Consider the following 288358-nt stretch of genomic DNA (forward strand, 5'->3'; position numbering starts at 1 on the left):
AGTCTTTACAAACTATTACTTGAGCTGGCAATAGCACGTAAATTCTAATGTGCTCATGAAGTAGAAAGCCTTAAAAAAAGAAGGGGGCAAGGGCAATCATTTTCACTCCACCCAAGTTGGGTAGGCTAGGAAGAAAAACCAGAAGAGTTTTTAAAAAGCAGGTTCTCTCATAGAAGACATACTCACACGCCTGCAGTGAGCAGGACATACTAAAATCAATCAACCAATGAAGTCTTTGAATAAATAAAACCAATGAATGATGCATAGCGCACTATTCCAAGGCTGCAGCAGTACTCAGTAAGCTGTATGACAACTGTGGGTGAAGGTGCACATTTTTATTGATTCCATGATGAACCAGCTCCGTCAATGTGAACAGAAGCATGCTGTTGAGGATGGGAGGTTCAGAAAGAACAAGATGTTACAGCAAGGGCAGTGCTGAAGAGAAACACTCGCACCAATATGGCCCTTGTACTGGTAGAATTTACAGTACAGCTGGCCACAGCATTCGACTTAAAATTGAGCGTAAGTACAGCGGGGATGTGGTGGGTACAATCATAACCGAGGGGAAATATTCTGGGTAAATTTTAAGAGAAGTTTTTCTATTTTGAAATAGTTATGTTGGATGACTAGCAAAGCACACATTGTGATGGAGTGCTCGGTCAAACCAATTATACATCGTGGCTTTGACCTGGTACTTTTACACAAACTGTGCCGCATGAAAAAAGGTGGAAAGGGATATGAAGGTAGGCAAGAGTAGCATATTTAACAGACCACTATTACATCAACAAGTTCAACACACCAGGCTGCAGGGTGGACTAGAATTGACAACAGGATCAGGGTGCCCAATGTGCGACTATATAAGAAATAAAACCTTTCAGACAACTAATGTGCACGGCCCTTTAAGATATACAGCACTCTTCTGTGGTTGGGTTTTCTATGCCAGAGGTAAGCAGACGTGTCATAATTCCACGTGAGAGGTAGCAGGAAGTCACAGATGACGGAGAGTCATAGAAGGAGGTCATGTTCTTCGCATCCGAATCTTGAGGGTGCTGCTCACTCTTGAATATCTTGAATGCATCTTCAATCAGCTGGACACAACAAAGCATCACAATAAATGAGAACAGTCCTAAAATTTAAACACGTAGACAAAGTTCGGTAAATAAATGATGCTTGAGTACAAATCAGAACAACCTAACCATTCTTAATAAAGTACTGAAGAATAACGAAACTCCATGTTGATTGTTTGCAGCGTTGCTAGACCCCAATAGCCTCCTTTAACCTTAATCATATCACAGTCTATACGAGAAAAAACAAAGATGGCTTGTTGGATGACAACAAGCCATCCTTTTATTACAGAATTTTAAAAACTAAATCCGAGTATAAAGGTACTACAAAAGCCACAATGTGTAGATCAACAAAATACAAGTCAACAAGATAAATGAGACCCGGTAGCTGAAATTTAGCATACAGATTTTGTCTATTATTACTACATGTACACCTGAACTCGCATGTTAAAAAGGACAACAGAGCACATAATAGTTTAAGCTGATCATGTTGTGTACTACTAAATCAATTCCAGACAGCAAGGGCACACTGCAGTAATTTTTTAGCGATCGATATTGACCGACTGTAGTTGTTCTTACAGCCACAATGCACTATGCAAAAAAATATGTATATAAAAAAGTATGTATGCACAAGTGACTGTGGCATCAATTGCAATAACAAATGTAGCGCTGTATATATTTAAGAGTTTAGATCTTTTTAGCTATTTGTAGGCAGCTAAAATGATTGTCTAGCAAGCAAAGCAGTTCATCTAAACATTTCTACCTGTATATGAAGGCACACATACCACATCCAGGTCAACTTTCTCGCTAAATGAAAACTCTGGATTCCTTTTGAGAATCACGTCAATCACCATGAGGAGCTGGAAAAAAACGCATATGAAAAACGATGAGAGTATGCTGCATGAATGTAGCTATGACAAATATGTTACCTCAATCATGACATGTCGATATTCTGGCAAGGAGACATGGCTCAGCAGCATTTCCACTTGAAGGGCAAAGTTTAAGTCATATATGGTTAATTCACTTAGGGTAGGTTGCTGCAAAAGAAGAATACACATTTAGAATTAATGAACAGTATGGATTAGCCAATTATATAGCATTATAATAATAATATTTATACCAACAAGTTTAGAGTCCTAAGCAAGAGAAATAAATAGCAATAATAACAAATGTTACCACACAATGTTGTTTCAGCTTTTCGAATGTCAATATATAATGGATTATTACAGTTGTTGAGTAGTAAATGGCCAGAGTATGGCCCTGCAGTAACAAAAATTTTCTTAACAGCATGGCTGATTTCACAGCAAACGAGGCAATGTAATTCTGAGGGTGCAGCAGTGCTTGGCTTTATATGATTCAAGAACCAAGGATGAATAATACAGCACTGGCAGAAAACAAGAATAAATGCCAGCACATGTGATACTGCTGGTGACAGAGTACTGACAAAGAAATTAAATGTTAAGGTACTTCTGCAATTATAATTTTTAGTTTTAGTTAGAGCAGTATGTAACAACACAAACGTCATTGTGGCATGAAGGGAGTTCTGCTGTGACACCCATAAAGTACTATTAACACCATAATCAGGAGCTCAGACATCGACACACGAGAGCAAGAAAGGCTGGTATAATCCATGCCCAAAAAGGGTATTACTTCTACTTGGATTACTAACAGCCAGCCTTAATTAAATCCGTACCACTGCTTAAAACATGCAGCACTGTCACAAAAGACATCTAATATCTTGCACATTTTTTTCGAAAAAAACTTTTGTTTTTCTATTCAAAGGTGTAAACACATCTCTATTATATTCCTTGTCTAAGAAACAATGTGCATGGTGGGTTGCTAATGTTTATATAGACCACAGTAAAGCTGATCCTCTGTAAATTTGAACCTTCTTTGTTGTTAAATGTGTGCCACTTTTGTTTATGATCACAGTGTTCACCAGCAGAGTCAGAACTATAGTGACAACATATCCGAGTTTGGGTACATGTTTTGTGCATGATTGAATTATTCACCGGTGAAAGTGTCTGCTTGCCAGTAGAGTGGGAACTACACCAACAACCATTGCACATATGTGAGCTTTCGTTGAAGAATGAACTTGTCAGCTCGTTGGGTAAACATATCATAGAAGAAACAGCACAAACGCAAGCACGATGCATGGTGCGTGGTGCTTTATGGCGCAAGGGCCAATCGATGGCCAAAGAGCGCCATTTCAATGACTAGAGATGTGGACATTGATATGTTGCATGGCTGTATAAGAGCCTTAAAATTCCTCGCTATAATGCGGGTAAAAACATAAGTATTAAAATCATGACATTGGCGTGATATGTATAGTAAAAATTGGTGACAAAAGGTTTTAATAATAAAAGCATGTGTAAAATATTTGCCACTAGCACAAGTGCCCCATCAGCGCCCTTGTGTCCAAGGGCCGCGAGGCAAGTGCTTTTCAATGTAGCCACTGCAGCAGCAACCTCTCTTGAGAGGTCGTGCTACACAATGCCTGGGTATATGACATGGTAAAAACGGACAGCTCTTAAAAAAGCTAGCATCGCTTTATGAGTAAACAGTGGTTCCCTACCGATGAACATTGCAGGGTGTAAAGGTATATGTTGCCGGTAGGGTAATGGAAAGTGTTGTTTTCTTAGAGTGTCTGATTGTTTGCATTGGATTAAAATGTGAAGAACTGTTAGTGCTCACCACATCTGTCACACAATGGTGGATCGCCACCGGACAAAAGATATGAGTGTGTCGTGTATGTGTGTCCTATCCTGAGCCTTGTTAGTGTGACCTCTGTTAGACGTGATTTTGATACTGGTGGCCAATGGCCAAGGTGTGGCTTGATAATGTGTAGCTTGTTATGTGTGTGTCCATCCGACTTGCTCTGCCAGTAGTCCCCGAGCTTTCGTTTGACAGACAGCTTAAGATGAAGGGGCGGGATCGATATGGGTGTAGTGCCAGTGCTTTCACGGACAAATGCAGCAAGCTGATCCGCCATCATGTTGCCTTGGATCTCACGGTGCCCTGGCAGCTAGCACACCTCAACATGTTGTTTGAGTGTGTAGAGTGTGCATAAAATGGAGTAAAGTGAGACGAGGACAGGGTTTTTTTGTTTTTTAAGATTGTGCTGAGCCGTTACCACACTGAGGGAGTCCATATACATTACTGCTTTTTTAGTTGTAATTGTTTGATGTGTTTAGCCGCCGCAAGTGTCGCGTAAACTTCCGCTGTGAAGATACTTGTGCCTGGATGTATAGGGCCAGCATCCGAAAAGGATGGGCCGACAGCAGCGTAGGACACAGAGGAGTTAGACTTAGACGCATCTGTAAAGAACTGATTGATTCGTGGGGTTTAACGTCCCAAAACCACCATATGGTTATGAGAGACGCCTTAGTGGAGGGCTCCGGAAATTTCGACCACCTGGGGTTCTTTAACGTGCACCCAAACCTGAGCACACGGGCCTACAACATTTCCGCCTCCATCGGAAATGCAGCCGCCACAGCCGGGATTCGATCCCGCGACCTGCGGGTCAGCAGCCGAGTACCTTAGCCACTAGAGCACCGTGGCGGGGCGGGGCATCTGTAAAGAACTCAGGAAGTGTGTATTTGTGTTGAAGTTCCAGGAAGTATGTTCGGATATGGGCAATGGGCGCGTGTTTTGTAATTTCTCGGAAAGACACATCGCATTCTATAGTCTGCCACTGCTAAGGTGGCGGGTATGCAGCAGGAGCCAATAAACTGTGTTCCAGTAAGACACCAGTTTCCTCAGCTAGACCCATGAGGAGAACCGAGTAGGGCGGCCTCATCGAAGGCTTGTTCTGAAACAGTATGGAGCTCGACAAATCATTAATAGTGGAGAATTAGGGGTGCTTTTTGTCTGCTTTCACCTTAAGGAAATAAATATACAAAGGACATGTAAGTTCTCTGCAGATGAAGCGAGTACTCATTTGACTCAACGTAAAGGCTTTCTACGGGGGCTGGTGCGAAAAGCACCCGTAGAAAGGCAGATGCCCAAATGGTGCACGGGGTCCAACATCTTAAAAGCACTTTTGAGTCACAGACTGATAAACAATGGCCCGGCCCATAATATAAGCAGGTGCGAATGAGGCTTCTATACAGGTTCATGAGACATTGCCTGTCACTACCCCATGTAGTACGTGACAACACTTTTAGAACATTCATGGCTTTTAAACATTTTGTTTTTAAATACTTGATGTGTGGTACGAAGGTCAACTTGTTGTCCAAGATTAAGCCTAAGAATTTATGCTCCGCATTAACAGACAGATGTTGACCGTTCAGTTCAATTTCGGGTTGTGAGTGCATGCCTCTCTTTCGGGAGAACAAGACACACGTGCTTTTTTGTGGGTTCAGTCGGAATCCATTTTCTGCTGCCCACTTGGAAACCTTGTTTAAACCTGACTGAACCTGCCGCTCACACATTGCCAGGTTGCATGACTTAAAGCCAAACTGGACGTCATCGACATATGTACAGTAGAACGTGTTGCGGGGGATGGACAGGTGCAAGGAATTCATTTTGATAATAAAAAGTGTACAACTAAGTACACCACCTTGCGGTACTCCCGTTTCTTGGACAAATGTTTGGGAGAGAATACTGCCCTCACAGACACGGAATGTCCGATTGGACAAGTAACTCTCGATTATGGAAAGCATTCTACCGCGCACACCCAAGTGAGACAGGTCTCTTAATATGCCAAGACGCCATGTTGTGTCGTATGCCTTCTCGATATTGAGAAACACAGAGAGGAAGTATTGTTTGTGGACGAAAGCGTCTCGGATCTCTGCCTCAATGCGCACCAGATGGTCGGTGGTGGATCTACCCTCTCGAAACCCGCACTGGAATTGGTCGAGCAGATTGTGTGTTTCGAGGAAATATAAAAGTCGGCGGTTTATCATCTTTTCAAAAAGTTTACAAAGGCAGCTTGTAAGTGCAATGGGCCTATAACTCGCAACTGAGGAAGGGTCCTTGCCCTGTTTCAAAATAGGGATAATAATAGCCTCTTTCCAGGAAGCAAAGATGGTGCCAGAAAGCCAGATAGCATTGTACAGGGAGAGTGAAGTTTTTCGCGTTTTGAGCGGCAGGTTTTTCAACATTTCATACGTGACACGGTCGTAGCCTGGGTCAGAATTACTGCAGGAGTTTAGTGATGTTTGTAGCTCAGCTAAGTTGAAAGGTTTGTTGTATGCCTCGCAATTTGTGCACTTGTATTCTAGTTTCGGCTTTTCTATCCTTGCTTTGTATCTTTGGAAAGCTTCAGTATAGTGTGACGAGCTTCAGTGAGTGTGAGAGATATAAAGCATGCGGGAACATCGCATCTTCTGCAGTCCGGCAGCAGTGCACGTTGGAACTACGCACTAAAAGAAACACCTTTTTGCAGGTGAGATAAACGTACACGGCAATATTGTAGCCGCTATTTTTTTCTTACCTTTGTGCACTGGCACCAGACATAGTTCATTGTTTTTTGTTTTTTTTATTGATTACAGCTCTGTCTGAGTGCATTGCATATATTTTGTTCCCACCCTACGATGGCGAAGGATTCGCGTGACATGGCAAAGGCCATCGACGACCTGCGCCGCTAACTAAGAAAAGAGCTCCGAGAGATTAAGGACAGTTTGAAAGAAGTAAAGGACCTCAAAGAGGGCCTTAGTCAGATACTGAAAGAAAACGAGGAGCTAAAAGTGGAAAATGCCAAACTGCGGAGCAGGGTCGAAGAGGTCGAGCAGTACCAGTGTTCCAATAAGTTGGAAATCAAGGGCGTTCCTGCTGATATAGAACCATTCGAGGCTGTTAAGAAAATTGGAGTTATTGTGCATGAAGAAATTTCTGAGGATGATGTTGACACATGCCATAGAGTGCCCACTTCTCGGCATGATGTAAGCAACATAGTTGTTCGCTTTGTGAGAAGAACTAAACGGAATGCCTTGCTAAGCAAGGCAAAGAAAGTTAAAATCGACAGTGGGGTACTGAGAAGTCAAGTGTCATCCCCAGTGTACGTTAATGAACACCTGACAAGGAATGGCAAACGACTGCTTGGTGCCACAATACAACGTAAAAGGGAGATGAAGTGGAAGTTTGTCTGGACAACAAATGAGAAGGTATTTGCCCGTCAAAACGAAAGCTCGCAGGCGCTCAGAATAGCCACTGCCAACGATCTAAGTAAAATGACAGCAGAGGCTGTCAGTGACAGTACAGCTGTCGCAGATTAAATTAATGACAACTGTATTCGGGGTTATTATGTTGTTGAAACACTACTGAAATGGCAAAAGTGTGCTATTATGAGCTTGACTTTTTCAATTCACTGCTGCACGACGCTCACAAGCGATTGACATTGTTTCATGTGAACATACGCAGCATACGTAATAAAAAAGATCAGCTGGATGACTACTTCTCTCAGCTTTCTTTTGCTTTTGATGTACTTATGTTTTCGGAAACCTGGCTAACGAGTGGTGAAGATCCTCCTTATTTTCAAGGTTATACTTATAATGGCCTTGTGCATACTGAAGGACGGGGAGGTGGTGTGGCCATTTAGGTCAAAGATACAATTAACCATGCACTTATTCCTTAATTTTCCACTGTGAACGAAAACATTGAATGCTTAATGATGCGCCTGCCTAGGGCACTTATAACCGTGGTCTACAGGCCACCCACAGGTAGCAAGCCAGCATTTATGGAGTCGACTGAAAATGTGCTGAATTATTCCTGGCATTCGGGTTTAGATTTTGCGATCATGGGTGACGTCAACGTTGATCTGCTTTCACTGGATGCCTCAGCTCGACAGCTAACAGAGATTATGAACTAATTCGCTTGTGAAAACGTTATCACAAAAGCCACGCGAGTGACGGCTGAAACGGCAACTCTGCTTGATATCTGCATCACGAACGTATGCTCTTTATCGTGTGTCGCTGGGACACTTTCTTTAGAAATAAGCGATCATCTGCCCATTTTTTTAGCCTTTCCTATATCACGTGATCGCTATCAAGTTAATAATGATGAAAACGTGGTATTCCGTAAAATCAATGACCATACGCTGGAGATATTTCGTCAACGAATTATTGAAGAGGACTGGGAGCGTGTGCTTCAGATAGCAGACCCAAACGATGCATATGAGATATTGTTTGTAAAACTAGAACAATGTTACGATATTGCGTTTCCAAAGGTTATGAAGAAACAACAGAGCAAAAAAATAAGAAAACCTTGGATTTCAAATGCCTTGCATAAAAAAATAAAGAAGAAACACCGCATGTTCCATGCATTTGTCAAGTCCCGCGACATGAATATGCTAAAGGAATACAAGAAGTACAGAAATCAACTTAATTATGAGTTGAAACAGGCCAAAATAAACATTACCCAGATGTTTTCAGCAGAATAAGCAATGACCCAAGGAAAATATGGGATGAGGTCAGAGACCTGCTGGGCCACAAACCTCGCAGCAATGTAACTTCCATAGAGACAGAAGCGGGTGTCCTTAGTGATATTAATGCAGTAACAGCATTCAACAAGTATTTCGTAACATGCTGCGACACCCAGGATGACACCGATAGTGAGGTCCTACATCTGTCATTAAATAGTTATAGTATTCCCAATACAATTGTGTTAACCCCTGTTACATGCACCGAAGTTGAAAAAAGCATTAGGAAAATAAAAAACAAATGTGCATCAGGGTGCGACGAAATAAAACCTGTGCCGATAAAATACGTGGGCGATGTGTTATATGCTCCCTTAGCGTATATTATCAATCTTTCTTTCTCCACAGGCATTTTCCCAGATAAGCTGAAAATTGCTCGCGTATGTTCGAAACGCAATAGATTCTATCATTCACTGGATCCTCGTGGTTCTCTGTACGATTTTCGTACTTACGCTAGAAGAACTCCGAAGACTCGAACAATCTACGGACGACAACACTCATACCCAAGTTTTTAAACAAAATCGACAGCCTCCTAGATATAAATTGTACAGTTTCGAAGCATCCGATCAGGATGGTACTGATCGAGAACAACATTGAATTTTCTTGACTATCATTCTATGTGTCCTCTTTGCCTAAGTTGTATCTGATGCTTTTTATGCGTGTGTTCTTTTCCTGTGCTTCCCTGTGTATATTGTTATTTTTTGTAAATCTCTTGCAATAGCGATGAGAAATCGCAACTTATATCTATTGGTATTTAAAACATTAAGATGGTTATGTATATTTCTGTTTACTATAAATAACACTTTATTACTGTTGTAAGTGTTACAGTATTTGCACAAGTACCTTATGTATTTTTGTATATTTTTGTATTTTTTTGTACCCAGCAAAATTCTTATGTCAGCCTGTCTGCCACACTGTATTTGGAGCAAAGGCACTTTGTCAGGCTTTCAGCCTTTTGCCTTCGCTCCATTTTCTGTATTGGCACAGAAAGAAAATAAATAAATAAATAAATAAATAAATAAGTAAAGAAAGAAAGAAAGAAAGAAAGAAAGAAAGAAAGAAAGAAAGAAAGAAAGAAAGAAAGAAAGCTAGACATTTGCTCGTAGTATGCACCGAGGAAGTTCGCCTGATCTTCCAGGCTGTCACCCTGTGTGTTTACGAGTGGGAGCGAGTGTACTTGTCTTCCTGCTACCCTACCAACCATCTTCCAGACTTTAGCCTCTTGGGTATATGAATTTATCCCTGATAAAAACTTGTGCCAGCTTTCTCTTCTGGCCTGCCGACGCGTTCTCCTGCCTTGAGACTTTATTTTCTTAAAGCTGTCAAGATTTTCGGCTGTCAATGAATTCCGAAGCAACCTCCATGCCCTGTTCTGCTCTTTTCGCGCATTCCGACAGTCAGTGTTCCACCATGGGACGCGTTGCTTGCCAGGCATACCAGATGTTTGCGGTATGCATTGGCAGCTGCATCAGTAAGAAAAGTTGTGAAATACTGCACAACTTCATCTATGTTTAACCTACATATGTCAGTCCAACTTAAACGAGTAGTGTTGTGAAACTGTTCCCAGTCCGCTTTGTCTGTCTGCCATCTGGGAACATGTGGAAGACCTTTTTCTAGTGGTGTACTTAGAATAATCGGAAAGTGATCCTTTCCGAAAAGATTGTTGATCACTTTCCATTGAAGTAGGGGTACAAGTGATGGGGACACAATGCTGAGATCTATGCATGAGTAGGTTTTGTTGGCAAGGCTAAAGTATGTTGGCTCTTTCCTATTCAACAGACACGCACCCGAAGAAAAGAGGAACTGTTCGAAAAGCCAACCTCGTGCATCGCAGCGAGAGTCGCCCCATAGACCATTATGTGCATTCAAGTCCCCAAGGACCACATAAAGTTCTGGTAGTTGATGTATCAGTGACTGGAATTCGTGTTTTTCGAGACGGTACTGTGGAGGTATGTAAACAGAGCAGATGGTGACAAGTTTGTTCAAAAGAACTGCTCGAACAGCCACTGCCTCAAGGGATGTTTGTAGCGGTAGATGTGTGCATGCTACGCCCTGATCAACTATAATGGCCACACCACCAGATGACGCTACAGCGTCATCTGGTGGTGTGATCACTTACATAATGACGTAGAAAATTGGCGTTTTTGGAATTTAAGTGTGCCTCTTGTACACACAGCACTTTTGGGGAACGTTTGTGTAGAAGTTCTTAGACATCGTCGAGGTTTCGAAGTAGTCCTCTGGCGTTCCATTGTATAATTTGTGTCTCCATTATGGGAGTAAAGAAGTGCTGTGTGTACGAAATGAGTGTGGCTGGTGTCTAAAGAGAAAAGTGACTAATCTTACAGAGCCTTTAGAAGACCGTGTAATTACTGTTTTGTCTTTTTTAGAGCGGTCGAGTGAACCTCGCCGCTCCTTTGGCGCAGTCTGAGCCGGTGCAGTGGATGTGTCCATCGCCTCAGAAGAGACGCCAGACAATGTTGTTTTCGTTGTAGGCTTCGTCAAGTCAGACGGAGCCTTCAACCCCACCGGGCTGGAGGTCGAGGGGACCTCTTTAGTTTGTGTGGTGCCCTGCCTACTGCCAGGGTTCACAGGGGCCTTCGGTGGGGCTGTATTCAAGAAGGGTGGGGCAGCCGAGGCTGCTCCTCCCGTGGGGGCTTGTGGCGTTTGCCTCGGCACGCTAGGCGTGGTCCAAGGCGTTGCCGAAAACCGAAGTGGTGCTGACCCCCCTCGCACCACTTCGGCATACGATGTGTTCCCTGCAAAGTGCGGGGAAACGCGCTGCCACGCTTCGCGGAAGCTTATGTTCAATTTAAACTTTGTAATTATTATTTCTTTTTCCCTTTTCCAGGCCACGCATGACCTGGAATATGCAGGATAGTCACCCTCACAGTTTGCGCAGTGGCCTTGTAACTGACAGTCAACGTCAGCGGTATGACCTTTGGTGCCGCATTACGCGCAAGTAAGCTGTCCTCGGCAGCTCTGGGAGCCGTGCTCGAACCTCTGACACTTAAAGCAGCGCTGCGGGTTGGGTATGTATGGTCCGACTCGCAGTTTAAGATATCCTGTTGCTATTTCAGTGGGGAGAGTGCTAGATTCGAAAGTGAGTATGCTGTGTTTCGTTGGGGTTTCTTTATTTTCTCTTTTTATTTTGATACGCTGCACCTGAATGACATTTTCTTCTTTCCAGCCTGTTAGAAGTTCCTCATCAGAGAGGTCCATCAGGTCTCCATCTGATACAACACCCTTCACGGTGTTCATGGTTCGATGCAGTGTGATTGTAATAGGCTGATCCCCAAATGATGTAAGGTTATGCAGTCTCTGGTACTGTGCGTGGTCTTTTATTGCGAGTAGCAGGTCACCACTGGCGGTCTTTGTGACTCTGTAGCTTGCGCCTAGTGTTTCTATAAGGCATCTGGACACAAGGAAAGGTGAAATGCTTCTAGCTTTCTTTTCTGTACTTTCACAGTGGATGATGTGGTATTTCAAGAAGTTATCTTTCTTGTTTAGAAGAAATTCGAAAATAGCATCTGTGCGCCACCTCTTGGAGGGGCGATTGATTGTGAGAGGGCTAGGAGTTGCCATGAATTCGGTAGCTTATTCGGCAGCCATGCCAGCCACCCACCACCAAGCCCTACAAGGGGACGCTGCGAGATGCGAAGGAGACACAAGCGCCAGTCGTACATGGCCGCTATAACCTAATATATCTACCCAAGGTTGGATATCTACAGCAGGTTAACCCTTGCCGCCGAGAATTGTGGAAGTAAAAAGAAGTGAGAAGAGGACAGGAAAGATCAAAAGTAGTAGAAAAGACGAAGATGGAAAAAAAGAAGGAGACAGGAAGAGGCGACTGCCGATTTCCCCTAGGTGGGTCAGCCCAGGGGTACCGTCTACGTGAAGCCGGGGCCAAAGGAGTGTGTTGCGTCTGCCGGGGGGCCTTAAAGGTCCAATTACTCGGCGTCGGCTCAACCCCCAGGATACCCTTTTCCCCGGACACGGCAAAGCCACACACGGCTAGGTGTGGGAGGGATTCGAAACTCCCCCGTTGGCTCGGGTCCGTGGTGTCGCTACACACCAAACGCCTACTTGCGCAGGCGCCCTTGCGGGAACAAAGGCAAGTACAGTCAAGGCAGATGTATGGTTGTATGTGTGCCTTTACTGTCCTAGTCTTTCGTGCGGTTTTCCCAGCGGCATGTTTCGAGTATCTGAGTGGCTAGAGATCAGTGCTGGCAACTCAAGAAGCTTATAAAACCAAACACGTCCACATTTCAGTAGTCTGCTTCGAGGACTGCTGTGGCGCCAACCAGCTGGCGCGTGGGATGGTGCAAGCTGTAGCGAGCGCATGCCAAGAAACCACCACCAACTTTTCGGTCTATCACTGCAAGGGAGCTAGTGAGTTACGGCCGCAGCTGATTTTGTGCATTCAAACCACTGTTGACAGCAGTACGATCGTGACGCGTGAATGCGCTAGTCACATAGTTTTTTTTTCTTTCGTTATTTTGCGGGCTTTCTTTGCAGCTTAGAAAAAAATATGGTACACGTGAGACTACTCATTGCAAATAATGCAGTGGTGGTTTCTGAAGATGCTCTCAATTTTTGAAAATTCCATTTCATGCTTAAAGTCAATATTTAGTAATTTAGTTCAATAACCACAATTACCAATTAAATAATTACAAACAAAAATTGTCTTATAGTTCACAAAAAGGCTGTCATCTTTGCCTGCCTCTAATAATGCATTTTCTAACCTTGGCACAAGTTAGCTGTGACAACCTAGTATGTGTACATATGAATGCGCATATTCAATCAAGCACAAAAGCAATTAAGAAACATGCATTATTATGTTTTAAAAATAGAGCAGCATGTAAAATGTTAAAGATATACTAGCTGAAAAGCAAACCACATGGCACTGAGAACCTAAGGAACAGCAATGATATATAATTTCACACCAACATGCCTAAAAAAAGTGCACAAGATACAGGAGTCTTTGACATTACACCAAAATTGTAATATGCAACTAAAGAATTGAACAATTTACTGGTAGCCTAGCGAGACAAGGTGAATATTTAATCATTCATGAGCAGGTGGCTTTATGCTCACGTGCATTGTCAAACAGTATGCTGTGCCAACAAGCTTAGTAAAACAGGGTGGTGGCCTATGGTGTAGTGTGTCTCGGGGAGCTGAATTCAGCTCTATGACGATAGCTTTTTTTTTTTCAGTTCCATTAATGCTCTATTTATCTATAAAATATATGATTGTCATTAATTCATTATTAGATAAATTAGAGTTGTAATTTGCCTATACAAAGCACTACTTCAAAAAAAAAAAAAAACAATCAACTCCAGCACTGGCCACATTGTTGTCGCAGTGCTACAGTTGACCTGCTGAGAGGGGGCTGAGCCCCTCCTGAAAAATTGTGAGGGGGTCAGGCTCCCCTGGACACTCCCTCCCCTGACTTTGATTGGTTCCCTGTAGTACAGAGAGCCAACCAAAATCATGCCTTCACAAATATTTTGAGTGCCTTGCGCACCTTCTAGTCAAAAGCACACCTTCGAGGCCTCTAGTGTCTGTACTCCTTAATTCCAAATATCACTGGTTAAAATTCAAGTGAGCACTTACCTGTGGTAGATGATGCCCAGCCACAACAATCCCTCCAGGGGTCCGTGTCATGACATCCCACACTCTGTCAAAGAAGTCCTTGGGTACTCTGCATAATGCCCCTTCTATCTGTCTCGTGCAGTGCTGAGAGAGCCTGATTCATGAATAAATGTAGTGTGTTAGCAATTAATACTGGTCAAGGTGGATTTATAGACAAGCATAATGAAAGAAACAAGTCATTTCATCAAGTTGGAATGTTGGCTCTAAGGGTAAAGAATTTTTTTAATACTTTTACTTGCTGAATGTGTTTAAAAAATGATTAACCCTTTGCAGTCTGTTGTGAGGAGGCACCAAACTAAGCACATTCTTTCTCCTGATGAGGCTTTACACTTGGGCTTGTTGATGAATCATCATGATGGGATGTGATGCGCACAAAAGATGGGACACAAGAAGGAACACAGATAGAGACATAGACTGTTTCTTCTTTTGTCCCGTCTTTTATGCGCATCAAGATTCTCCTGGTGAGGGTGTCACCATTTAGTTGCCTAAATAGGTAGCTACTTCTGCCATTATCCTCTTTACTATCACAAAAGCGAAGCAACCAACTTAATATAACAGTGCCCTCAGCAAGTGAGTACCTTTTCTTCAGCAATGACAATTTAAGTGCACACATTTCACAGGAATCGTTTGCCTGCTCTTAGAAAAAGGAATGATAATTCCAGCAAGGAGAAAAATCTTAAAGGAGCACTGACATCAAATTTCAAAATAGAGATGACCCCACCATTCGATCGCTTGGTATGCATAGGTCTTCTTGGCCAAATTTGAACGGCATCCGTTGCGTGGAAGTTATTTTATTTCGATGTCAAACAGCGTAGGAAAGCTAAGGAGAAAAAACGGAAAATAGACTGTCCTGCGACATCAACACTAGTGCTACATGTTCGGTGTGATACATTCCACAAATACCATCCTGAGTGATGATGCTCTAGTAGCGATGACGTGTACGATCCGACTATTCTTATTGTGGTGCCGACTGGTGCCGATGTGCAGAAATGCACTCGCTCGTTGCGTCAGACCTTTGAGGCACCGGTTTGAATGATTTCATGAAATTATCAAGATAAAATTCACCTTTAATATAACGGCGAAAGAAAAGAGCATGATTAAACTTGTGCTTGTCGGTCAGCATGTCGGGGAATCGTTGTGAGTTGCAGGTGAGTTGCAGTCGTTAGTTCGAAGCACAGAAAAAGTGCAGTTACACATTAACACGACCAAAAGCTATCAAAAGTGGAACAGCGTATAGTCAGATATTATCGTTAACAAGTAACACGCAGGTATCGTCGAATTTTAGTTTGTGGACTTCGCGTCCACGTAAAAGTGGTAATACAGTGTTAACCACGAGGGGCTGGATAGATGGGGCCATCTGGAGGTGCAAAAAAGAACCTGGCAAGCAGGAAACATATTCTATTTCTTTGCTGATGCTCATTTGCGATAGCTATATTGCAGTGATCCCTCTGCGTATACCTGAATACTTTGCACGCCAAAACACACCAATATAGCAGAGACACACGAGCGAACATGGCTGAAGCATGCATCCTCAGCACCTCTGCAGTGCTGCTTGGAACGGCATCCATTTCAGAATCACTGTTCTGCAAAAGGTTGATCGAAGCAAAAATAATCTGCGACGTCGCGAATCAAGGGGATTCCAAGCTCCACACTATCGTATTGAACCCGAGTCGACAATTTGTATGGCGACTACAGCAATGCAGGTGACAAGGCATGACTGAATCTGTCCACCAAGCAGATGAAATGTTTGCGAAGCAGCTGAGTTTGACGTCACTCTTTTCTGTGGAGAAGTGGTCAGCTGTGGCGTGATCTGAAGGTGACCGCGAGGTAGCACCACTGCTGGTGCTCTCAGCACTAAAAATGGCGGGATTGCCGGCCGTTTTCGAATAGTGCTAGATGCCAGTGATATAAATCAATAAAAGTGATACTTATTCATCCCACAGTTGCGAAAAATCTTGGCATGAGTAAATTTGATGTCAGCGCTCCTTTAAGCCACAACCTCATCAAATGAGCACAAGGAATGCACTCGAAATCCTGTACTGCATTCTGAGGAATGCTTCAAATGGTGTCATAGCTCAAAATGACAGCAAGTTAATCTACTTGATAGATATTTCCCTTAGGAAATAAGTAAGGCCCACGGACACATGTGAAGTGAAATGAAGTAAAGGGGACAGCATTGGTGTTGTCCACTTCCCTCACCTGTGTCCTTGCCTGCAAGCGCCCTTTTATTTTTACCATTGTGCCACGCCCCTTACAAGCACAAAAGAAGAACTAGAACATACACAAATAGAAAACAAATGTCCTACAATGTCTTTGCATGTACAATTATATATATACTTTTTGTGAGGTTGAAACTAGTAAAAATTTTTCCAAATGTTTTTTGAGCCAGTGTAAATTTAGGACTACGATAAGTGAAACTTGTAAGAAAAAAAATGAGCAAATGGAAAGCTCATCCTCACTTGATATCTGTACTGTCACGCAGTGTAAACACGTTGTACACAACTTTCCTCAGCTCACTCGGAGAAAGACTTTCCAATGTCTGAATCAAAAAGAGAAAAAATAAAACATGAAGCCCGCCTTACCGTATTAAGCACACTATGCATAAAACACAGCAAACTGCATACCGGAGGAGACACTTGTGTGAACTTGAGGTAAAGGTTCATTGCATGTAGTACAGACCTAAAAAAAAAATAATGATACCTCAATTGAAATACAATATGTGCGCACAGCAAACAAGAAAATTATACTCTAATAAACAAAACTCCAAAGAGTGTCAGAAGTAATAAAAGGCAACAATGTTGCCCAGCTCCATGCACAAAGCTCCACATTTAAGTATAATGAATCTTGAACGATGAAACAATGAATGTTAAAATATAATTGAAGCCTAGTTCCATGCTTAACTGCTTTAGTTCTTCTTACGCTTGCAATAACATTGTCACGTGAAGTTTTCCATGAGGAAGAGTACGAGGATGTCGAGGACTGGCTCAAACAGTTCGAACGGGTCGCTGTATCTAACCACTGGAACGAACAGCACAAACTTGGCCGTGCATATTTCGCCCTGGAAGATAGCACTCGCACGTGGTACGAGAACCATGAGACTACTTTCCAATCTTGGGAAGATTTCCGTCGAAAGCTCCTCGCCACATTTTCGAAAACGGACCGAGAAGATCGTGCACAGCAACTGATTGGGGCTCGCGTACAAAAACCCAACGAAACAGCCGCCATGTATGCAGAGGGCATGATCCGTCTGTTTCGATGAGCTGACCCTGACATGCCCGAGGTGAAAAAGGTGCGTCACCTAATGCAGGGTGTCAAAGAACCAGTGTTTGTGGGCCTCGTACGAAATCCACCAACAACAGTAGATAAATTCATAAGAGAGGCAACTGTCATCGAGCGCGCACTGCGACAACGATACCGACACTTTGACCGCCTGCCGAACCACACGGCAGTAAGTGCTGCAGCTCAGAACACTGCCGTATGTGAAAGTTCCCTGCGACAAATGATTAGAGAAATATTGCGTGAGGAACTTCAAGCCCTCTGCGTGCCTCTTACCCAACCGCCCGTCGCTTCTGCTGCCGAAATCGTCCGCCAGGAGTTGAGGCAAGCCGTTACACCAGCCGCGCCAAGTCCTGAGCCACATCCAGCGAGCTACGCTGATGCGGTCTGTCGTCCTCCACCGTCATTTGTGGCGACACCCTTCCAGCCACGACCCGCGGCCGTACCTTGGTGGCAACAAGATTCCATGAGACGACCACCAGTTTGCCAAACTGACTTGTGGCGCATGGCCGACCGTCGACCTATTTGCTTCCACTGCGGAGAACCAGGTCACATTGCCCGCTATTGCCGTCATAGCGATTCCGGGTTTGGGAACTTTTCTCATCCCGCTTCTTTCCGCTCTGAAAACCGTCGCGCCCACGATGCCGATCAACTGTCGACTGGCCAAGCAACTACACCGCGTCGCTGGCGATTTCCATCTCCTGCGCGTCACCGTGACTTCCCTCAGAGCTACGCGGACGTCACCAGAGGCCGTTCGCCTAGCCCGCGTCGGGGAAACTAACTGCTGCGACCTCCGGGGGCAAGGTTGCCAATCGTCGAGACACCGAAAAGTTCCTTCTATCATCGCAAGAAGATACGATGACAACCACGACGAATATGACGACGAATACGACGACGAATACTAATGCCGGTGAAGTTGTACGTGCTGATCTTGGGGTTTTCATTGACGGACATCACGTTACAGCACTGATCGACACTGGCGCCGACTTTTCAATCATGCGACAAGAACTCGCCGACCACCTTAGAAAGGTCAAGACACCTTGGACAGGGCCGCACATAAGGAGTGCTGGTGGTCAGCTGATGACTCCCACGGGTAAATGCACCACTCGACTTCGCATTGGGGATTCTAGCTTCGTGGCCACTTTCGTCCTGTTGCCAGACTGCTGTAAAGAGCTAATTTTGGGCATGAATTTTCTTCGAGATCATGGCGCTGTTATCAACATCCCTCAACGTATGGTGACGTTTTGCGCACATCTGCACGTCGACGACAGCAGCGACGAACTACGCGGCCGTTTGCGAATAGCCGACGATGTGACGCTCCCACCAAGATCCTGCTGCCTTGTGTCTGTGTCCAGTGGGTGGGTGGGTGGCCTTCCTATAAAGATGTGATAGTGGAGCACATAGTTGCTCTTTTGCTCACACAAGGCATTTCCATCGCGAGAGGCATCCTAACGCTTACTGGTGGACAGGCATTGATTGATATGTGGGGTTTAACGTCCCAAAACCACTATATGATTATGAGAGACGCCGTAGTGGAGGGCTCCGGAAATTTAGACCACCTGGGGTTCTTTAACGTGCACCCAAATCTGAGCACACGGGCCTACAACATTTCCGCCTCCATCGGAAATGCAGCCGCCGCAGCCGGGATTCGAACCCGGGCCCTGCGGGTCAGCAGCCGAGTACCTTAGCCACTAGACCACCGCGGCGGGGCACTGGTGGACAGGCAGAAGTGCTCCTCACAAACTTCAGCAACGAGCGCCGTCAAATCCAGACGGGTACCACAATCGCCTACTTCGACGATATAGACCAAGCCGGGGATTGCTGTGCTTTGCAACCAGTCGATGCGACAGTCCCTGCCTCGACAACTTTGTCGGTGGACATCTGTTCCACCCTACCGCCCTCTGACAGGAAGCGCCTGCTTGAACTTATACACCAATTCGAAGACTGCCTTTCGAGTACGTCAAAGGTCCAGAGGACACCATTGACCAAGCACCGCATCATTACTGAAGAACGCATCATTACTGAAGACAACACGCGACCGATTCGGCAGAACCCCTACCGTGTGGCTTCGAAAGAATGTGATGAGATTCAGAAGCAAGTACAGAAGATGCTCGTGGATGACGTCATACAACCTTCGAAAAGTCCTTGGGCATCCCCCGTGGTTTTGGTCAAGAAAAAAGACGGCAGCTTGCGTTTCTGTATTGATTATCGCAAGTTGAACGAAGTCACGAAGAAAGACCTCTATCCACTGCCTCGCATAGACGATTCACTTGATCGGCTGCGTCATGCACGCTATTTTTCAATGAACCTCCGAAGCGGCTACTGGCAGATAGAAGTCGATGAGAGAGATCGTGAAAAAAACGGCCTTTGTGATGCCTGATGGCCTTTATGAATTTAAGGTGCTTTCTTTTGGGATGTGCTCGGTGCCAGTCACTTTTCAGCGTCTCATGGAAACCGTATTATTGGGCCTGAAGTGGCAAACATGCTTGGTCTATCTGGACGATTGTATTCTCGGCATCATTCGAGGAACATCTCAGCCGTCTATTCACCGTACTCCAAGCCATACGCTCGGCCGGCCTGACTTTAAAACCAGAAAAATGTCATTTTGGTTTCAACGAACTCAGCTTCCTAGGCCACGTCGTCAGTCACGAGGGTGTTCGACCTGACCCGGCCAAAATAGACGCCGTAGCGCAATTTCCTGCACCCCGTGACAAAAAGGCTGTGAGAAGCTTCTTAGGGTTGTGCGCCTATTACCGGCGATTTATCGAGAACTTTTCGTCTATTTCGGCGCCATTGACACGACTCACACGTGAGGACGTCCCCTTCTTTTGGGGTGAACAGGAGCAAATGGCATTCAATGAACTACGACAACGACTGCAAACACCTCCAGTCCTTGCGCACTTCGACCAGGACGCCCCTACAGTACTTCACACTGACGCCAGCAATGTAGGTCTAGGTGCTGTTCTGGTGCAGTGGCAAGACGGCTGTGAAAGAGTAATAGCCTACGCCAGCAGAACTCTCTCTCGCACGGAGGAGAACTACTTGACCACCAAGGAGTGTCTCGCCGTGGTGTGGGCAGTCATCAAATTTCGTCCGTATTTGTACGGCCGCTCCTTCAAGGTTGTTAGCAACCATCACTCTTTGTGCTGGCTTACCAACCTTAAAGATCCATCTGGTCGTGTGGCGCGCTGGAGCCTAAGGCTTCAAAAGTTTGACATGACCGTCGTCTATAAATCTGGGAAGAGGCACACCAACGCCGACTGTCTTTCACGGTCGCCAGTGGAAACTGTCACTCCTGATGACGAAAACATCGACGCGGCATTCTTGGGAGTTGTCAACACTGCCAATATTGCACGAGAGCAGCGCAGTGACCCTGAGCTGTTACCACTCATTGAATATTTAGAAGGACGACGTAAAGACGTGCCGCGGTTATTTGCTAGAGCACTGCCATCTTTTTGCTTGCGAAACGATGTTCTGTATAAGAAAAACTTCTCACCAAACGGTAACCCGCACTTGCTCGTCGTGCCTGCCTCTCTTCGAAAAGAAATTATGGAAGCGTGCCACGATGAAGCAACTTCTGGTCATCTAGGCTACACCCGAACATTGTGCCGACTACGATGCAAGTACTACTGGCCAAAGTTACCTGCTACTGTCAAACATCACGTGCGAACTTGCACCGACTGCCAAAGACGCAAAGCGCTTCCCAGCAAGCCAGCCGGTCTTTTACATCCAGTCAAAGCACCAGAAAAGCCGTTCACCCAGATTGGAATGGATTTCCTGGGTCCCTTTCCAACTTCCACAACAGGGAACAGATAGATTATTGTGGTCACTGATTACCTGTCTCGTTATGCGGAGACTAAAGCTATGCAGCGCAGCACAGCAGCAGAAGCCGCTCAGTTCTTCATCGAAAACATCGTCCTTCGGCATGGCGCTCCAACAACAGTGATCACAGACAGAGGACCTGCCTTCACCGCAGAGCTTTTGGAGTCGGTTCTCAGACTCAGCGGTACAGCTCACCGGAGAACAACTGCATATCATCCGCAGACAAATGGACTGATGGAGCGCCTCCATAGGACCCTCACAGACATGATCAGCATGTGCGTTGACACGGACCATAAAAACTGGGATCAGATGTTGCCGTACGTGACCTTTGCTTATAACACCGCTCGACAAGAAACCACTGGAATGACACCGTTCAGTCTGATCTATGGTCGCGAAGTCACGACATTGGACGCCATGTTGCCACATGAGTGTGACGACATCCATGTAGACGCCGAAGAATTCACTCAGCACGCCGAGGAAGCCAGACAGCTCGCGCGTGTGCGCATCTGTCATCAGCAGCATCAAGATGCACAACGCTACGACACCCGACACAAGTTTATTAGCTACACACCAGGCGACAAAGTGTGGGTCTGGATTCCGATACGTCGACGTGGACTGTCTGAGAAATTGCTAAGACAGTACTTTGGTCCATACAGCGTCACGTGACGCTTGATTGACGTGAAGACGAAGTTGTTCCCGACACTGATTGTAGCTCTAAGCGCAAAAAGCATTTGCCCGAAGTCGTGCATGCCGTGCGTATGAAACCGTATTTATCGAGTTAATTAGCTCCCGGTTACCATTTTCGTACGACCACTTCATACGCCTGGTAGAGCACCTAAGTAGCGCATCGGGACGATGCTTCTTTCGGAGGGAGGCAAATGTCACGTGCTTGCTCAAGAAAGACAATGGCAGTTGTGCATGTGCCACGAAGGACTACGAAATGGACGAAAAAGAAGAACTCGCTTGTGCGTTCTAATTAAAGAGATCGACCTGCTTCTGGTGTCTCAATCTCTGCGACAAGACCTCTGTTTTGACGTCGTGACAATACTGTACAAACAAGGCAGTCAATTCAAAAGGTTCAGCATGTTACTTTGCTAAGCTAGGCATATGAAATGACTAACAAATGACACAAAGGGAACACAGTACATGGAAAGTGTAAAATAATATGTCAATTGATGATAAAATACATCAAACTGAGCATTATACAGTAATCATACCTCTGCCAAGCCTGACACACATAAAACCTACATAATCCTGTTAATAGGCCCAGATGATCTAAAATTCTCGATTTGTTCAAGCAGTTCATGGGGTGACTGCACACACATTTTTTTTTTTTCCATAGTGTACCACATAATATTGCTAATTTGCTGTCAGGTACTCTGTTGCTATGCAAGTTCCCAAGTGCAAGGCATCAAATAAAAGACTATTTGGCCCTTTCATTGCATCGTACAAATTGTTTGAGACATTTCCCAAATTTTGCAATAATAAATTTTACAATTTAGTCATCCAATCACAAAGGTATCCTCAAGTACAAAAGGTAGAGTTTTGCCACAAGACACCTTGCTGCATTTAGGACCACATGAATAAAGGAAGTAACTTGCCCAGTTCTGATCTTGAGTATGCCTTCAAAAAGCTTTGGCGTGGTGGAGATGAGACGACCAAGATAAACTATGACTTCTTGAAGCAGTACTGCATGATACACATGATCTTTGCACTGTGCATAAATAATGCTCTTAATTTCCTTTGGGGTCAACGGCTTATCAATAACGGCTTCATCTCGACCAAAGACACCCACAGTGATCTGAAATTGGATAAGAAAAAAAAAGAGGGGGGGGGGGGGGCAAACAAAATGTATGAAACAATTTTGCACAACTCGAGTACAGTTACACCTGCTTATGACAAACCTCCATATAACGAATTCCTCGATATAAGAAAGTTTTTCTATTCCTGCCATTACCCCATAGAAGCATGCGGTGCCTCAATGTGCTCTTCAGGAACAAGGTGGAGACAATGCTTTCGTGAACGCAATATTGGTTCAATTATTCGCATTCGCTGGCATTGCCTGGCACGCAGAGAGGAATCCCTTTCAGCGAAATGTGTCGTAATTTGGCTCAGTTTATTCCTTCTGGCGGTAGGGCTTGCACATATAATGCATGTACCAAATATATTAGGCACTAATTATTATACACAAAGTATTCGATGGCGAAATTTAGGCAATTGGAGCCTATCTATCCGTCTGTGTATCTCAATGCCTGCGTAAGTCCTCATGCTCTCGCAGCCGATTGATTAAGCTGACAAGTACCAAAAATTACATGGCATCCACTTTATTACTTTTTATTATCACTTTATTAATTTGGAGTTTACCAAAATTGACACAGGATAAGAGGGAATAACTACTATATCTGACTGGTTCTAACATATAGATCATGTCGTGCATGTCATACGCGCCATGAAACACATGACCAAGTCATGGGGCTTCAATGGCAGATTGTTTATCTTGTTGACTACCAACATGGACATGCCACGGTAAGAGAGTATGACTAGCATAAATGATTAGTAAAATGACACAAAATTGGATTAGCTTAACCTAATACTGAGTAGCTTAACCTGGCTTAACATGACCATGCTCCAGCATCCAACAGGCTAAACAATCTCAACTTACTCTAATTTCACTTTCTTGTTATTAGATTAATATGGATTAGCTTAATCCAGTTTAATCAACATTGCCTTATTATGGTCCTGCTCAGTCATCCAACTGGCTGGGCAATTTCAACCTACTCAAAATGAATTCCTTTAAAATTAGCTTAATGCATTTAGCCTAACAAGGCCATGCTCAGGCGTATTCAACAGGCAAGACAATCTAACTCCAAATTTGTTTGCTTGTGATTAGCTTAATGCAAATTAGCTTAATCCACATTGTTTTATGGTCATGTTCTATCATCCAAATGACTAAACAAACTGAATTTACTCACAATGGCTGGTTTAGGATTATATTGATCCAGATTAGCTTAATCTTGCTTAATCTTTTTTGTCTTATTGAGGCCACACTCAGTCATCCGAATGGCTAGGCAATGTCAACTAACTGATAAGAGACTTGCTCAAGATTAGCTTGATTTGGATTAGCTTAATTTGGCTTAATGTGGATGAGGCTAGCGTGACTATACTCTGGCATCTGATTAAACAATCTTAACTCACTCCCAGTTTACTTGCTCGTGATTAGCTGAACGTGTATTAGCTCAATTTGGCTTAATCCACATAGCCTTCTCGTGGCCATACTCTCATCTAACTAGCTAGGCAATCTCAACTTATCCAAATTAGATGGTTCAAGATTTGGATTACCTTAATCCTGCTTAATCAAGTAGAATAAAATCGGCTCAATGTAACCATACACACAAATGGTTAGTCATTCTCAGTTCTCTCAAGATTGACTTGTTCAGGCTTAGCTTAACCCAGATTTAAATCTGAGAGAACATAGCCTAGTCGGTTCTAATCTACCTCATGGCCATACCACTGATCTTGGACCGGATTAGCATCGTCAGACATAATTTCCACTAATCTTGCCTAATCCTACTTCATAGGTATCTATTGTACAGATTGGTATCAACAAGCATTAAATTACCCAAAATCAATTAGGCTGCAATATACTGTCTTAACTACGCTTTTTCTGTGCATACCCTAGTTAAATCTGGCAGCTTGATATCAATCAATGAGAATCAGTATTGATCTGTATAGATTATTATTGTTTTGTTAATGCTTCCTTAGCATGATCTATAATTCACTTGTCCTAATCAAGCTTATCTATGCTTATTGGCAAGGTAGCTGATGCATCTATTCACTCTGCACGGCTTAACGCAAAGCTTAACATCCTGCTTGTAAAAGCAGTTTCACACAATGATTATGCCATGCAGCTATAGCGAGACAAGCAAGCAAGGTTTTAACATACTGACAGCGATTAAAAAGTGCACGGCCACATGATGAGAACTTGCATATCTTGGTGCTGTCGGTCAGATGGCAGCGGTTGTGTTTCACTTTTGTTTTCCATTTTTTTATTCGCTCGCTGTTACGACGGAAGCGAAACATCCGCTAGCCTTTCACGTGTGAACTAGAACACAGTGGCACACAGCAACCTCTCATAGCGGCAAAAGAATGAATATCGATCAATATGTCAAGAACATTGTGTTTACAGCACCGTTCCCGCGCTAGCCTCTGCGTGCCGCCTGAGACTTTTGAACCTATATGGCCGCCAGGCGGCAAGGTCTTTCAAAAGGTGTCTCCAGCCTGGAAGCTGGAAGCGGAGGTGCGCGCACATCGAGGCACCCTTTAGAAGCACATGTATTTGCAACCCATATATAAAAATGTAACAGCGGGAGACATCCTTGATACTATAACAAATTGTTACGTGATTTAAGTTTACTGCACACGTGATTTGGGTATGAGCCTCTGAGTAGCGAGGAACAAGGACATTAGAAAAGAAGACGTTCAGCTGTGGCTAGCTACCCCACACCTCCACTACTCTTTTATGTCTATGAAAGGGTTTATTTCGCTGTAATGTACCGGTAGTCTCAAAAGTGTCGCGTACCGGAGGCCTCTCGCTAGCAAAACGTCCTCTTCTCTAATCTCCCCGTTTCCCGCTACCCAGAGGCTCATACCCAAATCACGTATGCAGTAACAATATTTTCGCCACGGACAACCGGGTATTTTGTCCCGGATTTCGTCTTTTTGATACGAGCATGCATCTTCCATGGTTGCCCCGCGCTCGTGGCCTCGGCGACTTCCACACAAGGCGCGTGCTTGTTATTGTGCACAGGGGTGCGCCCCACGAGCCGGCGTTGCCGCCTCTCTTGCCGCCGCAAGTGCATACGCGAATGTTCCCTTCCCCTTCTTCTAAGCCAAAAACAAAGAAGACTACTTTTGCGTTGGCAGTGCCACACTCTTAGTGCCACATGTGGGGCCGCGCTGCATATGAAGGGTGCTTTACTGAATAGTTTTACGTGGTATCTGTGTCTCATTTGCTTTTCAGTTTCGATGGCGTGCAGGCGTAAATGGTTAGAGAAGAAGGAGATTAGAGAAGAGGGAGATTAGAGAAGAGCAAGTTCAGCTAGCTAGAAAAGCCTCCGGTGTAGTTCAAACAGCCGTAGCCCCCGCATGATGTGGCCTCTGATGACGTTGAGCTTCGCTTTTTTTTCCTTGTTTATGCAGACATAAGGGTCGTCACTACCGAGGTGATGTCATATTAGGTGCTGATGGAAACTCTCCAAAACCACGGTGACAACAACTGATCTTTGGAGCTCGACGTGTCACGTGCTTCCGTCTTGCGCAGCGCCGCGAGTTTGCGGGATCGTAGTCTTCGCAATAAGCCGATTAGCTCTGGCAGCAAGACGATGGCGCTTTGAATGCAATGCAATTAACATGACAGCAAAAAAATTATAATTTTATACAAACTAAGGCTAGCAGCTAGCCTACTGTTTTGGATCCGATATAGCGGAACTACTACAAAACGCTGGTGTGAGCTAATATGACCGCTCCAGTGAGAAGACCTCTTTTCACAGTCTCACGTTCAAAGCGCACTGATACTTGCTGAGATAGCACACACGCCAGGGAAAGTGACTGCCCTAAAGATCGAAGTTACTCTAGTGATCCCCCCACTCCGTGCTTTTTCGTGCTCGTTCAAAACCGATGGTTTCGTTTCTGTTTGAGCATTTGACGGCAGTTTTAATATGCGGAGGATATTATCTTATGCACCTTCCAGGCGATAGAGTTGGACCGACTCATTTGATCGCTGCTTTAGCAGCGCTCGCGTGCTTTTACCCTCTCATAAAAGTTACGGTGCGCAGGGGCATATTATCAATTTGTACTTGCTATGTAACATGGAGACGATGGCAAAAACTCACTGAGAGTGTCTATATAATTGCTATCGCAATAATAACACTGTTTTTACCGCTAAGTAAGCGTTTGGGTTAGCCCTGCCGTCAGTTCCCCTTTTGCTTAGTTTGTGCATTTATTTTTTGAATTTTCGTACAGAATCTGCATATAACAAAATCCTTTTTATAACAAATTTTTTCAGAAATTTATCAATTTTCTTAGATCCAGGTTTAACTTACTTGCCCCAAAAGTTATCTCTGTCACTCACATACACACACATATGACAAGACCAAAATAAAAAAAAACATTTTGTGTCACAATTTTCCCTTCAAATAAACATCCGAAATTAATCACTATTGTGACTGAGATATTGGCTCGGTTTGAAAGTCAGAGCACTTTTCACAACTCCAGTTAGTGCCAGCAGCTTATCCCAAATTTTGGTTTCTATGCATACAAGACTGCTGTGCGCATAGTGTGGCTAAAACAATTAAACTTGCCTGTTTTCCATTGACCAATATGGCTGTGATGTAAGGACTGAGACTGTCCACCACTTTTCCCAAAATGCTGGAGCAGCGACGCACAACTGCCCTAGAAGGCACACGCATACCTCAGTAAATACATATTAAGTAGTTTCTCCAAACAAGAAAATGTGAAGCAGAAGAACAAATGAAAGAAGTCACAGAACATCACATCAATCTCTGAAATGACTACCTCCAAGACATCAGTGAGCATACGAGCTTTCTGGTAGCGCTTGCTGCAGCGCGAACAGTTTTTACTTGATAAATACAATAAATAGCAAGAGGGTATGTTCCGGTTGCTTAGTACCACAGCTATTGATATTGAAAAAAGGGGGTACATCAAGAGAAGAGAAAGTATAATTGTACAATTTTCCATTCTTTTTCTTCTTGTGCAATTATTTTTTAAATTTTAATAGGTATACAAGATATTTAAAATATAATACAGAAAGCACTGAATTCATATAGGGAACTAAAATGCACATATTTATGAAGAAAAGATCACAAGACCATCTGCAAGAAAAGAAAAAATAAGATATCAAAATAGACTGTTATACATTTATATAAAAGGACACAAATAAGAGCTTTATGAATCGAGACTGCCAATAACAAATTTTAGTTAATGCTGAGGTCCCCAGTGAGTGCAAAAAATTAAAGAAATTACTGCACTTCACAGTAATTACCACAATACAGTGCAATGATCCTACCAGTGTTTGAGTGCACCTGCTTGTCTTGTTAGCTTTTCCAGCCTGTCCTTGAGCATCACTGAAAAAATGAAAATAAAGAGGGGAATAAACTTGGATTTGCTGTCAGTGTTTCAGTGTGCAGACACTGATTCACACGGAAGGATACATGCCTCCATCTATGGTGAAGCTTGGGCTCACTCTGTTCCACAAAATGCCCAGCAGCTGGCTTTGACCATTTAATGTGTCCACGCTGACCAGGGCTTCTACAATTTCATTGTTTGACTTTGAGTAGAATGACTGCAACAAAATAAGGAAAACATGCAGGTGAAAAGTACTTTTCTCATGTCCTGCACACAAGTAATTGGCATATTTAAATATCCCAATGGAAGATATCAAGAAGAAAGAAAATGTCAGTAGCTAAATATTAAAAGGGAGTTTAAAGCTGAAAGTTGTACTGCACATACCATTTTTTATTCCGAACATTTCTGTAGTACAGCTGGTCCCAATAATTAGCGTTTTAAGAATATTTACAGTTCCATGATAAAAATTTTTCATAAATTAAAAGCTTTATCTGTCAAACTTGTTCCCAGAACACGAAATGTAATGGTGGAAGTTCGGTAATCACAAAGCTATAGAAAGTCACTCTTGAGTGAATTGACGCTACTACTAGTTTCACTGGCACAACATACAAATATGCTAACAAGGGCTCCAAAAAAACACACATGGCACATAGCTTCAGCGACTAATATCACTTAATAGGAATTCTTCTTACACGAAATGAAGTAAGCATAAAGAGTAGTACATAATAAACCACTGACCGAATAATCATACGATGGCTCACTGTACTTGTGGACCTTGGACACATCAGTTAGGCTCTGGTAGCCAGTGTTGGTATGCTCAAGCTGCTGGAAAGCATCAAACTTGGGAAGAGCATCGTGCGGCAGCAGGTGCAGGAAATCCAAGTGCTCAATGCACGATGAAGAAATGAGATTCTGCATAACAAGAGCCAATAAACCAATATTGTGCAAACTAGAACAGTTTTACAATAAAGTCTGCAATAACAGTTTTATTAATTGGCAACTACATTCATAGGTAAGAAGGACAAAAAAACTGAGCTGAAGTGTTCGGCAAGGCTCGCATGGAATTTATTTTTTTATAAATGCCCATCTAATTAGCTCTACAGTACTAAAGCTTAGCGATAAACGAAAGTTCAAGGTTTGAAGCTAATTCAATGCGAATTCAAAGAAAATAATGGTTTGGTCAAATAATTTCTAATCAAATATTTTAAATAGTATATACCACATAATATAAAAAAATGAGCATTTTCGTTGTGACCCAACTAACTTTTGCAATATATTTAAGAATTATAACTAGGCATATGTGAATGTCACTTTTTTGGTGTGAGGTGAAGGGGAGATGTGGCACTTGAAACATTTTTTTTTTTTAGAAACTTGATCGATTATGATGGAACTTGCCGAGTGTCTATTTAAAGGCTGATTTCAAATGTTTATTTGTATTTTTATTAATAAAAAAAAGTTTCTAAGCTATCACAAGCAGCTACCTCATTGTTTAAGGCCTAATTAGATCATTAACCGCAACTTGCAAAGCAATGTAAAACCCACAGTATTTATCAAATATGTTTGTAGAGAGCCACAAACAGGGGTGGTACAGGGTAGATGGGTTTGGGAGCCATCCTGGAAGCAGGCAAAAGTGCTTTTTGTAGCACGCTTGGAACAGCCAGCAGAGCCTTTTCGAGAAAGTTTAGAGCAGTAAGAACATTCAGAGCAGATGTAGCCCCGTTCAAAGCAATTGTAAAGCAACATTTGTTCAATGCAGCATTTTTAAAGTACTCAGCCAAATTGTGCAATTGCCTTATTACTACAATAGAAAATATATGGAAACTCTTGATGGGTTTTGCCATTGCCGTCATGTCTCATATCAATTCCAAATTGATAACATATCCCTGCGCATGATATGTTCTATCCGCAGGTAAAAGCGCGTGAGCGGTGGCGACGACCATGGCTGAAGCAGAGATCAAACGATGTGGTCCATCTCAGCCACTCGGAGGGCGTGCAATAACACAACCCCACCCCCCCTGATGGGAGGCCTGTAGACGAAGTAAAGAAGAAGCAAAGAAGAAGCAATCCGCCCAACTTGAAAAAACATGAAAAAAAAATGAGCGAAGGGGAAGGAGGTGCCGCTTGATTAACGACTCTGGACTTTGCTTCTAAGGGCGTTGTCGCGATCGCTGGCGCGCATGATAGCTCGGTAGTCATCAGAAGGTGGCTCGCAACCACTTTTACGTGCTGCACCCTCATCGCGAAGAGGCTGTGTTAAAAGTGTTCATCTGCTAGAGGTGCCCATATTTTTTTACACCACCATTTCTTACAGTAGCATGAAATTGAATTTAAAACAGTTATTTGTCAGCCTCACTTTGTATAACATTAAAATTTGCTGCTATCGCATTCATTGCTTCAGCCTCGCAGTGCAACTTAAACTTTTTTTAGTTATGTACAGCTGCCATTTTTTTTTAACCAGAACGCACAGGCATCCACCACCAAGTCAATAAGTGGAAAGCACAGCGGCCAAATGAACGAGAATATGTGCATGCCCTCTTGAGAAGTCATGCGCACCTATCTTGGCTAGGCTGTTCCGGGAACTGGAAACCACACCCGCTTCTTTTGAGCAACATTACTGCTATAATGAAGGAATGATGACAACAAAAGGGAACAACAAGCATCATCGCAAAGTAAGGCGCCACGAGATCGGCGCTAGAGCTCCTCCATCTTCCTCGTCCTGTGGCTATCTCGAATCTTCGACCTGCCCGTTTGGTTCGCCCAATAAACCTCTTTACATTTGGTGGATCGTGCTGGGTAACCACATCGCCTACAACCTGGAACTCCGATCCCGCACCCTGCCGTCGGCCATGCAAGTTGACGCTGCCCAACAAACAATACCTCTCGCGGCCGCTAGTTGCCCCGGCCCGGTTCATCAGCGAGACCCCCCGATCTTTGCGGGCACCGAAGACCAGGACGTCGAGGACTGGCTGTCGTCATACGAGAAAGTCAGTGGACCCAACAGGAGGGATAACGCTTCTAAGTTGGGCACTGTCAATTTTTGCCTCACCGACGTGGCCAAACTGTGGTATACGAACCACGAAACCGAGTTCACGAATTGGTCCGCCTTCTAGGAGGCGATATGTGCCGTTTTTGGTCGTCCTGCCTTACGGAAGCTACGCGCCGAACAATGTCTGCGCACACGGGTACAGGAGCCAGGTGAAACTTTCACATCATATATAGAAAATGTGATCGATCTCTGCCGGCGCGTCGATGCTTCCATGAGCGAGAGTGCGAAGATACAGCACATTATGAAGGACGTCGACGATGACGTTTTCCAGATGCTTCTCGCGAAGTCTCCTAGCACTGTGGCAGAAGTAGTGACTTTGTGCCAAAGCTATGATGAATTGCGGAGGCAACGAGCTCAGACGCGACGCTCATTCCAGACAATCCAACCAGTGACCGCACTGGACGTTATGACTGACCAGACAAACCTTCTCGCACAAATGAAAGACTTCGTGCGAGAGGAAGTGACTCGGCAGCTTTCTCTGCTGCCTTTTGCTCAACGCCAGGAGCTCTCGCAGCAACAGCCACTGCGACACCCACCACCATTGGCTCTCATGCTCTGACATGTGGTCCAGGAGCAGATTTCCGAAGCTATGCCGGTGCCCTTGCAGCAGCCCCCCATCACCGCGCCTCTAACTTACGTTGAGGCACTAAAGCGGCGGCAGCCACAACACACCCCCGTCGTTCCAGGGACTGCCGTATACCTCAGCCCCAACTCAGCCGTCCACCACCTGGGTTCCTCCCATTGCCACTACAGCCTCAACTCACCCATCTGCCGCATGGGCTGCTCCCCTCGTCGCCAATACTCGGAGAACGCGCGATAACCGGCCCATCTGTTTTGCATGCGGCGGTCCTGGCCATATCGCCCGTTACTGCCGTCGTCGCGTGCCGGGATACACAGACGCCCGGACACAGAACAGCTTCATGGACCTTCCTCCATCTCGTCTGGAAAATTCTCGCACTCAGTCAAGCTCGTCTTCACGGGAATGTCCGCATACTATGTCTGGTCACTCACCTTCACCCCGTCGTCGCTCCCTGTCACCCATGCGTTGCCGGCCAGCTCCTGAACATGAAGGAAACTAACCGCCGCAGTTCAGGAGGCAAGAACTGCGCAGTCGAAATGCTCAAGTCCTCGCACATTGCCGTCGAATATTGTCGAAGTTTTTGTAGAAGGTACTCGAGCATATGCTCTAGTGGATACCGGTGCTGCCGTTTCCGTGATAGACGCTAAACTTTGCCGCAAGCTCAGAAAAGTGACGACACCTCTTAATATGATGTTCTTGCAAACAGCGAATGGGGACCCTGTTCAGCCTGTAGCCGCCTGTACTGTCCAACTGACGATCGCGAAGGACCACTACACTGTTGAGTTTATTGTCCTTTCGTCATGCTCACACGACATCATACTCGGATGGGATTTTTTGTCGCGTAACCATGCCGTTATTGATTGTGCAAGATCGGAGCTTGAACTTTTCCCATTTTACGACCAACAAACCAGCCGCATTCAGCCCGCCGTACACAAACTCGTCGTCAAAGAAGGCAGTGAAATTCCTCCGACAGCAGCTGTGTTGCTCCCCGTGTTCTGTGACGGCATTAGGAACGAAGCTGCATTCTTTGAGCCATCAAGCCTCTTCCTTAGTCGAAGATCACTTCTTCTGCCTTATTCAACCCTCTCTATTTCTGAAGGAAACAGAGCTCTTTGCCTCATCAATCCCCTTCCGTATCCTATCGAACTGTTTCAAGGTGAATCTCTTGGACACGTGCATGCCATTCATAAATAACAAATTTTTACCATGCTGCCAGATTGTTCCGGTGACTGCGACGCCATCAGTGCCCTCAACCCTTCCAATATACCACTTTCAGGAGCTTTTCGATTCATCGATTGCCGACGGACTATGGCCATCTAAACGCTCTGAGCTCCTTCAGCTGCTCTACCAGTTTCGTGAATCCTTTGACGTTGCTCAACCTACCCTTGGCCGAACTCCCAGTTTTTTTCACTGCATCGACACAGGTTCCAACGCACCAGTACGACAGCGACCATACCGTGTTTCCGCCACGGAACGTCAGGTTATCACCGAACAGGTTGACGATATGCTAAAGCGAGACGTTATCCGACCGACCTTCCCAAAGTCCATGGGCATCGCCTGTCGTTCTCGTTAAGAAGAAGGATGGTACAATTCGCTTCTGCGTTGATTACAGGCGCTTAAATAAGATCACTCGCAAAGACATGTACTCTTTGGCCAGGATTGATGACGCCCTTGATTGCTTACAAGGTGTTGAGTTTTTTTCGTCGTTAGATTTGCGTTCGGGGTATTGGCAGGTGTCCTTAGCAGATGGTGATCGTCCAAAAACAGCCTTCGTGACATTGGACGGGCTATATGAGTTCAATGTCATGCCCTTCGCCCTATGCAATGCGCCGGCCACATTCGAGCACATGATAGACTCGGTTCTGCGGGGTTTGAAATGGAACATATGCCTCTGCTACCTCGACGATATCGTTGTCTTTGCACCAGATTTCGCAACACATCTTGTACGCCTGAAACATGTCCTCACGTGTCTGAAGAATGTGCAGCTCCAACTGAATCTCAAGATATGCCACTTCACTGCTCGGACGCTCACCATTCTCGGTCATGTCGTATCAAAGGATGGCGTTCTTCCCGACCCGGCTAAACTACGCGCTGTTGCTGAATTCCCCAAACCGACGACTGTAAAACAGTTATGCAGCTTCGTAGGATTGTGCTCCTACTTTCGTCGGTTTGTGCGCAAACTTTGCCTCCATAATTGCCCCTTTGACTAAACTTTTAAGCAGTGCCGACGACATCTCATCATGGTCTTCCGAATGTGATCACGCATTTACCACTCTTCGCCGTCTCCTAACATCACCACCTATATTGCGCCACTATGATCCCACGGCTGCAACTGAAATTCATACAGACGCCAGCGGTGTCAATCTCGGTGCAGTTCTCGCTCAACGCAAGCCTAGATCCCATGAGTATGTCGTCGCCTACGCCAGAAGAACGCTCAACAAGGCTGAGGTAAACTACAGTGTTACCGAAAAAGAGTGCTTAGCCATACTTTGAGCGATTGTAAAATTTCGCCTCTACTTATATGGCCGCACCTTTGCTGTAGTTACGGACCATCATGTCTTATGTTAGTTGTCGTCGCTGAAGGATCCATCAGGTCGTCTTGCTCGTTGGGCTCTGCGACTTCAAGAGTATGACATCCGCGTCGTGTACCGTTCCGGCCGCCAACATGCCGATGCTGATGCGCTCTCACGATCACTACTGTCCGCTGAGGTTGCCTCTATATCTTCTATAGAACACGCGCTGTCCGCTCTTGACATCGACACAATGACCTCAGCACAGCGCGACAATCCATGGATAACTTCGCTTCTGGACGTCTTATCTGGGGTACCGACACTTCCCACCACTCGAGCAATGCGACGCCAGGCTTCGCACTTCACCATTCGAGGTGGCCTCTTGTACCGGCGCAATTACTCACCAGACGGCAGGAAGTGGCTGCTCGTTATTCCCCGAAAGCTGCACTCTACAATCTGTGCATCATTTCACTCCGACCCGCAATGCGCTCACGCCGGTGTCTTCAAGACCTACGAATGTCTAAGGAAGCGGTACTACTGGCGTGGGATGTTTACTTTTGTTCGACAGTTTATTCGCGGCTGCCACGAGTGTCAGCGACGAAAACAGCCACCGAATGCAGGAGCAGCTCCACTACAGCCGCTTGCGTGCCCTGACCACCCATTCGATCGCATCGGAATCGACCTTTATGGACCACTGCCATTGACCACAGCAGGTAACCGGTGGGCTATCATTGCTATAGATCACCTGACACAGTACGCCGAAACCACTGCTCTTCCTACGGCGACCGCTCAGGACGTCGCATCTTTCATCCTCCATCGGTTTGTGTTGCGTCACGGCCCTCCTCGCGAGCTCCTCAGTGACCGGGGCCGTGTATTTCTATCCGAAGTAGTCCAAGCACTTCTCCGTCAGTGCCAAATTGTACACTGGATGAGTACTGCTTACCACCCTCAGACGAATGGCCTGACTGAGCGGTTTAATCGGACCCTGGGTGACATGCTCGCGACGCATGTGGCATCTGACCAAACAAACTGGGACCTGGTTCTTCCGTTTGCGACCTACGCGTACAACACCGCTTCCCAAGTCACCACCGGCTTTTCCCCATTCTACCTTCTATACGGACGTCAACCATCGCACACAATTGACACTTTGCTGCCATACGCACCAGATGTATCTGAGTGCACGACCGTGTCTGAAGCCGCCCGTCACGCCAAAGAATGCCGCCAACTAGCGAAGCAGTTTACTACAGCTGACCAGCAACGACAGAAAAAGGCCCGCGATGACGACCACCCTCCTGCCGGAGAGTTCTCCCCTGGAACCCTTGTATGGCTGTATGTACCACCCGGTGCACCTGGTTTGTCTACCAAGCTACTTTCAAATTACCATGGTCAATACCGCGTGGTAGAGCGCACATCGCCCGTCAATTACACCATTGAACCGCTTACGCCACTCGGTGACCATTGTCGGCATGGACACGATATTGTTCATGTGGACCGCTTGAAGCCATACTTCGACCCGCTCGTTCCCACCTGTTAGATCGCCAGGATGACTTCATCTTTCTCGACGGGGGCAATTATAATGAAGGAATGATGACAACAAAAGGGAACAACAAGCATCATCGCAAAGTAAGGCACCACGAGATCGGCGCTCGAGCTCCTCCATCTTCCTCGTCCTGTCGCTATCTCGAATCTTTGACCTGCCCATTTGGTTCGCCCAATAAACCTCTTTACACTGCCATCATTTCTTTTCCCAAACGCTGCCATTAAGTTACAAAAAAAACAGTTTCATCGAAAGGGTGAAGCAACGAATGCAATAGAAACAAATTGTAGGGGTGGCAGCCAACTCTTCTATATCTAATATCGTGTAACTCTAAAAAACACTGGTGTAACAAAGAACAGCTGTGTCAGAGAGAAATACTCTTCTCGCAGTCTTTTTGTGTTGAGATCATAGAGCACATAGAAGGATTCACGAGCTATTTGAGCTGATGCCTGCCGTGATCACGACCGCACCCTTAGAATCAAAGTCCACGGCTGCTGCTGGAGCAATCACAACCTTTACGTATCTGAAACTGTAAACGTTTCAATGAAACAAAACCAGATTTCCCGTCCCCATCTATTCGGTGGAAAGGGGGCGGCTCCTCATTGATACTTGAAACAAAAGCCCCAATTTAGAAGATTTTCTCCTAAGAGTATTATGACAAAATTTACCTTTCGACTGATCACATCAGTTTATCTGAGAAATAAAAGAGAAATCCTAAAGACAACCTAGGTAGAACAAAAAATATTGCTCCTTCATTACAAGAAGGACATGAAAAATTGGTTGTTTCTCAACATCGATTTAAGGGCAGCGTGAACAGGTTCACATTTTCTTAAGCAGGATATTGAAAGAAGGCGATTATATTCAGCTATGAAAAGTTGTGTACAGGTGTGCAATGATGTCAGAAACGTAAAAAGATTGCCAGCAATAAGTTAATTCTTTAGCTAGTTTTCGGTCCTTAAGGGGAGATGTGAGTAGAAAAGTTTTTTCCAAAAATCACGTATTTTTCAATTTTATTTGCTTTCACAAGTTTTTGTACTTTTGTGACAAAGAAACTGAAAATTGTAATAAAGCTCAAAGTAGATTGAAATCACTTCTAAAGAGCACAAGGTGGTTACTAAAAACTAAAAAGGGCTTATTGTCTGGAGTCCCCTGGAAATTGTCACCTGGCTACTTGGTTGGTATGTGGGGTTTAACGTCCCAAAACCACTATATGATTATGAGAGACGCCGTAGTGGAGGGCTCCGGAAATTTAGACCACCTGGGGTTCTTTAACGTGCACCCAAATCTGAGCACACGGGCCTACAACATTTCCGCCTCCATCGGAAATGCAGCCGCCGCAGCCGGGATTCGAACCCGCGCCCTGCGGGTCACCTGGCTACTTGCCATTGCATTTTGCATGAGGAGTTCACTAAAACAACATGCTCAAAATAACCATAATTGCAAGTTCTTATGATTGCAGAAATAGTCTTAAAAACATATTTTTCCCACGAAGATGAGCTTTCCCTTATACCTTTAAAATAGGTTTTTCTCAAGATTCATTTTTGGGCAACTTCTTGAGTTTGGAAATCACATTTCTGGTATTTCTCATAGCCCAATTCAGATTAAATTTTTGCCCACATATTCCTTAACATGTGAAGGAGGCAAGTATGTTCTTTAAAACTTGACATTGCCTTTATAATTATTATGAATCTAAAGTAAGCAATTAGTATGGGCTGAGAATTCTAAGCATTCACACATTACAACTCTTCTTGTCCATTAGAATGTCTTATAGACTTTCTTGATGGTTATTCGCATTCCAAAGTTAGTAAAGAGCAATGTATGCCAATAATGACTGAAAACCATAAATGTTTAGTAGCATAAAAAGTGTTCCAAACAAACTATACACATTGTCATGGCATAAAACAATAACTGTGCAACTTACTATAAAACTAATTACATATTTAAAATCAGCATAAAAGCCTCTATACACAGTGAAATCTTCATTGTACTAGGCTACAGAATAACGCAACTTCTTCTTTTTCAAATTTCATCGCCCCTTAAGGACCTGTCTCCTGGACATGTCTCCTGAAGTGGAAGCAAAAGCAGAAAGATTTTTTAGTTGTAGGGTGCAAAGTCATAACTGATACAATATATTACATTTTAAAAATTACTATACTTAGCATATATAAGCCTGTATAACATGTTTCTAAACTTAAAAAAAATTAATTCAGTTGAAGGCTTTGCAGCAATGTGAATTTCATCTGGATGGGTAATTTCACTGCATAGCAACCTCATAATGTAGTGAAACCACCATTACAAAAAAAGTTTTCTGCGCTATGATGATGATGTTTGGCACATTGTGGCACAAGGGCCATTTGATGGCCAAAGAGTGCCACTTCATGGAACAAAAGATGTGGACAATGATTTTGATTAGTGGCTGTATAAGGGCTTTAATATTCCTCATGCTAAGGCGGGTAAAAACATAGAAGTAATAAAATCATGACCATGCCATAAAAAGTGTGTGGTGTTAAATGGATGGCGAAAGTTTGTGATAATAAAAACCATAGTGAACATGTATGGCGTTAGCACAAGTGCCTCGATCGTTCACACCCTTGCGTCCAAAGGCTGTGAGGCAACTGCTTTGTTTAGTGTAGCCACCGCAGCGGAGACTTCTCTGGAGAGGTCGTGCTACGGTATGCCCGGGTATATCACATGAAAGGTATCGAGTTCTCTCACAGAAATTTATGTGTGAAAAGTGGTTCCCTACCGATGAACATCACAGGATGAAGTGGTATCTGTTATCGGTAGGGTAATGGGAAGTGTTGTCTTCTCAGCATGTCTAATTGTTTACACTGGACTAAAATGTGAAGTACAGCGAGTGCTTCTCCAGATCTACCACACAAAGGTGGATCTCCACCAGACAAAAGAAATGAATGTGTAGTGTATGTATGTCTTGTTCTTAACCTTGTAAGTACTACTTCTGTGTGGCGTGATTTTGATACTGGCGGCCAATGACCAAGTTGCGGCTTGATGACATGCAATTTATTACCTGTGTGTGTGTGTCCCATGTGCTCTACCAATAACTCCCGAGCTTCCGTTTTAAAAAAGGTTTCAAGTCGAGTGCAGGAATTGGTATCGATGTATTGGTAGCGGTTTTGTTAGGAAATCCAGCTAGCTAGTCCACTAAAACATTGCCTTGTATTTCGCGATGTCCTGGAACCCAGCAGACTACAGCATGCTGTTTGGATGAGTAGACTGTGCATAAAAGTGAATAAAGCGAGACAAAGACAGGGTTTTCGTGCTTTTTAAGAGTTTTCAGAGCTTTTACTACGCTTAGGAAATCTGTGCATATTATTGTCTTCTGCAGTTTTATTTGTGTAATGTGTTTAACAGCCGCAAGTATCGCATACGCTTCGCCGGTGAAAATGCTTGTATCAGAGTGAAGAATGCCGGCTTCCGAAAAGGATGGGCCGACGGCTGTGTACGAGACAGAAGTGTTGGACTTCGGGTCATCCGCAAAGAACTCAGGACATGTATATTTCTGTTGTAGTTCAGGAAGTATGTCTGGATATGTGCGATTGGTGCGTGCTTTGTATCCTCCGAGAAAGACACGTCGCAATCTATCGCCTGTCACTGCCATGGTGACAGGCATACTGCGGGACCCATCAAACGGTCTTCAAATGGCACACCGGTTTCCTTCGCTAGGCTCCTCACACGGAGTGAGTAGGGCTGTCTCATAGAAAGCCGTTTATCAAACACAGCAAGGCTTGGCATGTCATTAATTGTGGAATGTGAAGGATGTTCCTTGTCTGCGTTCACTTTAAGATAATATTTAAAAGACATGTAAGATCTCTGTAGGTGGAGCGAGCGACCATTCGTTCGATTCCACGTACAGGCTTTCCATGGGGCTAGTGCGAAAAGCACCTGTAGAGAGGCGGATGCCTAGATGATGAACAGGGTCAAGCATTTTAAGGGCAGTAGGTGTCGCAGACAGATACCCCGCCGCGGTGGTCTAGTGGCTAAGGTACTCGGCTGCTGACCCGCAGGTCGCGGGTTCAAATCCCAGCTGCGGCGGCTGCATTTCCGATGGAGGCGGAAATGTTGTAGGCCCGTGTGCTCAGATTTGGGTGCACGTTAAAGAACCCCAGGTGGTCAAAATTTCCGGAGCCCTCCACTACGGCGTCTCTCATAATCAAATGGTGGTTTTGGGACGTTAAACCCCACAAATTAATCAATCAAGTCGCAGGCAGATATGCTATTGACCTATAGTCTAGGCGAGTACATATGAGGCTTGTATACAAATTGATCAGACAATTCTTGTCACTTCCTCACACAACACTTTTAGAATATTCATGGCTTTTATGCACTTATTTTTTAGATACTTGATGTGTGGTATGAAGGTTAGCTTGGCGTCAAAGATTAGGCCTAAGAATTTGTGTTCAGTATTAACAGAAAGACATTGCCCATGCAGTTGAATATCGAGTTCAGAATGAATGCCTCTCTTCCTAGTTACAAAACATACTTGCTTTTCTGTGCATTCAGTCGGAACCCCTTTTCTTCTGCCCAATTGGAGACTTTGTTCAAACCAAGCTGAACCTGCCGCTCACACATGGCCAGATTACAAGACTTGAAACCAAGCTGGACGTCGTCGACATATGTGCAGTAAAACATATTTCGAGGGATGGACAAGCGCAAAGAATTCACTTTGATAATAAAAAGTGTGCAGCTAAGTACACCACCTTGCGGATCTCCTGTTTCTTGGACAAATGTTTGGGAAAGAACGCTGCCCACTCAGACACAGAATGTCCAATTTGACAAGTAACTTTCAATTATGGTAAACATTCTGCCACCAAGGTGGGATAGGTCTCGTAATATTCCAAAGTGCCATGTTGTATCATAAGCCCTCACGATATCGAAAAACACAGAGAGAAAATATTGTTTGTGGATGAAAGCATCTCTGATCTGTGCCTCGATACGAACAAGGTGGTCGGTGGCGGATCTACCCTCTCGAAACCCGCACTGAAATGAGTCGAGCAAATTATTTGTTTTTAAGAAAATGTACAAGTCGGCAGTTTACCAGTTTTTCGAAAAGTTCGCACAAGCAGCTTGTAAGTGCAATATGCCTATAACTTGAAACTGAAGAAGGGTCCTTGCCCTCTTTTAAAATGGGAATAATAGCCTCTTTCCAGGAAGAAGGGATAATGCCAGAAAACCAGATAGCATTGTACAAGCAAAGCAAGGTATTTTGCGTTTCGATTGGTAGGTTTTCAGTTTATCGTACACCACTCGATCAGAACCTGGACAGGAGTTTAGTGATATTACTGCAGGAGTTTAGTGATATCTGGAGCTTAGCTAAGGCGAAAGCTTGGTTGTATGCTTCGTGTTTTGTACATTTGTGTCCTAGTTTATGCTTCTCAATACTTGTTTTGTATTTTTGGAAAGCGTCAGTATAGTTTGACGAGCTGGACACTCGTTTGAAGTGGTGCCGAGGAAGTTCGCCTAATCTTCCAAACTGTCACTATGTATGTTTACAAGTGGGAGTGAGTGTACTTGTCTTCCTGCTACCCTACTTAGCATGTTCCAGACTTTAGCCTCCTGTGTATACGAGTTGATCCCTGTTAAAACTTGTGCCAACTTTCCCTTCTGGCCTGCCGACGCGTTTTCCTGCTTAGATATTTTATTTTGTTAAAGCTGTCAAGGTTTTCCGCTGTCGGCGAGTTCCACAGCAACCTCCATGCCCTGTTCTGCTCCTTTCGCGCATTTTGACATTCATTGTTCCACCATGGCACGCGTCGCCTGCCCGGCAGTCCAGATGTTTGCAGGATACCCTTGACTGCTGCGTCAGTAAGAAAAGCCGTGAAGTACAGCACAGCTTCATCTATGCCTAACCCACATATGTCAGTCCAACTTAAGAGTAATGTTATGAAACTGTTCTCAGTCGGCTTTGTTTATCAGCCATTTTGGAACATGTGGATGACATTCATATGATGGTGATGTACTCAAAACTAAAGGAAAATGGTCACTTCCATATGGATTATTTATGACTTTCCATTTCAGTAGGGGTAGAAGTGAAGGAGATACAATACTAAGGTTTATAGGTGAGTATGTTTTGTTGGCGATGTTATATTACGTTGGTTCCTTCCTATTTAACAGACAGGCACCGGAAGAGAAGAGAAACTGTTCAATGAGACGACCTCGTGCATCACAGCAAGAATCGCCTTACAGACCGCTATGTGCGTTCAGGTCCCCAAGGACCAGATAAGGTTCAGGTAGTTCATCTATTAAGACTGAAATTCACGTTTTTCAAGACGGTGGTGTGGAGGTACGTACATAAAGCAGACGGTGACGAGTTTGTTTAGAAGAACTGCTCAGACAGCCACCGCCTCGAGGGAAGTTTAAAGGAGTAATTGCGTACATGCTATCTCTTGACTAACTATAACAGCTACACCACCGGATGATGACATGGCATCTTCTCTATCCTTTCGGAAGATTACGCAGCTATGTCATAAGTTTGTGTGTGTTCGTTTTAAGTGTGTCTCTTGTACACACAGCACTCTTGGATTGTGTTCATGGAGGAGTTCTTGTAGGTCATCGAGGTTTCGAAGAAGGCCTCGTATGTTCCACTGTAATATTTTTGTCTGCATAATAAGAAGAGATGCTGCTGTGTGTATAGAGAGTATCCTGTGTTGAAGTGAACTTGTTGATTCAGGTGGCAGGACGGTTGTCCGGCACCGTTATTGGCTTTTTATTTCTCTTGGCATGCTCCAAGGAGCCACGCTGCTCTTTCGGCACCACAGGTACCGTTGCATCCATTGCTTCCTCAGAGGCACTGGATGCCCGCATGTGCGAGCGGGTAGTTTGGATTTTACGCCTCGCCTGATGAGGTGAGGCCTTGAGACCAGAAGACCCTGGAGTCTCCGGTCTCGATTCACTAGGAGGCGAAGTAGACTGAACTACTGCCACCTAGGGGGCAGGCGCCACAGTCGACGGCTCCCTCTGCGCTGGCAGAAGGAGTGGCGAGGGCTGGTGCGGTGGTGCCCCCTGACGCGCCGCATCAGCATATGTGGAGCCATAAATTGGCGAGACTCTTCTTCTTGCTTCTTTGAATGTGAAGTTTTCTTTTATCCTCAATGCGATGATGATCTCTTTCTTTTTTCCAAAATGAACAGGACCGCGAATACGCAGCACGATTTCTGCCACAGTTAACACAGTGTGACGGTTCTTTGCAGTTGTCGGAATGGTAGCCTGACACTCCACATTGCGCACAATTTTGGTGACCATAACAGCTTTGTGAGCCATGGCCGTACCTCTGGCATTTGAAACAACAACATGGGTTAGGTATGTATGGCCTGATCGAAGTCTTCGTGTACCCAGTTTGAGTAGTTTCTGGCAGATTACTGGAAGCGAACATGAGTATTAGGTGTTTTGCTGGTGCTTGCTTGTTGTCTCTTCTGATGATGAACCTTCGTACATTGATCACATTCTGACTCTTCCACCCCCCCAGAAGTTCCGCTTCGGTTAGGCCGAGCAAATCAGCGTCAGAGACCACTCCCAGAGTTGTGTTCATTGATCTGTGTGGTGTTATACTGATCGGAGTGTCACTAAAAGTTGAAAAATTATCTAGCTTTTGGAACTGTTCTTTTTCTCGAACTTCGAGGAGGATGTCTCCGCTGACCATTTTGGTAACTTTGTACCCAGTCCCAAGAGTTTCTGTAAGACACCTGGCTACTACAAAAAAGGATAAAGTTCTAGCTTGCTTGCCACTTTTCTCACTATGTATGACATAAAAATGAAGGAAGTTTTCATTTGATTGGTTGAAAAAACCAAATTCTTCGATGCGTACGCCCTTTAAGGCGGTATGATCCCTTAATAGAGGAAAATCTTTATGCATGCCTGTTTATTTTTTTCAGAAGCATTGGCGGCCACCTACCACGGAGCCCAACGAGGGGGCGCTACAAGTTTGCGGATGTTGAAACCTGCAGACGCCAGCCGTACAACGCTACTACATATAACCCAATGCGCTTATACCAAGGTAGGCTATTTGCACAGGCTTAACCCTAGCTGCCAGGAAGTTTGGAAGTAAACGGAAGAGAGTAGAAGACAGGACAGATAAAAAGTGAAAGATAAAGATGAAGATGTTTGCAGAGAGAGATAGGAAAAGGTGACTGCAGATTTCCCCTGGGTGGGTCAGTCCAGGAGTGCCGTCTATGTGAAGCCGGAGCCAAAGGAGTGTGTTGCCTCTGCCGGGGGGCCTTAAAGGTCAAATCACCCGGTGTCGGCTCAACCCCCAGGATCCCCTTTTCTTTGGACACGGCTCAGCCACGCACGGCTAAGCGTGGGAGGAGATCAAAACCCCCCCGTTAGCTCGGGTCCGTGGTGTCGCTACGCACCAAACGCCTGCTTTCACAGAAGCCCCTGCGGGGAGTTTTATGCGCTAAATTATACATGTACAGCCGACAGCACCTTTAACTCAAACGCTCTGACGCGTGGCTTTGGCTCGCTTGAACTGAGGTCAGCGCCGCCAAGCATTGAAAATGATATACCTGCTGCAGTTAAGGACAGATGGAGCGTGCGCCGGATTCCCTATAGTAAATTTCTGTTTCCAGTCTGCCTGACTAGTGGGTCGAATCTATTAACTTGGCATCTACGTTATCGCGCGCACCCATGGCGTTTGTTGTCGTATACTTATCTCAACAATGAACCATTGCTTGGGACAGCTTAGGCACTTTTCGAGTTTGAATTCGCAGCTGCTGCTCAAAAGAAATCACATGTCTAAAAAGCAAAGCAAACGCACATCTTGTAAATGTTGCACTATAAATAAATCTGAAATGTGGTGGCGTTGTCATGTTCTGATTTATTAATTTTTAGAAATCGTGAATTGAACTGCCCTCGCAATTTAGAGTGTCTCTTTCTGTTCTGTTCACGCTGCATGGAAGATTTGGTCTTGGAGCGCAATGTTTGTGCACGTTCTAAGCAAGAAAGACGCGTGAATACAATGCAAACAAACCAATTTTCGTGCGTAGTTATCACATAAATGCTTAAAGTGCCATCTTACCAAATAGGACACTGACTCTTCAAATAAAGAAAAATGGTGATCATAAATGAAATACTATACTAGGCAGAAGCAGTGTGAATTTGCACAAGCAATAACTCGTCGCCCTACCGCATCTTCTTAATGCGGGTATCGCAACACCGTGTGGGATGATTGAAAAGGCTATTTTCGAAAAGAAAAGCTTGAACAAGGGTACCTATTCTTGATACTTGAACATGTTTAATGGCAATACCACAAAGAAAGCTTGTTAATTTGTGCTTTCTAATGACACCATTTGCTGGAAATAAATATTTTTACCACCACTACCATAAGGGTTTGAACTAGTTTTCATTAGGACACATACAAATATCTTTCATGTAAGGTCCTACTATTTTGTGAGATGTGCAAAAATGCTCCACCTCGTTTTGATAAAAGCTGCATTTAATATTTTTATCAACTTATTTCTCAGTTAAAAAGATTAGGCAGGGTCGCTCAAGACAGGTATGTGTTTGCGGAAGCATGCCATGTCAGGAAAACAGACACTTGGTTGCGGTCTACATGTAAAGTTTTGAAAGCCACTCACACTCTCAGGCGGTATGATCACACAGCGGTGGCTGTAGGATAAATTTTAAAAACCGCCCGAATTCAAGCCAAGCGTAGCCAAGTCATTTACATGTATTGCCAATTTTGTAGTCAAATACAACAAAAGCTATTTTATGACTGTAGTCTTTATTATACAATTATTGCAATTTCGAATGTGGGAGAACTTAGAAGTTTTTCTTCTGCTTGGTACTCAAGCTGCAGGTAAGTTGCAAAATATGATTACTTATTGATTAATACCCTCAGAGCCAAGCACATTAGATAAAATATTAGATCAAAGGCAAACCAAAATAAAACAAAATACAGCGAGTAAAAAAGAAAAATGAACCAACTTCCAAAAGACTAGTACTTGTATATTGATGGTTACTGCCTTAAGAAATGATTATTTTTTACAGCTTCATCGGTATAGTGGACATTTGCCCTCATGTGCAGCACACGTTATAAAAGTTTCAGCTTTGACAAATAGAACGTCTACGTCACAGCAATAACCGAAACGATAAAACATATTGTGGGGTGATAAAACATTGTGGAGTCTAGAACGATGCTGGGGTATATTCTATGAAATAAATTAGTTCAAGCAGCAAAAATTTCGATGTTATGGTGCACCATAAAGAACCCCAGGTGGTCATAATTTCCGGAGCCCTGAACTACGGCGCCCACCATAATCAAATCATGGTTCTGAGACGTTAAACTCCAGACATTATTATACGCGCAAACATTGCCCTCCAAGACCACATCTTCCGTGCAGCATGAACCGAACAAGAAAACGTACTCTAAATTGTAAGAATAGTTCAATTCACGCTGTCTAAAAATTATTTAATCAGAACGTGAACAACGCCACTGCATTTCACATTTATTTATTGTGCAACATTTACAAACGCCATGATATGCGTTTGCTTTGCTTTTTAGACATGTGATTTCTTTTGAGCAGCAGCTGCGAATTCAAACTCGAAAGGTGCCTAAGCTGTCCCGTGCAATGGTTCACTGTCGAGATAAGTATACAGCAACAAATCACATGGGCACGCGTGATAACGTAGCCACGAGCAAAATGTGGCGAAAACAGGATGCCAAGTTAGTGCGTTTGACCCACCGATCAAGCAGACTGGAAATAAAAATTTACTAATGAAATCGGCGCGTGCTCCATCTATTGTTAATTGCAACAAGCATATCATTTCCAGTGCCTGGCGGCGCTGACCTCAGTTTTAGTGAGCCGAGGCCACGTGTCGGCGTGTTTGTGTTAAAGGTGCTGTCGACAGTATTCGTCCATTTCAAAGATTTCTAAATTTCTAATATTCTAAATTCATGTTGAAGCAAATTCGAATAGCACTGTAATATTTGTTTCAATATGCGAAGTGCCTGAATATTTCCCTATTCCTACTAAAACTTAAGAAAGCCACAGCAAGAGATCTAGAGAACACTGGCCAGAACGGTGGTTAGAGAACATTGAATATTCTGAGCCACTGTACGCAGTGCCTTCTTTCTTAAAATACTAGGTGGTGAAATGTATCACCTACTCACCCTGAAATTCATGCCATTCCCAGTTTTATCTTCACTTTTCAAGTAACCAAGCACTAGTAGTATGATCAAGTCTCGCTAACAATTTCTCAAGACTCCTATATCTGTCTTGCTAGAATATTAGGCAACTTGTCCCCTTCACTTCAACTTTGCTCAGTCTCTACATTGAGACAAATAAAAAAGTGATAAACGAACTCACCTGTAGCCTGCCTAATCGCACCTTCAGCCCATCACAGTGGCCCTTTTTCAGCATCGCCAAGAGATCTAGCAGCTCCTTAAAGTGCGCATCTCTAGTATAAAGGGAAGATCAACATATTACGCTTAATTGCTACTCCCCATTAAACAGAAATAAACCAAGTGGCACTGAGTATTGTCCCTTTTTTTGCTTTTTATTATCACTTCAGACTTTAATCCTGGCAACTTGACACACATTATGGAAAACATTTGTGAACAGGTCAATTGAACCTTGTAATGCAAAGGAATGCAAATTCTTAGAGTTTGTCACAAAACACAAAACATTTGTGAATAGGTTTAACTACACCTTGCTTTGCAAAGGAATGCAGGAAAACACTGCAGGAGGTATGTTTGCTTTTTCTCAGCTAACTGTGATGTTTTCAATGGCAAAGACATATTGATGGTTTTGAAGATGAAGCATACATTACAGCATGCAGCCATGGGCTCTTTTGTGAATGAAAGCAGATTAGTTTTGGTGCAAGAAAGCAAATTAGACACCCCATATCAGAACGTGCATTAAACGCTTCTTATTTTTCTGTAAACTCACTATTTTTCTTATCTATTCTACGATTTACATGTTCCCGTCCCCAAGAGCCCATCTTTAAATACTGAGCCCACCTCTGATCAAACTTTCTGCCTCTTTCTCTTTGTTTTACCTTCCTCCTCAGAAAACGAAATACTTAAAAGACCTACGGATAAGACAATATCTAGGATATAACATACCAAAATCACATTATGATTATGAGAGATGCCATAGTGGAGGGCTCCGGAAATTTTAACTACCTGGAGTTTTTTAACATGCACCTAAATCTATCCACACGGGCCCGAAACATTTTGGCTAAATCAAAAGTGCAGCCAGGACTCGATCCCATGACTTTTGGTTTAGCAGTCGAGCGCCATAACCACTAGACCACCACAGCGGGGCGAGCTACAGAAAAGAGCATCAACAAGAGCAATCTCAGAGAAGGAGGAAAAAGGTATTTCTTTCTTGTTGTGCCATGCTCCTTAAGCCTAAAATAAGTAATAGTTTATATGAAAGAAAGTGTACTAGTGATTCAGCTAGATATCAAAGTCATCATAAAAATGTGATAACAATTTAAGCAAACTTGTACTCATGTGGTCTGCTAGAAATACACACCATTGGTTAAAATTAAGCTTACAGCTTCAGGTACCAATACTTTTTTTACTGTTTTTTCCAATTCAGGCATACGATTTCAAAATATTCAAATACCTGCATAGTCCATCATACGTGATACCTCATTCCAGCTTATAAAATAATAACAGATTTTTTTTGTTCCCCCCTCTGCCCTTTCCTCAAAAAAAAAAAAAAAGTGATGTAAATACGAGCTTATTTGGCATGGTAAAAAATTACTACTCTTTCTTTCACACGAAAATGAACATTGCAAAATGCAGGCTCGAAGCTGTGAAGGAAATGATCCTATATTAAGTTATCAGCCACAACAGAGTTACATAACCCAAAAGATCCAAAAATGACACACCTCATATTATCTTCTCTGATAACAATGGCAAGCGTTGGCCTACCAGACATTCGCCAGTACTTTCCAACAAACGTCAGCTCATTCTAGAGTGTGGAAAAAAAGAAAAACCTTGTAATTGCCCATATAACATTTTGAACAAAAAGGCATGCTCATATTGTATCATAGAATGATCCTGTTTCATACTTGACGGATGATGGACATTAAATCTCCCGACATATGTAAACTATGTCAATACTTGTACTGTCCTAGAGATCTATCACTCTGCATGTTTCGTAACAAACTGGTATTTTGTACACTTTTGTACGCAAGAGATTTAATGAATGGAGCTAGTGCTGCATTAATTATAGCTTCCCAGTTTTGTTGTTTCATCATATTATGTAACTCCAATTAGGAATTCTTTACGTTTTAGTCTTTTCCAGTGAAGCAGAACAAACTCTATTGTATTCATCTGGAGAAAAGCCTTTGCTTAGGAATGCAGCTGAGTGAGGGAATTTGACCTCCAAAAGCAACACAGAAGCTGTTAGACGTATAGTGGAGAACTACATTTTAATTCTGACTAACTGGAATTCTTAAATGTGCAGTTAAAGCACGCTACACAAGAAATAGTGTAAATTTAAGCTTGCTGGTGAAGCATAAAAAACTAATAAGGGCATCTAATAAAAATGTATAATAGTTAATAAAATAGTTGCAATCCTTGCAATTGGGGTTTCCATGTTGATGGGACACATTTAGAGTAGACTCTCATTAAATGGAACCTAAAGAGACCAGTAAAATGTGTTCCATTTAACAGTAATTCCGTTTACTGAGAGATGAACAGAAATGCACAATGCAAGAATGAAACCAATCTTGTCAGAAGCATTTCTTCCATTTAGGCAGCAGTTCCGTTAAACAGATTTTCGTTTACTGAGAGTCTACTGTATCTGCTTTTGATAGGCGTAATGAAGTGGCTGATCCTCTGTTTATATATAAGAAAAAATGCTCTAATGAATTCGGATGCATTATTCAAAGGTTGCAGGTTCGGTCCCGGCCAACAGCAAGTTGTCTTTTTGTCCGCTTTCTTAAAATTTATATTATCGTTACAAATAACATCCTCTAAACTTTCCTTAGGTTGATAGTTTGTTAGTTCCCATTCAGGTTGAGTCTAATAAATTGCTGTATCTTAGCGCTGTCGTGTATTCCGTCTTTGTGTCCTGGTCAAATATGTGTGTTGTGTGTTCAATAATACTACACAGGTATTTTTACATTCTCAATTCATCAACATGAGGCAGAAAAAGCCAGATATAATGCCTGCTAATTTGTGTTTTGTACAGGAAAGCTATGGCTACTGAGCTAATGCAGTGCTGAGTACATGCAAGTTTTTTACACCATTTTTCATTTCTACTGTGAACGAATACATCAAGGAAGTACCTTTATGTCATCGATGAGTAGTGCCATGTCATGTGACAGGTAGAAGTCGTTAACTTCAAAGATAAGTGGATAACACAACACTGTCTGTCCACATATCCGATACAGCTGTAGAGAAAGATCATAATATGAAACTGTTACATGATAAAATGATGCACGGGCGCTGAAGCTCAGTCACAACAAATGGTTTATGAGCTTGTTCGATTGCATGCATGCTACTTAAAATGTCGAGCCAAAGTAGAAAAATGTTTCTTTATTCATTACATGCAGCAATATTAGAGGACTTGCCTTGCTTGTTCCTAATGCACCAATTGGACGCTGCGGCCTTCCTTTCAAGCCCAGCTTTCGGTTAACACCGAGGAATTCATAAACCTACAAAGTAAAGAAAAGCAGGGAGAGGATAAAATCACATTTGCTGTCTATAAAGTGTTAAACAATTCTGATTTCCATGAAGTTCAATACGGCCATGAGCATGCACACAGAAAGGGGGGGGGGGGGGGGGGGGTCAAGGCCTGTCACGTAGAGGAGTCGACTGTCTACGTAGAGGGGTCGACCGGAGTGCGTGTCGTCTGTTCGGCGCCACCACGGGCCGGCTGCAGCAACTACTTTCGCGTAAGAGCAGTGAGCGCTGTGGGCGGCGCTCATTTGTTATTTGCTACAGTTGCGGCTGCGAATTCAGCTTGTCACAAAGCTCGGCCGAGGTTGCGAAACCTTAAAAACAGTCGCTTTCTTTCGAGGTAGAAGAAAAGTGTCGAGAATGATCTACACTATTATAAATGTCACCTGGATTGCCGTCTTTCGTTTGCCTTCTTGTTAAATAAAAAAATAGCCCACTTCGAAAAAGCTTTCTGGTCGTGCCTGTTAAAGGCGCTCTTAAATTCTTTGTCTCGCTTATGCACTGCAGCAGCTCGAATCTGCATTGCTGCCACAAGGGAAAATATTTCCTTACATAGTGGTGTAATAAAAAGAACCGTAAAAAAGAAGTCATGCTTATTTAACTACCACAAATATTGTTACGTTAAAATGACACGAGGCGTGTCAGACGGACAGACCATCCCACTTCTTCGTTCTTGTCTTCTGATCACCGATATGTCAGCTACGTAGCATTACTCCACCCCGGCGGTAAAAGCGCCGTGGCAGGCGGTAGGGTTCTAGCCTGCTGACGTTCACATTATCACTGGGTGTGCTTTCAGGCAGGGTTGTGGTCTCAGATGCCGAAATAATCTCATAGGTGAAGTCGGTTACCTGGCAGATGATACCCATGTAGCGAGACAACTTCTCTGATAAGCCAACTCGACGAACTGGGTACCACAGAAGAACGAGAGAACCAGGTGAGAAGCGAACGTCGACATGCCAGCTGTCGTAGATAGCTTTCTGGGCAGCTTGCGAAGCCGAAAGTCTACAGCGGGCGATCTGACATGCGTGGTCGGCCCGAGTAATAGCGTCGCGTGTATATTCGGTTGACGGAATTGTAGTGGCCTGAAGTAGAGTGTCAAGTGGTAACCTTGGATCATGACCATAGAACAAAAATAAAAGGGTGAATAACCAGTGGTGTCGTGGCATGAAGAATTGTACGCGAAGATCACGTGAGGTAGCGCGAGGTTCCAGTAATGGTGGTCGGAGGACACATAAGTGTGCGATTTAGGCGTTCGGTAAGGCCATTTGTTTGGAGATGGTAGGAAGTGGTCAACTTGTACTGCATCGAGGAAGAGCGCAGAAGATCGTCGATTACTCAGGACAAAATGCGCAGTCGCGATCCGTGAGTAATTGGCGAGGAGGGCCATGGTGTAGAATGACATCGTGGAGCAAAAGGTTTGAAACGTCAGTAGCGGTGCTGGTGGGGAGCCCTCAAGTGAAGGCACAGCTAGTCGCGTAGTCTATAGCAACGGTGATCTACTTGTTGCCCGATTTCGACTTAGGAAAAGGACTGAGAAAAGTTAGGTTGGGATGGGGATCGGTTGAAGAAGTCCAGCCGGGAATGCAGTAAGTCACTTCCTACGTTGGCATTTATCGCAGGAGGACACGTAACGGCGAACGGACCTGCTGAGATCATGCCAAAAGAAGTGACAACAAACATGGTAGTACGTCCAAGATACATTCAGATGGCCGGCAGTTAGTACATCGTGGAGCTTGTGCAGCACGGTTGACTGTAAATGTTTTGGCACGACAAGAAGGAGCTCAGAACCATCTGGCTGGAGGCTACAATGGTACAGCTTGCTATTCAGGAGGACGTACATGCGGAGCAATGCGTTGTTTGGAGCAGATTCGAGACAGTCAATAAGTTGTCGTAGGGAAGCATCATGACATTGTTCATCACCAATCTCAAGCTTTACTGAGACATTGACATGACGATGAGGCTAGGCTCGATGTCTGATTCGTCGGGCTGATCAACAGGATAGCGGGATAAGCAGTCGTTGTCCAGGTGGAGATGTCCAGGCCTGTAAGCAACCAAGTAGAAATATTCCTGTAGGCATAACACCCAACGGCAGAGTCGTCCAGTGGGGTCATTCAGAGAAGAAACCAACATAGCGCGTTATGATCTGTGACGACACGGAAAGGGCAACCATACAAGTAAAGACGAAATTTTGAAACCATCTAGACAAGAGCGAGACATTCCCGTTATGTTATAGAGTAATTGCGTTCAGACTTTGAAAGGAGACGGCTTGCATACGCGATTGCACAGTCGTTGCCCCGCTGAATTTGTGCCAAAACTACACCGATTCCGTGACCACTCGCATCTGTTTGCACTTCTGTAGATGCATCGGGGTCGAAATGTGCAAGAATAGGAGGTGTCGTTAAAGCGGTGATTAACTGAGAGAAGGCGTCAGCTTGAAGAGGGCCCCAACAAAATGGGACGTCTTGTTTGAGAAGGTCGGTGAGTGGCCGTGCGAGTGCCGCAAAGTTTTTCATGAACCGGCAAAAGTAGAAGCAGAGGCCCACGAAACTGCAAACATCATGGGCAGCGCGTGGTAATTGGAGGTTCGTTGCTGCACGTACTTTCGCCGGGTCTGGTCGTACGCCGGCAGCGCCAACAAGGTGACCCAAGACGGTAATCTGACGAAGACCAAGTGGCACTTGGAGGAATCGAGCTGCAGGCCTGCCTGTCGGAATATGGATAGAATGGTCGAAAGGCATTCAAGGTGGGTTGCGAAGGTAGGCGAGATGATCACGTCATCCAGGTAACACAAACATGTCGACCATTTAAATCCTTGAAAGAGCGTGTCCATCATTCTCTCGATGGTCGCAGGAGTGTTGCAGAGACCGAAGGGCATGACCTTGAATTGCTAAAGACCGTCAGGGGTAATGAAGGCGGTCTTCTCCCAATCCATGTCAGCTACAGCAATTTGCCAGTAGCCAGATCGGAGATCGAGAGAGGAAAAAAAGGTGGCAGCATGGAGGCAATCGAGGGCATCGTCAATGCGTGGTAGAGGGCACACGTCTTTTTTGGTAATTTTGTTGAGGTGGCGATAATCAATGCAGAAAGGCCATGAGCCGTTTTTATTCTTTACTAATACCACAGAAGATGCCCAAGGGCTTGACGATGGTTCGATTATGTTTTTCGTAAGCATTTTGGCCACTTCTTTTTGAATGGCTTCTCACTCAGACGCTGACGTGCGGTACGGCTAATGGTGAATGGGCGCAGAGTCACCAGTGTTTATTCGGTGAGCGATAATCTTAGTCTGGCCCAAGGAACGATCATGGATGTCGAAAATGTCACTGTATGAGGTCAAAACCTGGCAGAGAGTGTCGGCCTGGTGAGGCAAAAGGTTCGATTCAATCATGTTTCGAAAAATAGCATCGTCCGAGCTGGGTGACCGTGAGACTGTGCTTCGATCAGGAGCAGATACAGCGACAACGTTGGCATTTTCCTCTGTTATGGCAGTTATCTGGGGGGCTAGAGACATCTGGCAGGGCAACACTTGAGGGGTGAAGCCAAAGTTAAGGGACGGAAGGAATACACAGTTATCCGCTATGGTTGCGACAGTATGAGGCACAGTAACACTGCGCGTCAGCCGAACATCAATAATTGGCGTAACGATGTAATCACCATCAGTTACTGGAGGGGCCAATGACAAAGACACGTACGTGACGGCTTGAGGTGGCAGGCAAACGAAAGTGGTTGGGCTCAAGCGGCTGGTGGACTTTGCAGAGTAGTCGGCAAAGATTGGAAGATAGAGGCTGAGGGTACGAGAAGAACAGTCTATTAAGGCCGAGTGGGCCAAAAAGAAATCAAGGCCAAGTATGAGGTCATGAGGGCAACAAGCTAGTACGCAAAAAAGGACCACGGCGTGACGACCGGCATTGATGATGACACGGGCAGGGCACATTTCGATCACTGGTACAGTACCACCATCGGCAACACGTATTGCCTGCATCGTAGATGGCATCATAATCTTTTGCAAGTGGCGGCGTAAAGAAGCGCTCATAATAAACAGGTGCGCACCTGTGTCAATAAGGGCGGTCACAGGAACATGGTCGACTTGTACTTCAAGCAAGCTGTGGTGCGTGGAAAGCGTCAGTAGAGGACTTTCGGCCATCATTGGTATTGCAGCTTCACCTCCATAAGCTGCAATATTTAGTTTACCTGCTGCGATCGTTCAGAGAAGCTTGGCGAGGAAAAGCGCCGCGCTGGTGGAGAGCGGGATTTGCGGTGTAGTGGCGGCCAGAGAAAGGGGCGTCAGTGAAGCGGCGACCGGGCAAAGGGGTGTCAGTGGGAGGCTCGTAAGATGACGACGAATAGAAATTGGAGGTTGCGGCGGCTAAGCGTCGAGGGGTCGTAAAGTGCATGTGCACAGGGGTAGAGAAGGCCTGACGTGGTTGCTTCAACCAACTGCAGCGGCAATAGTGAGAAACGTGCCCAGGCTGGTGATAGAAAAAACAAATTGGCCGGTCTTCGGGTGTTCGCCATTCCGAAGGGTTGCGGAAGGGCATTGTAGGAGGTAAACGGCGAGCGTAAGGCGGGAATTCAGGGCGAGTCGAGGAACCTGCTGATGGAAGGCGGAGGTTCACAAGCTCCTGCCTTACCACAGCTTGTATGAACGCCACTGACAGCTGTTGTAGGTCAGAGACGAGCGTCGAGAAAACGGGTGACTGAAGAGGAGCCGGACAGGCGGCTTTGAATTTCTGACGAACAATGCGTGTGATGTTGCCATACGTAGAGGACTGGCAGGTGGCTTCACATGATGAGGTTGCGGCCGTGTTGGGCAGCCGGGTGAATCGCTGAGTAATACGGCGCTCTTGGCTTCTTCAAACTGCCGGCACTCTTTAATGATGGCATCGATGATGGCAACATTGTTATATACTAGAAGATTGAAAGCGTCGTCTGCTATGCCTTTCAGCACATGGGCCCCTTTCTCAGATTCACTCATGTGCTCGTCAATTTGGCGGCATAGGGCGATGACGTCGTGAATGTACGCGACGTACGAGTCAGTCAACGTCTGTGGACGGGCCGCTAGTTGATTCCGAGCAGCGATCTGCCGTACAACGGTGTTGCCAAAAAGGTCGCAGATCTTCTCTTTAAAGGAGTCCCAGCTTGTAATCTTCGCTTTGTGCATCATGAACCACACCCGCGGTGGGCCATCGAGGTAGAAAAGCACATTGGCTAGCATAAGAGTCGGGTCTCACTTTTAGCTTGCGCTGACCCATTCGTAGCGGTTGATCAATTTGTCGACGCGAAAAACCCCATTCTGATCGAAAAATACACCGGGATCATGAGCAGAAGGTAGGGTGACGTACGTAGAAGCCATGGAAGGGGAAGGTCGTGAAGACGATGGCTGTTCAATCTGTGACATGGTTGGACCTATGATGATGCAGCCGTTGTGGAGCTTTGTGATGAAAACAGAGAAGTACCCAGCACTTCCACCATAAAAACGTTACGTAAAAATGACACTAGGCGTGTCTATATAGAATCTATATTGACACTGATGCGTATAGCATCAGTGTCTATATAGTATAGCATTGTGATAAGTGAAGTGCGCGTTTCGTGAGGTGCGCGAGTGCAACCAGTGTTCGGTTTAAAATGTGCGCGAGTGCACCGGCATAGGAAAGAAGACGACGACGACCGATGGTGTGGACGCGCGCTTTTGCGATGTATTCGGTGAGGAAGACGATGGGCAGACGAGGCGCGTGAAGTTGGGACGAATGAGAGGCCCCAACGCTGGTGGGGAAGAAGCCCGAACGAAGAACGGGGCAGACGTGGCCGGGACGCGACGGAGGCAAGCAGGCTACCAGGGCGCGGGGGTGGCGGCCGAGTTCCTGAGGCAAGGCTGCTGCGAGCTCCCACCTGGTCGGGAACCCGAGCATCATCTATCGTCTGGTGTTGGCCAGGCCGCTCGTCGTCTGGCGTTGGCCAGGCCGCTCGTCGTCTGGCGTTGGCCAGGCTGCTCGTCGTTTGGCATTGGCCAGGCTTCTCACCATCTGGCTTTGGCCAGGCTCGTCCTGTTTCCAGGGCTACGTCCCAGCGTCGGAGGACGAACGCTGAGAGGTCACTGACCTTGGTGCGCCCGGAGCTACCTTCAACCACGAGCAACGCTTGGACCTCTGATCTACCTTGTCTGCACCCCATCGCATCAACCCTCGCCGTCTACAAGAGTGCCACGACCGAACGGTGACAGTCGCTTTTGCTATTGCGGAACTTGCGCATCCTTAGCATTTCGCGGTCATTAGGTTAATTTCTCCTCGAATTTGTGTGCTTTGTTTGTTTTTCCTCTTATTCCTTTCTCTTTATCTAGTTTATTGAAAATATATTTAGTTGTTTTTCTTGTGTGCATAAACGGTCTCGTGTTCTCTTTACCGATGTGGGTTTTCTCATCGGTTTGTATACACAAGAACCTACACGAGAGCTTGTGGGTTGACTAGCCTCGTGACAATTGGCGTCCGCTACGACAGGACGAGATTGTTTATGCAATTAAGGTTTTTACAGAAGGAGAGAAAATGACTACGTCTGATTTAACGGCATTAGCGATACGCATGGGGCTAGAGGGCGATGAGTTGAAGGCATGGCTTGATGAGCGTGAGGCACGAGCTCGCGAAGAAAGGGCAGCTGAGCGAGAGGCAAGAAAGGAGAGGATGGAACAGGTGGAGTTGGAACGAAAACTTGAGGCCGAATGCCAGAAGACGATTCAACTGCGTCTTCAACTTGCTCAGGTGGAAGGGGCCAGGGGATCCGCGGCATCGGACCATGGTCGACAGGTGCGAGAACCGTGTAACGTTAACCCGCACAATTTCATACCCGGATTTAATGAAAACCGGGATGACCTTGATGCTTATCTCAAGAGATTTGAGAATGTGGCCACCGGTCAGGAATGGCCTAAGGATAAGTGGGCCACGGCACTGAGTCTGTGTCTGAGCGGAGAAGCTCTGAAAGTATTTGGTCGCTTGTCTCCAGAAGAGGCACTTGACTACGAGAAAGCCAAGTTGGCATTACTGCAGCGTTTTCGTTTCACGGCGGAGGGCTACCGGGAGAAGTTCCGGCATAGCAGACCTCAAGATGGAGAAACAGGCAAGCAGTATGCAACCAGGTTGGCAAGTTTTTTCGACAGATGGGTGGAGATGTCCAAGACAGCAAAAGAATATTCGTCTGTTCGAGATCTCATAGTAGCTGAACAGTTTATCAATCAATGCCATAACCACGTGGCGCTTCTCCTACGTGAGAAAAAATGTCGTAAGCTAGATGAAATGGCCGAGGCTGCGGACAATTTTTTAGAGGCCCAACGACAGTCAAATTTGTTGGTTTTTCGCGACAAAATGGAGAACAGCGCCGCAGGAAAATGCGGAAGTACAGCGGGGAAGTCTCCCACTCGATGTTTTGTCTGTGATAAAACAGGTCACAGGGCAGCAAAATGTCGTGCTCGGACAAGACCATACTGTGACTACTGTCGCAAAACGGGGCATGATATTAATGTATGTACCAGAAAGCAGAACGTCACGAAGAGGACTTCTTGTATCTTGTCGCCAGAGGAAAAGGCAGAGGTAGTGAATGATATACCTGCGGACAAGCAGGAGGAGAATATGACCAGTGCGGTAAATACGCAGCCAAAGTCAGAAAAACATCCGATGCCAGTGCTGCAGGGCATTATATTCGGCCAAGCTGCTTCCGTCCTACGGGATACAGGAAGCAACACAATGGTGGTTCGGCGTTCTTTGGTGCCAGATGAAGCACTGACAGGAACCACGACGGCCTTGTTCTTAGCAGACGGGAGCCGGATCACGGTACCAGAGGCGAAGGTGGAGATTTTTTCGCCATATTTTTCAGGCACGTGTATCGTGAAATGCATGTCCTCCCCGCTATATGACATCATCGTTGGCAATGTGCCAGGATCTCGTGCTGCTGATGACCCTGACAAGAAATGGAAAGAAAAACTGGCTGAAGGAAACTTCACTCCGAACGGCGTAGCCGAGACCTTGTATAAGAAGAAAGAAGACCATCGTTTAAAGGCATCACTTGGTAGTATGAAGAGCACAAGCGTCCGGCCGGATTCAGCTGCAGTTAGCGTCAGAAGTTTGAAGACGAACAGGAGGGAGCTCGAGAGGGCCCAAGCAGAAGACAAGACACTGGAAGCTTGCAGGGACAAAGTAGGGCAGGTTTTTTATGGCAGAGGATCGACCCAGTATTCCTTTGTCATGGAGAAGTCATTGTTGTATCGAAATTACCGACTATCCTCTGGCAAATTGATACAGCAGGTCGTAGTTCCTCTCAAGCTGTGAAGTCAAGTGTTGAAGATGGCCCATGAGAGTTTGATGTCCAGGCATCAAGGAGTAACAAGAACGATTGATCGGGTGTTAGGTTCATTCTATTGGCCAGGGGTCCAGAAAGAGATTAAAAGATACGTGCGGTCCTGTGACACGTGCCAAAGAATGTATCCAAAGCACAAAGTAGGAAAGGCTCCTCTTGGGAAAATGCCCGTGATTGACACTCCTTTTGAGCGCGTGGCCGTGGACATTATTGGACCCTTAAAGCCGGTCTCAAATAGGGGCAACAGATACATACTGACCATGGTCGATTTCGCTACGCGCTATCCTGACGCCATTGCTTTGCCGGCGATTGACTCCGCGACTGTGACAGACGGGTTGGTCAAAATGTTTTCCCGCGTTGGATTTCCCCGCCAAATCTTGTGCGATCAGGCCTCGTGCTTCACGTCGGACCTGATGAGAGAAGTAAACGATCTGTTGGCAATCAAACATCTGAGTTCGACGCCCTATCATCCCATGTGCAATGGTTTGGTAGAGCGATTTAATGGGACTTTGAAACAAATGCTGCGCAAGCTATGCCAAGAGGATCCAAAATCATGGGATCGATTGCTTGCACCACTTCTATTTGCATATCGAGAAGTTCCTCAGGCCAGCATGGGGTTCTCTCCTTTCGAACTCATTTACGGGAGATACGTCCGAGGACCACTCAACTTGTTACAGGAGCTGTGGACTGGAGAAAAGATCGAAGAGGAGGTGAAAACGACCTATGGATATGTCCTCGATCTCCGGGATCGTCTGGAAAGAACGCTAAAATTAGCCCATGAGAACCTGATACGAGCGAAAACGACTCAAAAATATCACTATGATCGGAAGAGCAAGAGCCGTCAGCTGAAAGTTGGAGACCGAGCTCTTATTTTGCTTCCTACAACAGCGAATAAGTTGTTGATGGAATGGAAAGGGCCGTTTCCGGTCATTGGGAAAAAGGGCGACTATGACTATTGGCTGGACTTGGGGCATGACGCCAAACTTTTCCATATTAATATGTTAAAACGATATGAAGACCAGCAACCAGACACAATTCCACAAACAGCATCTTTTGTGGTTATGAAAGAGGAGGAGACAGATACCCCTCTACCAGCTTGCACAGTTAAGCCGACTGTGGGTGTAGAAGCGATTCCGATCGGCAGTAGCTTAGAAGAAGACAAACGTACAGAACTTAAGAAGATTCTAACCACCTACCAAGATGTATTCTCTGAGATACCGGGAAAGACAAATCTGTTGGAATGCCGACTTCAATTGACGACCTCTGAACCGATCAACACACCGCAGTATCTTTTGCCGTTGGCCATGAAGGAAGTAGTAGAACAAGAAGTTCAGGACATGTTAAGACTGGGTGTGATTGAGCGATCCCATTCGCCCTACAATTCGCCCTTGGTACTTATTAAGAAGCCGGATAACACCTATCGCACGTGCGTCGACTTCCGTCGCATCAACGAGATACTGGTTTCCGACGCTGAACCCATACCTAGGACCGACCTAATGTTTACAGAGGTGGGCACAAAGAGATACTTCTCAAAGTTTGATCTCACAAAGGGGTATTGGCAAGTCCCACTTGACCGGACATCGAGGCCAGTAATGGCATTCTCAACGCAATTCGGTCATTTCCAATTTATATACATGCCGTTTGGCATAAAGACAGCTTCTGCGGTGTTTACGCGTCTAATGAGAACACTCCTACAGGGCCTTGAAAATGTAGTCCACTACATCGATGACGTTCTCATAGCCACGAACACCTGGGAAGAGCACATAGACACCTTGCAACGCTTGTTGCAGAAAGTACGGGAGTCTGGCTTAACCATCAAGCCTCAGAAGTGCGAAATTGCTGTGGAGTCGATAGTCTTCTTGGGACATCGTCTAGGAGGCGGGACTATTCAACCTGTGGAAACTACGGTTTTGAAGATAGCCAGTGCACCTCTACCTGACACCAAGAAGCAACTCCGATCTTTTCTGGGACTAGCTGGGTATTACCGAGATTTAATACCTCGCTATGCGGAGAAAGCACAGCCTTTAACTCAGCTAACCAGAAAAATGGAGAAAAACAAGATTTGTTGGACTCCTGAAACAGAAGGAGCATTTCAAACGCTGAAGCAAGCCCTTGCTTCTGGGCCGATCGTGAAGGCACTAGACCCAAAACTTGTGTTCATACTGCGTACAGACGCATCCGACACATGCATCGGTGCAGTCCTCATGCAAGAACACGAGGGGCTGTTGCACCCAGTGTCGTATGCCAGCCGCCAGCTGTTGCCTCGGGAGCAGAATTACTCGACTATCGAACGAGAATGCTTAGCACTAGTATGGGCGGTAGAAAAATTTCATATTTTTTTGTACGGAGTACAGTTTATCGTACAGACAGATCATCAACCGCTACAATACTTAGCGAAGGCAAAACACCTGAACAGTAGGTTGCTAAGGTGGAGTCTAGTACTACAAGAGTACACTTTTCATATTCAACATATCAAAGGTTCTGAAAACGCAGGTGCCGACTTCATGAGCAGGTTACGGCCATAGATACGAATTCAGGTGTTGCTAAAGATGGGAGGCAAAGCATTTCAACCAACCATCGGAATATTGTTTACCATATGTGGATTTTTTTTTCCTGTAAGTGTGCTCCTTAAGACTTGTTGCAGTGATACCAGTGTGCATGCGTTCATGCGAACTCCAAGAACGTATCCTGTGTGGTGAAACACGCATCCGGCAGTTTTTTCCGTTGGGAAAAAACTTTTCGAAAAAGGGGCATGTTGTGATAAGTGAAGTGCGCATTTCGTGAGGTGCGCGAGTGCAACCAGTGTTCGGTTTAAAATGTGCGCGAGTGCACCGGCATAGGAAAGAAGACGACGACGACCGATGGTGTGGACGCGCGCTTTCGCGATGTAATCGGTGAGGAAGACGATGGGCAGACGAGGCGCGTGAAGTTGGGACGAATGAGAGGCCCCCACGCTGGTGGGGAAGAAGCCTGAACGAAGAACGGGGCAGACGTGGCCGGGACGCGACGGAGGCAAGCAGGCTACCAGGGCGCGGGGGTGGCGGCCGAGTTCCTGAGGCAAGGCTGCTGCGGGCCCCCACCTGGTCGGGCACCCGAGCATCATCTATCGTCTGGCGTTGGCCAGGCCGCTCGTCGTCTGGCGTTGGCCAGGCTGCTCGTCGTTTGGCGTTGGCCAGGCTTCTCACCATCTGGCTTTGACCAGGCTCGTCCCGTTTCCAGGGCTACGTCCCAGCGTCGGAGGACGAACGCTGAGAGGTCACTGACCTTGGTGCGCCCGGAGCTGCCTTCAACCACGAGCAACGCTTGGACCTCTGATCTACCTTGTCTGCACCCCATCGCATCAACCCTCGCCGTCTACAAGAGTGCCGCGACCGAACGGTGACAGTCGCTTTTGCTATTGCGGAACTTACGCATCCTTAGCATTTCGCGGTCATTAGGTTAATTTCTCCTCGAATTTGTGTGCTTTGTTTGTTTTTCCTCTTATTCCTTTCTCTTTATCTAGTTTATTGAAAATATATTTAGTTGTTTTTCTTGTGTGCATAAACGGTCTCGTGTTCTCTTTACCGATGTGGGTTTTCTCATCGGTTCGTATGCACAAGAACCTACACGAGAGCTTGTGGGTTGACTAGCCTCGTGGCAAGCATCGACTAAGATGGAGGACGGCACGCACAACCGACAGACCATCCCACTTCTTCGTTGTTGTCTTCTGATCGCTGATATGTCAGCTATGTAGAAATATCAATGAGGTAGTATTTTACATAATAAAGTTCTTTTCAGCATTGTCACAGCTTTCCATCTGAGCGTGACCATGCAGCCTGTGGTCAAATTTTAAAGCACGGCGGCAGCTGGCTTCGCGACTAGTTGAAGCAGCGCAGCTGCAACTGTAGCACACGACAAACGAGCGCAACCCACAGCACTCACTGCTCCAGCGTGAAACAAGTTGCCGCAGCTGGACGCGGTGGCACTGAGCAGACAAGCACTCCAGTGTTCCGTTTAAAGGGACTGTCTACCGCTCGGAAAAATTTTTCCGATTGTGGCGCAAACGAAAAGATTGTTCATCACATCAGTGGCAACGAGCGTGTTTTTGTGCCAGAAAAAAAGAAATTATAATTTTAACTTGACGCTGTAAGTCAATAAAATGTGACCACTAGCATCACCCAATAGCGAATGTGGTCAATGTTGACAATCTATTAGTAGGACAAGAATCCTCGCAGGTAGACTAATTTTCCTCAAAGACAAACATGTTTAAGTCAAAATTGTATTATTATGCACTTAAAACTGCTTTAGGTAATGCCAGAGACCAATTTTTGCTTTTTTTTTTCTCATGCGTTCAAATAGACGCCCGGTGGCGCTGCCGGCAGTGTGTTCGTTAGCCTGCATGCCTGCCAGCAAATGGCAGAGAAACGCGACCATGGCGTACGCCGCCACTCATGAGAACAACAAAAAAGTCTGTGTGTGCGTAAAACTACCACTAAGGTATTTGTTTTCTTAATAACCAAACTTGATGAAGCCTTCGAAAACCGCTCACGGTTTAGTTTTCGACTTCCACCGGCACCAACCAGTGTTGTGGGCATTCATCCCACCAATGAAAGGAGACATAACATGGACAAAATAATTCCGTTTTAAAAATTTGCACGGACTTTCCAGAGAAACCGCTGCAAGGTTAGACACTTCACATGATACGCTTTTTGTTGTGACAGAAAACAGGAGAGCAATGAAGGACGTTAGTCCTTTTAACAGTGGACCCCTCTGTACATTGACTTAATGGGGGAGGGGGGGTGGGGCGCTACAATAAACCCTTGCCTCCCCTAAAGGGGATCCATGCACACGCCTGTGAATACTACCATAGATATATAAAATGACATAACAAGTTGAAGTTGAGTAGGTAATGCTGTTGGAATGCAAAAGTTGCCAGTAAGAATAAAAGGAGGGCAAAAAAGAGACAAGCACGTGTTGTTGTTATTAGACAACTATAAGAAGCGAACAGATAAGGAAGTCAAGGAAGCCAGAGGGAGTATTATTTGTAGTTATTAATTGAAGTGTAGTACTTTTGAGATAAAGCTTTGATAAATAAAGCATTTTCTGATGAGCTAATAGCCTCCTCACATTATGTAAAAGTTAACAGCAGCAATCTATTTTTTTTTCATAAGCGCTACAAATGGTTACATTGTGAATAATGTGCTTGGCACAGTTGGCATGTGCTAGTACAGGTGGTGCAACATGTGCTGTACCCTATGTAGATGCACCGATATCACCAGCCCCTTTCCTACTCCCATTTCTGGGACTCCCATTTTGTGAAGCCGTGTCCCTGCGATGAACACATAATTCAAGTTGTAGTTGACGGCCTGTTTAACTGGCATTTGTGGGAGTGTTATCACCCTCTGCAAAGTTGTTCATACCTCATTGCACATGTGTGTATTATCACAGATTAGCGGCAGTTCCGTTTAACAGCCGCCTAGTGAGTGGTGGCACTGTGTTTGCTTACAGTAGGGTTAGTGGCATCAGCGTGCACACGGGTGGAAGGGAGGTAGCTGCACCCCTACCCACCTAAGAGGGGCAGGAGGGTGGGGTGCAAAGTCTGCCCCATACATCAACCTAACAGGAAGGGGGGTGCTGCGACAAACCTTCGCCCCCTGAAGAAGAACCTTGCATACACCTGCGGCTAGTGCGGATGCGCCAGCAGTGCTGCCTCCAAAAAGGTTAGGCTGGCACACAGGAAACATTAGGAAGCATCTCCAGGGTATGGCAGTGTGAGTGGACAGATGTATTCTGCAGTGGGTCTATGAAAGACAATTCCACGAGTCGTTTCCCATTGAGCCCTCGCAGCGAGTCAAAATGCTGACAACACCCCATTGATGGTACCTTGTATAAGTGTTATGTTGCTTATTTGATTATGTTGTTTGCTTGGGTGTTGTGTTTGCATATTGTATAAGGTTAATCAGTGCATTACTAGTAATGTAGTGCATTACTAGTAATGTATTCAATTCAGCTGGCAAACTTGCCATGATGTAAAAGCAGTTTAATAAATGTACGCATGTTGCTTTGCCTAACTGCATGACTGTGTCCTTGTGTTCCAAGAGCGGCGATCTGTCGAGACCCCAAACATTTTAAAATGACCTGTAACCTTAACCCTCATCGAAATGCCTCCCTACATTTCAAGCCTTCAGCCCATGCCTCACAAGAGAAAAGGAGTATCACGATGCCTTTATATGTAGTAATTTTCATGGGACGCACAACCTTGCAGCTTAGCTAGATGTCTACAGTAAACAGACATGCTACCTTTCAAAAAGACCAATGCACAGCCTTTTTATGATCCATACCACAATTGCATAAGCAACTAATAAGGATATTATGACCCCTTATGATCAACTAAAAAGTGCAGTGGTTATATATTGCAGTGGTGCAGTGGCTGTGCATTACAGTGGTAAGCCACAAAAGACTATATTAAATGCCCTTAGCTAACAAAACATTTTGTCAAATAGAAAGGCAATTCATCTAGCGGCACTACAACAATCTTACTGCATAAAGGTCAGTTATTTTTGGAGTGCAGTCGCTACCTTCTAATCCGTTTCACAGCTGCAAGAAATAACAAACCTTCATCAGCTGCTTTGGAGACCATATCTGGACCGGTTCCACTTCATGTGGTGTCTGGGTCTGGATGCCATATGTTGCCATCATAGCCTGAAGCCGCATGCTCTCTGCTATCAGTACCACTTGCACCACCAGGTCTGTGGCCGCACTCTGGGTATGTGTGGTAGCACAGTCATCAGTGACTGTGATACAGGCAGGAAATCATGCATAGATCAGGCAGTCCAGTCCTCAGTTAGCCCCGTTTACATGCACAATTTACGAACATATACTGGCAAACACAGACTAACATTCAACAGATGAGTAGAGTGATAACTCTCTGACAAAACAGGCTGTTACCATGTGATGAAAACAAAAACAAAAAAGCATTTCTCAATGCCACAATACTATTTTTTTTTTCCTGTTTCTCTAGCTCGATAATATATGCAAGACAATGTTTTTCAGTTTGGTGGGTAAATTTACCAGTTGGCTATTCGAGCTTTGTAACTATTCATGATATAACAAATCAATTTTAAAATTTCTTTGCTTCCATTTGTTTTTGTTTGTTTTTGTTTTTCTACATCAGACATTACTTCAGTGAAAAGTAAATAAGGTAAAGCTGGGCATCATAGAACACTGTGACTAACACAACTAAAGTAAATGAAGGAGTCATATAAGATTTTACAGAAGCAACCATGGCTTTTTACGGAGTATTATTTTGTCGCGAAAGATTAACACAGTAAAGCAAGTGCGGCTTCCAGCAAAGCAGCTTTTTTTTTGCGCTCCCAAGCTGCTACGCAGAGTGAAAGAAATTGCTGGCCAAAGAATGCTCAATGTGCTCTGCAGAAATAAGCAAGTCCTATATAAACAACGATAAGAGAGACATATCCTGTCAACCATTTCCATGCTATGTGACACAATAAGCAGCATGATGACGGGTACTTTCCATTAATATGTGTTCAAATAAGCAAACCCGTGTTTCAGGATCAAAAAGTATTAGTTAAAACTGCACTAATCGCTTGCGTGGCCACTGCCTAAGAACCAGTAAAAGAGGTACCGATTTCTTTCTTTTGAACTCTGAAGGTTACTGCAGTACATGTACGGTGGCAATTAACCAATGCACTTCATTCGAATGAAGTGCTCCAAAACATTCCTTTAGACGAAATGTGACCTTCTGCCACTTCTAAAAGAGAAATTTTATTCTGCTGCTACTCCTCAGCTTCCACTTTAACACAATTTTTTGCTTTGCTCTATGAGGACTACCACATCAGTAGTTTGGCAGCATTCCCATTTCACACAGCTCACTGTTGCACACTTACACATGTACACACTTTATAACAAGCAATTTAATGCATGTCATTTCGACTGCTGGTTTTCAAAAAAAATAATTTCATGTCGTTTCTGATCTCTTGAGGCATTACGAAGAGATGCCTGCTTGTATGAATTCCCTTTAGGTGTGCAATGCTTACAGGTGTGCACTTATAATTTGGCAATGCTGCCAATCCTTTGCCTCTTTTGTGAGGCGTGTTCAAACTCTTCAGTTTAGCAAACAAATGAAACATTACTGGAAGTTTTTCGCAATTCCTTTCTGACAGGGGTGCACCGCTGAGCTTTTTTTTGTTGCATTGACATGCTACGACTTGTTTGCACTATGGCCATACATGCCGGAGGACTGTATTTATTTCATTTTTTAATTTTTGGCCCATTTAATAACGGCTGAAATGTGGTGTCAAAGTCAACACGCCATTCCCTTCACCGGTTTTGTACTCAAGCATGGCACATGAAAAAAGTGAGAAACAACGCTGAATATGTAAACATAGGGGCCTTTGTTGCCTCACACATATTGAAAGCATAATTATTATGTTTGTAAAAAATAATATCATCCATACATCATACTATTTAGCATTATATTAGAACACACATTACAAGAGTTTTTTCACTTTGTTAATGTGTGCCACGATCATAGCCATTGATCCCCATCAAGCATCACAGTCACTGCCACAATCACTGCAATCTGACGCCTCAGATTGCAGAGAGCATTCATTACACAAGCTTATTCGCAGCCATAGTTCTCACCATAGTCCCAGATCCATTGACGGCTTCCCATTAAAATGTGGTGATGGCAGAACACTATCCAAGCTGCCATCATGTTTTTTTTTTCAAGTGCCTTTATCAAAATTAGTTTCTTCGAAGAACTTTAATTTACAAAAAAAAAATTTCCCTTGGAGAGATGCATTTCCTCAAACAATATATCCCACAAAGAGCTCAAAAAGAAAAATGCGAGCAACACCAGGCTAATTGGTGTCAAATAAAAATTACTGCAACCCATTGAAACAGATTAAGAGTATCTCCGATGACACTTGTTACACCATACTGTTTACTGTGTCACTGAGGTGGGCTGATGGCCTTAGGCCTAGCTCAACTAGTATTTAGTGCTCAGCATATAGAATGGAGGGCATACCATACTTCACACATATAAAGAAGTAGGTATTGCTCAATATAAACTGCTATTTATAATCTGCACATTCATATTTCTAATCTGTAGATTTATACAAGATCATATCTTCTAAATAAAAGGTTGGTTTATTATCTACTGATGGACAGGCAAAAGGAAAACACCTGCAAACCATATGCAGAAACAGAATACACAAACACCTATTCGGATAAAATAACGTGAGCATAAGTACAGTCACTAAATAATTTTTGTATACATATATAAGAACTAATGAAGCTAAATCCAAACAAGCAGCTTATGTGCCACACAGTTCCAAGTCCACACAGACACATGATGTCTCAACAATTAGCAAGTGCTTCAAGAAAAAAATCACCAAATAGTTGACTAGTTTTATACTTCAAAACCTACCTTAGCCCATTCCAATGTAAACATGGCCAAATCCCAGCAATAGTAACAACTTTCCAGGTTCTCGTACACTTAAAGTTATTCATACAGTGGTTAAAAATAGATGTTACTGTTGGTCATAGGTTGGCAAACTCACTGATGAGTTGACTCACTCAGACTAACATCTAGCCGTGAGTCTACTTCTGAGTGAGGATTCCAGTTGGAACAAAAAATTTTGTGAATTTGAGTCCGAGTGAGCCCAATGCACAAGATATATTCCTTGAGTAAGTCCCACTTTTTTTGCCGACCTAAGCTGTTGGTGTTACACATCAGCTTCTTTATTAGTTTTACGTCAGCAGTTTATGTTCACTAGTTTTGTTTAAATACTTTTTTGATAGATTTTTTTCCCTTAGCTGTAAGTTCTCAAGTTATTAAATTTGACAGATTCTCATTACGTCAAATTTGCCCTACTGAGAACACATTACCCGACACAGTCTTTAATTGAACTCTATGCAAGTTTTTTGTTTGTTTGTTTGTTTGTTAAAACTAGGTTTTATGACATGACATAACAAGAGGTTACAGTCATTAATAAAATCAAAACAACTATCCATAAGGCAGCATGCCACTCCTACATTTTGGATCATGCATACCAACAACAAGTGACACTTTACACAAGCAAAACTAAACGTGAACAGCCATATATCATGCAGGGCGAACAGCTCATACAAATGAGGCAAACAAAATTGTGTCAAAATGGTGCATTGGTGCAATAAATACTTCTGCAAAACAGCTAATTTTCGTTCAACATGTATGTAACTGAGACTAAATTGTACCTAGCATAAACATATTGCCTTTATTGCAAATTTCAGGGTTTTGGTATACATAACATTTTATTACAAAAATCGTGCAAAGATTTTAACATACATACAATAAATGTATTGAACAGCAACAAAATAATTACTTTCTGAATATAGCCACAATACCAGATAACGCAGCATTCAAAAAGTTACACAGTTGTAATGAATACAAAAAGAAATTTAGCTATATAAACTTGATAATAGAACACAGGTCCGATGTCACATCAATATCTGAAATCCTTTTTTTGTGTGTGTGTGTGCCTCTAGCAAAAATTGGAGGAAGCTAAAACTTCAACTTCAGGAATGGAATGCAAGTGCGTTGTCGCCAACGGCACCAAGTTTTCTGTGACAGAAGCTCTTCAACAAAAAAATTACGGGAGGGCGACGCCATCTTGCCGTGACGTGCGTAAATGCAGTTGTTACTGCTTATGAAGCACACTTGAAGCCACAACGATGTCAGTGCAGGTTCTGTAATCACAAAGTGCCGGCTCGTTCGCAGTGTCCCCCTTCATGCAGCTTCTGTTGCTGAACCATAGTGGCTATTTAAGTAGCCTGCTTGTCTCACACGAAAGGCTTGAGATCGATTTCCTTCCCAGCCAAAATTTTTGTTTCAGCTCAATTACTTTGCATTGTCTGAAGAAGCTCCCCCGAGACACTTAACTGGTGAAAACATGCTTTCACCTGTTTAAATGTTGTGCCTCCATGAGCTCTATACTTTTATACTGATGATGCCGAATTTACCGAGACTTAATTTCCTTAACATTATCACATTAAAAGTGGAGCTTGTGTGAATCTCAGATTTGTACATAACTTCGTGTTTTAGTTGGTGCAAATGGTGACATGTATACAAGATGGGGGGTGATTATGCAGAACGATAGCATCTCTCGTGACACACTACAGTATATACCTGTTTGATGTATGGATGTTACAAAACAGTTCTCAAGTGCTTCTCAATCTTGAAATGCCTGCTTGCTGAAATACCTGTCTTGCTGTAAGGCAACCTATTGGCCATTTTTAGCATATTCAGCTGCCAGGGTCACAAGCAGCACAATGGTATGTGCCAAGGGTGACATTTCAGGCCAAGTATCATGCATGAAAGCAAAGCTCTCAGAAACGAGGCTGCTTGGTGGATAGCTATATAATGCCCGAGGCTCTTTTCCAGGCTTGCAAGCGAAGCGTGCAGGCGGGATGGCGAGAATACTCACAACTGCCTTTCCCTGTCAGGATCAGAGCCCAGGTATCCAATATGAAAGTTAAATGTGTGAAATGGCAGCACCAAAAAAAAGGGAACGGCATACAGTGTATAACAGTATGTACACTGCTCAAAGAGCAAATATGTGATTAGTTCACACCACACAACAACTATTGCCTTTTCTTTTTTTTCTTTTTTTTTTTTAGAACAATACAGGCCAAAAAGGTACACAAGCTGAATGAATGTGAGCCAGGAGCAGTTTGTTCCTCGAGATGTAGGGCAAGTTACATGTAAATAAAAGTATAACAAAGTGACACTAATGAAAGGGTTCTATGTATCAACTAGCCAAAATATTTTTACAGTCCCTAAAACAGGAATTATTAGCACATAAAAAAGTAAATACTTAAGGTAGATATCATCACTATAACTACAATAATTAGCTTGTGTACTTTAAGCTTTTTTGATGCAGTAATTCTGTGAGTGTATCATGAACGTTACCTCTTTTTTAAAAGTTCAAAATTATTTTACCATGTAAAATGGCAGAGTACTAAAGCAGCTTATGTCACAACTTGCACAACTGACTTCATCTTTAAGTTTATATTTGATATTCAAAGTTTGCAAACATACACAAATATACTGTTTGTATAGAAGATGCTTCAAAACAATGAGCTAAACAAAAATATATAAATGCTTATCAATAATACACACTGTTTTAACCAGAAATAAGACTCTTCAATACACAAATATTACTATTATCTGTAGTACTTACATTCAGCCTTCACAAAACAAACCAAAATGGATATCAGACCTATATAATATCAATAATACTAATATCTGGGGCTTTACACCCCAAAACCCCGATATGAGAGATTTCGTAGCGGAGGTCTATGGAAATTTCGACCATCTGATGTTCACTGTCGTGCACTGCCATTGCACAGTACAAGGGCCTCTACCATTTCGCCTCTATCGAAATGCGACCGCCACGGCCGGTATCGAACTCGCGACCTTTTGGTCAGCAGCCGAGCACTGTAACCACTGCTCCACCGCGAAAGACTATGAGACCTACTTGTTCCATCTACTTTTTGCCAAAACGAACATAATCTGAACATCATATAGGAGACATAACACAAACGCACAGGTACATATGGCTCACCTGAAACGCCGAGTATCTGTCTGTTCGTCTAGGACGATTACATGATGGCAAGTACCGTCGTACTGGATCCAGTTCAGAGATGTGCAAGAGGCCCTCCACTGTACAAGCCATATAATTATTAGTGATTGGTACTACATCAAGCATAATCAGTAATTTGCAATGCAAAACAAACATCCCCCAATAAACTGAGGAGAGGGAAATAACTTTATTCAAAGTTCAGCGAATTGGTGGGATGGGCCAATGGCCCTGTCTAGATTACGGCCAGGAGTCCTTGAATCCTGCCGGCTTCCTAGGCCCGCTGGACGGCCCACATCTGATCATCAAGAGGGGCTGAGCAGTGCGGCTTCCCAGCGAGCACGAAGGCTGCCACTAAAGGCCACCTACTCGTTATAGGTGCTAATCGCTCACCGTTCCTATAACATATGCTCCAAAGTGGCTCTAGAGTCGCAATGCTTGCAATTCTTTGTTTCGTAGATATCGAGATATATAATGTGCGAAAGCATAGGATTCGGATACATTCTAGTTTATAACTGTCACAATTCAACAGACAGTTTTTTGTTAATTTTGGGTGTGGGGCGGGAATATGCGCCTCTGTAATCTATAATGTTTTGTAATGTCATTATATCTGGTCATTCTGTTTTCCGACTCCCACTCATCTACCATGCCGTCATCACCGAAGGATGCTCGGTGATGACGGCGTGGGCTGTGTCCTGTACAGCCCCGTTGTTATTGCTGTCCTCCGTGAGGGCGCGAGCAGGTGTCCATGTAATGTGTATATTTCTGTTGCTTGCTAGACAACCTCTAAGTAGAATTCGTAGTGCCTTTGTGGACATATCACCATTCGCAAAGTTTCTTACTGCCATTTGAGAGTCACTGAATCATGGTGACATTTGTTTGAGTTACTGCGAGCGCTATGGCTACCTCTTCCACTGTCTTGGTACTTGTGGTGCATATTGTCGCGCATGCATACAGCGTTTGTTGCTGTCAAATAAACTCAGAAAAAAACTTTCAGAGTGGCATTTTCACTTTGATTCAACAAAAAAGTGACAAGTATCCTGGAATAAGCTTTCCTTATTTTATTTTTTTTTTCAACGTCCGATTTGATACACAAGCCGGCAGTCAACATTCCTTCTAGCCAATGCCAGACACCTGATAAGCAAGTAACATTAGCCAAAGTAACACAGAAAAAGTCCTTTTAAAACTTATCCAAGAGCATGCACACCTTAAACAAGTGACTAGTGCCCAGCAGGACACAGTTCGGATATCCTTCTGATGCAAATGTTGATTCCCAGGCTTAATTAATACCAATAAGCCTAACAAGCATTTCTCAAGTGTTACAACACCTACATTACAGGCACCAATCTCAGGCAAATGCTAGAGCAGTGTTACTGCTAACAAGTTACACTTTCGTATGAATAACATTTAACAATATACTGTTAATATTTACAAAGTAAAAATATGATTAGTTGTTTATATGCAGTTACCAAAATGCATATGATCTAAGAAACAACAAAGTTTAATAAATTAAATAAAACCCCCAAAATAAAAATTAAAGAGAAAAAAGGGGGCTAGTATTTCTTAAATATACATATATTTGCACAAAAAGACAAAAATATTTCCTGCTCCTATTACCTTGCCCCGCATTGTTAGTCCATGCAACTTAATAATTTGTAGAGTTTTACATGGCACAGTGATGATACAATTATGAGGCACGCAGTAGTGGAAGGTTTTGGAAATCGTGACCACCTGGAATAATGTGCGCTTGAATCTAAGCAAAAGGGCCTATGGCATTTTTCCTCCATCAAGATGCGATTGCAGTGGCCAAGATCGATCCTGCATCTTTCAGGTCAGCAGATAAGCACCATAAACACTATACAATCGTGGCAGCAATGCATGCAATAAATACATTTCAATTTTTCTTTATTTCACATAAAATAAGATATATTAATTTTGTGTGTAATATTTTACATACTGTTCTTATGGTAATGAAAAAAGAATAATGTTACTTTCTCGTTGTAACTGCAATTACAGTGCTTTATTCTATTCAAACCTGTAACCATAATTAACATGATTAATCAGCATTAGAGAAGTTAAGGCATAAGTGGAGAACCAATGATCCGCTTTTCTTCTCTTGTGTCCGTGTCTAAACACCTCACTTTTTGTCTAAAATGAATTCTTTTCAACTAGCAAAACTTCATGTTGCTATGTGTATCAAGGTTACCTCACTATTCAAAGTAACTAAGAGTAATTCTGTTACTGCTCTAGAAGTGGATGATAAGGTCAGTAGGCCTAAATTCATGAACTTTTGTTAGCACAAACACACATGACATAGATGGAAAATAAACAACCAAACATGGACTCTAAATTATTTTACACAATGAATATTGTAATAAGGCAAGAGAGGCACTCAGGCACAGGTGTGCACTTGACCGGAGGAAGGCAAAGCTCAAAGAAAACAACAGCCAGCCTCCAGAACAGGTGTTATCTTTATGTCTATTTCTCTTTACAATACGTAATACCGGTGTCACATGGGCACTTTTAATCGGGATCAGTGTCGATCTGGATTAACCATGATTTAGATTAGGTGCTGCTACACGGTCACTTTTAATCGCGATCAGGTGTGATCAGGATCAAAACTATCGCGATCCACGCATCGCGATCTGCCTGAGCGATCGCGACTTTGCTGTCGTCTGCACCCCCTAGCCGAGCTTGTTTAAAGCACAATAAACAAGAAAATCGAGCATAGTTAAAAAAACGCTCTAAAACAGCTAGATGTTTATAAAAAAAGCAAATTATAAACTGTTTAAATTGGAACAATATCTGAATTATTTCAGGATTCGCATCGACCACTATAGTAGCGGGAGAAGCAGATGACAAGCAGATGACAAGCAGTCGATTGTTGCATTAAGCGCTTAGTTCAACTCTCGCCCCGTCGGAGCTGTTAAAGCACCTCGAAGCAAACTGATAATGAGTGTCGCAAACCTTTCGACTGAGTCGCAACGTATGTGCACTTTATGGTCGAATGAAAAGATCTTTACAGTAACTGACCACTGGCAGGAGCGACTGGAACAGACTTGAGGCGCCAGATGTAAAACACTGGCACGTACGAGATTGACGCTGCGCTGCGACTACACGGCTACGTGCAGGGGCTATCAGAAATAAAAACAAAGGTTAAGAGTCTCACACAGCAATACAGGTAAGTGCTAGAAAATTTTATCGAATGATGGATTATTGAGATCACTATGGTAGTGGCACGCAAAGTTTTTGGCGTTCGAGTGTTTTCTCTTAAAGAATGTTTGAGTACACTCTCCCATTCTTGAGTCACAATTAAAATACCGTCCTAATATTTGCAAAAGTTCCTGAATTCTGCCACATTTCACATAATGACCTGACAGATGCTTACTCCGGGGTCCTTTTTGCTGGATCGAATCCCGGCCATGGCAGCCACATTTTTGATGATAGCAAACATGCTAGAGACCCGTTTACTTAATTAAGGGACACTAAAGTCAAATAACAATTTATGTCAGAGTAAAAGCTCAATGTATGACGTCTAAAATGACAATATTCTCAACAGCAGTGTCTTACTGATTGATAAATTAACGTAAACGCACGAGAACATATGCTCCATGAGTGGGACATTTGGAAAATTATCCCGATGACGTCATAGTTACCACCTACAATTATTCACTAGTAATCGAACTAGCTGCACTAAATAAAGAACCTTCTGTGCATCAAGAGACATAATAAAATGATGCTTGTTCATTTCAGTTTGATTCATGGAAGAAAGAACTGCTGAACGTTACTACGAGGAATGGCACAAGTAGTTGAAAAGTTCAATTTTTGTCTAGTCAAACTGGACAAGTCCTTCCATCTAGTGGGGTCCAGTTGAACAAAACACGCCTGGCCATCTTAGAGACCATGACAGGAAATTGTTCAATGGCCATTGTTGTTGCTGTGGCTCCTGGTACTTTCGCTCTGCTGCTATTAGGGTCGGCAGCCGCACAGTAAAGCCAGGCAACGTTGTGCACGGCAACAGTGACGTGAAAGTTTCCACTTGAGGCAGGTAATTTGAAGTGTGCTAACATGATGCAAACCATTAAACATTCCTTTTATTTTAAAATAAGCACTTCCTTGGCACACAAGTGCCACTACGAGGTTTCTGGACCGCAGTTTTAACAATATACATTGACCTATTTGCCTTTAGTGTCCCTTTAAATTTAACTGCACGTTAAAGAACCCAAGGTCAAAATTCCCAGTGTCCTCCACAACGACGTCCCTTATAATCATATTGTGGTTTTGGGACGTTAAACCCCACGCAATATTATCACTATTATTGACTCAGAGGCATTTCATGCATTGTGCTCGCAGAAGCGTGAATTCAAGAAGTGGCTAGTTTGCTCAATAAAGACCTGGTTGCAAGACAAAGGAATACAGTGGAACACACTGCGCAGATAACTTGCATAGAGAACAGCACGATTTACTCTATAGCCCTTTTACAAAGTGCCGGTCTTCGTTTTTGTTCATTTAACAATTAGAGTGCAAAGCCATTGCAACTTATTGCTAAAGGAAAAAGTACCAACATTAAATTTTCTGCACACCCTTTTGGTTCTAGGCGAGGATGTATACAAGCATAAAACACCTAGTTTTTGCGGCCTTTCAGTCAAATCATGATCAAAGCACTTTCCTTATTGTCCTTGGTGCGAAAGGCTGCTCTGGGTTGTAAGCTCAGCACACTAAATCCCATGTTGCAAAACTTTTGCACATTGCCACAATGCATTCTAATCATGATTGAGAACCAGAGGCATTACTTAGTTTTTATTGCTATAAAAAAAGAAAACTGCAATTTTGTATGTGCCAACTGTCGATATCACTGTTTGTTTAGTTGAGTTAAGCAGTGCTAAAGCTATAACCTTGAGGCTATGCTGCGCCAGCCACAAGGTTATCACTAGATTTCAAAGCATAACTTGCAAAATATGTAAGCAAAAAATTTCTACCAGAATTCTCTTGCTATGCTGAAATAAGACTAAATAGATGACAAAACTTCATTCATCAATGACAAGCGAATTGCAGTAGCACATTTTTTTTTCTCCTTCCTTAATTTTTACTCACATACTTATTATTTGAATAAATTTATTTTTTTGTTTGCACTGTCTGTGTCTTGTCTGTTGCTGTTGTGTGTGCTTGCACTTCCCAAAAAACATGAGCTGTTACTCTTTGTATGATAACATGTCTATGACAGCAAATAGCAGGGACATGTGCAGGTTACTGACTCACATAAAAGCTTGGAAATTATGTACAATGCTTGACCCATCATGAATAAGTTGTCCACATCTCCCTCAGCGCTTGGCAACCTGGGCTGTGATCCTGGTTCTGCTCGCTCCGCATCAAGAAATTCCTTCGGGACGTAAAAGTACATTGGTACAATGTAATCTGCAATGAAATGAACCAGACAGGATAAGTGGCAAAACTGTAGACCTAAGTTACAGCACACTTCAAACTTTAAAGCCGTACGTATACAACTCAAGAAGTCTGGAGAGGCCCCGCCCAGATGGTCGACCGCGGCAAGTGATTGCCTTGCAGCTAAAGAAATAGTCTCGCTAATGCACTCGACAGTGTTATCTGAAGGCAAGGCCAACAGCTCATAAAATCAGTCCGGAGTGCGTTCTCACTATTGCTGGCTTGTGTGCATCCGCCTTTGACGAGGAAATGCCACAAACTTCTAAAGTTGTGTCAGGCTATAATGCATAAACATACCCTTGTAGTAAAACATATTATAAGCCAAATTACCTACAAAATGCACACAGAGTTGAATGAGCTCTTTACTGAAACTGAATCCACCTTAGAAAGTAAACTGCAACATAACACATAGATAAAACTGTCCATGACATTGTCAATGAGCAAGAAACCTTGCTTACAAAAAAACACAGTGACAACACAAATGCATAATTACCTTTAAATGTATATTTATAAAAAAATCTTTCTGACTGAAATCATTGAAGAGTGCGGCTTAAGCACGGAATCTTTAACCAACAGGTGGTACTGTGCTCCACACGGTGCAGTCAAGAAAGAAGTTTGAGTAGAGGCATGTTAGAGAGCAGAGGGGTTAGTTAGGACACAACAGAGAGAAAATAACTATCCACTCAAGCTTGTAAAGCAAAAGCATTCCACGTGTTCCACTACAATAAATATGTAGCTAAGTATAGACACTGAGAATACATTGCCAGCCAGTCCAGCAAAACATTACATGCACAAAAAAGACAAATGCAGTATGACAGTTCATTAGATATCAAGTGCACATTTCCACTGTGCTACCCTTTTGCTGTTTTTTTTTCTTATCGGTTCTATCCTTCGAATGTAATTTTTATGAAGAAAACAAACAAAGCTTGAAAATATGGGGAAAAGACTGATGCACACACAGCAATTGACCCCGTTTTTTTTTTAGCTTCCACACTAAATTTTCAGGAATCACCTGAAACCACTTTCAATAAGAGTTGAGATAATTTCAGAAATGTAGCAGCATAATCGAGGGTTTTTCAGAATAACTTGCTGCTGCCACAGTTTGTACTGCTAAATAGCACAAACTTGTAACAACAACAACAAAAAAGCACTGACAGAAAGTAATGGAAAGACATCTATGATAACACTGGCCCCAAGAATCATGAACATATTGCCATCTGTATGTTTTATATTTACATTATATAGATAGCAATTGCATCCTTCAGGACTCCTTGCAGATGCATTGCAATGACTGTCCATTCCAAGAGCCTCACACAATATCTATAAATATCTATCATGGCAGCATGCAGAAAATCCATGTAACAAACCTAATAGCACATAACAAACCAAAATGCACATGCAGAAGTCATGCACATGCCAATGAAAGCACTGAAAGAAAGCTTACATTAAAAATCATGCTTCCCCATAGCAGACATAAACAATACAGGAAAGCGTTGAACAACTGATGAACGTGTGTGGCCCCATTAGGACCACATCATGGATGGAACACTGAAATATTGTAGCATCACTTCAAAACATTCCCCCCTGCCCTTGTATTTCCAGATACGTACTTTCAAGAAGACAACTTAGATTTGGTTTATTTTAGTGTTAATGACTTAAAACATGAAGTGATAAAACACACATAATGCCGCATATATAGTATCTTTCTAGACTGTTCTGTCTTACAGCAATCCGTAATGCTGCTCTAAATCATGTATCGTGATGGTCAACAAGCAGTTTCTCGTGGCAAGATAGCCGCAGCCGGTGCATGCAACAATTAGGTACTTCTCTCCACCTCAATTGAGGAGATCTTTTCAAGTCCCCAGAATTCTAATGCACACAACACTGCCTCCCAACACAGCCTACATCACCCTCACGCACGTACACACATAAACCCACACACACATGCACAAGGCATTGTAGATACACAAAATTTCAATACTAATGTGTTCCTTTTAGAATTACGCTAGCTTTACCTTCCCATTCTTTCGTTCCATCCTTGGCAGATTCCTTCTGTCCTGGAAATAATGCGCAAAGGTATAGAGCTTTTTGCTCCAAGTTAATTTATTCTAGTATATATATATATATACAAAGAAGCATCCAGGACTAGTAAATAATGAAGTACTACAACAAAAAATAAACATATGCAGAAAAAAACACATCAGATTTTGATTTTGCCATTGCACATTCAAAATTGCAACCAATGCTTCAGCGCCTATGAAAGCAAATACGGCCAACAAAAAAAGGAGAAACAAGCATTTATCAAACAAGATAAAAAAAGTTATCTTCATTACGGCCCTTTTATTTCAATATATTAAAAAAATAAATCCTGAAAAGTGTGATGCACATGTATGAATTATCCTGTTACCTTTAAGAATATGCCTGCAGCACACAACTTACCATCTTACATGGATAAAATTTTCGTGCGCCTCGCTGATGTCCTTGGCGGTACGCTAACTACTAGGCTTGTACAAATAGTAAACTTTAAGTTCGAAGGAAATCGGAAGCGAATAGTTATTTTGGTTGAATAATCTCGAATAGAATTCAGATAGTATATACATCACATACTAAATATATTTTTAAAAATGGCCTTATTTGTCATAACTTAACTAACCTGCAAAATATTTTTTTAACCGAAAGAAAGCCTGTGCAAATGCCATTTTTTTTTTTTTTGGTTCAAAGAAAGTGGAAACAATTTCGAATAGTAGCAGGATTTGACTTTCGGTAGAATGCAAGTGATGAACGGTAAAATATTCTACGATTTAAGATTTGTTGCATTTAGAGCATATATGATGGTATAATAACTTTTAAATTTAAAACATTATGAATCAATGTGAGAGTAGTATGTTCATTCAACCCTAAAGTGTGACTTCATGGCAGTGCAGATTTTTCCTGGAGAGGCATTTTCATGCTTTAGCACTCCTTTACTGGGGCGAAACCACCTTTACAAATGGTTACACTCATATTATTATGCATTTAAATAGGTGCTTTAACACTTAGCACCCTTCACCGCAGTAATTTTGCAGGAGGTTACATGTGAACTAGAGCATTGCACAGGCCCTGGCCAGCCCGCAAGCCCTGGCTGACTGAAGGCCCAGGCCCTGCACTAGGTAAGGCATTGTTGGATCAAGCCCAGGCTGGGCTCAGGCACATGAGCTTTGGGCTTCGGCCAGGCCTGAATCAGGGTCGTATTAGGCCCAGGTCTCATATACAGGTGGTTTCAAGAAATGTGTCCAATATTATTTAAAAATGACAGACAAAAGACATCTTCAGGCTGCCTGTGGCATTCCTGTTACTTTGGCTGAAGGCTTCTTCAGATGTGTACAAACATCAATTCCGGCAGTAATCAAATAAATTAAAACAATCAACTCTTTACACAATTTAACACAATTGACTTTTCATTTAGGGCATTTTCAAAGTGAACGGTCGACGTGCTCTTTTGTGCTTCAGTTTCGGTTTCGTCCGATAAACTAGCCAGATTTCATCGCTGTGCAGTGATTACAAGTGGCTGCATTTCCAAATTTTCAAAGTAGCTATAGACTGTTCGTAAGAAGAGCATTTATTCACCCATTTGACTTGACTGGCTATTTCCACTGGTTAAAAACTTAACTGTTTTAATTTCTGTAATTACTACTGTAATTAGTGCAGATAGAAGCTATCCTCTTTCTTTTCATCTGCGGCGACATCATTGAATATTTAAAGGCGAATAAACTTCACGTCAACATTGCAGAAGGTAAACCATTGGCGAATGGAGTTGTTTTCCCAGGCGTCACCTGCAACCTCGGAGTAAGCCTTCCGATTGGGTTGGACCGATTGTGAAAAATAATGCCAAATAACAGCGAAGTCCGTTGGGTGTCGAATAACAAAGCGTTAATCGCCATTCACACGAAAATGGAATCGACTCTCCAAGGACCACCATCCGTCGAGGAGCAATGTGGACAGCATTCGAGCAGTCATATCTGCATCCTGCAAACAGATGTCTATGACAATTTCTCTTCCTCGTCACAACAGGTTTTGGAGCTGGATACCAGCGGTATTGCAGGCAAGACCTTCCCGAAGCAAGATATCGGCATAGAAAGCTTCAACGAAGCGATCGATTTACGAAATAGTCACGATGAAGCTGCTCTACCAAAGACATCCGCGAAGGATCACAGCAGTGTTGCTATTTCTTTGAAGAAAGGAACGGAGGTAGCTTCTGTAGAAAGTATAAGGCCACACAAGAAAAACGGTCATGCAGAGAAGATTGCCATTGATAAAATGTCAAGGGTAATCCGCGAAATAGGCACGACAAGGACCCCAGTTGTGTATGACTCCTCTTCAAATGAAGCAGAAGAGTACCCTTCAATGTCCAACTTGAAGAGAGTGTTAAAGACAAAGACACTCTAAGCCTCAGCTCTGCCTTTGATAATGCGACAACTTCAAAAGGTGGCAACTGGCCTGATTGGCTGCCGCAATATCAGCGTTCTCTGCACAACTTAATTTGAGTGACACGCATTGACGTCGTCATCATAGTGGCCTTGATGGCACTCTCACTGAGCTTTGTGAATAGATCTGGCCACTAAGACAACCGCCACATGTTAAGCAAGTGCACATTAATTGTGATGCATGCGCGTGATTTTGACTCAATGATCCCTTAACCGTTGCGACACCTTTCTAAAAGACAGTGTGTAACCTATTGAAGCTGCTTCAAGTCAACAGTGTCGACACTGTTGTGCCTGTGGCTGCAGGTGGGAGGCTCTACCGGGAAAGGATATACTGCCATCGTTAAACCTGTGCCAGTTAGAGCAGTGCACATATTTGAAGTGCCATTAAGGCTAACATATCTCTGAATGCTTTCCGCTCTTTTATCGCACAGAGTTTCATATTCCAATAAGGAAGTAACACTCAAGACTGATAGTCGTGAACTGAAGTGGAGGCGTTTAAGACACATTATTTGAGGAGTTTTCTACACTGATGCAAATAAGGAGAAAATTGTAGCTGAGTGTTATTCATTGTGGGGAGGATTTACAAAAGGATGACATGGACTTCATAGTAAAAGACTGCCTGCAGAGAATATTAAGAAATATTAAGAAAAAAAAGGGGGGTAAAAAATTACATGCGACACGGACTGAAGAGACGAAAAAGGGTAGTGGGGCAAAGGCTTGTTTGTTCTTGGACTGTTCGAATGTACGCCATGTTGCAGATAACACTGCGCTGAGCGTCAACAAAGGCTACGGAGAAATTTTTTCACAAAGACATGACACTTTCAAAGATCTAAGACAGTCACAAGAAGACGACGAAATAGGCATCTTCAAAAAACAACAAGGACGGTGACTAATGTTTGTGGCTCGCTTTGATAGATTATCCTCCTCAGCCCCAGGGTATACCTATTTGGGTACCACTGTTTTAAAAGCTACAGATCACCACACTTCAATATCCGCAGGTTCAAATTTGTCTTGCCGATAAGCATGAGTTGCTTTCGTTAAGCCCCGAGAAGCGGCGCCGTGTGTCTAGTCATATTCAGAAAACGAGCGAACGAAAATAGCTGAGTAGCGCATGAGCGCTTGCGCTGCGTCCTTGTGATAAGTGAAATCTTTTTTTCTTAGTTGTAGCGTAAACGACAGCGTCTACAGTACACTCCATTAACTGTAGACGCCCTGTAAATCATGTTGAAAGTCATTTCGGTCTGATGATTTTGTTGCACCCAATCATAAAAACTTCAAAACTTTAGGAGTACCCAAATGAGTACCATCACAATTTGAGACAACCATTTCATTTTTTCAGTTGATAATTTTTCTGCATTTTTTTTAAGGGCAGGAAGCCAAATAATACAGTTTTCCAAAAGCTTTTTTCATGAGTAGATTCTTGGGAGTGAGGAGGTTACGGAACTGCGGTGGCAGTGACTATGCAAAGAAGGGTGGGGCAAATACGAGCTAAACAGATATCCAAGTGGGCAAATAACCTTGTTTTGAATTCGAAAACATAGTGTACATTAGAGGCAGCCAAGGAGTTGACATGATAGCTTTAATTTATGTAACGCTACCCAGCCTGGTGCATTCTTCCCAGAAGTAGCTAGAGCGTGATTTGTTTTTCATAATGGATGGTGTAATAAATGACGTTTGCACGAGACGTGTTACTTTTACTTAACAGCCCTGGCTCGCATGCATTATATGTAGACTCAAACTATAAATGTCTGCCATTTTTTCCACTTCATGGAGGTAGTATATTTAGTAGTCGTATTTTTAAAATGAAAAAATAGGCTTGTGTGATTAGCATTGCATACATGAGACAGCCAGCTATGAGTACAATTATATTTTATATTACCCTGCAATTATTTTGCAGAACTGTTACAGGCATAATTAATCGAAAGTACAGAGAGTATGCCAGTGAAAGTCGTGACACTGAAATAAGTTCCAAAACACCAGAATATATCTTGAGTGAGAAAGGTATTTTATCAATAACCAAAGAGTGGACAGTGCCTTGATTTATACATGGGGTTTAACGTCCCAAAACCACCATATGATTATGAGAGACACCATAGTGAAGGGCTCCGAAAATTTCGAACACCTGGGGTTCTTGAACGTGCACCCAAATCTGAGCACACAGGCCTACAGCATTTTCGCCTCCATCGATAATGCAGCCGCCGCAGCCAGGATTCGATCCTGTGACCTGCGGGTCAGCAGCTGAGTACTTTAGCCATTAGACCGCCGTGGCAGGACAGTGCACAGTGCCCCGTTTATGTTCAAAGCATAACTGGCTGAAATGGGCCGGGCTGTGCTCAAGCTTTTCGGGCCCGGGCCGGGTATGGGTTGTATTTAGAAACACCGGGCCAGGCTCGGGCGGGCCGGAGAATCATGTTTTCGGGCCGGGCTCGGACCGGAAAGATTAGCTCGTGCATTGCTTTAGTGTGAACTAATATACATTTTGATAGGTGTTTTCACAGCTTAGCAGCCTTTCATGATAGTGAAACCAACTTTACAGAGAGGTACATGCAGACATGTATTTAGTAGTAAATTTTGAATACTTCGAATTTTTCAATAATTTAAGCTCAAGTCCAAGCAAATTGGAATACTTTAATATTTATTCGAATACTTAAAGCATTTGAATATTTGTGCACGCCTACTAAACACACTTAACAGAAAAAGTGATACTGTTATGATCCTAGATACACTCTATGATACTTGTTTGCACCTCAACAGCAGAGTCAAATATTTTCACGACAAACCTAAATAGAAGTGACTCGTAGAGCAGTGGTTACGGTGTTCGGTTGCTGACTCGAATGTCATGGAGTGGATCCTGACCCCGGTGGTTGTATTTCAATGGAGGCGAAATGTTAGAAGCTCGTGTACTATTAAACAACACCAGATTGTCAAAATTTCCGAAGCCCACCACTATGGTGTCTCATAATCGTATCGTGGTTTTGGAATGTAGAACCCCAGATATTATTATTATCATCTTTATCTTTAAGAGCACATGTGTGTATTTCTTCTCCAAAAGAAAACTTTTAAAAGTAGTTTGCAGTAGGAGCACCACAAGATCAGTCTGCCCTACCACGATTTCTGCTCAATCTAGTTATGCAAGGAAGTGTATAACCTGATATTAAAAGTGTACATAAAGAATGGCTGCCTGTCTTTACTGCAAGAAAAAAAGAAGATGCAAGTCAGTTAGCGGGCTTAGTGCTGGCAAGCTGCAAGTTTGGTCAGTAACATGCAGCAGAATACAATAAACTGAAAAGCAAGATGCTTGCAAGAAGGAAAGCATAGAACGTAACCCAAACTTGCATGCTTGTAAGTCAACAGCAACAATGCTTCCACCATTTCACGACTAACAGAAGTGTTTCCCACATAAGTGAAGTATTCTGAAGGAATACTAATGTACACTATAGTTTGCACTAAATGGAAGCACGAGTTAAAGGAGAGTCATTTTACAGTTCTTTACCAAAGATGTGACTTCCCTGTCATGCTATGGGAGAGCGTCACATGCTGCAAACTGTAACCAAGTGGTTGTACCACCAGTAGTAGGAAAGTACTCAATGAGCCGTGAGGTGACTAGGCAGTGTGCTGGTATAATGTTTTAATATGATAGCATCGAAGAGCCCCTGTTGAGGAGTCTCGGTGACGGCATCGTTGGCTGTGAGTGAACAAACAGTGCTATCCATGATAAAAAAATTCAAATTAATCAAAACAATTAAAAGCAGAGGCCTAAACCATAATCGAACCCAAGCCCTTTGCTTACAATCAGGTGTTCTACCAAGAGCCACACCAGTGATTGAAACTGGTTCGAGAAAATACCCTGTTTTCCACGTGCGTTCGTCTGTTAGACTCTCGCTAGAACAGCCACCTCTTTGATTAGAGTTGGTTCACATAGCATGGTACTCCTCGATTACTAGTTGTGCTTTCTTGCAGTGTTAGTTCTGCAGATGCCTGCCAGATATTGAATTGTCTAGTTACCATACCACCAAGAGCAAGCCTCACTGCCAACACATACACTCTCCACTTTGGCCTCAAAGGTGTCCGCAAGTGGAGTTCCTTCTTCCATGTATTGCAACTGAGGCACTGCACAATTTTCATGTGGCCAGCCCCTCCTTTTTTTTTTTTTCTTCATCTTTCTATATTGTTTTGCACCGTATTTCCAGTGGTGGCATTGCATGTATTAGAGGATTAGCCAAAGTCATGTGCTATAGTTACATTGAAAACAATGCCAACGTATATGCATTAGTGCACACAATTTTAATTTTTGCTCAAAGCACGGATCTGCCAAAAGCAAAGCAAAGGCATGTGACCGTTTATCAGGTTTCAACCATCTTAGTACTGTGCAGTCATTTTATTTTACACTTTCATGACACTAATCACCACTGAGAGATCTAAAAGTGTTCTGCTTGCTTACAATGCCCAAACCTGGTAATATTTTACATGCCACCTCACACACTATCAACCTCCCTTTTTAATTCCTTTCACTTTGGCTCGCATTATTTGTGCTCCATTGTGCTCCAACAAACACTTCCAGTTTCAGAATGTTTCAAACACTTCTTTTCAGGTTCTCTCAAAAAAAAAAAAAAGAACCCAGCACTTTTTTGAAAGCTTGCATTGTTCAGAGTTGGTTCTTGTCATTGGTGGATAAATTGTATACTACAGTACTGGGTATGCATCAGTGCTGGTGTCTCATCCAACTTAAGAGACCCCCCACAGCAAACGCTTTCTTTGAGACTTTTTTACAGTAACTTGTGGTTTTGTATCTGGCAGTGCCAATATTGAATCATAAATACTCTAACACATAGTATAATTAATGCTAGCATCCTTAATTCGAAACATTCAGTTCAAAAAGTCACCCTAAATACTATTAGAAACTAGCGCACCACAGTGAGGTAGCGCCTGAAACTACACAAGCTTAAGCTTCCGGGACGCTGAATGCATTGTTTTAAAATGGGGAACCAACGATGAGGGTGGGTGTGGGTGCTTTAATTGTGTCCCCCTTAAAAAAAAGTATTACCGGTGTAAGCAGCCAAAACCACCTTGAAAGGGGCTAACAACAGAGCAAGAGGGGTTATGAACAATAGTCCTCCCTGGGTCTCAACTAGGGTATTCTGCATGACCCACAAATGTTCTTCGACACAGACAATACTTACTTGATCTCTGCAGTGTCCCGAGAAAGCCTCTGTCTACGTCAAGCTACATAAAATGTAAATTGGACCTAAATACTCAGATGAGCACATAGCCTTACTATAGAACCAGATTAAAATATTCTAAAGACAACACTCGTCACTAACAAACGATCAGAAGTGGCCCCGCATGCAGGACTACTAAAGAACAATACAAGCATCTCGAGTTTACAAATTTGGTGTCAGGGGTCCTTTAAAGGGGCCCTGTTACACAAATTAACCGTGTTGTTTTCATTACTTCTTCTTGAATTGTGGAATGCACCGATATCATTGAGCGAGAGGTGACATCAAAAACAAAGCTGTTATAATTTTATTTCTACGAAAAAAACCACACTGTTTTCAGACTAGAGCAACACACAGCAGCAATTTTTGTGATCAGAAGTGACCCTTCACCTCGCAAAAGATAACATAGGCAGTGCGTTTAGATTGGATCCATGTGACAAGTCCCACACTAAATTCATATGGTCCCAGATGGCCCCACTATTGTTCACTAAAAATTATAAAAGCACTGTTTATACTTTCTCAGATATGAAAAATTTTTTTTTAAATATAAAAATAATATTAAAATGTGAAAACAATTGCAAAACAATATTAGGAGCACTGCACAATAGCCACAACGAAGAGAGTTGTCTGGTTCATCTCTGTGAGAAGCGCGGTGATTAGAAATCATTACTGCGTACAGATTTCGATAATTCTTTTTGTGTTCATCTTGGTTTTCGGCCCTACATGAACTCCAGTGCTGTAGAATGCAGAGGAATAAGCGTCACAGGAACATTTTAAGGACGTGCGACTATATTTTTTACTTGAAAAGGTGTTGCATATTGTACCCTGTTTGGTGATGTGGCCAGGTTCTGTGCATAAACAGGCCTGTTGAAATGCAAATAAATTCATCTGTTAGTCAGCACTCATTAATGTATGTATGTGTATCCTGTTTTTGTTATGGCACCTATGGCCTGCTTAGCATTTAACAAAAAAAAAAATTAGGGTGGGGTCATTGAAAAAAACGTAAACGAAGGATTATGTTTTTCACTTTTTAGATAGACACAGGTTGTTAATCATGCCTGGTAGTTCGTTTGTTGGATGAAGACTGCCGTGATACGCGATGTAAACTGTGATGGGTTACAATGTGTGTATGTATGTTAGTGTAGCGATAAAAAAAAACGAAAAGAAATAAGGTCTGCTGAAATGAATTCCGTTTCGAGTGGCAGGACTCCTAACCTGGCATTTCCTGTCTACTTGGGAGTCTAGCGCCTTTGTTCCAAAACCAATCAGCTACTTCCATGTGGTTGTTCTATAGCATCCGTCTCGAGCGGGTTGAGTTGAGGCTCAGTAAGAATAATCAAAGGACCACACTTATCTACTCGAAATGCTCAAACCTGGTCACAGGTACAACATGTAATTAGGTAGGTCCCCTAATTGTAATCTTTAAAAAGAAGTTATTAAAGCTTTTGCTTTAATAAAGTTTATTATATCAATTTTACGTGACACATGCACATATCTGTCAATTAGAATGAGAGCAAGAAAAGGAAATAATTTACATATTGGTTTTTTGTCGAAATAAACTAAATTGAACCCACAACCTTCAAAGGTTGTGGGTTCTGTCTTGAGTGATTGCAAGTTGTTTATTCATTGACTTAAATCATTTTCCCTGATGGCAGCTACTCGTACATCCACGCTAGCAACATCCACGCTAGCACAAGCCATTTACAGTTGAATTAATTGAAATAGGCTGACTTGGTCCCAATGCAGAGCATGGTATATTTGAAAGCAAGCTTCACTTGCCAGCATTACAGTTAGATGGTGCGACCGTCCTATAGTTTTTCTAACTTTTTTGTAGCGTTAGCTACATTGGCCTCGCTGAGCCAATTTTGCATGGCACTGGTCTGCGCATGCACTATGATACTGCGCCGCCGCCGTGCGTGACTCGCTGCCGGTGTGCACGCAATTCGATGCGCTGCACAGACGATCAGTGGTGTCACGCATTGGAGCAGGCACCTCCTTCGCACTCGGCCGCGGCCGCGGGCGACTCGCCGTTGCCGGTGTGCGCTTTCCAGAGGAGTGCCGTTATAGTTTTGGTAGACATATGGACGCTGACGCGCGCACCTTCCCTGTGCAGTCACCATCTGACACTGCGCTGGAGCCGCTTGATAGCGCCTCTGACTGGCGTTTGCCACTGTGGTATAGCCATGGAGAAGGAGAGTGCGAATGCTGCTCAACGGTGCAGTAGAGCGGAGAAGCTTAACTCATCGAATCCCGAAGTAGTTGCCCGGCAAAATAAATATACATGTGCCACATAATACGTATACCGTGTGTGTGTCATTGGAACAGCTGTAAGCATGATATCTGGAAAGCTAAGAATAATCAGCTGAACCTTAACTAACGCTACGTATATCCTGGCATAGCTGAGCTAAGCCACTGCCATTTTTTTTCTTTCTTTATCAGACGCAGCTCAGTGAAGCTACAAATTGTTCCGGGCTAGCAAATGTAGTAAATTTTTAAATGTATCCAGGTTCAGCACGAGGGCTGAGCAGCGTGACTCTTTAATGAAAGCCGTCAGCACAGCAGCAGCTAGGCATTTCCCTCCACCACGGCTAATGCTTCAAAACCAAATAATCACCGCGGAACAGTGTGCATCATACCAAGAGATCAATTTCCCCAACATTTCAGACGCACCCTATCACAAGCGAGTAGCATCAACAGCAATTAATCGGCACCGCAGCCTCAGCGACTGCTGCAGCCACACACTTGCAGGGTGCCATGATGTTTGCTTTTCAGCTTCTACCGGCGGCCACTAGGGTGCTAGGCACAACCAAAAATCACTGAAAAAAAATATCCTTTTTTTCCAAGTCACTATGTTGTATTCGTGATCCTTAGCAGATGAACTCTTATTCTGCTGTGAAATACCAACCACTTTCTCAGAGTTTTCTTCGTACACCTACAGCACTGCCTCTGTTTAAAATGCGGGCCTTTTTGAGTGTTTAAAACACAGGCCTTTTTGATCATTTCTCTTGCTTGGCATGTGCTGCCACACTTTGGTAATACGTGAAATTTTTTTAATGCACCAATGTATCTCTCTTGAGAAGCATATGTAGGGGGAGCTAGTTGGTAAGACATAACTTAAAAAATATAACTGCACTAAAAATGAGACACCAGAAACGAAGTGGACAGGACAATCACAGACTAATAACTGGTTCATTGAAACATACACTATCCTTGTGAAACAAACTAAGCGTGTGCGCAGTGACTGTCATGACTACGTGACAAGTTGCACCACCCCCCAAGACTCCTATCTACAAAAAGGAAAGAGAACGCTTTCCTGAAAAGATACATGTATGTGTCACTGGCACATTTATCAGGTCCGTGTCTAACTATCCAAGAGGCCTCCAAGGTTTCTCTTGCTCTCTGGCTTTTGACTCTCAATTGACAAACGCTTCATCACTGAGGCCCCATGCGCTAATACCAGCAAACTATATACAGATGCTGCTATCCTACAAGACGGCGGAAGGACATCCTTCCTGTGTACTACGCATAATTTTCTCAGCGACCACCAGCGTTATCTATCTACGGAAGCCACTCCTCTTGTGATGGAACTTCAGGCCATTCATGATGCAATCCAGGATGCTACCTCTAAGCTGCTCACAATTAAGCAGATTGACGTATACACTGATTCCTCGGGAGCTATTAAGGAGCTCAAAAAAGTACAAAAGGCGATGGAGATCTGCGAGGCAATTCATAAGCTCAACCATAATACGGCTACTTGCATAAAAGTACATTGGATTCAAGGCCATGCTGCGAACCCACACAACATTGGTGCTGACTAGCAGGTGTACTGCCCTCCAGACATAGACCTTCCAGCCATTCCCCTTCCACCTCAGCCCCTAAACTTACTCCATACCCCTAAAAATGTTCTCCGGCAGGATACACGTGCTCTCATTCTACCATGTATCTGCTCTCTCCCCCCTCACCTTTCTAGGGCAGAGGAAGTTGTGCTTAGGAGAATTCTGGCAGGGGTGGCCCTTACACTGGCTATTATATCGTCATAAAACTGGTCACATTTAAGAGTTCGTAGAACGTGTCCGTATCGTCCAACTCCAGCAATGCAACCAGATACATACCACCTTTTGTGGACATGTAAAGCGTTGCAGCCAGAACGCTCCCGTCACCTCCTTCTAGCCGGCCTTCACTACAGCAACACAGACAGTTACAACCACTGGATACATAAAAACAGATTCCACAAGACATTACTTCACTTCATATGCAATACTGGCCTTACAGCGCACATTTACCAAAAAAAATATTATGCCTTAAAAGCAAGTCTTTGTCGCAATAATAAAAAAAAAAGACTCTCCCTATCACTTTGGTGCTACTAAAGATGGGCTTGCATCCCGGCGCACGTGCGCCACAATGAACTGGTTGGTGCTTCCCACTTCTGTCTCCTAGTGAATAAGCATGCTCCATCAAACGCTTGTTAATACACCTTCCGGTGTGTCCCACATAAACCATTTCACAGCTTTGGGAGAATTGATAGACCACTGCAGTGGTACAGGGTGCATACACACGTCCTTGCTTAACATCACATTTTCTATTGTTAACTTTGCTCGTGGTGGACATGGCGCACAAAAGCGATAACTTGCAAGGCGCTGAATAAACCATATCGACCCCTTCCCACCGCCCTTTTAATGACCTGCGACACCTTGTGTATGTACGGCATCACTTCAATCTTCCGGCTTTCATTATTCTCCGATTCTTTTCCTTCATTTTCTTTTGCATTTCCATTAGCGGCCATGGTACGGTGGCATGTGACCCTTAATAGTGATTCTGCTACAGCCTGAAGCAGTGTCTGCGGCAAACCTGCAATTCGTAGACAACTCACTTGTGAAGAGAAACTATCTTTGACCTTGTCGTGACATGATTTGGTTAAAGATGACCTTAAGCATGACATCGCCATGCCACTTTGATTGTATTTGTATTTTTGTTTGTTTGTTTTTTTTCCAAAGTGGCGATCCGGCAACCCCTTGCACGCCTGAGGGTGTTCGCAGTGTGGCTGATTTAAAATGAGCACCTCATCTATCATTTCTCTTGCCTGAAATCTGCTGCCACGCTTGGGAAAACGTGTCACTTTTTTCAGGCGCCGATATCTCTAAGTTTTTTTTGGTCGCCCCCCCCCCCCCCCTTCTTTTTAAAGCAGTGTGGTGGCTTTTGCATGTGCCTCCAAAAGCCCGTACAGCTGGTTTCGGTGTCATCCTTCTGGTGGTTATTGCTTCTTGCATCCGCAAAGCTGATCGCTGTCTACTTTCTAATCTCTCAAAGTGAGACCGCTTGTGACTCTCTTTTACTGCTCCATGGGGTGCAATTACATGTTTCCGTGCGGCGCTGAATTACACAAACGGTGCTGCCGTGGTTGTGGTTCCTATTTTAATGACTCTGAAAAACTAACTGCATCTCGTTGGCGATAAGACACATTATAGCTTTTCACTCGTTTTGCTGCCCAGTCAGACACACAACCTCCCATAAATACTTCTCTCGTACGCTCACTCACGGAGTTGGCTTATGCTAGGGAAACACACACCGGTTGCTCTGCTGCTTGTGAGTCGAGCGGCGATTCTTCCAATGCAGACTATTCCCCATGTGCCCAATCTGATTTACTGGATTTCAGTTCATCAGATGAGGACTTACTTACAAGTAAAGATTCGGATAATCATGAAGGAGCGACATCTCGAAAGCATATGCAGCGAGACGATTAAGATTGGATCAAAGGTGACAATTCCCCAGTGTTTTGTGTCAGAGCAAAAACACTTTTTACAGAACAAGCCTTCTGATGCACTTACTTTAGTATGTTTGTGTGTTATGTTTGTTATATAATGCATAACTCTTAATTATGAAAAGTCATAAAAGTGTTTTTGTTTAGGATTTTACTTGATATTACTATGATTGATTGATTAATATGTGGGGTTTAACGTCCCAAAACCACCATATGATTATGAGAGACGCCATAGTCGAGGGCTCTGGAAATTTTGAACACCTGTGGTTCTTTAACGTGCACCCAAATCTGAGCACACAGGCCTACAGCATTTCCATCTCCATCAAAAATGCACCCACCGCAGCCCCTTGATTCGATCCCGTGACCTGCAAGTGAGCAACCTTAGCCACTAGACCACCGCGACGGGGCTTGATGTTACTATGAATAAACCACGTGTATGTAATAATACAAAATGACTTCCTTGTCTTATGTCATGAGAAAAATTTTTAGACAATCTTTTTTTTAAATAGAATGGTCTGAACAGTCTGAATATTTCAGCAATAAAAAGAGTGCACATTTCTGGCATAGATTTCGCAAAAAAAAATTCGACCCTGAAAGGGTTAAGGTGTACATAAGCACTACATTCAATGAAAATCCATCGAATTCATTTTCCACAACTACAGGCACAGCTTCTCACTAAGACTATTCCTACAATTGTTAAACATTAAATCACTTCCCCTTTGATATTAAACTGAAGCTTTAAACTTTTTATAGGCAATCATTAGCTCCTCCTCTGATCTTTCTGAGGGTAATCTCATCACATTTACGAATGAAAGTTGAACCCATAGCTCCCACACTTTGACCATAACACCTTTCTTTGCTCATACTACAAAATACAATCAAATAATCGGGTTTGTGTCAGTTTTTTTCTCCATGCAACAAAACTTAGATAAATAACTTAGGACTTTTTAACATTCATTCAACCCCTAAAGAATTTTTTAGATTAAACTGAAGAGCTCCTTAATGACATATAAACTGCCTATTTCTACTGGGGTCAGCATCAGAACTCACGAGCCCCAGTTATATTTAAATTTTTGTGCCTCTGCACTCACACGTAACATAAACTCTGTGATGTGAACCTTACTTTGTGTTTATCTCTTAAGGTACAAACACACTGTTGGGACGGCTCTCTCAGGTGCAGTGCTCACTGCTCGCGAGATGCCACTTTTCTCTCTTTCTCCCGCAGAGCATCATTGAATTTCTGCCACCGACCGAATCGCTCGCTGCGCCATTTTTACTGCTGCCACACAAGCAAACCACCAATATGCACTTGCTTTTCCTTCCTTTCTCCTCGCACGGGCGTCGACTCTTTACCCACGCATTTTCTTCTCTCCATCAGTCATGGATAAAAAAAAGCCATGAGCCTGCAGCTGGTGGGCGCACGCACCACGACATGTCCCTTCTCGTCTTTCTTCTCTCGCGGCGCCACCAATGTGGACAGTGCACCGCGGCCTGCCGAGCGAATCCGCCGACAGGCGGGACGCTGCCGCGGCACGCTTCCCGCCAGTGTGCAGGACCTCTTTACAATGTGCTTTTGTACACGCCTAAAACAATCTCCCTTGTACACTTAGCTCTTGCTCTCTTTCCTTCTCCCTTCTTGGGGCAACCATACCACATTGACGTCTTGTCTCACAGTTAGTCCATCCGCCGCATGCACTCTACCATTCCTATGTTGTGCGTGTATTTGCTTTAGCATTAGAAGTGCTTTCTTGCATTTCTTGTTTATTGCCTCACTGGCAATGAACATTATCCAGGTGAACACTGGAATGAACAATTATCCAGGTGAACCTCTTTATTAAAGACACACACCAGGCAATAGTTCTCGTCTCTTACATCAGTGTCTCTTATAAAGGGCTTCAACTGCATAAAGTTCCCATTTCTTGTATAATAGCCCTAAATATGACAGCAGTATATATGAATAAACTAATGGATGGAAAATTCGCTATAGTGAAATGGGGAGATACAAGTACTCTGTGGGGACAGGTGAGACGTTGCCAGACTACCAAGATCGTTCGCAGTGTCTCAGCATTTTTAGTCATTTACGGTGCAGTCACTTAAACTGAGACGGTGTGTGGCGACGAGTACAGCGGTTTATCAGTCCCCCTAAATTAACCTGATCAAGCTGTTCAGACTTTCATATTGTGGAAATAGTTGCGTGTTCAGATCCGTAAGCAAGGCTAGATCATACACGTGGCTGAGAATGCTTAAACAAGCACCTCAGAACCTCCCTCTGCTTATTGGAGGAGACTTACTGTGCTCACCCCCTTCCCCCCACCTGGAGTGCCTCAAAGCCCAACTAATATGGAAAATATTTTCACAAAGCTATTAAATTTTCCTTCGTAAATAAATAAATAAAAAAGTAGCAATGCACTCTTGCCCTCCCCTCTTTTGGAATGTGCCATTCACCAGTAAGGAAACAATGCTGTTACTAAAAGAATGGTACAGCCACTGAACCATTACCATTGGTAGCCATGTGATGACCTCTTTATTCATAGCGACACACTGAACAAGCAGAGAAACTCCTCAGTAGCACTGACAGTTGGGCGAGTTGATGGAAGTTCATAGTTAAGAACGGCACAAAAAACACACACGGGACACATAATGATGAGAACATTATGTGCCTGTCCTTGTGGGCTTATCATTTTGTGTCCAGTGTTTTTTGCGCCATTCTTAACAATGAGAGACACTCTTGTCATGCCCAAACATTTGGTGTTACTGAATGGAGATAAAATAAACTCATAAAATTAGACAGCAATAATGATAAAAATCAACAATTATAGAAGAATGGTCACAATAATTAAATTTGCACAAATTTATGAAGATGTTAAATTTATATAAAGCTAAGAAGTGAAAAGTTTACAAAACCAGCACACTTCCTTTTACCTATAGATTTTCTTGATGTCTCATCTACAGTACCATCTGAAACTGCACAGTGCCATAAAAAGAAACCATTAAATTAACTTAGAGCTTTACAAGATGAAAATCAAAACTGTAAAGTGAACAAGCAGTGAAAAGGTAACACTTAGGAATGAGTTACCAACTTAGCCAACATCAAAGACTTGTTGCCAATTTCTAAGCATAATACACACACCATTTCCCAGTGGCCTGGTGATTAACAAGATGAATTACCTCCATATTTGTCCCTCTTCAATCTTGGTGTTAGCAGCTGCTTGTACTTCTGAACTTGATCATCCAAGCCCTTGAATATACCTGAAAGCAGAATAGCACAGGCTCTCTGATTAGGTGTAGAAATTAATAATATACCAGAATGCGATCTAATCAAATGAAATGCAAAACACAAATGGACGAACAACCCATTATTCTTGACCCGTTTTTTTTTATGATGCAACAGATAGCTCATCTTATGTCATATTTGTAACTGCAGCAGTTTCTACCCAAAAAAAAGTGGTTACCTTACAGGCAGTATTTTTCCATCTTAAAGCCTCTAAAACTACATAGATGTCCTTCAGCAACGCGATGAAGCAACAACAATGCCAATAGCCCTTCTCACCAAAGTGTTCATTATGATCAAGGTTCCGCTTTCATGGGAGTGAAACTGTGGTTGACCACCTTCATACTGACATTCTAAACCATTTCTAAATATAAAAAGCAGGTGAATAAGTTTTCCCAACACTCAGCATCATGTGAGGTCCCTTTACCTACTTACGAACCAGGTGTTCATGGCCTCCACAGGTGGTTATGGTGACACCTTGCCAAAGCTAATCCCACGGGGCCCGAGGAGCTCTTTGTACTTTTACAACTCATCGGCATGTGCCATTAGGTCTTCAGCGAACAACGTTCATGCTCCCACTCATGGGAATCAGATCATATGTCAAGCGAAGGTGGCACCACTGTTGTTCTCAGTACAAATGAAGGAATATTTAACTTTTAAGTTAGAAAAGATAATGAAAAGTGTCCCGCATTTCAATGCTAAATTAGAGACAATTAATAGCCTACATGATTAAAAGGTTATGCAGTCTCGACGACATCCTCGCATCTTTTCTAGTTAGATATTCTCTTTGGTATAGCAGATACCTCAAAAATATTTTTATAAAATCTCTCTTGTCAGCCACACTTCCTTCCTTATGGAATCATGCTTCAATTCTCCCCTTATTTAAATCAGGTAATGTTGAATTATATATGGATCTCCTTAACAGCACATTCATGTAAAACGCTAGAGCATATTGTCATTCCTTGAAACAAACAAAATTTTGAGCACTTCTCTGAACGGTTTCTGACGTTGTCTTAGAACCATTCGTCCTTGACGTCAGCAGCTCTTCAGACAAAGGTGACCAGGTTGATACCATATTCACTGATTTTGCCAAGGCCTTCAACACTATCACATCCTAAACTATTGCACAAATTGTTTGCTATAATAAAGAATGCATCATTGGTTGGCTAGATATCCAACTTTCTTTCGCAGTGTTCACAATATGTGCGCTTCAACTCTACTAATTTGCCTTTGATGCCCATTTTAACAGGAGTTCCCCAGGGTGTGTTAGGACACCTCTTATTCTTGCTTTATATTAATGACCTCCCCTTGCACACTTCTGTGAAAATACGCCTTTTCGCAGATGATTCTGTTACATCTCCACAGGATTACGCCATTCTTAACAATTCCTTTTCAAATTTTTATAGCTGGTCGAAACCTTGGCAAATGAATATTAACTTCTCCAGGACAGTCATTATGTCATTTACCCGATGTTCATGTTTATTGACTTTTGACTATAGCTTTAACAATGTTAGTTTGTGCAGGGTGTCCAAATTTAAGTATACCTTGGTATCCTTATGACACACAATTTATCATGGTCCAAACATATTGATCTCGCATGCAACAAGGCCCTCAAGAGTTTAGGCTATTTACATCATATGCTTCGTCTTGCTCCTAGGGAAACCAAACTGCTCACCAACAAAACTCTGATTTGTCCCATTCTTGAATATGATTGCGTGATGTGAGACCCCATATAAAATGTGATATCAAGACACTAGAATCCATTCAAGAAAGAGCTGAGCGTTTTTTATGCAAGAGATATGACAGAGATTTTTCACTGACAAATTTTCAGAATATTTATAAACAGATGAAAAGAAAAAGGAGCTTTTTTTTTATTGGAAAGATAAATTCTAATAAATTCTCCATATTCACACACCAGATCAACTACTTAATGCGCAGCACTTCAGGGGCCTGGCTGGTTGTCCATACGTGTATCTTATGTGCTGTGGTTACGCTCACAGTCAAGCGCTCAACACAGGCCTAAAACTTGGCTAGCAGTGCTCAAAACTTGGTTAAAGGACCCCCGACAGCGAAAGTGTTGTTTGTGACTTTTTTTATGGTGATTTAGAGCTTGCCATCTGATAATCCCGCGATTGTATCATAAATGCTCTAACACATCATATTGCCACTAGTACAAGTTCTGCAAGTATTATTTCCATAGATGCTGGCAAACTTGTATGTGCCGCTGTTCAAAAGAAGAATAAGGTGCACTTGCAGAGAAAATGATAAAGTCGTATTGCCGTTATTCGAATCAGTTTGACATCCTTGTGTGCCATTATCTACAGGTTGCAGTTATGGTGTAACGTGACAGTGGTGGAGGTGCTGGGTAATAGTCTATGCACTGTTAGCACGAGGAATATATTCATCATCGAGGAAGAGCTAGCATCATTAATTCAGAACGATTTTTTATCAATTCGAAATGCTCGCCTAAATACCATAAGAAACTAGCGCTCCAAAGCGGGGGAGCGCCTGAGATATGGCTGCGACTACGTGCGCTCAAGCTTTGGTGATGCTGAATGCGCCGTTTTCAAATCGAGGGTCCTGCAGGCAGTGAAGAATGAAATGATGTGGGTGCTTTCAGCGTGTCTGTCTCAGATAGATATTCCTGGTGTAAGCAGCCAAAAACACTTCGAGAGCAGCAGCCTGACAACTGCGCAAAAGGGGTGATAAACAATAAACCTCACCAGGTACCACTCAAGGTTATTTTAAATGTTCTCAGACGTCGATAATACTTGCCCTACTCATAGAATTCAACGCACGGCCACCATCTACGTCCAACCTCAGAAGATGTTGATAGGTGGTGATAGCTCAGATGAGTATTCACCGTTACTTTAAAACCAAATTACTTAAAACTAGTTATTTAAAAACAAATTAACAATGTCTAAAAATAATGTAACTGCAATAACCAAGAAGTCATTGCAATAATTAACTTAAAATCCCTATAAATACTTCCAACACACGTGGCTGACTTTTACACCAGGCACGAAAGGGCACCACCACCTCACAAAACATACAATTGCTCCTCCCGCCTGCACTTCACCGGCACTTGTTGGCTACATCTGAAGATAGAAACAACTTGACAGAACTCGCAGCACACAACACCTATCTCTACTGCCGCATCTCTCATAATCACATGGTGGTGTTGGGTCGTTAGACCCTGTATAACAGTCGATATTTCAACTTCCGTAAAAGCAGGAAGTCAATAAAGCGCATCGAAAAGCGACACACACGTTGCAAACCAAGTTTGCAATGCACGTGCAACAAGATTGCACTTGTGCTGGGGCAACCATACACGCTTACGTCAAACATTAAAGACATTGACAGTTTCATGAATAGATCTGTGAGAACTCTACAAACTGGAATCATTGCACGACTTTGCTACGCACTTCCTCAGATTTCACAGTAATAAAGTTGTTTTTGTTTTTTTTTATCACGAGGCACACCATACGGGGACAATCCTGATCCAATTTAACCACCTAGGGTTTTATAATGCGCAGCCAATGCTTTTCGTTCCACACTCATCGGATAATACTGCCATCGTAGTGATCAAAACTCACTTTTCATGATCAGCAGTGCAACCTGTAGCAATAAATATTAATTAGGCATGTAATTAGTGACAGGCCAATAGACAAATACTTGTGCATAAAAAGATTGAAGTTTTACAAAGAATGAACCACATATAGGCACAGATAGGTTTTAGCGTCTCAAAGCTACATCATCATCATCATAATCAGTCAATTCTACATACAAGCTATAAGGTCTCTTCTAATGATCTATTCATGCTGTCCTGCACATACTGATTCCATTTAGTTCCTGCAAGCTTTCTAATTTCCTTACCATGCATAACTCCCTACCATTCTTTGCGAAGTTTCTCTTACCTCAGTAGCCATTTTGTCGCTCTAAGTGAACACCAGTTATCTATGCATTATACAATGAGCCCAGGTAAATTTTTTTTGTCAACTAGAATGTCAGCTACCCCTCTTTGTTCTACAACCCACCCCCCACTACTTGGTTATTAACTTTTTATTAATTTGCTATGTTATAACAAGACTAAAATTTGGGCTAGTTGGTTGTACTTAATGATGTAACACACAAAGAAAAGGAGGCAACAAAAACACAGCGCTAACTAACAATTGTTTAGTTTGAAAACGACACTTATACGAACAACGCTCGTATGCGTCCTACATGCGCAAACTAAAGAAATGCAAAAATTGTTCTGTACCAACAGTTGTCTTATAAGTTTCAGCCTTACATATTTGTATGAACAATACACAGCAATTGTAAACATTTCATTTTAGAGCAACGGCAAATTTCCTGTCACAATTAGGGAATGTCTACCGTATGCACTCTAGCATTCCATTCTTCATCTTCAGTAATGTTCTTTTCGTGAATAGCCACTGCTGTTAATAATTAAATGTACCATTGAATTTGAAGTCTTAATACGGATAGCATCTTCTTCAACAGCTTTTGCTTAGGGCAAATCTTGCATGGACGTTGTAATCGCATTGATAATCTGGGAGAGAATTTCCCCCTCCTTTTCAACTCTGATTTCATTCAAGGCTTAATGGCTTTTCTTCAAGCTGTGCAGTTCAGAATAAAATTCTTCTGCCATGTTCACTATGTGACTGAAGTTACTAATAATACTGCCATGCTTATCTTATGATGTATGCATTTCGGTCCTTTCTATTACACAGTTTTCTCTTGGCTGTTTTGATCAGCAAAAGAGTTATCAAAATTTATTATGTGCTACTTATAATGAGACTCAGTATATACTTCAAATACCGAGAATAGCTTACCATCAAGTATCAGAAGAATGAAAAACATTGGCCACTCCGACTCAATGTTTTCAAATGCCTGAAACAAGAGAAAACAGCTGGTTTATATACTTGCAAAAGTTAGATAATTATATGCCAAGAACACTGATTACATATATGCCATTTAATAAAGATGCCAGAATAACTCACCTTGGTTTCCCCTGATGTATAGTATTTACGGCTTTTGTCTTCAAGCACAGTGCCATAGCCGTCTCGTAAAAATCGCTTGATGCCATAATTACTCCTATGAAGTTTTCGTATTATTTTATCTTTTGTGCGCTTGTACAAGTAGTCATCATGAGTGGCAAAACATGGAAAGCTGACTGCCATGAGGAGCCCAGTGTCGGTGTTCTAGACGTAAAGAGCAGAGAATGTTGCATGTCGCAGTCAAAAATACTTTAATGCGCCCTTTTAATACCCAACACAAACATTGTTCTTGAACTCACAACAGAGATTCTACGCTTTCGCTCAAAATATTGATTGCCTTCTCTTTATTTTTCCCTTTCTAAAACCTTCACTGCTTTTCACGCGAGCTTTACGAGTATCCACATGTAAACACAACTGAAACTGATCAGTTTCTTCGGCATTACACTCTCTCCCATTAGCAAGATCAAAGATGCCCATATGTCATCACTGATAAAGCAACGCAGTGGGTTGGGGGCAACAAATGTTATTACTGCTGCAATACCATTGTGAAAAGTATGATAGTCATTTCGTGTGGGCGAAGTGATACAAATTTGAGTTCAGCTAGAACGACAAAAACATTGTTAAGTATGGAACAGCATCGCTGAGGAACCAGCTGATTCCCCACAACTCTGCTTATGCAGAGCACATTCACAAATATCCTACTGCTATGAATTGATTTTAACGAGATACTCTTTGATGTCACACTTTTCACAAAGGTGGGGAGGGGGTGCAGGTTCATATTGTGGGGCCGGTCCTCTTTAAAGCAGTCCTGCAGAAGCTACAATGCTGCTTTGCAGTATTCCATGTAAAAGAAATACCAGCTACAACATGCGCACAAAATTTATTCACTGTAACAATATTCACAACATTTTATAGACCCACTACCATACACCTCACTGAGTAAAATTATTATATTTCTGAAAGTCCAAGAAAAATTTGTAATCATTATTTATTTATTTATTTTATTTACAACATACTGCAGGCCCACATGGGCCCAGGCAGAAGGGGTAAATTGCAAAACAAAAACACAGCATTTCAAAAGGCAAAAAACAAACAAAATAAACGCTTACATTTCAATTTCAATGTTAGGTTATGAGAAATCGATCAGGTCAATTGACTCTACTGAATCAATCAATGATAATGGCAATGAGTTCCATTCGTTAATAGTGCAAGGAAAAAAAGAAAATTTGAAGGTGTTAGTTCTTGTATGATATGGAGTTAAAGATTGAGGATGATGATGTCTGGTTAGTCTAGTTGATAACGGCCGTAGATATGGTCCAGGATGAAAAGAGAGTTTGTTATTCTTCAGAAGAAAAAGAAATTTGAGCCTGAGTATTTTACGTCTTAATTTCAATGTTTGTATTCCATGAGTTTGCATGAGCGCTGTTGACGAATCGATGGAACGGAATTTAGAAAAAATAAATCTAGCAGCTTTGCGCTGAACCATTTCAAGTGCGTTAGTATTGTGGTTGGTGTGAGGATCCCAGACGGTGCAAGCGTATTCTAACTTAGGCCTAATTAGCGATGTATATGCATGAAGCTTGGTTTCGGGGGGTGCCTGTTTAAGTTTGTGTCGCAGAATACAAAGCTTGCGAAAAGAAGAAGCACAAATGTTAGCGATATGAGAATTCCAACTGAGGTTGTTAATCATGGTCACCCCCAAATATTTGTATTCATTTACCTGAACTAGGGGATTAGACGGAAGACTGTAAGAAAACTGTCGTTTATGTATTTTCTTTGTTATATGCATGTATACTGTTTTTGTTTCGTTAAGCTTCATGTCCCATTGTTTACACCATTAATGAACATTAAGGAGGTTAGTATTCAAAAGTTCCTTTATATAAAGATAACCAAAATTTCCTGCTCTCACTGCACGTTTGAGGGTTAGGGATCATCCCCAACATTAGCACTTAAGTTATTGTGACCAACAATTACCCTCAATCTGTCTTTCATATAGAATAAAAAAATTTTTTATATGTCTCAAGTTTGGTGAAAATTCTACAGCACACAGACTATTTTTACAGCACACAGAATATATTTACGTCTATGCCCATGCTAAACCACATCAGTCAGGTTTTAAAAATGACACTGAGTCAGCCTGTGAATAACTCAATCTTACAAAAGGATATGCACTGAATTTTTGCACGAGTGTTACAAGTGCATGCAACAACCCCTTTGCTGCAGCCACTGGTTTCGAAACAAACCACCAGATTACTTTGGGTTGAGTGTGCTACACTTGGTACACACCAGATTTTAACGAACAACAACAAGAATTTCAACTTCTCTAGTGCTTCACAAAATCGAGAACTACCTTCAGAAAGACAAAACTGTTATTTTTCCTGTGTTAACATCTCCAAAGCTGAAATCAGTGACCTGAAAGTCTCAGTAACTGGTAAAAAGGCTGAAATAGTAAGCTGCACATCATACCTTTGAACTCGACTCTCTCGGAAGTAATGTCTCAAATATGCTTCTGTTGCGGTTGTGGGCATCGACATCCACATAGATGACAGACCATGATGCGCCCTTGTCACCGAACAAGTTGCAGCCATTGATAGCTTCCAAAGCAGATTTTGCCATGCCTATTGAGCTGCATTTTTCAAGACAGATAAACTAGGGTAGTCACAAAGGAAGGGCTAAAGTGAAACTGACATGCATAAATTATTATGGCAGCACCTTGAGTGAATCTCAGGGGTGCCATTGTTATACTTGCTGCCCCTTTCCCAAATTCCAAAATCTGGTGTGCGGTAAGCTCTTTCCACATAGTACACCAAGTTCTGTACAAAGTTCACTTCATCCATTGTATAAATGATCTGAAATGCATAACAGCCATATTGAAGTACAGAAGTCTAACAGAGCCCCATTATAAACAAAAATAAAATTAGTTATTACCACTCACCTGGAGCCCTGACGTGATCATTTGAACAAGATACAGTAGATAAAGTGACACTGAATCGATCTGGTGGAAGTTAAAAAAAAGTATGCATTTGTCATCAACACATACGAAAAGACTTAGTTTCATTATAGCATATCAGCTAGTGAAATGCTTTCATTCAAGAACATTAAGGAATAGGCTGTTGATGACAGGCAAAATGTGGTCATTATTCAAGATGGACACAATACAGTATTTGAAAAACTAATGGAGCTGGAATAAACTTTTTGCATGATGTCAATTTTGAATATTCAAGAAAAACAGAATTTGAACATTTAATATGATCTAATCTTTTCTATATCTAAACAGAATGAACAGTAAGGTTTGTATGGGATCCTTGGAGTAAAAAAAAAAAAGCCTTAGTGACACTACATGCATGTGATCCTTTTAACTTAAACTCTGGTGAACAAGGAGCTTTCTAAGTGATAAATGCACGTAAAAATAAGTACACATGTATGTAAAATGTTTAGTGAAGGATGAACGTCTGATATATCCACATGAATTTGATATATCCACATGAATTTAGAGAGTTGCTGTCAGAAGTTTTGAAAAAAAAAATGCTTTGCTTAAATTGGAAAAAAAAAATTCGTATGCCACTTAAAAGAAAGGCACCTTTATTGAACAGGTGAAGGTCGTTTTAAATTATTGCGCCGAAGCTTGCCGTTTTAGGCTTTTGCATAAGAATTGCTCTCTCTGCAGCAGAATCATTCTGAACACTCCCCAATTACATTAAACTTCCTCCTCCGAGGCTCCAAGATCCAGAGATGAATATTAAATGAAGTGAAACACACTGAATTCATGAGCTGAATATAAAACAATTTGGAAAGTCACATTTTAAATACCACGTATATTTGCACAACTCTGTTAAAACAAAACAAAAAAAAAAGATCTTGTGTGTGTAGTGCCAAGAGATGACACGCCTGAAGACTCACCTGTAGGTGCCCATAATCACTTTCAGGAATGACAGTCATGCCAGTTTTCAGGTGAAAGATTGAGTGCAGAGCGTGCTGCGGCCCTTGCTCCACTTTAAATTTTTCCATCTGAGAGACAAGCAACGATATATAAAACATCGTCGCGCAGCATAACAATGATCCCCAAATCGCAGAACTAACCTTGTCTTTGGACTGCCGCATCCAGCAAAACAATATGCCACGCATACATTTAACAACACTCTGGCCCAGCTCATACGATTTGCCCCGATCATCATCAATCCTCCTAAGGAGATGGTGAGACAAAAACAAAAGTCTTCAAAAAAAGCTCACAATGTACAAATCTTCAGCAGGGTAAGCAAGCAGCATTACAATGTGGTTAAAGGGAGACTAAAGAGAAATAGCCAGTTGGTCTGGAATATTGAAATACTGTTACAGAAACCTCGTAGTGCTTGTTTCCCGCCAAGAAAATGCTTAAATGCAAATTATGTCTTGGTGGTCTACATGTTAGACCGCCATCCTCGAGAGTAACATCACAAGAAGTTCATTTTTTTTAGGAATCGAACAGAAATGTGCAAGCAGTATTTTATAAGATGATGTATTGCACTGAAGGATCTTTTTTGTTAGGGGCAAATCGAGTACTTGTGAATTGTTATTCTGAGGAAAGCCTTGTACATCATTCAGCTCTAGTACCAGAATGTCCCACTGGTGGTGCGAGTCATGCCCCATTATTTTACCTTAATTTCTCTTTTGTTTAGGAGGTCACCATCATCAAGAAAAATTTTTTACAGTTTTAGTCCAAAAGCTATAATTATGTTTTGGGCATGTATGGCTGAGGTAAATTTAAGCTTTCAAGTGATAATATCCCTAAAAATGTAAAAAAATGGGATTTATAAAAATCTAAATGCACCAAATAAGCATGTTGCACGAACAGTCGCACCTAGAATATTGTTGGTGCAATTCAAACATGACTAGGCCAGCATGTAGTGAGGACAATATTCTGTGTCTCTGACTTCCACAATTACCACATCTCTAAACTAAGGTTCAAAAAGGATGATAAAGTTGATATTGACAGGTTTGTGTAATACACTATTAGCCATAGTACAAAATGTTACCGCTTGTTGTTAATAATTTGGCTTGAATGCACAGTTCCACCTATGAAGAAAGAGCGTAAAATTTTATGTGGAAATATTTTTTAGAACGAGTTATCACTGCTCACATAACACATAACTGTAGGATGTGAAAAATCATGTTTAAAGAAAAATGGCTCAAATATTTAAACTGAATGGCCATGTAATAAGGGAAACATTCAAACTGAATGGCCTTGTAATAAGGAAACATTCGAGATATCTGAAAATCACAACGATCATAGCTTTGAGCCAGCTGAAGCATGTCTTTCTTGCCGGCTCTCATTCGCATGCTGCATCGTGAGTCCACGCTTGGTATATCGATTCCATACCTTGCATTGACGCTTCTTTTTTATTGTCTTACACTTTGCCATATTTCACGACGCGCTATTACTTTACTATGAAAAGCCAGAACAAAGTCCAACAACATGAACTGGTGTACGAAAAAACCCAGACAGCCGAGCGAAAGATTGCGCAACCTGCACAACAGAATGTTGCAGCCGTGTAGTAGAAATTTTAAAATGAATCTGAAAAATCAGGTTCCACAAGCTTTAAAACATACTTATACAACTTAGGATTGCATAATATTGTCACTAGGTGAAAATAACAATACAGGACGACGGTGCGACCTGGAAAAACGAGGTCTGTATTAACAGAACGAAAGAGCAGCCGCTTCGACTTCTTCCTCTGAGGAACCGTGGGTGCTGTCCACGCTTATCACTTCGTCGTCCTCCGTCTTCTTGCCCGGCCTTTAGCCGCGACATTAGCCCCCCATTCAAGAAAGCATCGTCCCGATGCTTTATAATCAAAGCGGTTTGTACTCGTTGAAAACGCATGAGTTCATTCGGAGAAATAAGGCTTCATGCGTACCACGTGCACAACTTCTGAGGCATACCTTCGACGCCTTGAAGAGTGCGCAGTATCAGGAACAACTTCATAATTAATGTCACTGAGACGTCGCAGAACATTATAGCGACCGAAGTACCGTCTTAACAGTTTTTCTGACAGGCCACGGCGCCGAATAGGTGTCCATATCCAAACTTTCTCTCCTGGCTCGTAGGAGACTGGACGGTGACGAAGGTTGTACCGTCTTGAATCGTAGTCCTGCTGGCGACTAATACGTAGGCGTGCAAATTGTCGGGCTTCTTCAGCAAGCTGAGTGATATAATCAGCATCTGTTTTAGCGTCTTCGCACTCGTGCGGCAGCATAGCATCCAGCATAGTGGTGACTTCACGACCATGAAGAAGGCGGAATGGCGTTGTTCTTGTTGTTTCTTGATGAGCCGTGTCATAGGCGAACGTGACATACGGCAAGATCTCGTCCCAGTTTTTATGCTCCACATCAACGTACATGCAGAGCATATCTGCAAGTGTCTTGTTGAGACGCTCCGTAAGACCATTCGCTTGCGGATGATACGCCGTTGTTCGCCGGTGGGATGTGCCACTAAGTCTTAAAACTGTCTGTAATAGTTTGGCTGCGAATGCAGTTTCCCGGTCAGTTATTACCACTGATGGAGCGCCATGCCTCAGCACCACATTCTCTACGAATAATCAGGCTGCTTCACTTGCCGAGCCCCTCTCCAAAGCCTTGGTCTCGGCGTAACGAGTGAGGTAGTCGGTGGCTACTATAATCCATCTGGGACCTGCTGATGAGGTTGGAAATGGGCCCAAAAGATCCATTCCGACTTGAGCGAATGGAGTAACAGGCACGCCAATAGGATGGAGTAGGCCTGCTGGTTTGACGGGTGGAACTTTTCTGCGCTGGCAATCAAGGCACGTCCGAACATAGTGTTGAACGGTCGCCGTCAGTCTTGGGCAGTAGTATTTCTGCCTCACTCTGCACAACGTACGCGTGTAACCCAGGTGGCCGGATGTTGGTTCATCGTGGCATGCCTGTAATACTTCGCTCCTTAGAGATGTTGGGACGACGAGTAAGTAGTCGTTTCCGCGTGACGTGAAGTTCATCTTATACAGGGCGTCGTTGCGCAAGCAAAATGACGAAAGCCCTCTCGCAAACAGTCTAGGTACAGCTGAAGCGCGACCCTCTAAAAAACGTATTATGGGTTCTAGTTCGGGGTCGGTTCGTTGCAGCTGTGCGACAGCTGCTGTGTTTACAACTCCGACAAAGGCTGTATCATCATCTTCTGCCGTCGCAGGTTCGTATGGCGCACGAGAAAGGCAATCAGCGTCTGAATGTCGCTTCCCCGATCTGTAGACCACCGTCATGTCAAATTCTTGAAGCTTCAGGCTCCAGCGCGTCAACCGTCCTAAAGGGTCTCTTAAATTCGTCAACCAGCAGAGGGAGTGATGGTCGCTGACAACATTAATAGGACGACCATACAGGTATGGGCGGAATTTTATAACCGCCCACACCACAGCAAGGCACTCTTTTTCCGTGGTGGAATAATTTTCTTCCGCACGTGAAAGAGTTCTGCTCGCGTAAGCAATTACTCGTTCGGCGCCATCCTGCCACTGCACGAGTACAGCTCCTAAGCCGACATTGCTAGCGTCGGTGTGCACTGTTGTCGATGCGTCATCATCAAAGTGTGCAAGGACTGGTGGCTTCTGAAGGCGTTGCCGCAGCTCGTCGAATGATTTTCGCTGCTCTTCATTTCATACGAATGCGACATCTTCTCCGGTAAGGCGGGTCAATGGCGAGGCAATGCGCGAGAAGTTCTCAATGAAGCGTCGGTAGTAAGCACACAGTCCTAAAAACCGTCTGACCGCCTTTTTGTCAGTGGGCGCTGGAAAATTCGTAACAGCAGCTATTTTTTTCAGGGTCAGGCCACACACCTTCACTACTGACAAGATGCCCCAGGAACAGAAGGTCTTCGAAGCCGAAATGGCATTTTTCCGGCTTAAGTGTTAGTCCGGCGGAACGGATAGCTTGAAATACTGAGTGCAGTCGCCTGTCGTGTTCGTCGAATGTGGCAGAAAATACGATGACGTCATCTAAATACACTAAGCACGTCTGCCACTTGAGGCCTGATAGTACGGTGTCCATTAGCCACTGAAACGTTGCCGGTGCTGAGCACAAGCCAAATGGAAGTACCTTAAATTCAAAAAGGCCATCAGGTGTCACAAAAGCTGTTTTCTCCCGGTCTCTTTCATCGACTTCTATCTGCCAATACCCACTCCTTAGATCCATCGACGAGAAATAACGCGCGTGCCGTAATCGATCGAGTGAATCGTCAATACGTGGAAGTGGGTAGACGTCTTTTTTTGTCACCTGATTTAGCTTGCGGTAATCCACGCAGAAACGTAAGGTGCCGTCTTTTTTCTTCACTAATACAACTGGCGAAGCCCAGGGGCTTTTCGACGGCTGAATAACATCGTCTTCAAGCATCTGTCGCACCTGCTTTTCGAGGGCTTCACGTTCTCGCGGAGCTACCCGGTACGGGTTTTGCCTGATGGGTCTGGTCATGATGTCCGTTATAATTCGATGTTTCGTCAGCGGTGTTTGACGGACCCTGGACAACGAAGAGAAACAATCTTCAAACTTGTTAATAAGCTGCATGATACTTTGCTTCTGCACCGGCAGCAAACTTGGGCCAATATCAACAGATAGAGGTGTGGGGGTCAGATCAGTTGAATTATCTTTTTTAAGAGTTAGGCAGTCTGTCATCTCGGCGAGCTCTTCCACGTACGCGACTGTCATGCCCCTCGTTAGATGTCGGCGTTCAGAGCTGAAGTTCGTAACAAGGACGTGCGTGTGTCCGCATTTTATGCTTACGATGCCTCTTGCGATAGATAAACCATGGCTGAATAGCAGTGTTGAAATTTGCTCGGCGATGTTTTCAGAATCACTCGACGTGTCACATGTCACAGCCACAAGTGCACTCGACCGCGGTGGGATGGTAACGTCGTCTTCGAAGACGCGCAAAGGCTGACGTCGCTGGTCTGTACAGGGCCCATCCGAAACTTGATCTGGGGCGGTCCAAAACGTAACCGATTTCTCAGGAATGTTGATAATGGCACCGTATTCACGCAAGAAGTCCATGCCCAAGATCAGGTCTTTGCAGCACTCCGGTAAAATTACGAAAGTAGTGACGAAATCTGAACTGCCGATATTAATTCGAGCTGTACATTTGCCCGTCGGCGTCACCAATTGACCCCCTGCGGTTCTAATGTTTGGGCCCGTCCATATTGTTCTTACTTTCTTTAAGCAGTTGGCGAGTTTACGGCTGATAATAGAGAAGTCCGCACCAGTATCTACCAGTGCTGTTATTGGGCGTCCGTCTATACAAATGTCTAGATTGGCGCTTACGATTTCCGTTGATGTCGGTGACGTCGTATCGTCCTTGGTATCGTGCGTCGTACGATCCGTGGTATCATTCGTCGTATCACGCCGTAGAGAAGATGTTGGGGGTGTGATAGCATCTCGACGGGCGGCAACCTTCCCCCCAAAGGTCGCAGCTGTTAGTTTCCCCGACGAGGGCTAGGAGATCTGCCCCGGACCACCTCGGAGTAACTGCGCTGCGGCGGCGAGTTCGGTGCAGGTGAAGGAGAGCGGGGTCGACGATACGGCACTTCGGGTTGCTGTGCTTGCGGGCCTGCACTGCTGTCACGGCGGTTATCGAAATAGGCACAAGGGGAGGTTTGTAGAAAGTTATGATGTCTACGGTCACGGTATGGGCAATTGCGGAAAATATGGCCGGCTTCTCCGCAATGAAAGCAAAGTGGTCGACGGTCGACGGTGCGCCACAAGTCCGTCTTACGGATTAATGGTCGACTGGTGGGCATACCTTGCGACAAAGATGCAGATGTCGGCGGAGTGTACATCAGCGCCATTTGCATAGGCACGTTGGACTGTGGGTACGGCTGCGGCGGATTGGGAGCTGGGGCCCACGGCTCGTTGTAAGGCCCTTGGCTGACGTCACGATAAGCCAGTGGTGACGAGTTGTACGACACTGAAGTGGGTCGACGGACAGCTGATGCGTAGCTTACAGACCGCTGGTCTGAGAGCGATTCGGGAAACGAAAATGCCTGGCAGAGTTCTTGCCACACAACTTCTGCAACGCAAGCCATGGTATTTTCTTGCAGAGTCACAAGGAGGTTTCGGATCTCCTCCCGAACGACTTCACGAATGAGTTCGCGCAGAGAACACTCACTACCGGCACTCAAAGCAGAGAGGCTGGAAGATGTCTTGTTTGGTTGGTCATGGTATCGGCGCCGTTGCTGCAGTGCTCGCTCGATTGTTGTAGCCTCTTTGACGAATTCCGCTACACTTGTTGGCGGGTTGCGTAGCAGACCGGCAAACAGCTCTTCCTTGACGCCCCTCATCAAATGTCGGAGTTTTTTACCATCAGGCATCTCGGGATCAGCCCGCTGAAATAGGCGGGCCATGTCTTCCGCAAACATGGCGACGCTCTCGTTTGGTTTCTGTATGCGTGCCTCGATGAGCTGCAGAGCAGAATCATGGCGGTCGGTGTTTGCGAATGTCCCGAGAATTTGCTGCCGAAATTCCTCCCACGAAGGCAGCGTTGACTCGTGGTTCTCGTACCATGTACGAGCGCTGTCTGCTAAAGCAAAGTAGACACGCGATAGCTTTTGTTCAGTGGACCAGCGGTTGGCTTTGGCGACTCGCTCATACTGGGCTAACCAGTCCTCGACGTCTTCATAAACCTCACCGTGGAATGTCTCAGGAATTAGAGGCTGATCAACAGTAAGCTGTGAAGGCCTTCCGGTAGCCATTTCTCCCAGCACGGTGTGTTTTTCGAGAAGTTCGAGCGGGATCGCCTCGGGACTAAGGCCTCGCTGTCGGCAACTGTAGCGGTGGACAGGAGTATCCACTGCAGCAACGGATTGCGGTGGCGGACTCGATGTGCTAGGGCGCGGAGGTGTCCCAAGCATCAGTTAGAGAAGTTCAGCACCTCCACCAATGTCACTAGGTGAAAATAACAATACAGGACGACGGTGCGACCTGGAAAAACGAGGTCTGTATTAACAGAACGAAAGAGCAGCCGCTTCGACCTCTTCCTCGGAGGAACCGTGGGTGCTGTCCACGCGCATCACTTCGTCGTCCTCTGTCTTCTTGCCCGGCCTTTAGCCGCGACAATATGCAAACAAAGAGACATTCATGACAAGTGGCAGGAAAAATGTCCATAACTTTCAAACGGCTGAAAATAACTACGTAACTCTCTTTGCCGAGTATTTTCGAATAGAGACCGAGTTTTAATATGCTAAATCCTAAAAAGTCAGTTTTTTTCCAAAAATTCCTTTTTGAAGGTGATGACCTATCATAAAGGCCGATGTAAATAAAACTGCTTTTTTAGATGTTCTCAAGCAGTGACTTTTCCCCTTAGCATTAAGAAATGTTTGCCCTCGATGGCCCTTTAAACTCCTGCATTACTTCTAACCAGATCATTGCTTTTAGATGAATTCTTGAATTGATGTATTGAACCACAATTTGTTACTAAGAGTGTTATTCCTGGTTTTTTCATGTCTCTTCGCTTTTGTTTTCTATTTATTCCAGTATTGCACTGCCTTTCTGTTTGTGTGCTAATGTTAAAAAAAAACACTCCTGTGATAGCCCAAATTGGGCTGCAGTATGCGAAAATAAATAAATGAATATTTCTTATCCCTGAAAAACAGTTATTTCTGAAAGGCCTGCCAACTTTTTTTTCTTTGCTATGGACAATGACTTGGCACATGCGGGAATAGGCATTGCAAAAAGGTAACATGCATTTACAAACACTTTACTAATTTTAAAAGTGTAAAAATGACATATTTGTGAATCCAAAGCTTAGATGGAAGCTGACAGATGTGAAGGCTCCGTAGGATAAAAAAATTACACACAAGTAAACTGTCTTAAACACGAGTCATAAGTACAGTCATTGCATCATACCTATATTCACAAGAACTATTTTGTATAAATATTCATTCTTCCCACGAACAATCACACAGTGGAATTCATTACCATCTGCCGTTACCCTTGCTATGCAAAATGTTCCAATTCTTTTCCCCGTGCGTGTGCGCGCATGTGTGATCCTTTCCTGCTTGAACTACTGTCTACAGTATTGTACAAAATAAAAAACAAAATCTTGGCCAACCTGTCTCGGGCACTTTAATCTTGCTCTTCCTACATGCCATTCTAGGGCTAATTCGGAAAGGGGGCAGTGGATGGGACCTTCACAAACTGACATCTCCATCAGACAATGCCTAAATAAAATCGAAATGCATGTCTCGCAGATAGTGCCATCAAATTCACCAAGAAATACACTATTGTTTGGGTAAAAGACAAAAAAATTGTTCTCACTGACGCCCATGCCATGCACTAAAGCAGTATCTCAGCTTCATGAGGAGGCCAAGGTCGTCTGAGAATAAGTACAGGCAGCATTTCTTTGACTACTCCTACTAAAAAGTTTCGGCTCTTTTATTAGCCTCCAACAGTCCATGACAAAAGTTTGTTCTACTTTTATATCCTAATTACTGCACACTTAAATTACAAACTGTAAATAACGCCCCCTATGCTTTCTGTGGATTCATATGATTGTGTCTCAAAAATGGACCCCTTTGGGTCTACTGCGGCCAAAATGCCTCGTAGGAAGAGCTCTGCTAAGCAGAACATCATCTTTACATCGCCGCAAATGGAGCGTCCATACTCCACTTACAGTTGTGTACATAATAATCAATGGGTTGAAATGTCTCAGTGATTTCAAAAGAGTGTAATTGATTTCATATTGACTTCCCATACTTTCAACAACTGTATTGTGGAACATTTTGTTACAACCTTTACAGAAAGCCAACCCATTTTTTCTTCAATCTGTAAATTAATAAAAACAATCATAAAGGAATACCTTGAATAGGTACATAGGACAACAAGTAATAACAAGTTAGTTTACAAAGTGGAAAATGCAATTCATCATGATTAGAACAGATTGGTTGCAATTGAGCAGCATGCTTTTTTTTTTACTGGCAAAGGTCAGCTGACCCTTTTAGTACTATTTTTACAATGACAATTATGTAAAGTGAAGCCATGAAATAAGAACTGGAAATTTTACCGTAGCCCCAGAACTGCTTTTGCATGAGATTATCTGTATATGCATTCAGGTCAGATGAAAGAATGCTGTGGCAGTTGAAATTAAATTTACAGCTGCACTTATCTGAAGACTACAGCAAAGCATTATCACCTAGTTGAAAACCTTTGAACTATTGTACCCATTTCCCTTTTGCTACGAGTTGTAATCTTGGTGTTAGCACATCTGAATCCCTCTGCCACAAAAAGATTGACATTAATATGCAGGCCCCTAGTGGTTTGCCACACCTTAAAGTACCAAATTGGAAAGGAAGTTAATTTAATAGCAGTCACTTCCTCATGCTAGTAATTTTTAAAGAAACACAGAAAGTGTTATGTAGTAGTATAAAGAACAGAAGTTTATTACCAAAAAAAACAGCTAGTGCCTATCACTTCATTATATACTATCAAAATAAAAGTGCACTACCATTGATACTACTGCTTACAATAAAACACCACACTGCATGCGACCACAAAAGCATCTTAGCCAGGATTTGATTTCAGAAAGTGTTTTAAGCCTGCTTGTTCTTTCTAACAAATGTGTTTAAAGCTCCCACCCTCCCATTCCAACCTTGCTGTACCACTGTTAGATCAGAGTTCAATGTTAATATATGTAGCAAGCCATATCTTCCTTACCCCACTTTTCTCATGCATCTTCAATACACATTTCTGGCTCTCCAGCACATGTCCAGCATTCAGGAATGGCTTCTCCCTTTGTGAGAGCTTCAGTGTGCCTCAGTATGCTACATAGCATCAGTTTACAATTTGCCTACTTCACAGCAGCTAAGCAATGTATCAAACTAATTGAAAAAAAAAACAAAAAACAAAAAATGCCTTGCTTACTTGTAGGACTGGTAGAGGCTCCATATGGCAACAGCACAATAGATGCTGTCACGAACGTACCCATGCTCCTTATCTCGAGAAAGCCGTGGGAACAGTCCCGTTGTTGGGCTTTGGAAGTTGAGCAGTTGTCGTTTCACTGCAAGTTTCAAATAAAATGCCTAAAATATTAAACTAGCTAATGTAAGGGAAGCAAAGTCTATTTAATTGCTTAATGTTTAAAAAAAGGGTAAATTGGTACAACAGCTTCTCAATTATATATATGCATGTGTGTGTGTGAGAAAGAGACTGTCACTGTTCTTTGCCCTTCTCTCTGCTTCGCATTTTCTCTCTGCTTCGCATTTTCTCTCTTTGTGCTGGTTTCCTGAACATGAATTTCGCATAACTTTCTTGCTTAGCTAAAAAACAAATTTAAAAATTAAATAATTTTTGTAATGACAAAACAAAAAACAGAAGAAAAATTAAAGAAACATATGTAACACATACAAAGTAGGCATAGATTAGGATTTTAGCAAGTCTTCTCACAACTCACATAGATAATTGTCTATAAACTGCCTCATTTTTAAAATCTGCACAAACCCAGGATAAATATTGACATGGAAAAACTGCATTAAAAAACTTATTTGAAAAATACAGCTTCACATACTGTAAATTATTTCGCATAGATCAGCCGAAGTTCTTACCTTGACCATAGAACTTGTCCAAGTGATGTACTGTGTCTGTATAATTTGTCAATTTTATACTGTCGACGTCTACTGTATCTGCTACGCTGCCAACTCGGCTTCTGCCAAATAATGGCACAGCCATAGTGCGAAGCCGCTCCCTTGAAAGCAAAGAGGAATCATCATGGGAACATTCAGATGAATATCTTAAAAGGGAAATAAACCAGCTGTAGTGGTGATTCTAAAAACTACACCTTGGCTATAGTGGTGCACACTGAATTGCTTTCAACTACCTATACTTTGTAAATAGATACCTAATTAGACAGGCATATCAATTTTTCTGGTACATCTTTCTGACAGGCTGACACTACATCCAATACAATTTTTTCTGGTATACTTAAACATTATCTTTAGCATTATTGCAACCAAATGTTTCTATTCAAATTTTACAACCTTTCATCAAACATAAGCAGCATTTAATACCTATGTACAGTACTCACAGATTGAAATATGACATTCTTTTCCCTACAATGACTGCTTTGAGCAATTCATCATGACAACCGCATCATGCTGCTGCCAATCTGTCCACTAAAGGTAATGTTGGCTCTGACGTAAGTGTTTGAGTTAAAATTATGCCAATACGACACAAAAAACTGTAGATGGTGGAGATGGAAAGTATGTGTATCACATAGCCATATATTTTCCCACTTTAATTCATGAGTACTGTACAAAGTACCATGCTCATTGCTTTACAGAAGCTAGAATCACCACAGCACAAGCAACAGTGTCCCTATTTTACCACGGGAGTGCCTTGCTGCTTCCATTTTTCCGAGGTACTACTGCTGTTCAAAAGCACAAGTATACATGCTTGAATTTCACATGGCACAGTGCCCCTCATTTCATTCATTATGTCTTCATGTGTAATTGTTGACAATATAAAAGGTACTTCAAGAAATTTGTCCGAAATCCTGAAAAATAAAGGAGACACAGTATTTGCTTGCTGCCTTTAAAATTACTTTTTCTGTAGCGAGAGACATCTTGAGATAACTAGATATATTAATCACCATAGTAATTGCTGACATTAACTAAATTTCCAATTAGTAGAAACAGGTGGCCAGGTCAAGTGAGAAAATGAAGTCCTACCTGTACAGAGAACATTGCTCCTTTGAGGTTTTGAAAGAGTGGCTTATAGTAATTAATACGAAGTAATCAAATTCAACCATATTCCCCGGCAAAACAAAACCAAAGTGCAAATGCATGGAACTATACTTGGTGACAAATTATCTCGACATTGAAGTGAAGGCTACGAAGGCAAGGCTTCCGCACATTCGTGTTGCTCCGCAAGAAGGACGGAAGCCTTCGGATGATTTTGGTTTCACTCGCTGGCATCGTTAACAAGTCTAGATTATTATGTACACAAAGAATGTGATTGAGAGAAACATTTCGATGGGTCAGTGTATATTTTAGTGTCATATTACACGTATATATATTCTTTTGAGAACTAAACAGCCCATCTGCAGCTGTACACGGACCCACTCATGTCATGGACGGCATGCTTGCTTTGGAAAACAGCCAGGCTGAAAAGGTGGTGCTGTCAAAGAAATGAAAACCAAAAAAAGGCTTCCTTGCAAAGTTTACAGTAACTTTCTTTTACTTTTTACAACTGTTTAATCTAAATCTAGTAATAAATAAAGAAGCATTTATTTCAGCAAAGCAAATGAGATAAATTATCAGTAAACCTAAGTGCTATGTTATGGTACAGTAGCAGGTGTGTGCTTCGGTTCTGCAGCTTCTGGACTGCTTTCAAGAAAACTTGTCGCCGAGTATAGCAGTTGACTAGAATGCTATCACTATTAGAGGTGCTATTTCTTCTGTATTTGTTAATGTATATGCTCTATCAGTGCTATAATCACAAGCACAGCCCATACACCCACAAAGCAAAGTCGATGAATGGATGGTGCAATAATTGTCACTCATTCTGGACATCTTAAAAGAGGATGGCATTGTGCTTTTCCACATTTCTGCTTCACCAGTGAAACTGCTCAGATTTGGCTAAAATTACCAATATCTGTTGTTGTTTTTTTAACCTATAAAGGGTTTGAATTCTCCTATTCAACCAAATCACCTGTCTCCACTACTTCAATTACTCAGTCAGCAACTTTATTATTCATAACAATATAGAGTACAGTGCATTATATTTATGCAGTTGGGACCCCAGAACTCAATGAGAGTTGTGAAAGGGATTCCTATCACAGATAGTGTCATCTACAGCCATGTTAAAAATCTTATACATAGGTGTATACAAAACAGAGCACTCGCAAGTTATACTGCTTTTGTCAGAAGTATCAGTGTTGAGGCCACCTGCAATAAAAATGTTCGTCTTTGCAACATGTTTTGTGAAAAACATTTGCGTTAATTAAACAAAGTCTTCCTTCCCGTTCTCGTTGGATCAGTATGTTACTCTAATAAGCACAGTGTTTGTTTTGCAGTACAACACAGGAAATTGATGAGGCAATAGGAGGAATTTCTATGAAAAGTGATTCACATCAGAGTGTTTAAAACATATGTCCTGTTGTACTTTACACTAGATGCTGTCGTTAATGTATAGAGCTACAATTCCATGCAAACATGCACTTGTAGTAAATCACCAATTTCCTAATTCAAGGTTGTACCCAGGGATATTGTACTTAACACATGACGAATCTCGGTGCCAAGTTTTAGATAAATCAATGATGTCAAACAAATATTGCAAGGTGAAGCATAGATGCGAAAATTCATCATAATGGTAATGGAGACTACGGATATTTAAACACAAAATAGAGAATTATGGAGAATGTGGAACTCTGAATTGTTTCCAGAGAAATCAAGCAAGCAGACATGTCGAGCAATCAAGATCATTACTCATTATTTACATACTTACGTAAAAATACAAAGGTCAGCCTCCGACTAAATTTTGTGTTCTATCTTTGATGCATTCTGATGGGCTTTTGTCACACACTGATCTATCCACAGAAATTGCCATTCATTAGCTTTTTCTGCTTCAAGGCAGCAGAGAAAAGGGGTTTGTTGTGGAGACTTAAGTGCTCATTGTAATAAATGTTCAATGGCTCACTACCTAAACCAAGTTCCTCTTCCTCACCATCTTCCTTGGAAATACATTCTTTTTGTCACGAAAGAAACATTGCAGGCCCCGGCATATTCTCTCTGGGGCAGCAGCAAAATACACGTGAAATTGGTCAGCCATATGTTCTTCATTGTCCAAATACCTAGTATGTTTGTGCAACGACACACTCGGCAGAGAAAAGAACCGAACAATAGTTTTATTTGCTTTTGGGTTATTAGAACAGTTCAATATTTAATTGTTTGAATTGCTATCATAAGTGACATCTCGTGTCATGCAAAGATCCCTGCCTCATGAAAAAGTTATTAGGAGGGCAATGAGCAAATACTGAATTTTTCTCATTTTTTTGGTATTTTCGGACACATTTCTCTATGATTGTGTCCTGGATGCAACAAATGTTGCATGAACACAAGACAGAACTGATATTCATTTTTTTCACTTAGAACTACCATGTAGTGCTAATTTCTATAGTGACTTTACTGAAAAGGCACCACCCCTTTCTACAGAACTACACTTCACGCAGTATGTAAGAACAATCTACAGCTTTTAAATCTAATGGCGAATCCCACGGGGAGAGCAGAAGCACTCAAAAGCACGCTGAAAGCGCTCTCTTCAGAGCTGGCGTGTTGCAATGTTGAACTTGTGCAGGAGCACTGTCATCCATTGGTAGAGCGAGGGTGCTTTTGCTGCCCCAAGATTAGCCAGGAGCAGTTCGTAGTGTTCTCGCCTGAAAAGCGGAGTAGGCGCAGTACGATGAATCACATGGCCTTTGAACGTCACAGTCTTCGAATTTTTCTTCAGCCGTCTAGGCTGAACATACTTCACGCAGTATGTAAGAACAATGTACAGCTTTTAAATCTAATGGCGAATCCCACGGGGAGAGCCGAAGCACTCAAAAGCACGCTGAAAGCGCTCTCTTCAGAGCTGGAGTGTTGCAATGTTGAACTTGTGCAGGAGCACTGTCATCCATTGGTAGAGCGAGAGTGCTTTTGCTGCCCCAAGATTAGCCAGGAGCAGTTCGTAGTGTTCTCGGCTGAAAAGCGGAGTAGGTGCAGTACGATGAATCACATGGCCTTTGAACGTCACAGTCTTGGAATTTTTCTTCAGCCGTCAAGTGCGGCGGCAATGGCAGCAACCATATATAGTTTGGAACCACTGTTCCACTGTTTTGTATGGGTGGCGACAATGACAAGTGGACCTCTGCCTAATGTGTCGTTGTACAAACATACTAGTTATTAGGACAATGAAGAATATATGGCTGACCAATTTCATGTGTATTTTGCTGCTGCCCCAGAGAGAATATGCCAGGGCCTGGAATGTTTCGATCACATGGTCTCCCACTCGTCAACCTCTCACCTGCTCTCCGGGAGCGTGCTGCATTCCAGTGGCAGATCGAGTGGCCCCGCTCTCAGTGCTCTGCCCCTCACTGCCCTGCCCCTCTACTCCTGTACTCTCAATGGAATTCGCCACAAGTGAGCTAACAGCTGATTTCAAAACTGTTGTTTTATGGCACATATTCACTGACTACTGCTAAATGAGAAAATCAGTGATTGATTGATTGATTTGTGGGGTTTAACGTCCCAAAACCACGATATGATTATGAGAGACGCCGTAGTGGAGGGCTCCGGAAATTTTGACCACCTGGGGTTCTTTAACGTGCACCCAAATCTGAGCACACGGGCCTACAACATTTCCGCCTCCATCGGAAATGCAGCCGCCGCAGCCGGGATTCGAACCCGCGCCCTGCGGGTCAGCAGCCGAGTACCTTAGCCACTAGACCACCGCGGCGGGGCGAAAATCAGTGAAGAAAGAAAAACAAGAAAGGTGAGTGCATTGCATAAAAGCACAGAGCTTTACAATGGAAAATATACTGATCACCCATGGAATCGAGAACTTACATCTCACCAGTTCACACTGCCCCAGCCTTCTGACAATTTCATTTCATTGCTTCTTCGAAATAGGTCAGGGTGCACAAGGCGAGGGGGAAGATAAAATCTTGGCAACCAATATTTTTATTTGCTGACTAACATTTCTTGCCACTTGTGTTTGCAGTTAAAACACAGATGTGTACAATTTCAACAAAGTTTATGATCGGGTGGATCATAATTTTAGTAAACAGGACATAATGAAATTTAGTACACAGTACAATGTGCACAGTATATTGTACACAATACATAGTACCCAGTACAATGTGCACAGTATAATGCACACAATAAATGGTGCACAATACTTTGTACACAGTACTTTGTGCACAACACATGCGCACATTACAGAGTATACGGACATTTTAACAGCAGGCTAACGAACTGCGGCCTTGACATGCACAAGCAAGTCCATATACAGAAAAACACAGACGATCAAAGGCTATAACAACAGTCGGGAGTAATGACACTTAAGCGAGTTGAATATAAACCAAGTTAACTTAAAATTACAGACTAGCATTAATTTACAGTGAATAATTCACAAGGGTTATTTTCTACTCAGAAACAGCAGTGTGATAACTACCTTGTAATAAAACCACACAACATGCCAGCCACTACGAGCGCTAACAGCATCAGCACCTGGCTGTACCTGGGACTGAAGAGGCTCATGGCTCTTATTTCCGTAGCAATACAACCCAAGCTGATGGTAGCAAGCCATGCAATCACCATGCCATGCAAAAGAGAGAACAAGCGTCAGGGACGCCGACCAGCTCCCACGGTGCTCTAAGGGTAAGAAGGCACGGTTTAAGCAGAAGAATTAGACGAGATACAAGCACAACAGCAGAAAAATCCCATTACCAACGCCCACTAGTATGTCTGCGACTACTGCAGAGGGTGAGAACCAGAGCGCTTGATCGCATTATTGTACATGCAGGATATCTGTGAACTTACGCAGCACAATATGTGCAAATAGCACCAGCAGCTAATGAAGCAAAGGTTACGTAAAGCACTTGTTACAATTGCGAGATGCGAAAGATAAACGAGTAAGCCATATCTTGTATGTGCAAACACTGCAGGCAGCCGTCGTGTCGTGAAGAGTAATGAAGTTTGTTGATAGTTCAAATAGACGTGAACACCACTCACAATTACCCGTCAAGGGCGATCACACTAATCAACCACAGCAAAAAGACGTTTACCTCTCTGCTGGCGCCTTCAAGGCTTCTAGTAGGCTGCGATTATGACTGAGTCAGTAGACAATCGTTTAACGAAAACAGCACCATGGTCACACTAAAAGAAAACATGACAACTTTACGCGAGAAAATAATAGGCCAGTAAGGAGCTTGAGTTGAAAGGGCCGCAGTCGCACACCAGCACCACTGGCACAACGTTTCAAGATCAACACAAGGATGATGTCCTGAGGGAAGAGGTGGGAGAGGAAATACGCCACACGATGCTCCCGCCACCTACGAGCTGAAAATAGAGAACGTCTCGGCGGGCCTCGGTACGGTCAGTACGGTGCCGTCCGTAGTCGCCGTGCTTCTTGCATCTAGCAGCTGTAACTGCGGCGTAGGAAAGAACTCAAGCCTTTTGTGAGCTAGTGGTAACGGAAAATGATCTCGCAGTTTTACCGTTTTCTACCGCGATATGTTTACGTCATAGTAGTGGACAACATCCGTTTCCTTTAGAGAAAGAACAAGGACGCGATGTGCTGAGCGATTGTGTGAACTGAGGGAACATGTTTCGTATGTTTCGCTGACGGTCTAATACTCGTCGTGCTTCGGTTGTAAAGCGTCTTAGTTGTGGCGTCTCGGGTTCCACTGTAGAGCCTGGATGTTTGTGTCCAAAATGAACGTTGGTCTTATAGACGCCGTAAAGTCAACTGCGGGTCAGCTGTACAATACTGTCAATTCCCGGTTGGTTGGCAGTCAAGTTCCAAGGGACTGCATGCCTCACAGTTCGAAGTCTTGCTCTGCAGATGGTAAGATTCCACCTAATCATTGGTCGCCAAAGTTTGTAACACAAGTACATCGCTATCAAGTGAATTTCTTTTGTGCGCTTTTCTTTGTGTCTTTGTAGATATCAAATTAATTGATGCAGAACTTGGTCTTTCTGAGGAGCACTTCTCTTCGAGTCCAGAGGCAAGTGTCGATCTTGTGGTACTACCTGGCTGCATGGTTACATTCTAGCCTTTGTTTACAGTTTAAAGGTTGTCAAGGGCGGGGCGTATGTATGCATTGTATTTCCAGACTTGTGGTTCTTTATTTTTGTTTGCTTTGTTCTTTAGGGGCTGCTTAGGTTTTCTACCATCGAAGATCTAGAAAAAGCCATAGAGCATTGCAAGGAGATGATTCTTGACTCTGAGGAGAACTCTGAAAAGCGCAAGACGTTGGTTATCAGACTAGTTCAGCTTAGACAAAAACTGCAAGAGATTAAGGTGGATACCTTTTTTTTTGTTTAAATTTTGTGTTTTACTGTTCTGTTTAGTTAAGTGCATAATACACTGAAGATACACTTTGTGCATGTGATGCCAACATTTCTCTCACACATGCTTTCTTTACGTTTTTGGGAATTCAGGATGGGCCACCTGAGGAGAAGGCAGAAGACATCAAGGTTGTAATGGAGCACCAATTTGAGTCGCGTACATATGAACGTGCCCAGCAATATTGTGAAAAGTGTTGTGGTAGCATCTGGGGTGTTCTGTATGGCTTCTACCAGTGCAAGAGTGAGTTTCCCAGTCAAACATCATGCTCTGCACACAAACTAAGCGTGCCATATGAGAATCAATCAGAATCAGAATTTATTAATAAAGATTGGGTACACTAACAGGCATATAGTACACAGAAGGAGATTGCATAGTCAAGAGACTGTATTCGGACCTCCTCTTCTCATGTAGGGAATGGCAGTGTAATATTTGCAAAAGAATCCTTGAATTTCTGGTGTTCAGATCGAGGCACATGATCCTGGCCATCTATGTAGTGCCTCTTTGTGAATAAACCTGAATTATTATTTACTGAATGCACGAAGTGCTTAATATATGCAGGGTTAATTTTCAATGTATGTGATTTTCATTAACGTGCAAAAGTCGAAGGAGCACAGCATCAGTGGTTGACCCTTTATTATAACTTTCAGGATATTTCTCGCCCGAAATCAGTAGTTAAGGTTGAGTTTAATGATGTGGGCCAATGTTTTATGAATTTTGTATGGTCTCACATACATGGTTTGTCTGAAAAGTAGTAGCACTGAATTCTTTAGGAAATTATTGGGGGGGGGGGGGGGGGGAATGGCAATTTAGACACATCCCCGTAATAATTTACAAAATATGCGAATTCTGCATAAATGCACCATTTCCCAACGGCTTTGTCACTCGCTGAAGACTACCTAGAATGGACAAACTGCAATGCTCCTGGGCCGAGCCATGGTGCTGTCCTTTCATAACCCCTTTTCTAGTCGAGGGAAAAGGAAGAAGCTTCTACTAATAACATCTACATGTAGGGTGGCTGGAGAAGATGTGTGATGCCATGTTTTGTCGGGGGGACATCATGCTATGCACACGCACTTCTAAGCGTAGCATATCAAAATCAATCAGAATTTATTCATAAAAATTAGATACACTAACAGGCATATAGTATACGGAAGGAGGTCCCATAGTCAAGAGACTGTATTGGGACCTCCTCCTGTCATGTGGGGAATGGCAGTGTAATATTTGCGAAAATTCAATCCTTGAATTTCTGGTGTTCAGATGGGGGCACATGATCTTGGCCATTTATGTAGTGCCTCATTGTGAATAAACCTGAATTGGCATCACTACTGGTGCACTGGTAGCTAAAACCCTCCATGACCAAACTAGCAAAGTAGCATACCTCTCCTTCTCGTCATTTTGACGATAAGAAATCGAACCTACTGCTTTCCTGACGAACCGTGTATGTTCACTGTCACCTAACATGAGAAATTTCTGGCTCTGCAGCACATTACTGTTTCCACTTTGCATTGTATATCATCTTGAAGTCTCAGCTCAGCTTGTGGTTTTGAGTTGCACTTGATGATGTTCAACCAATGCTGACTTGTAACACTTGGTTAAATGACAAGAAAAATCTGAGTCTATGCCTTGAAAAAGTATACATAAAGTATGAAGGAAAAGTTAAAGGTCTCTTGAACTAATTTTCCAAATAATCATTGAACGAGCTAAGTATTGGAAATTATTGCACCATAAATCAACTTCCACAAACATTTCTTGAATCTGTCGAGAGCAATGGGGTTATGTGGACTGGGGTTGCATGCTTTGAGCACTTACTTTCTTTCATAGAGAGAGCGTTTGAGGAAGTGGCAACTTTGTACTGTGCTTGTAAACTCTATGCACTGCGGGTAACTACAAAAGTTGACTGAACTGTTCACAGCAATGTTTGCTGTGTGTAGATTGTGTTTTTTTCACCAAGCCTGAGAAGTGCTTCAGGACTCCTTCAAAGGTACATAGAATCATTCTGAACATCAATATAGCCATTAATGCAAAGATTATTTCGTGTAGTGCCTGGAGCGAGCAGTTTCCTCACTAAATGAGGATTGATACTTTTTTTACTGAGAAAAGTGATGCTGGAGCCGCCATTGTGGTGTAAATGTTATGATGCTCGACTGCTGCCCCAAAAGTCTCGGGACTGAATCCCAGCTGTGGTGGTCACATTATTGATAGAGACAAAAATGTTTTAAGGTCTGTGCATTCAGATTGGGGTGCATATTGAACCCTTGGTGGTTGAAACTTAAGGAGCCCTCCATTACAGTGTCCCTTGTACTTGTGATGCTTTTAAGATGTTGAACCCCTGCAATTATAAGCCCCATTCAGCAAAAATATGGAATAAGCTAAGCTACCCACAGTTTCTGGGAATTCACAAGTTGAGGCATTGAGATACTTTATCACATGACCTTACATAAGTGTATGAGGCTGCTGGCACTTGCCTATTATTAAAAAGAAACATGTCCATCCTATGCCAAGTATCTAGCTTGCACGTATTGGAGGGTGTTGATTCGCTGTAATACCTCTGTCTCTGTTCCACCATTCTTTCCTATTCGGTCATACCAGTGACGCAGGCGGCTCCATGTAGCCATGCTCCGAAGCTGTCACACGGTGGTAGAACAGGGACGCAGTTCGGCCTCTTGGTAGTCGTAAAACAATGAACGCGTCTTCGCACTCTACGACGCTGACGTAAACGCTCGCAACATCACCATCTCGTCCGCTGTTTCGACCTTCCGCTGCGCTGCCTATAGTCGCTGGAGTGGTCGAATAGAGTGGGCACAATAACTTCCCTAATTACTGAAAGTCCCCCATGGATAGTTTGAAGAACTTCATTGTTCACCAAAACCAAATTACCAGCTAAAATAGGCTAAATAACTCCACTTGTCAATAGGTAGTTGTCTGTATAGGGTAGTTTGTTGTGTCTTAAGCAGTCACATATATGCAAGCAAGAGATCTTTTTTTATATATATATTTAGATGGAATGTAGACTACATGACAGAGTTCTTGAAAACATAGAGGCTTAAGGTAATAAACTTTGGTGGAACAAGTAATTTTGCTGCATCCAAAGTTTAGACTAGAAGACTAGTCTTTGTCAGGGCAGCAATTACCTTCCATAGAAGAATTTCTTTGTAGCTCATTTTCCTCTGCTTTTTAAGTGACACTCAAGTGTGACAATCATGTTAGACTTTTGAGTCATTCATTCAATATATGCATGCAATAATTTCATTATAATAAGTTCATTAAATCAAAATAAAATGCGGCTCATTATTTTTAAATTTTGCGCGGATCTTTTGCACATGAGTGTCAGCATGACATCACGAATTTTGAAGTGCTTTCATGTATTTGTATCTACATTGGCTGGAAAAAATTAAGTAGTGCGTTAGGCGTCTGGCCCTCCCTTGAAGACTACACTTTTCATTTTTACTGATTGAGAACTACATAGGCCCCAGCAAACACTTTCAAAACCTGTGATGTCACGGTAACTTGGTGTGGGAAATTCAAGGTGGTGTAACCACCTGCACTTTCTTTTTGCACATTTTGTTGCTTAAAGCATGCTCAATTCTTCATGCAACAAGAGTAATGCTTTTGATATTGCGAAGAGGTAAATCTTAATACTATGAAAATCGTTTTTATCTTCAGGAAGTTAATGTATAGAGCAACGAGGGCATACTGACATCAAATGTCAAATGTGTTTTAAGAGAAAAGGTGAAGGGGGCAAGCCGAAAGGAACAGAAATGGAGAGGTGAAAGTAAGCAGCATAAGGGACACCACCATGTTGTATGGGCACTGCTGTTGGGCCCTTCAAAGAAATGAATTAGAGAAACTGAAAGGGGTGTATGTTTATATAAGCACTGTACTTTCAATACAGTGTGTCTGGTTTTTCTTTTAGAAAGCTGGAACTACTATGGTAACTGTCTAGAATATTTGGTCAGAATTAGTGGTGCTAAAGGGACAATGGGTATACCGTTCCAGCCACAATGTGTTAGATAATGCATGGTTATAATGCAGTAAAAGCTATATTGTTCTAAAGCTTATTTAAAAATCGTTTTTTTATAAGGCTGACATCAGTCAGGGTACAAGTGGACCATCATCTTGATTCTAGATGATGATCCACTTGTACTTCTGCAACTCACTTTATTTCTAGATGCTAGAAGTAAAGTGAGTTGTAGAGGTAGAACACCTCATTTGTATAATTTGTGACAATGTAAAAATCTTGCTATTTCAATGTGAAGACCAGTAATTGAAATGTGTTAACTGTTTCTGGCGTTCGCTGCACAGTGTTGTCTGTTCCTTATAATATTAAAGTTGTGTGAGGTGTGTGTTAAAGAGAGAAAAAAAAATGAAAGGAAGAAATCAAGTCGACGAAACCCACCTGTATCACTTAGTGTTCGGTTAAGGGGTGTAAACTGGAAATAGAAGCTGAGGCAGAGAGAAAAGAAACTGAAAAGAAAAATGTAGAATGAGCAAAACTACTTACCTGAAAATATTAGATTGGGTGTAAAAAGTAGATTGGCCACATTCTTATTAGAGTAAAACACCAATATAATTGTACACATATATGAAGCCCCATGAATTGTGAATAATACTTATTATATAGTGGAATAAAATGTTAGTTTGCCACTTATAGTGTTCTGTGTGCTCTATCATGTTGCTTCTTTTATTTATTTTTTATTATTATGATTAATATTTTTTACAGACTGCAATTTCAAATGCCACAATAAGTGCCTGAACAGCATTACAAGGAAATGTGCTTATGTACGGGTATGTGTCCTATTAGCATGCTTATGTACGGGTACGTGTCCTACTAGCATTTTAATACCGATTTTCAAAATATTAACTTGTGGGATGAGGTATTGTGATAGTCATGCTAAAATGTTTAAACTGTGTTGCGTGAACTGTGGTCACTGAAAGTTGAGACCAAATGAACTGTTGCTTGACATGAAAGTTGTGAATGGTAGCTTTGTTTGCTTTGCATTGGCCTTTTTCATGCATGTCTTAAAGATACTACTTGAAGATATAGTTCAAAAGATATTGTTCCCTTTTATTTCTGTGGCTTGATGGCTAGTTTACGTGGTTAAATGCCAGCATCATTTTATTTAAACACGGATATCATGAGTAATAAAAAGGGGAGGGGGGGGCAAGAGCAGTTATCTTCATTTACATTTGAGGAGGAGCACGATATTCAGCATTTAAGCTACAGATTTCACTGATGCAACAGATTATGTATAAATTCTCTTTGAATGTAGCTGTAGTTGAATGCATTTAGAAGAAAAGTTTGGAGTGTGCAAATATTGAATTTCAAAACAGAATGAAATAGCAATGATGCCGAATCAAATACAAATAAAAAACAAATATCATTGAAATAGTTCTCAAGTAATAAGACAGCCATTTTCAAAGCTGCCCTAGAACTCCACAATATTTCATTTCAGAAAAAAAAAAACAATCACCACCTTTCGGGAAGGGGGGGGGGGGGGCAGAAATGGGCACACGTTTACTTTTAGCCAACTCAAAATACCTCTGTTTTTACAACTGAGCTAAGCTTGTATATGACAGGGATTATGACTAGTGCAGTAGTCAAGTAGAAAACTGAACAATTTTGAACCGTGCAACTGGAATACAGATGAAGATATTAAGAAATAGATAAACATGTCATCACAACATCGACCTCTGTGTCGAAAGCAAGTAAATATCAGTGTTGAAAGCTTTAAGTGCAAGATCAATTTTTGAAAACAAAACTCTTGCTTCTGTTATTCATAAAGCTGAATGTAGTCATATTCCTCAATCTTGGCTTCGGTTGTTAGAAAATGAAGACGGGAATTAGTTAATGTGATGCTGCTACAGTATGGTAAAACCTGAGTAAGAGTGGAGTGTTTAGGTAAAATGCTTTCCTCCATTAATAAAAATAGTATTGGCAGTCTTGTAAGAGCTTGGGCTGCACATCGATATTTTAGTGACTACAACAAGGAAAATGACCTTTAGCTTTTCCAAAGTTTTATTGTTATGGGGTTCTCCTGCCAGTGCTGATTATTCAAAAACTATTAAAGTGTGTGGTATTTCACATATGTACAATTGTACATCAAACTTTCTGTTTGATGTACAATGTACATCAGACAGTTATTCAATTTGTTATTTGAAGGTTTTGATTATTCACCACATTCCTAGAAACAGTACATTTTCATACCATACTGAGAATATGCACTATAAGAGATACCAATATCGTTCCTTGTCACTATGTGCTTTTCAATAGTTCACATTTGCATACATTGCCAGTATACTATGTCACTTTTATATTATTTCCATTGCCAGTTTCAGCGTATGAGAGGAGTTCTGTTTATTACAAACTCTGTGGAGCATGGTCATTTCAATCAGTGCCACATATAACCTATTGTGCTTTGTGTTTGGTCATTGTTTGGTTCTTACAAGACAAAGGCACTGATCAATTAATGTTCAAAAGTCTGTTATTAGACAGGTTCTCACATAAATAGTGAATGCTCAATTGCTCATTGTGCAGTTTAAACTAGGCTGAAATCACCGTAGTGTATTTTGAAGAGTTCATTGCCATGGAAAATTTTGTGTGTGCACTTTTCTGTGCCTAATATAACAGTGGACCTCTCTCTCTTTTACCCTGCAATAATGGGAGTGCATTGCATAGACCAGTGAGAGGCCAGCTTTATGAAAGCTGAAAAGTTGGAAAGTTGGGCTGAAAGTAAAGTTTGCAGGAATGTGGCACCGTTGCTCTACATTTTGCTTGCTAATATGCCTCCAGACTCCCTGAAGTGTCGGCATGTTCTGTTGTATATAAAGATAAAGCAGTACTTGGTATCATTTTAACAATTTCTGTTGCTCCACGTTTTTCTACTGTATCTTGCTCCTTAGTGGAAAAGTTGTACTGAACAGGTAGCAGTGTTTCACTTTTGGTGGACTTTCGAACAGAAATCAGTACATACTTATATAAATGACGTATGTTGGTACTGAAATATTTGGTGCTGTGGCTGTTTTAATACCACAAAGATTAATAAAAATGATCAATTTTTCAGATGCAGGAGAAAAGTGAATTTGTGTTGGAGATCTGCCCTGAGCAAGGATTATCAGCTCAAGGATATCGATGTGCTGAGTGTGGCCAGAATGTTTTTCCTCGTAAGTGGTATCCAATCCTTCGTTTTGCATGCCACCCAGCGTGTTCACACTGCTTTTGACTGTTGTGTGCACTTGTATGAAAATTTCTTTACTAAGTTAGTCGAGAATGGCACGTAGCTAGCTTTCTTGACCCTTTCGCTGTCAATGTCGGCTTGGTTTTATGAATATCTGGGAAACTTTAAATAATCAACTTCTTGTGCATTTGTTTGAAGAGTTGCACTCGTGGACAGTCCAGAACGTGACACTTAGAAAGTAAACTGCTTAGCTGCAATATCACATTTTATCCACATATTTTCTGTTTGCCATGCACACTTCAAGAGGAACTGCCCCACTATCTCAACATAAGTTGCACTCGTGGACAGTCCAGAACGTGACACTTAGAAAGTAAACTGCTTAGCTGCAATATCACATTTTATGCACATATTTTCTGTTTGCCATGCACACTTCAAGAATAACGGCCCCACTACTCAACATAAGTGTCTGATATTTACATGGTGCAGATGGACCTTGTTGCATATGGCAGAACAACTCTTGTACCTGTACTATAGTTGCACCCTTCTGCCCATAATAGCATGTGGGACCGCATGGTCACTCAGACCAGGAAAGTAGCATGCACAGAGCGACCATGCCCCCCATAACAAAGAAGGACAAACACGATCGCTCTGTACTCAATATATGTACATACCAGTGCCACCCAGGCAAAAATACGAGTTTCTAGAAAGATTCGACTGGTAGTTCCTCAGTAGAGAAGCGCCAGCTTTGCGCTTCTACACCAATTTTTGAATGCACAGTGAAGAACGTAGTGGTATGGTCAGTCACAGCGGAAGGGTTGTGTGTAGTACATTTAAAACATTGTGTGTAGTGCCGTATGCACAGCAGTCTTCTCTTTGTCTGTTGTGTTTGTCTAATCAGCTTTTATTCGCTTTGCATGGTCTTTGCAGCTGCTGTCTTTTGTAGGACTCTTTCTTGGCATTATGGCTTTGGAAGGCACACTTGCTTAAAGGGCCACTCACTAGGCCCCATAAGAAATTTTAGTTAGACTGTAAAAGTTGGGGCCCTTTACCAAATTTTAGTTAGACCGTGGAAGTTGTTAGGTGTCCAATCAGGAGCATTTTGCCACTAAAATGTTTTCGATTGGTTCATTACAAGCTGAGAAAACTGTTTTTTTGAAGCGGCGCGAAATGAGTATGAGAGGAGGCAAGCTCGAAACCTTTGCCGCTCCTCCGCGTAGCCTCCGCAAGCCAAATCTCTTCCCTACCCTCTCCGGCATCCGACCAAGAGCTCATGTGGGCATGAAGTGCCCGAACAAGCCCAACCCCCAAGCATGCGAGCGCTTTTTTTTTTTTGACCAGCGTTATTTTGTGGTTTGCTGCTTGTTTCTGCAGGATGGTTTAGAAACGTTGGCTTAGACGCGGTAGAATAGATGAGCACAATGAGTGTGCGACACGTGTAGGAGCATTACTTTCGCTTCCACAGTTGTCGTCTGCTCGATGCGCTGACTGCAGGGACACGAACGCATGCGAAACGCCGGCTCATCAGCGCCGTATCTCGTTGCAATTCACGGAGAAAATGGAAAAAAGACGCACGCATTCCTTTATTGCGTTTCATTGTTTATCTAGAGTTTTAATAATCTTTTCAAGCAACAGATTACATAAACTATGCATGTCATGTTAGATAATTTTCGCCATGTCACGTGCCACTGTTGGCAAGATCAGAGCACAATTGTTTACATAGAGGACCAATGTCGTAGCACTGCCGTGTACATAGGACCATTCATTCGTGTACGTCAGGCCCTCATTCTCTGGGTGCCCGTCCGCGGAAGGTAGCGCTCATCTTAAAATTTGACCCGATTCTACGGCTCTTAGTGTTGCAAATTTTCGTAGACACAATCATGAACACCCCATCTACGCATGGAGCTTGTCAGCTCAAAATTGCCAAACCTAGAGAGTGGCCCTTTAAGTACTTACACATGTGCTGTACTCGGCTTAAACATAAGATTAAGCACAAGAGCTTTGTCAAACTTGACCAGATGTGTGAATGAGATTAAAGAAGAAAACAAAATCATAACCGAGGTTATTATTTTGTTTTTGTGAGTAATGTACAGCTTCTTGGGGATCACAACCATAGGGACTATATACATGAAAATGTCTCCATTGATTTAATGGTGGACTATTTCTGTTGCACAGTCCAGTATTGCTATATAGTGGACCATTGAAGCAAACAGTAATGCCAAAGAAAGCATCAGTAAACTTAATGTCAGTTTTTATTAAACCTATTAATTATGTGGGAAAAGAAAAATTAGGTGGAGGAAAAACTACTGACACTAGTGGCATTCACCTTTTTTGAGATGAGTTATTGACAATGTTAGCTATGGTCGCAACAGCCATACTCTATAAACTAGCTCTTGGTCAACTGAAGCTTTGTGTAACTGAAAGGTAAAATGAGTTTAAGCACACTTGCTGCTTATGTGTACATAGACACATACTGTCTGGAAATTTCCTTGACCTTTTATTCAAATAGTGTTCTTGAGCTTAATAATCGGATGATATCAAGTCACATTATATAAGTGTTGGAGCAAACTTAAGGGGCTTCCATGTAAACTCATGAGGTTGCAAGGCTGTCTTTAGCCCTGCAATTTGGTTGGACCTTGCTCGACCATTGTGCTAGACACAAATTTTAGAGCAGAATTAAACTTAAACATAATTTTGTTTTTAGTTGTTCATTTTGAAGGAAAACAAGCTGCACAAAATCACGATGGCAGGAACAGTGATAGGACAAACGCCGACATAGTTACATTTTGCTCACATTGTTTTGTGTCCCATTCACTAAACGTGAGTAACATTGATTTCAGCTAGGGGATGGGGCAAAACGCCTAATGAGACACGGAATATGTTTTAGCAAGTATATGAAGGATGGCGTGCAAAAACGTGTCGAGCTAGTGAATCTTGAGATTCAGTCTTGGTTATATAGGCAATGGTTCTTGTTGCAGAATACGAAGTGAATACTGTCTGAAGCTTTTGTTTTCAAGCTGCATTTGTTATATTCTGGCAGCCATGAGAGAAATTACAGTTCAACCCCGCTATAACGAACGCCGTTCAACGAAATTTCCACTACAACGAAAAATTCACAGTTCCCCGTCAGCAGTCCATAGGGGTCAATGCATAAATATTGTCACCACAACGAACACTTTTTTTTTTCTGCTGTTCCACTTCAACAAAATTTTATGATGCAATTCCAGGTTCAGATATTTATTGCTATACAGAAAACCCAATCTTTAACATTTTGATGCATTTTCAGAACCAGAAAATACGTCAACAAAGTCTATAACACACGTTGGCACCACCAGAAACTGCCGCTGTTCAGCAAGCATGGACGCCGCCATTGCTCGATAGCGATGGGCATGAGACTGCCCTGCCAGGCCCTGCTTTTGCCTCTGGCTTGCTTTCGAGCCGCAGACGATCCGAAGCTGAAGCTAAGTCGCTCAGTTCGTGGTTTCCTTCACGCAGCTGCTAGGTGCAAACGCAGAGCGATGCCTTTTCTGATTCCAATGCTTGTCATCTTATTCGTGCTTGGCCAGTGTGGCACCTAATCAGAGCGGCTGTTCATCTGTATTATCAACCAAATCAGCTAGCCGCGAGTGATGGATGATAAGAATGGCATAAAATAAGGCAAAAGTCACCGCTCCCCGATACCCTGCCTCCATCTCGGCGTTGTAGTATTTACTTCGACGGCGGACAGCTGCTGGTGTTAACGTGTTAATGAAACTCTTTGGTACGTTCACGAAAGCGGCTGTAAACATTGTTTCAGCGTGGTTTTCACCATGGCCTCGCTATGCATGACTGTGAATCGCGTCGTGACCCTGCTGGGAAAGAATAGGAAGCAGCGGACACTTTTCTTTAATTTTAAGAATAAACGTTTCTTTGTTTCGCTTGCTGATATCAGCTATATTTTTTCGATTTCACTACAACGAAATTCTCGCTTCAACGAATTATTTTCCGCGCCTCATGAGTTTCGTTATAGCGGGGTTCAACTGTATTCAGCATAAAATTGGGTACATATGCTTAGACAGGAGGTACCAGGGCAGTATACATTACCACCATCAGCTTTCACTTGGCGTTATTGACGTGCATTCCAGTAGCTTTGCACTAGCAGTATGTAAGATACCATCTGTATGTCTATGTACTCGCATATCATTGCATTAATTCTCTAATTGTCAGCCTCCATTCTGCTCCTGCCCTCTAGAAATATGCTACCAAAATCATTTTTCAAAAAAGGTATGGGTTGGCGCCCTACCTACGACATTGTTTCATTTCATTTTTTGTTTTGGCAGGTGCTGTCAAACATGAGCGTACAATTAGGATGAAAATTCAATAGATTTCATTCAAACATGAAATGCACAATTAGGATGAAAATTCAATAGATTTTTAACAACAGTCTGTTTAGTTGAGGTAATTGATTGATATGTGGGGTTTAACGTCCCAAAACCACCATATGATTATGAGAGACGCCGTAGTGGAGGGCTCCGGAAATTTCGACCACCTGGGGCTCTTTAACGTGCACCCAAATCTGAGCACACGGGTTTACAACATTTCCGCCTCCATCGGAAATGCAGCTGCCGCAGCCGGGATTCGAACCCGTGACCTGTGGGTCAGCAGCCGAGTACCTTAGCCACTAGACCACCGCGGCGGGGCAGTTGAGGTAATATACACAGTAACAACAGTAAAGGGTGCTCCAGTATTGGCCATTGGCAGCTACCCTGTGGCTCTTTGAAAGGGGTGTATTTGAACTTTGTGTGCCATTTATCAACTCTACACACCATGCATAATTACAATATTTGGCTGAAAGGTTCACAGCTGCTAATAGAAAATGTTTCAAGAGCAAAGCTGTGCTTAGTCAAGCCTTTCATGTTCAGGGGCCATCAAAGATGGCAAACGGGTATGTGTCACAGAAAGCGGGTAAATCTCTCAGTGGATATGTGCCACTCTCACCATTCCCACTACTCCCCCAACTCGCCTCTACCGTCCTGTCTCTCCTCCCACTTCATTCAAATCCCCCTTCATGGAACCAACTGAAATAAGCGAGACAAAGGCTTATTTTTAAGCCACCACCTTCGCTGTTTTGTCAGTCTACCAAACGGAGCTGGCTGAATTTTTTTTTTTTTCATTGAGCCTGAGAGGTGGTACAAGGCCAAGTGTTTTTTTGTTATTGACCTTTTTTCTTTGATGGGGTGCTAGAACATTCTTAACCCAGCCTATTTTTAATACTTTTTTTTTCTTTTTACAGTATGGAGAAAGCAGTCTTGTATGTGATGTGACCAAAATTTGGATGGCATTTGTATAGAATATAAAACTCCTCACCTTTTGAATATAGGGCTGCAATGAATACGTTTTTTCAAACCAAAAAAGTAAATAAAATTAAATGTTGCATGAACTTAGCTATAAGGATAAAATGCCCATCAAATTAACGTGTTATTTTAATGAAGAGACTTCTCACCAAATTTTATGCCATGTCTGACAGCACTACTCCAGAAGCCTGTTCATTAGATTTCTGCCACGATCTTGAGAGCCCACCATTTTTTGACTCGATGAATGGTCAAGAGAGCAAGCATATCTTGAAAATGAATTCATTTAAATTTATTCAACAGCTGAGGGCACATATGCATCCAGGAAAGTGAATAGCTGAGGTGTTGTTTTAATTTTAATACACTAGTGTATACATGAGGTGGACATGTGAAACAATTTTGGAGAATTTCCAACACTGTCATGGTAACATTATTGCAGTCCATAATCACTGTTCATAAAACATTGGTTTAATCATGGTAACTAACTACCTTTGTGGCAAATATGTGAATATGGAGCCTGCTATAAATTTACTAAGGTGGGTTTGCTCAGCGCTATTGCTTTGTGATCTTGAGCATGGTATCTCTCCGCAGTAGATGGTCTTGCAAAGCCAGTGAACTGTCTGTCCTACCATAATGTACAGTTAAAATAGTTAATGTGTGGAACCAGTTCTTCAACTCTCTAGCACCTTCTCTGCACCATTTTAATGAAAATGAACCTTGCTTCCACATTTCTTTGGCACTATAAAATGTGCATGAGTTGTATTATGTATTAGCGATTACTAGCTAGGAAAGGAAGATAAGGCGTGCAAACATGGACACAAGAAAATACAGTAAGACAACACAAATGCCATTGGTGTTTGTTCTCTTGTGTCCATGTCTGCTCACCTTACTTCCTCTTATGATGAATATATGCCAACAAACACAGCTTTTTATCGTTCTAGCTGTGTATGCTACACAAAAGCCCATATACTCATAATAAAGGAAAAGTTGATTATTATGTGGGGTTTAACATCCCAAAACCACCATATGATCATGAGGAAAGAGAGTGAGAAGTTTTAGAAATTTTTTCACTAGCAGATTTTGCTGCGCACATTGGCACAGCTCAGGGGTTCGGAATTGAGCCTTGCTACTCGTCACCCTTGTTATTTCTGCAAATAAGCTTAGGTGATGCAAAAAGAACAGCGAATTTCTAACAAGCACGATGTATCTCGACAAATTCATTTGGTGACATTGAGAGAACATTACTTGGCACATGTAGCTCTTGCAAAAATTTTGGAGCCACTGCAAATATTAGTTTTTGTCAAAGCACGAGTATGGGCTCGTAAACCTTCTATTGTGCCTGACTTGCTGGAATTGGGGTCCAGTGCCTATTGGTTTCCTGGCCTTCGAGCAGACAGCATGCTGCAAGGTCCATCTAAAGCATGACAAAAGATTGTCACTTACAAAGTAATTTTTTAATACTCTTTGCAGACTGCACAGGTTGGATACAACAGTTGAAGGGTTAGGCAATTTATTTCAGTAGTGTGAATATAAACATGAAAAACAATAAAGTTGTCCTGTGTGTTTTCCCCCTTGCGTATTTATCTCTGCTATAGTGTGTGTGCACAAACCCTCTTACACAATATCAACATAGATTAAATTCTCCCAAGCATGTGGTGTGACACCAGCTTAAGCTGCCCCATTTAATGCATTTGCTTGCAGAATTCTAGCCCCATACAAGCTTGCTGCATCGTGATGTGTGTGTGTGCTGTGGTATGCATGCCTGTTTTGCTTGTCTCTTCTCTCTGGTTGTGTGTTGTCCTGACCAAGTGTCCCTCTCTGGCCGCTGGGTGGCAGGGTTTGTGGTGCTGGGTGAGGCCGCAAGTGCACTCATGCCTGCTGCCCTTCGCTCCCTGGCAGAGCAAGGGCAACCACGGCGCTGCGAGTATACGGGCCGTTATTACTGCTCACTTTGCCACTGGAACAGCTGCTCTGTGGTGCCTGCGCGTGTTCTCCACAACTGGGACTTCGAGCCACGCAAGGTGAACTCGTTCAACATATGTATGCACAGAAGAAGCCTCACATTTTTGCAAAAACAAACTGCTCTCGTGTTCTGTACCTCTGCTGGTGTTGGATTTTTTTTATCATTTCCTTAAAAGGGCTTTTGAACATATGCAGCTGACAGGCAAGCGTCTGCTCAAGTGTCCCAATTGACATTCCGTGGTACTGTTGAGCACACATTCCTGAGCAGTTCTTCCCAAAGCTCACCCATTCCTACAATACCAGTGCATGCACACACATACCTAGGCTGTGCAATTCTGTTGAGACTATACATAAAGGCTTAGTTATGGTGCTCTTTTCTGTTCCTTTCTCTCTCTTTTTTAAAGAGAAAAATGCATCCAAACTGCTGTGAAACATTGCAAATTGTGTGTTTTACCAGGGGGTAGGCAAGAATGTTTGTTTATTTTTGGGGGGTAGGGGGAGCCAGGCAGGCAGATGTGGTTGATCGTCATTTTGTGGACTGTGTGCCCTAGTCAAAGAAGTTGGGCACATGGGCCTGGTGTGCCACCCCCTGGCTACACCGCTGTGTGTGATGGTTTTAGAACTTTTTATCAGCTGGTGTGGGAGAGCGGTGCAAATATTTCGGGTCTTTCCTTTTTGCCGAATGTACGGGTCCTGTTGAAAAAGTATCCGACCTTTGGTGGAAGAAAAAAAAAAAACTGGCATAATTGGAGTGTTGGAAACCTAGCCCCCACAAATTAGTCCCCTTGGGACTCCGCACACTTCTCCCAGCGGTGCTGCCATTGTTGGAAGCACATTATGATAAAGCCTCTTTCGGAATGGAGCTTATCTCAGGTGTCATTGCAGCCATAATGTCCTCCCTTGTCTGAAATCACTCTCATTTCCATGTCCTCTTGAGTTTGGGAAACAACCAGAAGTCGCCCTATCAGGAGAGTAAGGAACCTGTTGAACTACAGGAGTCTGACTTTTTGCCAAAAAGTCTGAACCAAGTGCGAGGATTGTGCAGGAGCATTGTTGTGATGGACGCACCAGTTTCCTGTTGACCACAATTTAGGTCTCTTGCGCCGCACAGCACGTAGTTGGGCGTTCACACGTAGGCGACTGGGGACATCACTGTAGTACTCTCTAGTGCTTGTTTGACCCTGTGGTGCATACTCGGGCACGAATTTCGCCGCAACTCTCTCCATGGCCAAATCATCGGTCATAATGGAATGTAAGTGCTGTTGCCCACCTATTCCGCCATTTCCCGGATAGTCACACGACGGTTCCATATCACCACAGTGTTCACTTCGGCGAACCTGGTCATTTCGGCATGTTGATGGCCAACTGGAGCATGGCTTGCTCTCCACTAATGTTGTAGGAGGTCCCGTCCTATCTACGGCTGATGCAGAAGCCTAGATAATGTTTCAGCTGCACACAGTTTTACCTGGCACGATTAACGTCCCCTATCCGTAGCTAGTCTCATTGCAGCTACACGGGTTCAGGCGAATAAGGCAACAGGCTAGGTCAACAAAATGACATTTTATTGCTAGGCGTTAGCAGTAGCGTGCAAATGTTGCGAGGAGATAGTATAGAAAACAAGGGTAGACGCTTACTCCTTGGTCGTCGTCCTCGGCTCACAAGGGGGGGGGGGGTGCGAGTTTGACCTTTTTCCGAGGCCGGTGTCAGAGAGCCCGTACGGCCGTCCGCACACCAGTTTTGTCCGATTTCACTCTCCCTGACGAAAATAATACCTTTTCTTGCTGAGGGAGGGGAGACCTGTTCCACGCGCAGGGAGAGGGGGAATCTCGAGCACCGGCCGTGCGGGTATTCCCGTAACACGGCTTTCGTGTTGCCATAAAAAGGGAAAGGGAGCTGGGCCCGCGTGCTCTCCCACATTGTGCGGCTGTCTTTGAACCGGTTTTACCACTTCTTGATCTGTGTGCGGCTCATAGCGTCATCACTGAAAGCCACCTTGATCTTCCTAATCGTTTTAACTTGGCTGTCACCCAGTTTCTGGCAAAATTTGATGCAGTAGCACTGCTCCAGCACTCTGTCAATGAGAAACCGATGAGAGCACAGCACACTACCTCACCCAAACACTGTGTCCCAGCGTCTGACGCTATTGGCAGGTGAGAATTCATGCATGCATACAAAGGTTCAAGGTCAGCTGATGTAAGCATGCTTGTTTCAAATCCAGGTGCTTGAAGAAAAAAAAATTAAGGTCCGATACTTTTTTAACAGACCTCATATGTCAGGATACCACTTAACCAAGAAGGAAAAATGAGGTTGAATGCACGAACAGTATTTGCAAAAATGTGCCTGCATTCTTTTGTGTGTTTGTTGCATTTGCAAGATAAAAAAATGATAGCCAGCATTTTTCAGCCGAAAATGCTTTGTTACAACTTTTGTGGCTATGCCTGTTTTATTTGGTATTACAATCAAACCTTGTTATAACAAAGTTGCATCTTACACGGCATGAGTTCGCTCTATCCGAGAATTCATTATATTCCTAGCACTATGTCTATTGTAAGAGTACTCTTCATTTCCTTCTCGTTATATATGGGCTCGTTATGCTGAGGTTTGAGTGTTTGAGATTAACTGTATTTGTCTTGAGAATAACTTTATTACAAGGTAAATATCGGCTCATGAAAAAATCATAATTCAGTGTACCTTTTACTCAGTTTCCATTGTAATCCACAAATGCGATGATGAGCCTGTAGTTTTGCTCTACAACCTAGCTATATATTGGTACACCAAATTTAGTGGAACACAATATTCACAGCAGTTTGTGACATTCTGGTGAAGAAACCATATGATATATTGTGGGCATTTTTCAGAAATTACGCTGCATGCAGAATTATCTGTATTAATGTAACACTGTCACAATGATTTGTGACATTCTGGTCATCTGAATCATTGTAAAAACAAACCCTGTTGCACAACAAGGTAATCAGTTGAGTATGTTTACACACATATTCTAACATGGCCAACATAGCAGTAGTTTTCGTATTGCCTAATTCTTGTGTACTTAGATTTAGGGTCTGTATAAACAAATCCTAAATTGTTGAAATTGCTGTTTGACCCACTCTGGTGAGCCTAATAAGCAGATCCATCAATGCTTGAAATCATTAGCAAAGCAGAGATCAGCCACTTGATGATCACTTAATGGCATGCACCAAAAAAAGAGCCCATCACAAAAAAGTCACAGTTTTTCCAAAAGGGCGAAGCAAGGCTAGCATTTTTAGCAGCAATAATAATTTTAGTAAACATGTGCTTGCTAAGTAACCAAGTTTCCTGCGGCGCGGCCACAGTAGATTACCACAGCAAGGCTCGTGCGTAGTGACGGCGTTGATGAGAAGCGCCTCCCGTGGCCAGCGCGTGCTGGTACTAAGGGCTATATGTCGTGTGTCGCCGCTGGTGGCAGTTTATTAGGTGTAGAGCGCATCTATATGTGAATGGCCGCTCCAGGTACACTTTTGGCACCTTTTTTTCGTGTTGAGAGCGTAGCCTGTAGAAGTTCTTGCCTGCTGTGGGGGCACAAGTTGCTGCGCCATTCGCACGCTGATCGTTGCCGTTTAGCGCAGCAACCATCAGCGCCCCCCCCCCCCCCCCCCCCCCTTGTTCGCTCACAAGGTAAGCACGCTCACAGACGACCCCGGCTGGATAGGCGATGTTCGCTCTGCAGAAAGAGGAGGCTAGGGCATCCTTCCCCATGTGCGTGGTGTGTGTGTGTCTGTGTGTGTGTATATATATATATATATATATATATATATATATATATATATATATATATATATATATATATATATATATATTATAGTCAAATCCGCTGTGCACGGGAGCCCAAAACGCCGCAACCCTACAGAGGTTGTACATGTAGTCCGGGTGATGAAGCCTTACTATGAAAGATCATCGGAAAACCAGTGATGCCTTCCAGGAATCTATTCATTGCCTGACGCATCGGAAGGATGCGTATGAGGAGGAGGATTATGCTGCGACATCCTGCCTGCATTCAAACAACGCGCCCATCACCACGCACACAGGGACACACATGCGCGCCGTCTTGTGTCGCGCAGAGACGATGATGGCACGAGCACCTAGCTGGACCTGGGTGATATGCACCACGCGCTTGGGACATCTCGCGAAAAGGAGGAAGGCAGCTGAAGGACATCTTTGGTGATCGACTGACGCGCAGTTCAACGACCATAGTCACTTTGAGTTGTGGGCACAGGTTCGCCCTTTTAATGAATACATTTTATACACACACACACACACCTGAATGATGGCAGTGGCGGTGGCAAAAACCAGCCGAGACTGTCCATATAAGTGATATCACAATAAAAAAAGAGAATGATTGTTCTCACACCCTTAACTCCAAAAGCTCTTCTACACGGACGGTATGTTGCAGCACCTGTTTTATAATAAACCTCATTTTTTTAGGTGACAGCAATTCTACGTTTCTGTTCTTGTGTGAGATGTACTTGCAGCATCAAATCGTACTAGTTGACCCCTTGCACAGGTACTCAATGTGTAATAACTTATGCATTGATATCACAAGAGTTGTAAACTTGCGATGATAGCTATCCTTCTCTGCTAGCCTTCCAATCAGGTGGCACTTCTTATGACCAGTGACACATGCTGTGAACAAGAAGTTGCAGCTAGTAGCACTGTTGGGCAGTGCTACTAGCTGCAATTCTTTCAACTTCCTCAGCTGGAAGGACGGTATAAAAAAAAAATCTATGACATCCGACCTGAGGAGAAGAGGGGGGGGGGGGGGGGCTTTTGCTTAGCATGATTTCTGGTCATACTGCAGGACTATATGTACAAAAACTGATGTCTCTTCACCCGAAAAAAAAAAAAATCTTGCAGAACACCCCTTTTTTTAGTGAAAGATGATACTACCATGATTATCACCTATCATGGTTCAAAAATTCAACATTTAGCTGCAGGTAGCACTGCTACTTATCAGTGTTGCTGCTGTTTCTTTTTTTTTTCTCTCTTTTTTTCAACATCCAAGTGCTCTTGATCTGCAGAAGTATCAATTATAAAAGTCATTTTTCTGTCAGGTTTGTCGAGCATCACTGCAGTTTCTTCGACTCATGGTCAAAAAGCCAGTTCTCAACATTGACAAACTCAACCCTATGCTGTTCACATTTGTTGAGGATCTCCGACACGTCAAGGTATGCTTGCTGTCTCATAGCAACACTGCCGAATGTCTTCTTTACAATGACGAGTTTGACTCAGCGCTACGAAATGTTCACAAGACGTAGCTGGTTCACATATGTGCAGTGATGCCTGATAATTATATAGATTGCTTATCCTCAAAACACAGCTTCTTAAGATTTGTGCTAGTGTTGGAGCACTTTGAAATTGCCTTTCTAAGTTTGCATCATTAGTTACGTGTAAAAAGTACTGAAGTATCTGGCATGCATGTTCATCATTACTAAACTAAGTATGTTACCAGGCTGCTTCACAGTTGATCACAAGATTGAATAGCTAGATGATATAGATGTCACCTATCTGTACCTGACCAAAATGTGCTTCACAGTTGATCACAAGATTAAATAGCTAGATGATATAGATGTCACCTATCTGTACCTGACCAAAATGTGAGGCCACGTCTTGACAGTGCCTGCCACCACAGCCTGAAAAACATGTGAAATTGGCTAGGTCATGCACACGAGCATCTGTTTCAGCAATGTGTTTGGTCGCGGCCATTGTTAGAAGGAACGCGGCACGTGTGGCCGCTCTCTTTAAGCCACCAAGCGGCGCCGTGCGAAGTGTTGCGGTGCGAGCGCAATCAGCGCTAGAGGCGGAGTTGGCGGTGCGTTGTCTGCTACGGTGCCTCCTATTGCGCATGCTCACAATCTAGGTTTCACCGCTTGAAACGAAGTGGGAGGCACCGTAGCAGACAACACGCAGTGAACTTCGCCTGTTGTCCTAAATGCGCTTGCACCGCAATAGTTCGCCCAGCGTGGCGCTCCGCGGAGCGCAGTCACTCGCTCAGTGTTCCTTCTTACAATGTCCGCAACTGTACTTCGTCATTCTGCCGTGGAATTTAGTCCACTGTATCAGATTAACACGATAGCACTTGTCCTTTCATTTGCTCTATGATAATGTATAGTGTTTCTCTGCACCAATTTTGAATGGAGTTTATTCTACATACTATCACAAACTGGTGGCTTCTGCAGCAGCTCAACAATCTTTAAAGTCCAGTTTGTAAGAGTGAAGCTTCATTTGCATGAGTGAAACGACTGAACACATGGAGCGAGATACATATACCACTGTAATTGAGCTAGGCACACACGTGGTACCACAGCATATCTTGTAAATGGGCACCCTTTGGTAGTTGGTTTTACAATTTGAATGGATTGTGTCATAGATGGTCAGAATTTTGTGGCACATCTTTTTTAAATTGTTTTTCTTTTTTACTTTCTGAAGTACTGCATGCGTGCACACCTTAATCACGATTATTGTTCCTATCAGTCAAATCATTATTTTTGGCCTGGTAAATAATCTATGAAGTGCAGCTTATCTGCATAAATTGGTGCTACCTGTTCCTCACTGAACCTACCAGAAGTATCAGCTTGCCAATTCCTTTAAAAGGCATTTGGAAGTAAAGGGTGGGACTGACAGTCATTACATGCTTATGTGGTCTTCTTCCAGAAACTGCGCGAGGACGTTCTGCGAATGAAACAGTACTTGACTCTATGCCATGCAGCGCAGCAGCAAAAGTTGCTGCTGCTGTTGCACAAACGACAGCACTTCGTCGAAGGAAGCGAGTTATACTCCCTTCAAGATCTCATTGACCTTCATGATGGCAACTTGTTGGGCTATCTGACCCAGGTGCACCAGGTTTTCCTCGACCACATCACAAAGACCTGTGAAGTGAGCAAGCCTTTCTTGTTATGGCTGCACTTAAAGCTGTGCATGATTTCATGCAGCAGTGCTTTGGCAGTCATGCTAGTGCTTCATGAATATTCAGAACTTATGCTCCTGTTTTGTGTATGACACATTTTGCTTGTATTGATTTCTAGAAAACAGGTAGGAGACTTTACGCAGTCTCATTCAGCAGTTGGCTTGAAAGAACTGGAGTATGTTTTCAAACCTACTAATATTGGTTTCAGGGATGCCGTGGAAGAGGCTATTTGTGCAAACTGTGCAACAGTGATGAAGTTATTTTTCCACTTGGAAGTGACACTTATACCTGTTCCGACTGTGGTTCTGTTTATCACAGGTTAGTTCTAAATTGTCTGTTTCATTCTTTTAAATTACTAAGTTGGTGCTGTCACCCCCAGGGAATGTCGTGAGAAATCCCAGGATCCTTGCCCATGGTGTGAATGGAGAGCCCGTCAACAACACAGGATTGTCGGAAACACGCCCGAGCTTCCAGGCTCCTGATTCAACTAAGCGAGAAGAAAGTATCACTAAAGCATCTATATGTACACTAGATAGCCAACAGATTCATATTTATTTCCAGAAACTCACAATAGCTGTTACTGGCATATGTTGCTTAACATTGTTTACCATCCGTTATTGTTGGCAAAGCATTCTGCTTAATAGATAGATATACATGTTGCATTGCTAGTGCTTTGCTTGAAGACAGCATGCATTACGATTGACTGTTAATAAAACCAACCAGACATGCAGCTAGAAAGGAAATGCGCACAATTAAATGCCAAATGTTTTCTAGCTGTGGTTGTCCATGTTACTTGTATCCGGAGTGGTACTGTGGCTTCATTTGCCCTTCTTGAATTTGCCACCTTTTCCAGCTGCTGCCTTTGCTTTCTTCTTGTTGGCTTCACTTGCAGTCTCGCTCTGTAACCAGCAGAACAGCATCGTAATTCGATCAACACACAATGTGCCTAGTCATGAGCCCTCAAAATTCAGAAATTGGTGTGCTGCTAAGTTCAAAAGTATAGCTGGATAGCGACAAGCATTCAGACCAGTTAGCAGGTAGGAATTAGGCGATGCCTTTTGGAAAAGAGGCACATATAACAAAGAAGTAATTAGGCAAGTAACTTCAAGAACCTGTCACTGAGCAGGCATGAAGTCATCAAAAATGTGGGATAAGAAATGCTCGTGAGGACATGTACCATCACTCATGAGTATGTGCTAAAAATAACACATTTGAACTTTTCTGTATAAAGCAAATTCAGTTTCAAAATTCGATGTAATTCATTATGCAAGAACAAACAATCTTGAGTTTGTACAGATGTGGAACCAATCGTGTAGTTCCCAAATGACAAGGTGGAAGTATTTGCATTACAATCGACTCTTTCAGTTAACAATGTTTAAAGCGGTGGTGCCATTAAATTTTGAGATTATAACAAACCTCCTGTGGGTTTCATCTGTGTGTAAAGACACTCCAGACGAATAATTGGACACAGCAAATGTTTAGAGTATATTTTAATTCACTTCTAAAGTGTACCTAAATGCTCATTCTCCCGAACGAGGCCCATCGCTAGCGCGTCTAACACCGACGTAGCTCTATAGAAAAGGCAGCAAAAGTTGTCGTGACATCACACCAGATCTCTAGAGTGCAGGGTTTTCCTTCATGGAGGAGCAAGATTCATTGCAGTGCCCTCTCTTCCTTGTGCCCTTTCCCTGAGTTGCAGCAACCCCCATCCCTTACATATCAATGTGTGCAGCTGACATCCTTCGTAGGTTACTGGGGAGGAAGCCCCCACTCTCCCGTGTGCACGGCTATGGTAGTGAGGTGACCAACCTCCACCACGTACGTACCGGCAAAGTAGCGCGACTGCTGCAGCTAGCCATGGCAACTGCCGACGCATTTGTTTTGTAGGTGCTTGTATGGCACGTGTATGCGAGAGTAGACAATAGCACGATGTGCCTCACAGCCTTGTGTGGTCACGTGACTAGGCCACCTACACTGCTATGTTACTACCAAACTAAGCACCCAAAAACTGAAAATTGTCCACACAATTAAGTGAATATTAATTACTTATTATTAAGCTATTTATTGAGGAATAAGTAAATCTTTGTGCATGTATCATGCTTCTTGAAGCTATAAGAAACGCTTGCAGCAAAGAATGTGCAAGCTACAAATATGACGGCACCACCCCTTCAAGGTATGCACAGTTTGACAAACTCTGGAATGCTTAATACGCACTGCAAGCCATGGGGAGCCGAGACTTTCTACATTTCTGGTACTTCTGCACATTGGTACACGAACCATTCAGAAAGTACTTTACAGTCCACCAAATGCATAGTCTCCAGCCTCTGATGTCCATTTCTGCACAGGCAGGGCTTTTTCAAGAAAGTGGTCGCAAACTGCGGCCCTGCTAAACTCGGCGACAACTTATCTTGACAGTGGAGGGAAGACTACGGAGGCGGGGGCTTTTGCACATTCGTGTTGCTCAGCAAGTAGTACGGCAGCTTGCAGCTGATGTTTAGCTCTTCTCACCCACATTGCTAATGCATTTAGAAAATTAATACACAATATATGTTGTGAATGAGAGAAACATTTCAATGATTCAGTGTACATTTTAGTGTTACATTAATTTTCTTGAACAGTGCATTTGCGGTCGCACACTGACACGCTATATCATGGACACCATATTTACTTCTGACAGAAGGTTAGGTGGGCAGATGAGATTAAGAAGTTTGCGGGTATAAATTGGAAGCAGCAAGCACAGGACCGGGTTAACTGGCGGAACATGGGAGAGGCCTTTGTCCTGCAGTGGACGTAGTCAGGCTGATGATGATGATGATATTTACTTAGAAAACGGCCGTGCGCAAAAAGTGGTAACGTCCAAGAAAAGGAAGGCATTCTTGTAAAGTGAACAGCAGCTGTGTTTTGCCTCCGACTTCTCGGTACTATTCGAGTCTCATAATAGACAAAGCAGTACTTATTTCAGCAATGCAAATCAGAAAATTATCGGTAAACATAATGTACAAGTTTCCTCTTTCGTTTTGTGGTAGCAGGCATGCAGTTTAGTTCTGCTAAGAAAAGTTGTTGCCCAGTACAGTACTCACTGCTGTGTGTTTACACAGCAGTGAGTGCTGAGAAAATGTGTTTTACAGTGTGTGCTGAGAAAATGTTTTTACAGTGTGCACTGGCTTGCATAATTAAGTGCACTAGTGTGCTCTTGTCAACCCTTTGCTCTCTGACCACTAATACCACAATGTAAGAATTTATTTGGCATTTAATGTTTATAATTCTGACAGTCGCAAGGTCACAATGCATAGGTCACCATGGAACGTGGTAGCTGTTCAATATTGGTGGCTGAGTAAAAAGAAAATTTCCCATGCCTTCACAAGAAAAAAAGTGACAGCAGACGTGAGGTGGGTGAGCAAGGAAAGAACCAGACTAGAGGCAGTGTTGGATTGTTATGAAAAAACATTGCAGAGACAAGGGAAAAGAAGACTGCACACAGACAAGGTGCTGTCTAAGTACCCTCCTTTTCTGTAATCGTGAAGCAACTAGCCTGCAGCCTAGTCCTTAAATGTTTCATGGGCTCTTCAATGAGCTAACCAAAAATTAACTACTGTGATTCAAAATATAGGACAATCTTGGCAGAATAACCGTTCGAAATGCATCTGGTGGCACAGCTCCTCACTCTCTGAGCCTCCGGCCACAAGGAAGACAACTACGCAGCAACGTCCGAGACCTACTACGTACTATACCCTATGGAATGGGTTCAAAGTGGTGGTATCAAATTCCATGGCGCATACTTTTTTTGTACACCCATCACAATCAATACATTCCGACTGTAAATGATGCCGATGGGTGAAGCTTCACCAGCAATTGTAGCATTGCTTGTGTACGAAACTATGGCATGTCCAATAGAAGTAGACTATGCTAGGTGCGTGCACTGGGCTACTGCCTGCATGCTTCAAAGTGCTCCCCCTCCTACGGTTCTCAATTACCAAGGTACTGTTTATGAGGATAAGAACAAAGACACTCGACATATAAAACATACAAAATGCTGCAAGTTTTGCTACAACATGAACTAGTCAGGGATACCGAAACCAATGCTTACAGTGCAATATACAAGAGAGTATAAGACACGCAGCAAAGCAGCAAGTACAGATAAGTTTGGGGCCCGAGGCCAATTGTTAGACAATTGTATGTAGTGTGCTATAGCTAGTACAAGTTCCAAGCAAGACGCATCTTCCGACATGATTTTGACAACACTGAGAAAAGGTTTCCTTGATTTTTCGGAGAAGCTTTTTCACTCAGAGGTGAGATGTAGATCTGAATTGACTGCTCTCATTGGTCAGAATTGTCTGTAGATCATGTAGGGATTCAGAATTAATTATTCAAGTCTGGCTGGCTGGCTATTCTGTGTCTATTATGTGAGTGTTGAAGAGATAGTAGCTGAAGTGCCCTAGCACAGCAACAAAAAGCTAAAAAGGCAGACAGGACAGCCCTTTTCACTGTCCTGTCTGCTTTTGTCAATGTGGTTATTACGTGGACAGTTAATTTAGTGGACGCTTACAGAATCTCGCACAGCTGTCCTCTTAACCTCATCTGCACATTTCCAGCATGGACATTTAGATGTGAGCAAAAAATTTTCTATGCATCTGAATTGTGTTGCTCAAAGGTACACCGAGCAAAGGTTTTTTATGTCCCATGTTTTTTTTTCTCTCTCTTTTTTCCTTGTGCTGGCCATATTTTACATTTCTTAGGTGGCTGTCAATTTAGCGGAAGGGCCACAAATACAATTTATTATAAGGCATCTGTCTTGTGCCATCTGTGACCCATACAAAATGCATATATGGCACAGCACAGCTTTGATCATGAAAAAGAAGCTCATCATACTCCAGCCAAAAGTGAAGTTAGTAGTTGCATGGTATTACAAGCAACCCAACCACCAGTAAGCACAGTGCAGTGGTTGAAGGCCACACAATGACTGTTTCACCAAAAGCTGCCAAACTTATGCATCTTTGGGAAGGAAGAAGCACACAATCGGTACCATTCAATATTCAATGGACTCTGCTTTGCTGTACCTGGTTGCATTTAGTACCTAACCATTCGTTGCACTGTTGGGGAAAGGAAGCTCCATGAAATAACTGCTGTCGGTGCCTATTTCATATTGTAATGAAAAAAACTAGACAAATGTTTTCTATCAGTACTTCCGTTTCAACTGCTTAGCATACACATGTGTGCACTATACCAAGTTCAGACTAAGGCCCTCTTTTCTAGGCGAAGGCTGGCACTCTATCCAAGTGTTGCACATCTTGCGACAATTGATGGAACCAACCAAAAGACCTGTTGCATAAATTTGCTTATTTCTTCTAGCAAAACGTATCTTCTCTTGAAACAAATATTCAGAGTGTTACAGGCCCTTCTAAATTCCAATTAATTGGTTCGAACAGCATCCATCACTTGGCAGAATGCTGAATGAATGCACAGCTCTACTTGCCTGTAATTTTCATATATAAAGCTTTCTATGATTACTTGCCTTGCGCTTGGCTGATGAATCTGACGGAAGAACCTTGAAGAAGGTGTCTAACCTCCCCTGAGTTGTGGTGTTGCGCCCCTTCAGCAGCTTCTTGGCACCGTTTCGGATGCGCTCTTCACTGTAACCAAATGAAGTGTTTAAAAACAACAGTGAAGACTGTAAATATAGTCTAGGCTAACATCAGTGAAATTTTAAAGCAACTATTTCAGTGTACAAACTCAATATCTCGTCAATAATTTTTCGTACCCTACGACAAGTGCAAATTTTTGAAGCAGGGTTTCACTCAATTGATCCAGCTGAACAATAGGCATAGTAGCTTGTGAACGCACCAAGATACAGTGGAACTGCAGGTGACAATACAGCGACTGATACACCCTGAATTCATACAAACTGTAAGAAACGAATGTTTGGCTATCTGAAAAAATAATGAATAACAACTAGATGCCCCCATTCAACAAGAAACAATTCTTATAAATATACACAATGCAGTCTTCAAGATCATCTTTCATTATATTCTAACAGCACATCACATGTTTCAGTAGCAAGCAGTCCTTAAAGTGCATATGACTGCACATTAAGATGTCAAAGCAAAAACTGGAAGATTACCTGAAGCCATTCTCCTCACAAAGGAATTTTACAAGACCTTCTTCATCGGGATCACTCCATTTCAGCTGAAAGATGGACAGACAACAATGACAATTGCATTAGCAACTTTTCACGAAAATGTCTTATGTTGTCTTACTTGGACATTATCAGCAGGAGTGACCTCGGGTTCCAGAAAAAGCTGACGGGCTTCTTTGTAGGGCCAATCTTCAGGCACAGTATATTTCTGAAAAAAAAAAAAAGAGACATTTTTTTTTTCACCGACAGAGAATTCGTATGTCAAGAAAATGTACATTTCAGAAAGAATATATGTAAAACCACTTATGCAAAAATGATGCCAAAGAATCAACTGCATGCACACACAAAAAAAGATACTGAATGGAGCTGTGTAGCACAGTAAGATGAGTCCCTCGATTATGGCAGGTTGCAACTTTTAAGCTCAATAAAAGAGTTTCGTCCTGTGTGCTATCCCCTCCTCCTTTTTTCTTCCAAAACAGATTTAGCAACCCAAAAGTATTGCTGCACTATACATCCATCCATGCGAAAGGATCACAGGCAGCAGAAACCTTCTTGGCTGTGATAGGTTCTATAACTTGGCTTATCATTAGGGAAATGTGTAAACAATACCACTGAGCAAAATGCTAATGTTGGTAAAGATTTTGCCCATAGTATTTAAATGTGAATAATCCGGCTGCTAAATAAAAATTTTGCTTCTAGTATTTACATGTGAATAATCTGGCATTCATCATGCCTTAGGTCTCATTTATTCAACAAAAAAAGAAGAAAAGGGGCGCAGCTGGCATCAACGTTGTGTAAATGTCATCGCAACCCAATGTGCCTACAAAAAGCACTTGGCTGTTCACATACCTTGGAGTCAATTGCAGTGATTATTTTTTCAATGCACTTGTGCTGCTTGATGAGCTCCACTGCACGTTTTGGTCCGATTCCTCGAATACTTTCACAGTAGTCGCACCCAAGTAGAATGCAAAGATCTATAAACTCGTCCCGATTCATTTCAAGCCCACTGAGTACTTTGTCAAGGTGGAACTCCTTGATCGGCATTTTCCTGTGAAAATATGTGAAAATTGAGATTAGAGAAAAAGGTGTGAGGTTGCATCTTGACATCAGATAAAGCTAGCGCGATGAAAATGTGACCCACCGAGCTTCACTGTATGTCATGTGACGAAGCAGGACATTTGTGCCAAATGTTAAGCCGTCCATGTCTTCAGTTGCCGTCCCATAAACCTTGCCACCTTTCACAAGCTCGGCACACTGAGCTTCAGCTTCGCATGGGGCCTGCAGTAAATGAAAGCAACGGGAGCATGGCAAGCATGCAAGTTTAAGTAAATGTTCTCCTTGTAAGGATCAACATGAAACACAAGACAGCTTTTTCATTGGGTTAGATGGTCACGATCAAAACATGACGTAAACTTACTTCTATGTATGGTATGCCCATAAGAGCTAGAAGCTTCTTGCAATCTTCGCTATGTTGCTTGGTCACTTTTACGAGTCGCTTGCTGAATTTATTGATTTCTTCTTGGTTTCCTAGAGCAAACATGAATGGGTGAAATAAGTTCTACTATAATAAGTGCCAAAGAACAGAACTATAAAAAGCACGCACGTTCCTTGTAAAGACCTCCACACTACTGTCTAGAGCGCTGCACTGCACAGCAAGGAGCAATAACACTGCAGGTGCTGGGTTCGAGTTATCGAGTGAAATGCTGCGCAGCTCGCGAATTCGTGTTACATTATCTGTTCGCAAAAGTTGTCTTTCGTCGCAGCGCACCGATGCAGAGCTCGGTCGAGACAGCGTGGACAACGGTACAACGACGCAAACTGCTATCTTGTTTGCAGTCCAACTACGCAGCATTTTTTTTTATTTTTGTAAGCTGACGCCATCAATGAATCGGAACAAAAAAAAATTAAAACTGCGTAGTTTGCAGCAACAAGCATACTGACCTGCCTCTTCCGCTTTCTCCAGCTCTTTCTCGGCTGCTTCTCTGCGCTCTTGGCGTTTTTCAAGCTGAAAACAAGTGATCGCGCAGGTCATTATTGTGCTGCACGATTGAAGCGATAGAAGCCCGGGACTAGTAGACGTACCTCCGACGATTTCATACCCGGCGGCTTTCCATCAAAAACGTACACGGGTTTGATGCCATTCTCAATCATTCGAATTGTTCTGTAGAAGAACCCGACCAGGTGGCTGCAGATAAAAAATCAACACGAAATTCCACGTTAGCCTGAGTACAAAAAGTTGCCAATACACAACGCACGCTCACCTTGTGGTCTCGCCTTCACTGTTGGTAAGCATGTTGTTTTCTTGGCGCACTGCGATCAGGAACTGGTACAGACACATTGACGCATCTATAGCAATTTTCCTTCCTGGAAAGACGCGGGTACTGAAGTCATCAATTGCTCACCACAAATCATTACTAGAATAATATACCAGAACGAGTAAGACAATGACATACCGAAGTAGCTCTTGATGTCCGATTCCTTAATAGCATCGGGTGCATTGTCAGCGATTACCTTCGATAAACCCGTGATTCCCATGGCCTTAGAACAAGTAGAGTGGGCAAAGAAACTGCCAAATGATTTCTGAAGGCACTAATAAACTAACAAAACAATTCACGCTCAACTGCGCTCCGATCACATCGCACTTCCCGCAAGGGCAGAGACACGCACACACGCTCCCGCCAAAACCGAACCAACCAAACGCATGACCAAACGCTTGGTGCGCAAGTTGATGATGTAATGAAACAAATCATTCGGCTATTTCTACATCAACTATAGAGTTAATATACCTCTAACAAGTTCTTTGAGGGTAAAACGTAATAATAGTTTTTATAGTTATAAATAAAATAGTATTTTTTTATCTCAAAAGTGCAGTTCGGTGCATCGGTTTCGGTTTCGGCTAAATTGGCCAGATTGCATCGGTCCGCGGTGATTTACCAGTAGCCGCTTTTCAAAGTTTCAAGGTAGCTATGGACTATTTGTAGGAAGGACTTGAATTCGCCCATTCGACTCGATCGGCTATCACCACTGGTTAAAAAGTTAATTTCGTTAAATTCTATAATTACTGCCGTTTAATGTTTGTACCCATCTGAAGATGCATTCTGCCAGAGGAAGGACGCCGTGAGTAGTATGCAGATACCTCCTTTCTGTAATTACTCCCCCTGCCCTCTCGAAGTAGAACAATACTGGCGCCGTCCCTGGATATGACTGGCAGTCACTTATTCTTACACCGTGATTGCAGTTGCTCCTCAAAAATTAATCGAATATAACGTTGCACTAGACATTCGTCTTTAGGCCAAACTGTTGGTGCAACGCCTTCTTTAGAAAGATGCCTGAGGAATGGCTCGCGCTCCCAGCGGAGTTGGCCTGCCTTCAGTTTTAAACAAGCTCTGCGCGGTAGCGCTCGCGACCGACACTATCATCACTGCGACGGGCGGTACGAGCTAAGCGTTTTTGATCTGCGGCCCATAGGGGCGCGCCAGTCGAAAGTTGTTCGAGACCTGCAACTGTGCACCACTCTTTCGGAGGCTATGCAAAGTGTTGCGTTGTTGCACCGTCCGCCACAGGTGACGCTAGCGACCAAGAACATTTTCAAAGTGAAGGAGAGAAAGGGTGTGGCAGCTGTTTTGTTTTTTGTTTTTTTTTCTCATGCGGCAGGCATCTTCCCAGAGGAGGCGTTGGTTGGTGCGTCTACAAACGCCTCCTGTATGAACTAAAATAATATTCATCAACTTGATATTCAAAGGAATTACGGGTATGTTAATGGTAATGAGGGGAGCGAATTTTGCGCCCATGGGTTGATTTTGAGGCTAAATTATAATATCTCGTTTTGTGCCTCTTTAGAGACGTGACATGAACGTGGGGATACAATGCAATTCGTTTACGTTTCATTGAAGCTGGGGGCGCATGCTGGATGACGTACTATTGAATTTTAAAGTACATGTCTATGTTAATTACAGATTTTATAGGAAAGAAAAAAAGGTACCAAGGTGTTTATTTTACACTTTATGTGAAGCTTGCACGATGAGGAAGCGTCACATACCCGAACCTTCCACCCAAGCAACCTAAACTTTCATAGCCACTCTACCTTTGCAAGCTTGAAGAACCACTAGATAAGATAAACAATAAGTTTACTATTATTAATAGCATCAAATTACGTACAATCTAGAATGTAAGGTCTACCTTAAGGGGACCCTGAAATGGTTTTTGAAGTTTTGTCAGCGTTTAGGGAAAACGATTCGCACCACAACTTCAGTGACACGCCGTGTACCATGGCCGCTATGGACAGTTATATCACACCCTCCTTCTCACTGGCCTCTTCCCGTTATGACTTATGGAAACGCTGGCATCGCTGCCGATCGCAGAGCTCTCATGAGCGCGCTCGACGTTTTGCGCTTACTTTTACCAGTCTAGACCTCCGAGATCGCACGCCGACGGGTTGCGCGCAGTCTTGGAGGCCATCACATAGTGCGTCCGGCAGCACTCACGCCGTCTGGCAACAAGACAAAGATTGCGGAGTGGTGCCGCCACCCTATCAGCCGTTCTTACTTCCGCGCATTTTACAACCCATGACAGCCAATCAGATCAGCAGCCACGGTGACGTGGCTGCTGACGTTATCTGACCTCGTTAAGCGGCCAGAACACGTCGCTCTGCGAATGGGTGGTTGAAAACGCGTTCGGCCGAGTCGCAACGATCTGCACCTGTCTGCAGTGATTCGCAGCTTTAAAGTGTTGTAATAAATTACGCAGTTTACGCAGAAAGCTCAAATCGGTCTCTAAATAACCCTTGGCCTACTTGCCCAATGTTTTTGTACAAGATCACCAAAACCGTTTCAGGACGCCTCGGTAGCATCTTAGAAAAAGCTTGGCTAGGCTATCCATCCATCCATCCATCCATCCATCCATCCATCCATCCATCCATCGCATCACGGAGGAAGGAAAGGTTTCCTTCCTCCGTGCATCGCATATTTGCTGAAACTGCAAGCTGGTCACGTATTACCATTCATCTATCACATATTTGCTGAAACTGCATGCTGGTTACGTATTAAACTCCGTCATACTGTCATATGCATGGTACATATCTGCTCGTTTCATGAGTTTTTTTTTTTTAGCAGAGCTACTACTCCTGCTGTTTTTGCGGTTCCAGATGTAGACAAAAAACTATCATCATCATCATGATGCTGATGAGCGCTCACCTTGTCTGGCGTCTTTTGTTTCGCTCCCCAACCACGTGCGCCCCGAGCGCGCAGCGCCGATTTGTCTGGTGTGGGATGAAATTACTCGTACAGGATACAGAACGAGTCCACAGAGATAGTGAAAGAAGCGCATCGAAATACAAAGAGAGACAGGGGGGAAAGGATAGGAAAACTGAAAAAGAAACAGACAGAAGACGCCTCTTTCCAAGTCACCTAAGAGTGGGAGGAGGGGGGGGGGCGTAGTCAGCCCCATTAATTGGCATAAAAGGTAGGGGGTGGCTTCGATGACTCCCCCGAATCCTACACACGTCTATGCATGCTACATCTAAGTGACATGCTATATTTTAGTGCAATGTAACTGGGAAAGTAATGAGTAATTTTCTTGAAATCACTCGCATAAAGTAATCCACCATATTTCTAATGTACTAGCTCACAAATGTGACTCAGTACATAACTGGTTACATGAAAATAGACCATCTCTTCGAAAGGAACCCTGATGGTATGCGAAGCAGCAGCGGCGCGCTCGGCGTTGATCCGGTTGAAACGGGCGTCGGCGCCACTGCTGGAAGAACGGTTTGAAGCGAAACTCAGTGTAGCGTTTACTCGAGTAAACGTTTGTTTTGAATGCAAAGACATGGGAGGCGGGTTGAGTTTCGTGTAAGTTTTATCGCAGATAAACGAGCCGAAAGAGTGTCTCCACTCGAGAGTGTGGTCGAGAGTTGCGGGTGGTGGAGAAAGTGAAGTGAGAGAGAAGAGTGCTACGAGTGGGTGAGGGAGCCGGCCGCTGTGGCGAGTGTGCTGCGGGTAAGGGAGAGAGTGGCGTCAGCGTGACCTGCGAGGGAAGCGTGTGAGGGGAGCGTGACGTCAACGTGCATCTGTGGCGTGACCTACTTGGCACCGCTCCAACACCTGTGGCAAGGGGAACACGTTGCGGCGCGTTCGTACGGACGCGCGTACGTACAGCGTTACACACGTGAGTCAAAGAGCTGCTTCGCATCTAATTTTAATTTAATTACTCGAATGACATTGCTGCCAAGATCGAGAAAAATCTGAAGTTTCGCATTTCGGAAAAAAGAAAGTATAATTTCAGGGTGTTCCGCCTTGGAGGAACAGTGGCTACGGTACTCGGCTGCTCACCCAAAGCTCGCGGGTTCGATCTCAGCCGCGGCTGTCACACTTTGATGGAGGCCAAATGGGAGTGGACTGTGCGACGACAGTGCATGGTAAATAACACAAGATGGTAAAAAATTCCGGAGCCTTCCACTACAGCGTCTCTCATAATCATGTCGTGGTTTTGGAACGTAAAACATCAGATATTAGGGGCGAAGCTCCTTATGGTGGCACCTATTCGTCCCTCGTAGTCGTAGTAGTAGTAGTCGTAGTGTGTAACCAGTCTTACATTTTGACCTCCAAGGTGGTCTCGTTGGGAGATTTCTTCTGTGCGTTGTTGAACAATAAAAAATGCGCAGCGTGCACGTTAACTAAAAGCCGAATTCTCCTGTCTCTCATTCCCCCTTAGCAGCCATTGGCATGTACATTTAGCACTATCTAACAAGAAAGGGTTGCTACGTTATACTCGCTAAGCGTAACCTCCTTGGTTTTAGAAAGGTTTAGAGAGCGTTGGGCCGCAGTGCCATGAATACAGTCAACTAGTATATACCACGAACTCGAGGTGGTTAAAGGTGGGAAGTAGACACGAAGCGCAAGCCGTAAGAAAGTGTGCGTGTGCCCCTCTCGTTCAGTCCTTGGAATGTCCGCTGGATGGCGGTGCTTCTGTATGAGGAATATATGATGAAAAGATGCGATATGGTGGTACTTGGAGTGTTGAATAGGTGGACGAACGGATACACAGACAGATGCATGGACGGACGCTCGGATGGCTGCACGGACGGATAGACGCATGGACGGACGCACTAGCGGATGCATGGATGAACGCAGGGACGGACGCACAGATGGACGTGCGGACACACGAACAGACGCACGCACGGACGGGCGGATGGACGCACGGGCGGCCACACAGACGCACGCATGGATGGACGGAAGCAAGAACTAATGGATGAACTGATGCTTCACCCCACTCTCCATCATTCACTCTGTAGATATTCTGCCATTTATTATTATTATTATTATTATTATTATTATTATTATTATTATTATTATTATTATTGTTATCGTTGTTGTTATTATTAACTTCAGGAAGTAATAATACTTCATCATAAGTAGCTTCGGTGGAGTTCGCAACATTGAGCGTACCTCCCACCGAACCGAGCGCATCGCAGCTCCGCGTGGACGTCGTACTAAAGCTTTTTTTTTTTTTTAAGCAAACTCACCCTCTCCTGTTTTACGCCGACGACTGGTAGGTGTTCTGTGACGGCGTCGCAAGAGCGCTTCGGCGATCGCTGCGGAAAATGACTCCATGGTCGGCAGCGATGGCGAGTGTCGATGGCGCGTTGCTGACGAGCAGCGGTGCGTAGCGGTCAAGGAACGATGGCTCCCATTGAAATCATCTTGAGCCTGCACTGGGATGCGGCGATTGTCCTGCATCCTGCGGCGCCTATTGAGCGCCGCTTCGCTTTCTTCGTGGAGCGCCTCTCAGAAACCACCACCCCACTTGCTGCAGCAGCCGCCCTCTCTCTCACTATTTTTAAGATATTGCTGGCGCTGTCTTTCATGACACTGTCCGTAGAATATGACATCGAAAGCATCTGGCTTTGCCTGACATGCATGTGCGTGTGTGGATGCGTGGGTGTGTATGCGTTCCTTATGTTCAAGCTGAATGCGTGCACCGTTCTTTCATAGCCTTCATTTCCGTGGTCGTATGTTCTCTGCGGCATCTATGGCTCTCTGACAGTACCTTGGAGTTTTCTACTACAGTGCAGAACGTGCCGTCCTTTGGCACGTTCTGCTCCACTTCGTCCTAACAATCGTCTGTATATGTCGTCGCATCTGCGTATCATCCTTCAAAGCACGTCGGTCCATTCGGTCCGACGTGTATACTTAAGGGCTCCATTCGATTCACCCTGCATTCGATTACATTCTTCACCCTGCACTTGCAGCCGTTGCTGGCCGTAAGGCCTGCTCTGGCACTGAAATGGCGTGTAAGACCATACGCCACAATTCAGCGGGCAGAGCATTCACGGCGTTCTTTACTTTGTCGATATAAAACATCGACATGGTTGGTCTGTCTGTTTGTCCGTTCGTCTGTCTGTCTGTCTGTCTGTCTGTCTGTCTGTCTGTCTGTCTGTTTGTCCATTTGTCTGTCTGTCTGTCTGTCTGTCTGTCTGTCTGTCTGTCTGTCTGTCCATTTGTCTGTCCATCTATCTGTTTGTCTGCCTGTCCGTTTTCTGTCTGTCTGTCTATTTATCTGTCCGTCTGTCTATCCGTCCGTCTATCGATCTATCTATCTGTCCGTCTGTCTATCCGTCCGTCTGTCTGCCCGTCTATCTATCTGTCTATTCGTCTGTCCGTCCGTCCATCCGTCTGTCCATCCATCCATCTGTCTACCTGTCTGTCCGTCTGTCTATCTGTCCATCCCTCTATCTGTCTATCTGTCCGTACATCTGTCCGTCCGTTTGTCTATCTGTCCATCCGCCCGTACGCCTATCTGTCTGTCCGTTCATCCGTCCGTCTGTCCGTCTGCCTATCTGTCCATCCGTCCGTCCGTCTATCTGTCCGTCCGTATTATTGTATATCTGTCTATCTGTCTGTCCGTATGACATATTAATGTTATCACATTAATATGTCAAGCAGAACACCAAAAATTATTTGACGTGCTTGATGCAATATGCACCAAAATGCATGTGGCCGCACCATCATAACCATCATACGCATTTTTTAAACTCAGGCTGGAGGTTTAGATGAGGCACAGTCAAGAATAACCTCAGCGGGGTGTAGATATGCGTAGAACTTATGAAAGGCTGACTTGAAATTGTGCTTCGCTTGGCCAAACTGTTCTTACTTCCCAACTATTTTTAAACTCTGCAGAGCCTGTTACTTACCCAGAAAACAACCTGCGCGCCAGTTCGCGAACTGCAAACAACGGGCGAATCTACGCAGTGATTCACGGTTAAAAGGAACATGGGAGTGTATGGCGGCCGCTCGGCACCACTGCATGTAGGCAGCTGCAGTGAGCGTCGTTCAGACGCAGTGAGCATCGTACGTGGTGCTCTTTCCACGCGCTGCAGTGGCGGGTAGCGGATACGACGAAAGACCATGCACCACTCATGGGGCAAGCTGCGCCTGCGCGAAGCTCGTTGCAACGGCGGGTTTAAAAAATCACAGCTTTGCCAGGAAGGCGAAGCAATGAACGCGATAGCAACGAATTGAAAGGTCATTCGCAGAATGGAAAGCAGATCGAAACATGTCTTGCGTTCCTCACGCACAAATGACGCACAAAACGTACTCATAGGTACGGATGCACGCGAATAAGCGTCTGATTTGTTACATTGCTGTGTCTGAAAAGCGCGCGCTTTTCGCAAACAGAGACTGCAATGATTGCAGTGATCTTCGTGCACCCGGTAACTACAGCAATGTCGTTCCAGATAAAGCCCGAGGCAAGCCAAGGCGTGCGATCTTCTCCTCCTCGCCGCCGTGAGATAATGGCGCGTGAGGGAGTGTCGCTCCCCTTCTCTAAGCCGGGCAAAGTACGCGTAGGAGATTAGAGCGGGCGCCACCGCGCGATGTGGCGACGCGCGTTCATTGTGCCATCTTGCTGGTAATGCTGAAAACACAATTCCTCCCCCCCCCCCTGAGGTGCTCGTGAGCAGCGGTAAGTGGTAGATATAAGTAGTTTGCCGTTTGAACGGTCAGGTATGCGCTCCGGGGTGGCTCAGTGGTTAGCGCCTCGCTTTCACGACGCAGAGGTCCCAGGTTCGATTCCGCTCGCCGGAGTGTTTTTCTAGACTTCTTTCTTTCTTGCATTTTGATATATATAGATACGAATACATACGGTGCATGACATTGACGTCGAAGCCGGCGGCCAAATCCAGCCGAGAGTGACCATATATAATTGGTATCTCAATAAAAACATCCAGGGACTTAAACAGCGGGCTGGTGGTGGCGTCGAGTGGCCGCTATGCTAGTAAGGCTAGCCATGCGCTCAGATGTTGCGGTATCACAACCTTCTTATCTTTCGAGTTGCTATTATACAGGGTGTTTCAAGAAATGTGTCTAATATTATTTAAAAATTGCAGAAAGGAGGCATCTGCGTGCTACCCTTTACTGTGGAAGAGGGCATCCGCAGATGCACACAATAATTACGGCAGTAATTATAGAAATTAAAACAATTAACTTTTTGCCAGAGGAAATAAGCGATCGAGTACAATGGGTGAATTAGAGTCTTTTCTGTGAATAGTGCTTAGCGACATTGAAATTTTCGAAAGTGGGCCACTGGTAATCACTGTGGAGTTACAAAATCTGGCTAATGTAGCAGGTGAAACCGAAACCGACGCACCGAACAGCGCATCTACCAATTACTTCGAAAGCGCCCTCGGTGACGACACTGGGGCGCTTTGATTTTCAGGCCTTTGGCAGCCAGCTAGTTCCGGTCGGGACAAGAAACAGCGTGTGGAACCCGAGACAACGCGAAGCTGCCCGACGATCGCAAAATCGAACGCTGGGACAGCCACTGTAAAACGTTAACAAACTCTGTCGTGCCAGGAAACAAAACAATACTGTTTCCCTCACCCTTATCAACCGTCAATATATAGACACTTCGCTTCGAGGCCGCTGATCGACGGTCGCTTATGCTTCTCCCCCAATGTGAAAGGAACAGTGTCGTCAGTGAAACACACTGAGTAAGGTCATTCCAACTGCTTTAAACATTTCTTTATGTGCTTTTATATTGCTGAATGAGCAGGTGGGGCGGAAATCATGCACTTTCAAACATTTGCACCTACCTGCGGGACAGCATGAGTTCGGTGGTGTGGACTTCAAAGCCTTAAGGGGGCAGATCTCATAAAAAAGACACAGATTTGCCACATAAGCGAAGCAATGAACACGATAGCAACAAATTGGAAGGTAACGTGCAGAATGGCAAGCGGATCAAAACGTGCCCCGCGTTTCTAACGCGTAAATGACACACGAAACGTACTCACAGGATGAACGCGAATAAGCGTCTCAGTTGTTACTTCGCCATGTCTGAAAAGCGCGCCCTTTTCGCAAACGGAGGCTGTGCAACGATTGCAGGGACCTTTGTGCGCCCCGTAACTACAACAGAATCATTCTAGTGCAAGCCCAATGATAGCCAACACGTATAATCCTCCCCACCGCGATATAAGGGCGCGCGAAAAATCATCGACTCCCCTCCTCTCCGCGGGCCAAAGTACGCGTGAGAGAGCCGCCGCGCGCTCATTGCGCCATCTTGGATGTAATGGTGAAAACACGATAGCCCCCCCCCCCCCCCCAGATGCCCGCCAACAGCAGTAAGCGGCAGATATAAATAGCTTGCCGTTTAAATGTTTCAGAAGGTGCCTTTCGGTGACTCAGTTGTTGGCGCCTCGCAATCACGGCGCAGAGTTCCCACGTTCGATTCCGCGCGCCGGAGTCATTTCCTGAATGTTTTTTTTTCTTCCTTGACTTTTCATATATACAGATGCGTATACATATACGGTCAGTGACGGCGACGCTGGTGGAAAAATCTAACTGAGAGTGTCCATATAATTTCTATCGCAATAAAAGCAACGCCTTGGGCTGTATTGCTAACAAAAGCAATCCTATCACAGTAGAGACCCAGGTTAGAAAATTGCGACTCTCCACATTCCAGTGGCGTGGCGGGGGTGGCACACCAAGCCCGTGCTTCCCCTCTCTCTCCACCCGGAATTTGTATTATTATTTTTTGCCATGGCATACAGAGAGCAAAATGACACTTGACCACATCTGCTTGCCTGCATGCCCCCCCCCCCCCCTTAGGTTAGGGTGTGCCAGCTTCGAAATAAAACTTTCTGCCTTCCCCTGCCGTATTCATGTTCTTTTATACCTCCCATGTGAATTCAATCCTTTCTCGCAAGCGTTATGCGTTAACCAAGGTTGTGCTGAAGCGAGCACGTTTCACAATAACCAAGTAAGAATGCACGTATACCTATATATAACCTTCTGACGGGTGCATAATGCGCCTACCAAATACCTGTCGTCCTTGTAGAAAATAACTTAATGAAATACTGTGGCCATACGGGAGCCCCTGCGAATTACACACTTTGAAATTCAATTCCACGAAAACATTGCAAGACGATATTTCTAAAAAGGATTTCACGGAAATATGCCGCACTTATCATTAACTGTTATTCTTCCTTATCGTTGGTAACGCACTCCACTGCTTCAAAAAGCGGCATGAGGGGCACGGAATAAAAAAAGAAAGTTTTCGACGTCAATACCGAAAAATTGCGTGATCGTGAGTATAAGCCTGCATTCGATAATCTACATCAGCCACCATCGAGGGATCCGCTATTCATAAAAATGACAGACGACGCTGCAAACAACGATGCGACACAACGTGTTGCCAAGCGCCGCGTTTGCCTATGTAATCTGTGATAACCAAGCAATAAGGCAGGCCATTTCCTTCACTTTTGAAGCAACTTCATTGACCTTCCTGAAGTTCTTGCTGACGGCAGCAGACGGCATCCCTGAAAGGAACCTTCAGACATGGTCACAAGGTAACCCTGCTTATTTGACAGTATCCATAGTTGTCTGGGCCGGGACGCAACGTTCTTTGCGGTGTCAGTGAAAATGCAACGCAGAGTAACGTATTGCAACGTATACTGCAGAGAATCGGCTTATTTCGTACGCTGAAGGACATTTTAGTTGATTGTATGTGAATACCGTACATACGAGGACGCCCGTCTCAATCAAAGTAACTATTGCTGACCGCGGATCCGGTAACAGGCGTGATCTGGTTGACACGAAAGCGGTTGGAATCCTACGCAGCGGATAATGAATATTTCTAGTGTTAGGAATGGGGCGAGCAAACGTTTCTTTAAGTGACGTGGGTTCCTTGGCAAGGGTATGCTTTAAAGATGGACCATTGACTAGGCGTATGACACTTTTTTGTTTATTTTCGCTCGTGGGCTGGGGGGTGGAGGGGGTGCAGTATATAGACGAGGTCCTAGCTTACTGCATCATTTTTTTTTAGATTAGTTCTGAAAGATTTCTCGCAGGTATCTTCTTTGATACGTGATGTCCAGCGCACAATGAGGAGGCCAAATCATGCGTCTTAGCATATCTCGCCGAGGAAGAGCTCGAAGCCTGGATTCTCACGAGACGTGCCTTCGACATCGAGTGGCCTCAGTTGCGTGTTTGCAGCATTAATTCTAAGGCTGCATGAGCTCAGAATTTAATTACTGTGTTCAACTGAAAAGTCCACGCAATAAGCTCCCCCTGCACCCACCACCCCTCTCCATTACCCCCTTTTTTTTTCCTGCATCGTCTTTCTCCGCTTGTTAACGAAGGTTGCCTCATGCATCTCGTGGGTGACGCACTTGTCACAAACATTTTGAAGTCCAGCCTTTCGCGCAGCTATGATGGAGGGCGCGTGTTCCATTCCCGCCCACTGAGACCAACCACATTTCGAAAGGGGGATTCCGGAAATGAAGAAAGAAAGGTCTGTCCAGATTTAGGTGCACCGTAAAGAACCTCAGGTGGACGATATTAACTGGTAGTGCCCCACTGCGGTGTGCCTCAGAATCATATCGTAGTTTTAATTGGCACGTAAAAACACAGTAGTTAACATTACGGTTCTGCCTGCTTTTTTAATCTTAGCCGTACACGTGCGTTATCGATTCTTTTTCTTCACCTGCAGTGATAGCCTCGCCATTTCTAATTTTCCTTCCGAACAAGTGCGCGTTGGCGCCACACTTCCATAAGCAGGTTGAACAGCGCGCTGTATGCGAGGACATCGGTACCGGCCGGCATTATTTGCTGTCCCATAACCGTCCCAACGGTTGGCCATTTGGACAGCGTATGCAGCTGCGGCCACATGCACACTGCGACAATTACCCGCTCTGCCCCAGTTGCGACGCGACACGCACCAGGCGCATAGGAAACGCACGAGTGCGTCTCTGGGAACCGCGCTTTAACGCAGCCGAGCCAAAATAAACAAGTCGGCTGGAGCAACTAGAAAAAATACCGCATGTCTTCATCCATTGTTCACGTTCTTTTCTTCAATTTTCATTTTCGCTACGTCATAGAGTCTCCAGCCAAAGAACTCTAGCAAGAGAACAAGAAAGAAAGAAAGAAAGAAAGAAAGAAAGAAAGAAAGAAAGAAAGAAAGAAAGAAAGAAAGAAAGAAAGAACGAACGCTGACTTTTTTTTTTCTTATGAGATGCAGGGCACTAGCTCTCACGTTGACGACAGAGAACGCATGTGATGGAACTTCGCAGTTGTCAAAGCTGTGCTCACTTGGAACGCATTTCATAGAGTAGGAAAAAACAATAAGACGGCAAAAACTACTAAAGCTTCTCCCTCTTTTTTTTTTTTTTGCTGTATTATGACCATCGCTTACATTTTGCCCCGTTTCTCGCGCTGAGCTCTAATCTCCTATTATTTGCGGGCATTTTGCCTAATACATCCATACAGAGGAAGGACAAACCAGGCCAACTGCTTGAAATAATAGAGCGAGTCAGAATGTTTTAGGTTACAAGATATAACGCAGAAAGGTCCTTTACGTATATATTCTATGCACCGCGCCGTGTCTTTACGTCGTCAGGTGGCGTGTGCACACCAGAAGTTAGCAATTATTACAACTGCTGGTAGTAGTTCGTCATTGCCGTAGAGATCCGTGCCTGTACTATTAACGCGGCTTGAGTTGAGGCTTGTCGCCGCTGTGTGGCGTCGGCCCCCGGTACTCACGAGAGCAAAAAAAAAAAAAAAAGCACAGCAGAAAGGGACAAGGAAGCGCAATAAAGCTAGCCAGAAAGCACTCGTTTAGCAAGGCTCGTCTTACCTTAGTATACGCGATTAAGATTAGCATTGTCCTTAGCTTCGTCTGATGAGATATGCATTTACGCTCATTTGCCTGTCCTGTTGGCGAAGTATCGCCGATTCCTACGTGTGGAGCATGTTGCAAGGGATATTGAGACTGACGTATTATATGTCTAGACGGCTTGTGGCAGACAGGAGGAGCTGGCTCACTCTTCAAAGCGAAGATATGAAATCAACAACATGAAACAGCAACAGGTTCGAAGGAGGTTCCTAACGAATATTTCACTGTTTTAGAGACAAAAAATCAATTCGTATATAACTGTTCTTTTGCTTCTCGATATATCGTCTCTTTCACATTGTGTATATACACCGGTAGTTTATGAAAGACTGCTTTTAACAATTTTTTTTATTTGAAAACCTTGGAAGAGGCAATTTGCGTCGCATTCGTATCGGTCGCTAAAAGTGGGTATAATGTTGGACCGTGGCACATTGTCGCGTTTGCACTGCTCTAGGTAGCCTACATGCAGTGCAGGGGTGTTACACGCAGTATACGTCGAATTTTGGAACACACATTGAGCACCGGCTTCTGTTTCGTCCGTGCGTGCTTTGGAAGCGTCTATTTGACACCTACGATATTCAGGGAGCGTTTGCTGCAAGACGCTCCAAAAAGAGAGAATGATGAAAACAATGTGGTGAACCTTAAATCTCTTGAATACATCACACCCACAACAATGACGAAATTGATGAAGATCAGGTGGGCAAGAATTGCTCTAAAGGAGTGAGACTCTTGAAACTTCACTACAACTTAGAGTGGAATGGGGATGTAGAGGGTAGATGATCGAGAAGTGGTGGTAATTTCAGTCTTTATTGCTATCGTTGATGAGTTGAGCGATACTGGCAACGTTTATGACACGCACACTCGTCACAAAGATTGCCAACAACTGCTACACTTTACGCAAGGACTAAAGCCGCATTTATGAATATACAGAACTAAACAACAAGGACTATTCTTAAAATGCGTCGTCCACATGTGTGGCACGTCTTAAAGCCATGCTAAGAACACATGCGGAAGGGGCACATCGAAGCTTCGACGTCAGCCGCGAGGACTAACGTGACACTCACGTAATTATTTAGATAGAAATTAAAGACACCTACACACAATTATCCGAATATCACAGACAGTTCGCCCGTACTGATTATTCACTCACTTACTTCACTGTCAAATGAAGATTAACATTGATGTAACCAAGGGAGTGGAGGACTTGGGTAGGGGGGAGTGCTATCCCCCTAAGAAAATTCTCTATTTTGCACGTGTACATTATGCACTCACGCACACAAATTCACACCCAAACGCACTAAAGTATGATTGAACCTTACTACCCCCTCCCACCACACACACCCCGAAAAAATTCTGGCCATACGCTCCTGAACATAAACGAAGAGGAGATAAGCATCGATGTACAGGCATTATGAAGCTAAGGGTGTTGTCGTGTTCGCTGTTATGTATTGGGAACGACAAGGGATGCAAAAGGGGAACTTGCACTCCGCACCAAAGCTACACCGGTGATAACAGGCTTGCGCATAGGGGGAGGTGCGGGGGGGGGCAAAGTCTGCCCATACATTGACTTAATAGGGAGCGGAGGCGCTGCGATGACCCCCCCCCCCCCCCCATGAAGGGGATCCCTGTGCCTGCCGATGCCAGTACCCCCTGCCGCTTCCACAGCGCGATGTAACATTGATTTGCACTCCTCAAAACCCTAGCCTGCCAACACTTACGGCCATATATATCGTGTAGATTTTCGTGTATGGAAGCCATGTTTCCTTGCTCAACAAGCCTGCTATTGGCGAGTTCTCTCTATGCATACATATACACCTTCCAGCACTCGTAAGAGGGGACAAATTAGTTACGTGAAATAATAAAATATTCAATGATTTTTAATGATTAAAGATGGCTCCTGTAAAAAAAGAAAAAAAATGGAGGGCGATACTTATTGCAGTTTCTGCCGTGGTCTCTGCTATTCTATCCAACAAGTAATTAATGAAGCCGATGTTACCAGCTGACGTCACCCTCACGCCTCGATGGCTGTCACGCGCTGTAGAACTTCGGCGACCTCGGGCGATGGGCTCGAGTACTGTGCATTGCGTAAATGGAACGAGGACGGACGAAGGGCTCGATGCGGATGATATATACTGCCTGGAAGCGGATGCTCAAGACACAACATTCGTTTCACATGTGGAACTTCAACCAAGTAACTTCAAGCGTTGCTGTAAGTAAGTGTATCTGACTCAAACCTCAATTTTATTCGAACACACACACACACACACACACACACACACACACACACACACACACACACACACACACACACACACACACACACACACACACACACACACACACACACACACACACACACACACACACACACAAGCACACACAAACACAAACACAAACACACACACACACAAACACACACACACACACGCACGCGCGCACACACACACACACACACACGCACGCACACACACACACACACACACACACACACCAGAGCATGCTTTGCAGCGTACCTCTTCCGCGCTCACTGCAAAGCGTCCCTTTGTGGTAACGGCGAGTTGAGTCTCTGGCTGCGGCAGTCCACTACATCACCTCTGACCCTACGCGGCCCGCGGGAATGATAGGTGGTGTCGAGTCACCGCCATGAGAACGGGCGGCTGACGTCGACCCTCCTCTCCTCCAACGGCACCCCTCGGCGCCTGCTGTCGTTGTCCAGTGCGCGGCTGCAGATTGTCATACCGAGAGTCTGGCACGTCTGGCTGCGTTTGCGCTCTGCGAACCGAGCTCCCGGCTCACAGTGGGGCACTTGGTGGTGTTCCATGTTTGCTCTGCAAAACTCGCGGACTTGTCCTCGCACATGAATTTCCAACACTTCAGAGACACACGCATTTCTGACACTTTAAGCTTGGATGATGTGAAGATGTTCAATCATTCCGTTTCTCTAAAATTTCACCGCAGTCGTGGACCAATGCACAAACACGCAAGTCTCTTAGTTGTGAAAGTGGTCGCGCCTCCCCGCTTGTGAACGGCACACTTTGTTTTATGATCCTCCGCCACTCTCCAAGGAGGGATCTCAAGGGACGATCGTAAAAGCACGCGCAAGATGCTCGAGTGGTTGTCATCAGTCGCAAATGCCCGTGGCTCGCCGGCCTTTCCCACACTTTCGTTCCCCTGCATAAACACTCGACATCGAGGGACGCGTGAGAAACAACGCGCCCTTTGTCATCCCGTAAGCGTGCAGCGCTTCTCCACTGGCTAACTTCACCGATGGCCCCCAATGATAACGATCAGCGAGGAAGGAGCGACGCCTTCATTCAATGTCGTTGCTTCTGATCGGAAACTTGTACAACAATCAGAAGTGCGGCAAACAGGGTTAGAATAGACAAATCCCCGTATGTGCACCAGGTTTTGCAGAAAACAATATATAAATGATAAATTTTTCTGCGAAACCTGGTGCACATACGGGGATTTGTCTATTCTAACCCTGTTTGCCGCACTTCTGATTGTTGTACATATATTATACTTTCAAAATTACCACAGATAGATAGATAGATAGATAGATAGATAGATAGATAGATAGATAGATAGATAGATAGATAGATAGATAGATAGATAGATAGATAGATAGATAGATAGATAGATAGATAGATAGATAGAGCCCCGCCGCGGTGGTCTAGTGGCTAAGGTACTCGGCTGCTGACCCGCAGGTCGCGGGTTCGAATCCCGGCTGCAGCGGCTGCATTTCCGATGGAGGCGGAAATGTTGTAGGCCCGTGTGCTCAGATTTGGGTGCACGTTAAAGAACCCCAGGTGGTCGAAATTTCCGGAGCCCTCCACTACGGCGTCTCTCATAATCATATGGTGGTTTTCGGACGTTAAACCCCACATATCAGATATATAGATAGATAGATAAAGTGCCTGTTGGTTCACTAGGTAATGCCTTCGCATTAAAAGCAGTTTGGCGGTCCACATGTCTCTATAGAGCTATAGGGGACGCCCATATAGCTTGATTAATGTGCTGCCCCACGTAGAAGAATGGTGAATTACACATACAGAAGCATTTGAATGTTAGGAGCACGCGGAACTCTCTTAGGTGTTTTCGGGTATTCATCCAGAGTATCGCACGCTACTAATTAGGCTATATGTCTTCAGAATGCTAATTAAATCGTGGGACGCTACGAACATTCGCGTACGCCTCTGCACGCGAATAAAATAAGGAATATTGCGAACATAGTCTCTGACAAAGTGTTTATGCTGCACAAAACGAATCTTGAGCAGCGCCTGCGACGTGTCTCCAGAGACGTATTCATCGCTCGATCGAACGAGACATGCCCATATAGCTTTATGTATAATTCTAAACAAACCAGCGACAGCATATAGACATGTCGGTTCATTGTACTGGTGGCATATTATCTTGATTTCGGGTTGACATCACTGCATTTACGAATTCGTTTTCGGTAAAAAAAAAAAAAAAAGGATGCCTAGCTTGAGCGCTGGTCTGTTCTTTATCCCATTCAGCATGAGTCCACGGAGAAAGAAGTGGCATGAACCGCAGAAGGCGATAACCCGCCATGTTGGTCTATTGGTTATGGTGGTCGACTGCTGACCTTATAACCTTAACAATTATTGTTAATTAGCATAAAAGGCGTCCATCTGTCACTAAGACCCTCTGGCTCTAGATATATAGTATTTGAAAGCTCTTCTTGATAGAAAACATACCCTGTAGACACAACAGCTAATACATACAAATCCCACAAAATGCAACACTAAGTAGTTTCGGCCACGCTCCATCTTGCACGTCATACAGCCGACTGAGACCATGACGAAAACAGGCAAGGACAACCATTTGTCTGCTGTGACATTCTCGTTCTAGAAGAGGGTACATGAGCGACGAATGTACAAAAGAATGGTTGTTCGCGGTATACGAACCATACGCCTTCTGTAAGAAGTCGGTATATGCACTGAACTTCAGAGTTGTGCTTGCGTATACAGCAAGGACTTACGCACATTCGTCGTTTGCTTGAGTGCTTTGTATATGACACTCCAACCTGTGAACCTCCGTGTACATGGTCGAACTGAAGGGAGTCCCTGCATCTAAAGCATATAGGCTCTTGGTACTTCGGGACAAATCCGTAGAAGTTTCAACCAACTCACCCATTTTCCTGTTTTGCCAGTTATAGCACCCGCAAGGCATCGTTTATTCTTTTCACTTTTTTTTTCATCAAAAATTACGAAGCCACTTAGGACAAGGCCACTGATTTTGGCATTGCTACACGACGCACAAACAGCACACGTTACTCGCAAGGGCAGACAAGAGCGTTCACGACAAATTATGACCGCCGGCCCAGCCGGCTGCTTCGGCATTTAGCCGCTTGCGTCAGTTTAGTCGAAAGCAGTCTTTTTGACCGACTAGCGCACGAACTGTGCGCCATATACGGGAACTCGAATGGAGCATGCATACAACGCGTATATAGTAGACTACGACCCGCAGGGCACAGCGCAGCCACCGGAAACGCTGGCTCGCAGCTGTGATTTGAGCCTTTGAGGAGAGGCACTTGCGAAGCCGGAACCGACTTTGGAGACGCCCAGAGTATCGCCGCTCGGAAGGGTGATTTTTACCCACTGCAGACCGGTAACTGCCTGCTTGGACTGATGACACGTTGCTTAAGTGGCTAGTGGCAGGATGGAGACTGGAGTTAAGAAGGCGTGCAAGGAAGCTATTCGAAGAAGAAAACAGCGTGCCTCGGAGACGCAGCGTTGAAAACGAGCCTATGTCGATGGTGAAGACCAGCACCATGAAAAACAGCAGCAGGAGAGCATTTTGACAGCTCAGATACACGCAGTAAAATGACAAAGAAAGGGCTCCATGAGGTCCACCGTGATTCGTCCAGCACACACGTATTTTGAAGAGGCTGTCGGGCGTGTCGGTGCGGTACGCCGTACTGCGACTTACCGTACAGCATATCGCGTCTCTTCCATTGCATAAATGACCTCGTGACTGTTGTACTATAACCGTTAGGAGGCGTCGGGAGAAAAAGATTGCAGGCATTATTCGGCATAACTGTTAAAGGGGTTTGGCCATGCTCATTTACAGAGGCGTGCGCAGGATTCCGCTTCAGGGGGGGGGGGGGGAGAAGGTTCGTCGCAGCACCCCCCGCCCTCATCTTTTAGTCCATCATTCGAATATGGCTGTAGCGCACCATGACGCTATGTGTGTGTGTATGTGTGCTTCTCTCTTTTGTGTCCTTGTCATGGTGTGCTATAACCGCGTGAATGATGGTTCCCAACCAACTATAGCCCGTGGCAACGTGCCTTAGCAAATTTCCTTTACGTCAATGTATGAGGCTTACTTTGCGTCCCCCCCTCTCAGGGGACAAGGAAGCGCCCCCCACCCCCCTGCCTCACCGTACGCACGCCTATTAATTATTTTTCCACTTTGACTTGGTTGACACTCTCGTGCTTAGGAGAGTTTTATTTTAAACACGGAGCTCCACAGATGGAATGAAATTTGCTATCGCTCTTCGCTGCTTTCTAACTTTTCCCGTAGTATATATGTGTGGCTGTTGTCTCACCTATAGAACTATTATGAGCTATATAAAATGGAATACAAGTGGTGACATTTGTCAGTTGCCTAATTTAGAACGGCCTATGGCGCAATATAAAACTATAAAGGCAGGGTGAGATGGCACATGAATTAGCGTCATTACACGCACTGTTTTCACTGTCCCGATGATGTCCTGCATTGCGGCACAAAAGTCTCTAAGCGTGCAACGCTGTTGTATAAGAGTGTACCCTGTTGAGAAGGTGCAGGTCATTTATTGGGTGTGGAAGGTTCCTACTCCTGTCAAGCGGTATAATAGCACACACAATTTATCTCTAGGAGCGAAGCTCACAAGCCTTGTCGTTGCTCTGGGCATTGCGAACAGCGGTTATCATTATAATATGAACCTGTACTCGGTCGCTTCGCCCTCTTCAACTTCTCCTTCGCTTCCACAACACAAGACGCGACTCTTCTTTCCTTTGCTTTCCTTTTTGTGCTGATAAAGTCATGGCTATTTAAGCTCATCACGTAATAACTGGTCACGTCACTAATAACCACGCAACATTACGTAGCATCTAGTCGAGTGACAATGAACCATGTAACATTAAGCCTCGTCATTAAAATCACGCAACACTCACTTGACTAAATATCCCTTAACATCCCGTTACTAGCCCCGCCGTGGTGGTCTATAGTGGCTAAGGTACTTTCCGACAACCTTCCGCTATAGTCTTCTCGAACGGGAACATGGTGGCCCCGGACGGTTGATGTCTTCTTGACTCGGGTCCGCAACCCGAAGGCCCATCTTCAGCTCCTCCTCCGGTGACAATCTTCCGCTATAGTCTTCTCGAAAGGGAACATGGTGGCCCCGGACGGTTGATGTCTTCTTGACTCGGGTCCGCAACCCGAAGGCCCATCTTCAGCTCCTCCTCCGGTGACAATCTTCCGCTATAGTCTTCTCGAACGGGAACATGGTGGCCCCGGACGGTTGATGTCTTCTTGACTCGGGTCCGCAACCCGAAGGCCCATCTTCAGCTCCTCCTCCGGTGACAATCTTCCGCTATAGTCTTCTCGAACGGGAACATGGTGGCCCCGGACGGTTGATGTCTTCTTGACTCGGGTCCGCAACCCGAAGGCCCATCTTCAGCTCCTCCTCCGGTGACAATCTTCCACTATAGTCTTCTCGAACGGGAACATGGTGGCCCCGGACGGTTGATGTCTTCTTGACTCGGGTCCGCAACCCGAAGGCCCATCTTCAGCTCCTCCTTCGGTGACAATCTTCCGCTCTCCACGTTCTCTTCGAGCTACCCCGATCTCCAGTGGCCCAGGACGCACTTGCCCTCGGGCGCACTTGTCCACTCCTGAATAGAGACCTTTAGATCTCGGTGTCAGATAGTGATTGGCTGTTGAGATGTTTCATGGTCTTTTCTTATTGTGCCACTTTTACGTCGGCTCCTCGCACCCTCGAGGCGTTGCTTGACGTCATCGTCTTCTATGCGGCCACCGTTCGCGCACTGTAAAGGTGCATACTTTAAACGCGCATACTATAGATATCCGGATTCAGGCGGAGTTACATAAAGGTCTTGCCAGCCAAGTTGTGCAGTAAATCCCATCAAGAAGCGTCGCTTTATTATTCTTACTTTGCATGACACAAGCATAATCGATTGTATTGCTTTAGAATATGATTCATTTGTATCTTTTACAGATAACCTATCCACTGACATCGAAACACTTTACATTTACTTGCATCGTGACATCATGCATAAAACGCTACGTACCGATCAAAAAGGAAAAAAAAAACTGGGCGACTAAACCCCTGGATAACACGTGACGTGATACACGCGAAACGAAAAGTTAAACGTCTAAGAAAAAAAACTGAACACGACACCAACTATTCCTAGTAGACACTATCTGTCTGTAGCTGTTAGCGACATGAGAAGTAAACTAAAAGATGCTAAAAATAATTACTTTGCAAAGACACTTCCCACATTTTTGATAAGTGCTCCAAATAAATATTGGAAATATAAAGGTCCAAGGAAAAATGATGAGCTCATGCGTTCTTCTGACGACAACTATCTCGCCAACTCCTTCAATGGTTACTTTCAATCAGTTTTTACCGTAGATGACGAAATCATACCACTCATACAATCTTCAGACTGTTCACCAATAGAACCCTTGACAATTACTGAGCAAGGCGTGCTCAATCTACTAATAAATATCGATACGAAGAAGAGCCTGGGTCCTGACAACCTATCAAACATCTTCCTTAAAAGGTATGCAGAATGAGTAGCTAAGTACTTATGTGTAATCTTTAATAAATCACTGCAATCATGCACTATTACCGCAGTATGTAAAACCGCAAAAATTATGCCAATACACAAAGCAGGCAGCAAAACCATGGTTTCAAATTACAGGCCAATATCACTAATTTGTTGTGTGTGAAAATTGTTAGAACATATGATATTGAAACACATAAGTGTTTACCTAGAAAAAATCATATCCTGTCTCCTGTACAACACGGTTTTCGAAAAGGCTTTTCAACGGTTACACAACTTTTAGAATTAATACACGGTGCAGCCCAGTCCATTGATAGCCATAAACAAATTGACCTCATCTTCTTATAATTTTCAAAAACATTTGATCGTGTTTCTCATGCAAAATGAATAAGCAAATTAGAAGTTCCTCTTGGAGATAGTACCATTGTTCACTGGATTAGGCATTACCTAACTAATCGCTCACAATTTGTACAGTTACAGGACACCACCTCTAGAATAGCAGCAGTCACGTCAGGCGTGCCACAGGGCAGCGTCTTAGCACCAATATTATTCACAATATCCATTATAGATCTGCCCCTCTCAACTACAGTAAAACTAAGGCGCTTTGCAGATGACTGCGTACTTTATCAGGAAATTAATACTCCTACAGATCACCTAGTTCTTAACAGAGCACTAGGAGATGTACACACGTGGTGAAAAATATGGCAAATGTCCCTTAATATTGGTAAATGTGTTTCCATGACAGTAACTCGCAAAAAACACAGGTCCAACTTTTCTTACACTATTGACAACTGCCCCTTAGCCACAGTCTCTAGCCACAAATATCTAGGAATAATGATTTCAAACGACCTGAGATAGGATACCCACATTGATAATATTACTATCACAGCCCTAAAGAGACTATTTTTTATTGAAAAGATGTCTTAAACACGCACCACCAAATACCAAACTAATAGATTATACCCTCGTCAGATCTGTATTGGAATATGCCAGCCCTGTCTGGTTCCCGTATAACCACCAACAGATTAATAAAATAGAAGCGGTTCAAAGAAAAGCAATAAGGTTTATTTTTAGCAAGTATAGACTTACAGACTCACCGACGCACCTACTCAATAACGCTGGCATTGTAACACTAAAAAACCGAACAAAACTAACAAGACTAAAACTAATGTTTCAACTACTCCACAACATAATAAAAATAGATACTTCAAGGTATACATCTTTCTTTCACGGCAGACCAACCCGTCATAATCATTCTCATACTCTTGTAGAATACTCTTTTAACACTAATTGCTTTAAATACGCATTTCCCCTCTAACCATTAAAGATTAGAACTCACTGAAACCCACCATAACCACTGAATTGTCCATAAGCTTGTTTACAGCTGCGATTGAAAGCGAATTGCTTGCCTCGCAAATCGCACTAACTACATCACATCATCAATAAACCTAATAAACGATGAGTCAGTGTCATACTACTAATACAAAAGTTTTGTTTTTTTATGATCGCTATATTTCAAATGACATGTTTTTCAATTATTTTTATTGTTCATAAAATTTTTTGAATAAGTTGTTCAATAAAAACGCCTACTTGTTGTCCCTACCCCATATTACAAATGCATGCATTATCTTTTCGCAGTCGTTTTTAACAATAACCTAGTTCATGATTTTGCTATTACTAAAATTGTTTGATTGTGTGTTTTTTATTGGCGATGCATAATCTATGATTTATGTGTCATCTTGTAATTCCGGCGTTTTCTTGTGTTTTCTATCATTGTGACTTTGTGTAAACAAATATTCGCTTTCATATGCCCTCCCTGCTTTAATCTCTGATGAGATTGGCAGTATTGTTAAATAAATAAATAAAATAATGCTAGCTCTCGTTTGCATAAGATCGTCTTCGAGGCTGCTGAGTGCATGAAGTTACAATTTTACTTTCATTTGTATAAGTATAATATGTGGTTAGTATATGCTAGTATTATAAGTGTAATTACAACATTTTCTTGTATGGGGGCACAGATCTCCAAGGCTCCAGATCTCCAAAGCCCCAGAGCTTAATTATACGGCGTGTCTTATCGATTTGTTGCCCATAGACTGTAATAGTCATGTAGTGTTTAATGACGCCCCCTATCAACGTGCGTGATTATCAGCATTATGTTCTCCCAGCAGGATGGTAAATTATCTGATGCCGAAACTTTACATACATACATACATACATACATACATACATACATACATACATACATACATACATACATACATACATACATACATACATACATACATACATACATACATACATACATACATACATACATACATACATACATACATACATACATACATACATACATACATACATACATACATAGTTTTTCTCTGTGCGCGCCTGTGTTACTGACGTGAAAGTGTATCTGGCTTCGCGCCGGTGATACAAGTGTCAGCCTTGAGAACGAGCACGCTTGTGGACTATGAGGAACCTTGGAAATCTCAACAGGCAGAGATTTTCGACGTAAAGCATTGCAGGAATCTAGCAGACCATATGTAGCAGACCATACATGGACACTTCTGTGTCTAGTGATCCCTTAAGTGTCCTTCAAATCTCTAAATGCCCCGCCGTGGTGGTCTACTGGCTAAGGTACTCGGCTGCTGACCCGCAGGTCGCGGGTTCAAATCCCGGCTGCGGCGGCTGCATTTCCGATGGAGGCGGAAATGTTGTAGGCCCGTGTGCTCAGATTTGGGTGCACGTTAAAGAACCCCAGGTGGTCGAAATTTCCGGAGCCCTCCACTACGGCGTCTCTCATAATCATATGGTGGTTTTGGGACGTTAAACCCCACAAATCAATCATCAAATCAAATCTCTAAATGTCCTAGCTGATCAATTATAGACATAATATATGAAATAGGAGGAGTTTCTTCTCCAGGTTTCTAACGATCTGACTTCTTCAGTAGCGTTTTTCGGGCGGTCACCCGCTTTTAGCGGACTGTTAAACATCGGGAGGGGCTGAGCAGGCCCCTCTCATCATTACGGCGTAACTCATTCATCATTTGATGACGAAAAAGAAAGAAAAAACAAGGCGAGGCGAAGGACAGAGTCAAGCCCTTATCGAAATGAGCTCTCATAGCACGGCCCGTCATGGTGGGAAATCGGAATCTATATGAGTTGTTTCGGAAATAAAACATAAATTCTCTAAATGGCTTTCTTGAAGCCTGTCCCTATTGCTTACAGGTAGGGCAAAGCAAAGTTCAGCCACGGTAGCAATGGTGCTTCAAAGGTGCCTTAACGGGAGAGAATAGGTCTGAATAAAGCGAGTGGCACGCAAAGCTGTTCGGAATCGAATAGGCGGCGCACACGCAACACAAATGAAATTTCTCGGGACATTAGGCGATACACACACACGCACAGAGAGAGAAAGGCTATCGACCGTGGCAACATCAAGGGTGCGTTTGTGTGGATATACCCAGAGGCCTACAATTGGGCCATTTCCGGTTTTATCACTGAATGTCGAGTTTCAGCTTTTCCCTTTCGGCTTCTACAAGGTACGCACGCCCTATGCAGAACGACGCCGTGGCGCGATGCCTGGCTGTCCCGGCGTGCTTCGTAAGTCACGACCGGGCCAGCCCCTCGGCAGTATACGGCGTGCCTTCGCGCTGGCGTCCTTGGCGGCGAAAGCTGGGCGGCATCATGCAGTGCACCGAGGGCGCCCCGGCCGCTGGCCCGCTGTACGATCCCCACCCCTACAGACTACCCCCCTACGAAGTTCTTCACCGCGTCGCTGCGCCACAGCACCCTCTGGGACCCGCGTAGGGTCGCGACCGCTCAGGCGGATCTGGCCAAATGACAGTTCCCGAGGGGACGACAACGGCGCTGTCGTTGCCGGGAAGCGGCCAGTCGCACCGGTCATTTGCGTGGACACTGCGCTGCGCGCGGGTCGCTCGCGTGTGCGCGCACGCGGGTGGTGCCTGGCGGTGCTGCTGCAGACCCTCGCGGGTCGCCAGCAATGGCCGCGGCGCACCTTTTCAGGGACCGTCTCCTCGCTGACTCGTTGCGCAACGGGCGACAACAAGCAGCCCAAAACAAAAGAGGAAAACAAAGCGGCGCACGCACTGGCGGGAAAGCGCGCTGCTTTTCTCCCTCGCCCACAGCGAGATGCCAGCGGGTCCCGTGGAGGAGAGTGGTGGGAGGGGGGGGGGGGGGCATTACTTTTCCCATCGCGCTCGATAGGCCAAGCCTGGGCCGGTACCGAATGGAGCACGGTGGGAACCACGACAGCCAGCGATCAGAGCCGCAGCTGCCGGCCCGAGGTGCCACATGCTAGCCAATGCGGTTGGAAAACCGAATTTCGCAGTTGGAAAACGGCCCATAGCCGGATGCGTGCGCGTTTCGCAGCCCCATCGACAGTGCGAGGAGGCCTTACTCGCCCCGTAAGAGACTACCTTGGCTCGATACCTGCGAAAGAGGGTGAAAGCTCTCCTTACAGTGGCTCGGTGCCAGAAATGGCTCACCATACATTTAAAATGACGCACACGAGCAGGAGGAAAATCTCGGAGGTAATTGGCGTGGGGCGTTGGCACGCAGGTATAACGCAGTACTATTTAACTGTTACCGTGAAAAAATAAAAAAAAAGTTCTGAGCCACTTTAAACGCCTGTAGTTTTAAATCCACGTGTTGGCCACCTGTTGCGTTAAAAAGATATGCGTATTGTCAGATGAGTGTGCAGCAACAAAAATCAGCCGCACAAATAACAGAAACATGCGGAAGACACGATGAGACGTGACCAGCAGGGATACAACATTACTTTATTAGATCACCTCTCTTATCGGCTCAGAGTGCTGTCATTATAAGATTTTGAGATTACTGCTACCGACCCGAATGTCACGTGATCGTATTCCGGCTGCGGTGAGGTAGGATGCTGGCCGCATCAAGCATTTTCGACGGAAGTGAAGAAAGAATACAGAGAGGCAGCGCCACTGCTGAGATAAGGTATTATCAGGCCTGTTAAAAGATTTTGTAGAGATTGTGTTAGAAGAACTGGTCACCCTGTATACGAAGTGTCTCTTGACGGGGAGGGTACCCTGCAAAATCATGGAAGAATGCCAACATCATTTTAATAAATAAGAAAGTGGATGCCAAGGGCTTCAAAAATTACAGGCCAATACATACGTTTTCTACAAGCTATTTACAAAAAATATTAGCTAATAGAATTCACACGACATAAGAGTTCAGTAAGCCAAAGAACCAAGCAGGATTTTGTACTGGCACAAAACACCATATTCATGCTATCAGGCAGGTGACAGAGAAATGCGCGACATACAACCAACCCCTATACAATGCCTTCATATACTACGAAAAGACATTTGATTTGGTCGAGATATCTGCAGTCACACAGGCACTGCGGAATCAGGGTATCGACGAAGCCTATATAAGCATGCTAGAAAAAATATGCCGCGTATGCACAACCACCATATTACTCCATAAAGAAAGCGACAGAATCCCATAAAGAAGGGTGTAAGGCAGGGAAACACGATCTCGCTAATGCTATTCGCTGCGTGTTTACCGGAGGTTTTCAGGGCCCTAGATTGGGAAGAGTTAGGGATAAGTGTTAATGGAGAGTGTCTTATTGACCTGCGATTCGCTGATGACATTGCCCTGAGTGATGAATTACATCTCATGATTCCTAGACACGGAAAGCAGAAGAGTAGGTCTGAAAATTAATATGCACAAAGCTAAAGTAATGTGTAACAATCTCGGCAGAAAACATCACTTTGCGATAGGTGGAGAGGCACTGGAAATTGTGAAGGAATATGTCTTCTTAGGACAGGTAGTAACTGTGGAGCCGAGCCATGACAGTGAAATAACTAGAAGAATAAGTATGGGGTCGAGCACATTCGGCAAGCATGCATTCCAAAGTGATGAATGTATACGTCTACCACTAACCTTCAAGTGGAAGGTTTATAACAGCTGCATCTTGCCGGTACGGAGCAGAAACCTGAAGGCTTACAAAGTGGGTTCATTTTGAATTGAGGACGGGAAAGAAAAATGATAAGTGTAACCTTAAGAGACAGGAAGAAAGCAGTATTGAGGAGAAAGCAGAGTAGGTCAGGGAATAGACAGGGGATAAGGATATAGTTGAAATCAAGAAGAAATGGATATGCATCGGGCACGTAGCGCGTAGACAGGATAACCGCCGGTCATAAGGGTAATTCGTTTCCAAAAGAAGACGAACGCGTGAGAGGGATAAATAAAATTAGGTGAGCAGATGAGATTAAGAGGTTATCAGGTATAACGCAGCAGCATAAAGCACATGACCGGGTTGATTGGCCTCCGGAACTTGGGATAGGCCTTTGCCCAGCAGTGGGTGCAGTCAGGCTGATGATGATGATGATTATGACTTTGTCGATATGACAAACGTGATTGCGGGTCGCGCTTGTCACGTACAATATGTGGTAATTAGTGAGATACTGAGCCTTCAATCATAGCGCAAGCTTTGGACGAATCGCATTATTTGAAACAGATGCATCTGGTATACCTGTTCATCGCTGTGATAATTAGTACCTTTGGCCCTTTCTCCTGCTTTCATCGTATTGTAAGTGCCGTTTATTGCGAGTATGGTCTTTCGTACCTTATTTCATCGCAGTGCCCACCAAAAACATGGACGACACTGTATTACGAACAGGCCATTACAAACTCTCTGCTGTGTTTATCAATTCTTCAGTGTCGTTCATGTTTTCGCTATGCGCTGCCATACCCCATCACGACTAAACAAGCTCAATTTAAGGAAGGATAAAACTGGCCCTGGGGATTTTTGGCGTAACTATATTTAGCGAATTGCAGGTTGTTCGCACGTGCAGTCATTGATGGACTTTATATTTCTTGTAACTTTCACTAGACCACTCATTGTCACTCACTCACTCACTAAACAAAAAGTACACTAGTCTCCATTGCTGATTGTCATATACTCCCAAATAGATTTTTCTCGTAACTACATTGTTTTGGCTGAATTATAGCTTACTTCATCATGACATATTCAATTGTCTACATCCCTGAGTGTTAGCCAAAGCGACTCAACGAAGCCGATAAGGAATTTGCATGACGGACACCGAAAACGGATAACTGCATTACTACGGCTTAACATAGTGTAGCACGAAGACAAGAGATGGCGAAGTAATTTTTTTTTTTTGCAAGCTGCGTGTTTCATACCGAAATCACTCTCCAAAAAGCAGTCACTTCACGCGAGGACGCGCAAAATGTGTCTTTAGAGCAATATGTCACATGAAGAGCGTTAGGCTTTTTTTCCATACTTGTTAGCTGAAAAACTTATTTTTCAAAATGAATCAATTCATTAATATAGGTAGCGCACCAGAAGAATTGAAATTTTCTTATGCATCGACAACGTCAGATTTAGAAGCAAATTGTGGCGTTGAGGATAGCGGATACCCGTACATGCATTAAGTTTTAGAATATTGTTGGCACGGTATTTCCGCAGAAACTCTGTCGTGACAACGTCCATTTACGAACTTTTCTGCCAGCTTCCGACATACGTAGGGGAGGCAATAATAAATAAATAAATAAAAATAACGGCGCTTTTTTGTTTCAAGCCGTGGTGTTTCTTGCTGTGACAGATGAGAGGTGATTTCAATGTTTTAGAGGTTTCAGGGGCTTGAGCATCCCTCTTGAAATGATCAATATTATATTTGTGCACCACATCAGCTGCTCCACTTACAGATAGGTAAAAATGAGTTTACATTACCATTACGCTTGATACAGTGTCTTTTCAGTCTGGTTTGTCGATTTAGAACGTTAAACGCACATAAACCAGGCGGCTCAGTGTCTGTTTGCCCTCGGCAACCGAGCGATCTTCGGCCACATCTAAAAACGTTGGCCTCACTCATCTCCGGGCGATTCTTCCAAGCCGCGCACGGGGCCCCCCGTTGGCCGAGAGCGCAACGACGCCGCGGTGACGCAAGCACTGCCTTCCTCCTCTCATTCACGAGCAACGCCAGCGCCGCCGTTCGCCCAGGTGGCTCAGCCAGTCGGCTCGATTCCGAAAGTCGGTTCCCAGTTTCAAGTTTGAACGGGACGACCGGTGTAACGTGCGCGGCGGTTTCGACGATGGAGACTCGCGACCGCGTGTGAGGTTCCCGGACGAGACTGGGCGCTCCTGCGAAGCATGGTCTGAGGACGACGGTCAGTGGCCCTTCGCGACGATGAAGCCCCGTCCGGCCTGGGCGTCGGCAGTCCTGCTATGCTGGCTCGTGCACGGATTCTCTCTCGGCGGCGGCCGTCCCGTAGAGATCAGAGACAGGCAGGTGTACGACTTATCGGGCAGCCCGCATCGAGTGACGCGCGACATAATCGTCGAAGACTCCGGTGAAATGGTCATTCAGCCCGGCGTCGAGCTACGCTTCGCACCAGGCGTGGGCATCGTCGTCAATGGAGTACTCAAAGCGCAGGTATGCCGATTTTCCTTCTTCGGCCGCTGTTCCGTCTCGCTCGGCGAACGGCCGAGATAGGATAGGAGCTTATCAGCGTGGCACGCCCGTGAAGCGGACCCCGCCGAGGGACCTCTGTGGCCGCGCGTTCCTTCGATTTGAACTTTTCCCGCTAGTTTTCTGCGCTTGTTTCGGTTTTCCGTGGTTTCCATCTAGTGCGTTGTGTAGCGGCGTCATTGCTGTCTTTCCTACGGGAATGAACGCCCTGGGAGCGTTCCTTCTCGAGAGGGAAGTTTTAGCCGGAGAAGTTGTATAACCTTGGCGAGATTATCCGGTCGCAGAGGATCTATGAAACGAGCTTCTTTTTTGTGCCTTAATTTGTTTGTTGCAAATTCATTCTTGCTCATTGAAGCCGATCAATGGCTGTTAGGTGCGCGCGCTGCTGCAAGCACTGGCATAATGTGTATTTGTGGACGCGGGGCCACAAGTACGCAGGCCCGTTGAGGACGTAGGGTCGCTGAGTAAAGATAATTAGATTCTACTGCACGTATAATCTATTCGAACTGCTAAATTTCACGTCTGGGACTTCAGCATCTTTAGGAAGATATTACATACCTTACAGCTGTGTACCACCATTTCATTTCCTTAAACTGCTTGCGGTACTGGTACCGAATTGCTGATACGTAACACGCGCACGTGACCGCATCACTGTGGTGCGTTTGCGTTTTTTGGAACCAGGTTGGCAACTTGGCTATCTGTTTTCGCGCTGCTTACGTGCGTCGACGACCGTTCGGCGTTGGTTGCATAGAGCGATTGGAGTTTCAAATGCATGACGTCAAAGTAAACAGGGGGCCATCTCGCAGGAGATCAGTGTCACGTTCTGCCTATGTGATCAGTCTGCCTCTACTACAAAGATACTCCCCATCGAATGAATGTGCTTTGTGGAGACTGCAGAGCGTTGTCATGGCGGTCTGTTATAGCCCCCTAGCTTTTCAACAGGCGCAGAAGGGGTTCGCGCTTTCATTAAACGCGTGCCCAGTGTATAGAGTGCAAGACGTGTGCGCGGAACGATGTTGGTGAGATCCTGCGCACACCGAGCCACAGGTCCTCGTGCCGCCCAGGTGCCGGCCGTCGTCCTGGAACGCAGAGGTGATGCACGGTGGGCGATGATGCGCTGGGATGAGCGCTCGTACAGCAACAAGATCGAGAATAGCGATCGGACGGGGCGTTTCTCATCTGACTGCCGCCCTGGCCGTGGAGGCAGGGGCGACGCGCCGCGCTGTAGCTTGCTGCGAGCGCCTCAAACTGGTTTGGGAAGGCTTCCTCGGAGCCCGTTGCCCTCCATAGGCTGCGCCCCGGCCGTTCGCCACCACTGCTGCGCGATCGCTGTTGGGGCCCCAGGGCCCGGTGGAAACACGTTCGTGCCGTGACCCCTTGACGTCGCCGATGCCCGAAACTGCACGAGCAGCAGCCCCCTGTCAAGGGCCATACAAGCTCCTCGATTGGCATGACAGCCACTCGGCGTTCGCTTTGTTGCATTCTCGCTCGTCTTGAAACAGCCTCGAGGCGTCACGTGTAGGCTGACCAGACGCCAAGGTGGTTTGCTGGAACCTTTGGACGACACTCGAGGGAGATCAATTTGGATTTAATGCACTCCTAGAACTTGTCTTGTGGATGTCGAGAGCCCAATATCTGTATGTCTTTTGGATGAGAGTGGTCATTACCTCTGTCATTGGTACCTATAAAGAGCTGAAAAGAGTGCGCCAAAGTACGCTAAAATGGCCTAAATAAACGCAGCGCAATGGATGTTAGTCCTGTATAGTGTTTCTCCGTGGTGAAAAAAATCAACTACTACTCCCGTTGCACGCAGGGTGTTTTGCTTAATATGAACACCTTTTCAAGGAGTGAAACAGCGGAAATACAACCTTTCATGTTATCGTGAATGCCCTTAAAAACTCGCTTTCCAAATGTCGAATATACCTTTTTTTCCGTTGCGTTCTTTTTCTTATTTTCATGCTTTTGAGTTGCTTAATGTTTATTTGCACCTACATCGTCATAAGAACAGCAGGCGATGTATTAGATGCAGTGCCGTGAAAATCTGGCTTACGTACAGAACAGAGCCGTGATCCGCACTGACCGCGTGAATTCTGAACAGCACAAACACCGCTCAAGCCATGGGTGTAGCCAAGGGGGTTTGGGGGGTTCACGCGCCCCCTCTTCGCCGAAAAAGTTTAGGTTGGTGGCGTATTATACACGCACACATACAAGCGCACGTGCGAACATACATAAAGTATAATGGAACCCGCCTCCACTCCCGAAAAACATTTTTGGCTGCGCTTCTGGCTCAAGCCAAATGCAGAAACTTGAGTCATTACCCGGTACAACATTATTATTTCACTCGATCATAAGTTCAGGTGTCAGCTTGACGCGTGAACACTGGTCTAAGTTTACAACCACGTTAATGGAGAGAGGAGAGAAAAAGCGTATACGTATACACTTACAGGGCACTGCATTTCGTGAAGGTTGAATTTTCAGTCCGGAACTGTCCCGCCTAGTGGTCGATTCCAGTGAGAGTCGGGGTGTGGCGTTACGCGGTAACCTATGGCAAGAGAGCTGAAAGAACGTAAAATGAGGACAATTGTTGCGCAGTGCGAGCCCAGGTGTGGCATACCGTAACGAATCGCTTATCATTTGTCACGATTGAACGGTGGTTGGTTCGCGAAACATCAGGAAAAGGGAGCGGAGTGTAAAATGAATACTGTTCATTACGGCCACAGGTTATATATGCACATAGTTTTTGAGTTGAGACACCACGCGTGTCTTGTCTCGCGATTTTTCCCCTGACAAAGCAGAATCATTGATTTCTACCTACGTACTTTTTATACGCTCAGTTCCGGTATAATGACCTATTGCCGAGCTGCTCTTACTGCTATAGAGTTACCGCATATTGCTCAGTATAGTGTACAGTAACTCTATGTATCTCCTGCTCGTTCGCACCCTCTGAATGGTTCCTGTGCGCATGCGCGTTATACAGTCTTCAATGGTTCTTACGCCTCGACTGACGTGTATTACCAAAAAAAAGTTTGGCAGGGTAACACGAGGGGGCCAAGTTTGGTGGAACTCGCGCTAATTATGGGCTCGTGAGAAGGCCATGTTTGCTGTCTTTTTGGCTTATTGGCTATTTCGCGATGTCAGTCTTCGCAGCTCTACAAAAAACGCATTTGGGATATTTTATTTCACATCTATTGTGGCTAAATTGTCGAATGAAACAAACTCGCATCGCATGTCTGCGTCGTGCGCAATCGTGTGTACACTTACTCGGCAAAAATATTTCCGCCGTCATCAGTAACCTGCGACTAGGACAGTTTACTATATACGTTGAAGAGCAGACTTCGTTCTTTCTACGCCAAACACTATTGGAAGAAGCGTAGACAATGACGCGCGCATTGCACTATGCGCATTGTACGACAAAAGAACGCAGTGCACGCAGTCGAGGCACTCAGTAAAGATAAGCGCGCCCCCCATTTCCTGTTTCTCTCTCTCTCTCTGGACAGTCTTGGCCTGGATTGTAAAGAGTCGCAAGTGCCCAGATAAGTGCCAAGTGTGTGTCGTATACGTTTAGAGGTCTGACTAGTTTGTAAAGCGTTGCGTTTGAAGTTTATTTTTTTGAAGTTTATTTTTATTTATTTCTGATACAGAAAGAGGAGTAAGAGCTAAAGGCCGTATTGCCTGACAGAGGCTCCTACTCCCATGCGCATTCGGCATGCGTGTACATGTTTGCATGCGATGCGAGTATACAAACAATAGAGCAACCAGAAAAATCAAAACATGCATGTACATAATTGTCACTGCAAATAAAGCATTACAGGTAGACATCATACATGAAAACTCTTCATGAAAACAAAGATATCATACAGACACTCCAAGAATATATACCTATACACATTAAATTGTGGTCAAATGGTAGCACAAACTGTATATGCGGTACACGTAGAAAATTAGACAGATATATTTTATTTATAAGTTATCGTGGAATGTAACAGAAAGTTCTTTATAATTTTTTTTAAAGCGGGGTGCATGAAAATCTATATGATGTTCAACAATGTTCAATAGCCGGGGTGAACAACATGCGTTGAACATGTTACTCGTATCAGGGCTATTGAGCTCGCTCTCACACGAAAGGTGCGTGCAAAAATTACGCAGGAAAGGTGTTCGAGCTTCTTGCCCACCACTTTTCTTTCCTCGCGCATTCGTCGGCGAAGCTGTCCTCGTGATTGCCACCAAATAGCCAAACGAGGCTATACGCATTCTTCTTCAGGCAGAGGCGTTCGGAAGCAGTTGAGCAACGCGGGCGCGTGCACTGCCTGCCGAACAACTCGGGGAGGCGCGCCGGGCGAATTTAAAAGCGCCCTGACCAGAATGCCAACGTTGTATCGTCCGGGTGGGTGTAATGGCGGCACGCCTTGGTTTGTGCCCAACGCGAGACCCCCGCGAACACATTTTCCCGCCAACGGCTCAACTACTCAGCCTTTGTATGCCTTCGCCTTTACCAAACGTTGGTTGAGTGTCTTGAACGATAAACATGTGCCGTTGTCTTATAGCATATATCTCCTCGACTTGCACGGGCCGGCCATCGCTACGGACACTTTCATACTACCCGTTGGCAGACTGCCTGCCAGTTGTTGAGGCACCGACAATTCTCATATCGTATACATCTGTGCGTCCGACATCAATGTTTGCTAAAAACGAAAGGCACATATCAACTGCAATTGTATAGTATGCAGAAACCACCAGAGAGCGATATAGTGAGAATTTATTACAAGGCACAGAGGTCGGCCTAAGCTATAGTACGCTTTTTAGAGCGCACTATATAGTAGCACGCTACAGCCTGCTACTCTACACAGGGGATAAGGGAAAGAGAAAAAAAAAGAAGGATGAAGATGATGGGGACAGGAAGAGGTGACGCGGATGTATTCAGTAGCAACTTAGCACAGTGCCCTACAGCTTAATATCCAGTCCAGTGTCTTTGATGGAATCTAGAATACTCTAACCCAATCACAAAAGCAAGCCGTTGGTTGAACTTTTATATTTAGTGTTTTGCCTCTTCAACAGTTATGTAGGTTACGAAACCATGGCGCAGCTTTTTATTTGTTGACGTGTCTCCCGGAGAAGATGGAACCGCGTCGTGTTATGTTACATGTAAAGCCACTGCTGTCTCAACGGATGAAACCCGAGCGCGGCGGGGCTCTGAATCACGCGCTTCTCGGCGCGTGTCTCGAAGGCCTTAATCGAGTCGCTTCTGATTTCTCGGCCGTGTAGCGGATCGGCGCGGCTCGTGCACGCACGCAGCCTAAACGCGGCCACGTGGCGTTCGCGCGCGTTGCGCCCGGACGCGACGCACTCGTCCCGGCGGCGCTTTTCGGCGTCTTCGACCGTTCTCGTCCAATGCCGCACTCAGTCACGACGGAGACGTAGCGAAAAGTTTCCACAAAAGCCCCACGACCGAATTGCGGTCGGGCGGCCGCTGCTGACCCGCAGGCCTTGCTGCGCCTATACATGCCGCTTTCATAGTAATACGGGGCATGCGTGTCAGAAACTCGACCGAAACACCCGGATTGCGTCGAAGGTCAGGAACTCGACTCACGACGAGGCATTCTCTCCTGTTTTTTTTTTTTTGTTTTTTTTGCACATTTTTCGTGCACCTTCGCCGCAACGGCGCATTCAGTCTTTCTGGTTCACGCATTGTGTCGACATACCTGTTGCTATATTACAGTGCAGAGTTGGGTAACGTGCTTCAGGTTGCTGTGTTTCTCATGTCGAGGCGGACGAAGGGCAACAGCGAGCAACGATAGAAAAGACTCACATACTCTCGAAAGAGAAAATGTATCGCAGGTGTCGATTATTCAATCCTCGATAAGCGATCACATTTTTCGATGCTTCCATTCGAAACGTGCCTGTTTGGTGTATACGTTTGCAACGTAGTTTGTACGGGCCTCGGTTTTACAGCGTTACTCATTTTCAGAAACTGCAGTTTGCAAAAAAAAAGAAAAAAAAAAGGCCGTTTGTCGTAATAGCTCCGCGGGGGCCACCGTGGTGTTCTTCCGGGAGTTTAACGAATCCTCGGATCGCGCCTACGCGTTTTTCAGAAGGGGACGTTTCTCATGCACCCGTTCGAAAATACATACGGTCGATGTGCGCCTTGCACCAGCGTGACCACGCCCCCTTCCTCCTCGGTAAAAACCCGGATTTCTCGCTCGCTTTTGCTCTCGGTCGTCGAAACCTGCAGCACAGCAAGGGACACGAAGAATGCCCAGTTGGTACGGAATTTCACCTTATACAAGCACGCGCCTGCTTCACAGGGCGTTTCTTATGCCTATTGCCGCTGTCGCGGAACCATTCGGTTCTCACACGTCCATTCGCCTCAGAGAAGGACGGGGATATACGCATGGCGGCTTAACATTGCAACTTAGAAGTGCTAGCAGGCTGTTCTCTACTTTGAGGATAGGAGAGCTGGTGTGGGTGACGAAGTGTATTTGCGTATTTGTTTTTTTCGTTTGTTTCTTTGATGCAGTTAGTGGCTGCGCCATTTCGTTGTCAACAATACGAAACATGGCAAATTGTGACTATACATATTGGCTGTTGCAGTACGAACGAAAGCCTCTGTAGTTCTTGCCGCCCTCTTGAGTGGTCAGGAAAACACCGACATTTATTTGATGTCGTGCACTCCGAGTGCTGAACTCATTCCTTGTGGACCAGACTACGCTGCACCTCGTCACTCTCGTATGGCGCCACCATGTGCCACGCCTGCATGCATGCATCTATAGGGCGCGAAGACGTGTTGCGTGGAAGCCCCGATGTTCAGCTGCCGACATTTTGCTTCTTCTTATTTGCACCATTGGATGAAGCCATCCGCGCCCAGTGATCAGTCTTCGTCCACTCGGTCCTCTCCGATCGCAGTCCGCTTCCGGCAGGCTTGTGGTGAGTGTAAGCACGCGTAAGCGTGAAAACCTTGTCTTGCGCGGGGTTGAAGCATCACCTGTAGGGCGCGTCGCAGCCAATGATATACGCATGCGCAACGCATAAACTATGACGGTTGCGTGTGATATAGTGAATTGCTCACACGTCGAGAGGACACCGTGTTTATTTTTGTTGTGAGAGTTTCGTTGCAAGTGTGATACAACGAAGAATGAGTTCTATTCATTTGTAGCCAGATCTTGCACGATGCTCATGTATTTTGTCTTTTCTTATTTATGCAGCCGATTGTTGATATTATTGTTGTCATGTCCATAAAGTTAGACTTGTCAAGGCATGTCATAAATGTGTAGCCTAAACGTGTGTGAACGTACGTTCTTCTCAACCACCATAATTGACAACGTCACTTGCTTTCGGTAAGTAAAAGTCTGGAAGCTAGTAATAATATTCACTGAGGCTACATGCGAAAAACACGCGTCACCTACGCAGGTGACTCCAGGTATTCTCACTTTGACCACCTGGGCTTCGTTATAACGTGCTCTCAAATCTGAATGCACGGACGTTCTCGCTTGTCGCTCCCATTGAATTGCGGCCGCCGTGGCCGGGTTGCGAAAGCTAGTCAAAGAATTTGTTTACTGTCTGGTTCGAATCAAAGGTGCAGCGCTATTTCCACGGTGTCGTTGGGGACGGCGGGAAGCAAGGAGGGTTTCCGGCGCACTTGTAATGTGAAGCCGAGCGCCGGCTGCGTCACACGCTGCGCTATAGGAGTGGATGGCGCGGACAGCCGCTATATAGTGAAGAAGACGCCCTGATACGTCTATAGACCAACCTCTCGATTCCCAGCAGTCAAGCTTTGATCACAACAGCTGGCCAGTCCGGGTAGTGTCCGCGTGGGGTCCTCCCAGTCTTGGACAGTAACTAGTTACTAGTAAGGCGTTACCGGTAACTAGTTACGTTTGAGTAAGAGGAGCTCGTAACTGTAACACTGTTACTTTTTTTACACCGTAACTGTAATGCAAAATACCGTTACTATTACTTTCGCTTTTATAAAACAATTTTCCAACCTCAACACTCTTTAAAGACTGACGTTTAACGCTTTTCATTTATTACTACAAATTCCTTCTTTACCATATCTTCTCCACTTTTCAACTTTCCACAATAGGGCTCCCCTCGCAGTTTAGGGGAAGATGCCCCCAAGAAGAACATCTTCCGTGCAGAAGACGGTATTCGGAGTTTACTTGTAAACTGCATGTCGTAAAACAACCACGTTGCAACCTATTCCCAAGCTGGTGTCACTTTTTGAAGGGGAAGGGGGGCTCGTGTATTCTCTCTGTAACTAGAGCTTTTAGCTCTGTTCTTTGTGAGCCGGCGGTGGAGCGTTCCTTCACCCGAGGTTCCGAGCTAATCATGTTTAACAGGTGGCCAGAAAACAGCAGCACGAAACGGCTGAAGGTCAGAAGGCCGTGCACTATATATAGCAAAGCTGATATGCGGGGTTCAAACGTCCCAAAACCACCATATGATTATGAGAGACGCCGTACTGGAGGGCTCCGGAAATTTCGACCCTCTGGGTTTTTTTTTTAACGTGCACCCAAATTTGAGCACACGGGCCTACATCATTCCCTCCTCCATCGAAAATGCAGCAGCCGCAGCCGGGATTCGATCCCGCGACCTGCGCGTGCACTAGCAAATCAATTCTTTAAAACTCCTTTGTAACTGACGCTCATAGGTCTACTTCGACGGAACACATTCATTAATAAAATGACAAACGTTTCATCTGCTATGCAGGTGGAATCATCTGACAACGACAAAAAAAAAGTGCGTATGTAGGTCACACGTGTCCTTGCAAGCGTTTTCAGAAGTCCTCACCCTCTTTTTCGCTTTCGCTCATGAGAAAGTGCTGTCGTCACATTGTTTAGGTCAAGGTTATTCCTGCCAAGCAGTGTTCAATACGCTCAGTCTAAGAATGCGTTGCTTTGTGGACGTTACCAACCTTTCTTTTTTCTGGTCCTTTCCTGATCCTTTTAGGTCCCTTTCGCCAATGTAATATGTACCTTCGCTATTCCCACGTAGTCCTTACAGGCGATCCCGCACTGATCCTCTGCAGGGGTGTGGTCTTTGGTTTTCGCGAACACGTGTCCCAATCGATTTGTATGCTTAGCGGACGCAAGACTCTCCGAATAGAGTCTGGTACGTACCTCGAAGGCTTGGACAACATAAGAAATCGACGTCAATGATAACTGGACGTCGTCATCACTCGTTACGCAATTCCCTGTACGTTTTCGTACCTATTTATAAATTAGTTCATTTGGTATTTAATTCCCTACCTATTTTATGCTGCAACGAAAAAGTAACGACGGTAACTGTGACTGTAACAGAGTTACCTTTTTCGTTTAGGTAACTATAACTAACCGTAACAGTGTTATTTTTTGCTGGTAACGTACCCACGACTGGGTCGTCCCCTGCAAATATAGCGCAGCCTATCTTACCGTAATCGTGTTGGAAATGCTGTGCTGCGAATGCAGCAAGTTTCGCATTGGCTGCGTACGTGATAGCGTTAAAAAGCTCGTTTTGCAGAAATTCCGGCGTTGGTGCGGGCGTCGTTGGTTGTGAGCGAAAAATCATAATGTTGTGCGTGGCCGAAAAATTGAAAAAGATGCAACTAAAATCATAAAAATTTCCAGGTCCGAGTACATATATAAGTGACTTTTGAAAGGGGGAAAAGGAACAAATAAGCGCAGTTACGTTACTGCCTCTCTCTCAATGAAGGGCACCTCCACAGTTCTGCACAGGGGATGGGAGTAAGGAGGGATTAAAAAGGATAGGGAGGAATTCAAGGTATAGAGATAGAGAGAGGAGCAGGGACAGCCGCATACGGAAGTAAGGAGAAGTTAGGAAAGATGGACACGGTCGCAGAAGTCCAAGGACGGGGCACCACTCGGCGGGAGCTATTGTCGGCGTCTGGAGATGGCGTAGAGGGCGAGCCAGTCGGCCAAAGCTGGGCTGTCGTCGGAGATCGCGGGGGCATAACCGGTCGGCACGGAATCCAGCGAGCGAGCCCCGAGTAAAGATCGAACCCAGACCGCTTGCATGAAAAGCAGGTGTTCTACCAGCGAAAATAACGATCATGTTTTACAAACACATTGGTTCTGTGTACGGGGGATACGTGGAGGGCAAAATGCTGTAGTCTCGTGTGCTCAGATGTGGCAGATTTGGGGGCACGTTAAAGAACCCCAAATGGTCGAAATTTCCGGATCCCTCCGCTACGCCATCTCTGATAATCATATGGTGGTTTTGGGATGTTAATCCTCACATATCAATCAGCCACACTGCAACATGTAATATTGCGTGGTACAAGCGTACGTTGCCATCGGGTGCCCGTACATGTGATTATCATAACGCCTGCGTGGTTTGAAGCCGGCCACCCATCACAAAATGCGCACAGGTTATGGCGAGTTCGAAAAGCACGCTACCCATTACACTGAATGCAGCCATGTGCGAAAGCTTCACTGACAAAAGCCACTTTCATTTTTATCGCTTACACTGTAGTAATCTGCAATTTAAACTTCTCGAGTAGCCCCGCCGCGCTGGTCTATCTGCTGACCCGCAGGTCGCGGGATCGAATCCCGGCTACGGCTGCTGCATTTTCTATAGATTTGAAAATGCTGTAGGCCCATGCATGTGCTCAGATTTGGGTGCACGTTAAAGGCCAACTCCGGCGAGTTTTCGAAATAAACGAATCTCAATGAATTTCGCTGGGTACGTTCTCTTGCGCAACTACGCGTCATTTATGCCAAATTACAAGCTTGAGAGATGCGCTGATTGTTTGCAAATGAATTTTAAAGATTGCCTCGAAAAGCTCATCTCGCTTTCCAGAATTATTGGCGACACTGTCTGTGTGACGCCATGTTTGGCATGTCAACGGAAGTGGCGCGGCCGATGGCATCGCCACTTTGGCCGCTACAGCGTTTTTTGTGCTGGCCACAAGGGGATGGTGGCGGTGTTTGGCACAGGTATATCACGGGAAAGCTTTCTTCCTTCCTTGTGGTGTTTGGCCGGTGCTTCGCTGGTCGGACTTTCACTAGTTTTCATACTGCGCACCGGCGCGACTAGTATCCGGCCTCCGGTTCTTAACAAATAGTACGTCATCCGCAGACTGGGCACCCGGTGGGGTTTCGGTTTCGCTTTGCACATTTTTGGCTATTAAACATTATTTTCAAATTTCCTGAGCATTTCAGTTATTGTGGTTGTGACAAGAGTGTCTCAAAAACATAAGAACACTATTACCTTGACATGGTCGAAAAATCGCCAAAGTTGGCGTTTAAGGAACCCCAGGTGGTCGAAATTTCCGGAGCCCTCCACTACGGCGTCTTTCGTAATCATATGGTGGTTTCGGGACGTTGTACTCCACATATCTATCTAAACTTCACGAGGAATATTGTAGGATAAGACTACCTGGTTGAAATACGCACCAAGAACAGTATATCGCTATCGTGTTCAAATCTTAAAGGCGAAGCTTAAGGATTAAAAATCCACCCCCCCCCCCTTTTTTTTTATGATGCTGATCAATCCGTGGCGGGGAACGCCTACTGAGAGGGACCGGCCAAGGATTGCGATGAGTGGGGAAAGGAAATGTCATACGTCCTTTAGTGGCGTGTCTTTGTGCTAAACGTAGCGTTTATCAAAGGGTTGTCGACCACTGTGTGTCGCGGTGCGGCTTAGTTGTCAGCAAGCGAACGTGTGCGGGAGACCGTTGTGAATCAAACGTTTCAACTTAGCGTGCGTCCAGGCGGCAGCGCGTACGGGTATATATGTATATATATATATACACACACACTTCGCGTGTCCGGTTACTTCTGCGCACTCAGCGCGCGCTCTTGCCGATGACAACTTCCGTGCAGGTTGTTGTGACTGCAGCCGCTGCAATCCACTGATATGCGTCAGCGAGCGAGTTACCGCGCCCTCCATTCGTCATGTCCTTGCGTGTCTCGCTGGGTTTTTATCCTCGTACTAGGTGCTACGCACAATGGAGCACTGACTCATCAAGTGGCACCACTCGCTGCCGTCTTCTTCCTCCTACGCATGCTTCCGCCGCAACTCCTCGGCCAGCTCGGTTGTTGTGGTTGTTCGATCGGGCCCCATTCGACGACATCGTGGGAGCACTGTTTAGCCGCGCGCATGCGCTCGGGATCTCGTTTGCCCTCCCGAAACGAGTTATGTTTTTTTTAAAGATCTTTCTTGGGGACCTCTGACGTAAAAATTTTGATCTGTCTGTCTGCCTGTACATTTGTCTGTAAATTTGTCTGTTTGTCCACGCTTAACGGTACCGGGTACTGTGAACGGACTATAGCCCATACTCCAAACGGCCGACCCCATCCGCAGAGCCCACCAGTGTTGCTCGAGATTTAGCGTTCATACTTGTGCTATAGTCAATTAAAAAGCAATTATTGCGCATATCTGAGGCACCATAACAACGCGTATATATTCTGTATGTGCGTTTTTTTTTTCGAGTGAAACGAGATAAGTAAAAAAGAGATATTAATTTACGGCTATAGCTGTTATACTTACAACGAACCCTACAGAACCTTACCGGACTAACGAACATCAGAAACTATACTCAGTTATTATAGAGCCCGTGCGTGCGTTGCCACCTGTCGCTGTGCATAACGCTTGCCTCGGCGATGTTTGTAAAAACGTGCCTGTTTGCAATCGCCGTTCTAGACCTGCACATGTAGTACTTATATGTACTTAAAAATCGGATGTGTACACCGGATCTGCGTTTGTATACATTGGGCGACGTGACCATTATTTCTTGGTGTAAATATATAGACAAGTGGGTGGACGTCTATAATCTGAGAAACGTGCTAGGGACCGAAGAGGAAGGAACGATCGATATAGCAGTTGTATTTACCCATAACTAAAGAGGTTCATGCTGTTAAGTGTGCAGTCTGACTAACAGAACATTCTTGTGTGGAGACTGACAAGGGACGTCACAAGTGTGCTATCCTTTTTTTCCCCCCTTGTCTCACGACAATCGATCATCTGAGCGAAAACCAGCAATATTACAACTGCCACGACGGTGGTCTAGTGGCTGAGGCGCTCGGCTGCTGATTCGCAGGTTGCGGGATTGATTCCCGGTGGCATTTTTGGTGGAGGAGAAAATGCTTGAGGCGCGTGTGCTTAGATTTAGGTTCACGTTCAAGAACCTCAGGAGGTTGACATTGTTGCGCGCTTGAAGCCCTACAACTCTCCTAGTGACGTTGACATTTAGATGCGCCGAGACGGCGCATGTGCCGCCGGGGGTTATGCTACATGCATGTATATCGATATTCTAGGGGGCGACGCGCGTGTGTGCCTGACGAGGAAGACGAAGAGTTGTCTCCGCTCGATCGCTGGTGAACCGGTCACGCCATTACCGCTGGTTTTGAATATATCAAATCCCCAGCCTCGTTGCTACGGCGTCTCTTCTTTTCCGTAACAATATTTCCAGAGCCCTCCAATACGGCGTACGCCGTAGTGGTGGGCTGATTATGAGAGTGGTCTCTCATAATCGTGTGGTGGTTTTGGAACGTTTAATCGACAAAATTTTTATTATTACAATGCAATGGTGGAATATTTCAACAACGGCCCCGGACCTATAGAAATAAAGTGTAACTGTAGCCTGCATTAAAACATTCCTAATCGTCACCTTACACTCATATTAAGGATCATCACACGTAACACGTTTTGACAGTCGTATACATGTATGCACTCTCGTTTCTTCAGTATATATAACGCAGTCGCGAGAACGATAATTTTATCTGCAAATCTGCTCTACAGCAGTCAATCACGTCCGTCATGCGTGCGCATTTCAGTCAGGGCATGCATGTAGTCGCAGACCTGCTAGATAATTTATTGATTGATTGATTGATGGATTGATTGATATTGGGGTTTAACGTCCCAAAACCACCATATGATCATGAGAGGCGCCGTAGTGGAGGGCTCCGGAAATTGTGGCCACCCGGGGTTCTTTAACGTGCACCCAAATCTGAGCACACGGGCCTACATTTCCGCCTCCATCGAAAATGCAGCCGCCGAAGCCGGGATTTCATCCCGCGACCTGCGGGTCAGCAGCCGAGTACCTTAGCCACTGGACCACTGCGGCGGAGCCAGTACTGCTGGGTACTATGCCATCTATGCAACATTCTCTTTGTAAACACAGATGTGCTGGACGATGTGCCGTCCGCATGAAGCCCAATGCGGGAAAATCGAAAGCGTATCTGAGTCGCATTACTGTGTTTCCGGCTATATACGCCTTCATTTGTTACAGTCGCGTACTTCAAGCTCCCCAATGCGCATTTAAGGCCCTCATAGTATTTTAATTAAGGCGGCAGAACATGTACACCGAATAGCGCTCTTGTTGTTTCAGTTTAAATTCATGCGGACCAGATGGCACGTACCGTACGAAAATAATGACAACGCTCAAGCATCTATCAAACTGCCAGTGTGCATCAGTGGACGGGACATGTCACCGTTAATTATTAAGGCGAAAGCCCTAGAGCCCTCATCAAGAGCGAAAAGTGGGCCCCTGCAGCATCGGCGGCGTCCACACGAATGAGGTGAAAAAATTATCGCGTAATGACGGCTCCATATGACGTCTTTATGACGTTACAGGTCCCCAAAACTTGCTACTTCATGACGTCACATGACGTCATCATATTCCATCGTCACCTCGTCAAAGGTGGGCCGATTCCGCAGGCACTGCGTGACCACGTGACGCGCAGAAGGCTCCCAATGCCTCCTGTACCAGAGGAAGTGCAAAAAATCACGGCATATCCATGGAGTGAATGATGATAAGTGGGGCGAAGCTTCGGAGGGTTTCGTCGGCAAACCGTGAATCATCCGCTGGCCGTGTCCGTCCGTCTGTCTGCCTGCCTGTCCGTATGTCCGTCTGTCTGTATGTCTGCCCGTCCGTTCGTTCGTCCGTCCGTCCATGTAGTGAACACTTCAAGTACTGCCATCTCACCTCTTTTCACCATATATACATCATATACAAGTATCGCCATCTAGCGAACATTCCAAGGACTAAAACGAGAGGTGGCTACTACATACATGAGACGCGCGAACCACGCCTTAAGGAGCTTCGCCCCGAAAACAAATTGCTTAGATGGGTGTCGATCAAAGCAATCGACTGAGAAGAAAGAGAACGCGGCTTGCGCCTTCGAGTCGTTTTTGGTGAATGCATTAGGGACTGCTTTAGTTTTCATTGATTGATTGATTGATTGATATGTGCGGTTTAACGTGCCAAAACCACCATATGATTATGAGAGACGCCGTAGTGGAGGGCTCCGGAAATTTCGACCACCTGGGGTTCTTTAACGTGCACCCAAAGCTGAGCACACCGGCCTACAACATTTCCGCCTCCATCGGAAATGCAGCCGCCGCAGCCAGGATTGGGTCCCGCGACTGGCGGGTCAGCAGCCAAGTACCTTTGACACCACCACGGTGGGGCAACTTTTACTTCTATCACGGGCTTCCCATTGCTATCTATAAAACCCTCGGTTTCATGTAGGCTCTTGCCCGAGTATACACATTGGGGAATATCTCCACATACGATCAGAACATGATCCGTGTTATCTTGCTCACAGCGTGTACTTTTTTCGTCTTTACTGAATCTCGCTTTATAACTTCGCGTCTTCAGACAAACGAATCTCGCTTGAAAGAGCAGAGTGCTTCCCCCTAAATTATCGTAAATTGCCTCTCTCCTTAATTTGTTTGCCCTTTCGGTATAGTTACTGAGGGCCATTTTTCTCCATCGCAGCTATCCAGTAAATCCTTTCCGCCTCTATGAGTTTTTGTTTAACGATCTTTGCTGCCATATCGCTTACACTGCCAGCCGCATATTTGCTAGTCAGCCTCTTACTTATTTTTTTTTTTTCATTGTGTGTCAACGCTCTACCTTATATAGAAATAACGGAACACTTTCGCTGCCCATGGACTCGCTCGCTGGATTCCGTGCAGACCGGTTGTGCCCTCGCGATCTCCGACGTCAGCGTAGCTCTGACCTATTGGACTTGCCCTGCGCCACCTCCTGACGCCGCCAAGAGCTCTCGCGAATGGTGCCCCGTCCTCGGACTCCTGTGACCGTGTTTCCATCTTTCCTATCTCTCCTATCCCTCTTATGTCCTCGCTGACTGTCTCAGCGCATCTCTCTCTCTCTATATATAACTTTAATCCTATCCTTTTAATCCCTCCTCATCCCCATCCCTTGTGAGCTACTGTTGAGGTGTCGCACTCTGATGCAGCCAGTTACGGGGCTCACTTTTCTCTTCTTTTCCCTCTTATAATCACTTCTACCCTCGCCGCCCATCTATATATGCTCTTTTATATTCCTTATCCTCTCTTCAAACCTTATTTTCGTCTGGACTGTATTAATTTATTATCACTGTAAGTTCAAAACTTTAATGTTTCGGTGAGAATATTAGGCCGAGAGGGCGAAATAAGTGCACATATTTTTGGCTGGTTGGTTCATGACGACGAGAAAAAAAAAAGAACCTGTTTGAAAGACAGACCCCACAGCGGTGGTCTAGTGGCTAAGGTACTCGGCTGCTGACCCGCCAGTCGCAGGATCCAATCCTGGCTGCGGCGGCTGCATTTCCGATGGAGGCGGAAATGTTGTAGGGCCGTGTGCTTAGATTTGGGTGCACGTTGAAGAACACCAGGTGGTCGAAATTTCCGGAGCCCTCCACTACGGCGTCTCTCGTAATCATATGGTGGGTTTGGGACGTTAAACCTTACATATAAATGAATTTGAAACATAAACTGTGCCATTGCCTGCCGCTGTATAAACCGCATACAGTTGCAGCTCAATTTAACGAAGTGACGACAGAGCTCGAATCATTTCGTTCAACTGACAATTTTGTAAAATCTAGAAGGTAATTTTGCGGTCCTTAGTAGTCAAATATAGTAACGAATTATATTCACAGGCTACCACACATTGTTTTTGCCGGCAACCCACTCCTGCGCGTCTCATAAGTCCACAAGGTTAAGCCCGAGGACGACCAAGGCATAGGGGACACTCGAGTAACTAACTATATCTGCTACAGCCAGACCCGTAGCTAGGAGTAGGGGGAGAGAAGCTATCGCCACCCCCCCCAACTTTGCATAGAGGAGTGTACTTTACCGAGGACATTTATAAAAAATAGATGTTCTTCAAGGCCTTCAACAGATGCCTTCCCCGCCCCCACCTGCAAAAAAAAAAAAAAAAAAAAAAACTGGCTACGGACTCGGCTTCACTATGGGAGATCCGTAAGCTGTTCCGGTGAGTTTAGAAAAAAGTTGTTAACGATTTAGAGTACCTGGTACTCTGCGATGGAAGGGAAAAAAGCCGTCCCGCGGGCCTTATATTTCACACGAAGTGTTCACTAATTTTCGGTTGTTAACAATTGAGAGTACTTGGTACTCTATTATGGGAGAGCAAAAAGCCGTCCCGTGGGTTTCACATTGTGTTTAGAAAAATTTGTTAACGATTTAGAGTACTTTGTACTCTACTATGGGAGAGCAAAAAGCCGTCCCGTGGGTTTCACATTCTTCATGAAATGTTTCCTTGAGTTTTATCTTTAGTTACTTAATCATGCCCACATAGTTTTTCCATGGTCATAGCATAGAGTCACAGTTGTGTTACTGGTTTCATCTTCCAAACTGTAACATCCCAGTAAACTTTATCATTTACTTTGATATGGTTGTTCAATCAAACATATTGTTATGGATGGCAACGACGAACTTTTAAGTGATAATATGCGTAGTTCTCATATTTACCGACAAACAGCACTTGCGATGGAGCGGAAACCAGCTAACGCGACGGTGTTTCACTGAAGGGCTGGCACGCTGGCAAGCGATTTGACGACAAGCGGTTCGGAGAAGCCTGTCCCAGGAATGTGGACTTCCCCGACACCAAACACCTGAACGCTTTACATGCACAAAAATGCACGTCATAGCTGGTCGAATGGCCTCGGGCTTTCATCGAAAAAACTTTGGAATTTACAAACTACTCGTCAAATTTTAAATGCGAAGCATTTCTTAGCGAACTTTGGCGACTTTGACCGTATCTATCTATCTATCTATCTATCTATCTATCTATCTATCTATCTATCTATCTATCTATCTATCTATCTATCTATCTATCTATCTATCTATCTATCTATCTATCTATCTATCTATCTATCTATCTATCTATCTATCTATCTATCTATCTATCTATCTATCTATCTATCTATCTATCTATCTATCTATCTATCTATCTATCTATCTATCTATCTATCTATCTATCTATCTATCTATCTATCTATCTATCTATCTATCTATCTATCTATCTATCTATCTATCTATCTATCTATCTATCTATCTATCTATCTATCTATCTATCTATCTATCTATCTATCTATCTATCTATCTATCTATCTATCTATCTATCTATGTCGCTCACCTAACTACGCCAACACCAGAATTCGTGCGAAACGAGCTCACTAACACTATCGCGTTAAAAGGAGATGATGTAAGGTGGGTCGAAAAGATTGGAGGTACAAGTTGCCACTTTAATAACAGTGCTGGCTTCCCAACACAGCCGTGCTTCGTTCAGTAGAAAAAAAAGCGTGTCGTCAGAAGAACCTAAACCTGCAACTTGCTTTTCTAGCTTTACTTCTCAGAATTTTTTCATATTTTTATTGGAACTCACCTTTTACTAGTTTATTTTCCCCCTCTTATATCTTGTTCTGCGCTGCAGTGTTTCACCAAACAAGTTCAACAAAACACACCGGTGGGCTGACTGGTACCTTAGCCACTAGACCACCGCGACGGGGCCTGCTTTAGCTTTTCTTTTATTCACATACGCGTGAACGGGTTCAGGTAGAAACGACGCATTCTTTTTTTTTTTCTAGTTGCTGCGAAAATTTGGGATAATTGGGATAAATCCGGAAAGAGGCATATATTCATCTGTCCTATACCGCGGTATGCACACCCAACAGCACAAATCTGTTGAGGGCGAAGCAGCGAGCAATGGAAAGGAAAATGATAGGTGTAACCTTAGACAAGAAGAGGGCAGAGTGGGTCAGGGAACAAACCGTGGTTAATGGTATCATATAGTTGAAATCAAAAAGAAGAAATGGACATGGGCTGGGCTTGTAGCAAGTAGGCAGGATAACCGCTGGTCATTATAAGGGTAACTGGCTGGATTCCGAAAGGGAGACAGAAAGTTAGCTCCGTTGAGACTAAAACGTTCGCGGGTATAACGTGGCAACCGAAAGCATGAGACCGGGTTGATTGGCGGAACATAAGGATTGATTGATTGGCGGAACATGGGTGCGTGCTAAGGAAATACTTTGCCGCAGTTCAATATGAAACTGTTGCGACTAATCGACGAAATTTGTTTATTAACTTTTTAGTTACTGACTTGAGGGCAAGTGTTTATATTACAAAGTTGTAGTACGTAGCAAATTGTGGCATACCTTTTTTTTTTTTACCTATCAGATAGGTTGCCTGTACGGTTCGAAATATTCATGATCGAACTAGGCGGGTGAAATCGACACTGGTCGCCCCCGGCGCAACGAGAAGTTCGTACAGTCATGATTGCAACCGGGGTTCTCTCACACGCGCGACGTGGCACGTCGATCAAACGCCTATTACACGTCTCTTCAGCGTGTCATTCTCGTCTGCGAAGCGGCACTGTTGTGAAAGGGAACGCGCGTCATTTGGTATAGTGTGAGTAACCGACGGGGCAGCCTGAACGGCGTGTGTGTATACGTATACGCAAAAAAACTCGTCGACTGGTCTCGCAATGGTCGCCGCAGCGGGCGCCACGGCGAAAGTGGGACGCGCTCGGGGGAAACGGGCGGGTCAACTCGATCGCCCCGCAAATGATGCCAGTGTTTCACCTCGAAGGGCCATTCGCCGTGGTTCTGTTATTGCCCGTCCGTTCCGCGCATTGTCTCGCGCGTCAGCGACCACGCTTGCGATGCCGCGTCGGCAACCTTTATCGTCTTCAGGAGACGGCGCAGGTGCACGCTTATATAGCAAGAGTGAACTCGCGCTCCGCGCTCGGCCCGTCTCCTGGGGCTTGGTTGTGCAAGCATCTGCTTGCGATCGTCTGCCGCGTGTTGCGCAAGGCTGTAGTCGGTACGTTACTAACCCCCGTATTCAGAAACGCTCCTCGACTCGACTTTAACCATTCACTTGACAGAGTTGAGCACTGCGCCGCTACTCGGCTGAAAATGATGCTGCGCTACTAAAGAATCGCAGCAGATTATCACTGATATGCAGTGACTTGCTGCGCCTATAGACGGCGCTCCCATCGGCTTTCTCAAGTGAAGGTGAAGTGTTGAGTAAAGGGACGTTCTAGAATACGGGGGGTATGACAGGTTTTTTTCACCTGGAAGCGCGTTCGCATCCAAAACGTAGCCCCCCCTTTTTTTCCCCTTGGATGCGCGATACGTAACGGACGTGGCACACTTGACTATAGAACGTTTTCTCGCGTCTATTATTTATCGAGCAAACGCGAGTCCAATGTGCCCGCTGCAAGTGAAATGCGTGCTATACGTCAAACGAAGTACCCGTGTAATTTTTATACAGTTTTGGCCAGCAGAGCATCACATGGAAGTGTTTGGCTAAGAAATTTCTGTGTTTATCTTATTGTCGGGGTTAGTGTTGGAGAAAGTGGACAGTACTCGAAGGTTCCATTGTGCAGAGGCGGACTTGAATAGTTGATAACGTTTTATTTGGGACGAAAATGTTATGAGTTGATAGGAGGGCAGCCTGTGCCGGCAGCCGTCAGGTTTAGGGGCTGACCAATGAACCACTGCAGCCGGTTCATGCCAATGCTGATCACCAGTGGTGGTGATGGTGATGAGTCCAATGACCCATAGAGAAATAGCAAACGTTCGCGCTGTGCCAAGTAACTTCGTCTCAGGACAGTCAGCTGCGCACAGTAACTACGCACGTTAAAAAACTACCCATTCAGCTGTTTTTAACAGAGTCCACACGTCTACAAAAGTGAATACGGGCGGCTGGCGGCAGTGACTGCGACTCGGTCAAACGTTCCAGCCGGCCCAGTGCACGCGGAAAAGCAGGCCTAATGAAACCGTGTTGTGTGTTTGCTTAGACGAGGGGCGATCGGAGGGAACGTGGGCTCTATACCCCCTCCCCCTACAGGCACTTCCCCGCAGAACAGGCGAGTGTAAGACATGCGCTCACGCGAAGGCCCCTGGAAACGGACTTGCGTTGCTAAGCGTGTTATCGCTGTTCAAACACGCGACGCCGGGAGGAGTGCTCGTTGACGCCATGCGCTGAGTGAGACGTCGACGATACGATGACTGCACGTCGCTTCGCAGCATCCACGCCGGTGCGGGATATGTGAGATGTTGTGAACGCTACATTCGCGTCTAAAATCTCTTGACAATATAATTATTTGTAAGACGAAAAATATCCGTCGATTCTTATACTGAACATATTTTTCAACGCAGACTTCACAAGGGCATTTTACGCTAAGCGTGATTGTGAAGTAATACTCCAGCCGTTTAAGATCATATACACTGCATTTTCGATGCGGGTGAGAATGCTTGAGACCCGTGCGCTTAGATTTAGGTGCACGTTAAAGAGGTGGTCGAAATTTCTGGAGCCCTCCACTACGGCTTCTTTCATAATCATTTCGTGGTTTGGGGACGTTAAGCCCCTCCATATTATTATTGAGATCATATACACTGTCAGCAGTGCAGCGTATATTATGTTAACAATATACTTGTAGAGCGGAAGCATAACGAACGACCAAGCAGCGCTTGCCGTAAATGGGGGGGATAACTCACTGAACGAAATGCTTTGAGATGCATCTGAAAGGAAGCGTGGAATTCGCACTACAGCAAGGGTACGCATTGGCTGTTGTAACGTGCCGCGGGGAGGGGGGGGGGGGGGGGCTACGCGTGAGCGGCGCTTCGCCTGCACCTGGTGTGGTCGCCTAGCCGCAGATCCGGCCAGCTGACGAGTGGGAGAGAGGAGCCCGAAACGGCGCACATGCACGCCGTGCAGCAAGAAGGCGTCGGAGGCAGTGCGGACTTCATTTCTGTAGAAGACGGCGCGTTGTATGTGGAAGCCTTGAGTGCCCGATCAGATGAAAGACTCTGGGAAGACATTTATTTGCGAGCACTCGCAAGAAAATGTGGATCTTCCGAGACACCCTTAGCCACACTCCGAATGAACGTGATGTACTCTTCGTTAAACACACACACACACACACACACACACACACACACACACACACACACACACACACACACACACACACACACACACACACACACACACACACACACACACAGAGCGCTGGTGTACGAAAGAAGAAAGGCAACCTATATACGTGCGCTGTTTTTTTAAACTATGAATTCATGCCATCAAGTCAAGTTATACCATCATTATCCGGTGTGCAGCACAAGTCCTCACGCGACCTCAAATAAAAACCAGGGTTTCAACCGGAATTGAAGCCAGGCACTCTCCGCGGCAATCAAACACATTATGAGAGAGCCGCGCCACCTTTTTTTTTTAAATTATTATTCCATGCTTCACTTTGTCAACACTTACATGAAAGTACGTATTGTCTACAATAGTTTCATGTACAAGACAGATTCCATGCGAAGAACCCCATCGGCTACGTCATTTTACCTTTTTTTTTTCCTTCCAGTTCCCTAAATGAACCAAAAGAGCCATGACAGCTTTTGAAACTGGAAACAGGTCCCACGAAGGTGTCATTTCTGTCAATGAATCACTTACCTTCACACACACACGCACGCACAAACTGAAGACCTCGCAGCGGTGGCCCAGTGGCTAAGGCACTCGTCTGCTAACCCGCAGGTCGCGCGATCGAATCCCGGCTGCTGCGGCTGCATTTTTGATGGAGGTGAAAAGGCTGTAGGATCGTGTACTCATATTTTGGTATACGTTAAAGAACATCAGGTGGAAGAAATTTCCGGAGCCATCCACTACGGCGTCTCTAATAATCGTATCGCGGTTTTGGAATGTTAAACTACATATTCCATTATTATTAAAAATAACTCAAGAGAAGAAAATGGCTAATATTTTGCGATCTCGACGAAAATAACCAAACTGCAACGCACACCATTAATTTACTCGTTGCGCGTAGAACCTCAGGCACGACAACCTGATGCTTTATTTTCACACCTGCTCACCTAAAAAGGTAAGAATCGGTGCAGTGGTTTGATCGCTTGCCGCGGGGGGCCACTTGGCCGATCATTGTGAGCGGTGTGTGTGCGCCCCAGCATTTGTTGCAACTCGGGTGTTGTGAGGGGATCATGACCAGTTCCAGCGGGAGATCTGTGAGGCCATGTATACACACAGGGAGGCAGATAGCTCTTAGTGTGTACCCTCAGTTGGCTTCTTGGAAGGGCGCATCCACGACGCGTAGCTTGCATTAACGGCAGAATGGGGACGTTACTATCAGTTTAACTTTTGTTTTTGTTTTTTATTTTATGTGTCACGTGTCGTGTAAATTTGCGGTTGAAGTGTAGCGATCGTCTTGTGCGCATATTTCTCTGTTCTTGTTTGGTTCCGCTATATTATATACAGTGTCGTCCATTCTTGATACGAAACTCCGCACCTCAAGTCCGCGCTCCGTGGGGCGCCAGCGCACACGATGCGGCCGCGCATCGAAGCTTATCGGCGCAGGCGCACATGCATTACCTTATCTCCTGTGACGCACTGGTGCGCCGTGAGGCTGTGCTGTGGAGCATGCCTAAAGACCAGCGTGCCAATAGCGATTGAGCATGCCGCACTGCCGTTGCAGGAAAGCTCGCGTCAGTTACTGCAGCTTGATGTGACGCGCACCGCGGAGCGCGGCCACTCGGTGCCGTGTTCGCTTAAGTCAAAACGAACTAGCCCAAATTTCAGGTTTAACTGTAAGCATGAGTTTCTGGTATCACATCAGACTACATGTGTCTCTTGTCATGCAGCGGACTCGTAATGCCCGTTTGAAGGAACGAAAATTGACTGGTAAAGTAAAGAGGACCAAGGTGAATTCTCACTAATTCATGAACGTGTAGCTTAACGCTCAAGTGACATGTAAAACGCTATAATATGCCAAGAAGCTTAGTGGAGCAGATCGAGATAGGACCGTGACCCATCGGGTGCGGTGTCTCGAGGAAAGGCATGCAGCTGTAGATCATACATGCTTTCTTGTTTCGGTCGTTCCACGTCAATGGAACAATCGTGAATAAATCATTATTATTAATATCGCAGTGATAGAACTGCTGCTCCAATTGCTCCAAACTGATCCAAAAAAGAAATGCTGCTTCATGCGGTTCCAAACACTAATTTTTGTTAGTAATTGCTCTAAAGCTGTTTCGAATTACTCTGAGAGAATGAGAGGGACGAACTTTTAGTATTTGATCAACTCATAAAAGAATCGGTGTGCTTTCATCCGAGTGTGCTTCTGTTGTGCAGAATTATCGGCTCTGATCCCATTTGTGCGATAGAACTGTAATATTGATCATGTAGGTCATTTGGCTATTTTTTTCCTTCTCAGCTGGACGTGCTGGCTAGTGTGGTGAAATGTGAAAATGAACCAGGTTGCTTTTATCTCATACCTATCATCTACTGCCCGTTTGGCAGCACTTATATGGGACTGTGGTTACTTCCAAAATGTGACGCTTAGCTTTTCCGGTTTAATTTATTTCTGCCCCAAATGCCAGTATTTCGAATTGTAGCTCATTTCACAGCACATTTCTGACAAACTGGCAATGTTCGCTTCATGAAATTCTCTTTATTTGTTCTCTGGTAAATACATTTCATAATAAAAATATTTACCAGATGCTGCGCCAATGCTCTGAACTCCAATGAATGAATGGCAAATTTAATATCTGCTCCTGAAGCACTATATTTGGTCCGAGGTAGGATTGACAAACTATCGTCCCCAAGATTCTGGCTCCTGTGCAAGACGCGCCACCTCTCGCCGGTTTACGGCGGCGCTTCTCGTAACTCTAGGGCAATGTAGAAAAAAGCATTAACATCTATATAGTAGCTGCTCTAAAATTGCATTTTTTTTCTGCTCTGAAAACTCTTATGGCAGCTCCAAAGTACTGTTTTTCTGCTCCAAAGGATGCCCCAAAAAATAAAAAGTGACGTCCCTCACTGATATTCGAAAGTTACTTTTTTCCCGTACAAGTTAAGGAGATAAACTCCAGCGCTTGCCGAATAGGGGCTGTTGTGCTGGACTTGACCAACTGAGAGGGAGCTCCTCCTCCCACCTGACTTTAAGCCCTGGTCAGCAGGTGCAATGTTGTTTGATAAAAACGTGGAACCGCCCCAGTATTCACACCATTTAAATTGCATAACGATGGGCATAGTTTAAAGTCTCGCTTGCTGGATTCCGTGCCGACCGGTTGTGCCCTCGCGATCTCCGACGTCAGCGTAGCTCTGGCCGATTGGGTTCGCGCTACGTCATCTCCTGACGCCGACGACCTTCGACGACAGTGTGGCTCTAACCGACTGGACTTGCTCTACGCCATATACTGCGCCGACAAAAGCTCTCGCAAGTGGTGCCCCGTCCTCGGACTCCTGTGACCGTGTTTCCATCTTTCCTATCTTTCCTATCCCCTCGATTTGTCGTCGCTCTCTCTGGGTTACCACCTCACGCCTATTTCTCTTTTCTACACCTTTATTCCTACCCTTTTAATCCCTCCTCACCCCCATTCCTTGTGAGCTACTGTTGAGGTGTCGTTCGCTGAAGCAGACAGTTACGGGGCTCACTTTTCTCTTCCTTTCTCTATTAAGAACCACTTAGTAGTAGTTTAAAGCACGCCCGCCAATCTTTGGGGTTCAACCACAGCTCCCCTTATCAAGACAGGGCGCAAATACAGAGACTCAAAGTGGATACTTCGTTAAATCGCTTGATGATTGTACAGTGATGCATTATGACTTACTCGTTGGCTTTTGCCTTTGAGTCGCCAAGAAAACCTGTAAGTTGTTTTTTTTTTATTCTGATTTCAACGAGGTTCCCGGACAACGGTTATCAATATTGCTACAGATGAATCTATGGTACACAGAATGATGCCGAGGATCTTTAGAAGAATGACAAAATTACGTCATTGAAGAGTAGAGGTTTTAAGACTGATCGTTCCCGAGTGTACTAAGTCGTTATGCCTTTCAAAATGTTCCGTGCTACCATTTAGTATGAAGACCGTTTCGGACGGTCACCAAGCTCTCATCCCACTGAATATCAGCTCTCATTGCACCCAGTAAACAATTATGGGTTTTCATATTTCACCTATCTATGTCACAGTCGTGTCATATGTATTGCATAGAATGCATATAATAGAACATTACTTTGATCGCTATCCGCGAAATTTCACAATAATGCATCAGCTGTTTTGCGAGCGCGGACAATCTACGCAAATATATTTAAGAACTCTGTTAGCGTCCGTGGGTCACTTGGGATATATCCAGGATAGTTATGTGGCACCAAGTTACTTGTGCGAATCATTTAATCCATTTAGGCGTCGAAATTTTAGGTCTGACACAGATTAAGCTACCCGCTGATATCGATGCAGGTTGGAATTCCACGTTTACTTTCGCGACCTCCAGTCGTTTATCTGTGCATATTTATTCCTAATTGCGCCTGGCCGACACCGACTACCGCACAAATAACGAATCTAGAATGACCAATGTGGAGAAGCGTTTGGCAGCTCTTTACAGTTGATGCTGTAAAAAGTAACATCAATCTATCCATCTTAGTTGGCGCTCACCGGGGAATAAATGTTCATAATCATCATCGTCAAAACAATTGGCCAGTACCTCGCGTGCGAACGTGCCAGGGGCTCGCGAAGGAGAAGAAGCAGAAGAGGAAACGGTCTTGGATCGAACGCTCGTTTCTTCTACCGCTTCGTGTCCAGCCGATCCACGAAACCACTGCTCCCTCTGTAAGTCCAGCAGACGTGCGCCACAACCTCGTCTCATCAACGACGAACTGAACGAGGCGTTCCAAAGAGGCTGCGTCTTCGACCAGCAAGCCACGAACGACTGGGCCTGCTGGCCGGTGGGTGACAGGCAATGCGCGTGCGCCCGATGGTCGGGCGTGAGGCTGGCACCATGTGTGCTGTTCCCAGGCAGGATGACCGGCGCCTAGTGTTCGACCCCAGGTGGAGGCGGAGCTATTCTGCATCCATGGGCAGCAAGCCTGCTGAGTCCTCAAGACCAATCTTCGTGTTCATCCAGGCCCTATACGAAAAGGGTAGTGCTCGCGCCGTGGAACGCACCACGAAAGAAATGCTCTTTGAAGGCTTCAGCGTCTTCGGGGCAGCGGGCGGCGCCAGCAAGGCCTCCACCAGGCCTGTTTTGGAACAGCGCACTCGAGTTGTTGGCGTCACGATGAAGGAACGGCACCAGCGTGTCGACAGGTATCGCTCCGTGGGTCTCGTTTGCACGGTCGTGGCTGATTACCTCGAGGTGCACCACGGGGTTATTCGGCGCTTGCTCTCCTCCATTGGGTCGTCGGTCTTTGCGAGAGACAGTTCAGCTGGGGGCATCTTCCACCTGAACAGCCACGGAACGTGCACCGGCAACGTTGTTCGCCTCCCCAACAACTTGTGCCTCCTGTTCAATCTTATGGACAAGACCGAGTACGGCCATTTCCTAAGACAGCTTTTTTTCCGAAGTCTCGTAGCGTCCAAGCAGGATCAGAACTTCATGTTCGTCAAGGGCTTTGACGAAATTAAGGGCGATGCGTACACCATCGAGCGCACCACAAAGGAGATATTGACGGCGCTTCTTGGTGGTTTCTACTTCTCCGGGGCAGCGGGCGGTGCCATCAAATCCCCCACCATGCCTGTCTTGGAGGAGCGCCTCGGAGTGGTCTTCGTCATGATAAATGAACTGCACCAGTGGGTCGACAGGCTTCCATCCATGGGTCAGACTTGCGCGGTCGCGGCTGACTACCTCGAGGTGCATGACGGCGTGGTTCGGCGCTTGCTCTTCTCCATTGGGTCGGCGGTCTTTGCGGGGAATGTTTCGGCTGGGGGCCTCTTCAGCCCGGAGAGGCACGTGACATGCGTCGGCTATGGTGTTCGCTTCGTAGACAACCGGTGCGCCATGCCCGAGACCGAGTCCGACTGCTTCTACGGACAGCTTGGTTACCGAAGTCTTAAGGCCAATAGGAATCGGAGCTCCATGATCATCAAGACCCTTCAGGAAACTGAGGTCAGCGCGTACGCCTTCAAGCGCACTATGAAAGAAATGTTGACGCTTTTTGAAGGTTTCGGGTGCTTCAGGGTAGCGGCCGATGCAGGCAGAAGGTTGAGGGTGCATACATCAAGCTCTCGTTCAACTAGTCTGTTGGATTGGCTGCGGATCACAAAACATCAGTTCAACATGAGGGGACGCATGCGTTTTCATTGTTTACGCACTGATTTTTGTACGAGCAGAATAGAGCTGATGGAAGCAATGTTCGGAAGATTCTCCATTTGCCAGCCTCCCGGAGTGCTCGGAGCTGCGTAGCGGACTCCTGTTAAGATTGGGCGAAGTCGCCTGGTTTCCCGGAGTTGGAATAAGCTCTGGATACTGTGGGCGCAACTTCGGTTCCTAACTATGCGTGACAACTGTCCAGGAAACTTTGACTGTGGTGTTGCGCTCAAGTGGATCTGCAGCTGCTTTTAGTGCAAATGCACGCTGGGATCGCTGTGCTCGAGCAGGCGTTGGAGCTGGCAGAGCAGTACGTCTTCGCCCAGCTCGATAAGCTTCTTGGCGAGAAGTGCAACTTGACGTTGTCCTGCGGCGCCTATACCGTTTCCGAGGTCTACCCTTTGGAGGTGTTTGTGGACATTGTCATCCCTCTTCGAATTTATAGCGCTATAAATATTCGTTTGTTCATTAATTAAAAGAAAGCGAATGGCAGCTTGGTAGTGTTCGTGTGCAATCATTTGCTCGCCCCAGTGGCAATCGTAATTGTTCACGCTTCCGCGTTATTGTGTAAAATTTTTGCCATACTTTTGAGTACTAAACATACCCAATCTTCACATGGGATTGTTAGGACAGCGAGTGTAGGATTGTGGTGCAGGTCAATTTAAATATTTTTGTAAGCCGTGGCATAGCAAGACGGAATGCGATATCATATATGCTGTATACAGGATCCACCAAATGTTTTTAGGCTATATACTATCCCATTATGGCGCCGTGTCCTGGGAACTTTTGACGCATCCTGTACGTTAGCAAGGGCTTGCACTGCGTACATAATTCCACGTACTGCCACGCTAAGCACACTCACATCTTGCTCGTCCAGATGTTTGGCGTTGTTGAACATAACCCAACACTGTGTTTGGAGTAGGAAAGTATATTGTTCACGCGGGTGTGGAAAACTGCTGGCGAACTGTGGTATCGCGAAATCTTTCATAATACAGACTTGATGATCTCGCTCACGTTCGCGCGAGGCCCTCTTATAATCATGGTTCTTATTGTAATCTATACGTTGACGCTAGTTCCGTCTCGGCGCACGATTGAGACTTCAGTGGCCACCGCTAACCTCGCGACGCGGGCGCTGTACGTGCGCCAGGGCGAGGATATTGAGCGTCTTGCGATCACGGAGCGGCCTCTACGAAATCGCTAATCTATGACGCATTTCCCCAAGTGGGATAATAGGTGCAGTTTAGGACACCTTGGAGGAATCAAGCTGAGTTTATACCCTACAAAATCTTTCAAACCCATTGGCATGTATTTTTATATATAAAAAAAGAAGTCAGTACAACTAGAAAGAAAAAAAAAAACAAGGTAACATGGTGTAAATGTTTTCAAAGGCACCTTCGCCTCTGTGTGCGTTCTGTGGAGAATTGGAAACAATAGATAAATTCTTTTTGACCTGCAGGCGGCCTACAACAGTACAGAAAACTTTTATAGAAATACCTTTACGTGGTATCGCAATGAATTTATCTGTGCCTGTCATTTTCTCTTTTGAAGCCTGCATTTCTGGGTTCTCCAATGCGAAGGTATGCGCGGCTCTTAGGGACTATATTAATGAGACTAATTGGTTGTATAACTAATCAGTATTATTACTTTAACGTATCTGCAACACTATATACGTATAAAAATAAGAGCATTGCTGTGGTATTTGGAAGTTAAACCATGCATTTCATCATTATTAAAATAACTCAAGATGATGATGGCTAGAGTTTTGCGAGCTCAACGGAAATAACCAAGCCGCAACACATACCATTAATTTACTCGTTGTGCGGAGAACCTGCAGTTACGACAACTCTATGCTTTATTTTCACACGTGCTTACCTAAAAAGGTAAGAATCGGAGCAGTGGTTTGATCGCTTGCCGCGGGGGGCCACTTGGCCGATCATTGTGAGCGGTGTGGGTGCGCACCAGCATTTGTGGCAACTCGGGTGTTGCGACGGGATCATGAACAGATCCAACGTGAGATCCGTGCGGCCATGTATACACACAGGGAGGCAGATAGATCTGTAAGTGTGCCCTCAATTGGCTTCTTGGAAGGGCGCATGCACGACGCGAAGCTTGCATTAACGGCAGAATGGGGACGTTACTATCAGTTTAACTTTTGTTGTTTTTCATTTTATATGTCACGTGTCTAGTGTGAAGCTTTCTGTTGAAGTCTAGCGATGGTCTTGTGGAATATTTTTCAGTTTTTGTTTGGTTCTGCTATATTATCTACAGTGTCGTCCATTCTTTGTACGAACTCCACACCACGTGTCCGCGCTCCGCGGGGCGCCAGCGCACACGATGCGGCCGCGCATCGAAGCTTGTCGGCGCAGGCGCACAGGCATTGCCTGATTAGAGGGACCTTGAATATATTCTAGGTCGCTCTAGCCTGATCTCTTGTGACGCGCTGGTTTTCCGTGAGGCTGTGCTGTGGAGCATGCCTAAAGATCAGCATGCCAATAGCGATTGAGCGCGCTGCACGGTCGTTGCGGGAAAACTCGCGTCAGTTACTGCAGCGCGATTTGACGCGCACCGCGGAGCGCGGAAACTCGGTGCTGTGTTCGCTTAAGTCAAAACCAACTAGCCCAAATTTCAGGTTTAACTGTAAGCATGCGTTTCTGGTATCACATCAGACTACATGTGTCTCTTGTCATGCACCGGACTCGTAATGCCCGTTTGAAGGAACGAAAATTGACTGGTAAAGTAAAGAGGACCAAGGTGAATTCTCACTAATTCATGAACGTGTAGCTTAACGCTCAAGTGACATGTGAAACGCTATAATATGCCAAGAAGCTTAGTGGAGCAGATCGAGATAGGACCGTGACCCATCGGGTGCGGTGTCTCGAGGAAATGCATGCAGCTGTAGATCATACATGCTTTCTTGTTTCGGTCGTTCCACGTCAATGAAACAATCGTGAATAAATCATTATTATTAATATGGCAGTGATGGAAGTGCTGCTCTAATTTCTCCTAACTGCTCAAAAAAAGGAATGCTGCTTCGGGCGGTTCCAAACACTAATTTTTGTTAGTAATTGCTCTGAAGCTGTTTCTAAATACTCTGAGAGAATAAGAGGGACGAAATTTTAGTATTTGATCAACTCATAAAAGAATCGGTGTGCTTTCATCCGAGTGTGCTTCTGTTGTGCAGAATTATCGGCTCTTATCCCATTTGTGCGATAGAACTGTAATATTGATCATGTAGGTCATTTGGCTATTTTTTTCCTTCTGGTGAAATGTGAAAATGAACAAGGTTGCTTTTATCTCATACCTAACATCTACTGCCCGTTCTGCAACACTTGTATGGGACTGTGGTTACTTCCAAAATGTGACGCTTAGCTTTTCCGGTTTAATTAATTTCTGCCCCAAATGCCAGTATTTCGAATTGTAGCTCATTTCACAGCACATTTTTGACAACCTGCCAATGTTCGCTTCATGAAATTCTCTTTCATTGTTCTCTGGTAAATACATTTCATAGTAAAAATATTTACCAGATGCTGCGCCAATGCTCTGAACTCCAATGAATGAATAGTAAATTTAATATCTATCTGTTCCTGAAGCTCTGTAATTGGTCCGAGGTATGATTGGCAAACTATCGTCCCCAAGATTCCGGCTCATGTGCAAGACGCGCCACCTCTCGCCGGTTTACGGCGGCGCTTCTCGTAACTCTAGGGCAATTTAGAAAAAAGCATTAACATCTATATAGTAGCTGCTCTAAACTTGCATTTTTTTCTTCTCTGAAAACTCTTATGGCAGTTTCAAAGCAGTATTTTTCTGCTCCAAAGGATGCCCCAAAAAGTAAAAAGTCACGTCCCTTACTGATATTCGAAAGTTACTCTTTTCCCGCACAAGTTAAGAAGATAAACTACAGCGCTTGTCGAATGAGGGCTGTTGTGCTGCACTTGACCAACTGAGAGAGAGCTCCTCCTCCCACCTGACTTTAAGCCCTGGTCAGCAGATGTAATGTTGTTTGATAAAAACGTGGAACCGCCCCAGGATTCACACCATGTAAATTGCATAACGATGGGCTTTGTTTAAAGTCTCGCTTGCTGGATTCCGTGCCGACCGGTTGTGCCCTCGCGATCTCCGACGTCAGCGTAGCTCTGGCCGATTGGGTTCACGCTACGTCATCTCCTGACGCCGATGACCTTCGACGACAGTGTGGCTCTAACAGACTGGACTTGCTCTACGCCTTATACTGCGCCGACAAGAGCTCTCGCAAGTGGTGCCCCGTCCTCGGACTCCTGTGACCGTGTTTCCATCTTTCCTATCTTTCCTATTCCCTCGATTTGTCGTCGCTCTCTCTGGGTTGCCACCTCACGCCTATTTCTCTTTTCTACACTTTTATTCCTACTCTTTTAATCCCTCCTCACACCCATCCCTTGTGAGCTACTGTTGAGGTGTCGTTCGCTGAAGCAGACAGTTACGGGGCTCACTTTTCTCTTCCTTTCTCTATTAAGAACCACTTAGTAGTAGTTGTAGTAGTAGTAGTAGCATGCCCGCCAATCTTTGGGGTTCAACCACAGCTCCCTTCATCAAGACAGGGCGCAAGTACAGAGACTCAAAGTGGATACTTCGTTAAATCGCTTGATGGTTGTACAGTGATGCACTATGACTTACTCGTTGGCTTTTGCTTTTGAGTCCCCAAGAAAACCTGTAAGTTGTTTTTTTTAATCTGATTTCAACGAGGTTCCCGGACAACGGTTATCAATATTGCTACAGATGAATCTATGGTACACAGAATGATGCCGAGGATCTTTAGAAGACTGACAAAATTACGTCATTGAAGAGTTGAGGTTTTAAGACTCATCGTTCACGAGTGTACTAAGTCGTTATGGCTTTCAAAATGTTCCGTTCTACCATTCAGTATGAAGACCGTTTCCGACGGTGACCAAGCTCTCATCCCACTGAATATCAGCTCTCGTTACACCCAGTAAACAATTATGGATTTTCATATTTCACCTATCTGTCACAGTCGTGTCATATGTATTGCATAGAATGCATATAATAGAACATTACTTTGATCGCTATCCGTGAAATTTCACAATAATGCATCAGCTGTTTTGCGAGCGCGGACAATCTATGCAAATTTATTTAAGAACTCTGTTAGCGTCCGTGGGTCACTTGGGATATATCCAGGATAGTTATGTGGCATCAAGTTACTTGTGCGAATCATTTATCCATTTAGGCGTCGAAATTTTAGGTCAGACACAGATTAAGCTACCCGCTGATGTCGATGCAGGTTGAAATTCCGCATTCACTCTCGCGACCTCCAGTCGTTTATTTGTGCAGATCTATTCATAACTGCGCTTGGCGGACGACTACCGGACAAATGGTGAATCTTGAAGGACCAATGCGGTGAAGCGTTTGGCGGCTCTCAACAGTTGACGCTGTAAGCGGTAACAACAATCTATCCGTCTTATAAGGCGCTAGGCGGGGAATAAGTGTTCATAATCATCATCGTCATAACCTTTGGCCAGTGCCTCGCGTGCGAACGTGCCAAGAGCTCGCGAAGGAAAAGAAGCAGAAGAGCAAACGGTCTTGGATCGAACGCTCGTTTCTACTACCGCTGCCTGCCCAGCCGATCCACGAAACCACTGCTCCCTCTGTAGGCCCAGCAGACGTGAGTCACAACCTCGTGTCATCGACGACGAACTGAATGAGGCGTTCCAAAGAGGCTGCGTTTCCAACGTCTCCGACCAGCAAGCCACGAACGAATGGGCCTGCTGTCCGGAGGGTGACAGGCAATGCGCGTGCGCCCGATGGTCGGACGGGTGGCTGGCACAATGCGTGCTGTTCCCAAGGAGGATGACCGGCGCCTAGTGTTTTACCCCAGGTGGAGGCGGAGCTGTTCTGCATCCATGGGCAGCAAGCCTGCTGAGTCCTCAAGACCAAGCTAGGTGTTCATCCAGGCGCTAGACGAAACGTGTAATGCTCGCGCCGTCGAACGCACCACGATAGAAATTCTGTTTGAAGGCTTCAGCGTCTTCTGGGCAGCGGCCGGCGCCATCAAAGGCCCCTCCATGCCTGTCTTGAAGGAGCGCCCTGGAGTGGTCTGCGTCATGGTGAAAGAACTGCACCAGTGGGTCGACAGGCTTCCATCCATGGGTCAGACTTGTGCGGTATCGGCTGACTACCTCGAGGTGCATCAGGGGCTGGTTCGGCGCTGGCTCTCCTCCATTGGGTCGGCGGTCTTTGCGCGGAATGTTTCGGCTGGGGGCCGACATATCAGTTCAATGAAGCATCAGTTCAACGAGAGGGCACGTATGCGTTTTGATTGTTTACGCACTAATTTTTCGTGCGAGCAGAATAGAGCTGATGAAAGGAATGTTCGGAAGAACCTACATTTGCCTGACTTTCGGAGTGCTCGGAGCTGCGTTGCGGACTCCTCCGAAGATTGGGCGAAGTCGGCTGGTTTCCCGGTGTCGGAAGAAGCTCTGGAGGCTGCGGGCGCAACTTCGGTTCCTACCTATGCGTGACAACTGTCCAGGGAACCTTGACTGCATCGTTGCGCTTAAATGCATTTGTAGCTGCTTTTGGTACTAACGCACTCAGAGATCGCTGTGTTCGAGCAGGCGTTTGAGCTGGCAGAGCAGGACTTGTGCGCTCAGCTCGATAAGCTTCTTGGCGATGAGGGCGACTTGACGTTGTCCTTCGGCGCCTATCCTGTTTGCGAAGTGCGCCCTTCGGAGGTGTATGTGAACATCGTCCCGCTACTTAGAATATATAGCGCTATAAATACTCGTTGTTTAATTAATAAAAAGAAAGCGAATGGCAGCTTGGTAGTGTTTGTGTGCCATCATTTGGTCACCCCAGTGGAAGTCGTCATAGTTCACGCTTCCGCGTTATGGTGTAAAATTTTTTCCAGACTTTTGAGTACTAAATATACCCATTATTCACATGTGATTGTTGGGAGAGCGAGGGTAAATTGATGTTGTGCAGGTCAATTTAAATATTTTTGAAAGCCGTGGCATAGCAAGACAGAATACGATAACACATATATACAGGATCCGTCAAATGTTCCCAGGCTATGTAATATCCCGTTATGGCGCCGTGGCCTGGAAAAGTTTTACGCAACCTGTACGTCGGCAAGTGCTTGCACTGCGTGCATAATTGGATGGAATGCCACGCTAAGCAAACTCGCATCTTGCTCATTCAGATGTTTGGCATTGTCGAACATAATCAGCATTGTGTGTTGTGAGTGATGACGGAAAGTATTTAGTTCTCGCGGGTGTAAAAAACTGTTGGCTAACTTTGGTATCGCGAAATATTTTATAATACAGACCTCATACACACCCTCACGTTCACGCAAGACCGTCTTATAATCATGGCGCGTATTGTAATCTATACGTGGACGCTAGTTGCGTCTCGGCGCACGATTGAGACTTCAGTGGCCACCGCTAACTTCGCCACGTGTGCGCTGCACATGCGCCAGTGCGAGGATATTCAGCGTCTTACGATCACGGAGCGGCCTCTATGAAATCGCTGATCTATGACGCATTTCTCCGAGGGGGATAATAGGTGCAGTTTGGGACGATTTGGAACAATCACGCTGAGTTTACACCCTACGGAATTTTTCAAACACATTGGCATGTATTTTTTATGTGGAAAAAATATGTCAGTAAAACTAGAAAGAAAAAAAAAACAAGGTAACATGGTGTAAATGTTTTCAAAGCCACCTTCGCCACTGTGCGCGTTCTGTGGAGAATTCGAAACAATAGATAATTTCTTTTTGACCTGCAGTCAGCCTACAACAGTACGAAAAACTTTTATAGGAATACCTTTACGTGGTATCGCAATGGATTTATCTGTGCCTGTCAATTTCTCTTTTGAAGCCTGCATTTCTGGATTCTCCAATGTGAAGGTATGCGTGGCTCCTAGGGACTGTAACAATGAGACTAATTGATTGTATAGCTAATCAGTAATATTATCCTAACGTGTCTGCAAAATTATATACGTATGAAAATAACGTCATAGCTTTTTTTCACACGTTAAACCATACATATCATTATTATTGAAAAATAACTCAAAAGATGATGATAGCTAGAGTTTTCGGAGCTTCAAGAAAATAACCAAGCCGCAACGCGCACCATTATTTACTCGTTTCGTGGAGAACCTCAGGCACGACAACCCTATGCTTTATTTTACTCCTGCATGCATGCTTAGCAAAAAATGTAAACATCGGAGCAGTGGTTTCATCGCTTGCCGCGGGGGGCCATTTGGCCGATCATTGGGAGTGGTGTGGGTGCGCCCCAGCATTTGTTACAACTCGGGTGTTGCGACGGAATCATGACCAGATCCAACGTGAGATCCGTGCGGCCATGTATACACACAGGGAGGCAGATAGATCTGTAAGTGTGCCCTCAATTGGCTTCTTGGAAGGGCGCTTGCACGACTCAAAGCTTGCATTAATGGCAGATTGGGGACGTTACTATCAGTTTAACTTTTGTTGTTGTTTTTCCTTTTATGTGTCACGTGTCCAGTGTGAAATTTTCTCTTGAAATCTATAGCGATCGTCCTGTGCACATATTTCTCTGTTCTTGTTTGGTTCCGCTATATTATATACAGTGTCGTCCATTCTTGGTACATGCTCAAGCGTGACGTCATCCAGCCTTCGAATAGCCCCTGGGCATCTCCAGTCGTTCTCGTTAAGAAGGACGGGTCAATTCGCTTCTGTGTTGATTACCGTCGTCTTAACAAAATAACTCGAAAGGACGTTTACCCCTTACCGAGAATCGGCGATGCCCTTGACAGCCTCCAAGGTGCGGAGTTCTCTTGTATTGACTTACGGAGCAGCTACTGGCAAGTCCCTATGGCGCCTGAAGATCAACCTAAACGGCCTTTGTCACACCTGATGGCCCTTACGAATTCCGCGTCATGCCTTTTGGTCTTTGCAATGCGCCCGCAACATTCGAGCGGATGATGGACAATCTTTTGAGTGGCCTGAAGTGGAAAACATGCTTGTGCTACTTAGATGACGTGGTTATATTTTCGCCAGATTTTCCCACGCATCTCTGCAGGCTAGATGAAGTACTACAGTGCCTAACTAGCGCCGGCCTTCAGCTCAACCTGAAAAAATGCCTCTTCGGTGCAAGTCAGCTCATGATCCTCGGCCATGTTGTCTCTAAAGACGGTATTCTTCATGACGCCGCCAAGCTTCAGGCAGTTTCAGAGTTCCCTAAACCCTCATCTCTGAAGGATCTGTGCAGCTTTCTTGGCCTCTGCTCATATTTCCGCCGCTTTATTCGGAATTTTGCGATGATCACCGCCCCCTTGACTGAACTCTTACGGAATGACTCGAAAAGTTACTCTTGTCACCCGCCTGTGATGATGCCTTCAAAAAGTTGCGCCACCTGTTAACCTCACCGCCAATCTTGCGCCACTTCGACCCGACTGCTCCGATTGAGGTACACACCGATGCCAGCGGTGTTGGACTCGGTGCAGTGCTCGCGTAGTGCAAATCGGGATTCGAGGAGTACGTAGTCGCAAACGCAACGTATCATTACCAAAGCGGAGAAGAATTATTCTTTAACAGAGAAGGAGTGTCTGGCAATTATTTGGGCTCTAGGTAAATTTAGACCGTACTTATATGGTAACCCTTTCGACGAAGTCACCGATCACCATGCACTTTGTTGGTTATCCACGTTGAAGGACCCCTCCGGCCGTTTAGCTCGCTGGGCTTTGCGGTTGCAAGAGTTTGACATGCGCGTTGTCCACAGGTCTGGCCGACGTCACACTGATGCCGACGCCCTATCGCGTTCACCTGTAGCATCGGAAAGCTCTGCTTGTCTATCTGCCGTGGACGAAACGGTTGCGTTTCCAGCAAACAGCGACATGGCGTCTGAGCAACGTAAGGATGACTGGATCAACGCTCTTCGGCGATTCCTATCAGACCCATCGACTTCTCCATCTCCTCGAACATTGCGCCGTCAAGCGGTTCACTTTGAGATCCGCGATGACCTCCTTTACCGCAGGAATTACAAGTCTGACGGCCGAAAGTGGTTACTGGTCATACCTCGCCATCTTAGTGCTGCAATATGTTCAGCTTTCCACGCTGACCCTCAGTGCGCACATGCGGACATCTTCAAAACATACGCTCGGCTTTCCTCCCGGTTTTATTGGCGAGACATGTACACCTTTCTGCGCAAGTACATTCTGTCATGCCCACAGCACCAACGACGGAATGCTCTGCCTCATCACACCTCTGGTTTGATCCAGCCAATCCCTTGCCCAGCCAGGCCTTTCGACCGTATTGGAATTGATCTGTACGGACCTCTTCCATTCACGGCTTCCGGAAACCGTTGGATCGTTGTCGCTGATGACTACTTGACGCGATACGCAGAAATATCCGCTTTGCCTGCAACCACAGCACGCGACGTATCATCTTTCCTCCTGCGGAACTTTATTCTCCGTCATGGCGCACCGCGTGAACTTCTCAGCGACAGGGGACGTGTCTTCCTCTATGAAGTCGTCAACGCACTCCTTGACGAATGCCGTATCATTCACCGGACTACCACCGCCTACCATCCTCAAACGAATGGCTTGACGGAAAGATTCAACCGTACCCTTGGCGACATATCTAAGTATGTTGCCTCAGACCACTCCGATAGGGACCTCATTCTGCCTTTTGTGACATACGCCTACAATACTGCTCCACGGGTGACTACGGGCTTTTCGCCAATTTTCCTGTTATATGGCCGAAACCCTTCCACCACACTAGATACCATTCTGCCCTACCACCCCGATTCCTCCGCGTCTACGCCCATCTCTGAAGCTGCCCGCCGCGCCGAGGATTGCCGTAAGCTCGCCCAGTCGTTCACAACCATCGACCAATGGAGACAAAATTCTCGGCGTGACGATAACCACCCGTACCCTACTCCACACCAAGTGTCCGAACTCCGCGGGGCGCCAGCGCACACGATGTGGCCGCGCATCGAAGCTTATCGGTGCAGGCACACAGGCATTGCCTGATTAGAGCGACCTTGACTATATTCTAGCTCACTCTAGCCTGATCTCTTGTGACGTAGTGGTGCGCCGTGCTGCTTTGTTGTAAAGCATGCCTAAAGGTCAGCGTGCCAATAGCGATTGAGCATGCCGCACTGCCGTTGCAGGAAAGCTCCCGTCAGTTACTGCAGCTTGATGTGACACGCACCGCGGAGCGCGGCCAATCGGTGCCGTGTTCGCTTAAGTCAAAACCAACTAGCCCAAATTTCAGGTTTAACTGTAAGCATGAGTTTCTGGTATCACATCAGACTACATGTGTCTCTTGTCATGCGCCGGACTCGTAATGCCCGTTTGAAGGAACGAAAATTGACTTGTAAAGTAAAGAGGACCAAGGTAAATTCTAACTAATTCATGAACGTGTAGCTTAACGCTCAAGTGACATGTGAAACGCTATAATATGCCAAGAAGCTTAGTGGAGCAGATCGAGATAGGACCGTGACCCATCGGGTGCGGTGTCTCGAGGAAATGCATGCAGCTGTAGATCATACATGCTTTCTTGTTTCGGTCGTTCCACGTCAATGAAACAATCGTGAATAAATCATTATTATTAATATCGCAGTGATGGAAGTGCTGCTCCGATTGCTCCAAACTGCTCCAAAAAAGAAATGCTGCTTCATGCGGTTCCAAACACTAATTTTTGTTAGTAATTGCTCTAAAGCTGTTTCGAATTACTCTAAAAGAATGAGCGGGACGAACTTTTAGTATTTGATCAACTCATAATAGAATCGGTGTGCTTTCATCCGAGTGTGCTTCTGTTGTGCAGAATTACTGGCTCTGATCCCATTTGTGCGATAGAACTGTAATATTGATCATGCAGGTCATTTGGCTATTTTTTCCTTCTCAGCTGGACATGCTGGCTAGTGTGTTGAAATGTGAAAATGAACCAGGTTGCTTTTATCTCATACCTATCATCTACTGCCCGTTTGGCAGCACTTATATGGGACTGTGGTTACTTCCAAAATGTGACGCTTAGCTTTTCCGGTTTAATTAATTTCTGCCCCAAATGCCAGTATTTCGAATTGTAGCTCATTTCACAGCACATTTTTGACAACCTGCCAATGTTCGCCTCATGAAATTCTCTTTAATTGTTCTCTGGTAAATACATTTCATAGTAAAAATATTTACCAGATGCTTCGCCAATGCTCTGAACTCCAATGAATGAATGGTAAATTTAATATCTATCTGCTCCTGAAGCTCTGTATTTGGTCCGAGGTAGGATTGACAAACTATCGTCCCCAAGATTCCGGCTCATGTGCAAGACGCGCCACCTCTCGCCGGTTTACGGCGGCGCTTCTCGTAACTCTTGGGCAATGTAGAAAAAAGCATTAACATCTATATAGTAGCTGCTCTAAGCTTGCATTTTTTTCTGCTATGAAAACTCTTATGGCAGTTCCAAAGTAGTATTTTTCTGCTCCTAAGGATGCCCCAAAAAGTAAAAAGTCACGTCCCTCACTGATATTCGAAAGTTACTCTTTTCCCGCACAAGTTAAGAAGATAAACCGCAGTGCTTGTCGAATAGGGGCTGTTGTGCTGGACTTGACCAACTGATAGCTCCTCCTCCCGCCTGACTTTAAGCCCTGGTCATCAGATGTAATGTTGTTTGATAAAAACGTGGAACCGCCCCAGGATTCACACCATGTAAATTGCATAACGATGGGCATAGTTTAAAGTGTCGCTTGCTGGATTCCGTGCCGACCGGTTGTGCCCTCGCGATCTCCGACGTCAGCGTAGCTCTGGCCGACTGGGTTCGCGCTACGTCATCTCCTGACGCCGACGACCTTCGACGACAGTGTAGCTCTGACCGACTGGACTTGCTCTACGCAATATACTGTGCCGACAAGAGCTCTCGCAAGTGGTGCCCCGTCCTCGGACTCCTGTGACCGTTTTTCCATCTTTCCTATCTATCCTATCCCCTCAATTTGTCGTCGCTCTCTCTGGGTTACCACCTCACGCCTGTTTCTCTTTTCTACACTTTTATTCCTACCCTTTTAATCCCTCCTCACCCCCATTACTTGTGAGCTACTGTTGAGGTGTCACTCGCTGAAGCCGACAGTTACGGGGCTCACTTTTCTCTTCCTTTCTCTATTAAGAACCACTTAGTAGTAGTTTAAAGCATGCCCGCCAATCTTTGGGGTTCAACCACAACTCCCCTCATCAAGACAGGGCGCAAATACAGAGACTCGAAGTGGATACTTCGTTAAATCGCTCGATGATTGTGCAGTGATGCATTATGACTAACTCGTTGGCTTTTGCCTTTGAGTCGCCAAGAAAACATGTAAGTTGTTTTTTTTACCTGATTTCAACGAGGTTCCCGGACAACGGTTATCAATATTGCTACAGATGAATCTATGGTACACAGAATGATGCCGAGGATCATTTGAAGAATGACAAAATTACGTCATTGAAGAGTAGAGGTTTTAAGACTCATCGTTTCCGTGTGTTCTAAGTCGTTATGCCTTTAAAATGTTCCGTGCTACCATTTAGTATAAAGACCGTTTCGGACGGTGACCAAGCTCTCATCCCACTGAATATCAGCTCTCATTACACCCAGTAAACAATTATGGGTTTTCATACTTCACCTATCTATGTCACAGTCGTGTCATATGTATTGCATAGAATGCATGTAATAGAACATTACTTTGATCGCTATCCGCGAAATTTCACAATAATGCATCAGCTGTTTTGCGAGCGCGGACAATTTACGCAAATATATTTAAGAACTCTGTTAGCGCCCGTGGGTCACTTGGGATACATCCAGGATAGTTATGTGGCACCAAGTTACTTGTGCAAATCATTTAATCCATTTATCCGTCGAAATTTTAGGTCAGACACAGATTAAGCTACCCGCTAATATCGATGCAGGTTGGAATTCCACGTTTATTTTTGTGACCTCAAGTCTTTTGTCTGTGCATATTTATTCCTAATTGCGCCTGGCCGACACCGACTACCGGACAAATGGTGAATCTACAAGGACCATTGCGTTGAAGCGTTTGGCAGCTCTTTACATTTGATGCTGTAAAAGGTAACATCAAGCTATTCGTCTTAGATGGCGCTAGGCGGGGAATAAGTGTTCATAATCATCATCGTCATAACTTTTGGGCAGTGCCTCGCGTGCAAACGTGCCAAGAGCTCGCGAAGGAGAAGAAGCAGAAGAGCAAACGGTCTTGGATCGAACGCTCGTTTCTTCTACCGCTGCCTGTCCAGCCGATCCACAAAACCACCGCTCCCTCTGTAGGCCCAGCAGACGTGTGCCAAAACCTCGTGTCATCGACGAGGAACCGAACGAGGCGTTCCAAAGAGGCTGCGTCTTCAACGTCGCCGACCAGCAAGCCACGAACGACTGGGCCTGCTGTCCGGTGGGTGACCGGCAATGCGCGTGCGCCCGATGGTCGGGCGTGAGGCTGGCACCATGTGTGCTGTTCCCAGGGAGGATGACCGGCGCCTAGTGTTCGACCCCAGGTGGAGGCGGAGCTGTTCTGCATCCATGGGCAGCAAGCCTGCTGAGTCCTCAAGACCAAGCTTCGTGTTCATCCAGGCCCTATACGAAAAGGGTAATGCTCGCGTCGTCGAACGCACCACGATAGAAACACTGTTTGAAGGCTTCAGCGTCTTCGGGGCAGCGGGCGGCACCAGCAAGGCCTCCACCAGGCCTGTTTTGGAGGAGCGTCATGGAGTGGTTGGCGTCAGGATGAAGGAACTGCACCAGCGTGTTGACAGGTATCGCTCCGTCGGTCTCATTTGCACAGTCGTGGCTGATTACTTCCAGGTGCATCACGGGGTGGTTCGGCGCTTGCTCTCCTCCATTAGGTTGGCGGTCTTTACGGGGATTGTTTCGGCTGGGGGCCTCTTCAGCCCGGAGAGGCACATGACATGCATCGGCTATGGTGTTCGCTTCGTAGACAACCGGTGCGCCATGCCCGAGACCGAGTCCGACTACTTCTACGGACAACTTGGTTACCGAAGTCTCAAGGCCAATAGGAATCAGAGCTTCATGATCATCAAGACCCTTCAGGAAACCAAGGGCAACGCGTACGCATTCAAGCGCACTATGATAGAAACGTTGACGACGCTTTTTGAAGGTTTCGGGTGCTTCGGTGCAGCAGCCGATGCAGGCAGAAGGCTGAGGGTGCCGCTACATCAAGCTCTCGTTCAACTAGTATGTTGGATTGACTGCGGACGACAAAAGATCAGTTCAACGAGAGGGCACGTATGCGTTTTGATTATGTTTAAGCACTGATTTATTGTACGAGCAGAATAGAGTTAATGAAAGCGATCTTTTGAAGAACCTGCATTTGCCAGCCGTCCGGAGTGCTCGGAGCTGCGTTGCGGACTCCTGCGAAGATTGGGAGAGGTCGGCTGGTTTCCCGGAGTCGGAAGAAGCTCTGGATACTGTGGGCGCAACTTTGGTTCCTAACTATGCGTGACAACTGTCCAGGGAACTTTGACTATCACCTTGCGCTCAAATGTATCTACAGCTGCTTTTGCTGCAAATGCCCGCTGGGATCAGTGTGCTCGAGCAGGAGTTTGAGCTGGCAGAGCAGGACTTGTTCGCCCAGCTCGATAAGCTTCTTGGTGAAAAGTGCAACTTTATGTTTTCCTTCGGCGCATATCCTGTTTCGGAGGTGTGCCCTTTAGGGTAGTTAGTGGACATCGTCCCCCCGTTTAGAATTTTCAGCGGTATAAATACTCGTAAGTTAATTATTAAAAAGAAAGCGAATGGCAGCTTGGTAGTGTTTGTGTGCAATCATTTGCTTGCCCCAGTGGCAGTCGTCATAGTTCACGCTTCCGCGTTACTGTTTAAAATTTTTGCCAGACTTTTGAGTACTAAATATACCCATTCTTCATATGTGATTGTTGGGACAGCGAGTGTAAGATAGTGGTGCAGGTCAATTTAAATATTTTTGTAAGCCGTGGCATAGCAAGACAGAATGCGATAGCATATATGTTGTATACAGGATCGATCAAACGTTCCCAGGCTATATACTATCTCATTATAGCGCCGTCTCCTGGGAACTCTTGACGCATCCTGTACGTTAACAAGGGCTTGCACTGCGTACATAATTCCACGTAATGCCATACTAAGCACACTCAAATCTTGCTCGTCCAGATGTTTGGCGTTGTCGAACATAACCCAGCACTGTGTTTGGAGTAGGAAAGTATATTGTTCACGCGGGTGTGAAAAACTGCTGGCTAACTGTGGTATCGCGAAATCGTTCATAATACAGACTTGATGATCTCGCTCACGTTCGCGCGAGGCCCTCTTATAATCATGGTTCGTATCGTAATCTATATGTGGACGCTAGTTGCGTCTCGGCGCGCGATTGACACTTCAGTGGTCACCGCTAACTTCGCCACGTGTGCGCTGCACATGCGCCAGTGCGAGGATATTCAGCGTCCTGCGATCACGGAGCGGCCTCTATGAAATCGCTGATCTATGACGCATTTCTCCGAGGGGGATAATAGGTGCAGTTTAGGACGATTTGGAACAATCACGCTGAGTTTACACCCTACGAAAGCTTTCAAACACATTGGCATGTATCTTTATATAAAAAATTATGTCAGTAAAACTATATATATATATATATATATATATATATATATATATATATATATATAGAAAGAAATAAGTTTGGCAGATCCCACGTACCTGGGAATCGACGTCATGCAAAGCATGTGCAGGGAAGGTGACTTTCTTGCAGATTGTTTTTCGTAGAGCGATACATTATGAAATAGCGCTAAATATATGTACAAATGTTGCACGCACAGACATATATTGACGAGTTGCAGATGTTTATATTAACCGGCTGTTTGCACTTGTTCAACGATAGCTATTGGAACATCCGTATTAGAAACATCAGAAGCTGATATGAAGCGCTGAGGCTCGCGATGACGCTGGCCCTGGACACTGGTACATAAATACACTTCAGCGCATGGCGCGTAACCACAATGGATGTTAACCAGACGTGACAGCTGTATCAAAGCATTACATATGCAATGTTCATAAAAATGGGTAGGCAGCACTGCAACCACTATTGATGTTTCACGAATATCAGCATCTATTTGAAAAGGGGTTCTGAGACCTGGCGTAGCTCTGAGGTGGAATGCTTGACTGCCACGCAGAATGCTTGGGTTCGATTCCTGCTGGATCCTGAAACTCATTTTATGTTCTTGTTGAGTCGACGCTACCGATGTCGCGTATTACTTAGCGCCCACGCGTTAAAATTGCCCATATGTGTTCTTGTTATTCCAGGATAGATACTAAGTACCAATCACCTGGGGCACATACCCGCATACCAGCGGCACATAACCGCGCGTGGGTATTTGCCACTGTCTGGTGGAAAGTGTCTGACGACGTACGTGACGGGTTCGTGACATTGTTCATGTCTTGGCCATTGCGTCATATTCGTCAAATCATCTTACCCTCCCAACCTAATTTTGGTTCACTCCAAGTTAAGGGGGTGACCACGAGAGCACCCAAGCGTGAGCGGCTAGATAGATTGATACGCTCAAAGTCGAAGTTCGCTAAGAATTGCTTCGTATTAATAAATCAAACAAGGTAACATGGTGTAAATGTATGTTTTCAAAGGCAGCATCGCCACTGTGCGCGTTCTGTGGAGAATTGGAAAAAATAGATGATTTCTTTTTGACTTGCAGGCGGCCTACTACAGTACGGAAAACTTTTATAGAAATACCTTTACGTGGTATTGGAATGGATTTATCTGCGCCTGTCATTTTGTCTTTTGAAGCCTATATATCTGGGTTCTCCAATGCGAAGGTTTTCGTGGCTCCTAGGGACTATAATAATGAGAATAATTGATTGTACAACTAATCAGTAACATTATCCTAACGTGTCTGCAACATTATATACGTATGAAAATAAGAGCATAGCTTTTGTTTTCAAACGTTAAACCACACATATCATTATTATTATAAAATAACTCAAAATTGATGATGGCTAGAGTTTTCGGGGCTTGACGGAAATGACCAACGCGCAACGCATACCATTAATTTATTCGTTGCGCGGAGAACCTGCAGGCACGACAACTCTATGCTTTATTTTCACACCTGCTTACCTAAAAAGGTAAAAATCGGAGCAGTGGTTTGATCGCTTGCCGCGGGGGGCCACTTGGCCGATCATTGTGAGTGGTGTGGGTGCGCCCCGGCATTTGTGGCAACTCGGGTGTTGCGACGGAATCATGACCAGATCCAACGTGAGATCCGTGCGGCCATGTATACACACAGGGATGCAGATAGATCTGTAAGTGTGCCCTCAATTGGCTTCTTGGAAGGGCGCATCAAGACTAAAGCTTGCATTAACGGCAGAAGGGGGACGTTACTATCAGTTTAACTTTTGTTGTTTTTCATTTTATATGTCACGTGTCCAGTGTAAATTTGCGGTTGAAGTCTAAAGATCGTCTTGTGCACATATTTCTCTGTTCTTGTTTGGTTCTGCTATGTTATCTACAGTGTCGTCCATTCTTGGTACGAAGTCCGCACCATGTGTCCGCGATCCGCGGGGCGCCAGCGCACACGATGCGGCCGCGCATCGAAGCTTGTCGGCGCAGGCGCACAGGCATTGCCTGATTAGAGCGACCTTGAATATATTCTAGGTCGCTCTAGCCTGATCTCTTGTGACGCGCTGGTTTGCCGTGAGGCTGTGCTGTGGAGCATGCCTAAAGATCAGCGTGCCAATAGCGATTGAGCGCGCTGCACTGCCGTTGCTGGAAAACTCGCGTCACTTACTGCAGTGCGATGTGACGCGCACCGCGGAGCGCAGCCACTCGGCGCCGTATTCGAACTAAGAGTTTGACGACACTGTGCTTAAGTCAAAACTAACTAGTTAAAATTTTGAGGTTTAACTATAAGTGTGTAAGGTTTAACTATAAATTTCTGGTTTAACTGTAAGCATGAGTTTCTGGTATTACATCAGACTACATGCGTCTCTGGTCATGCACCAGACTTGTAATGCCCCTTTGAAGGAACGAAAATTGACTGGCTAAGTAAAGAGGACCAAGGTGAATTCTCACTGATTTATGAACGTGTAGCTTTACGCTCAAGTTCCATGTGAAACACTATGATATGCCAAGAAGCGTAGCGGAGCAGATCGAGCAGGACTGTGACCCATCGGGCGTGGTGTCTCGAGGAAATGCATGCAGCTGTAGATGATACTTGCTTTCCTGTTTCGGTCGACCCACGTCGATCGAACATTCGTCAAAAAATCATTAATATTAATATTGGAAAGTTCCTATTTTCCCGCACAAGCCAAGAAAAACTCAAGCGCTTGCCGAATATATAGGGACTGTTGTGCAAGAGATGACCGACTGAGAGGAGCTCCTCCTCCCACCTGAATTTAAGCCCTGGTCAGCAGGTGTAATGTTGTTTGTTAAAAGCGTGGAACCGCCCCAGGATTCACACCATCTGAATTGCATAATGCGTGGGCATAGTTTAAAGCATGCCCGCCAATCTTTGGGGCTCAACCACAGCCCTCCTCATCCAGACAGGGCGCAAATACAGACTCGCAGTGGGTGTACTTCGTTACCTCGCATAATGATGATACAATGATGCATTATGACTTACTGGTTGACTTTTGCCTTTGAGTCGCCAAGAAAACCTGCAAGTTGATTTATTTTCAATCTGATTTCAACGAGGTGGCCCAACAACGGTTATCAATATTGCTGCAGATGAATCGGTGGCACAGAGAATGGTGCTGAGGAACTTTAGAAGAGGGACAAAATTACCTCATTGAAGAGTAGAGCTTCTTAGACTCATCGTTCTCGAGCGTAGATCAGTCCTTGTGCCATTCAAAATGTCGGGTGCTACCATTCGGTATGAAGACCGTTTGTAACGGTGACAGAGCTCTCAACCTACTCACTATCAGCCCTTATTACACCCAGTAAACAATTACGGGTTTCATGTTTCACCTATCTATGTCACAGTCGTGTCGTATGTATTGCATAGAGTGCGAGTGAGACGACAATACTTTGATGGCTTTCCACGAAGTTTCACAATGATGCATCAGCTGTTTTGCAAATGCGGACAATCTATGCAAATATATTTAAGAACTATGTTAGCCTCCGTGAATCACTCGAGATATATCCAGGCAGTGCCTTCTCTATTTTTTCAGTGCCCGGGCGAAGAACCTGCTTTCAATGGGAAGCTGCCGTCGATGCTTGTGCGGCGTTTTCCCGCCAAGCACCGCAACTGGAGTAGAGATGCCGCCACGTCGTCTCTCGTGCAAACGAATGCCGCGGCTGCATTCCAAGCTGCCATACGGCTCGGTTTTCGGCTGTAATCGCTTTGTTTGAGGTCTAATGGAAAGTTGGAAACGAGAATCGAGAAGCACTTGTTGTTCTGGGCACTCAGCTCATTTCAAAGGCTTGAGTCGTTCGCGAATACTTGATCGAGGCGCTTGCGCGTCGTCTGCTAGCTAGGCCGATACCTTATAGCTCATGGAAGTGATCCGCGGAAGATCGGGTGGTCACTGTGACGATCGCTAGACTGAGCGTTGCGTTTTTAACTTACTGAAAGTCAATTTTTGCAAGAAGCCTTTATCAGGAGCTACTATTAATAGCTTGGGTGCCTAATGTTCCCCGAAGCTTGCTACTCTCACAGTCTGAATATTTGTCACAGTCTGAATATTTGTTTTTTTTATGTCCTATTTCTATATTTTTTCTTTATTTGTAATCGATAGTACAGTTACCGTCTATATGTGCCTTCTTGGCCGATCCCGCAGAGTGTGTATATGTGATATATTCCAGGCTACAGCAAACAAACAAACGAACGAACAAACAAACAAACAAACAAACAAGTCGTCTCAGGTGAATCCATAACAGGACCGGCGAGTTTTTTTTTTCTAACTAATGAGAAATGAACAAAAAGACAATGTCTTTTTTTTCGACAAATATGCATAGTGGTACACAGCAGTTTTAATTACTGAGGCATGCAAATATGGAGTTTCAATAGCTTGAAAAAGAAAATAAAACGCGAATGCTATAAAACCCCAACGCAAATAACGAACCGGTAGCACGGCCTGACAGAGACCGATGAAAACAGCGCGCCGCTATGTTCGTGTTACTTTTCATCCTTCCTGTATCCGTGAACTCGTCAAAAAAAGCACGACTGCAAATTAATTCGCATGAAAACACGAGTTTGTGAGCTTCCTAATACGTGCGGCCGTTCAGCGCCAGCATCCCGTTGGATGGATGGATGGATGGATGGATGGATGGATGGATGGATGGATGGATGGATGGATGGATGGATGGATGGATGGATGGATGGACGGGTGGACGGATGGACGGACGTATGTATGTATGTATGTATGTATGTATGTATGTATGTATGTATGTATGTATGTATGTATGTATGTATGTATGTATGTATGTATGTATGTATGTATGTATGTATGTATGTATGTATGTATGTATGTATGTATGTTGCCCCGCCGCGGTGGTCTAGTGGCTAAGGTACTCGGCTGCTGACCCGCAGGTCGCGGGTTCGATTCCCGGCTGCGGCGGCTGCATTTCCGATGGAGGCGGAAATGTTGTAGGCCCGTGTGCTCAGATTTGGGTGCACGTTAAAGAACCCCAGGTGGTCAAAATTTCCGGAGCCCTCCACTACGGCGTCTCTCATAATCATATGGTGGTTTTGGGACGGTAAACCCCACAAATCAATCAATCAATCAATGTATGTATGTATGTTTGTTTGTTTGTTTGTATGTATGTATGTGGCTGTACTCTTCAGATCGGGCGGTGGCTAACGACACCTAGCCGTAATACGTGAACTAACCACTAGATTTAGCTTTTTTTTTCCAAATAGTGAAGTGGAGGACTGGTACTTTGCAGTGAAATGTTTAATTTTCACTCGTGCCTTAACTTTAACCACATATCAGATAACCTTCTTCTTGTTGATTCTACCCGCTTAAAGTCTATTTTGCCCTCCCTGTGCATAAACCCAAGTGCTTTGAAAAACTCTGCGCTGTCATCCTGAACTATAGGGTGAAGCCCTTTACAGAACATTATCAAGTGTTCGGCAGTTTCCTCCTCCTCTTCACCTGCACTGCATACCGTGTCTATCCCTTCGTATTTGGCCCGATATGTCTTGGTTCGCAACATCCCGTCCTGGCCCCAAGCAGTAGAGAAGTACTCCAAGTATTATGATAGATCCTCTCCTTGGCAATTTCCTACTTAAATGTTCGATAGATCTCAAGTGCCTTAGTCTACTCGCGCAGAGCCACCATGCGGCAGTGGCGAGCGGAGGAGGAGCGCAGGCTGATGGCCTTAACACAGCGTTCGCCCAGGCATTGCAAAAATAGAGGAAACGCTTATTCAGGATAGTTATGTGACACCAAGTTACTTGTGCGAATTAATAAATACATTTAGGCTTCGAAATTTTAGTTCAGACACATATTAAACTACACGCCGATATCCATGCAGGTTATTATTCCAGGTTTACTCTCGCGACCTCTAGTCGTTTGTCTGTGCAGATTTATTCCTAATTGCGCCTGGCAGACACCGACTACAGCACTAATGGTTAATCTAGAATGACCAATGCGGTGAAGCGTTTGGCACTTTTCAAGAGTTGACGCTGTAAAAGGTAACAACAATGTATCCGTCTTAGAAGGCGCTAGGCGGGGAATAAATGTTCATAATCATCATCCTCATTAGATTTGTCCAGTGCCTCGCGTGCGAACGTGCCAAGGGCTCGCGAAGGAGAAGAAGCAGAAGAGCAAACGGTCTTGGATCGAACGCTCGTTTCTTCTACCGCTGCGTGTCCAGCCTATCCACGAAACCACCGCTCCCTCTGTAAGTCCAGCAGACGTGTGCCACTACCTCGTCTCATCGACGACGAACTGAACGAGGCGTTCCGAAGAGGCTGCGTCTTCGACCAGCAAGCCACGAACGACTTGGCCTGCTGTCCGGCGGTTGACGGGCAATGCGCGTGTGCCCGATGGTCGGGTGTGAGGCTAGCACCATGTGTGCGGTTCCCAGGGAGGAAGACCTGCGTCTAGTGTTCGACCCCAGGTGGAGGTGGAGCTGTTTTGCATCCATGGGCAGCAAGCCTGCCGAGTCCTCAAGACCAAGCTTCGTGATCATCCAGGCCCTATACGAAAAAGGTAGTGCTCGCGCCGTGGAACGCACAACGAAAGAAACGCTCTTTGAAGCCTTCAGCGTCTTCGGGGCAGCGGGCGGCGCCAGCAAGGCCTCCACCAGGCCTGTTTTGGAAGAGCGCCCTGGAGTGTTTGACGTCACGAGGAAGGAACTGCACCAGTGTGTCAACAGGTATCGATCCGTGGGTCTCGTTTGCACGGTCGTCGCTGATTACTTCGAGGTGCACCACGGGGTGATTCGGCGCTTGCTCTCCTCCATCGGGTCGTTGGTCTTTTCGAGAGACAGATCAGCTGGGGGCATCTTCCACCTGAACAGCCACGGAACATGCACCGGCAACGTTGTTCGCCTTGTCAACAAATGGCGCCTCCTGTTCAATCTTATGGACAAGACCGAGTACGGCCACTTCCTAAGACAGCTTTTTTTCCGAAGTCTCGTAGCGTCCAAGCAGGATCAGAACTTCATGTTCGTCAAGGGCTTTGACGAAATTAAGGGCGATGCGTACACCATCGAGCGCACCACAAAGGAGATATTGACGGCGCTTATTGGTGGTTTCTACTTCTCCGGGGCAGCGGGCGGTGCCATCAAATCCCCCACCATGCCTGTCTTGGAGGAGCGCCTCGGAGTGGTCTTCGTCATGATAAATGAACTGCACCAGTGGGTCGACAGGCTTCCATCCATGGTCAGACTTGCGCGGTCGCGGCTGACTACCTCGAGGTGCATGACGGCGTGATTCGGCGCTTGCTCTTCTCCATTGATTCGGCGGTCTTTGCGGGAAATGTTTCGGCTGGGGGCTTCTTCAGCCCTGAGAGGCACATGACATGCATCGGCCATGGTTTTCGCTTCGTAGACAACCGGTGCGCCATGCCCGAGACCGAGTCCGACTGCTTCTACGGACAGCTTGGTTACCGAAGTCTCAAGGCCAATAGGAATCAGAGCTCCATGATCATCAAAACCCTTCAGGAAACTAAGGTCAACGCGTACGCCTTCAAGCGCACTATGAAAGAAATGTTGACGACGCTTTTTGAAGGTTACCGGTGCTTCGGGGTAGCGGCGCATGCAGGCAGAAGGTTGAGGATGCATACATCAAGCTCTCGTTCAACTAGTATGTTTGATTGGCTGCGGACGACAAAACATCAGTTCAACATGAGGGGACGCATGCGTTTTCATTGTTTACGCACTGATTTTTGTACAAGCAGAGTAGAGCTGATGAAAGGAATGTTCGGAAGATTTTCCATTTGCCAGCCTTCCGGAGTGCTCGGAGCTGCGTAGCGGACTCCTCTTAAGATTGGGCGAAGTCGCCTGGTTTCCCGGAGTCGGAAGAAGCTCTGGATACTGTGGGCGCAACTTTGGTTCCTACCTATGCGTGACAACTGTCCAGGAAACTTTGACTGTGGTGTTGCGCTCAAGTGGATCTGCAGCTACTTTTAGTGCAAATGCACGCTGGGATCGCTGTGCTCGAGCAGGTGTTGGAGCTGGTAGACGAATACGTCCTCGCCCAGCTCGTTTATCTTCTTGGCGAGAAGTTCAACTTGACGTTGTCCTGCGGCGCCTATACCGTTTCCGAGGTCTACCCTTTGGAGGTGTTTGTAGACATCGTCATGCCACTCAGAATTTACAGCGCTATATATATTCGTTTGTTCATTAATTAAAAGAAAGCGAATGGCAGCTTGGTAGTGTTTGTGTGCAATCATTTGCTCGCCCCAGTGGCAATCGTAATCGTTCATGCTTCTGCGTTATTTTGTAAAATTTTTGCCAGACTTTTGAGTACTAAGCATACCCAATCTTCACATGGGATTGTTAGGACAGCGAGTGTAGGATTGTGGTGCAGGTCAATTTAAATATTTTTGTAAGCCGTGGCATAGCAAGACGGAATGCGATATCATATATGCTGTATACGGGACCACCGAATGTTCTTAGGCTATATACTATCCCAGTATGGCGCCGTGTCCTGGGAACTTTTGACGCATCCTGTACGTTAGCAAGGGCTTGCACTGCGTACATAATTCCACGTAATGCCGTGCTAAGCACACTCACATCTTGCTCGTCCAGATGTTTGGCGTTGTCGAACATAACCCAGCACTGTGTTTGGAGTAGGAAAGTATATTGTTCATGAGGGTGTGGAAAACTGCTGGCTAACTGTGGCATCGCGAAATCGTTCATAATACAGACTTGATGATCTCGCTCACGTTCGCGCGAGGCCCTCTTATAATCATGGTTCTTATTGTAATCTATACGTTGACGCTAGTTCCGTCTCGGCGCACGATTGAGACTTCAGTGGCCACCGCTAACTTCGCCACGTGTGCGCTGCACGTGCGCATGTGCGAGGATATTCAGCGTCTTGCGATCACGGAGCGGTCTCTATGAAATAGCTGATCTATGACGCATTTCCCCGAGTGGGATAATAGGTGCAGTTTAGGACGCCTTGGAGGAATCAAGCTGAGTTTATACCCTACAAAATAGTTCAAACACATTGGCATGTATTTTTATATATTGTCACGTTAAAGAGACAGGAGACGTTTTTAAGGCGTCCTCACAAAAGTCCGAAGAGCGGTCGGCTCAGCGCAGCCAAAAACAGAACAATGGCACGAGGGGAACTGCCACTTCGTCTGCCTCTTTTGCGCTGGCAGATCAAGCGCGCGGCACTGCCCCTCCTCCCTGAAGAGCATCGCCTCGATGCTAAACGAAGCGTGTATCGTAAAAAAAAAACATTGTCACAGTGTGTGGTACGGTTTTAACCGCACCACGTGCACAATCTCGGGTCGTAGCTGTCGGCGTCGGGGTGGTTGGCTTCCGTCCGGAAGGACTTCGTAATTGACGTCGCTCACTTGTCGTAGCACTTTGTACGGGCCAAAATACCGACTGAGAAGCTTCTCAGAGAGACCTTTGCAGCGCACAGGGGTCCAAACCAACACCTGGTCACCTGGTTTATAATCGACTTGTCTGTGGCAGCGGTTGTAGCGCTGTGCATCGACGCCTTGTTGTTTCTTGATGTTTACGCGGGCTAGTTGACGTGCTTCCTCGGCTCGTTGCACGAAACACTCAGCATCTTCGTCGAGATTCTCGATGTTGTCAATGTCGCATGGGAGCATTGCGTCCAACATCGTCTGAACGTCCCGACCGTATAGAAGACGAAACGGAGTGAATCGTGTGGTCTCTTGCGTAGCGGTATTATACGCGAATGTTACGTAAGGCAGTATTTCATCCCACGTCTTGTGCTGTACGTCTATGTACATAGACAGCATATCAGTCATCGTTTTGTTAAGCCGCTCGGTCAGTCCATTTGTCTGAGGGTGATACGCTGTTGTCTTGCGATGCGTGGAGTAACTTAACTGAAAAACTTGTTCAAGGAGCCTTGCTGTAAACGCTGTTCCTCGGTCTGTGATGACACAGGATGGAGCACCGTGGCGTAATACAATTCTCTCGATGAAAAACTGAGCAACTTCACAAGCCGTGCTTTTAGGAAGCGCCTTAGTTTCAGCATAGCGGGTTAGATAATCTGTAGCGACGATTATCCACTTGTTGCCGGAAGATGACAAGGGAAACGGACCCAGGAGGTCCATGCCGACTTGATCGAAGGGTGTTCTGGGTGGCTCGATAGGGTGAAGTAATCCCGCAGGCTTAACAGATGGGGATTTTCGGCGCTGGCATTCGCGGCAGGCTTGAACGTACTGTTTAACGCAAGCGGCAAGTTTCGGCCAGTAGTAAGACTTTCGTACCCTAGCGATGGTTCGGGTGATGCCCAGATGGCCCGATGGAGGCTCGTTGTGGCAGGCAAATAGAATTTCCTCACGCAGCTCTGCGGGGACGACCAACAGGTAAGTTTTGTTGCTGGCGGCTGCGTTCTTCTTGTACAACACGCCCTGTCGTAAGCAGAAGGATGACAATCCGCGAGTTATATGCTGGGGCAGTGATACGTTGCGGCCCTCTAGATGTTCAATGATAGGTCGCAATTGAGCATCTGCTCGCTGCCGTAAAGCCAAGTCTGTTACGCTTACGGAGCCAAGGAAAGGGCAGTCCTCTTCGAAGCTCTGAGCGGCAGGCTCAACTGGCGCGCGTGACAACGTGTCCGCATCTTCGTGTGCACGACCGGACTTGTACACGATAGTGACGTCGTACTCCTGCAGACGTAGGCTCCACCTTGCCAGTCGTCCGGAGGGGTCTCTGAGGTTCGCAAGCCAGCACAGCGAGTGATGATCCGTCACTACTCTGAATGGACGGCCGTAAAGGTAAGGTCGAAACTTAGCAATTGCCCACACGACAGCAAGGCACTCCTTCTCCGTGGTACTGTAGTTTGACTCCGGGCGTGTTAGGGTTCGGCTTGCGTAGGCGATAACCTTTTCAATTCCCTCCTGCCGTTGGACGAGTACCGCGCCCAGACCGACGTTACTGGCGTCGGTATGAATTTCTGTTTCGGCTTCCTCGTCGAAATGTCCAAGAACAGGTGGTGATGCCAGGCGAAGCCGAAGCTCTGTGAATGCTGATTCTTGTTCAGCACTCCAAACGAACGGCGTATCGTCTCTAGTGAGTCTAGTTAATGGTTCGGCAATTTTCGAAAAATTGCCTATAAAGCGCCGGTAGTACGCGCATAGACCAAGAAACCGCCGCACACTTTTCTTATCGGCAGGAGTCGGGAAGGCTGCGACAGCGGCGGTTTTCTCAGGGTCAGGACGGACGCCTTCTGCGCTTACGACATGTCCAAGGAACTTTAGTTCTTCGTAACCGAAATGGCATTTTTGCGGCTTTAACGTAAGGTTAGCCGTCCGAATCGCCTCAAGTACTTGTCGTAGTCGCTTCAGATGTTCGGAGAAGCTGGTTGAAAACACGACCACATCATCCAAGTACACAAGGCAGCTTTGCCATTTTAAGTCAGTCAACACAGTGTCCATCATGCGTTGGAAGGTAGCTGGCGCAGAGCAGAGTCCGAACGGTAGCACCCGAAATTCGTAGAGGCCATCCGGCGTGACAAAGGCGGTTTTTTCGCGGTCGCGCTCATCAACCTCAATTTGCCAGTAGCCACTCTTTAAATCCAGGGAAGAAAAATACTTCGCTCGTCGTAGTCGGTCAAGCGAGTCATCAATACGCGGCAGCGGATAAACATCTTTTTTTGTGACGTTGTTGAGCTTTCTGTAATCTACACAGAAGCGAAGCGTACCGTCCTTCTTCTTAACCAGAACGACCGGTGAGGACCAGGGACTGTTCGAAGGCTGGATAACGCCGTCGTCGATCATTTCTTTCACTTGCTGCTTGATAGCTGCGCGTTCTGTCGGCGAGACGCGGTATGGCTGTTGGTGAATAGGTCTTGCGTCGTCGTAAGTGATTATCCTGTGCTGTGTAATTGGCGTCTGACTCACTTTAGACGACTGAGCAAAGCACGCCCTGAATTCAAACAATAGCTCTCGCAAGGCCCTCTGGTTCTCTTCTGGCAGTGCACTGTTCATGTCAACATCTATTACGGTTTGTCCATTGCGGCTACTGTCTTCACAGGCAAAACACTCAATGACGTCCTCCAAGGCTTCAGCGTAGGCGACCGCAGTGCCCCGGAAAAGGTGACGATGCTCATTGGTGAAATTTGTAATCATGACCTCGGCTGTACCGTTCCGAATGTCAATGATGCCTCGTGCCACAGAAATTCCAAGCGCCAGCAGCAGGGAGACGTTGCACTCTGCCACTGTTTCACCGTCACTGGTTCCTTCGGAAGTCACCTGAATTAGGATACTTGCACGAGGTGGTATTGTGACACTGTCGTCGGAAACACGGAGGGCGGTTGTACGGCGGTTGGAGTCCCTTGACGTAGCGTTGACTGTCGAAAAGGAAATGCAGCGTCGCCGTAGGTCGATTACGGCGCCATATTCCCGAAGAAAATCGAGGCCGAGAATTAATTCGCGGGAGCAGTCACGTAGCACGATGGAGCTGACCAAAAACGTGCAGCCTCGTATTTGTAGCCTGGACGTGCACAAACCAACCGGCGTTACAACATGTCCGCCAGCTGTACGTACATGCGATCCTGTCCAAGGCATTATCACTTTCTTCAAGGTACGTGCCAATTGTCCGCTAATAATCGAGTAGTCAGCACCAGTGTCTATTAAGGCAGTTAAATTGCGACCGTCGAGCAGCACAGGTATGTCCATTGAAAAGTCGCTCAGCTGGGATACAGGCGCCGGCGTAGTCGAATTTCCGTTGGTCCGATGTCGCGTCGATTGGAGGGCGAGGTCTTCATCACGTCGAGAATCAGCGGCCTCGCCTCGAAAGGTCGCTGGCGTTAGTTTTCCAGGCGAGGGCTCGGAGACCGTCCTTGCGGCCTTCGATTTCCGTTGCCTGAATAAGATGACGACCGCGGTGACGGTGAGCGCGACTGACGCCTGAGTGGGACGTTCTGCCGAGCGATAAAATCTTCAATTTCTGGTGGTCTCTGTCCAAACCGGGGGCGGGGTGAATTGGCAGGAAAACCCTGCAGCCCAAGTCGGCGGTACTGGCAGTCTCGGTAGAGGTGACCCGCTTCACCGCAGTGGTAGCAAAGCGGTCGTCGGTCGGGCATGCGCCATATGTCGGATTTACGCATGACGGGTCGAGTGTCTGCAAAATAAGGGACCACCTGTGCGGACTGCAGTGTGGCGTACGGGGTTGCGGCTGGTAGTGGGACTGGTGCAGGTGCGTTGTGTTCGAACGTGTCGGTATAAGTGGTGCGCTGGAAACCACTCACTGGGGATGGTGTCGTGGACGACGGAACGGTGCGTCTCAATACGTCTGCGTAGGTCACCCCTAGAGGTTCACTTGAAGTTGCGAACGCCTGAAGTGGTGCAGCAACCTGCGTTGGTGTCTCGCGGCGAGGTGTGCCGAGCGCATGCTGAACTTCGTCACGTATGATGGTGGCGATGCAATTCGTGGAAGGCTGCTGCTGCGCCTGGTTCAGCTGTTGCAGCTGTTGTAGCTCGTCGCGAACAACCGAACGTATCAGCTCGCGAAGCGCTCCCACGTCGGTCGGGAACGAGCCTAGCCCGGTGGTATAGGTAGCATTCACTTGCCGATCGTACTGGTTCCGCTGCTGCAGCGCCTTTTCCATGGCGACGGCTTCAGTGAGGAACTCCGCGACCGTTCTAGGCGGACTACGAATGAGTCCAGCGAAGAGCTGCTCTTTCACACCTCGCATCAAGTGTCGCAGCTTCTTGTCTTCCGGCATGGTTGGATCGGCGCGAGTGAACAGATGAACCATATCCTCCACGTATGTAGCCACACCTTCATTAGGCATCTGCATGCGGGACTGGAGGGCCCTTTCAGCGCGCTCTCGACGATCGAGACTCGAGTACGTTTCGCGGAGCCTGTGACAGAACTCATGCCACGACGTTAGGAGGCCCTTGCGGTTCTGGAACCATGTGCGAGCACCATCCAGAAGACTAAAGTACACATTCTTGAGCTTCGCTACTTCGTCCCACCCGTTGAAATCCGCTACGTACTCGTACTCAGCCAGCCAATCTTCCACATCTTCATAGAGGCCACCACGAAAGGGACTCGGAACACGTGGTTTTTGTAGCGTATAATGAGTGGGTGCAGCTGCGGGTGCAGCGGTTGGAGCAGCGGCGGCTCCAGCGGTAGGGGAAGCGGTGACAGCAACAGTATTCTCCATACCAGTCGACGTACTTGTACTGTGAGGCACAAACTCGGGGGACAGTCCTCGAATCCTCCGACTGAAACGGTGTACCGGCGTAAGCTCTGGGTTTTGGGTCACGTTCCGGCTGCTAGAAGGAGTCTGTTGCATAGGTGAGGTTACCCAGCACCTCCACCATTAAAATGTCACGTTAAAGAGACAGGAGACGTTTTTAAGGCGTCCTCACAAAAGTCCGAAGAGCGGTCGGCTCAGCGCAGCCAAAAACAGAACAATGGCACGAGGGGAACTGCCACTTCGTCTGCCTCTTTTGCGCTGGCAGATCAAGCGCGCGGCAATATAAAAAAGAAGTGAGTACAACTAGAAAGAAAAAAAACAAGGTAACATGGTGTAAACGTTTTCAAAGGCACCTTCGCCACTGTGCGCGTTTTATGGAGAACTGGAAACAATAGATAATTTCTTTTTGACCTGCAGCCGGCTGACAGCAGTAGAAAAACCTTTTTAGAAATACCTTTACCTGGTATTGAAATGGATTTATCTGTGCTTTTCATTTTGTCATTTGAGGCCTATATTTCTGGGTTTTCCAATGCGAAGGTATGCGCGGCTCTTAGAGTCTATATCAGTGAGACTAATTGGTTGTCTAACAAATCAGTAATATTATTCTAATGTGTCTATAACATTATATCCGTATAAAAGTAATGGTATGGCTCAAAAAAGTATTTTAATAAATATATGCATTATATCAAGCTTTAAAATTTTCTAGGTAATCTGACTATTGATAACCTCCATTATTCTAAAACGTCATACTATTTTATGTGATTCGCCGATTTTCCACAGTGGGTATGCGCCACAGTCAATAGGTGAACAAGAACAAAATGTTTACGCTCGACGGCGCGACAGTGGCGACGACCGTGACATAGGACAATTCGTTGACGGACGGTTGAGGCAGCGTACAGAGTGACGTTTACCCGAGCGTTTCTTTACTTTTTATGGTCAGAAGAACGCTAATAACGGGTATACCTTTAGAGCTGCGTTTTATTGAGCACTGCGACAGCCATTGATGATATGTGGGGTTTAACGTCCCAAAACCATTATATGATTACGAGAGACGCCGTAGTCAAGGGCTCCGGAAATTTCGAACACCTGGGGTTCTTCAACGTGCGCCCAAATCTGGGCACACGGGCCTACAACATTTCCGCCTCCATCGGAAATGCAGCCGCCGCAGCCGGGATTCGATCCCGCGACCTGCGGGTCAGTAGCCGAGTACCTTAACTACTAGACCACCACGACGGGGCCACTGTGTCAAGCCATCCTGTGATTACGCTATATACACTTTGGTCTACACAAAAACCAAGAACCTCATTTGAAGTTGTTACTAACCTATGTGATAAATATTACCTATTGCTCAGCCTTCCGATGATGTGTATGCTGAAAGGGAGCCTGAAATGGTTTTGGCAATTCTGTACGACTCCGGTAAAGCAAGTATATGGTATAGCAATGCGGTAAAGAAAGTACTAAGGACTTGCAGGCCGACTTGAGCTCTCGGTAACACGTGTGTAATATATTAAAAGAATTTACACATGCGAATATCTGCAGACCATAGCGGGACAGAATTAAGTGGGAAGCTTCCAATAATATATTAGTGCCTCAGAGCCATTGTGCCTTGGATAATTAAGCAATGAGTGAGAGAAATAATTTCATTTACGGTCCAGAGAGAACGCAAGGGGTACCCTCCGGCTATAGTCGTATATGACTCGTACTGATTCGTCACTTGTGGAAAGAGCCGGTTTGCTTCTTCAACCGCTGCAGCTGTATACGTACTCCTACAATCGTGTGCCTTGGGGTGGCGTTGTTCGTGCCATCTCTCGAGCGATTGCAGTGATCTTTGTCTGAACCGTGGTGGCGGGCACAACGAAGGCAAAGGTGGTTGCACTGTCTTCCGGCGTGAATAGGCCGCTCCAGAACCACGTTGACGTTATGGCTGCGCAAGCCCTATTCAGGAGCGGCGGGAGCCTTTCACGCTCCATGAAAGAAGGTGGCGTCGTGGACCTGTTTGCTCAGGTCGTGCGCGAGCGGAGAGTATCGCGCTGCACCATCCACGTCGACGTACAACACCGGCCGACGTACTGCGAGGAGTTGACTCTACGGAAGGTTTGTCGGAGGAGTCACGGTCCTTTGCCGGCGACGTCCCAATGACGCGGCGTGACTGGCGGTGGTCGCTGCTAGGATAAGCGCACAATGCATGCGCGCGAATGCGCTGTGCATTTCGGCCTTTCTCGTCACTTTTCTAAGCTGGGTAGCATTTCCGGGTGGCGAGTTTTCTTGAGGAGTTTTAGCGAAGACCGTTCAGGCGGTATAGAACTGTGCATTGTGGCACCGAGCCCGTTCTCGCCGACTGTGCGTGGTCAGTCCGCTTATCTGCTCAGTTGGCCGCGTTCTCATTGCGAGCAGGAAGAGTGTATACGGGGAAGAATGACGTTCCTCGTGAGCTCTCTTCGGTGGCCGGAGTTCTGTTTTTTTTCTGCATGGAGACGAACCGAGGGCGATTAGCGAACGCCAGAATGGCAGCACGCTGCAACCGTTTCCTTTATGACTCGTCGTTTTCTTGCCTCCGCACAAACGAGCCGGTGGGCGGCTTGCTTGCCCAGATGAAATGCCCGCTCGCGACTCGCCGGAAGGGCCTAGCGGCGCTAGCTGAGTGTGTTTGGGTGCTCGTGGCTAAGCCTGTGCATAACCGGTTTGCCCCTGAGATACGCGCGCACGACCTCCCCTCGCTGCTGTACCACAGTCATGCAGTAGCCACCCTTATAGTGAGGCCCTGTCTGGTGCAATGCTTCAAGACGAGCTTGGCTTAAAAGTTGTGTGAAAGACCCCCCCCCCCCCCCCTGATATGGGCGTGTTCATACGGGGTGTCATTATTTCATGACACCAATCACATGCGCCAGTTAACTCGGTCCTAAGCTTGCTGCTGCCAATTCATACCCCCAAACTTCATAATCTTATTTGCCCAGCTAACCTTCTGTCTCCCCCTAACCCGCTTGCCTTCTCTGGGAATCCAGTTGGTTACCCTTAATGACCAGTGGTTTTCCTGCCTACGCGCTACATTCCCGGCCCATGTCCATTTCCTCTTCGTGATTTCAACTATGATATCCTTAACCCCCGTTTGTTCTCTAATGCACTCTGCTCGGTGGTCTAGTGGCTAAGGTACTCGGCTGCTGACCCGCAGGTCGCGGGATCGAATCCCGGCTGCGGCGGCTGCATTTCCGATGGAGGCGGAGATGTTGTAGGCCCGTGTGCTTAGATTTGGGTGCACGTTAAAGAAACCCGTGTGGTCGAAATTTCAGGGGCCCTCCTCTACGGCGTCTCTCATAATCAATTGGTGGTTTTGGGACGTCAAACCCCACAAATCAATCAACTAGTTTTACAAATCTTCGCTGGATGTGAGTGATTTTAAATTAAAAGAAGACAAAAGGGAGCTCCATAACTGTCTCTCAGGGGGAAGACACCTGAATAGTATCTCACGAGGAGTGTGGGCAAAGGAGGAATTAAAAGGGTAGGATTAAAAGGTAAATAAATAGAAAGAAAGGAGAGAGCGAGGCGCAGAGACAGCGAACGACAGAAAATGACAGAAGTAAAGAGGAGATAGGAAAGATGGACACGGTCGTAGGAGTCCCGATGACGGGGCACCACTCGGCGAGAGCTCTTGTCGGCAACAGGAGATGGCTTAAGGCGAGCCCAGTCGGCCAGAGCTGCGCTGTCGTTGGAAATCGCGGGGGCAGATCCGGTCGGCACGAAATCCTGAGCATTCGCGGGGCCGTTATGGTGAGTGGGTGTTTACGGCGGGGCTGTTTATTCTCGCTCTACAGTCTGGTAAAAATTTGTCGTGGGTTCACTAACGTACAGATCACGCAGCCCATAGAGATGCGCGTTAGGCAATGGAGAACGTACCGAAACGCGCTCCTTGGCGGCGCGCATGTGTTTATATATATACCCTCTTATGTCTCCGATTGACGTTCGTGTTAACCATTTAAGACGCTACAGTTGCCGATCGGTGCTAACTAAAGAAGACGCGGAGGCAGAACGTGCCCGATGGGCCTAGCGATTGTGGCAAGCTATGCAGCGCTCGGCAAACATCGCACGATTGTCAAAAGCCAGCCCGGACGACGAAATTAAGAAATCCACTGAAGAATAAGGAAGACATTCCCAAATCTGACTTGTGAAAAACTTATGAAAAACATATAACCCGGCAATGTGTCTTGGCCAGTTTAATTTCTTGACACACCCTGTATACTGACGCCGTTAATGGTTTCTTTGTCACATTAGCAGCTCGTAGGTACACACGTGGTCTTGCAGTGGATTTATCATATCTTGCGTTTCTGTTCGCGTAATCCCTCATACACTATATATTCTGGTTCTCAGCTCCCCGTGTTTCGGCTGCGGTCCTAAGTGCTTCCATCTGTATACGCCTGGGCATATTCTCCTCGCACAAGGGAAAAGAATCGCAAAGAGTCGAATAGGTTTCTTTTTTTTCTTTTTTCACCAAGTGAAACATTTTCGAGTCAAGTTCAAGTCTTGAGCACTATGAGGGTCGGCTCGGCGCGAACTGTGGGGCCATAGCGCGCGGTGCCCGTTTCCGGCTGTGTCAGCTTGCGTTACGCTGCTGTTGCGGGCCAGGGAGCGTTGGCGCGGCTTAATTCTCATACAAAGTGGGACGGTGCGCCGTCGGCTGTGACCGCGCCGTGTTTGCGAACAGCGTCTTGGGCGAACGGTAATTCTGCTCATTATGCGCGGTGGCGCCAACTGTGGACGCGTTCCAGTTTCGCGTGCATTGTTCACCGAGAGCGTCTTTCTTCATCACTCGAAAACGAAACGAGCCCGCGTCGACGCTGGCCGCCTACCATCGTCTTTTCCAGGTCGACCCCCATCTCGTCGAGACAGGCGCGGAAAAGCGTCGTCGCGAACCGACGACCTTGAAACAGTCTTACACGTCCTCGGGTTTGGGCCTCTCTCTCACACTGTGTGTCGGGGAGGGAGGGGGGAAAGAGAGAGTGAGTGATTAATAAGCAATAATGAGTTCACGCCGGTACCCAGCCGAAATATCGAACTATATGTTGCACATTTCGGCTGGGGACAGGCCTCTTTTTGGGGGTTAACAGAGTTACTTGTCGCATTTGCTTCGTATATCACCCGTGAAAATGGCCGGTCCCCGGCCGGAAATTATATGCACATACAGTGCTGTTTGTTATTGGTCATCGTAGAATATTTTGCAGCGCAACGGGTTAGAGACGGACAGAGAAGGGACACAGCGCGAAAATATTCTACTTGAACATCCACCAAATTTCCCAGCTCGCGATTCTGCTTAAGTTTGTTACTGTCCGGGTGTGTCTTCGCTATTACCGCTATATTGGGGGGGGGGGGGGGGAAGGGGGGCAGGCATGTTAAATGGAGTTTAAGAACTGCTCTTGTTTACGCGCATTCGCGAATGATAAGTTCAAGGTTACGATTGTTTGAAAGTTTGTTACTAGTGTATGATGGTACGAATATTCTAAACCGTCGGGTAACAAATGGAATGTTGTCTTATTCAATTCGGCCTTCGTATCGAATAGCCTTTATTTTAAACACGAATTTTTTTTTCTTAGAATAGATTTCAGATCTTTCGGAAGGTTAACTGCGTGATAATAAACAAGTTTAATGGTGCTTACTAAAAAAACTGCCTGTTCCTTTTTGCACTCCATTTGTGAAGTAATACTTCGTAACGTTCAATGTATTGACGGAAACACTCTAGCGATATCTAATACTGCATTCGTTCTGGGCACCGTTTCTTTTTCATACTTGTGATATGGCTTTACGTTATTGTTTAATTTATTTTGTGTCAAGTTTTCGTGCGCCCACATTGCTAACGTGTTACGTGTTATCTTAATCTCCCTGGCTCTCTGAGAGTTCGCGCACACACTCGCGTCTATACGCAAAGTTTTACTTTGTCGCCTAGGCGCTTCTGTCGTTCCGAGCGCACAGCTCACGGAAGAGGAAGGCTCAGTCCGTGTTCGCCCTTTCATTTTTTTCCCGAAGGGGCCGCATCAGATACGCGCGCCCGGGCGACATTCGTTCGCGGCAAATAATGCGTCGACGGGCGCTTTCGTCTCGGCTCAGCAGCGAGAGCAGCGAAGACACGCCGATCCTGCGCGCCCATTCACACGCTCGGCACGCGTGGCTGCCCATACAGTGGCACGCTTCCGAGGCGCTTCCGGCAGCGCGCGCGCCCGAGGTTCCGTTCGCTGCTCCCTGAACCGCGCCGCAGCCCCCGGAGTTCGCGATGAGCGCAGGAGAGGTCCCGCCCTGCGGTTTCAACCCCAGAACTGGACACACAAAGATCTTCGTTCGTAAGGACTTGTGTTAAAGATCCCCAGGGGGTCGAAATTTCAACGGCACTCCCATCTTTCATAATCATATCGTGGTTTTGGGACGTTAAACACCGGATATAATTATTTTTACATTCTACAGTACAAAGCAACTGTACAACACGGAGCCGACTGAGCAAGCTAATGAAAGCGTCGTATGTTTCAGGAAAGTGGTAACGGAGGAGGAAAGGTAACCTGTTGTCGATATAGCTCCTTACTCAGCGTTGCTCCACCCAATTACGTTTGCTTACTTTTATGTGGCAGCTTGGGCTAGTTGGTATGACACGACGATAGTTATAGCGCGAGAACAGAACGACGACACTGAAACAAGAAGGACACAAAGGACACGAGCGCTGTCCTTCGTGTCCTTCTTATCTCTGTGTCGTCGCTTTGTTCTCGCGCTGAAACTATCGTTAAGGTATAGCAGACGTTTGCTATAAAAATACACTTTGACGACGCTGGTTTTACATGAATAATTTGAACACACCGACAAATTTAACCAGAAATGCTGACCTCAGTATTCAGAATAAATGATGTTTCAGTCAGAAAACACAAACTTTTATTTGCGACTATACCTAGTACTTACATTAACAGGCATTAAGTGTCCGCGCTTGTAATGAAAACTCGATGGCACACCGGTCTCTCCAAGCGGCGTTATACTCGGTCTGCGATAGGGGTCGCACTGCATGCACGTGCACTGAAGAGCGGGAGACCTCTCCACTTGGTTGTTTACGTCACACCATCGAATAATGCGTCGTGCACCATAAAGGCGAGCCTAGATTTGTATCTCGGCATTGCGTGAGGGTGTTCTCTTAGCTAAATATGGAGCTTTTGAGCACGAAGGCGTCGTCATACGAGCAGTTTGCATGTATGTGGCTATCATTTAATACGTGCGGCAGAGGAACTCTACAACGTGCAACTCGGACCCTATGTATACTTTTCCCGGACTCAATCGCTTTTAGACCTCTTTTTTACCTTACTTTTCTTTCCAAGCACCTCTCCTTTTGTTTCATTCCCTTCTTCTATACCCCTTCCAAAGAAAACCAGAAATAAGTTTGAGCAGGGAAAGCGTGCTCGGCGGTCAAATAAATGAACATTCTTCATGGAAATTATGCTCATATTTATTCTTCGGTTGTAAAGCATGCACATAGTGAAGTACGCTAGCTGTGGGCGTATTTGTACCAATATATTTCCTGTGTATACTTTCTCAAAGTACGGACCCTGCAGCTGAGCCAGTGCCCATTCTGATGGATGCGGCAGGGTGAATGAATTGCCGTGTGAACGCGTACACAGAAATTGTCATACTTTACGTAGTCAAGGAATGACCTGAAGGACGCGGGATCGAACTCCGGCGGTGGCGGCCGCATTTTAAATGTTAACCCCAAGAATTATTATGATGTTATCAAGAGGGGGAAACAGGGGTTTCGAAACACGGGCGAAAGCAGGTTGCCGTTGACGCGCTTTCGCCGATCGGGGCGCGTATCGCGTCCCGTAGACAGTGAATGAGTCACTAGCATCTGGCGCGTGCTATAGCGTCAGGAAAATTAGCATGCAGAGGAACGCCGTCCCGGCACGCGAAGAACGCTGTTACTATTCGCAGCGCTCTAGATGAAATTGTTCACTGCGGTCACTGCGATGAAAGGAGGACTTATTTTTTGCCATTTTGCTTTCGACGGAGAATGACTTCAACCACGTTATTTCTGCGCAAAAGGCAAAAAATAAAAGAGAAAAAAACGCGACTCGGTATTCAGAAACTGCTCGGTATGTGTTCTGAGCTGAAGCAGTAAGACCCGGGAATATGTCGTCCGAATGAACTGTAAAAAGAATCACGTATAGATAAGGGTGTGCTTTGCAACCGTTGGCTGAGCGGAAGCGAGCCGAGCTGCATGCTAAAGAAGACGCTCGCGCCTCTCTTTGATATTTCAATAACGATCTTTCGTATAGTCAAAGTGTTACGAAGGAGGACGTGCGATAGACGTCAGAACGAACTTACAATCGTCGCTGGACTATTTCGGAAAGGAAGATGTCCAAGAAGTACATACGCCTGTGCAAGGTTATGTGGCAGCACAAAATATGCAACATGCCCATGACACGTGCAAGCAACACCGCGTGGCCATGACACGCCAGTCGCGCTGCCTTTTTGCTGAAATTAATTTCTTTGATGACGAACCTTCGTATATTGCATGTGCGGTCGGAAATATTGGCGATAAGGACACTGTCACGTGCGCGTGATAATCTTCAGGAATGTGTGCGAGGTATGCACTGTGCATATTGCTGTAGAAAGGCGTATAGGAGGAATCAGTGTGAACGCGCAATTCAGCAATGTTTTTGAATGCACCAATACCATACCGAAACGAACCGGCATCCGCTGACTGAACGCGACACAACAAAAACGCGGGGTAGACCGTGCAGTCGGGCGGGAAGTCAGTAAACAATCGAAGGCTGTGCTTTATGTTGTGTGCTATAATCGGCGTCGGAACCGTGGGAGCGTCCGTCGCCCACGTGACCCCGCGCATGGCTGGTTTCAGGTGCGGCGCCATGGCTGATGTCTGTCGTCATGGCACGCATGCAGCCTGTAATTGGAACCCCTGCGCGATGTTGTGATTTGTTTGTCGCTGATGCTCCGTCTCTGGTGTTTGATGCTCCAGTGCAATAGATACCGACGCTCGCACAAACGTGTGACTGCATAAACTGAGAGACCACGTGGCTCGCGTCTCACGTTTACGCTGTTGTCCTTGCTCGACGAGCCACGGTGACCAGCAATCAACAAACCTCTCTTCTGATTCCACCCCTCGTTTCTTTCGTCGACCACCTGCAAGTTGTTGACTCGTGGGAAATGGGCCCTGCCTGTTTGCCAGGCATTTTACGGTGTTAGTTTGTCGTTGCTGTTACTGACGCCTTCAGCGCGAGACGTACACTACACGGACGCGGCCAGCCACCAGAACTTACCGTCTGTCATCATGTGGTGCGGGCCTATCTCGCATGCGACATTATATATATTTTCTTGTGACTGTAGGCTTCAACACAGTGACGTGCACCTCTAGTCGTTCCTTTTTTCTTCGCCAGGCAAGCTGCCGTTCTACTAAGAAGTACAGAATATCTCACTGAGTGGAACGCACATGCATTTCCTTGCTATTGTTATTGTCATCTTTTTATTATCTCTGGTTGACCCCTGAGCATGACTCATGGTCGTGTAAACACACACACACACACACACACACACACACACACACACACACACACACACACACACACACACACACACACACACACACACGTGCATATGGCGCCCTTCGTGCAGTGATGTAGTTCATCTCATGACCAGTCCGTATTCGGTTCCGGCGGCTTCAGCCGAGGCCTTGTAAAATGCCTGGCTGTCGGTCACGCGCGCGCGGTTGCCGTGCACGATGATCATCGGACTGCGTCGTCGGCAACGCACTTCCGCCGAACGAACACACCGCGCGATAAACGTTGACCGAGCTCCTCTGCGCGACTCGCTCGCCCGCGGTGGGAGAACAATGCGGTAACAGGAGCGCGCGCCTATCTCTGCGGCGAACACGATACCCTATAGTTCTCGCGGGTAAGCAGCAAAAACAGGCGCCGAGGTTGAGTCTACACCGCGTTGCTGACGGCTTTGGCGGTGGTGTGAGTGAGGGGTCTTCGACGGCATCGCCATGTGTGCATGCACGCTGCAGCGTTTTCGATAGTGTTGGAAAGTGACTCCGCAAACATCTACGCAGTGAGGAAAGCCGTATACACACAAAAGAGCCGTGTTTAAATAGCGACGCAGCAAACTGCGTCATGTATATGCAAGCACGTAACGGTTCGGTGCACTGCAAGGAAGTCACGAAGGCAACACAATTTATTAGAAGCACGCGTCATCGATGATCACCCCGCTATGTAAAGTAGGCCATATATATATACATATACACACACACTCCGGATGTCCAGGGGTATAGTCAACGCAGTCGGCGTGCTTGTCGTGACGAGCAAACGCCTCCAGGGGTTTTATTTTTGTGCCGACCGTGCACCGCGCTCGACACGACAATGTATCACGCGCTGTCGCAGCTTGCGCCGCACGAGTCTCGGGACTGTATCTTTGACTGCCTTTGTAATTTTCGGCTCTTATCAGTAGTCTCACGGAGCCGTTTCTTTTTTTGCATGCGATAAATGGCGGCGTGATATCCTTACCGCTATCGGGTGGTAGAAAATTTTCAAAAAATGCGAGGTATGAAACCATTACAAAATATTATCAGTTAACGTATATTGATATTGCATTTCAGTACACTCGGCTATAGTGAATTCGCTGAGGGCACTATGACTTGGGAGAATTAATAGCGAGTTTTCGAATAGGGGCCCCAAAGAAATAGCGTCAAGGCCACTGCGCATACGCAAAACCCAAACCACGTTTGGGTTGTAGACGTGAGAGGGTGCCCCAAAAGCTTTGTGTCAGACAAACGTGATAGCACCCACTGAAGTGACATCCAAAGCGCCGCATAGCTTATTCGAAAACTCTTCGCTCCTGCTTGACCAAAAGCGTCCACACGCAAAGAGCTTTGGGGCCCCAAACCTCTGGGCCCCTATTCGAAACTCCCTAATGTAAAATAGATAGAGCCGGCCTAACTGCAGGTTTGGGACGAAGTTAAATATTTTTGGTGGCGCCTGCTTACCTCTTCTTAGGTTTACTGAACTCGGATATTTTGTAACTTTCGTGGTTGCTGTTTTGCCGAGAAAACAACGTATACGTCACCGGATGAAACCCGAACAGACATCCTCGACGCTGCATATAGATGTGTGTCCATGATTGGACAGTCTCCCGGAATGAATGCGTCAGTTTCACATGTGGTGTGCAGCCTAAACTACCTCATAAACCAACAGCGCCCATCCACAACACACGCTTCCTTCGCGTCGCACGTATACATGCTTCACGGATAGTCACAGAAGCAGAGTTGCAGCCAGGTTATACAGCGGAGTTTCAACTAAGTTCCCGTGGTTGCAACAGCGTATGCAGTGTCATAGTATTGGCGGCTTCGCGTACGCATGGCGGCAATACAGCGTGTCCTTTCACGCTGATTTAATGATAATTCCTCCTAAGGCCTATACTGCCAGAACTGGCTTTATCGGCCTGACGACCGCGGAGCATGATGTAGGAGCACTTAAACGACATCAATCTTGTGCGGAAATCTATAAATGAGTTCAAATATGTTTGATTATCAGATGCTACATTTTTCCAAAGAAGTTTGATACAGATTGATTGGTTGATTGATTTATTGATTGATATGTGGGGTTTATTGTCCCAAAACCACCATATGATTATGACAGACGCCGTATAGTGGAGGGCTTCGGAAATTTCGACCACCTGGGGTTCTTTGACGTGAAAGTTTGGTACAGGAAGGTTCTCGGTGTGTCGCGGCCTCACGTCGAGTGACGGCGCTGCCCTCCAAATGTGGTGATGCACGCGTGTCATTGGCGACGCCGTTGTCTTGGAGGAAGAAACGTTTCTCGGGCCTGCCTCAAGGACCCTGCTCGGTTGCGTGTGACCGTGGGACGCCGCGGTTTTCCCGCCCGTTTGGTCAGACGATGTTCTCTCGAATTCAAACGCCGCCAGCATGCGAGGGAGACCCGTTATTTCCAGGCTCGGTACGCCACTCAGCGAGCCAGGGACGCGATGTTGGACGCAGTTGGCCCTGTCGATGCGGGTCAGGGACTGGACTTACAAAGCTTCGATGCTTGCCACTCGTCAGCCACCGTCCCGTGTCTAACAGCATGGTGCCTAACAAACCTGGTGCGCTTTTCGCGCCTCAGCCCTGACCCGAAGGTCGCGTGACTGAACCCCGGCCGTGGTAGCCGCATTTTCGATGGAGGCTAAAATGTTTGAGGCCCGTAGTCTTACATTTCCCCAGGTGGTCGAACTTTTCGGAGCCGTCCGCTACGGAGTCCTTCATACACATATCGTGCTTTTTGGGATGTTAAACGCCAACAATTATTTTTGTAGCAAATGCGGTCCTTCGCTCTTAAAAGTGACGTTTGGCATTCGTCGGTCGGCTTCGCTCAATGCAAGACCCTGAATTTTTATTTCGCGCCCCGTCATCAAACTGCGTCGCCGGGGCGCTCACGTTGATGGGCCTTCACACGACTGATGATCTGAGTGAATTCCCTCTGCGGAATGCAGAAACAATGAAATCTTGCTGCACGGTCAGGCGCACTTAAAACGCTCGTTTGCGTCGTCGCATGATTGTCTGCTGCATTGCGCTGATATACCGACCAGAAGGCGCCCCCAGTGGAGTGATAGCCACGTAACTTTCTCTTTCTCACTGTACCGAAGGAATGCGCGAGGCCTGCGAGGGAGAACGTCGCCCTTCTCCCGCGCCAAGAGGTGGACGCGCTTTTGGCCGCTGCACCAGCCGGGTCGGCCGGACGCGCGAGCGAGGCGCGGCCTTTGTGATTTCGCCCCGGGCGGCGTTTGTTTTCATCGCGGCTTTTGCTTTCGGCGACGTCGCGCGGGCGCTTAGCGTCTTTCTCCGCGCCCCGTGTGCCCCACGCTTCACGTTTCGCTGCGGCCGGAACGGAAACAGGAAGCCGGTCAAAAGTAGCCACGCCGGCCGCGCATCGACCGGCCGCGCGTGTGTGAAAAAAGCCTTCTGGCGTGCTTGAAAACTCAGTGCGGTGTTGGATCCGTGCTGTATGTCTTCCCGTTTTTCTTCTTTTTTAACACGTCCGACATTTTAACCTTAGAGGCACGTGATCGAGAGTTGATTTCGTGTTTCCTTGGAAGGAAATCAGGTTTCTGTGCATCAAGTAGTGTTTGGTCTCCCAGACTTGTTCGTAGAAAAGAGAGGAGGGGATCGCTAGATAACTCAAGCATTTGTATACGCGTTATCATCGTCCAGTTTGTGATGAAAGTTGAAAGTTTATCGGACGACCGCCTTTTCTAGCGTCTGTACCTGCCACCAATGTCACCGCCACTTCGTTCTGCGCGTTCTCTGCGTCGACGAAAATCGTGCGATGTGTCACTCCGCGTCATCCGAGAGAAGAGTGCGACGTGCCTCACGGGTCTATCCTTCGTCCTTCCTCTCAAAGGAACGTCGCTGCGCGTTGTCCGCTGCGAGGACTTCTGTGGCGCACCCCGGTGTACATGAACTGGTTTCGCGAACAGGTGCGCGCGCGGCAGAGGAGGCACCGCGTGTCCTAGGCAGCGTCGAGCACGCCGTTCCGCTTGGCGTCACCGAGGTCGCCGGGCCTTTTCGACTGGAGGCGCCGCTCCGAAGAGGGCTTCGACCTCGTTCCTTAAGCGGGGGGACAAGAATTCGCGGCTCGGTGTGTCTCACGCCTCATCTTCCGGGGCGGTATGCCGAGCCTCCCTCCGGTTTTATTTTTCAATTGGATTTCGATCCGCAGCGCAAAGGGCGTTCGGCGCACCGAGCGGCCCCCTTCGCGACTGGTATACGGTCCCTCTTATTTACTTCGCTGTTGCCGCGGAAACAACGGGCGTCCCGAACGAGGAAGGCCGACGCTGCTGCCACTCGAGGCATAACTGCTGCTGGGCGCCGCGTGTATTGATGGATTGGCACTGAAGGTTGTGTCCGCCGCGAAGTGCCTGCGCGCCCGACAAGTGGTGGAGGCGAGCGACGTTGCGTCAGAAGGAACGACTATAAAGCCAGGCTTTTGTTTGTTCTTTGCATGTACTATAGCTGGGCTCGAAGCAAAGCCGTGGCATTCGAGTCTTTATTAACAGTGGCGACGAGCGCACAGTTATTAGCGCTTCCTGCTTTCAAGCCCGACCATCGGTATTACGTATGCAAGCAGTGGCCAGTCATGCAGCTGAACGACCGCACGAGTATGCATAAGTGGCCGCGGCCATCGTTGTGGCGAGCTTGCACAAGAAAGCGAAAAGGACGCGGTCTTGTTGGCGCCGGTAGTGCATCCTCGCTTGGGAAAACAGGTCGTCAGAGCAGCCGGCCGGAAACGCTATTACCACAGGCACGGGGGGACGCCTCCTGAAGGCTCTTGGAGACGGGCCAGGAGGAGGGTGCGCGCGATGGTCAACCGCAGGAAAACAGCCCCAAGGAAGCAGCAGAGCCCACCGCGCCTTTATACGTGCTCGCACATGCTCAATTGCGACCGCTGTTGAACGTCGCGCAAGCCGTTAGCGGCTGACGCGCTGCTCATCCTCGCGTATCATTTCCGTAAAGGTGGCAGCGCGAATCATATATGTGGTCGTCTCGGTCGTAATTGTGATGGTCGCCCAGGTGCTCTGAACCAAGGACGTGGATAGCACACTGGCCCAGACAGCTGCACTATTGTGCAAATCTGTTTGTAAACATATCTATCGCTGTGGTTTTTTTACGGGCAAAAGTTTATTCATTTGTGAGGTTTAACGTCCCAAAACCGCCATATGAATATGAGAGACGCCGTAGTGGAGGGCTCCGGAAATGTCGACCTCCTGGGGTTTTTAACGTGCACCCAAATCTGAGTACACGGGCCTACAGCATTTTCGCCTCCATTGAAAATGTAGCCGCCGCAGCCAGGATTCGATCCCGCAACCTGCGGGTCAGGAGCCGAGAACCTTAGCGCGGCGGGACTACGAAGTTTACCAGAGTGTAACAGAAGGAACACTGCCGAATGAGAACTTTTATGAGGTGGTATCTCAGTGGCCTTCAGAACAACAAAACAGCAACAACAACAACAACAACAACAACAACAACAACAACAACAACAACAACAACAACAATAATAATAATAATAATAATAATAATAATAATAATAATAATAATAATAATAATAATAATAATAATCGAAACCGAGCAACGACTACAGATATAGACATTTGAACAAGGTGCGGCGAAACCTTATTTGGTATTTTTACCTCGTCTGCCCTCACACACGTTGAAGTGGGGAAGCATTTGTTAAGAAGTTCATTAGCCTAAACGCAAAGCTTCGCGTTAGCGTTTGTCTCCATTACGCAGCGTCTTTCGCTATCCTCTTGCGGGCTCCCGTTAAGAGACGGAAATAGCGGGTGACCGCAACTACGAAGCTATGTTTGCGAAGCGCAATTCTAATGCTGCCTATTCGCTCATATATGGATTGGCGAGGGCGACGGAAGGGGAATGTGAGCAGAAGCGTCGCGCTGAAGAAGTCTCTGGCACACGGTCACCCGCGACTGAGAATATCGAAACTTCACTGACTCGTCCAATCAGTGCGCTGTCCGGAATTTCGGGCGTCTTGCAATGAAAGTGCCTTACACGCGCGCATTGCAAGAACGAGAACTGTGTAATGCCGTGGCCCGCTGTTACGTATGCTGCACGATGTGGACGCCGTTAGTTCTTAGTAAACTTCACAGTGGCTAAAATGTAAGGCCTGAAAGGGCAGTATTGTTATGTCGATTCCGCGGGTACACTTTTCCACGAATTCCTCGTTTTTTTTTTTTTTTTAAGCACTAAACTGTATATTTGCTATTGGAAACCCATATGAACGCTGAATGTGCGTCTCCTATAGCGAGCGCTTTGTTTTCGTTTCTTACTTACTACCTGGGTTGTTGTTCTCCCTTCTCAGCAGGAAGTAAGTGCGGGGAAGGCAGTTGGGAGGAGGACTTCGTCTCGAGGTCGTCTATAGGAGTGTCTTAGGAGTCGAAGGCTCATTAGTGCTCTTAAACAGAAGCCGAGAGTTGGCATCAGAGCGTGGCAAAGAACTTCCTTTTGTTTTTGTTTTTTGTTTTATTTCCACATGATGGCCTTGCTGCAAATAAGTCCTTCGCGTAAAAAGACTATTTGTGAAGTGACGAAGTCTATGAACCCAAGATGATGCTTTCATAATTTCGTGACCAAGGCTTTGTCGGTATATCAGCTATCAATTTCCCAAGAAAAATTAAATACATACTTTTTCACTTTATAGGCTGCCCTGCAGTGCGTGTTTGAGTGCCAGTCAGCATCCGCGGTGCTCACTTAAAAAGTCAGCTCTTTTTGGGTAAGCAGGCGAAGTGTGAATTGCGGCCACGTTGCGCGATCATTGTCGTATCGTTTGCTTGTTTTTTTTTTTATGCGCGTGTTCTGCCGGTATTTTTCCCCCCTCAAGCATGAAGAGCGAACGAACAGAAACGGTTATATACTTTCATATATAGAGTGGGGCTTATTCACATAGTTTGTGCTTGCCGAAAATTCTTGCGTATACTACATACATAGGCCAATTGCCTTCGCTATAAAATATCCAGTGTCAGAATTGACGGGAATTTGTCCTGATTCAAGTATTTATCGCGCCTTATTCTTTAGTGAATACTACGTTGCGGTGCCACGCTGAGGAGTATACATATTTATTTATTTATTTATTTATTTATTTAGTCCACACTGCCGATCCCATTAGAGATGATTGCAGTAAGGACACAACCTATAAGTATATAAAGGAAAAAAATCAAAGGAGAATTTATGCAAAATAACAGAACCGTTTTTTTGTTTTTTTTTTTGCTAATGGTAACAATCAATGTAAAAAGTTATATATGCAAAACATCCATACACAACTGTGAGACCGAACTGTAAAACAATGACACATCGTAACATGCCACTATATACGATTAGGTTATGCAATCAAAGTCACACACACACGTGCGTACGATTTACCAAAAAAAAAGTACAAAAAAGGCATACATTGCAATGGTATAGTTAATGGCATGTAAGTAGCGGTAGAAGTACTAAGGGTAAAGCACATTGATAAAGATTTGTAAGGCGAGACCGGCTCCGATAGTGGTGTATGAATGCTTTAGTCTAGTTATTATTTTTTTGCAATAGAGATGTATATATTTATAACTGTTAACATTTAGCTTGTTATGGATTAATTGATGAAGCAAGTTCAATCGGGCGAGCGCAGCGCAGTTTTCAGTTGTGAGTTGTAATCCGGCCGATTTGATTAGAGCACTGGAAGAGTCGATGAGCCTATATACCACTGCGTATACAATGTTTTACTGGCGTCAACAATGGTTTACCCGAGGCTGAACTTACAAAGCTTTTGTTTTATGAGCGCACTTTTCTAGAATAGCCACAGTCTTTGTTTATGCACTTGTGAACTATTCCATAACCTAACCTTTCTTTCTTTCTTTCTTTCTTTCTTTCTTTCTTTCTTTCTTTCTTTCTTTCTTTCTTTCTTTCTTTCTTTCTTTCTTTCTTTCTTTCTTTCTTTCTTTCTTTCTTTCTTTCTTTCTTTCTTTCTTTCTTTCTTGTTTCTTTTTTTCGAGCGCTGCCCCTGTCGTATGGTATATAGAAAGTCGTAATCGTTAGCATAGGAACCCAGGAATATTTAAAAAAATAATATTACGCTGGAACTTATCGCGATTTCGGACATGTTATTAGCAAATGCGACTGCCCAATGAAAAATAGCAGTTACGAGCGAAAATTATAGTGCATTGGGTACCTAAAAGAGTCGGCGTTAACTGAATCTACTGTTTATACATGGAACTATACGTTTATATTATTTGAGTTTCATGGAGTAATGTTGCGTATCGTGCTTAGCGTGTTCCAGTGTTAGTCTTTTCTTTTGAAATGAATCTTCATACTTGGCTGTCCATAATACAAGGACTGAGCTAGAAGTGGCTCGCGTGTTATTCATAGAAGCGATTGAGATTGATTTTTTCCTTTAACCATGAAAGGCGTGCAGACTGTCATGTCCTAAGTGTGTTCAGCCTTGTCGATATAGCAATCAACAAATAATATTTTAATATTTACTGATTTTGCCTTAAGTCTGGAACCCCTCCTCCCCTACTTAGTGGGACGCCTAAAGCTATCAGATTGTCCCCAACTATATTCACACATTCCCTGCGGCATTGAAAGCAGGATATATGGATACCATGCACTGGATATGTATTACGCCAATTATTTCGCTGTTGCACAGGGTGTACTTCCTTGTTTCGTATGGTGGTACACTTCGCAACTGAGAGAATGCCCTGTCAAATAGCTTGACAACTCGTCATTCATCCGAAGTGCTTGTTGGGTGCATTCGAGCCACTTACTCATCTGCACGAGGGCGTCGTCATGCGGCCGCGGTAAACGCTGGCAAACAAATTCTCGCGCGGTTCGCGTCGGCGTCCCAGGAATTCCGCAGCGAGCGCCACTCGAGGCGACGCCTTCGCTGGCGTTGCTGCATGCCACGTCGGCGGCAGAAACAGCGCTCTCGCTGCCCCCGCGCTGGCGTCCCCCTCGATCGACAGTTTGTGCCTTTTTGCTTCAAACAGTGCGGGGAGTATGGTGTTCTGTGGCGGGGCGTTGCGTTTCTCGAGTGCGTCGTGAAACGGGCGAGGGTGCACAGGTTGCTGCCGCGCGTACACGTTCCGTCGGGGGAGGCGGTGTCGACCGAAGGCGTTTTCTTCGTTCGCACCGGCGCGGCTGCACTTCGGGCTCTTTCGTTCGGAATATATTTGCGAAACCTGCACCTCGCGGCATTCTGCGTGATCACGAATGTAGAGGGCATGGCGCCAGTGAATGACACTACGTGCGCAGGCGTTCCCTATTAAGGGGTCGATGTGGGGAAGGGGGAAAAGTATCATCGCAGCTCCCTCCCCCGTTGGTGGAGTCCAAAAGACGAGAACCTCTGCAGTGGAAGTAAAAATGAAAACAAAGCGATGGCGTGCTTCTCACAGAGGCCCGCCTTCGGTTCCTATCTTTCTGGGAGGGTAGATGGGAAAGTAAACTCTCCTTCGAGGGCAACATCAGTGGTTATTATTGTCAAAGACCTTCGTGCCCTCTAGACGCCGACAGAAGTGAATTTTTGGATCGGGTTAATCGGGACAGGTCCAACGGAGGACAAGTACAGAGCAGACTTTGCCTCCTCCCCCCTCACTTTCCTCTTAGGTGATTAGGGGTCACTTATTAATCTTAGGAAGCCCTCGATAAATATTGCTTCGTCATTTCTTACGAAATACTCATTTTGACAGCCCCAATTGCTTACATCGCGGCGTGGCACGTCCAATTCTGGGCCCATGCATATATATGCGTTCAGGCGTACACGAGGTGTATACATTGATAATGTTGTGTTGTTACTGGCTCAATTTTTTTTTCGACTTGATAATTGAGAAGAAAAATCCGGACGCCTTCAACTATACAAACGATATTGGGTTGAAGTTGTCGACGTTTCGGCTTTCACGCGGAGGCCTTGTTCAGAGTCATAGTTGGCATTCTATTAGTGAACAAACACCTCATTTGAGGAGGCCGAAATGTCACCATTTACTGCAATGCTTTAGTCCGCGTTAAGTCTTCTTAGTTTCGCCTTTGATGATGGACCTACTTTACCACCAGACAAAATTTCTCGTGCAGCTAACATGTCATCAGTTGTGATTGCTTTTCGCTGAATAGTGGCGTCTGCGTTGTTATTTAATTGTTTCGGGACTATAGGAGCGTCCGCTTTCCGTCATATTCACTTTAAGATGTCGGAGAGGAGGGGTCTCCTCCCGTGTATACCGGCGATGATGAAGGATATATGTTTCTCATGTGGTGCCGGTGATTCCGTCATCGCGTGAAAAGTATTCCCAGTGTAACAACGCGCAGTGAGGGCCATCTGTCGCGCATCGCATTCAAATGAAGCTGCACTCGTGTATGTATACGTGCCGGTGTAACGTTGACCTCGAGCTCTCGTGTATGCATTCATTGCACAGGCATGCTGGCACAGGAGCCTCGCCTGTGCACGGAGCCCGCTCTGCCACTCTGCATACCACCGGTGGCACTCCAAACCTGCGCCGGCGCTGGATCAGTGCTGGCGGATTTAATTGTGACTCAACGCGTGGGACCCCCGCCACCGCGTCGCTGCGGTGCGTTATCCGCGCTGCGCGCTTGGACGTCCGCGATTAAAGGCGGATATGTGGAGCGGGGCTTTCAAGCGGCATTCCTTTAGCGCCAGTCAGCGTTCGTGACCGTCGATGAGCGGCCTTGCTTCGGTTACTCGACCGCACAACGAGGAGGGCGATTGTAGGATCTCCTGAACACGCGGGGCGCGAGCTGAAGCACGCACGGCCGCCGATTCGTATCTCGGTCACACAGTCTTCGAAACTGGCGCGCGTAGTACCGCTTTAGAACGTGAGCTCGATGTGAACACGTTTTTATTTTTCTATGAACGTGCGTTTATCGGAACGAGAGCGTTCGTTCATTCCGCAGCGCAATATACGCTGTGTAGGTATAGTGGCCCTCTCCCTGTCCTCAGAAAAACGACCGCGTGTTAGCTATATCCGTTACCCATTTGTGACTATGATCCATCGGCGAGGCAGACGCAGGCGCGGCCTCGTATACTCAAGAGGATCGCGATCACAAAAGCAGGCTCCCGACCGACTATGTAGAAATGGCTGCAGAGCTCTTATGCACTTGAGATCGGCGCTCTTATATGCTGGACTGTGAAATCTTTCTGATCTCTTCACTGCGGCTTTTCGTTTTCTTTTGTAGCGCGTGCGATGCACATCTGGTCTTTCTCGGTCATCGCGCGCCGTTCTTCAGCCTGCGACGCCCCTTACGGTGTCTCTTTTCTTTCTTCATCTTGAAAGAGACTGACAAAAGTCGCCCTCAATCACTTGGCGAAGCTCGCGTGAAGGGCGTTGTCGTCCCTCTGCAGAGCCCGCGCTTTTCTGCGGTGTGATTTCGTATAACGGTCCAGAAGGTGAACCGTCCGTCTCCCCTCTTATTTTTGTCGGGAATTACGCTTTCGTCAGGAAAGAAAAAAACAAAAACGTCGTTTTGACCATATTACGCGAGACGAATGGAGCGGTTCATTTTTTCGTACCCGGTTATGAGATCGCGCGCCTTTACAGCGTCAAATTCGGCTGTATTGTGGGTGCACATTCACTTCAGCTTTGATTAGTCTACTGAGGCCAGCCTTTCCAATTGGCCAGCGTGGCAAACAGTTACGGCCTCCTGAGTGGTTCTAAGGAAAGGGAAATCAATAGGAAAACGCTCGTCGCAACTGTCTCTCTCGTCGCGAGGTCTCCTCAACAACGACGCCTGACTAGAGTGAATAGAGTCTCTTAGCGGTTTGCGGAAATACGGTACGCAAATACGAATAGGCAGTAGGGTATATATAGCGCTTTCCCGCTCGTTGTGCATGCTTTTGCAGGCTCCCAGTTGCAGTGACGGTGCGTCCCCTGAACTACAGGTTACCCGTTGTCTCTATGTGGGTTGTCACGCCACACTTTCTCACCGCCTCATCCGCTGACTGTTGCCGTTGTTGTAGCGAGCCGCATCGTCATTAGCGGAGTCCTCACATGGCGAATTTCGGACTCTCGCTTCCCGGTTTAGGTTTCCAACGCTATGTTGCGCTTATACGCGCAACTTCTCTTTTACAAGGCTGCTCTCTACGACCGAGCTTGGAAGCTTGACCTTTGACTCCGCCTCTTCAAACATTTAGGACCTTGAGTCGAACCTTTGCTAACAGTTTCACTACGTGATCCTTTCCTGACCACACTGTACAGTACTCATGGATTCAAATGCGACATAACTTTTTTAGATATAATACTGGCATGTACAATCGCTCGAGATAACTGTGTCACGTCGCGAAGAATCTGTTCTCTAAAGATAATGATGGCTGTGGTCTACGAGTTCGTGTCAAAATAGCGCCGATATTACCCCTACTGGTATGCGAGTTACTTCGCTTTAAATTGGCTTGTTCTATTTCGTGAGCTCGAGGCGCTCTTTCTTTCTTTCTTTCTTTCTTTCTTTCTTTCTTTCTTTCTTTCTTTCTTTCTTTCTTTCCTTCCTTCTTTCTTTCTTTCTTTCTTTCTTTTTCGCTTTTCGCATGGAAAACGTGCTGCCCGTAATATTTCACATGCCGCTTGCTCCCCGCGCCGAGCGCGATAGACAATGCAAACTGCCGAGCGACGGCATGAATTAAGGGTATCGCCAGAAAGGAAGGACATTTGCTCAAGGTCTGCCGCAAGATCCGTAAGAGCTGTCAGAAGGTGTTTCGGAGCCTTTGGATGAAAAATGTGGTTAGAATAATGACAAAAAAATACCTGAAAGGGCGGGGGGCGTGCTTTACTGTTCTATTTTCGGCGCTGCCGTCATCGCGATACTCGTACCGCGCGCGGTGCCCAATAATGGTCGCCCGGCTTTGGCGCGCTACGCGACGCGCCCAAGTGGTCACGGCAGCATTCGCGGTGAACGGTACCGAAACAGCGCCCACGTGCCGCAGAAACTGGAGCAGCAGCCTCCGGTTTGGTTGCTGTGTGCGTGCTTGTTGTTATTGTGTGCATGCATGCATCTGTGAAGCGAATGAAGCGCGTACAACACACCTTCAGTATATCAGCGATGAGTCGTCAGGGATAATAAGAAGTTGTCACGGCCCGATGGGTGCGGAGCCATTGTCTCGCCCTGTCGCTTCTGGGCCATTACGCTGGCCGCAGCCGAACGTGGGCGTTCCCGGCAGCCTTTTGAAGGTCGAGCGGTGTCCGTCCGCGCGCCGATCGCTTTGATGGACGCGCCGCACTGTTTGTGCCTCAATTCTCTGCCGAGTGGCTGCCCTTGTCCCTGCAGCGTGCAATCATCGCGTGGATTCTCTGGAATTAGGATCATCGGGTACTCGATGCTGCATATAGTGCGTGCCCAATACACGAACAAGGGATTGCGTCAGATCTAGCTGTTCGACCCCTTCCTCCCTTCTCCCTTTTTTTTTTCATTATAGGACAGCGTAGCCTCCCCTAGACCTTTTGATCTTATCGATGTAGGTTACCGGCTGGCTTCATTCGTTCCATAGCTATTCTACCCGAGTGATGGGTCTTCCGTAACAGACGAGCGCTTTAGATGCCGGAATAGTGTGGAGAGCTTTCTTGCATGGGCTCTGTGCTTGCAGTAAAGCCAACTCAGTGGATACACAAATGCTTAGTTCATTGTAAGGGTTGGGCACGAAACAGTAATAAGGGCAATTTATTCTCAGTGACTGTCTTGAATATTGTTGAGGAACGGGTCGGGAAGAAAAAGGGCGGTTGTATTCTTTATTCGCGGTCATCATCGCCTATTATGCAATCAACTAGCTCGCCCAGCATTTTTTTTTAAGACAACATAGTCAGACTGAGTTCTTTATTAATTAAAAGTGATTTTTCTGACTATCGCTATACATAAAAAATAAATAAATACGGCCGTAACAACTATACTTCAAAGCGTTTTACTAGAGCGCTGCATCGCTCGTCTTGCTTGGATCGAGCTTCCAACAGCCTTAGTATGGCATGACGATAGTTATAGCGCGAGAACAAATCGACGACACAGAGAAGAGGACACGAAATTCAGGAGTGAATGAGCTCTTCCCTCGAGGTGGTGCCAGAGAGTGTGCCACCATAGCCGCGGGTCCGTCAGCGATCTGGCATATGACAGCGTCAGCGTGTGACAGCGTATGACAGCGACGACACTGCTGTGTCGTCGTTTTGTTCTCTCACTATAACGATCGCCATGCCATACCAACTAGCCCAAGCAGCCACACTTCTTAGTATGGCAATTGGTACGCGCCCCTTGTGACGTCATCCAGAAGTGGCGCTAGCGCAGCAGTAGCCATGCTTGTGGTTTCGCGCGCGATCATCATCGTCGTACCACAACCAAAGTTCTCGGCAGCACTTGCTATGTCGATATTTTTCTAAGAAAACGGGTTAGTGAGGTGCAGCGCAGTCAAACATCACGCTGTCATATGCCAGATCGCTGACGGACCCGCGGCTATGGCGGCACCCTCGAGGGAAGAGCTCATTCAATCCTGAATTTGGGCAGAGCTTATGCTTGGGCATGTTGGTAAGTGCGCAATAACTTAGCAAATAAAACGAACAAGTGGCTGGAAGGAACAACGTGAACACACTGGTTCGTTCGCGGTGGTTCGTCCAATCATTGTTCATTTTGTACGCTAAAGAAAAAAAAGTTAACAATTTTGGCGCATTTTTCACTAAGGTTACGTTTTAGACCTATGGCGACGAAACAAGCTGCGTTGCGATGAACAGTTGCATGAAATATGAAAACGCGGCGCTAAACATTGTCGGGAATGGCTGAGAAAATAAATTAATTAAAATCGGATAAACGTTTTTTTTTTTTTTTTTGTAAACGCCATGCATGGGCGATGCGTGTGTCTGACGTGAGATATGAAAGGATTCATTCTGCTCGATTCTGTTCTTTTCCTGCTGTTCTACCGCTCGTAAGTGGCAGATATACAGGCCTTCGTTTTTCATTCGTGGACGTATAAACAACTAAAGAAATGCGTATAGGAAAAGCAAGCGAATGCGAGTGCTCTAGAGGTGGGCGGCACCGGAATCGCAGAGCGTCGCGCGACGCGACTACATACGATTCGCCATGCGCAGCACATGCACCGTGACGTTCGCAATAACGACGTAGCACCGAGGGACTCGAATGGGCTTCTCCGGCGGTCATCACCGCGCAGTTGTCGTCTCGACGAAACGCGCTATACGACAAAGCGTGGTCATCGCACTGTCCGGCGGCACTCCTGTTGTGCAGCGCGTCTCCGATGAAGCGGAACGGGAGTTTTCTCTCGCCGGAGCGGTTCTTGGGTGTTCGGTCGCCGTCCGCGAATGACTGCACGCTTGGCTCCCTTTGTGCCGAGACGCGCGAACGGGGCCGATGCTGCACGCACCGATTGAGCCCCACGGCCAATTTTCGAGCCGACATGCCATTTTCGCCCGGGGTTTCATGTTGGTAACGAAGAGAGAAGAAAAAGAAAGACGGCATTTTGCCTCGGAATCGCCGCTACCGCTGGACCTTGCAGTCCGGCTTCCGTGTTCTTTCAGTGGTGCTCAAGAAAGGCGCGACACACAATACACCTCGTATGCGGAGTCTGAAGCGTTCTATTTCTGTACGTGCAATTTGGTGGCCCCCGGACGACTGCGCAGACCTCGACTATCCCTTCCGTTTGCGATGTAAAGTGATACATGCGTAGTCTGGAGTACAACTATGAGTGTCTGCGTTTGTTGTTTCTACCTGCTTGTCAAACTGTGCAGTGCATTCGGTTGCACTGTGACTGTATAAGAATTTCGACGAAGCAAGCCGACTTGCTTGAATACAGGCCGAAGCAAGCGTACTGCATTGTCCGAAAACCTGCATGAATTTCCCGTTGAAATTAAAAATACTCCCTGTAGGTCGTGCATTAATGCCCTTAAAAAGAGCATGCCGAAATTGGGGTCTTTAGACCAACAATAAAAATAAAGTAGGTTCAGCCCCAGTTACTCTCCTGCTTAAAATAACCGTATAAAGTAGCGCATATTAGCAGGCCTGAACTTTTATCCAACGTTCCAACGAAGGAAACTTGCATAATGTTCTCGCACGCGTTCTTATTTTGATTTATAGGGAGGCGCATGGGCGCTAAGTAGGTGTAATAGTAGTTAAAACATTAAAAAGGGCACTCTATATGAACAAATTTTTACATTGTACTTGTGGTATAGTAACTATACTCAGTGGTGTGTATCGTTCAAGTGTGGGCTAGCAAGTTCAAGACAGAGGCGAAAGTTCCAGGTGTATAGAAATGGTGAGAAAATGAGGGACGCGGTGGTCAGAAAGGCAAAGGAAGAAGGCAGATAGAGAGATGAACGAGTCAGGGCAAATGTGATGCATCAGCTATGTACTATGCAGATTGAGACATAACAGGGGGGGGGGGGGGGAAGAAGGCTCAGGCTTGCCAGCAACGCTACGAAATACCTTCCTGTTACCCCATTGGACCAAGAGCTCCGAAAACACCACGGAAAAGCGATGCTTCTATACTCAAAGGCTATGTGACGCACGTCAAAGAAGACTAAAATGCTAGACTTTCGCTGTGGTGCCCTGAGCGTTGGCCAGAAAGCAGCACGTTGCACATCGTGAAATAAAATGCTAGTGCCCCCCCCCCCCCCTCCTCACGCACACACCCTCACCCCACCTCTACTCATACACAAGCGTGGTGTCAGGCTACTGGATCACGTGGACTTTTCTGTGATGTGTATAGAGCTTTGAACCGTCACCTGCGGTATCTGGACCGACGGCCGTGTCGCCCATAACTGTAGTAGATCAACGCCGGTTGTGTATCTACGTGTGATGGTGGTGATACGGGACAGCTGGCTTCCCAGGCGAATTTCTATCCTCCAAGAAGGCTAGGATCGACATAGCGGGTCTGTGTGCTCGTGCGTGCATTCGCATGTGTGCGCGTGCGTACATATACACATGCATGCATTGCTAAAATATAGAAGGCTGGTAGAGGGGTGGAGTTCGAGCGCTCAAAACCGGTTCCCGTGGTTACGCCAATGATATTCTTTCGCTGAAGCGGCAATGTGTGAAGGAAGGAAGAGGAGAACAAAGTAGTCTGTTTGGAAGAAGCTCGGTGTCCGCGCGGCTACCCTTCGCCATTGGTTCTTGAATAAACACGCCCCATCGTAAAGGTTTTTAGTAAGAGGTGCTTAAGATAACGGCGCCGCCGACGAACGACGACTCACCGACCGCTGAGGCGCAATGCGTGGATCTTCGCCGAAGTCGACGACTTGTTGGTCTGCCACCTGCGATGGCGTCTCACGACAACAATGACAACAATCCACCTGCTTCCCGCATTCCGTGGCAACCCTACATCCAGCCCCCAACCTTCGCCGGACAAGCTGGGGAAGATGTCGACGCATGGTTCAGCTCTTACCAACGGGCAAGTCGGTTTAATGGCTGGGATGCCACCGGCCAGCTCAAAAATGTGGGACTCTTTCTCAAAGGAACCGCATCCGTATGATTTGAAAACCATGAAAAAAGCCTGACGACGTGGCGCAAGTTCGTTGATGAAATCAAGGTGTGCTTCGGGGATCCGGCAGCAAAGAAGAAGCGTGCCGAGCAAACTCTTATGCAACGAGCGCAAATACCCGGGGAAACCTGCACGACGTATATTGAGGAGGTGCTCAAGTTGTGCAAGGCACTGGAGCCCTTGATGACAGAAGAGGACAAGGTTGGTCATGCCTTGAACAAGCTGCCCTTAACCTGAACTCCTGAACTTAACCTGAACTCGGTCAGCGAGAAGTACTTGTACTTGGTCATCTTGTAGGAAAGCATGGTGTGCGCCCAGACCCTCAGAAGGTTGCTGCAGTTAGCTGTTTCAAACAACCGCAGTCACTACGCGGACTAAGAAGTTTTCTGGGTCTCTGGTTATACTTCCGCCGATAAGTGCCCAAGTTGGCTGATACTGCCTAGCATAGGCTTCACTGCTTCGCAAAGATAAGGATTTCATCTGGACAGCGGAGTGTGATTCCTCGTTTCGTGAACTTAAATTCCTTCTCACGTCTGTACCCATAGTGCGCCATTTCGACCCATCTGCCACGACAGAAGTGCACACTGACGCGAGTGGCATTGGTATCGGCGCCGTGCTTACCCAGCGCTTCGATAACACCGAGCGTGCCATCGCCTACGCCAGTCGTTCATTGATCAAGGCCGAAAAGAATTACACCGTTACTTAATAAGAGTGCCTCGCTGTGGTTTTTGCTGTGCATAAGTTCCGTCCATATCTCTACAGGCGGCACTTCGCGATCGTGACTGACCACCATTCACTATGTTGGTTGGTTGGCCTCCGTGACCCTTCTGGTCGCCTCGCGCGATTGGCGCTACGTTTGCAGGAATATAACTTTAAAATATGCTACAAGAGGGGCCGCCATCATGCAGACGCCGACTGTCTCTCGAGGCTTCCCCTGTCAGCCACTACATGTGACGCCGACAATTTTGACGGTTTTCTAGCTGCTATCGACGATACTGCTTTTCTTGACCTCGCCACCTTCCGGGAAGAACAGCGCAACGACCACAGCTTGAATGATCTTTTTGACTCAGCCGCTCAACAGATAGGTAGCCATGGCTTTATCGTCCGAGATGGCTTGCTTTACACACAAAAAATTACGCGGCTGATGGTGCCCGCCTTCTTTTAGTGGTCCCCAAGAATTTGAGAACGCACGTACTCTACGCTATGCACGACGATGCATCAGCGCGCCACCTGGGGTTCGCCGAAACGTACCACCGCCGTCTGGTTCGATTCTACTGGCCTACCATGCAACGCAAATACAGAAAAGTATGTACAGTTGTGATAAATGCCAGCAATTCAAGCGACCAAGTACTATACCCCGGTTGGTCTCCTCCACCCCTTGACGTCACCCTCATCTCCTTTCTAAATGGTTGGAGTGGATCTTCTCGGTTCATTTCCGTGCTCATTGATGAAAAACCGTTGGATTATAGTCTGCGTAGATATATATGTGGGGTTTGGAGGTCCCAAAACCATTATAGTCTGCGTCGACCATGTGACACGTTATGTGGAAACTAAAGCGCCACCAACAGCCACGGCCATCGATGTATCGAGGTTCCTCCTCTCTTCTGTGATACTGCGCCATGGACCTCCTCGGATTATTCTGAGTGATCGTGGTCGACAATTCGTAGCCGATGTTGTAGAAGAACTCTTGCGTCTCCGTGCTTGCCAGTTTCACCACTCGAACCCATACCACCCGCAGACATGGCCTCGTGGAGCGCACCAACAGAACATTTACCAACATGATTTCGATGTACGTTGACTCCGGACACAAGAACTGGGATTACATCTTGCCATTTATCACCTACGCCTATAACTCGGCAAAGCATGAAACCTCTGGCTACAGTCCATTCTATCTTCTTTATGTCAGACCACCCCTCCACTTTCTTGACACCATTCTGCCTTTTCATGCTCATGAGGACTCTTCCATTGCCCAGACTCTCTGCCGTGCAAAGGAAGCACGTCACCTAGCACAGCTCCGTACGTTTGCATCCCAAGACCACTCCAAATTCGCCTATGGTTCACGGCACAAGAACGTGTCGTACGCAAAAGGAGAAAAGGTATGGCTGTAGACACCCTTTCGCAAGCGTGGCCTGTACCAGAAGCTCCTCGCTCGTTACACCGGTCTTTTTGTCATCGTCGACTGCCTAAGTGATGTGACATATTCAATCGCTCGTCTCGTATTTCGCGGCTACCGTTCTATAGGCAGACGCAGCTTGTTCACGTCGCCCGCCAGCGCTTTCATCCTCGTGACTGATGCTCGCCCAGGGGGCTTCGTCTGGAAAAGCGGGAGTGTTACGCTGAAGCGGCAACGTGTGAATAAAGGAAGAGGAGAACGAAGTGGTCTGTTTGGAAGCAGCTCGGGGTCGGCGCGGCTACCCTTCGCCATTTGTTCTTGAAATATACCCCATCGTAACAATATATACAGCGTGATATAACATTCGTCAGTGCTACTATAGTTTTCAACTAGCAAGTGCTTTTCATCTTTATAAACTGGCTGTTTCATCAACCTACGTAGGACCGCAATGGTTTTCATCGAACACGCCATTGTGGATTCGTGGCTACGTTGCTTGACTGCTGATCCGAAGGACGCGGGATCGAATCTCAGCCACATCTTCGATGTAGGTGAAGTGATAAAGGTCCGTGTGCTTACAATTAGATGTAATACGTTAAAGGACTCCATGTTGTCGAGCCTTCCATATTACGGCGCCTCTCATAATCATATCATGGTTTTGGGACGTAAAACGCCAATAATTATCATTGATGGCTTACTTTGCAGCAAGCGGTAGCTTACAGTTGTTTTGTTCTTTCTCCACAGGGCACGGCGGAAAGGCCGGTGATGATGACCGTGATTAGCGAGAACGAGCCTGGACGGGACGCGCACAGCGACCGCGACACGGGTGTCGAGTGGCCCTCAGTGCGACTCACCGATGGATCCGGGCCTCTACGAGGCCGCCTTCAACTGCGCCATGGCGCCCACTGGTGGTCCGTCTGTACGCGATCCAAAAAGTGAGCACTCACTCCATTCGCCTCACTGAAATGTCCTCGCAAAGGACCGTCTTGGCATATCCCACGACAGGAACGTAGCCAGGATTTTTTTTTTCGTGTGGGTAGGTGGGGGGGGGGGGGGGTTGACCATAATTTATGTATGTTCGTGTGTGCGTTTGTGTGTACGTCTGCGCATTATACGCAAGGGAAGCTGAAAGTTTTCGGAAGGGTTTGAACCCCCCTCTCCCTCCCAGGTTACGCACTGTCCTACGATGCTATATGCCCTGAACGTCGTCATATTCCTCCGTACGATTCACTATCTTGTCGGTCAGCTGTGATTCTTTCTTCTGTTCGGTTCAATATGCCAGCACGCAGAATTCGACAATGTGGCGGAAGACTGGAGCCTAGACTACAGAATATCAGCCTTATGTGGCCGGCTCCTAAAGGTCAGAAAAATTACTTATGATATCTAAGATATACTAGCGCCATCCGACAGCTAAAGGAGGTTTGCAAGCGAGGGCGTCGAAGTATTCTAACCAGTGGCATCAGCAGTGAGTGGATATATGGAAATATAAGGTAAGGTGGCGTAAAAAGAGACACGGGCCAAAACGTTACAATTTGACTTTGCTGGCTTATGTAGCTAAACTACTTTTCTTTGTTTATTTTTTCCAGTGATCAGTGCTGGTCCTTGTCTACCTTTTCGTGTGTAAATGTTGATGATTGCTCACAGCGTTCGTGCGGGAAAAATTGCGCGGCTGGTGTCAATGTGTCCGTGACCCATCAAAAAGAGACGAAATTCTGCTTGGCCGAATTTTCGGATCCGTGCATGAAGCTACTCCTGCGTCAGTGCAGCAACGTAAATATTTCTTTTGATACTTTAGACTACAACTAAATAACACCAAAGGCTTAGTTCGTTTGGTACCCGAGGACAAAGCGGAATTTTCTTTTAAATTCTCAAATTTGAGAGGGGCAAAATGCGACAAAAGGGCGTCGAATTCACTTAAAAAAGAATAATATTAATTGAACCATTTACTTACACTCATTATATTGTATATTTATTTGTTTAGGAGGGTTTTTAAAAAATACAAGAGAATATTATATAGAGCTTCCTGGGAGCAAAACGACATGAAAAAGCACTGATTGCCGTTCAGGACATGACTCCCTTCATTCGTGCTGCATCGAGGTTTTTCTTTGTTCCCAAGGATGCTCCCAAGTGACGCATAGAAAAATGGTGGAATCTCCAAGTCAAGTCGTTCACAAACACGTCTTGGGATTGAGTTTTTATGACGTTCTTCCAATACGTCAACTGAAACAAACAAACGAAAAACAAACAAACAAGTGATACAAAATCTCAATCTAGCATTGTTTGAAATTCATGGCCTTACAAGCCCGGCGGACGAAGTTAAGTGATGAAACTCCTGAGCAGTTCTGCATCAAAACGGCAAAATAAGGTGTAGATACCTCAAAACATATCTGACCTCCAATTGTTGAATAATCCGAAGAGGTGCAAGCGTTTAACAAAAGACAACATTAGAACAAAAAAAAAAAAGACTAGTCTTTCCAGCCAATTTCTAGTCTTTCTGCTGCAAAAACTGGCGGATTGAATTTTTTCCCTCTGTCTCGTTTTGCCCCGCAGGTTGGGGCAAAATAAGACATCTGTAGCATTTTTAATTTATTTTTTAAGTAATGTTTTGAACGGTGGCAAATCATACATGGTAATATTTATGTAGCACATACCGTGCACACCCAAATGAAAGTTTGTGTATTGGTGTTTAATTGCATGGAGTAAAATAAAAATGAATATCACTAATTAAAATTTTTTGTCGCGTTTTATCTCACCCTACCATGTATGTGGTACTCTTTATATACTCAATTATTGAACCTAAAAGATCTCGCGAAGTACAATTTCACTGTTACTCAAAAATTTCCAGTTACATTGTCCACAAAAGGCACACCGTGCGCGCTCTCCATATTGTGTATGTTTATTCGTTTTCAGAACAGGCACTCCTGCTTGCGCTGAGTGTCTCGGAGATTTAGAACGCCCTTGCGAAGTGAAACGAATTTATGTATTCGAGAGCGGACCCTGGACTAAGCAATGAACGAGTTAGAAAAAAAAAAAGAACAAGAAAAAAACTGCGAACATATGTTTGCGCTTCCTCACTCGCGCGCGAAGTTACCGAGACATGGCACGCGGTGGACCACCAATCGACGTATTGATTATTTTTTCATTCGAGTTGCAAACTATATACGTGAATTAAATTGTAAGAAGGAAAATGTTGACTGTTGATTTGCGTTTGCCATCGCGTGTCGAAGCTGCCTAAACAATGAACACGAAAACATGGCATAACTACAGACGCATGTTGCATGAAGCGAGGAATCGATAGTAGTGGCGATGGTGTGAAAAAAAAAAAAAGTAGATTTCACGTACAGTGGGAATCGATGACATGCTAAGCACGAATGAGGAAGGTTGATTTGCCACATTAAAATCAGCACAACGTTACGAGGCGGACGCAAATTGGGCCGTACATGACTTCTATGTCATGATTATCATGCTCGCGCCTGGCATTTACGCTCGTCGTCTATTCACGTCACGTAACACCGAATTCGGTATATGTGAAGCTAGCAAAACGGCTGTGAGCGCGCTATGAGCGTAGCGTGTATTCATGTTTTACGTGACACGCATGGCATTATTGTCATGTTTGGATGTGTAATTTACCTTCGTCGTTCGTTCGCGCCATGTAATACCGAATTCGGCATATGTCAAGCTAGCGAAACGGCCGCGAGTGCATCATGAGCGCGGCATGTATACAGTCATGTTCTTAGACACGCATGTCATGATTTCCACGTGAGGGCCTGTAGCCTATGTTCGCCATGAAGTCATGTCATGCCGTGTCAGTTCTGCAATATGTCATGTGAATGAAACCACCGCAGGAGCATCAAGACAATGACATGTAAATCATGACATTCATGGCATGATTTTCATGTTATGACTAGTTACTAATGCTCGTCATACAGTCATGTTATGCCATACCAATTTTGGTATAGATCCCATTATTGAAACCGCCAGGAGAGCAAAAAGTCGTAGGTGGCTAGATGGATGAATGGATGGGTGGACGGGCGGATGGATGGACGGATGGACGGAACGAAATAGAACGGAATGGATGGGAATGGATGCGATAGAAATGAATATGGATGGATGGATGGATAAATGGGTGGATATGGATGGATGGAATGGATTTGGATGGAATGGATATTGATGGAATGGATATGGATGGAATGGATGGAATGGATATGAAATGAATGGAACGGATGGGATGGCATGGAATGGATGGATGGATGGATGGATGGATGGATGGATGGATGGATGGATGGATGGATGGATGGATGGATGGGTGGGTGGGTGGATGGATGGATGGATGGATGGATGGATGGACGGACGGACGGACGGACGGACGGACGGACGAGCAAGATGAGAAACTCAATTGAGTGTGCTCTTGGCGTCACGTGGAGGTGCTTGTATACTGCTTCGTAGTGTTAAATCGTTTCTCATCCGCGGACAATGCATTGCTTGAATCAAGCGGGAGCTAATCGTTTGCCGCTAAATGCGCGCCACTGGTTGGGAGATCAGCAGTAGATGGGCTGCGGAAGCAGTGGTGTGCCACTCGTCCACTGTCTTCGGTGCCGTCCCCCTTCGTCGTCGGCGTGAAAGGACGCGACGCTAATGGAAAGTTCGAATGTGCCGCCATTCGCTACGGTCGCGCGGCGGCGCCTGGTCGAGCCCACGCGCCTTCCTCACGTCCCTCTGCGGCGCCGGCCATCATTCGGGACCGTTGTGTGTCGGCGCGCGCGTGCGACCGAGTTATGACGTGAGCGTGGCTTGCTCCAGTTGGGAGGCCATCCCAGTGACCATGCGTGCGGTGCCTTGGCATTGACTCTGGCCGTTGGCACGGGTCCGATGAAAGGACACCCGGGCGCATTAGAATAGCCAGCGCGGGGCGTCCCTTTGTTAGCGAGGCCCGCAAAATCGCGAATGCCACGGCCAAGAAGCGGCGCGCTCCTGAAGACGCATTGTTCGCGCTCGGCCGCCGTACAGACGCGGAAGCGCATGTGGCGCGCAGGAGCGCATTGCGCACGGTGCGGTCCAGCGCGCCCGAAGAAACAATCCGCTGACAGTCAAGGGCGCCCTGATCAGTCCGCTCGTGCGACGCTAATGACGTCATGCCAACGTGCCGACATTGGTGTTGCCTCCGGTCGGTGCTGAAGGGGTCGGCTGGCCAAGTGGACAGATGAGGACCGTAATGTTCCAGATCACAGCGACTGGTGCCTCGGGTTTACGAGTGCCCTGCGCTAACTTCCGGGACTGTTCGAGGCAAAGCAGGTGATTTGTGCGAGTAGTAGCCGAATGCACCCTGGGCCCACGATTGTTCAGACGACAGAAGTTCACAAAACTATTTGAATTCGACCGCATCGGTACGAGTCCAACGTCCCCGTGCATGTGTAACTGCAGTTGGGCATGTGCAGAAGGCAGAGGTCGTTATACACAAGCGCGGCGGCGCTGAAGCCTGTAGTAGCATGCGCTCTACGATGATTCGAGTAGCAGCTTGCTGTTAGACATACATACATACATACATACATACATACATACATACATACATACATACATACATACATACATACATACATACATACATACATACATACATACATACATACATACATACATACATACATTCATACATACATACATACATACATACGAATTTTATTTTTTGAATGAATACTGCAGTGTAAATTGCGCAGGCCAACCAAAGCTCCGAGCTCGAAAGGCCGCGCATGGCAGAGAGCAGAACACCGCAATGACCTCCGAACGAGCCAGGTGTATCACTAGATAGGACAGCTGACCATACAGATCTATGACACAACGACACGTGACAAACGGGGTACTCGGTGGCAACTTTCTGTGGTAGCACAGCCAAGGCTACCAGCCCAAGCATGCCCTTTTTACTATACTTCTGCGTTTAGTCCACAAACTCTAACTTTTATATACTGCGTGACATAAAGGAAAATATAAAATTGAAAGCTATCAATATTAAATTCAAGATTGTTCCCATTGTTATCAAAAAGCCTACACCGTGTGGGAATTCCAGTTTTCTGGTGTCATTTAACCTTGTTCCTGCACCGGTAAACAACTGTTGCGTCGCTCGGTTGCAGCAATTCACATCGAAACTTAATTGTGAGCGACAATGAGTGCATGCCTCGCCATGGTGGTCTAGTGGCTAAGAACTCGGCTGCGGACCCGCAGGTCGCGGGATTGAATCCCGGCAGCGGCGGCTGCATTTTCGACGTAGGCGAAAATGATGTAGGCCCGTGTGCTCACATTTGAATGCAGGTTAAAGAACCCCAGGTGGTCGGAGTTTCCGGAGCCCATAAAGCAGAAAAAGCTATAGGCTATCTCCCCGAAGGGAACCCTGATGGAATGCGAAACAGCAGTGGTGCGCACGGTGTTGACCCGGTTTAAACGGGCGTACTCGATGCGGGTGCTGGAAGAATGGCTTGAAGCGAAACTCGGTGTAGCGTTTATTCGAATAAACGTTTGTTTGAAACGCAAAGACATGGGAGGTGGGACGCATTGAAGACGCTTGCGCTCGGCTTCCTAGGCTCGCGTCTCCCCGGTGTTACCCGCGCGCCGTTTGTATTATCGAAAGCGATCGGTATTCTTTACTCGCACCTCGTCGGTGTCGCTGGTCTTCCACTGCCGACGCTTGCGTTCGGCTTACCTGGCTTGCGCCTCGTCGGTGTTGACGTCGCCATTCGCGAACGCGATCGGCTTTGCTAACCCTCGCAACGCTGGCGACAGCCGGGAAAGGATGCACACTAGCGGGAACCATGCCTTGGCGGCGTCCCATAGCAGCGCTGTCCACATAATCGCGCGCACCCGCTGGCTCGCGGCTTCTTGCCCACATTAATGCCCACGTGAAGAGTGGGCTGGAGCGTTGCGAGTGGTGGAGAGAGTGAAGCGAGAGATAGCTGACACGCGGCGAACGCGCGGCTGGCGAGGGAGAGAGACGTCTCCGCGTACTAGGAGGGCGTGAGCTACTTGGCACCGCTCCAATACCTGCGGCCAGGAGAGCCGTGCTGGAGGAGGGACAGCGTTACACAGGCATCAAGGCATCAAAGACCTGCTTTGCATCCAAAACGAAGACAGTGGTGCCTCGTGAAATATATTGTTTCCCGCACATGCAATCACCGAGAAGTTGTGTGCGAGAGATACCATCGTGAAAGAAACACTCATCGCGATAGCCGTTTTGAAAGTGACACCGACGTCTTGCCAATCTTCGGCAAGACTAGCTGCTCGAAAGCAAAATTGCGATTGGAAACTGTATGTAAAAGCAATAACCTTATTCCTAAATTGCATTGCATACGTGGTCGGTATTTTGGGTGCCTAATATTGTTGATACGATCACGCTGAAGATCGCATAATGTAACACCGTTCCCGTCGGCATCTACGGAGGGAGTGGTTCTTTGCGCTTTGCGATGATAGCCATTTACGAGGATAAGATAACCAGTGGAAAGCTTCGCCTGGGCAACAGACGCTTTCATCTATATTATCTTGTTAATTGACTTTGCAAAAATAGGGTTCTTGGTTTAGTAAAGATTGCGTTTCACAACTTGAATTTACGAACATCAGACGGCTGCTCATGACCGCTCGTGGTGATTTCTGCTACCCATCAATGCCTTTGCTTCCTATAAAAAAAATAAAGTGAGCATCTCCAGAAAGTTCTTGCTTCTCAGAAAGAAGGAAAACAACGATGCCGACCCAGTATGAACTGAAATTGAAGAAATGTTTTCGTGCTCTTGCAATGTTTTCTCGATCGCCCAGCTCCTACTTGAACGTGCTTTTGTTTTCTGAAATGAGTCTGAACGCTTCAATAAAGCTTCTTGTTCTTTTCCTTAAAAGAAATAACATTTTATTGATTTCCTAAAAAGAAAGTAACATTTATTGTTAGTGCTCGTGCAAAAATGTGCATGTTGGATGCGCTTGCAAAACCGAAATTGCACACGAACCAACTATTTGGTGTAGTAACACATGTGCAGAAGCTCCACCCCCGTAGCTTTGACCAACGTTTATAAATACTTTTTTTGGTATCGGAACTCTCCACTTCGCCTTCGGGGAGCAGGCGGCTGGCTGCAGTTCCCGCCACCGCAGCTGCAGTCCAACTTTGCGCCAAGCAAACAAGGGTCGTCTGCTACAGCTAGGCACAGTGTAGCCGGTGAGCAGCGTTTACACAACACCGCAGCTTCTTGATTTAGGCATGAGGAGTACAACGTCAAGCCTAGATGCGTGTGCGGCATCTTTCCGGGTCCTTGGTAAAAATAATAGCTTGCGTAAGCGTGGTGCTAGGTGAGCATTTGTCAATTAAAGAGCCAGTTTATCGCCCTGTAACTTTTTGTTAATTCAGGTAGTAAAAAGAAAATTTAGAGCTCAATTGTATTAGCCACGTCTCACCGAGTAACTCATCTGGTTCCAGCTTAGTTGTTCAGAAGCCATTTTTGTGAGTCTTAACATAGGGACCTTCGACCTTGTGCAGATTAACTTTTTTTTTTTTGCGAGAAATGGGTCAGTTTCAACTTCCTTTAGGGTTGGCGGGTTGTACCTTAAAGAAAGCGCTCTTAACTAAAGCGCCCATACACTAAAGCGATCGCGCTGAAAAGCCATGTATTTGGGGAAAAAAAAGAAAAAATGATGCTCAAGGTCACAAGGCGGGGGTGACATATTTTATTTCCCCTTGCCATGCCTCCAGGCTTAGGTTCCGGCTCCGTGCTTCCAGCGCTTTCACTTGGATGAGAGAAGAGAGAATGCAATTGCAGCGGGCGAAAAATCTTTGTAACTCCATTTGTACTAGATGGATTAAAGAAAAATTGTGGTGGTGAATTTGTTAGGCAATACGCTCATTTATATAGTGAATCCATTCCATGGCTACTTGAAAAAGTGTTGCAGGGCCCCGTTAAAAATAACAAAGGCTTTTACGCGGATGACACTTATTGTATGTTGTAGGTGTCGGTAACGCTGAATATTTGCTTTGTTGAACACTGCATAAGAGCAAAAGAGTGCCTACTTGGGCTAGGTGGTATTGCATTTAGGAAGGAAATATACTTTCTTAGTGCGTGGGGAACGCTTTCGGAAGGAAGATAGAGCAGAGAGATAGATAGTGCACTCTGTCCTATCTCTCGGCTCTATCTTCTGTCTGAAAACGTTTTGCTGCGCACTAAGAAAGTATATTTCTTTCAAAAAAAAAAAAAGAACACCTCATACTTATTTTTATGATGTATAGCTCTGTTTTAGTACTTCAGATAGCTGAATTTCCCATGTATACCCACGTTGCTGTCGCTGGTTGAAAACTTCAACGTCCTTGTCAATTTCGTCGGGGAATCTCATGTCGCTGCTCAGGAAAACTTAATATTTTAGGTTGTAACAATGAACCTTTAGCTCATGATATGCATAGTTTTTGTATTAGCTGAAAAAATGTACTTACGGTTCGATCAGAGACAGGCTAGCATGACTGTCTTTCACAGGTGAAGTGCAGGTGCACAGCGTCTATTCGGGCGGAGCTGTCATTTTTTCTAATCGAGTGTAGTTATTTAGGTGAATTTTGTTTTGAGCTAGCAATAAATCATTCTAATTTGTGAATCCTAATGACTCTTAGAATGGATCCGGTGTCATCTTTGTAAAAGTTTGGAGAATGTCAAAAGAAGACTGCTTGTGGAACCTTTTCAATTTCCACAATTTCTTTTCCGACAAAAGCAAGAAGAGAACGCTATTTTAAAATATCATGCGCTATCACACCTGCGCACAACCTGTCCGAACACGCGTGAACACAGACACGACTCTTATCAACAGCCAGTGGCGTAGCCAGGGGATGGCACACAGTGCTGCCTCCAGCCCTGTTTTTTTCTGTTGTTGCCATGGCAATAAAGTGGCACTCAACCAATTTGCCTAGCCGCTCTCTAGTTCCTATTTCCTATCAAGGCAGTCCCACCCCTGAAAAAAGTTTCTGTTTACACCTCTGCCAGCAGCCACTGCACAGAATATGATGAAGTGTGTTGCAGTTATCAGGATAGGTTAATATTTAGTGACTACTCCAAGTGGATTTTCCTCTATAAATAGTCAATGCTTGATACAAATTGTTGAAAATTGCTTGATATCAAAAACTAAACAATGAAGTTTGTAACCTCTGAATTCATCCACGAAAAAATTATATATTGCAATTATGTAAACAGCACATATTTAGAGCTGTGTAAATAGCAAAATTTTGGTTGCGAGGCAAATTCGAATATATCTAGAATATTTTCCTGATTCTTTGGAGTAAAAAGTTGCAGGGGAAAAAATGTTACAGAGGATCTCTGAGCATAGTCTTACGAGATGGGAGCATGAAAGCATTTCTCTTGGCTAGGTTGATTAAGTGCTAGAGGGGTGCTGCTAAGCCATGTTCCTATAGATGTCTCAGTCGGATGTTGGGAAAATTCAGAACCCGAAGTGTGTTTATTCACACGATTGGGTACAACCAAAGCGGTGTCGATCACAGTATTACTCGGCATTGATGTCAGCGCCGATAGGAGCTAGAGCTCAAGTTTTCCACGCACGGCGTTTGCCGACACCTAATGAGTGCACTCTATCTCAAACCTGGCCAAGTAATGTTTTCGCGTTTAAGTGCAGTGCAAAGCATGGCAAAAAAAAAAAAAACGATTCCTTTTGCACGACAGCCATACAACTGGCAGCAGTGCGCTGTCCGCTACATGGAAATGAAACTGCGCTGTTGGCTGTCGTGTACTGATGCAGGTGGCCAGGAGCCTGGATAACTGATATTTTGCCGTTTTTCAGGTGATACTAACAAATTTCATATTGCACTGGCTTTTGTGTAAACACTGAATAAGTATGTTATAACCATAGAGCATTACAAGTCATAAACACGGTCAAAGAATGGGTTTATTTCTAAAAGGGGATGCGGCCTTTACATCATGAAAAAAAAAAAATAATTTTTTTGAAATTAATATTTTCAGTGTCTGTAGCCACTTTTTTTTATTCCAAGATATCTTCACTAAAAAGCCTGTAGCATAGTGGTATAAAATTTGTTTCGCCTGCCGAGATGACGGAAGTTGTTGAGCATATCTAGAGACAGAGAGAGAGAGAGAGAAAAACTAGGTCCTCTATTAAGCGACGAGCGTACAAAAACAAATTTCTGAAATTTATTTTAAGGTCTCCGATTGACTGCTTCAGCCACGTTGCCTTAGCACGCTTCGCCATTGGTCTGATCCTTGCTCACGAAAAAGCGTCGTCTACTGCTAGCATGTTGTGAGATCATGGCCATGAGACTATGAGTCAAAGTTGGGGTCACCAGTCTTTAAAGATATATTATATGCATGTCAAAATGAGCAGCTGATGCATTGTGGAAAGAGCGTGACCGTTCTTTCCCGGTACGATAACATGGGGCCCCTGCATGACGATTCGTGTGCTTGATAATGCCGTTAAATCTGCATAAAATGCCAATACATCATGTATGAAGCAGGGTTCAATGTAAATTAAATTGTGCATCTCTATCGCTAGCATCACAGAAGTTTTATATTACCAAGTTTTGTCATGGAAATACCAACAGAATTTTTTTTCACACAGGTAAGTGAAAAGCTGGAATTATAATATAGACTTTATTGACTTGCATCATTCCCAAATATCGGATTAAAAATAAAAAAGAAATAGTGTTATTTTTTGCCTCGCATTGCCAACTCTTCTACATAGTGAAATGAGCATTGCTTGTGTGGAGAAAGCAATAAATACACTAGTCATGTCTAATTATGGCCATATATACTGCTGCGTTTTCCATTTGCCTGTGCTGTTTAATCGATACATGAAGACAAACAGCTACATTCTTGGGAAGTAATATTTTGCAAGAAAAAAAAGTGACAAAATGAAGTTTTTATTTATGTGATAGGCACAGCACAATTTATTTTACAGACATAGAAAAAAGAAAAAGGTGTAGTAGCTAGAACATATTGAGCAACGAATAACACCTAATTTAATAATTGCCTTTTAATTCTCAGGACACAGGGTAATTAAATGTGAGTGTACGAGTACTTAAGACAGGTGAACTACAAAGTGCATGTTTGTGAAAATCTCGGTTGAACCACTCTAAAGATGAGTTCCAAGCAAACTGAAAAAATTGTTAGTCCCTCAAGATATCTAACTGCTGTTTCTTTCTTTCACTGTGTGAAAAGTAAACCCTGAAAAAGTTACAAATGTAAATTCTAAGAAAATTTTTAGGATTTATGCATGCACACTGTTGCATGGTTTGTGCAAGCAAGTCCTCTGTCTAAATAATTATAAGCTTGCATACATGCTTATGCAACTAGCTCAATCTCTGACATCACAGCAGTTGTGAAGAACAGCAAAAAGTGTTCGTGATATTTGGAGGTCTATTGATGACCATGCTGTTACACAAGCGATTTGTGCCTTTATCAATAAAAATGTGTGGAACTGTCCACTGTAGCGTCCCTGTTTACATTTTGTGCAGCTGGACTGACGAAGATGTGCGGGTTGTATGCCGCCACTTGGGATTTTCCGGCGGTTTACTCCAAGGTTGGCTGCCACGGCACAATGATTCACGGCAGCTTATGTTTGCAAGCCCAAACTGTATCGGAAATGAGCAGAAGCTTGAACAGTGTCCTGGATGGGCACGGAGGCAGTTGGGCAGCGGCATATGTGGTGAGTGCCTAGTCTATATGAAAGTATTTACGCTTTATTTCTGTATGTCGTTGAAGCAGTGCACATCTCCAGATATGCACATTGTATGTACAGAGCCCTTTTACTGATCAGTTGTTTGATGCATAAATGTGCGAGAACTTTGCAAGGCATTGTCAATGGTAGAGCAGCAGTTTCAAGAGCTCGCTTCAATAAAACGAGCCCTAGTTCTTGAAGATCTGTGATGTTCCGATTCCCAACAAACAAAAATCTTTGTAACTCTTGCTCACTGTTTACATATAGTGTGAAGAGCAAGCTAAAGTGGAAAGAAATGTACATATCTAGCAAATGAAGTATTCTAAAAAAATGTATGAATTCTAAGCTTCACTTCTTCAATTTCATTCCCACAGTAAAACACCGCTGGAATTGAATGTCAAACGTTGAATGTCACTGACTTCTGGGCATTTCACAGATTTTGTATCGTTTTGTGTGAGCGCATTGTACAGGACCTCTAAAGTTATAGTACTGCATGTTTCTGAGGACAGTGCAGTTTTTTTTTTTTTAACAAAGAACACTGACCTAACCTTGACCATACTTTAACGCTGTTTGTGACCCCAGAGAGTCAGACTTTCAGACCTGATAATTTACCTATGTGTTCCTGCTCTGTCAAGCACCTTGTCTGAGTAGAGGTCCTCTCTTGGTTGCTCTGGCTGTAATTTACCAATCCAGCTGAACTTAAAATTTTTTTATGTCCTTTAAGCTTAATCGTAACTTAACAGCTAAGATAAGGGGGGAATTTTTCTAAACATGATCAGCAAAATCAGTATGTTGCAAGTGAGAGGTTTAAGTATCATTATGTTGCATTATTACGCTTTTGAAGATGAGATGTTTTTGTAATTCTTGATGTTTTTGTATAATCATGCAGATTTTCAGTTGGACATTGAAGTTACTTGTGAGCCAAAGCTTCAGGAACATGCCACAAGCTACTGGCGTGGCCTTCAATTTGAACTGGCTAAAACTGAACCACAAGGCAAACAGATCTCTCCTAATGTATGGATCAATTCGGAAGTGTCTCAGTCCATTCTTGAACATGTGATCATGAGGTATGGAGGTCGCCAACAGGATGGCAATGCAACGGCGGCTATTCAAGTCTATGGTACCCCACCTGTGATGAGAAACATTGATGTTCGCTTGTCAGCCTACCATGGCATAAACATAACCATGCCAAATCAGCCATTTGAGATTCAGCACAGTGTCTTTAGTGAAAATAGAGGTTAGTATTTCTTTTATTTGTCAACTTAATTGGCTTTCTGAAAGGGGAACAAGGGAGCTTAATTGCATTAGTGAAATGAGCACTATTTGTTTGGACTAAATTGATTGCCTGTGACAAATTATACCCTATTATGTTCTTTTAACAAATACAGATTGAAGGACACATATGTGAGGTACTACTATTTAGAGTGTAATCAAAACAACAACGATGACAACAACAACAACAACAACAACAACAACAACAACAACAACAACAACAACAACAACAACAACAACAACAACAACAACAACAATAATAATAATAATAATAATAATAATAATAATAATAATAATAATAATAATAATAATAATAATAATAATAATATACACTCGTATTTAGTTTTTAAATGTGCAACAAAATCTTTTGGTACAGATTTTTCGCATTACAATTGATCGGAAATGTCGTTACTGTAGCCAATGTTATTGACCTGAATAGTGAAATTCGTTTGGCATGGAAAGTTAAATTAGCTATGAATTTTTACTCAAGTTACAAACAATCTAGAATGACCTAATACTAGAATAAGTAGGCAGCCTATCTGGAAAGCAAATGGTAGAGTTAAAAGGAGCATGACTAAAAAAGATTACACAAAGGCTGTTCTGCTGCTATACAGGAACGCTTTTTCATCATTACCGTCTGGTAACTGTGCTCAACAGTGTTTGACCAGATAAATTAATGTATTCTGACAAGTTATTTTCATTTATTTCATTTAGCTCATGTAAACCAAATTTAAACCAAATGAGCTTGCCTGGCATTTCTGTTCTAAATGCACTTGATCTGACTGCAGTTATTTTGACTAGTACTAATATGTTCCGTTAATAAAATGGAATGCTTCTTGATTTCATGCTTCAGTCATCATAGTGCAGCACACATTAAAGCAGTTATTGTTGAAACCATGAGTGAGCTTGGAGGGACAGAGATATATAGCTAGTGCAAGAGTGACAGATTGATTGGGTTTTGACACGGCTGTTAAATAAAACCAAAGTGAGGTGACATACACAGCAGGTAGTGGTATCTTATTGATATGCATACTCGTGTATAATATCTTGGAGTACAGATGTAGCAAACGCATGTTTATGCTAACTTGTTCTATAAACTGTGGAAAGCCAATTAAACATTTATTAATATTTCAATGGCCCATCCAGGTTATGGCATCTTTGTGAACACAAGCAAGGGAGGAGTCAGCTTGCTTGGAGTGAAGGTGATGAAAAATGGTGCTGATGGAATTGTTTATACACGGCATGAAACCAAAATAGGGAGCAAAATGAGTTTTTGTCAATCTTCATCTGTGCTCAACATTCGCTACCCAGCAGTTTTTGTCTATCAGTTGGATGAAAACAATTACAAGTCAGAGTGTAAAAGGGTAAGTGTGAACGGCAGACAGCATACTATTGTAGAATGTCTGGTCCACTGATGTAACTAATAATGTTTTCACTCATCCCTCTAGGAACTAAAGGCCAGGCATCCGAATTTGGTGATGACCCTTCATTTTAAAAACATGCAGAGATATGATGGTCGAAGAAGGCTTGAAGGGGGCACAGTGACTGTATGGAATGGAGACCAAAAACTGGATGAACACATCTTGGCACGATTTAACATTGACAATACAACTGTGCCCCAAAGTGTTTCTTCAGAGAAAGGCGGCTCTCTCACAGTCGAGTTCCAGCCACCGAAGTTTACATACTCTTACCTGAATGAAATTTTTCCTCAACTGCAGTTCTCCATGGAGGCAGTCCTTGATGTTGGTAAGCACTTTGCTTTAACACAAATATTGCTGATCTTGTTGTTTTAAAGCTTTTGCTGCAATGAATAACACTGATAGCAGGTCAAGCTGCCCTGTGTATGAGGTGGCCAGGCTCCACTTGGGCTGCTCAGTGCAGCTTTTTGCCCCATAATCCTCGCAACCTTGGTGCAGAATAAACTCAATTTATTTCAATTCAATTCAAAGTGGATAGTTGAGACTTGTCATCACTTCTAATGATGTTCACAGTGTGCGAACCCTTCACTAAAAGGAAGGCACAGTAAGAGTCTTGAAATAAGTATTATGCAATCAACATAATTTATTGCTCAAGGTGTGTCTTTATAGTTAAAAATTTGTTAATGTGGTTCTCAGGGATTTGTGAGCTGTGCTATGTAGCGAAACAGTGCAGGAACTTTGCAGGAAAGCATTATCAACTATTCAGGCACAGCTCATGAATGTAGATATATCTGCCATATTTATGCTGATGCAGTGTCTATGGCTATGCTGATTTCTGCTAATGGGGCCTCGCGCGCAAGCCTGGTTGCACTTTGTGTGTGTTTGTATGGCCAGAATAAGCCACGGTACACTTGCACAGGGGCTATGTGCGAGTGCATAGCTCACTAGTTGAAATTTTTCACTTCAAGACTGTGCTTAGACGTATGTGTGTGCATTTTCGTGGTGTGTGGTCATATTCCTTGTCACAAGTTAGCATTTTAATGGTTTTATTAGATACAGTACTATGCAAGTGCTGTGGGGAAAATATTAATATTGCTTGATTATGATTAAAAAAAGACCATTTTTGAGAATTGTGTATAATTAATATGCAAAAAGAAGTGGATAATTGATGAAGAAAACTTGTATGAATATAAATTTGAAAAAACTATGCATGCAATTTTGGCTTTAGTGTAGGGCAACGTTTTATAGAGCTACGTAATTAAAATAATGAAGAAGTATCTGTATAACGTGTCTATGTTTCGTACCTATTAGGGCCAAGTTAACCATAGCACTCACACGGTAAGCAGCCCGATGAAAATGTTGATCACAATATATCTGTCAACTTCAAGTCAGTGATATCAACAATAAAGAAAAGGTCTGGGCCAGCAATAATATCAGACTGGTTATTATCTATGTTCTACATTAAAATGTTCTCGTATCCTTGGTAATGATAGCCTCACCCATCTTGTTAATATATGCAATTACTGTCTATGAGAATGTGAGGATTGGAGACTGCTACTTAATGCAGTAGGGTAAATTGGCCAGAATTCATTCATTCTTTGTATAGAAGACAGTGTTAAATATCATAGAGAATGCATTGCATGCTCCTGTTTCATCACTTCAGCCATTTAGGACTTAAATCTTTTTATACACATTGTGTGCGCTTTTGAAACTGAATACTATTAGACACGATAAGCATATGTCTCTTTAAAGGGGCCCTGAACCACTTTTCCATGTAACTACCAAATAACCTCTGTATTGGTGTTTACTTTCACAAAAATATCTCAA

General features: G+C 45.1%; 4 protein-coding genes and 1 non-coding gene across 15 annotated transcripts in view; 2 read left to right on the plus strand and 3 right to left on the minus strand.

Moving 5' to 3' along the window:
* Window positions 1-320: 320 nt before the first annotated feature.
* LOC119176433 (putative phosphorylase b kinase regulatory subunit beta) lies at window positions 321-121790 on the minus strand. Of its 8 annotated transcripts, XM_075877670.1 has the most exons (32): window positions 121599-121790; window positions 121052-121185; window positions 115381-115520; window positions 114701-114836; window positions 104897-104999; window positions 104717-104824; window positions 103752-103811; window positions 103529-103665; window positions 103283-103442; window positions 100820-101020; window positions 100652-100709; window positions 95714-95794; window positions 79124-79165; window positions 76926-77081; window positions 71652-71749; window positions 70512-70523; window positions 65638-65784; window positions 50598-50681; window positions 50313-50417; window positions 48906-48988; window positions 47372-47462; window positions 29113-29286; window positions 28465-28591; window positions 28316-28373; window positions 27591-27681; window positions 22833-23032; window positions 16758-16812; window positions 16593-16672; window positions 14095-14227; window positions 1994-2101; window positions 1850-1924; window positions 321-1088 (listed from the first exon to the last, which is right to left on the minus strand). In XM_075877670.1, exons 2-32 carry the CDS (start codon window positions 121129-121131, stop codon window positions 900-902), a joined length of 3372 nt encoding a protein of 1123 aa, XP_075733785.1. In that variant the 5' UTR covers window positions 121132-121185; window positions 121599-121790; the 3' UTR covers window positions 321-899. The 8 variants fall into 8 exon arrangements, with proteins under 8 accessions (XP_075733785.1, XP_037283594.1, XP_075733788.1 ...); XM_037427697.2 differs by lacking the exon at window positions 121052-121185 and having other exon boundaries at window positions 121599-121789; XM_075877673.1 differs by lacking the exon at window positions 121599-121790 and having other exon boundaries at window positions 121052-121102.
* TRNAS-GCU (transfer RNA serine (anticodon GCU)) lies at window positions 19043-19115 on the minus strand. Its single transcript has one exon. It is a non-coding gene; the product is annotated as a tRNA-Ser (tRNA).
* DEF8 (differentially expressed in FDCP 8 homolog) lies at window positions 121050-145061 on the plus strand. 4 transcript variants are annotated; one of them, XM_037427701.2, is made up of 12 exons: window positions 121050-121191; window positions 122267-122380; window positions 122479-122540; window positions 122687-122836; window positions 122977-123124; window positions 127605-127669; window positions 129946-130045; window positions 137223-137407; window positions 142436-142549; window positions 144036-144257; window positions 144497-144606; window positions 144668-145061. In XM_037427701.2, the coding sequence occupies exons 1-12, from the start codon at window positions 121119-121121 to the stop codon at window positions 144768-144770; spliced, it is 1446 nt and encodes a 481-aa protein (XP_037283598.2). In that variant the 5' UTR covers window positions 121050-121118; the 3' UTR covers window positions 144771-145061. The 4 variants fall into 4 exon arrangements, with proteins under 4 accessions (XP_037283598.2, XP_037283599.2, XP_075733792.1 ...); XM_037427702.2 differs by having other exon boundaries at window positions 121051-121191; window positions 137286-137407; XM_075877677.1 differs by lacking the exon at window positions 121050-121191 and adding an exon at window positions 121260-121296.
* Window positions 144822-153824, minus strand: Fen1 (Flap structure-specific endonuclease 1). Its single transcript, XM_037427703.2, has 11 exons — window positions 152875-153824; window positions 152683-152785; window positions 152504-152606; window positions 152363-152426; window positions 151839-151948; window positions 151563-151699; window positions 151271-151469; window positions 150543-150629; window positions 150407-150471; window positions 149801-149918; window positions 144822-145187 (listed from the first exon to the last, which is right to left on the minus strand). Exons 1-11 carry the CDS (start codon window positions 152954-152956, stop codon window positions 145107-145109), a joined length of 1149 nt encoding a protein of 382 aa, XP_037283600.2. The 5' UTR covers window positions 152957-153824; the 3' UTR covers window positions 144822-145106.
* A 28634-nt stretch (window positions 153825-182458) lies between these two features.
* bark (C-type lectin domain-containing protein bark beetle) overlaps window positions 182459-288358 on the plus strand; it is a 126427-nt gene continuing 20527 nt past the window's right edge. The window contains exons 1-6 of the mRNA XM_075877684.1: window positions 182459-182849; window positions 271905-272095; window positions 283639-283829; window positions 284731-285078; window positions 286260-286477; window positions 286562-286859. Coding sequence (XP_075733799.1) covers window positions 182604-182849; window positions 271905-272095; window positions 283639-283829; window positions 284731-285078; window positions 286260-286477; window positions 286562-286859 — 1492 coding nt within the window. The 5' untranslated portion in view covers window positions 182459-182603. The remainder of the gene's footprint in view (window positions 182850-271904; window positions 272096-283638; window positions 283830-284730; window positions 285079-286259; window positions 286478-286561; window positions 286860-288358) is intronic.

The sequence above is a fragment of the Rhipicephalus microplus genome, chromosome X (genome assembly GCF_043290135.1).
Source record: "Rhipicephalus microplus isolate Deutch F79 chromosome X, USDA_Rmic, whole genome shotgun sequence".
Classification (NCBI taxonomy): domain Eukaryota; kingdom Metazoa; phylum Arthropoda; class Arachnida; order Ixodida; family Ixodidae; genus Rhipicephalus; species Rhipicephalus microplus.

What these genes read in the sequence shown, in the direction of transcription:
- LOC119176433 (XM_075877668.1), bottom strand. Translation starts at nt 116,618, where the DNA reads ATGCATTTGCACTTTGGTTTTGTTTTGCCGGGGAATATGGTTGAATTT. An exon ending in TGGAACGAAAGAATGGGAAG is followed by an intron (nt 77,082 to 79,123) that starts GTAAAGCTAGCG and finishes ATTTCATTGCAG; the next exon opens with ATTACATTGTACCAATGTAC. An exon ending in TCACACAAGTGTCTCCTCCG is followed by an intron (nt 16,673 to 16,757) that starts GTATGCAGTTTG and finishes TTTTTGATTCAG; the next exon opens with ACATTGGAAAGTCTTTCTCC.
- DEF8 (XM_037427701.2), top strand. Translation starts at nt 121,119, where the DNA reads ATGCAATCACCATGCCATGCAAAAGAGAGAACAAGCGTCAGGGACGCC. An exon ending in TGGCTTCTACCAGTGCAAGA is followed by an intron (nt 123,125 to 127,604) that starts GTGAGTTTCCCA and finishes TATTTTTTACAG; the next exon opens with ACTGCAATTTCAAATGCCAC. An exon ending in AGGATCTCCGACACGTCAAG is followed by an intron (nt 142,550 to 144,035) that starts GTATGCTTGCTG and finishes GTCTTCTTCCAG; the next exon opens with AAACTGCGCGAGGACGTTCT.
- Fen1 (XM_037427703.2), bottom strand. Translation starts at nt 152,956, where the DNA reads ATGGGAATCACGGGTTTATCGAAGGTAATCGCTGACAATGCACCCGAT. An exon ending in GGAGAAAGCGGAAGAGGCAG is followed by an intron (nt 151,949 to 152,362) that starts GTCAGTATGCTT and finishes TGTTTGCTCTAG; the next exon opens with GAAACCAAGAAGAAATCAAT. An exon ending in ATGACATACAGTGAAGCTCG is followed by an intron (nt 151,470 to 151,562) that starts GTGGGTCACATT and finishes ATATTTTCACAG; the next exon opens with GAAAATGCCGATCAAGGAGT.